This window comes from Rhinolophus sinicus, linkage group LG16 (genome assembly GCF_036562045.2).
Source record: "Rhinolophus sinicus isolate RSC01 linkage group LG16, ASM3656204v1, whole genome shotgun sequence".
In the NCBI taxonomy this organism is placed as follows: domain Eukaryota; kingdom Metazoa; phylum Chordata; class Mammalia; order Chiroptera; family Rhinolophidae; genus Rhinolophus; species Rhinolophus sinicus.
The window spans coordinates 2,974,108-3,255,687 of NC_133765.1; the positions used below are offsets into that span (position 1 = coordinate 2,974,108).

At 42.1% G+C, this 281,580-nt stretch overlaps 2 protein-coding genes, 1 long non-coding RNA gene and 1 other non-coding gene across 7 annotated transcripts; 1 reads left to right on the forward strand and 3 right to left on the reverse strand.

The window, feature by feature from the left end:
* Positions 1-61,426: 61,426 nt before the first annotated feature.
* HSPA8 (heat shock protein family A (Hsp70) member 8) lies at positions 61,427-66,493 on the reverse strand. The gene is made up of 9 exons (XM_019718583.2): positions 66,336-66,493; positions 65,326-65,535; positions 64,693-64,898; positions 64,091-64,243; positions 63,447-64,002; positions 63,042-63,244; positions 62,602-62,800; positions 62,153-62,385; positions 61,427-61,849 (listed from the first exon to the last, which is right to left on the reverse strand). The coding sequence occupies exons 2-9, from the start codon at positions 65,528-65,530 to the stop codon at positions 61,664-61,666; spliced, it is 1,941 nt and encodes a 646-aa protein (XP_019574142.1). The 5' UTR covers positions 65,531-65,535; positions 66,336-66,493; the 3' UTR covers positions 61,427-61,663.
* On the reverse strand, positions 63,316-63,402 carry LOC141569292 (small nucleolar RNA SNORD14). The gene has a single exon (XR_012492799.1). It is a non-coding gene; the product is annotated as a small nucleolar RNA SNORD14 (small nucleolar RNA).
* Positions 66,494-66,746: 253 nt separating the features above from the next.
* LOC141569247 (uncharacterized) lies at positions 66,747-81,883 on the forward strand. Of its 3 annotated transcripts, XR_012492749.1 has the most exons (5): positions 66,747-66,919; positions 72,022-72,224; positions 75,232-75,438; positions 77,119-77,245; positions 81,400-81,883. It is a non-coding gene; the product is annotated as an uncharacterized LOC141569247 (long non-coding RNA). The 3 variants fall into 3 exon arrangements; XR_012492747.1 differs by lacking the exon at positions 81,400-81,883 and having other exon boundaries at positions 77,119-80,626; XR_012492748.1 differs by lacking the exons at positions 66,747-66,919; positions 81,400-81,883 and adding an exon at positions 66,949-67,416 and having other exon boundaries at positions 77,119-80,626.
* On the reverse strand, positions 71,468-183,533 carry CLMP (CXADR like cell adhesion molecule). Of its 2 annotated transcripts, XM_074321708.1 has the most exons (7): positions 183,192-183,533; positions 93,822-93,979; positions 75,173-75,374; positions 74,237-74,404; positions 73,627-73,749; positions 72,941-73,082; positions 71,468-72,202 (listed from the first exon to the last, which is right to left on the reverse strand). In XM_074321708.1, exons 1-7 carry the CDS (start codon positions 183,217-183,219, stop codon positions 71,902-71,904), a joined length of 1,122 nt encoding a protein of 373 aa, XP_074177809.1. In that variant the 5' UTR covers positions 183,220-183,533; the 3' UTR covers positions 71,468-71,901. The 2 variants fall into 2 exon arrangements, with proteins under 2 accessions (XP_074177809.1, XP_074177810.1); XM_074321709.1 differs by lacking the exons at positions 93,822-93,979; positions 183,192-183,533 and adding an exon at positions 76,051-76,480.
* Positions 183,534-281,580: the final 98,047 nt, after the last annotated feature.

The window sequence follows — 281,580 nt, forward strand, 5'->3', positions numbered from 1 at the left end:
TCCCTGGCGGAGATACGGGGGGAGACAGAGGCGAGCCCCGCATACTCCCCTTTTCCGAGTTCTGCTCACTCCAGGATTCGCCTTCCTGAGAGCCCGGCACCACCAAGGGAGACTTGAAGGCGGTTCCTTCGGGAATCCAGCTATTCCGCCTTTGCCTCTGACCCAGTACTAACCTAAGAAGTGAGAGCTGGAGGGAGCAAACTAAATAGCTATGGGTGGGGGCAAGACCTCGAGGAGTACAGTTTTCCTTCCCCTTCTCCTTTCCCTCTTCAGAGCTGCTGGAAAACAAAGCTCCGTGGCTGGGAGTAAAAGGCCACCAGTACCAAAAGCAGGCCCCTGGGGGCGCGGAGGCGGGAGCAGAGGGTTGGAAGTAGAGACGGAGAAAGTGATTCCTAAGTTACCACCTTCGCTATTTTTTCACATAAGGGAGAACCCCTTCTCGGGCTCTCAAATAATCACAGCTGGGACTTGCCATGGGGGCAATGGGGCCTGAGCCCAGTGAGCTAATGGGCAGGCTGTGAAGGCGGGTCTTATACTGGAAAAGTTCCTATTGATCCTGGCTTCACATTCCTCTTACAGTTGTGGCCGCTGGGAAGTTTCTTTACAAGGTGGGGCTACTGAGCAGAACCGCGAGGAAGAGCTAGGGTTAACCGAACCCAGTCCCTACCTTCCCAGGCCCGGCCCAAGGCATTCTACTTCTGGGTTGGGTGAAGGAGGCTCAGAGGGTATTCAACCCCTCTTGAGATTCAATTCTGATTGGTCCAATGATAAGAGGAAGAGGTATTCCAGAGGCCACAGGACTACCCCTGCCCCACCCCCCTTAGGGCCAGCCCAGGTAAAGGTTGAATGTTATATTCTTGGGTAGCTTGTAAACAATGTGCCCCTTAAAACAGAAATGTTTCATTGCCTGGATTATCTCTAAAGTCTAGACAAGTGCTGTCCAATAAAAATATAATGGGAGTCACATAGGTAATTTAAAATTTTCTGCTAGTCACATTAAAAAAAAATAAGAATGGGTGAAATATTAACATATTTCATTAACTCCAATATATCAAAAAATTTTCAACATGTAATCAATATAAATATTAATGAGATTCTTCTGCGTTCCTTTTAAAATACTAAATCTCCAAAATCCAGTGTGTATTTTGCATTTACTGTACATCTCAATTCAAATTAGCCATATTTCAAGTGCTCAACAGCCACACATGGCTAGTAGTTACCTATTGGAGAGCACATAGCTAGTTAACTGTCATAATTCATTTTACCCCTCTCCAGTGTAGGTAGACACATGCAGAGAAAATAGAAAGCAGTTGCTGAAGCCTGCCTAGCACATTCCCTTCATCCATCCCTATTTGATTATTATGAGCATTTATTGAGCATCTACTATATGCCAAGCTACTCACTACACATCTTCCCAAGCCTTAAGAAATTAAATAAATGCACTGACATTACATATATTTTTGGTTCTCATTTAACTAAAACCTGTCACTCAGAGCCAACAGGCTGTAGCTGACACATAAAAGCAGATCCTGCACACTACCCTGAGGGGGAATAAAAGATCAAATGAATCCTCCCCTCCCCAACCTGCAAAGATAGGACAGAGCTCCTTCTTATGGTTTAAGCTGAAAAATTATTAATTTAAAGAGAGAAAAGACATGTTTTTAAAAGACATGTTTAAAAAAGACATGTTTTTCAGAAAGCAAATAATTAAACAATCCTACTCTCTTTCATGTCAGCCTCATCTAAAACTGTAATCTGAGCTGGGACTTAGTTTCCCCGAAAAGATCACCCTACTGATGATGAAAGGAAAAGACTGGTTCCATTAGCCAAGTTGCCTATACTGTGGCCTTCAAAATAAAGGGAGAAATGTATTTTAGAAGGATCTGAGTAACACACTTTACTCATAACATTTTGTATTATATTGCTTGTTGTCTGTTTCAACTTACCTTCTATCTGAGTACTTTATTTTAAGCACTACCAAAGTGGATGACATGTCTAGAGAAAGAAATGGAGTCACTGAATGCTTCCTGCAAATGCATCTTCAAATAATGCTTTTACACTGGAAATTAGGATGTGAACTCACATGAGAACACATTCAAGGATAGGATATTTAAATCACAGTATTCCTAATGTAAAGGACGACTAAATATATCCAGTTTGCTCATTCAGGACTGGGCTGGTCTTTAGGTTAAAAACTTTAATTTCATTTCTCTCTTAAAGTTTTCTATGCTGTGTTTGGCATCTCAATTTAAAACATGCTTCATAAAGGTTGTGATAGAAAGAAACATCTTAAGGGAATTAAAGGTTTGAAAGATGAGAGGTCATATATCATTTCTTAATCCTCTAAGAGGTATACAGTGGAATGAGAAATATCTTTAAATCAGTTTCCTATTAGGATTCTACCATTTTCCTCATCAAGTCCCAAAAGAGTAGCCAAATATATTATCAGAAAAAAAAAAAAAAAACAATAAGCTAACACAAATGTCTTTTAAACATTATTTTCTTTCATTCTTAATCACCAAAACTTTATTAGCAGAGTTAAAATTTAGCACCAACTAACACAATGTATTTCAAATAGTAATACCAAACCAGTGGGCATAGTTTTGAAAACAAAGGGGCATGAATTGCTATCATGATATACTGTGAATTTCTGATATTAGAGATTGTAAGACCCTTTCAAACTCTAATTTTAGGTATAGAGATGAGCTTGTAAGCATTTTCCAAAAGGACTTCGTGCATAAAACTAAATTATTGGTATTTTTAAAAATGCTGGATCATTTATATTTTGTTTTAAAATGTTGTTCATGAAACCAAATTTATTTTTATTCTTCTAATTCTCATTGATAATGCAATCAAGTTAATGGATCAAAAAAAATAGAAGGTACAATTGTTGTCACTATGACAGTATAATATTGAATTTTTCTTACAATGACCAAGGTGGTAGATTATCTTAAAAAGAAGCAGAAAGTAAATATTGGAGAGAGTTTTCTTAAATAAATTTAAAATAGGAAAAGTCATTCTGTGTATAGCATAAAAACCTGGAAGCGATATTAGAAAACACTGATAAAATTAACTATATTAATTTTTAAAAATTCTTCACAGCAAAAATTATCATAAGCAAAGAAAAAAGACAAACAACAAAGTGGGCTAAAGTATTTGCAACTCAAATACCAGATAAAGGAATAATTTGTTGTAAATTAAAATTTCCTACAAATCAATAAGGAAAGAGATCAAGAGCACAATTTAAAAATGGGCAAAGAATAGAAAAAAACAGTTCACGCACAAAAACAGTATAAGTGACTGTTAAGCATTTTAAAAATGCTAATAATAATACTAAAAATAAGACTAGTAAGAGTTTAACTACACTGAGACAACATCATTAACTATTTAATTTTAAAATGTTTTAATCTAATTATCCACTCTGTTGGCAAAGGGGTGGAAGAAAGAATCACATTAATGCAAAGAATGCAAATTTATACAATCTGTATGAAGAACAATTTGGTAACGTATATCCAAATTACAAATGCACATTGAAATTTCCGCTCCCCACAAGAGAACGCAGGACATGGTGAGGCCAAAAAGGAACACCCATGGAGCCATAAGTAGGGGAGTCATATCACTATATTCTCTCTGGTGGCATCGCCTCTCTGCAATCCGCTCTTGTTAGCTCAGCCACCATCTTCTTGCTAGCTCCCATTTTCTGCTAGCGCAGCCATGGCAGTTGTATTAGTGGCCAATGGCTCACTGGTTACAGCTGACGGCCAACTAGCTACAGCTGATGGCCATCCAATCACAGTTGATGGCCATTTACTACCTGAGCCAGCACCTTTCTATGTGAGGCCGAAAGCCTGGAAACTGCTTTCTGGGGCTCTGTCCCCACAGAGGGTTTATAAATTCATACAATAACATGCAATAACAAGAACCTAAACTACCACAAAGGATGTTTTAAGGTTTTAACTTTGGAACTAAATACACAAACACACACACACACACCATTATCACTTCATTATCACTTCAAGGTGATGAAGGCAGTATGTATTACCGGTGGAAAATAAAACAGGGCTTGAGTCAAACACACTGAAGTTAGAGCTCTGGCTCTGTTACATACTAGCTGTACGTGTATGACCTTGGACATTTTGTTTAACCCCTCTAGGTCCTATTGTCCTCATTTGTAAAATGGGGATAATAATGGTACTTACCTCATAGGATAGTTTTGGGGAGTTATTAAGATAATGTATATATCTTAAACATGCACCATGTTACATGTCAACTATATCTCAATTTTTAAAAAGGTAACCTATCTAAAGCACTTTGCTCAGTGCCTGGCACACAGCTGATGCTCAGTAAGTAGCTCTGCTACTGCTGCTGCTGCTGACAGTGGTGATAGTGTTGGTAGTGATAGTGGAGATGAGGGAGGTGGTGGTGGAGGTGACAGTGATGGTGGCCTGACTGCTAAAAGCAAGCCCATATGATTAATACTGGAATGCTTGGACTACTACAGACCAGGAAAAAAATGTATTGGGAAGGAAGTGATGAGTATTAGGGAATGTCCCTCTGGGTACAAGTGTGGAATATATATTTAGCTCTATAAGATATCTCGAAGATTTTAAGAAAGATGACATCTTTTTAGGGGATGGCTGTACTATGCATGTTCTTACTTTCCCCCAACCAGAGTTCAAAAATATTAAATTAGAAAATACTTTAAAATCAACACCAAGGCTATTTTCTTCTGGTGAGGGGTGGGGAGAACCACTCAGGCAAAGAGCATTTATTAGTACCTACAAGGCACCTTACCTTTGCTAGGCTGGGTGAGGTGGTTTGGAGAGATGGGGCAGAAAAGTGCAGGGAACAAAGAAATGTAGGAAAAGTATAAGCTTTATATCTGCTTCAAATATATACACAGACACCCACACACATATTTCTAAATACATGCAACCTAAAACATGCAAAACAAACAAAAACAAGAGCTTCTCTGTGCATTTACTTGATCAGAAATATATTTTCATCACTAAGATGATGCAGGCTTAATTGTAATTAGGATAGAAAATAATATTGGGAGAGAGTGAAGCCAAGAGCTCTGTGATTTATCCAGTTCATATCTGCAAACCTTTATTGAACATATACCTTGTAAAAGGTTAGTATGCATTTGGAGATTTTCTTTCATATGTATATATCGTGCATTCACTTTTAAGCTATGGATTTAATTTCATCTACCGTCTTTTATATTTCCAAAGCACATCATTACACTCTCCCAAAATTGACAAGAAAATATTTCTATGATTGACTGCAGTATTATTTGACAGTCCCCAGGTTTAAAAAAATAATAATTTAGTGTGGGTTACCAGATCCCTGTCCGTTGGCTGGAAGGCAGGCAGCTCCTCAAGATGATGTAGCAATACCACATGCCTTTTAAAAAATACCACGTGTTTGTTTTTCGGAGGGGGCGGTGGGAGGGAAGTAATATGAACTGGTAAATTTGGGGAAATCTCTTCAAAACCAAACTAAGACAGAGCCTCCACTTTGTACCCTGAGGTCTTAGCCTCACAAAACTCAATTATAAAAAATTGCTTTTATCTTCTTTCTGGAAGCATTGTCCTTATCACCTCTCCATCTACACAGATAATCTCCATCCAAGCTAGATTCAGTTCACTCCCTTGTCTCTCAGAAAACCCATACCTGCCCACAGTACTTGGTCGCCATAGTATTAGCAGATGTGCCATTCAGTGGGTTTTTGGCACAGGCTACATACTACATTGATATGTTTTATCTATTTTCACGGCCATGTTCTGTTTTCCCTACTAGACTACGTATTATTTTTCTTATAGGTAATATATTCAAATAACTAAACAATCGAAAACTATAAAAATTATGGAGTGAAAAATTTCCCCTAACCCTCAATTCTCCTTTTGGAGGAAATAATCACTATCATTCTCTAGGTGTCCTTTCAGAGGTATTTTAAGCATATACAGATTATAGATGTAAGTGAATAAATAGATAAAACATATAGGTGAAATATATGTATATACTCGTATTTCTCACACGTACACATATCCTTCCTCTTTTTATACAAAGAGTGGCATCCTACATATTTTTTTGCACCTTGGTTTTTTTTTTACTTAACTTATTTTGGGGGTTGCACATTATAACATTTATGGATGTACCATGATTTATTTAACTAGTCCCCTTTCATGATAATATTTAGGATGTTTCCAATCTTTTGCTTTTACAAACAATGCTGCAGTAAATAACCATACACATATATTATTTTGTTCATGGGCAAATATATCTGTAGGAATTCTTAGACAATAAATTGCTGGATCAAGTTTATAATTGTGATTGGCTTTGCCAAACTGTACTCCATAAAGTAGCATCAATTACTCTCCCCTCTGTGCCATATTAGAGAGCCCCAGGTGATTCTCATGCAAATGATCTAAGGACAATGCTCTTCTTTTCAGTAGGTCACTTAACCCTTCAGAGCCTGAGTTGGGCAGCCGGTTAGCTCAGTTGGTTAGAACGCATTGCTACTAACACCAAGTTTGCCGGCTAGATCCCTGCATGGGCCATTTTGAGAGCCTGAGTTATTCTACCTGCAAAGTGGGAATAATGTCATCTACCTCTGAGAGCTATTGTGGGGACTATTTTGTGAGGAAAATATGCAAAAGAGCTTTAAAAACTGAACAACAGGATGAAAATGTTAATTATTATTAAAGATAATAGCTTCTAGCACTTAGTTTGTGATACGCATTGTATTACATGCTTTAATGTACTCTCTTTAATCTACACTGCAAAGTAAACATAATTAATTTAGCTTTATATTTAAAGAATCGGAAGTTCAGAGAGGGAATTACAAGACTACACATCTGGTAAGTGGCAAAATAAATCTTCAAACCCAAACTTGCACAGGTTCAAAGACTGAGCTTTCTGCACTGTGCCTTATTTTGACTTATAACTTCAATAAATGAATTACTAGTACTGCTTACATTTTTATAAAATTTTATTTAAATTATCTATCAAATATAATAAATGAGTGAAGGCTTCGTGCACGACATGGTACTAGAGCTGGACCATCATGAATTTGTAGAATTTGTATGGGTGAAACAGGTGATGAAACTGTTCCAGCACAGAATAGCATATGCAGGTACTCACAGGTAGATAGAACATATTTGCAGGATACTGAGATTAGCACAGCTGGAGTGAAAACTTTGAGTAGTATTTGGCAATGTGGTTATAATCTTACTAATAAGTACTTTGAAAGATAGTCAGAAGACTCTATTCCGACTTTTGAGGACAATGGGGTGGGCATAGGGGCCAATAAAGGTTTTTTGAACAGAGCTGTAATTTAGGAAATTTTATCTCAAGTCTCTATACATGAGGAATTAGAGAAAAGGTACTAGAAAAGGTACCAGAAAGTAAATTATTGGTCTTTCCAGATGTAAGTCTGTTCAGCCATTCAGCCAATAAACAACCATTCATTTGTTCAACAAATATTTACTAGTCATTTCTATGGATGTCAGTCCTGGTAGTAGCAGCTTAGGCGGTATAAGTATAACTTGGTTTTTGCTTTTAAGATTTTCAAACTTCATAATAATGGCATGATCTTAACTGTTCCTCTTTGTCACTCGCTCCAATCCTTTCTCCACTAGCCAGAGAGATGAGTCAAATGTGCAAATCTCATTACGTTAGTCCATACTTAAAGTTCTTTGGAAGTATAGTGTGTATATTTTACCACAATAAAAATTAAAAACAGACAAATAAACAAACACATGAGAAAGCTTTGGTAGTTTCCCCGCGCTCTAAACTCTTTAACGTGCCCTGCTGCCTCGCATCCCTGACTCAGTCTGCTCGTGTGGTACCCTTCCTGCCAGTAACATGTTACCCTAGCCATTTCTCACTCCAGCACCGGCTTACTCCTGCACAATTCTCAGCTAAAACAAAGCACTTCCTCTTGGAAGCTGTCCCTAGTGCCCTCAGGTGTGCCCTACCTCTGTGCTACCACATACTTCTGTTATAATCACATTTCTCTCACTGTATTGCAACTGCCTTTTTAATCACTTACCTCCCTCTGTAAAACGTACAATCTACATAAAAAGGATCAATAATATCCCAAGCATCTAATTCAATATCTGGCACAAAGGTCTCAAATACTGACTGACTGAATAAGTAAATAAATAAGTAAATACAGAGGTAGAAGGGCCACTCAGGTGATCCAGCCTGGTAGATTTTACTTGCTGGGGAAATAAACAAATGTTTTCCATTGTTTATAAAATTGCATGAAGGCCCATCAATCCCTGGTCACTTTTCCAGTTCAATATCAACGGGGGCAGAGAACCTAGGTGGCAAAGTTTGGGATGGTTGGTTATCAGATAGCAAGCTGTGGGGTGGGTGGTTGCTATGACAACCTGTAGGCTTGTTAAACACCACAAGCCTAGAGGGCACAGGAAAAACCCAGATTCCAGGGGATTTAAGATCTGTAGGCTCCAATTACCTGGTCTTTGGAGTTCTTTATATTTTTTTAGACTCCTAGAGTGCTAAGGCTGATAGAACCTTAGAGATTTTTTCTTTTTGTATTTCTCGTTGTGCAAATAAGTTCCAGAGAAGGTAAGCAATTTGTCCAAAGTCACACAGCAAATTAGTGGCAAAGCTGAGGCTACAAAACCTGAGTCTTTCCACATCCAGTGAAGTGTTAGCATTTCATGACTTCCAACAGTGCTGGGCCCTTTCACCAATGTATCATCACAGGCATGTTTGCAGAATTTCTCGTTAAGTTAAATTTTTCATTTTATTCACTCAAAACCTCATGTATCCACCCATTTATTCACTTACTCTTTCAACCACTATTTTTTAATGTTACTACATACATATCTTGCACTACTTAAGTGCTGTACAAAATAGGAAACTGTTTAATGCAGGGTGTCTTGGCCTTCGTGTGATTTTGGTTGTAGAATGAGAGAAACTGGATGTTTGCATAATGCCAACATATCACCCTGTAGATTACTTGCTGTTTACAAACAAGAAAGTGTAACTTATGAAGCAATCAGGCTGTCACCACTTCAATTCAACCCAGCGATCAATCTTGACATCCCTAATGGTAGGATAACCAGACATCTTGTGTGCCCCTGTTGTGATGCTAAATGAAGTACACACCAGCACCTGTCAAATATTCCTGCCAAATGTTTAACCTGAGTCCAGTCAGGTTTAGACCCAACTTCAAGTTACAGAAAATACAAAAAATAGAAAAGCAATCTAAAACTATACTGCATGGAAACAGTCAGACAAATTTGGAAGGTCCAACATTCTATAATACAATTCCTTATTTCATTCAACAAGGCAATGCCATGAGCAAAGTAAAAATAAAGTGAAGAATGGCAACTTAAATGACAAAAATCAAATGTTATGTGTGGTCCTTGATTGGATGTTGCTTTGAACATACCAACCCTAAAAATACTTATATAGAGAAATGGGGAAATTTGAATATGAACTAGGCATTAAGTGATGTTGAGGAATCATTGTTAATTTTGTTAGCTGTAATAATGGCATTGTGGTTTTATATAGGAAAATATTCTTTTTTTTTAAAGGTGAATGCTAAAGTAATTAGGGTGAAACATCATGATGTCTGAATTTACTTTAAGTAAACCTCAGTGGAGGGGAAAGGTGAAATAAATATGACAAAAGATTAATAACTGTTCAGTTTTAATGACTGATACATGGAAGTTCCTTGGATTATTTTCTTTGTTGAAAATTTCCATAATGAAAAGAAAAAAATAAGAGTGAAAATATCATTCAACCATAAAAAGGAAGTTGAACAATGGTAAAAGTTAGTGTATGCTCAGTAACCCGTGTCCAGAAAGCAACACAGAAACATAGACCAAAAGTGTTCTAGAAGTCTAAAGGAAAAAGGAGATTTCTTGGCAAGGAATACTTCCTGGAGGAGAAGGGAACTTGGATGACCGAAACCTACACCAGTACTGGCAGAGCTGAGGTTCAGTAATCCTGGCAGAGCTAAGATATTTGCCAGCTGAAGACACAATTACCTCCTCCCGCCTCCCACCGTGGGCTGCAAGGGCGAGTCTAACCCTCAGAGATGCTGACCCTCGTTGTCTAACTTGATATTAAAAGTTCGTTCACTGTTGGTCTATGGAGTGAACCCAGAGCCTAACTTCCCACCATGACCCCGGCAAGCTAATTACAAACACAAAGGGATGCTCATTTGCAAAGCAATGACCTCCAGCTACTTGTTGCACCAGTAGGTCAACTCAGTCCAACACAATTAGTGCTTTCCAGAGAGATTCCTGGGACATCAGCGCCTGTCCCAACAGTAGGCTCCAGGTCTATCCCCATCAAAACCACCCAGAAGCCTTTGAAAGACCGAGGGACATATTTTCTCTCAAGCTCAATGTTGCCCATTTCTATCTAGCCCTTATCCCTTGACAACAAATTTAGTGAGTCCACATAAAAAACAACAGCTGAATAGATGATGTTGCCATTTATATGCTCTGACTAATGCAGTTCCTGATTTTCCTTCCAAATTAAATGCATTTCGCTTAGTACATTTTCAACAGACGTTACTCATCTGCTCGATTAATGAGTTTGCTGTGAAAGCGTACTTTGGTAGCAATTTGAAACAAAAGGACTTTAACGTGACTGAGGCTTTGCTTCCTCTTCTCTCTCCGTGTTACCATGTCAGCCTCCCTTCCTCGTCTCCCTCCCCAGGGCAAATGCATCAGGGAGGGTGGACGGGGAAGCTGGAATCGGCTGAGGGTTCTCTTCTGTGTCACTACACTACATTAGGAATAAAACCTTCCACTTAAACACTTAAATGAAAACATCGAGAAACTAATTTACTATTTGCAATCACATGATTTAAGCCGAAGCTGCCTTAATTTCCTTCCCATTTTGTTTCATATTCAATGTGAGCGCACACTAGATTGGTCTATGAAAAGGCTGTCTTCGAATCACAACACTTAAGACCTCTTTCATTTTCTTTTTGATTAAATAATTGAAATTCCTGTCAGGGCCTGCACTTTACTGACGCACAGATTTGGTGTGTGAGGATAAAGACCGCTTTTTGTTTGCTGCCTGGGTCTTAAAAGCCAGCGGGCTTTAACTTCATTGAGGGGCAGATAAAATGGACCCACGCTATTCACCCATTTCGCAGAAATTTCCTGCGCCCATTAAGTGATTGTTTGAAACAAAGTAAGAAAAGCGTCTCCTCTTATTTAACCATCCTCATTCATTTGGAGGCTTCTCACTGCTGAAAAGAGCTTAGCTACCCAATGCCGACTTCATCCGTTAGGAAAATAAAAACAAAAACCAGCATGCATGCATATATATGTAATATATATATATATATATATATATATATATATATATATATATATATATATATATATATATATATATACATGGATACAAAACACACAAATACCAAAAGAAATCGTTACAGAAAACTTTATTTGCTTCAACTACAGAAACCTAAAGGTTATTTACTTTCCATGATGGGCCCTGGTACGGAAACCGCAGGTCAACAGCATGGCCCAGCATGTTCATGGGCCTCTGGGCTCCTTGAGGTTGAGTTAAGTGCATCCTAAAGAAGGAAGGGAGAGACCCTCACTCAAAAGATAAGCTAAACGACTCCCTCTCTAGTCCCATCATCCCATGAGCCAGTGACTGAACAGCAGCAGCTACTTACGTGGCTCTGTCCTTTGAAAGTGGTCTCTGTAATATATACACAGTCTTAGTTTAGAATGTGTGCCTATGTTTCCACACAAACCACACATCCTTGTTTATGAGGCTACTCATCAGACACACCTGGATGTTCATCCCAGCTCTACCTAGCCCTGTGCCCTTGGGAAAATTATCTGTGACCTGTTGGAGTCTCCGTCTCATCTATAAAATGGGGATATAAATAAATGGTCCCTACCTCCCCATAGGATGATTGAGAGCTTTAAATGAGACAGTGCATGGAAAGTGGTTAGTTCGTCTGGCAGGTGGTAAGTGCTTAATAAAAACGAGTTAATATAGCCAGTATATATCTGTCAATTATTTATAGTTTTATCATTATTTAGTTTAACTGTAATATTTTACGTTAAAGTTTCTTTTTACCAATAAAAAATTAGTTAATGTTGTTATGTGCTTATGCATCTTTATATGTGTACAACCATGCTCACATTCCCTCAAATCGTGTCCTTTCAGAGGATGGTCTTAACCCACATTTTATTGAGTAAAAAACAAACAAACAAAACCCTATGCCTGGTGTGGGGGCGGAGCCCCAGAGAGTAGTTTCCAGGCTCTCAGCCTCACATAGACAGGTGCTGGCTCAGGTAGTAAATGGCCAACTGTGATTGCATGGCCATCAGCTGTGGCCAGTTGGCCGTCAGCTGTAACCAGTGAGCCATTGGCCACAATATAACTGCTGTGGCTACGAAGAGAAGGGAGGAGAGAGAAGGATGGGGGCTAGCAAGAAGATGGCGGCTGGGCTGGCAAGCGTGGATGGCGGTTTGCGGACAGTGTGTATCCAGCCTCCAGTGAGAGTATAGTGCCGCCAGAGAGAATATAGTGGTATGACTCCCCCATCTATGGCTCCGTGGGTGTTCCTTTTTGGCCTCACCATATCCTGCGTTCTTGTATGGGGAGCGGGAGCAGAGACCCCACAGGCCGCCCTGCACGACAAATGGTGCAGTGAGCAGGGTCTCCCGCATGACACTGGGTACAGGAGGAGAGCCGTATGCTATAGACACACACAAATACACACATATAAAAACATACAATTAAGTTCGCGAACTCAGCCTAGAAAAAGTCCAATGTACCTCATTGCTGTATATCACTACAATTACCTTCAAAGTATTCCCCTTGGAAGCTATGCACCGATGCCAGTGCCTAGTCCACTCTTCAAAGCAATTTTGGAACTCTTTTTCTGGAATGGCCATCAGAGCTGTTATCGTATTACCTTTGATGTCCTGAATGTCATCAAAATATCTTCCTTTCAATATTTCCTTTATCTTCAGATAAATAAAGAAGTCATTGGGGGCCAGATCAGGTGAGTAGGGAGGGTGTTCCAATACAATTATTTGTTTACTGGCTAAAAACTCCCTCACAGACAGTGCCGTGTGAGCTGGTGCATTGTCATGATGCAAGAGCCATGAATTGGTGAAAAGTTAAGATCATCTAACTTTTTCAGCACTTCCAAATAGGAAACTTGGTTAACTATTTGTCCAGTTGGTACAAATTCATAATGAATAATCCCTCTGATATCAAAAAAGTTTAGCAAATTGTTGCAACGAGTTCGCAAACTTAATTGTCAAATCTTGTGTGTGTGTGTGTGTGTGTGTGTGTGTCTGTGTGTGTGTGTGTTCATAATTTTATAACAGGAACAAGGAACAGGCCTTAAAGATTATCTGGTCCAACTTCCACCCAAAATAGGCCTTTTCACCTAAAATATCCGAGACAGAACTTTAAAAGAGTGCCCACCTTGAATTGAACATAAAAATCCAGATGTGATCTGAACAATGCTAAATAGAATAATACTGACAGCAGAAACTAAGCTAGTCAAACTTATGGACAAATATATTAAACAGCATATAAATGCTATATACAAAAGATTACCTCTTTAGCTTGATGATTGTAGTTAATACTACTGTATTGCATGTTTGAAAGTTGCTGAGAGAGTAGATCTTAAAAGTTCTCATCAAAAGGAAAGGGCTTATTGTGATGATCAAGTCTAATTATATACAAATATCGAGTCATCATGTTGTACACCCAAAATGAATATAATGTTATATATCAATTATATTTCAATATAAAAATAATAAAATATTCTACAAATTAAAAATAAAAGATTACCAAGCTGTCGGATGGCGTAAGTGGTTAAAGAGCAAGCTCTCAATAATAACATTGCCAGTTCAATTCCCACATGGGATGGTGGGCGGTGCCCCCTGCAACTAAAGATGGAAAACGGCGACTGGACTTGGAGCTGAGCTGCGCCCTCCACAACTAGATTGAAGGACAATGACTTGGAGCTGATGGAGCTGATGGGCCCTGGAGAAACACACTGTTCCCCAATCTTCCCCAATTAAAAAAAAAGAAAAAGAAAAAGAAAATTACCAATTAAAAAAAAACCCTCAATTTAAAAAATAAGTAGATAAGTAAATAAGTAAGTAAGTAAGTAAATAAATAAATAAATAAATAAATAAATAAATAAAAGATTATGTCTCAATTGTGCATGTTGAAGATCATGCATGTTGAAGATTATCCACAACAGAGCATTATTTCTAAGTATGTTGCTCCATCCCATCCATGCTTCCTGGGATTCATTTTGTTTTCAGTTGTTATGGGTTAAGGGGCCACGAGTTCATTTTTAGCCTTAGCCTAAAGAATAAAACAAAAAGAGATGCCGTCTCCCTTAAAAAGTTCCTTGACGTTCCTCAGTACCAAACAGAAAGGTCTTGGTATTGGGCACTGTTTTGTACTGTCACCTAGCCCCCCTTCTTCATGGCAATAGCGCAAGTGACTGAGAATGAATTCCATAGTTAATGAAGAAAGTGGAATGAGAGCTAATAAGGTGAGACTTACGAAGGTGCCACACTCAGACCAGAAGAGGAAGGCTTCCATGGCAAGTGCATGTTTATGAGCAGCCAGTTTGATCGAGGGGGTAGAGCACTGCCCAATGGCACCTCCAGGAATGGAGCAAACGCAGCACTGCTTGGAGGCCAAAGGAGAGACATGATGTCACATAAAGATCCCTGCCGGCCAGACTTTCCTTTCTCTAAAGCAGAGAAGGGAAGTTGGGTACTTATTTTCCAACTATCAAGATAGGATGAGGATGCTGGCCTTCTCATTTCCACATTCAGGATTTCAGTAGCCCTGGAAGGCTAACTAAACAGCCTCCCAGCCTCAGACTTTCAAGTCTGCTTTTACTGTGTGGGGAGCCATGGTTTCTTGCAACCCTGAACCTTGCAGACTGGCTCGGTTTCTGCCCCCATAACATTGTCTCTGCCTTATCTGAGAAGCGCCTAACGGCTGCTGAGGAATGTGGTGAAAACGGCCAGTTCCCAGACACAGAAAACTAAGGGCTTTCTAGACAAATAGTAGATTCTGTCTCCTTGAAATATTTACTTTTGTGAGTTTCAGTGACCTTGTATCTTCTATGTCAAAGTAAGGTTGAAGCTGGAAAGATTTACTTTCGCTGAGATAATGCATATCTTCTTCGTTTAACTGCACGTACTCAAATTGTATATATTGGTTAGAGATAATAAACTCAGGGCTTCAGCATGACTGAAGACCGGCCGCATTAGCATTTGTGTGTGTCTTTTATTTCATTCCCACTCCCCCATTCAGGTACTGATCGACTCGTGGCGGCTGGCCCGTCACATTACTGCCTTGCTCTTATGTCTTCATTGTGCTCCAGGTATAATTTGTCAGTGTTTGAATCATTTGTTTGCCATTTCCAAGCCTGCTGGACAGCTCAACAAATAAGATAGTAGCCATGCAAACCTGTTTCCCTGAACTCCCAGGTCAGTGCTTTGGGCAGAGTGGGGAGGGTGATTGTAAAGAGGTATAACCCAAACAATCAAAGAAGGGAAAGAAACAAGCAAGGTTGCTGTGAAAGTGGCCCAGAGAATACGCTACTGGCCTTTTCTATTCTGAACAGAGATGACTCTCTGACTTGTCCCATAAGTAGATCCATGGATGAAAAGCAGAAGAGCTAAGATGGGTCCTAAAGTCATTTCTGCTTTGCCAGGTGACTTCTTCCTGGGCCTAAGTTTACGTAAGTGTGAAATGGACTTAGATAGTTTCCCAAGGCTCCTAATGAGCTACCATGAGCTGAGAGATGGGAGCCTGCTGGGAATGCTTGGAGGGTTTCCAGACTTGCCAGTGAGGGTGTAGAAAAGGCAGGCAGAGTAAAGTGATGTGGAAAATGCCACTTTTGTGGTTGCACCAAAGCATCAGAATTTGTACTTGCATTAATCAGGCTCACCCTACCCATGGTGTACAATACCATGCTCCATTTCTACCTGAGCCATGAATCCCGGGCCCTGTGACAATACAGACTGCATCTCAATTTTGGTCTGATTTCCTTCTATCTGAAGTAACTTCAGGATTTTTTTTTCCCTAGAAGCAGACAAATGTGTTAGATTCAGAGTTTCCAAATGCTGGTCTGTGGACCAATGCTGGCACATGACAAGGTTTTTATTATGATGAAAAGTAAGGCCACTGAAATATTTTATAGAGTTCAATTTTTATCACTTAAAGAGCTGTCTTTTATTATGAGATTATGTCATTGGAATGTAAGTTTCAAGAGGGCAAGGACTCTGATGTTCTTAGTCTCTGTTTTTTCCCCAACACCCAGAAAAATACCTGTACAGAATAGGCACTTGATAAATATTTGTTGAATGAATGAAAGAATGAATTGTTTCCTACTTTCCTAGTATTAAAATATCCTTTCTTCTATGAGATGGTATTAATAATAAGTGTCAGAGTTTTATAAAAATATTTTTCCTTGGAAAAAATATCAAAGTATATAATTATCTTTCAAAAGGTTCATTGAGTGGTATATATACAGAATGGAATACTATTCTGCCATAAGAAAAGATGAAATAGTGCCATTTGCGACAGCATGGATGGATCTTGAGATTATTACGCTAAGCGAAATAAGTCGGACAGAAAAAGTCAAGAACCATACAATTTCACTGATATGTGGGATATAAAACTGAAAACAACAAAGGAACAAGACAAACAAAGAAACAAAAACTCATAGACACAGACAATAGTTTAGTGGTTACCAGAGGGTAAGGGGGGAGAAATGTTGTAGATGAGGGTAAAGGGGATCAAATACATGGTGATGGAAGGAGAACTGACTCTGGGTGGTAAACAAATGATGTGATATATAGATGATGTATTACAGAATTGTATACCTGAAACCTATATAACTTTACTAACAATTGTCACCCCAATAAACTTTAATTTAAAAGAAAAAAGTTTCATTCATATATTATATTTAAGTTTGAGAATCTCTGGACCAGATGATCCATTAAAGAATACTCAATTCTATGGCCCATCAGACACTGAGTGGGAAAATGTTCAAAGTCATTTAGCCACATCATGGCAGAGATGTCTCCCATCTGAGGTCTTGGAGGCAGGGAGATCTGGATTCAGATACTGTACAACATATGTTAGTTATATGTCTTTGGGCAAGTCACTAAAGCCTATTTTCTCATCTGTAAAATGGTAATCAGGATACCTTTTTTTCCTCCCCCTCAATGGGGAGAAGCTTGTACCATTTGTGATTTTTCCAGCATTGTGAATGAAGGACCTTGAAAGTTGGCCCAGTGGCCTGGCTACCTGGAGATTTTCTCAATCTTCTCTGGGATATATGTTCCTCTTTCTAAGCTAGTACCCAGATCCAAAAATCCCTTTAAAGAGAGAAAGAGCAACGTTTGCTTCTATATTGGGCACATTCTTGCCAGTATAAGGGGAACATGGTGCAAATCCTAATGCAATGAGTTGAGGGAAAACAGTAAGTTTTTAAAAAGTTAAACATATTTTTATTGAAAGGATCGTTCTTTATTAAATGTCTTTGGTATTAAACCTTTTTATCTTGTTATATGATGATGATAGTGGATTGTAGTTATTTCTTTTTAAAGTCAGGAATTAACAAAATGTAAAGTTTCCAAAATAAAAAACTGAGAATCTACACTGCTGTTTCAAACTGACCTAGGGCAACTTGGTTATGAGCAATTATTAGGTTCTTTTTGATAGATATTGGTAACATCCAGTAGTTGAGATAGGAAGAGAATGTAGCTTTGTTCCCTCCAACTTTGCCAGAAGATTGTATATTACAGTGAAAGAGAGGCATAGACACATGCAAGCATTAGGAGTTACATGTGTTATAAAAACAGCCACTTCTGTGAGGTCAGTGAAGGTGAAGCTCTATCCTTTTCCAGGGTTTCTCGGCACAAATGACTTTTGGGGGCTGACTTTGAGGGAGGTCGTTCTTGGTTGGGGAAGGGGGCTGTCCTGGCGCATTGCAGCATCTCTGGCCTTTACCAACTAGATGCTTGTACCATACACCCCCTTACTCTCTCTCTCTCTCTCTCTCTCTCTCTCTCTCTCTCTCTCTCTCTGTCTCGGAGTGGGGAGGAGCAAAATCATCCCTGGCTGAGAACCACTCACTCCGACAAGCATCTTGCAAGCAAGGTTCACTTACAGTAGATTCAGATCACTTCTTTTATATTTTTTATTTTTATTGGGGAATATTGGGGAACAGTGTGTTTCTCCAGGGCCCATCAGCTCCAAGTCACTGTCCTGTCCTTCAATCTAGCTGTGGAGGGCACAGCTCAGCTCCAAGTTCAGTCGCCATTTTTAATCTTAGTTGCAGGGGGCGGAGCCCACCATCCCATGTGGGAATTGAACTGGCAACCTTGTTGAAAGCTCGCGCTTTAATCAACTGAGCCATCTGGCCACCCCCAGATCACTTCTTAATCAGAGCCAGGCAACCAGATCCTGTACAAACTTCCTAAAACACGAGCAGGCCAAATTCTAGGCCTCGGCAGTGTTCTGATGCGTGTAGGCACAAGACATGCTTAAAGCACGTTCTCTGCTCAGCCATGGCAGAAAGCGCCTGATTAATATTTCTAACCAATCCACATATCTTGAACACCACTCATTTCATCAGGGGAAAAAATCATTTCTGACACCAGTTGTGCATATTAACAAACTCTGATGGTAATAGGAGATAAAGATCATTAAAGGACTTGTAGTAGTCACTTGTAGTAGTCACTTCAGGGGTATGGACTTTTCATTAGACTTTCAAATGCTAAGTAACCAACCATAAAGTGTAAGAAATACAGCACCTTCTTCCTACTGAAGTAATTCTAAATAAAGACAATACAATAGCTCAATATAACAGCTATTTAGATACCCTCAATCTTTTTTTAAAAATTATTATTGTTATTTTACAGATGTTATTGATTCACAAAATCCAAAAGGCTGAAAACCATTACCTCGCATCAAACTGATTCAATTGTGAAAGGCTATTCAGGAGGAAACTAGTCCCTCCAAAGTGAAAAGGGACTCTTGCACTCAGACTATTCCTGCATGGGATTTATACCAAACTTTAATGAAAATCAATGTCCCCAGCCACTTTTCCCAACTGACAGACAAGATGGTTTAGAACAGAAGTCAGCCTGGAGTCCATTTTGGGGGTGAATTGCATGATTGCGAACCAGAGTTTGTTTCTCAGAGAGTTTGTGTGTGTAAGAACGCACAAGTTGCAATTAATTCCCAGCGAAGTCACTCCTCAAGTTAATTAGAAATGCAAAGTGTGAGTCTAAATGTTATGAGATTATAAAATGGCTTAATAATGGGAACAATGAGATTGAAGCATATGCATTCTGGCCATGTAAATATTTCATAACAGTGCCAATCTGATTTCATTTGCCTAATCATGCCATTGATATGCAGCCACCAGCCTGCAAATAGAAAGGCTGAATTGCAGCAGATCACCCTTCTAATGTCATAATTATTAATATTGGAGGAAAATGGAGCTGCTACACTCTGATGGAAAGTGCTAGGCCTTTTGAATTGAGGTGGGGATGGCACTGCTGGGGAAAGAGGAGGAAAGTGGTAGATACACCAGCCCCAACATACCTATCCTGCTTACTGGCCTGAAATATTTAGGTAATTAGGTAGCTCAACAAATTAAAGTGATGAGAATGCTGGACAGCAGAGTTGCAGGGCATAAATTCCCCAGCCGTCAATCAAAATCATAATGAAACACACAAGCAACTTGAGAAAAGGAAAGAGAAGAAACATTTCATGGCAATAAAGGATTCTATGCATGAGAGTTCAGCTCGAAGCTGGATGCGGTCATAGGGCTGAGCAGGGCAGCAGCCTCTCCTTTCTGGCTTCCGCTATTCCGTATACTTTGTTAGCACGTTCCGTATACTTTGCACATATCTCTTTATGCACAGAATCTTACTTTCCCCTTGACATATGAGAACTGCTTTCCCTTCATCTCCAATTATAATGCTTTGGGACATTTTCTTTTATCATTGACTAATTTCCCCATGTGTCTTGCCTCTCCACTTTAAGTGTAAGGAATGCCTAGTCCAGATATTATCTTATTCCTCCATGGCATTTAGTACAGTGTCATAAATATGGTGGCTTGATGACTCCACTGGCAGTGGCATGAACTCTTTCAGGTAGTACAGTGTAGGTAAAGGCTGCTCGATAGAAATTTATAAGACACAGTTTTGAGTCCTGGCCCTGTACTTAATTTGCGCAAGTCACCTAACCCCTCGAGTCTCAGTTTTCCCATTTGTAAAATGGGGATTACAATGACGGTCTCAGTTTTGTTGTGCAGGACTGCTGAAGAAAAAGAATGTCACATCAGTATTTGTTTAACTACAAAATGTCTTATTTCAAAAAGGATCTGGAACAATCAGAAAACACTTAATAAAATGTCAAATGCTATGCAGGAGTTTAAGATGAATATTTTTAGCCTTAAGTTTCTCTGCTTCCTTTTGCTCCAAATAGTATCTCCCTAGACAAACAGGTCATTACATGGAAACAAACACTGTAAGAGTTTCCTTGTAAAGTACAGTCCTTATCTCCAGAATTTCTTGCCTATAAGATTCATAGCTATTAGCATAGGATTATATGAAATCTAGGTAGCACATTTTTGTGCTTTTTAAAAAATTGACCAAGCAAATTATTTAACTTCTCCTAAACTTCAGTAACTTCATCTGTAAAATGCAGATAATAATAGTCCTTGTCACAGGATTAATGGAAGATTGAGATAACACACATATGAAACACTTAGTATGGTGCCCAACTCACAGATAGCTCTTTCTCTAGTGATTTTTACTATTATTACTTTAAGTTAATTTTATTACTATTAATATATTAATAATAACATATTAATATATTGCATTGTATAATAAATACTAATAGTATTACTAATTATGATTATTAATTATAAAATAATAATTGGATATATAACAGTGAACTCCAGGAAACCCAGGAAGTTAGAGATATTGCCACAATTGTAACTCTTGATTACCTTCTTTTTTTTTTTTTTTTTTTAAAGATTTTACTGGGGAAGGGAAACAGGGCTTTATTGGGGAACAGTGTGTGCTTCCAGGCCTTTTTTCCAAGTCAAGTTTTTGTCCTTTCAACCTTAGTTGTGGAGGGTGCTGTTCAGCTTCAAGTTGTTGTCCTTTCAGTCTTAGTTGTGGAGGGCACAGCTCAGCTCCAGGTCCAGTTGCCATTGCTAGTTGCAGGGGGCGCTGCCCACCATCCCTTGCAGGACTTGAGGAGTTGAACCGGCAACCTTGTGGTTGAGAGTCCACTGGCCCATGTGGGAATCGAACTGGCAGCCTTTGGAGTTAGGAGCATGGAGCTCCAACCGCCTGAGCCACCGGGCCAGCACCTTGATTACCTTCTTGCTGTTAGACTGTATGTTTACAGAACTGTGGATTATCATTATATGTCCATAGCATCCAGAAATTATGAAATGTGTACTATAGAAATAATAATTGTTGACACTTACATGGCACTAAATATGTGCCAGACACTATTCTAAGCACTTTACAGGTGAAAAAAGCTGAAGCAGAGGAAGACATATAACTTGTCCAAAGTCACAGAGGCAATAAGTAGTAGAGCTGGGATTCAAAATCACATGACCTGGTTTTGGAGCCCATCCACGCCTCAACAGTGTAGATGGACCACCTGTGCTCCGTTCTTACTATAAACAATTCACAGGGAAGGAGAGATTCTGGGTTCACGCCCATTGCCTTTCCCCCTTGGGATCTAAGACCCTTAGTGTTGAATCCGGAGGGATTTTGCCTGTTCAGCAATGTTTTTATCCTGAAAGCCTTTAGGCAAAATGCGTGCTCTTCAGGTTAACGCAGACTGCACTACTCACTATTGGATTATCTCTGTTATTGTTATTTGACCTTCCTGGTCCAAGCAGTTTTACTCCAGTGAGGGGGCGGGGGCACTGTCTTGGCCAGTAGCATTGAAATAAGAAGCTGCAACATGTGAGTCAGATTTTTTCTTCTCAGTCTTCATCCAATAACCACCCTGAGGCTGACGAGGTGGCAGAGGCCACAGGACATGGGGCCTGTCGTGCAGGGAGGCCTGCGGGGTCTCTGCTCCCGCTCCCCACATAAGAACGCAGGATATGGTGAGGCCAAAAAAGAATATCCACGGAGCCATAAGTAGGGGACTCATACCACTATATTCTCTCTGGTGGCACTATACTCTCACTGGAGGCTGGATCCACACTGTCCGCAAACCGCCATCCACGCTTGCCAGCCCAGCCGCCATCTTCTTGCTAGTCCCCATTCTCTCTTCTTCTCTAGCATAGCCACAGCAGTTATATTAGTGGCCAATGGCTCACTGGTTACAGCTGACGGCCAACTAGCCACAGCTGATGGCCATGCAATCACAGTTGATGGCCATTTACTACCTGAGCCAGCACCTGTCTATGTGAGGCCGAGAGCCTGGAAACTACTTTCTGGGGCTCTGCCCCCACACTCCACCCCTACAGGCTCTCGCCTCACAATCTACGCGACAAGCGTCTTCCGCGAGGGGACCTGTGCGAGGAGCCTGGGGGTGAATGCAATATCCTGGACATAGCCAGGCTCTCTGGGCACAGCCAGGGTTTTTTAGGGCACCACCAGTGTTTCTGGGCACGGCCAGACTTTTTGGACTTCTTAGGGTACCACCTGTCTTTTTGGACACAGCCAGGGTTTTTTAGGGCACTGCCACTCTCTCTGGGAACAGCCCAACTTCCTGGGCACAGCCAGGGTATCTCAGGGCTCAGCCAGACTTCCTGGACTCAGCCAGGGCTCTCAGGGCACTGCCACTCTCTGTGGGCACAGCCACACTTCCTGGACACAGCCAGGGCTCTCAGGGCACTGCCACTCTCTCTGGGAACAGCCCGACTTCCTGGGCACAGCCAGGGCTCTCAGGGCACTGCCACTCTCTGTGGGCACAGCCACACTTCCTGGACACAGCCAGGGCTCTCAGGGCACTGCCACTCTCTGTGGGCACAGCCACACTTCCTGGACACAGCCAGGGCTCTCAGGGCACTGCCACTCTCTGTGGGCACAGCCACACTTCCTGGACACAGCCAGGGCTCTCAGGGCACTGCCACTCTCTCTGTGCCTCTCAGGGTACCCTGCTGGAACAACAGCGACTCACAATCAAGGTGCTTACATATTCTCAATGGCGGCCAGTCAAGAGACAAAAGCAAATATCCCCCAGTTCCACTAACAACAGTTCCCAAACAAACAGTCAAGCGGTCCATTAAATTAGGGATGGAAGGCAATTCCCCATAGTCCATAGTCATTCACCAGGGCTGTCCTGGGGGTGAGGGACGACCGTGACCTCACCCTCATCTCCCATGGAGGACTCAGCAAGCGTTACCTCCTGGGACTATGAGTCCTGCATCCGGGCTGCCTGAGCAGGAACTTCCCAGCCCACTGGGCCACAACGACCTTTGCTTTCTCTGGCCTGTGCTGGTTGGGGAACCGTCCACATCTTTCCACCTCTCCACGGGGCTCCATCTCTCCAGCAGCTGCATAGCTTTTCCTGTGCTGGTGGGAGAACCGTCCACGTCCTCCCACCACTCCACGGGGGTCCAGCTCTCCGGCAGCTGCTCCTCCTGGTCTTCCTCAGACTCAGTGTTCATACACACAAACTGCTCCACCACTCTTGGGAGAGCTTTGGCCAGCACCATACCCTGCTCGCTGCGCCATTTGTCGTGCGGGAGACCCTGCTCACTGCGCCATTTGTCAGGCGGGGTGGCCTGCGGAGTCTCTGCTCCCGCTCCCCATACAAGAACGCAGGATATGGTGAGGCCAAAAAGGAACACCCACGGAGCCATAGATGGGGAGTCATACCACTATATTCTCTCTGGCGGCACTATACTCTCACTGGGGGCTGGATCCACACTGTCCGCAAACCGCCATCCACGCTTGCCAGCCCAGCCGCCATCTTCTTGCTAGTCCCATTCTTTCTCTTCTTCTCTCTCTCCCTTCTCCCTCTGCTAGCACAGCCACAGAAGTTATATTAGTGGCCAATGGCTCACTGGTTACAGCTGACAGCCAACTAGCCACAGCTGATGGCCATTCAATCACAGTTGATGGCCATTTACTACCTGAGCCAGCACCTGTCTATGTGAGGCTGAGAGCCTGGAAACTACTTTCTGGGGCTCTGCCCCCACAGAAGGCAATTCCCCATAGTCCATAGTCATTCACCAGGGCTGTCCTGGGGGTGAGGGATGACCTTGACCTCACCCTCATCTCCCAAGGAGGACTCAGCAAGCGCTTCCTCCTGGGACAAGTCCTGCATCGGGCTGCCTGAGCAGGAACTTCCCCGGCCCACAGGGCCGCAACGACCTTTGCTTTCTCCGGCCTGTGCTGGTTGGGGAACCATCCACATCTTTCCACCTCTCCACGGGGCTCCATTTCTCCAGCAGCTGCATGGCTTTTCCTGTGCTGGTGGGAGAACCGTCCACGTCCTCCCACCCCTCCACGGGGGTCCAGCTCTCTGGCAGCTGCTCCTCCTGGTCTTCCAGAGACTGAGTGTTCATACACACAAACTGCTCCACTGTCCTTTCGAGAGCTTTGGCCAGCACCATACCCTGCTCGCTGCGCCATTTGTCGTGCAGGGTGTCATGCGGGGTCTCTGCTCCCGCTCCCCACATAAGAACGCAGGATATGGTGAGGCCAAAAAGGAACACCCACGGAGCCATAGGTAGGGGAGTCATACCACTATATTCTCTCTGGCGGCACTATACTCTCACTGGAGGCTGGATCCACACTGTCCGCAACCAGCCATCCTAACTGCAATCCACGCTTGCCAGCCCAGCCGCCATCTTCTTGCTAGCCCCCATTCTCTCTTCTTCTCTAGCGTAGCCACAGCAGTTATATTAGTGGCCAATGGCTCACTGGTTACAGCTGACAGCCAACTAGCCACAGCTGATGGCCATGCAATCACAGTTGATGGCCATTTACTACCTGAGCCAGCACCTGTCTATGTGAGGCCGAGAGCCTGGAAACTTCTTTCTGGGGCTCTGCCCCCACAGGGCCTCACAGGATTTACTAGGAGTTTGGGCTTTGGGCTCCAGGGTATTGCCCCTACGGCAGATATTAACTTGCCTTTGTTTATCTCAGTCCTTTGCACATCTTGTTTCTCCATTTGACCAGATGTCCCCAAAGCCTGCTTCTCTTTCCTCTGCATCTCCCTCTGTAGCTAGGTCAGAGCTCTACATTCAGAGCCCAACTCCTACCTGATGCTCCTCAAAGCTCTCCCAGCAGATAACTGAGAGACAATGAAGCCCCAGGCTTGGTGGTTCCTCAGCAGCAGTAGCTGGACTTGAGTTTTACTCCAGCATTGCCACAGACAAAGCAGCTCTCTAAGCACAGCAAAGTGGCCAGCTGAGGTGAGAAGTGGCACAGCACAGTGGTTGTGCACATAGAGGCGGTAGCAAGAATATCGAGGCCCAAATGGCTTCCCTTTCATTTAATTCCGTGATCTTGGGCAAATATTTAACTTTTTAGTGCCCTCATTTTCCTCATTTTAAATGAGAACTAACAAGAACACCTAACTTGGAGAGTAGTAATGATTACATCTGCTCAACCATATGAAGCATTTAGAACAGTGCCTGGTGGTGAGGCAGAAAAAAAAAGGGTTAATAAAAGTGAACCTGAAGGGGGGTTGCCCAGGCCTGCATCCCCTCCCCAGGAACCACCCAGGCTCATCCCCTAGAAATAAACCTAAGATGTCTGAACCTCATAAAAAGAGGAGATAAGACCCAACTGATATTAACTGGTACTTCACACACTCACAAACTGCCAAAACCTGTCCGTTAGTTGAACTCTCGCCTAATTATAATGCAATTAGAATGGAATGAACATTAACGCTTGGCCTCCTCCCCTTTCCCCCTACCCTGTGGTTTTTTCTGTATGCATTCTGGGTAAGAGCATGCGCAGAAAGAAAGTAGTTATATAACCAACATCTATCAATCAAATGACCTCAGTCTATACATCACATCTGCTGTAAGGAAATTTACCTGCCATTTCCTATATGAGAAAAAGCTAACCTAAAGTTAGGTGCAGTTGTCTGCCCTGGCAACTTCTATGTAGGTGTGTTTCTTCTTGAATAAACTTACTGCTTTGCTCTCCTCATTTCAGGCTGAGTCTGTGAATTTGTTCACCTTTTGCGAATGACCAGGGGTTAATTCCAATGACACGACAATTGGTACATAGCAAGTGGTTGAGAAGATTCATTTTGATTATTCTTCATTGCATATAAGTCAACCTCCCAGGCGTCTAGGTAGCTCCTCCTTCACTGACCTCTGACCTCTTGGGCCCATCACGCTCTCTCTTGGTTGCCCTCTTCTTAGCTGGAAACAAAGGGCCCTTTTCCTCTCTCCTTTTCTCCCTCTGCTCTCTTGGGGCTGCAGTTAATGAATGATAACAGCACAGGTTGGACTCAGTTAGGACTCGATCCCAAAGTGGATGCTGCTTACGTGCAGAGGATGGAGTAAAAGACTTGGCTCCCGAAGGCGTGGGACCGGCTTGTAGGAGATGCTAATTGGTTTCTTGTTGGTAAGTTTTCACCCCTAAGTGAACAAGAAAGAGGGCATTTCCGAGGCTCATCTGCTTTGCAGGTGATCAGGCAAATGAATATCTGTTCCAGAAAGAGGTGAAGATTGTCTTTTTTTTTCTCTCAAAGGGAATATAATCTCATTTGTCTCAGGCCAAGATTTAATTCCTGCAGGTCTTCTGAGCTGGAGGGGGGTCAAGGTCACCTCCAAAATTGATGGGGGCTCTGACTCTTGAACACTCCTGGGAAGTCCTAGGATCATGGAGGCTTGAAAAATGTCGATAGTCATTTTATCACCAAGGAGTTTGTGTGATATGTAGAAAGCTTGGTTGTCAGTGGGAGGGATCAGGTTGAACAACAGACAAGTATCCACAGGAATCACTCCCCTTTAGAACTCTTTCTGTCCCTTGTGTATGTGTCTATCATTGCAGTGTCTTGCTGGACTGGACGAATCCAGTTTTCCCTCCTTTCCATTCTTATTGTCAGCATCTCCATTCAATTAGTGGTTACCACTCCCTCAACTGATGAATTAGTGACACTGGTCATCTCCCGTCTCTCTAAAATCCAAGCAATCCTATATATACATTGCTGCTAGATTAATCTTTTCAACACATTTCTAACCAAGTTGAAAATTTGCATTACCCAGTGCCTTCCAAATGCAGTCAAAGTCGTCAGCCCAGCATTTCAGGCTTTCCACGCTAGCATGCTCTCCAGTCTCATACCCCATGCTCCCTCTGACGATGCACACTGACACTTCGTCCTGCTCAAACACACTTTTGCATATTCATGTCTTATTTCAGAGCTTTCCAACCTAATGTCCCTGTCTCTCGTTGTCTCTGGTAAAAGAATACAATGGGAGGAATACCTTCAAAGTCAGACAGATCTGAGATTTGAATCCTGCCTTGTCACTGAGTGTTGAGCAACTTATTCAATCCTTCTGAGTCTTAGATATTTCATCAGTAAAAGTAAAAAATAACCACAACTACCTTGCAGGGTTGTTGAGAGATTAGAGTTAATTCATTTGGTCAATTCAACTATTATCGGTTGAGGACCTATTCTGTGGCTGGCATCACTGCAGGCACTGGAGATATAGTAATGAACACAACATGGGGTTGCATTCGAGTGAAGGTGGAGAAGATACATGAACAAGTAAAACGAAGTATTTGTAAAGTGCCCAGAACATGCCTGGCACATAGTTGTCTCTCAATAAAAGGTAATGGTTTTTCTTTTCATATATTTTAAAAGTCCTAATAAGAGACATACATTTATCTATCCAAGATAGTGCTGGACAGAAATACCAAGTTTCTTTGATTTCAACTGGAAAACTCTGACACTTCCTTAAAGAAAGGGGCAGTATTTTGTCTATCAATGTACTATCAGTGTATTCCAAGTACGAGACACAGCACAATACATACAGCAGGTGCTAAATAATTGTTTGATGAATAACTGTTGGCTAATGTGTGATGATCAGGAGTTTTAATAAACAGTTTTATTGTCTTTAATTATAAACAATAAAATGTGTTACTCAATAAATCTCTTTTGACAGGCAAAATCTTTCAATTGTGGAGGGGGCATTGCAAAAAGGAAAAATTTAGGCATCCCAACCGTAGCTCTTGGAATGCCCTTCTCAGCTGTCTTCATTCACTGATAGCCTCTCCTCCCTTCAAGACACAAGTTGAATTCCTCCTTATCCATGACAGTGATTTTCATTTCATCCACTATAAGCATGTCTCCCCATAATGAATCTCTGAAGCTCTCTTCAACATGTAAGCTTTATAATACAATCATCTGAGGGTTAATTTTGTGCCATCTCTAGGCCATGAACTCTTTGTGGGCCTGTACCATCTTTTTACACCAAAGTGACTAACAAAATACCACGCTTTCAGAAAATACACTGTCATTGTCTCCACTCCTTCCTTCCCCCTCCTCCTGCCTCACACATCATAACTAACTCAGTCTCTCTCTACCGCCATGGCAGTCCTCCTCCCACCCCCAGACTTCAGAAGCAGACTAGCTGGACCACACAGAACAGTCTTAAAGTTTCAACCAAAGAGGCAGCTGCTTATGCAAAGTAACTGCAAAATATGAGTGTTATGAGGTTCAGGACATAGGCTCTGAGTCAGACTAACAAGTTCCAACTTTAGAGCTTCATCTCTTACTGTGATAATGGGTAACTTATTGTACCTCTTGGGGCCTCGGTTTTTTATCTGTAAAATGGGGGCAATAAACAATAGCACCTATTTTATAGGGTTGTTGAAAGGATTAAAGGAGATATCATATGTAAAAGTCTTACCATAGTGCCTGGTATATTATAAGCACTCAAGAAATGTTAGCTATAACTATAATTCAAAGGCAACTAAAAGGTCACAATGTCATTCATCAACTGCTGGCTGGTACCTAAACTCTACACAGCTCAGAGTGTAAGCTAAAAAGCCAGACTGCGTTGGTTCAAGATCTGTTCTCCTACCTACCAGCAGTATAATTTTGGGCAAGCTCCTTAACTTGAGACTCTTTCCTCATCTTTAAAATGGGAATGATGCTGATAATGTACACCCTTGTCATGCGGGGGACCCTGCTCGCTGCGCCATTTGTCGTGCAGGGAGTCATGCAGGGTGGCCTGCGGGGTCTCTGCTCCCACTCCCCACACAAGAACGCAGGATATGGTGAGGCCAAAAAGGAACACCCACGGAGCCATAGGTAGGGGAGTCATACCACTATATTCTTGCTGGCGGCACTATACTCTCACTGGAGGCTGGATCCACACTGTCTGCAAATCGCCATCCATGCTTGCCAGCCCAGCTACCAGCTTCTTGCTAGCCCCCATTTTTCTCCTCCCTTCTAGCGTAGCCATGGCAGTTATATTAGTGGCCAATGGCTCACTGGTTACAGCTGACGGCCAACTAGCCACAGCTGATGGCCATCCAATCACAGTTGATGGCTATTTACTACCTGAGCCAGCACCTGTCTATGTGAGGCCGAGAGCCTGGAAACTACTTTCTGGGGCTCTGCCCCCACAACCCTCTAAAGGACATTGTGAGTCTCAAAAAAGTGAATACATGTAAACTGCTCAAGATGGTACCTCCTGCACAGTAAATAATCAATAAATATTAGAATATGTGGTATGGCCACTACACACCTCATTTCCAAAGGTTATGTCCATTTGTTCACACGAGGGGAGAAAGAACCCATTTGTTCTGGTCTGCCATTTACCCACAGTGAGAACAACTCTTTAGTTCCACCCAGATAAATGTTGCAGGAATCTTAAAGCAAGGATGACGATGGTATGATTCCTGTCCTCCAGGAACATTTGATCTAGTCCAGTGGATCTGGTCCATAATGGCTAATAATCACGTAGCAGCTTGCAGTTTATAAAGCACTTTCTCATTTACAATTCTGTGCTTGTTCACAACTCTGGAAGATAGATTGTGGGGGCAGAGCCCCAGAAAGTAGTTTACAGGCTCTCAGCCTCACGTGGAGGAGTGCTGGCTCGGGTAGTAGATGGCCGTCAGCTGTGGCTGATTGGCCGTCAGCTGTAGCCAGTTAGCCAATTAGCCGCCAATATAACTGCTGCGGCTACGGAGGAGAGAGAAGAGAGAAAGAATGGGGCTAGCAAGAAGATGGCGGCTGGGCTGGCAAGCATGGATGGCGATTTGCAGACAGTGTGGATCCAGCCTCCAGTGAGAGTATAGTGACGCCAGAGAGAATATAGTGGTATGACTCCCCTACCTATGGCTCCGTGGGTGTTCCTTTTCGGCCTCACCATATCCTGCGTTCTTGTGTGGGGAGCGGGAGCAGAGACCCCGCAGGCCTCCCTGCATGACATAGATGTTATCAGTCTGTTTTGTGATTGAGGAAAGAGATTTGCTTAGTTTAAGTGACTCACAAAAGTCACACAGCTAGTGAGTTGCTGAGTCACATTAGAATGGGTGACCTCTACATAAGGTGATGCTTGCAGCCCCCAGAGAATAGAATTTACTAGATGGGAGGGGACCAAGGACCCAGGATTCCCTGAGGACGCTCAGAGCTGGAGGAAGCACAGGGTGTTGGTAATAGTTCCTCCTACTTCATTTGCCCGCAATGGAAGACAAGTGACTGTTTTCATACAAATGGCCTCCAAGCAGATGCGGGGGATTGTGGCCGAGGCTTTGCCTGAGGGATTCCCCTCCTTTGATTATTGCCTCCCCCTCCTTCCTGTCTACCCCACTCCAGTTTTGTCAAAGGGCAATTCAGCCCCTCTCTCCTAATGTGTGAGGAGGCTGCATTTGTCATTCGGGGTCTTTTAATTTCAGGTCTGCCACTTCTCCTCCCTTGTTTGGGAGCTAATGAGTCCTTCCCTAATTAGAGTTTTACAGTCACCTATAATTAGGCCCCACTAGTGCTTTTGAATAAGATACTTTTAACCCATTTGCCTTGTAATTGGGGGCATACACCCAGGTGTACACATATATGAAGGAGGCACAGGTGTGGGTAGAGGGTAAAGGGGCTAGGTCAAAGGCACATGTGTATATGTATATATGCTTGTTGGGTCCATGCATGGGGATGTCTCTGAGTACAACAGATGCACGGCTGCCTGTTGTATGCATGCGCAGGCTGGGTGGTTATAAGGAAGAGCATTTGTTATCTGTTCACTGCTCGAGAGTGCATGCGGAAGGAAGGCATGTATGTATGTATGCGCAGGGAGTTCTAGTTGAGTGCGAGAGAGTTAAAGGAAGGGAGTAGGACAGCAGGAAGTTGTTGCTAAGCTCTACTATCTCTTTCCAACAAAGAAATTTATTTTTTAATACCTATTACATGTACATGGACTCAAAAAGTACAAATCATATACAGCAAAACAAGATTTCCCTCCCTCCCCTGCCCCCAACCATCCAGTTTTCTTCCCAAAAGGCAATCTTTATTACCAGAGATATTCTATGCCTATACAGTATATATTTATAAATATCTTTTTCATAACAGTGATAGCCAAGGGTACACATTGTTCTGAAGCTTGCTTTTTTCATTTAAAAATAGATTTTGCCTGTCATCGCTAAAAATCTTGGTCTGTTCCACATCTATAGAAGGAGTGCTTTCCCTTTATCCTTTTAATGACTATATGGTATTTTTCCCTACCATTATCATTTAATTAACAGTACTCTTGTGAAGTAAATACATGTCTTCCCATTTAAAAGAACACAATTTTCTCCTATCTTTCTCCTAGGAAGTTTAACTAAGCATGCTCACCAGAGTGACTCAGGCAACTCCAGACCCTGAATGCCCACATGGAGGGAAGTCCACCTAGGGCCAGCAGAAGGGCAGGGAGTTACAAAGGATCTGCCCCAGGCAGAGTGAGGCTGTCTGCATGGTCTGAATTCTGGGATGCCAGAGGGCAAAGGGGCCTGAGATGTGCCTGCTTGGTTAGGAAGCCCTAGGGTAGCCAATCAGTCTGGAAACTTGCTCTATTAGTGATACATTGCTGCATAACAGACAACCCCAACAGTGGCTTACAACAATGATAACCATAGCTTTTCTCATGATGTCTGTGAGTTAGGAATTTGGGGGCAGCTTGGTGGCTGATTCTGGGTCAGGATCTCTTGTGAAGCTGCAGTCAGGTGTTGGCCCAGGCTGCATTGTCTGAAGGCTTGACTGGGGCTTGAGGAGCCACTCCTGAAATGGCTCACCCACATGGCAGCAACTTGGCACTGGATTTTACTTGGAAGTCTTCATTTCTCTTCATGTGAATCCCTCCATAGTGATGGTTGAGTGCCTGTATTAGTTTTATTATTATTATTATTATTACTACTACTGCATAACAAATTACCATAAACATTAGTTTAAAATGGCACTCATTCATTGTCTCACAGTTCTGTAGGTCAAAAACCCAGGAAGGGTTCTCCTCTTAAGGTCTCAAAAGTCAAAATCAAGGTGTCAGCTGGTCTGGGATCTGATCTGGAGGCTCTGGGGAAGAATCTGCTTCCAATCTCATTCAGGTTTTTGGCAGAATCGTTCCTTGCATATACATAGGATTGAGCTCTCCATTTTCTTTCTGGCGATCAGCTGAGGGGTGCCCTCACTTCCAGAAGCCACTTTCAGGCCCAGTTAAGTCAGCAACAATGCAATAAGTCCTTTTCATGCTTTGAATATCTCTGACTCCCTCTTCTGTCACCAACTGAAGAAATTCTCTGCTTTTAAAGGGCTCATAGGATTAAACTGGACCCACTCAGATAATTTTTCCGGTCTTAAGGTCTACTGATTAGTAACCTTAATTACGCCTGCAAAATCCCTCTTGCAATGAAACGTAAGTTAAGGTAATAGAGACCAGCAGAGTATGAGAGTTACCCACATCTCCCCAACACTTGCTATGTCCATCAGTTTCATTATTCTCATTGGCCATTTAATACCATTAATTCGGAAGACATTTATGAAGTCTCTACTACTACTGTGCGTCCCCGAAAATAAGACCCAGCCAAACAATCAGCTCTGATGTGTCTTTTGGAGCAAAAAGTAGTATAAGACCTGGTCTTATATTATAGTAAAATAAGGTTTTATTTTTGGAGAAACACGGTATATGCTGAGTGTGTTGCCTAAAACTATGTCTAGCACAGAGTAGACACACAGTAAATATCAGTTAACTGATTTTACAGGCTGTAGAGATGCAAAACTCAATTAGACATGAAATCGGTCCACAAGGATATATATATATATATATATATATATATATATATATATATATATACATATTATATGTTATTTGTATTTTGCCATTTATGTCAAAATGATGTAAATATGATGTAAATAACCATACCACAATAGAAAAAGCAATAAAGGCCGTGAAGAAGGTACATTAGAGTGCTAGAATACTTCAGAGGAGAGAGAAAATGTTCTTAAATTTAGAGAAAGACCAAGTGAAACTTCCTCGAGTAGGTGGCATTTGAATGGGTTTTGTAAGAAAGGATTTTAGGATTTAGACAGGCAAAGGTGACGGAGAATGATGGTGACAGCTAATATTCCAAGCTGCTAGAATAACATGAGAAAATTACACAGTATTCACAGAACTTCAGACTTAGAAGAAACTTTAGTTATAAAGATTCTCTAACCCAAGAACTTCAAACTGGTGGCTTCCTGGGCATATTCAATACCCAGAAGTATTTTCTTTGGCCTACTCAATGTTTTTTAAAAGTTTAAATTTTAATGCATTTTAGTAGGGCATGCACTTTCCAGTTCTAGTTTAATCAACACCACTTCCTGTTGTCTTAAATCATTCTTTAGCCTTTTCATAGACTTACCTTATTCCCCGGCTCCTGAGGGATTTGTGGTTGAGTCCATGAAGTTCAATAATCCTTTCTTATTACACATAAGAAAACCAAAGTCCAGGACAGCTCAGTGACCACTCAAGGAGGAGGTAGAGTTTCTACGTGAATTCCAGCCTCTGAATGTTCTGTGTAAGCTTTCTTTACAGAGAGGCTGACGGACCAAGGAGCTCAGTCATACTGAAGGCACCCTGACAGGTAAATCTGTTGTGGTTATCAACAAACTTGTGTCTTTGTTTTCTTCTTGGAGCAAGTTTTATTGAAAGGAAAAGGAAAGGAGTCCAAGGTTTCCAGTCAAAGACAAGGACAGAGGCTAAATTGTGCTTCCTTTGTTACATTACTGAGAGTTGAGCAGAAGACATAAATGGCAAAATTTCTTAACTAATTAAAAAATGCAACTAGAATGTCTCTCCAGTTCTCAGGAATGCAATTGCTTCCTAAAGCCAACCTAACCACTGGATAAGCTAACCTTAAAAATTGAAAAAACAAACAAAATAAAAGGTAAAATAAGACTGCAGTAGACTCTGAGTCGCCACCTGGTGGCCTTTTTTCAGCCCAAGTGAAAGATAAAAGGGTTGATGTTTGATCTAGGTAGGACTGATATTTGGTATAGAAAATTTCCCATGGTATTACAAAAGTGGTATTACATGTGCCAAAATGTTTTATTTGGGACCAAAGCAGTGGGGAGTTAAGTGCAGGTGGGTTAGATTGAAATTCAGGACTTTTAAAGTATTTGTGAGAATTTCTTCCCAGAGCACTGTAGAAACAGGTGGTAAAGGGGCAAACAAAATAAAAGGTATTGGGGAAAGGAGTAGGGTGGGAGAGATCAGGTTTTGAATATTTCTACAGCCTCTGTAGTGCCTAGCCTGGGAATATTTCTCCAGGGCCTCCGGGTTATGTGAGAGAGAAAGAGATTGTTCCATATGCATGCTGTTTTTCAAAATATTTTTACAAATATTATTCTCTTTCAAAAAGATGTATTGAATTGATTACAAATTAATAGCATAGCCACAACAAAGGGTGTGAGGAAAAAAGGAATTGACCTAAGAAAGTTTGGACAGTAATTAAAACTATATACTTTAAGGCTAAAGAGTATTGTACTCATAGTATTGTACTCTAATTAGTAAATTTCTTTTTCAGATAGGTTATAGGTTAGCAATCCTGAAAAACTGCTTTATGTGTAATCTAGAGTTGAGCAAATAAGTAAATATATTGTTAATAATAAGCAACAGGTTTTTTACTGTCAGAGAAAGGAATTACAAATAAGAAAGGGAAAAGATAGAACGAACCTTAAGGGTTGGAATGAAATCGGCGGTATCAGTATACAGTCAAAGTTTTCAATAGATAGATAATCAGACAGACAGATATGAAAATAAGTAGATATGTGTATGTATGTCACATATGCATATATGTCCTACCTCTGCCCACTGAGTTAACAAAAATGACACCCTGGTAGTAGTGAGCATTTAGTGGCCACTGTTTCTAAATATTATTCTCCAATAAAAAGAAACTAGGTCCACTTAAAAAGATAGCTGATTACATGAGTGGGGCAGGGAAAGTACAGAGTGAACTAGGACATCTTAGTAAGGACAGCAAGTAAGGAAGTGCTCAAAAAATGATGGGGAAATTTTCTGACAAAGATAGGGGAGTAGGTAAATGCTGTGCTTGCCTCTTCTCATGACCACATCAAAATTACAACTAAACTACCAACAAGCATCACTGAGAATTACCAGAAGTCTAGTGCAACAGAAGTCCTACAACTAAGGATACACAGAAGAATCCATCTAGAGACTAGTGGGAGGGGTGGAGACGTGGAACAGGCTGGTCCCACAACTGCATGTGGCAGTTAAAAATCAGGAGGGATATTTTAGTTGTGGAGGACACCTCTGAGGAAAGAGGGGACCCAGCCCCACACCTAGCTCCCCATCCCAGGATTCCAGTGTTGGAAAGAAAAGTCCCCATGGGCAACGTCTGGCTGTGCCAACCAGCAGAAACTATGGCTGAGTGAGACGGGGCTGCTGCAGTCCCAGGTGCTCCTCTTAAAGGGCCCCTACATGGACTTACTTGCTGATGGGCTCACTCGCTCTGAGCTCCAGCTCTGGGGCAGGAGTTTGAAAGGCACCAGGGACATAGAGGGAGGAACTGAATTGTCTGGCTTCGGAGCAAGGGCTGGAGGGGCAGCAAGACAGACTTGCTGGCAGAAGGCGTTGTTGCTTTTTGAGCCTTCTCCCAACCCAGCGTGCAGTCACAAGCAACCACCATATCTGTCTCCATCAACCTGGGTAACACTACTCACCCCAAACTGGTGATTCCCTTACACCGTGCCCCACCGAACTTGCAGGTACATTCAAACCTATTCCCCAAACTCCTTCCCACCAACTCTAGGCAACCACCAGTCTACTTTCTATCTTTATGGATATGCCTGTTCTGGACATTTCATATAAATAGAATTATATAATTTCTGGTCTTTTGTGACTGACTTCTTTCACTTAGCACAATGTCTTCAAAGTTCATCTGTGTTTTAGCATATATCAGTACTCCATTCCTTTTTATGGCTGCAAAAAATTCCCTTGTTTGGATATGCCACATTTTATTTATCTATTCATCAGTTGATGGACATCTGCATTTTGTTGACACTTTTTGGTTATTATGAATAATGCTGCTATGAACATTTGTGTACAAGTTTTTGTGTAGCCATGATTTCATTTCTCTCAGGTATATAAGTAGTAGTGAAATTCTTAAGTCATATTTTTAACTGAGTTTATGTTTAACTTTTTGAGGAACTGCCAGACTGTCTCCTAATGAGGCTGTACCACTTTACATTCACAGCAGCAGTGTATAAGGGTTCCAATTTTTCAACATCTTAATTGGTATGAAATGGTATTTTGTGGTGTGGAGTTTCATTTTTCTGATGGCTAATGGTGTTGAGTACCTTTCCATGCACTTCTTGGCCAATTTTTATATCTTCTTTGAGGAAATATCTATTCAAATATTTCTCCATGTTTAAATTGGGTTATTTTCCTTTTTCATTGTTGAGTTAAAGAGTTGTTTATGTATTCTTGATACTAATTTCCTATCATATGTCTGATTTGCAAAACTTGACTCCCATTCTTTTGGTTGTCTTTCACTTTCTTGATATCTTTTGACATGCAAAAACTTTTAATTTTAGTGATGTCCCATTTATCTATATTTTCTCTTGTTGCTTTTGTTGTTGGTGTTATATCTGTGGGGACAGAGCCAGGAGTGCAGTTTCCAGGCTTTCGGCCTCACATGGAAAGGTGCTGGCTCAGGTAGCAGATGGTCATCAGCTGTGACTAGTTGGCCGTCAGCTGTAACCAGTGAGCCATTGGCCACTAATATAACTGCCATGGCTACGCTAGCAGAAAATGGGGGGTAGCAAGAAGATGTGGCTGAGCTAGCAAGAGCAGATTACAGTTAGCAAGTGAGGTTGGTTGGCAGAGAGAAGTGGACAGCAGGTTGCAGAAAGTGTGGTTCCTGCTTCCTGTGTCTCCAACCCAGCCACCAGCCACACTATAGTGGTATGACTCCCCTACCTATGGCTCCGTGGGTGTTTCTTTTTGGCCTAGCCATATCCTGCTTTCTTATGTGGGGAGCGGGAGCAGAGACCCCACAGGCCGCCCCACACGACAAATGGCGGAGTGAGCAGGGTCCCCGCACGGCAGTTTTTGTCATTTGCTTAAAAATAAAAATAAAAATAAATGCGAATGTGTTTGGTGCATTCTTCCCTGAAAAACAAACAAACAAACAAATAAACAACAACAAAAAACGATGTCCAAATTCTTGAATAGTTCAAGTAATATAAGAACTAAAAGAATTCTTGAATTTAATGACCAGGAGGTCATTGGTAATAAACAGAGAGCATTGTTAGTAGATAGGTGAGGGTTCACATCAGAATCAAGAGGGAAGGAGATGAGGACGTATAGATGGCAAAAGTAGACAGGTCTTTGAAGTAGTTTGACTATAATGGATATTACAAAAACCTGAAGTAGAACAACTAATATTTATCATGCATCAACTATGTGCCAAGAGATTTTATAAGTATTCTACCATTTATTCTCTTTAAACACCCTATTACATCAAGACTTGCTGTGTCTAGAGTGCTTCCCTGTTTTATAAAATTCAGAGTGGAAATTATACCTCATTCTTAGTGACCCACTATCTTCTTTTAAAGGCTCACAGAACATTTTTTTTTCGTAATTTATTCTAGAACTTTGCCATGATTGATTTCAAGGTTATTGGTCTATACCTTTCCCCTTCCATATTTGTATCTGTCTTTTGGATTTTGGCCCTGTATTTTTTCGTAATTCGTTAGCCAGAATTGACACTGTTTCCATGATTAAATGGACTCAAGTGTGTGGTTTCAGTGATGCACAAGACCTAGAATACACATTCCTATGTCTTTCTTTCTTTGTTTCTCATTCTTTGTAAATTCCCAACTCCTACCCCCCATCAGCCCAAGAACACAAATGCCACCTCACACAATTCTCGCAGACTCTCCCCTACTTCTTATTTCTAACATTCAACACAGCTTGACATAAAACCCAAACCTAAAGAAAATGGGCAAATTTTATTACACAGTTTTATCCATTGCCCACATTCCCATTTCCTTGAGGCCCACTGCCTGGTTTTTAAATGGCGCCAACTCTGATTATTTTGAGGCACATGGGGCCAGGGCTGATTTTCTGAACTTGTTTTCAGCACAATAGGCCATTCTCATTTCAAACAAAAAAATCCCATCATGCTTTTTCACCTGCTAAAAGATGCGGCCCCACCATCCACATCTCCCTAAAAGCTTTCTGCAGCCCACTAAAAATATCCAATGTTGACAGATGCAAGCTATCAATACAGAGACTCGAGATCCCAGGGTGAGAAGTAGCCAGAGGCGAAGTCTTGATAAACAGCTCAAATTGGCTCTTACTCCACAGGTGATGCCTAGTTTATCTGGGTAATTGTAAAGGGCATTTTACAGCAAATCAATTAAATGAAAATCTTTTAAACCCTTTTTAAGTGGGGGATAAGGGAGAGGGTGGAAAGGGCCAACCTTTGTAAGCTAACAGGTGATTTTAATTGGAACCAGCAGTGTTATACCATGTTTTTGACCCATTCGGTAAAGGCAGAAAAAGAAATCAATAAATTTCCATCAGCATTTGCCCTCCTGGAGTCTTATAAGTAGAATGGAGACACGAACCCCACTTAATGGCTTCATCAAGCACCTCACTGATTCTCTAACAGAATTAAATAGGTTGCAGGTTTCTCAAAATGCCCCAGTGTGCTGGATACTGCTAGGTGACACATCAGGTACCATCCTCCTCTTTATAAGCACAAGCGCACCTGACCGCCCCCAGGCTGAGTCAGACAGAACCTCCTGAAGTAGTCCTATGTTACAGATGCTAATCCATGCACAGATCCTTTATTATAAACAAAACACGAGAGCTCCAAGTTCACTCCTGCAAATAGATATATAGAGAACTCACAGGGCCTAACAGGCAGCTTGACTTCAGCCACATATTAGCTGTGTAACCTTGGGTAAATTACTTCACCTCTCTAATTTGCCATTTTCTCATCTTTATAAGGGGGCATACTTCATTAGGTTGTTGTGAGAGTAAAGGTTATTGTATGTCAATATGCTTAAAAGTACATGCAAAGATTTGAACAGGTCGAAAAAATTTAAATGGACATCCAAACCAGGAGAAGATGCACTAACTCACTCATAATAAGAGCAATGCAAAACAAAACTACACTGAGATGCTACTTTTCATCGATCAGATTGGCAGAAATCTCAGTTTGTGGGACTATTCTATTGATTAAGTGGTGGGAAAATAGGCCCTTATTAACCATTGTTGGAAGAGGATTTGTAGATATCTAGAAAAATATGTTCATTTACCCTTTGACCCAGAAATCTCACTACTAAGAATTCATCTCAAAGATACACACGCAAACATTCAAAATGACCTATACACAAAGTTAATCTCTGCAGCATTACTTGTAATTATGAATGATTGGAAACAATTCAAATACCCAACAATGACTAGTTGCATAAGTAACTGTAAAAGTAATGAGACAGAACTGTATTCTATCTGTGCTGATGTAGGGTGAGCTCAAGGGTATATACGAGTACTAAGTGGAACAAGCAGAATAGAACAGATGTATATATAGAATGCCATTATTTTGTAAAAAAAAAAAGGAAACAAGTATAAATATGTATATTTATTTGCTTATATTTACAAAAGCAAACACTGGAAAAATAGATCAAAAGCTAATAAAAGTGGGGGAGGATTGGAGGATCATAACTGGAAGCAAGATTTCTTTAAATGTACCTGTATAAACTTGCCTTTGGAAACATAAATATTTTATATATTTGAAAATGATACATAAAAACATAATCCTTAAAAATTAAAAATGAGCAAAATTAACTATGAATCAATTTGATGAATAAACAGTCAGAGAACATAATTATTCCAAGTGACTTTAGACCACAGTAATAGAGGAATATATTCTAAAGACAAATAAAGCTGGAGAGAAACCTTAGACTTCATTTGGTGGTCTAATTATTAGAAATAATATTAATTTGATTAGTTAAAACTGATTTTATTTATTGTAGAATAATGCTAATAAATAATTATACTAATGTCAAGAACCGAGATTTACAATGGACGAGAAAAGCTGCAAAGAATAAATTTTAAAAAGCTAGTAAAGACCTTGGCAAATAGAGATTATACAATAAAAAATAATTTCTTCTTTCCTTTTTTTTTTTTTGGTGGGGGATAGGGTATGGAGATCCTCCCCGTGGGCACCAAGGGGTCCAGAATACAGAGTTTCTTCCCTTTGCTTGGGGTTCTCTTATACTAAAAATTCATTACAAGCAACAGAAATAGACTCTAACTGCCTTGAGGGGGCAAGATGACTTATTAGAATAGTCAGAAGATCAAAATAAATGCTGACCATTCACACTTTGGGGAGAGCCCTTTGAGCGGGCAACCTAAGGGCTGTTTTATTTATGTAGTGCAGCATAATAAACTACCACAAGACTTAGTGGTTAAAACGGCAACAATATATTATTTCTTACAATTTTATGGGTTGACTGGAAATCCTTCTGTTGGTTTCTCCTGGACTCATGAATATAACAACGTTCAGCTGACAGACAGAATGGGGACTGGTGGATAGCTAGGAAGGACACGGAGACTGGAGCTCCCTCTCCATGTGGTCCTTTATCCTCAAGGAGGCTAAACTCAGTTTCTTCACACGGTTATGGGAAGAGTGGAGTTGCAAGGCCTCTCTTGGCAGCTGTACATCACTTCTGCTACATCCTGTTGGTCAATGAACATCACCAAGATATCCCAGATGCCAAGGTTGAGAAAACAGACTCCACCTCTTAATGGGAAAGGCCATAAATAATTTGTGTCTAGTTTGTATTTGTTGAAGTCCATCCTTTGGCCACAGTTACTTGAAGCTCCTCCCATTAAAAAATGGAGTCCATGTCTTCACCCCTTGACTCTAGACTGGCCTGGCAAAATGTTTTAAATGGCAGAATGCTGTGGAAGACCTGAGCTGCAGTGTCTGAGCAAGGTGTTACCCTTTCCCTCTTGCACACTGGCTTTGCCATGTGAAGAAGCCTGGTCTAGACTCCATGAGGAGGCAAGACCACATGAAAAGAAAGCCAGTGCAGGCTCCCTGCAGAGCTCAGTTCCTAGTCAATCTACCACATGAATGCAGCTCTGTGAGTGTGCCCAGATGAAGAACTTTCCAACCAACTCACAGAATCATGAGACATAATGAATTGTTGTTTTAAGCATAGATAACTGCTACAGGGGCTCTCCGAAGCAGGAGTTGTGCAAAGTCATTAACATGACTGCTCCAAAGTCTGATGTCCAGGTCTCTGTTCTCTAAGTTTGGGGCAGGAGTCTACCTCTGAATCACCAGCTATTGCAGGGCAGTGAGAGGCCACATCTCCTGGCACAGAGAGGGGAACTTGGAGTCACCCAAGCTGATATCTCCTGTCACCTCCATCCTGTGTCCTAAGGAGTTTGCTATCTCTGCTTTTATCTTTCAAATCTATGCCCAGGTAGGATGAGTCTTCTTCCTTGCTTCTCTTTAACACAGCTGAGACATGCTACAACTTAAAAAAAAAAAAAAGCCAAAACCTCAAGAGGAACCAGAGAGACCAAAATAAAGAAAAACAAGAAGTATATACAAAAAAAAAAAAAAAAAAGAAGAGGTCAGACAATTAAATTCTCAAACTCATCTTAGAAAAAGTGCTACATACCTCATCGCTGAATATCACTACGGTCACCTTCGAAGTGCTCCCCTTGGGAAGCTATGCACTGACGCCAGCGCCTAGTCCACCCTTTAAAGCATTTTGGAATTCTTTTTCTGGAATGGTCATCAGAGCTATCGTCGTATTACCCTTGGTGTCCTGAATGTCATCAAGATGTCTTCTTTTCAATATTTCCTTTATCTTTGGGTAAAGAAAGAAGTCACTGGGGGCCAGATCAGGTGAGTAGGGGGGATGTTCCAATACAGTTATTTGTTTACTGGCTAAAAACTCCCTCACAGACAGTGCCCTGTGAGCTGGTGCATTGTCGTGATGCAAGAGCCATGAATTGTTGGCGAAAGGTTCAGGCCATCTAACTTTTTAACACAGCCTTTTTAGCACTTCCACATAGTAAACTTGGTTAACTGTTTGTCCAGTTGGTACAAATTCATAATGAATAATCCCTCTGATATCAAAAAAGGTTAGCAACATTGTTGCAGCAAGTTTGCAAACTTAATTGTCAGACCTCATAATAATCTAAATAACAAGGTTTCTGACATGTTCTAGCTAGACAGTTGGTGTCAGACGTATGAATTCTATCAGTCCTTACCTCTTATATGTTGAGAATAAGTTTGTCCCTGTTGTAGGTCTGACAGCATGTAAAAAATATCTTGACCACACAATACACGCATATGTTGAACTTGGTCTGTTCTGGGAATTTTCCATTTACAAATTCCAGTAGAGGAAGTTTTATTTGGGTAGACAGTACTTCACAGTGTTTAACAGTGTGAATTATAGAGTCAGACAGCCTATTCTTTTCATTTGCAAAATGGGAATAAAATGTCATACCTAACTCATAATATTATGGTACGAATTAAATGAAAAAAGCATGTATTTAGCATAGTTGGCAAATAGTAAGTGCTCAAGAAATGTTTATTTTTAATAATCAACAGTTCTGAGCACAGGGATATGGCTCATTTATCTTTGTACCCTCAGAATCTGTCACACTGCCTAGCATATATTAGAGGTTCAATAAATGTTCAGTGAATGAGTCACTATATCCAGGGGTCAGGAAGCATCAGGACACCAGCAATAAAGTCATTTGCCTAAGGTCACCACGTGCCACTGCCACTTCCAAGTAGAGTTTATAAATCTCTACAGTGTTGGTTTCTTCTTAAGGCTCTTTTCCTAAGTGTTTAGATAGTACCTGACTGAGCATAAGTCTTGGGGAGATTCAATCGAAGTTCCAAGTCTGACTCTATTCCAACCAGAGCTGAGTGAGTGTCTGTCTCTCCTTTTCCCTGGGCCTGTGATAGTCTCAACAAATAGGCTTTTAAATTAAGTAGTGATTTGGAATGTAAGTGAGTGCATTTAAGATGATAAGAGACAGAGAGATCCTAATGGCTGAAATATTTGTCATATCACAAGTAAACGGAGTGTTTCAGGGAGTCACTAATATAACTAATTTTTTCCAAATCCTCCTCTGCTCTGTGTGAGAAGATGAGGTCAGTGCGGGTTGAGCCAGCCCGCGGTGAGCAGCTGTCGGGGGACTGAGGGGAATACTGATGGATGGCTGAGGCGCCCGGACTGTTTTCCTCGGGAAACCAGAGCCCAGTTGTTCAAATTAAGCTGTGGCTGCCCAACAACCAGTGGCAGGTTGCTGCAAATGAAAAAGTGGGGAAATGAATGTGCAGCTCAGACAGGTTCTCCCCAGAGAGAAGAAACATGTGATGGTTTGGGTGCAGCCCAACACTGGGCGTGTCTGAAAAGAAGTTGGAAATAATCTAAGGCAATTCCCTCCTCTCCACTCCCACCCCCACCCTTGAATCACCTCTGCAGCAAACCCAACTTATGTTAGTTAAATCTCTTCTTGACTGATGCCAGAACCTGGGATCTCACTACCCTCAAGGCAGCCCATTTCAATCAGCATGCCAGGCTTCCTGCACTGCAGCCATATTGACATTCTGTCTGTGTTAGTGGTGAACTGAAAGGCAGATGACCCTGGTGAGTTGGGCATGGTGTTTGGAGTGTTTAGGCTTAAAGCCCAAACCTGAGTTTAAGTCTTGACCCCATCACCAAATTAGCTGTCATATCTTCAGCTAGGGACAATACTTGCTGAGACTCTTCTGGTTTGTAAAAGTGGGAATGATGTCTGCCCCATGGCCTTTCACAATGGGAAACGTTGGTGGAGAGGGAAAAACAGTCATTTCACCTAAACCTCATACTGTGTTTTCCCGAAAATAAGACCTAGATGGACCATCAGCTCTAATGCATCTTTTGGAGCAAAAATTAATATAAGACCCCGTCTTATATTATATAAGACTTAGTCTTATATTATATTAAAATAAGACCGGGTATTATATTATACTATATTATATTATAATAATATATTATAATGCTATTAATTATAATATATAATATAATAATGTTATAATATAATATTATAATATAATATAATTAAGTTATATTATATAACACCCAGTTTTATATTATATTAAAATAACACCAGGTCTTTTATTAATTTTTGCTCCAAAAGACACATTAGAGCTGATGGTCTGGCTAGGTCTTATTTTGGGGGAAACACGGCATTAATGAAGGACATCAACTTTAGATTTTGATACATCCAGCTATAGAGAAGTACTAACAAGATTGAAAGGAATGTTCATCATCCAATTTGAAATATATGTGTCATTTTTGGACCACATCTTCTGCAGTACACTAATAAATTTGTCTGGGACAAATATACGGCATTGAATTTTTCATTCATTCATTCAATGTAAAATTTTAAATCTGTCACAATTTTTGTAATTTCGATTTGGCATTTCTTAGTATCTTGAGAACCTAAATAAATGGAAATGATCCAGGACTCTGAGAGGCTCTGTCCTGTCTGCTTATAAGATTAATGTTAATGTTGTAATCAAATAAGATTAAGAACATAAAATTGGTTTGTTATAAAAAAGTTTTTATATATTATATGAGGTATCAAGAGTAATCAAACTCATAGAAACAGAAAGTAGAATGGCAGTTGCCAACAGCTAAGGGGAGTGAGAAATGGGGAGTTGCCATTTCACATATACAGAGTTTCAATTTAGCAATATAAAAAAGTTCTAGAGAATAGTTGCACAACAAGGTAAACACACTACTGAACTGCACACTTAAAAATGGTTAAGATGGTAAACTTTATGTTATAGTATTTTACCACAATTTAAAAATTTTTAAATATATTAAAAAAATTTAAAGTTTTAATGTAAATAATAGATATTGCTGCTATTATTAATACTACAAACAGTAATCATATATGTCTTTCTTCAAATATGTATTGACTATCTACTCTGAAGAGTGCCAGACACTGTGCAAAGTGCTAGAGAATTTTCGGCTTTGATGGTGAATAAATACAACATAGAATTTCTTGTGGCAGATAACAAGAAATGTATCAGAATGTAATAGAAATTAGCACCTGAGTGTTGGAAGCCTCATCAATATGGGAATCTGGTCTATAGCGGCAATCTGCCGTACCATCAGCGTGGCAGTAAAAGGAGGCTAGAATGGAAGTTGTCCTAGACTCTAGGCTGGACACTAACAACAACATAAAGAAAATGATGTAAAGTAGGAATGCAAGCCAGAAATCTTTGTCCAAATCTTAGCCCTGCAATTATCTACCTGTGTGACCTTGGGCAAGTTACTTAACATCTCTGTATCTCAGTTTCCTACTCTAGAAAAAGAGGAATAATGATTGTACCTACATGAAAATGTTATGAGATTTAAATGAGATAATATTTATCTTAATGTTCAGAACCGTATCACACATATAGGGGATGCTATATATAAGTGTTAAATGAAATAGCACACTCTTTAGTGAGCCAGTTAATTTTCTGGGCTTCAGTAAAAGAATGAGGTGTGATAAATGATTTCTAAAGATACTTTCAGGTCTATAAATTCTGTGATTCCATACCTTCAGCAATAAAGACTTTGTAACCTCCCAAGTCATGAATTTAGTTTTTCACCAGTCTAATTCATTGTAATAAAAGCTTTCTTGAAAGTAATTATGTCAGGGTCCAGTTAAGAAACCAGAAACCGAACTAGGGGTCTCAATGGGGAAACTTTCCTATAAGAAACTGGTTAAATGGGTATTGATAACTGATAAAAGATAAAAAGGGAGACTGAAATAATAACTTCAGGAACAATCACCCCCTCTAAGTCTGGGCACAAAGAGAATAGAAGGAAGATATTGGAGCCTAAAAGCTTGGAGGAGAGACCCATAGGTTGGAGCCAAACCTCTGAGGACAGAGTGCTCCTTGGTTGTCGTTGGTGCCTCAGGAGTTTGGAGGAGAGCCTAGTGAATTTGGAGTTCAGAACCTCTGAGGAGGAGGTTCCATCCAGCACTGACAACCTCTGAAGGGGCACAATGATATTTTTTCTGGGTGTGTTGGAAAAAATCTAGAAACTAGAACCAATTGCCACTGTCATGGTGGAGGACCACTGCTGGGTGATGTTACCAGTAACAGCAAACAAAATGGAAGTCCCTTTTTCCTCCTCCTGCTTCCTAGTCTCCCTTTGATGCCCCTTAACAGAGGAACTTAACAGGGACCCAGTTGGCAAAGAGAAATATGGTTTTCAGAGTCCCAGGCCCAATATAAAAAAGCAGAGTCAAAAAGAATGGCTTTGGAGCTAGAGACAATAACTAACTAGCATGATAGCTCCAAAACTGCTTCCTGCTACTTCGACTCAGTTTTGGATGCCAGTTCTGACCTCCAAAGTAATACTGAATACATTCATACTCTTCAACTATTCAAAAATAGCATCCCACCCTCCATATGCTTTCCTTTTGCAGACTAACAGAGCCTTCTGTTGATGTCTCCACCGTGGGCTCCTTAGGACAGGAGGTCTATGAGAATCATTTCACCCCTCTGGAGTCAGCATAACACCATAAACATGCCAGGTGCTTTCTCATTGTTGATGTGACTCAACAGATTGCTCTAAATATCAGGAAATCGGTCTTTGTATGGAGCACAAATTAGCCTGTCCTAAAGCAAGTGACCTATCAAATTCAGCAAATCATCTCACCCATTCCAGACCTGTTTCCTTGGCATGATAACAGTTCAGGTACCATCACCATCCCCAGCTGGAGACTCTCAGTCTCTCACTCAAAGGAGTGAGTTTACAATTTGGGAAAGCATGTCTTGACGGCAGTGCCATTGATGTCTGAGCCACCAAGGCAATACATTGGACTTAATCAGTCTGTGTTTGTAACTTACTTTTACAATGATTCTGCAGAAGGAGTGAGCATCTCATTAATTCTTTATGTCTTCCAGTTTAACTAAACTTGAGCATTTATCAATTGAAACACTTATTATTTTATTGCATATTGTTTTTCTTTAATTTCCTTCAGCTTTATAATTAGAACATCATATGGAATATTTTGGTTATCTATGAATTTTATTCCAGGATAATAAATAGGATGTTATACAATATTTATTATAAAAAAGAGATTCAAACTCTAATAGGATTGGGAACCCCACTGTATTACAGTGTACATTTTCTAAAGCCTGGGAAGATTTAACTAATCATTTTTCCACCAAAATTCATTCACACCCTGGTATTAGGAATCATGCAAGATTGTCCCTTTGTTTATCTCTAGGCCACAGGTCTATTCCAATACAAAACTATGACCCTTCATTCAACAAATATGCACTGGGTGCCTACCCCTCACCCCCCAAAAAGAGCAGGTAGCAACTACCTCTAAGATAGGTATTATTATTATTACTACTACTATTATTATTTTATAAGTGTGAAAACTGAGTCTCTAAGAAGTAACAACCTTGGTACGGGTTCTTAGAAGGGAATTATATTTTCAAGAAAAGCATTTTCAGAGGTAAAACTTATTGAAGTTTACACAGCTGGAGGAATTTGGTACCAAAACACAAGAGCTCTGACTCTGTTCCATGAGTCCCAGAGAGGTAGGACCTAGGGGAGGGAGATATAGGAAAAGAAAGAAGACACAGTCCTAACCTCAGAGGATCTTACTGTCAAGTGAGGGACACAGCTAGGCACACAGATATCTCCAAAATGGTTGAGAAGTGCTATACTAAAGGTGCAAAATGTATAGGGAGCGCTGTGTGGAGGAGTCACCTACTTTGCCTAGAAGAGTTCTGGAGAGAAAAGATTTCAGTTGGCTTTTGAAAAGTGAGTAGACTACCAGGCGGAGAGGAAGAAGGAAGCCATGCTCAATCCACAAATCCCATCCTGAGGATTCTATTCTCTCCTGGCTCTACCTGTCTCCATTCTTCTCAGGCTCTCTCGGATAGCCACATCCTGTCACACTTCTTACCACCTCAGTTTCATGCATTTCATTTAAAATAAATAGTGAGGCCATGCTCCTGTGTTTGTTTGCACTAGTTCTCGTCCATCCTGATATCTGCTGGCAGTTTTATTATGGATAGTTTGCCATGCTCAACAAATTTCCTTAATGTAAGTATGACACCAAAACCTGATCTATGGGGCCGGCCCGGTGGCTCAGGCAGTTAGAGCTCCATGCTCCTAACTCCGAAGGCTGCTGGTTCGATTCCCACATGGGCCAGTGGGCTCTCAACCACAAGGTTGTTTGTTCAACTCCTTGAGTCCCGCAAGGGATGGTGGGCTCTGCCCCCTGCAACTAAAATTGGACATGGCACCTTGAGCTGAGCTGCTGCTGAGCTCCCAGATGGCTCAGTTGGTTGGAGCGCTTCCTCTCAACCACAAGGTTGCTGGTTCGACTCCCGCAAGGGATGGTGGGCTGTGCCCCCTGCAACTAGAAAACGGCAACTGGACCTGGAGCTGAGCTCTACCCTCCACAACTAAGACTGAAAGGACCACAACTTGAAGCTGAACAGCACCCTCCACAACTAAGATTGAAAGGACAACTTGACTTGGAAAAAAAGGCCTGGAAGTACACACTGTTCCCCAATAAAAGTCCTGTTCCCCTTCCCCAATTAAAAAAAAAAAAACAAGGACAAATATATAAAAAGACATAGAGCCTTTAAAAAAAAAACCTGATCTATGAGCATTTATGAAAAACCCAAAATTAATATCATATTTAATGGTGAAATATTAAATGCTGTCCTCCTAAGAGCAGAAACAAGGCACAGATATTCCCTCTCACCATTCTATCCAACATTTTACTAGAGGTCCTAGCCAAATCAATAAGGAAAGAAAAATAAGTAAAAGGTGTACAGCCTGGAAAGGAAGAAAGAAACCATCTTTACTCACAGATAACATTACTGCTTATGGAAAAAATCTTAAGAAACTCCACAAGACCATTACTAAAATTAATAAGTGAATTTGCCAAAATCACACAATGCGTGATCAACATTTAAGTTCAATTGTATTCCTACAAAGTAGAAGTAATTAATTGGAAAATAAAATGTAAAAACAAGATGGTCAACTTCACTAGCTATTAGGGAAATACAAATCAAAATCACAATGAGATACCACTTCACCCCGTTAGAATGGCTATGATCAGCAAGACAAGTAATAACAAGTGTTGGAAAGGAACTCTCATACACTGCTGGTGGGAAAGGAAATTGGTACAGCCACTATGGAAAACATTATAGAGGTTTCTTAAAAAGTTAAGAATAGAATTACCATACGACCCAGCAATCCCCCTTCTGGGGGGATATCAACCCCCAAAATCTGAAAACATTTATCCGTAAAGATACCACTATGTTCACTGCAGCATTATATGGTGGCCAAGACATGGAAACAACTGAGCTGTCTTTAAATAGATAATTGGATAAAGACGATACGGTACATATGGAATACGAGGTCTGACAATTAAGTTTGCAAACTTGTTGCAACGATGTTGCTAACACTTTTTTTTATATCAGGGAGATTATTCTTTATGAATTTGTACCAATTGGACAAACAGTTAACCAAGTTTACTACTTGGAAGTGCTGAAAAGGCCGTGTGAAAAAGTTAGATGACCTGAACCTTTCGCCAATAATTCATGGCTCCTACATCACAGCAATGCACCAGCTCACAGGGCACTGTCTGTGAGGCAGTTTTTAGCCAGTAAACAAATAACTGTATTGGAACATCCTTCCTACTCACCTGATCTGACCCCCAACGACTTCTTTCTTTACCCAAAGATAAAGGAAATATTGAAAGGAAGACATTTGGATGACATTCAGGACATTAAGGGTAATACAACAACATATCTGATGGCCATTCCAGAAAGAGTTCCAGAATTGCTTTGAAGGGTGGACTAGGCATTGGCAGCTTCCCAAGGGGAGTACTTCGAAGGTGACTGCAGTGATATTCAGCAATGAGGTATGGAGCACTTCTTCTAGGATGAGATCGTGAACTTAATTGTCCTACCTTGTATTACTTGTCCATAAGAAAAGATGAAATAGTGCCATTTGCGACAACATGGATGAATCTTGAGAATATCATACTAAGTGAAATAAGTCAGACAGAAAAAAATCAAGAACCATATGATTTCATTCATATGTAGAATATAAAACTGAAAGCAACAAATGAACAAGCAAAAACTCATAGACACGGACACAGTTTAGTGGTTTCCAGAGGATAAGTGGGGAGGAGGAAGGTAGAAGAGGGTAGAGAGGATCAAATACATGGTGACAGAAGGAGATTTCACTTTGGGTGTTGAACACACAATGCAATATACAGATGATGTATTATAGAACTGTATACTTGAAACCTATATAATTTTATTAACCAATGTCACCCCAATAAATTTAATTTTTAAAAAATAGTTCTATTCATAATATCATAAAAATGTAATTGGAAACCAATTTAACAAAAGACACAAGATTTCTTCATTTTAAACTACAAAACATTGCTGACAGAAATTTTAAAAGACCTAAATAAATGGAGAGATATATACCATGGATTGGTACTCAATATTATTAAAGATGTCAAGTTTACTCAATTTAATGTATACACTTGTTAAAATCCCAATTATAATTCAAGCAGGCTTTTTTTTTTTTTTTAGAAATTGAGTTGAGTTGTAAAATTTACATGGAAAAGCAAAAGATCTAGAAGAGTCAAAACAAACTAAAAAGAAAAACAAGGGGCGGCTGGTTGCTCAGTGGTTAGAGTGTAGTGCTCATAACTCCAAGGTCACCGGTTCGATTCCCAAATGGGCCAGTGAGCTGCATCCTCCACATCTAGATTGAAAACAACGACTTGACATGGAGCGAATGGGTCCTGGAAAAACAAACGTTCTCCAATATTCCCCAACACAATTAAAAAAAAAAAAAAGAAAAACAAAGTTGGGGGATTCGTACTACCTGGTTTGAAGACTTACTTTAAAGTTATGGTAGTCAAACTTAATCAAACATAAATTTAACCAAATCTAACTGTTCCAGTTATTTATTATTGTGGTAACAAATCACCCTGAAACTAAATTAAAACAATAACAATCACTTATTTTGCTCATGAACCTGGGGGTTGACTGGGATCAGCTAGCCAATTCTCACTTGGGTCTCCCCATGCATGAAGATGCAGTCAGGTGATGGCTGGGGCTGCAGTCTTCTCCAAGGCTTCTTCACTCACATGTCTGGGGCCCAGTAAGACCACTCAACAGCTGGGATTCCTCAAGCATATTTCATACACGTTCCTCAGAGGAATCTGACTTCCTACAGGGCAGCTGAAGATTCCTACAGTGAATGTCCAGAGAACCAGATGGAAGCAGCATGGATTTAATAATCTAGACATGAAAGTTATGCAGTGTTACTCTCTCCACATTCTATCCATTGGAAATCAGTGTCTGAAGATGGCCCATATTCAAAGGGAGAGGAATTAGACTCCAGACCTTGATGACAGCAGTGTCAAAAAAAAAAAAAAAATGTGGATGTGTTTTAAAACCACCACAGAAACTACACAAGTGAAGAACCTGAAGTAAAGAATCACACTTGGCCTAGAAGAAAGTATGGTAGGAAGAAGAAAGCATCTGATAAAATGATGGGACATGCCAGCTGGAACTCGGAGCTTTCCTAAGTCTGCTAATGAGATTTACCACAACGGCAGGTGGTAGCAGGTAAGAAACGGGTGGGGAGGCGCTTTCCCCACCTCATATGAAGTGTTGGCCTTCCTCAACTAAATGAGGTCCCCAAAGTCTCATGCGCCTTCTCTCGTTCACTTCCAGGCCTTCGAAACATCCTGTTTCCACTGACTACTATGCCCGTCCTCTTTCCTGGGACTATCTCCTACTCATTCTTCAGGTTTCTTTTGGGCATTTGCCCCTCCTGGAAGCTCTCCTTAACCCCCAAGCTGGGTCAAGGCCCCTTCCATGGGTTAACTTAAACGCCAGGGCTTCGCCCCTTCTCAACACTCACTAGTGTCTTGTTGCTACCTATTCACCTATTGATCCTTCTATCCCTTACTAGAGTTGGGGCTCCATGAAGGCACAAGGCAGTGTTTTGCACACCTTCATAGCCACAGCACTCTAGTAAGATTGTTGAATGACTTAAGTGAGGGTATGGAATGTTTCTCAGCTACGACAGGATTCCAAGCCACGCAAGGAAGCGGCTGCAAGACGTCTCGCTTTGTTCCAAGGTACTGTGCATCATCTCTGCACAGGCAGCCCAGAACTGGGCTGAACAGAACTGACTGAGTGATTAGCTAGTCCCTTAGTGTGATAGCCAACAGTGCAATCTACTCAACCGTGGCCTCCCCTCCAGCCTCCCCAAATCAGCCAACTCCCCTTCCCAGCTCCTCTCTGAGAGTAGATCGACCTGCTTCCCACTAAAACTATAGATGCGATAATAGGAAGGGAAAAAAAGGGTCGAGGGTAGGACAATTGGTGGCAACAACATGAACACAGATTAATGACGTGGACCTTGCCCTGGCCACCCCTGCCTGGGCTGGGGATGGTTCATAGTTGATACCCATTAAAGGGCTTAATGAAATAATTATAATTCACACCCCAGAGCATCAAAGAATCAATACTGGGGAACTCTGGGCCACTCTGGGGGTGGCATCCCACTGGCTTTACTGTTCAGCGCAGCAGGCAGAGCTGGTGGAAGTAAATGCAGTTGACACGGAAGTTGCATTAAAAGAGGGCAGTAATAGATTAAAAGCTGCCAGATCCTGGTGACTGGCCTTCAGCCTTTATTCCCTAGCTCGCCCCAATTCTGCCCCCTCCATGCACTATTAGCCCAAATCAATGGGCTGTCAATTGACATCACCAGCTCTAGCATTAATGCGAGCTCACAAAGGAAGCCTGGCCTTATACCATCACTTCTCTCGCTTCCAAATTACCACATAATGCAGGCCGCAGGCAGCTTGTGACATGTTAACACTATACACGATTTGCGGGGATTGGACTAAACATTTCACAGCTAAAGATTTCATCAGAGACTTGATGACAGAAATAAACTGCTACCCACGGGGAAATCACTGGAAATAATAGAATTAGGCATTGTTTGGGAATCTGGAGGGATGATGGGCTGGTAAAAGGATAGAGGGGACCACTGCCCACAGCCAGTGACCTGCGGTGGGACCTGCTTCACAGGAGACTGTAATTAAAAGCACTTTTTGTTGGTCCCATGAAAGACCAGGTATTTGGATTTTGTCTGGGACTTACTTTTTGTGTGTGTGCAAAAGCTGAGGAGGGAATTTCCTTTCTGTGATAACAGGGAATGTGATTGTTATGGGTTGAATTGTGTCCCCCAACCCCAACAAAAAAAACACAAGCAATTATAGTGAAGTCCTAGTCCTCACGACCTCAGAATGTGACCATATTTGGAAATAGTGTCTTTACAGAAGTAATCAAGCTAAAATGAGGTCATCAGGGTGGGCCCTAATCCTATATGACTGGTGTCCTTATAAAAAAGGGGAAATTTGGACACAGAAACTGACCAGCAGAGGAAAAACAATGCGAAAACGCACAGGGAGAAGATAGCCATGTGTCTGGAGTGATGCATCTATAAGCCAAGAAACCCCTGAGATGACCCAAAGCTAGGAGAGAGGCATGAAGTGACTCCTTCCCTTGTGCATTCAGAGAAAGCATGGCCCTGCCACAACTAACTTTCAGACTGCTAACCTCCAGAACTGAGACATCATATTTCTGTCATTTTAAGCCACACAGTTTTTGGTACTTTGCTATGGCAGCCTCAGGAAATGTGGATAACTATTATTATTAATATTATTATTAAATTAATAGTTAATAATGGTTCTCAGCACTTATTCTATGAGTCAGGCACAGAGCTAAATGGTCCACATATACTGGCTCATTTAATCTTCGTAACAAACCAAATGGTTGAGTATCACAATCCCCATTTCATAGGTAAAGAAACTCAGCATCAGAAAGAATAATTTGCTTAAGGTTGCATACCTAGTAAACAGCAGAGCAGGTCTCTGTTAGACAGAAATATGAGAAACACTAAATCAACAAATGAGTGAAAAGATTTCTGGTGAATATTTCCAATGTCTTTTCAAGTGTTTACTTGCCTGAAGCCTGCTTTTTTTTCAGTACAATCTAACTTTTTCAACCCCTTGGTATAAAACCTGTATCTATTTGGTTTGAGAGTCCACAGTGTCTCAAATGGCAGTGTAGATATTAGAAAATAACATCACAGGGGGTTGGGAAAATGGGGAGATGGTGGTCAAAGGATACAACTTCTGCGGATCTAATGTACAGCATGGTGATATTCATTAACAATACTGTATTATTATAGTCTTGAAAGTTGCTAAGACACTAAATCTTAAATGTTCTCACCACAAAAAGGAAATGGTAATTTTGTAAGGTGATGGAGGTGTTAACTAACCCTACTGGGGTAATCATTTCACAATATTTAAGTGTATCAAATCAAAACTAAACTTATACAATGTCACAGGTCAATTATATGTCCATAAAGCTGGGAAAAAGAAAACAACTCAGCCACGATTACTCCTCCATTCCTTGAGAGTAAGAATCTTATATCTCATCTCATATTTCTATTGTTCCTCCTCATCCATCTTCCCAATTACCACAGCAGGACACATAAACTCTCATTTCATATTCTCTCTTCTCTTTCTCTTTCTTTCCCCCCCCCCCTCCTTTGGGAAGCCAACTTTGCAGCCTCTTTCTTTTCTTTTCTTAACTTAAAAAAAACACACCATAAAACTGACTTATTGGCAGGTATAATTCACACACCACACACCACGATACATCCACTTAAAGTGGACAATTCAGTATTTTCAGGATATTCACAGAATTATACAACTATTACTACAATCATTTTAGAATGATTTCCTCATCCTCAAATAATAGCCCAAACCTATCTCTGCTTTTCTCCCCAACCCTCCATTCTCCCAGTCCTAGACAACTACCAATCTGCTTTCTGTCTCAATTTGTCTATTCTGGACATTTCATATAAATATAATCATATAATATGTAGCCTTTTGTGATTGCCCTGTTTTCAAGGATCATCCATGGTGTAGCATGTATCATTATTTCATTCCTTTTTATTGCTGAATATTTCACTGTATGGAAATACCACATTTTATTTATCTGTTAATCAGTTGATGGACATCTGGGCTGTTGACACTTTTTGGCGATTGTGACTAATACTGTTATTAACATTTGTGTACAAGTGTTTGTGCGGATGTATGTTTTCATTTCTCTTGGGTACATAACTAGGAGTGGAATGCCTAGGTCATGTAGTAATTGCAAGTTTAACTTTTTTGAGGAATTGCCAAACTGTTTCCCACAGTGTCTATACCATTTTACACTCACATAGCAGTGTACGAGGGCTCTAGTTTCTCCACCTCCTTGCTAACTTGCTCGTCTCTTTTTGATTGCAGTCATCCTAGTGAGTGTGAAGTTTTATCTCACTGTGATTTTGAGTTGCATTTCAGTGATAGCTAATGATGTTGAGCATCTTTTCATGTGCTCATTAAATATTTGTATATCTTCTTTGGAGAAATATCTATTCAGATCTTTTGTCCATTTAAAAAATTGGTTTTTCTTTTTTTATTATCAAATTGTTCTTTATGTTTTCTGGATACCAGTCCTTTATTAGATATGACATGCAAATAATTTCTTCAATTCTGTGGGTTGTCTGTCTTTATTTTCTTGATGGTGTCCTTTGAAGCACAAAAGTTTTTAAATTTTATGAAGTTGCATATTATTTATTTTTTCTTTTGTTGCTTGTGCTTTTGGTATCATATCTAAGAAACCCTTGCCTAATCCAAGGTCAAGAAATTTTTCAGCCTTTCTTTGAGGGCTCTATGGCTGGCTGCATCTTCTGAATGTTCTGAACTATGGCCTAGCTTCTTAGGACAGACTCCATTCCTCCAGGCAGGCACTGATTGTCCTCTCATATTGCAAAGACTAGCTGCACTGCCTCTGCTCACCCCACTCAATCCACAAACTGTCCAAGTCTCAGGGGGCAATCTAAAGACATCAGGTGGGGGCTGGCCCGGTCGGTGGCTCAGGAGATTGGAGCTCTGTGCTCCTAACACTAAAGGCTGCCGGTTCGATTCCCACATAGGCCAGTGGGCTCTCAACCTAAGGTTGCCGGTTCGACTCCCACAAGGGATGGTGGGCTGCGCCCCCTGCAACTAATGATGCCCCCTGCAACTAATGACGGCAACTGGACGTGGAACCGACCTGCGCCCTCCACAACTAAGATTGAAAGGACAATAACTTGACTTGGAAAAAATCCTGGAAGTATACATTGTTCCCCAATAAAGTCCTGTTCCCCTTCTCCAATAAAATCTTTAAAAAAATAAATAAAGACATCAGGTGGCCCGTTAGGCCAATGTTGTAGCAGTTCTGTTATTGCCAACTTTCATTTGACTAGTGTTGCTCCAAGCTTCATCATTTCCTCCTCTCTTGCAACTGTAATGTTGGCTTCCCAACTCTAGCAAAGATCTGTAGGGAGTCTGAGTTCAGCCAACCAGCCAGCCAGCCACCCTCTCACCACTCCAAGAACCAAACCATTATAAAGCCCAAAGGAAATACATTCTATCACTAACCTCTTGAGTGCTTGCTCCCCACGCAACAAATGAATAAACACATTTTTTATTCATTCATTTGCTTGACTAATGATATATGCTTATAATGTGCCAAGCACTGGGAATATAGGAGTGTGTGAATATTCTTGTATTCTTAGGTTTGAGTTTGGTGGTGAATGCAAACATTTCATACAAGTGTGATGAGACTCTCAGGAGTGGAAGTTCAGGGGTGATGAGGGAAATAACACAGGGGCTTAAACTAACAAAAGTGGATCAAGAAAGGCTATTTTCTCTTCTCACTGAGCTTTTTCTTTTTTCCCTCCATATTTCAAAGTTCTGTATTCAACCCCCACCCCACCTGTGGGGACAGAGCCCCAAAGAGCAGTTTCCAGGCTCTCGCCCTCACATGGAAAGGTGCTGGCTCAGGTAGTAAATGGCCATCAACTGTGATTGCATGGTCATCAGTCGTGGCTAGTTGGCCGTCAGCTGTAACCAGTGAGCCATTGGCCACTAATGTAACTGCAGTGGCTATGCTAGCAGAAAAATGGGGGCTAGCACGAAGATGGTGGCTGAGCCTGCAAGCGGCGCAGTGAGGGTTGCAAACAGTGTGGCTCCTGCTTCCTGTGTCTACAACCCCAGCCGCAGCGAGAATACAGTAGTATGACTTCCCTACCTATGGCTCCATGGTGTTCCTTTTTGGCCTCACCGTATCCTGTGTTCTTGTGTGGGGAGCGGGAGCAGAGACCCCGCCGGAAGCCCCGCACGACAGCACCCCCACCTCCAGTGGGTATAAAACCCATACTTCACCTCACCCCCCCAAGCAGGGCACTTGCTCAACTTACTCACCTGGGAATGCTTTGCCTGGAACGTGATTGTGAATATTTGGGGCTGATTTCTTCCTCAGTATTTGCTACCTTTCTAGTTAGGCAACTTGTGAAACAAAAAAAGACCAACCTTAGTCAAACCAGTGACAACTTTCTCCAGCTGCCCTGGAGGTTGTTTTATAAATAGCTACTGCCATCTAGTGGACAAAGATGCCCTTACACCCACATACGGACCAAAGAAATGAGTATTTCCCAACCTTTCCTATTTGTGCTCCACCAATCACTCCCCTCTACCTTTAAAAAATCCAAAAGGGTATTTTTTTTCTATGAAAGCACAGGTCCTGGAACATTATAGGTTACTCAATACTGTTTGAGGAAAGGACTGTTTGAAGATATTATTTTACTTCTTTATATCACATTTTAAGTACATAAATATTACAGTAATATTGTTGGGAGTAATTGTATTGCTATGTCTTTAAAAACAAAGTTATTCCCTTAGTGGTTTAAAAGTGTAACAATTATTGTTGAGTAAAAGACCTATGGTACTAAAAATACATTTTAAAACACAGCCATGTTATTGCTAAGTAAATTCAGCTGAAACCAGCCTGTAAAAAGCTGGACATGAAGATTGAAGGACAGTGAATTTTCTGCTCCCTCTTCTCAAACCAGTGGGGCCCTACGCAAATTTCAGCATCAGCCATCTAGCTGACATTCCCTCTTACAACCACAACCTGTTTACAATAAATTATGCAAAAATAAGTTTTTGCCACCCTGCATAGATTTATGCATGCACTTTAGACCATCCAGGCATTCTTCCCTGGTAAGGATGTTAGGAGAATCAAATACGTAAGAGAAGTGGAAGCCCTTTGTTAACACTAAACTGAATGAGTGTTACTATGGCCACCTTCTCTGCATCTTCCTCTAAGCTTTCTCCAATAAACTTACTTCTTTCCAGGGTTTTCCGATAATAATTATGCTATTTTGTACATTCAAATGTCACTTTGTAATTGCCCTCAATTCATCTTGTGTATGCCTGCCTCTCCTGCTACCCTGTAGACATTACAAGGCTGGAACATATGTTGACTAGCTTTGTATCTACTTCCCCAATCAGGGCTTAGCCCACAGCACAAGCCTGATTAAAAACAAAAAGCAAAAAGACAAAAGTTGATTTGAATCACTGGGGTCCTCAAATCTCCAGATTGCTTCGACTTCTGCTTGCAAAAGGTAAATTTGCACATGTGAATACCCAAAGTACTGAAGGGGGTAAAAAAACCAGTGTGACAGTGAGTTCAGTAAATGATCAAATGAATATTGGGACCAAATTAAGTACATTAAGTGCATTATGTTGAGGGGCAAGATTACAAAACTCCCTTAATTTTTCCCAATAAGGATGCGTCCCAGACACAAAAACACGTTTTAGAGCAGTTGGTTAGAGCACGATGCTCCTTAACACCAGGGTTGCCGGTTCGATCCCACGTGGGCCAGTGTGAGTGAGCTGCACCCTCCACAACTGGATTGAAACTACTGGACTTTCCAGCTCATGGGTCCTAGAAAAACACACTTAAAGTTTAAAATTGAAAAACAGAACAAAACAAAAATACCCCCACAGGTTTTGGAGTAAAGGTCTGTATTGAAATGAGCTGGTGCTTCATAATTCACTACACTACTATGTAGGGGTGAAAACACAGCTTTTGGAGTTAAGTTCACCAGAATTTGAAAGCCTGGATCCCCTCCCCCCGTGTAATTGAGGTTACTCAACATCTCTGAACCTCAATGTCCTCATCTGTAAACACATTCTTGATCAGATTTTGAGAAAATATACGAATTCCCACCCTCCTCCCAAGCCACAATTATTTTCTATTACAGGTCCAGCCATGTTTTGTTTCCCCCACCGGTATGAAGGAAAAACATTGCGTTTTTCTCTCTCCAATTTGTTTTACTGATGAAATTTATAGGCACAGTAATAGCTACAACTGGTAACCTTTGGACTAGGTTTTGTATTGTTTCACTCACCACACTTGATCCCCACAATTTTCTTACCAAGATCCCATGATTCCAGGGATAGAAAAAAGTGTATTATTTCTTTTGAGCGCTTATTTCTTTGGCCTCAAAAACTCAAAAGGTTTGTTCCAGTTCATAAAGGATGCAATGAAAATAAAACCCAAGGTACATTCTTAGTCACCAAAAACAAAGGTGACAAAAACCCCATGCAAATTAAACTCAAACCTTGGCCTTCCCCAAGGATCATTGCTTTCAGATTTCATGTTACCCTAATAGAAAATATGGGAAAACAAAATGTACCATGTAAATCCTGGACTCCATACACTACAATGTTGATATACACATAAAGCACTAAGTTTAGTCAATGTAATGAAGTGTTAACCTTTTACAGGAAAATTAACTGCAGCTGTTTTGTAACAGCTTCTTGGCTCTGCCCACTAATCTGAACTAGTCTAATGACATTTGGTCAGTTGTTGGGTTATGAAATCCAATTTTAACCTATGTAACTACTTGGGTTACCCAAGAACCATGGGGATAGAGGAAAAGAGGGCTGAGTTTAAGGCTGGGCTACTCTGCGTAGAGTCTAAGACACCTCACCATGCCAGGGGTCCACTGACATTCTAAACTGACCAGGTGGCAGGTTTGTACCAAGCCAGAAATAGAGCAATCTCCTTGCTTCAGGCTTGAAATGGAGGCCCATTAGAGCAAAGTGACTCACAAGATTTAGAATCCTATGTAAATACCTTTGGTTTGTAACCCAACACCATTTGCTAAGACTTGATTCTGAAGACTAACATTTATAACCCAATGAAAACCAGTTAAGGCCAACACAGGCCTTCATTTCTAAGCAAACTGAACAAAACTTCATTATCAGCTTCTGCCTCTTTAGCTTGAGATTAGGTGAGCTTGATTAACTCAGATAAAGCCTTTCAGTTTGGCTCAAAGGTAAACACCCTCACCATGTCAACCTTACATTACAGGTCGCAAGCTACCACCCAGCCCTTATGACTCAAGCTGAGAAGAACAGTAAAAACCTGCCATGAACTCAGGGCTTCAGATGCGAGTACCCTTGGCACTCCATAAATTCAGAATTACACTGTACTCCTATTCAGTTCCAAATGGCTAATCCCCTGTTCATACTGGCTGTCCTCAAAACTTCACAATTTGTTCAGTGAGCCAGATAGCATATGCAAACATCTGGGATTCCCTTTTCCAATTTTTCTAACTTCTCACCCATGAAGAGTTTACCCAACACTAAAAACTACTAATTACTGTTATGTGCAGTTCAAACAAGTTTTAGAGCCAATACTCTTATCTAGTAAAGAACCTAACTAATGATAAGGCTCAAACTACAAGTTATTTCCCTTTTGTCAAAACCTTGCTTAGGCAATTTCCTGAAGTTAGGCAACCTGTAATGACCTACTTAGTTGGGAAGGAAATCCAACCCCAGGAACTATATGGTGCTGCTCTCACAGAGTCAATTGTATGGTGCCAATTTTAAATAGTTTTATTTAAGACATCGCATTTTCCACTTTACAATACAGTGCATATAAAGTACATCGTTATTTCCTTTCCCTGTGCACATATTCCATGTTCAAGTATTAAGAATGCCCAGTTTTTCTTACTATATAACAGCTCAACTTTAAAACTGCTGTGAATTTGCTACAAATTTGGGTCCTTCCGTATTTTTGTGTGGAACAATGCTAAATTTATGCTCAAGGTTGGCTTAATCAACCTCTTCAATGGTGGGTCCAGAAGAGGCACCACCAGAAGGAGGGGCTCCACCACCAGGGAAGCCTCCAGGCATCCCCCCTGGCATGCCTCCTGCACTCTGGTACAGCTTGGTAATGATGGGATTGCAGACTTTTTCCAGCTCTTTCTGCTGATGTTCAAATTCTTCCTTCTCTGCAGTCTGCAGAAAGAACAAAATATTTATCACCAAAAGTTCAAGTAAAGAAAGCTTCAAGCCAGACGCCATCTGATAAAACACACAGAAGCCTACTGTCACATTAGCCAAGTCTACACATGAAATCTTGGGTCACTCAGACATCCAAGGAAGGAAGCTAATTGCCAACACATCTAGAATTCTGGTGGAAACCGCGAATGTTTGGACCATTCATCATTGTGACCCTAGGAATCTGTAAACCCATCTAAGCTTTTGCTGCAGCCCTACATCCATATCCCACCACCCTCCATTTATAGAAAGTTTACAAACCTGATTCTTATCAAGCCAGTTGATGATTTCATTGCACTTGTCAAGAATCTTCTGTTTGTCCTCATCATTGATCTTGCCTTGGAGTTTTTCATCTTCAACAGTTGCTTTCATGTTAAATGCATAGGATTCAAGTGAATTCTTCGAAGATACCTTGTCCCTCTGCTTCTCATCTTCAGCTTTGTACTTCTCAGCTTCCTGGACCATGCGCTCGATGTCTTCCTTGCTCAGGCGACCTGTTGGAATATTTTAGGCATGCCCTGAAGACTATGACCAGTTTCCTGCAATGCCTGCAACCTATAACCCCAGCTCCATTAGCAGTTAAGAGTAATCTCTTGGCTAAATGCCCTTGGGGAGGCACAGCAGAAACCATTTAGAACATACAACCATTAGGACCCAAAGCATGTCTAAGACCATGTGGCAGCTCCACTCAAAATCGTGCCCAAACTTACCCTTATCATTAGTGATGGTAATCTTGTTCTCTTTTCCTGTACTTTTATCCACAGCAGAGACATTGAGGATGCCATTGGCATCAATATCAAAAGTGACTTCAATCTGAGGAACACCACGAGGTGCAGGAGGGATGCCTGTGAGTTCGAACTTGCCAAGCAAGTTGTTATCCTTGGTCATGGCCCTCTCACCTTCATAAACCTTGATAGAAAACAAAAATTATACTAGAGAATTATAAAGGGTTTCTGTGCTAGTTCTAAAATTCATGTAAGCTCAATTAGGGAAGACTGATCGCTCAGACATCCAAGGAAGGAACTGGCCAACACAGGACTTCTGGTGGAAACTACGAATGGTTTTGGAATCCATCATCATAGCGGGACCAAGCCTTCCCCAATTTTATAGGACCTCAGTAAGTCAGGCCAAGATAGTACAGAAAACATACCTGAATGAGCACACCAGGCTGGTTGTCAGAATAGGTAGTGAAGGTCTGTGTCTGCTTGGTAGGAATGGTAGTATTGCGCTTGATGAGGACAGTCATGACTCCACCAGCAGTTTCAATGCCAAGGGAAAGAGGAGTGACATCCAACAGCAGCAAATCTTGAACATTTTCAGATTTGTCTCCAGATAGGATGGCTGCCTGGACAGCTAAATTAGAAAGTAAAGTAGTCTTTAAAAAGTTAACTGTACAACAAATCATTTTTAACAACAGGTCTCGATCGCTCAGACATCCAAGGAAGTTAGGCCATCATTAGCTAAGCTTTTGGTGGAAACTACGAATGCTTAAGAATCACTCATCACAGCGAACCTGATAGGTTGAGACTGCTCAATAGGATAGTAGGATTATTACCTGCACCATAAGCAACAGCCTCATCAGGGTTGATGCTCTTATTCAACTCTTTTCCATTGAAGAAATCCTGGAGGAGTTTCTGAATCTTTGGGATACGGGTAGAACCACCCACCAGGACAATATCATGGATCTGGGACTTGTCAAGCTTGGCATCCCGAAGGGCTTTCTCTACAGGGTCCAGGGTGCCACGGAAAAGGTCAGCATTCAATTCTTCAAATCGGGCACGAGTGATAGAGGTATAGAAGTCAATTCCTTCATATAGCGAATCAATCTCAATACTGGCTTGGGTGCTGGAAGAGAGTGTACGCTTAGCACGTTCACAAGCTGTACGGAGGCGACGGACAGCCCTCTTGTTCTCACTGATGTCCTTCTTATGCTTGCGCTTGAACTCTGCAATGAAATGGTTGACCATCCGGTTGTCAAAGTCTTCTCCACCTAAGTGGGTGTCTCCAGCTGTCGATTTGACCTCAAAGATTCCATCTTCAATTGTGAGAATTGACACATCAAAAGTGCCACCTCCCAAGTCAAAGATCAGCACATTTCTTTCAGCTCCAACCTGCCATTAGAATACAGATTTTGTTATCTAAACTTGATGGCTCAACTCATTATTAAAATAACTCAAGACAATCATAAATTGTACATACCTTTTTGTCTAAGCCATAAGCAATAGCAGCAGCAGTTGGTTCGTTGATGATTCTAAGCACATTGAGACCAGCAATAGTTCCAGCATCTTTGGTAGCCTGACGCTGAGAGTCATTGAAGTAAGCAGGTACTGTGACAACAGCATTGGTAACAGTCTAGGAGTAGAAAACAAGATCAAAGCCAAACTACTATAATTCATAAAAACACCCATAGTCCCAGGATCATCTACTTGGGCGTATACCTAAGATACAGCAGCAAATTACTGAAATATTCTGGTGAAAAACAGGCCAGTTTGTGATAACTAACTTCTGTATATTCTTCGTCAATAATTTTAAGTTATCCACTCACCAGGGAACCAGGTACCTACTACTGTGTTTCCCCCAAAATAAGACCTGGCCGTACAATCAGCTCTAATGCATCTTTTACAGCAATAATTAATGTAAGACTTGGTCTTAAGATCCAGTCTTACAGTAAAATAAGACAGGACCTTACATTAATTTTTGCTCCAAGACGCACTAAAGATGATTGTCCGGCTAGGTCTTATTTTGGGGGAACACGGTATTGCCATCACCACCTATGTCCTCTCCCTTAAGGGTACACTAACCTTCCCAAGGTAGGCTTCTGCAATTTCCTTCATCTTTGTCAAAACCATAGATGACACTTCTTCTGGATAGAAGCTTTTTGTCTCTCCCTTGTATTCTACTTGGACCTTAGGCCTGCCAGCATCATTCACCACCATGAAGGGCCAATGCTTCATATCGGATTGAACAACAGCATCATCAAATCTACGTCCAATGAGGCGTTTGGCATCTGTAAAAGGTATCAAATGCAAATCCAAATCTTGAATTTCATTGTACATCTTTCCAAAAACCCTAGGCTTTGCATTAATCAAATACTAAGGCCAGATGCTTATCAACCGAAGCTCATAATACATTAACTCAATTTCTGTATGGCCAGCAAAGTTCATCGAAGTTTTCCTGATAACTTGTTACCTAAAAAAAACTTTTTAATTAAAGTTTATTGCACTGACAATGGTTAGTAGTTACCTCAAATTTTTAGCCCAGGCAGCTATCAAAAACATTATCACTCAAGTCTAGTCCGTTCAAGGTCTTTAAATTACTTTTACAATCCTTATGGCTTTCCTGCGTGGCTCATATTTAAACTTGAAACAGTTTCTCAAATTACATGCTTCCTAGCCTAGTCTAACGCTTGCCATTAATTTTATTTAGTAGCTTACCAAAAACCGTGTTGGTGGGGTTCATTGCAACTTGATTCTTTGCAGCATCACCGATCAATCGTTCGGTATCAGTAAAGGCGACATAACTTGGGGTGGTTCGGTTTCCCTGATCATTGGCAATTATTTCAACTTTTCCGTGTTGGAAGACACCCACACAAGAGTAGGTGGTGCCCAGATCAATGCCAACTGCAGGTCCCTTAGACATGGTTGCTGGGGGGGAGAGGGGGGAAAAAAAATGCACCTCGTTTTTAAAGTCTACTAAGCACTTGTTACAAGTTTCCTTTAAAAAATGTGACTTCAGGCTATCAGGCATGGCCGCGCTTTAAGGTAAAAGTAAACTAAGTAACCCTCTGAAGCACCGCCCTCACTGGTGGCAACCACGGTGGGGTCTGAGCAAATAACGCTGCTGCAGCTGCAATCTAGGTTGCCGTGCCAACCGCAAAGCCCGCCCCTGGCTGAAGGAAGCACCTGCTTGGAGGGTCTGTGACATTGACGACCACGTGGTCTCTAGCTGGGAGACGAACCTCACGTCCCTCCCCCACAACCCAGTGCTCCAGGAACCAGCTTGGCCTGTGCTGGAAAATGTGCTCTGAAGCCCCCACCCACCCTCATCTTGGGGGTGCGCCAACGATGACTACCCCTTTTAAGGGCCTACAAAGCACAAGAAGCCGGGAAACGGGCGGCTCCGAGGTGCTGGCTCCACTTCCCGCGCCCCGGACGCGGCGCCGTTCCCTTCCGCGCGGGGGGGAGGGAAGAGGGGGTCGGTGCCTGACTCCGGAGCGGCAACTCCAGGCCTGCACCACACCGCCCCGCTTTCCCCCCAACTGCGGCCCAGGGCGCTGCCTCCCGCCCGCCTGCAGCAAAGCTCCCCAGATGAGCAGAAGCCTCCCCACACACCACCTGAGGCAGCACCTCGGCAGCCCCTCAGCCGCTGCAAACCCGCTCAGCCTGGGCTCACACCACACGTACATCGGGCAAACTACCAAGTGCCAAAACGGCGGAGGCCTTACCTTCAGTGTAAATGCGTCTTGCGAAGACGACAGACGCGACAACTACCCCTGGTTCAATGAGACCGATTTCCGCCCGGCACCCTGTCTCTTATACCCTGTCTCAGAACCTTCCAGAAGGGGCCCGCCCTGCCGGCTGCCCATCACGGCTTCCTCAGCCAATGGGCGCGCGGCGGCCCGTACGAGTCCCAATGGCTAACTCGGCTCTGCCCCTCAGGCCTCGCCCCCTCCCGCCCCGCGCCGCCCCGCCCCGCGATGACGCACTCACCGCAGCGTTCTGGAACTTTCATTCTCGCCCCCGCTCTGCGAACTGCCCCGGGGAAAGGGCGGGTGGGGCCGCGAGAGCCCGCGCGCGGGAGTCCTCAGTTACCCCGGGCGGGGGAAGGGCGCACCCGCTTCTGCGCTCACGCCGTCCGAGAGCGCGGGCGGGGGGCGGGCGAGCTGGGAACCGACCAATGACTGTACTGGTCGCGATCCAGATCGGGGCGCGACCCGGGAAGGGAGAGCGCCGGGCCTGAAGGGAGGGGGCCGGCCCGGCGGCTCGGGAGAGAAGGCGGAAGTAGAGCGAGGACAAAATGGCTGCGAAGGTTGTGGCACCCCCTCCCCCACCGGGGTCTCATTCTGCTCCCCCAGTCCTCATCCCTGCACTGCAGACGACCCTCCAGAGCCTCCCAGGCTCCACATACCCACGTTTCGTAGCTGCCGTGCCTTTGGGCTTGGACTGGCCCCGAGGGGCCGGGGCGAAGGTTCCGACCCCCGGGCGCTGCTAGGGTACCGTGTCCGGGGGCGTCCATATCGGGCTGGGAAAGCCGTCCGGCCAGCGCGGGGCCCCGCAGACCCTCAGTTCGCTATAGCAGCTGGAACTCGGCGTCCCTGCCGCACAGGTCGGAGGGTCCCGGCCGCTCATCCCCTAGGGCCCGATCCTGTGTCTGGACTCGCAGCGAAATAGACGGTCAAAGCCGCTTCTCGGAACCCGGACCCCTCCGCCACTCCCCACGACGCAGAGAACAGATCCGGCTTCCTGGCTGAGCCCCTCTTCCCTTCGCCCAAGCCCTGAACTTCTCAATTATTTGGAAAAGGAAAGGTAGCGAGCTTTTCCAGTGTAGGTGAACCAGGCGTTAGCCCAGTGTCCTTGGGTTAGACTTGGAGCCTCTTATTTTTAGTAACATTAAGTAATATGTTTCCTGCCTTGACTTTTATCAAAAACTACGCGAGAGACCATGCAGAGAGGCCTTGAAAACATTACTGAACGAGTGTACAAAACAGTAGTGTCTAGAATTTTACACTGTGTATGGTGGCAGGTATTTGGGGCCTTGTCATTCTAAGAGCCTTTCTCGGTACCTTGAGTGCTTTCCAATGTGTTCTTTCAAACAGGCAGGGCACCTTGTCCTTGGCAAAGCCAGTAAAGCCTGGAGACATTCAAACATAAGAATTGTCTTGCTATAGTTGCCCTGTTTTGGAGGGAATGGGGATGAGGTGGGGTGTTGGTTTGACTCAAGGAGGTATGTACTTCTCCCCACCTCGCAGGAAGTTAAATTTATATGATGCTTTGATAAGGTATAAAGTGCTTTCGTTTGTTACCTCTTTCAATAATCAAAACAATTCTCTGAGATGTATATTAATCAACCATGTGTAAGGAGAAAAATGAGGTTCAGAGATGTTATTTGTGGGAAGAGAAACAACTGTCTGAGCTACAGTAGAACCTAGCTCCCTTGATTCCGATTCTTTGGTCTTTTTTATTAGTTACACTATAATGTAATTTCCTTTCTAGAAAGACCTAACTCCATCTCCAGAAAGAGGAAAGTGTGTACTGTGGCAGGCTCCTTTCAATTTTCTTTGGTACCTGCAGTCTCCCCTTTTCCACTCAATTTATCAAATACGGTCTCTGGACTGCACCCTATGTTTTGCAGCTTTTGTAAATAACCCCTGAACTACCTACAACACTAAACATTGAACCAGGGGAAAATAGAATTGGGACCCAAATCCACTGGTTTGGGGTATCCTACCTAATAGTGATTAAAGGATGTAGAACACATAACCTCTGTTTCTGGTCTTGGACTATGTTCTTATTAAATACAAGAGTCTGAACTTATATATTTAAAGTTGATGTGAATGTCCTGTCTCCACGTCTTAAAATGCACAGGGTTTCAAATACATTCAGTATCTAAAATTAAAGTTTGGACTCCAGTGGAGGGAGGAGTCTGAGACATAGGGTTTCTAACTTGGGAAAATGGGCATGATTAACATTTTTGAGTGACTGTCACATGCCAACCACTGTTCTAAGTGCTGTGCATATATTACCTCACTTAATTCTGTGAAGTTTTTTGTCAGATTTTTTTCTTAATCTCTTAATGTTTACTTCTTTTTCAAATTTATTTGAGTCCTTTAGTGTGTACTTTTCTGTTGGTACTTCACCTCGGCATAAAATACTTAGTAAATACTGTTATTTTGATAAAGTACTTAAGGGCTGGAACTCTGTCATGAACTATCATCACTTGGTATCTCCAATACTTCTTAGCATCCTGCCTTGTGAGAAAAAAGTACTTGGTATATTTGTGACTAAAATCAGTAAGTGATTGATCATATTCAGTCAGAGTTCTGTTTTTCAGCTGGCAGAAAGCTAATAAATTTCCAGTGTAGGTTGTATGAGCTTCAGCCTCTCCTACAGTATCACCTTCACTTACTTATTTTTTAATTGCTGATATACATGTATCTGTAGTAAATAATTTGGTTTTTGTAATCAAGCAGTCCCAAATACAAGGCAACTTAGAAGATAAGATTGAAATATAAACAATTTTACACCAGAAATGAAGCAAAATTATATATGTCCTGTTGAAACAGCAATTCTGAAATTGTTTTCATACAGTGTAACAACAAAGGCATCAGCTTCATTATTTTACAATTTTAAGTTTGGTTTATAGATTTTATTGAATTGGTTATTCTCTAAACATCCACATTCTATCTGTATCTTCTTCCTACAAACATGTTTTCTTCTACCATTCGGTTATGTTATCCTTTATTTCATATTCAAAATTCAAGTTTATTTGACTTGCAAAGTTAATGGATGTGGTTTGAAAACAATAATGGCTCAAACTTTATCTTAAGCCCAGAGTCTGTCTTATCTGCACCCAAAAGCCTGACTCAAAGAGCAGTGCACTACCATTGCTAAGACTTCAGCACCTTATCTCTCAGAATCTTCAGTTCCTACAGTTTCTCAGATTTAAGGCAGAAATCTGTTTTGTGACTTTTCTGTAGATTTCCATTGTGAGTAGATTTCCAAAATAAGCTGGGTATTCAACTAGTATTTTAGTCTTCTAATAACTTCATGTTTAAATAACCTAAACCTCCTTTTCACGCAAAGGGGACTGATTCCTGCTTTCAAAGGCATGGACAAGAAACAGGTTCAAAGGTAGAAAATAATGATCAGAGCAAATTGCTAGTGGTGGTGCAGCTGCCGCTTCCATAGTGTCCTTGTTTGGCCTAGGTACTCTGGGAATGAGAATTCTCAGATTTACATAGCAGAAGTGATAGGTTGCCTGGATACCACTACCGGAAGAATAAAAAAGTAGAGTACGAGATTTTATATCTTAACAATGAGACAGTGTTAGTATATAAGAAACATTCCAAATATGCTAGCCCTCTTAAACTGACAGCAGACATTTTTTACACTACTTCTTCAATGTCTCTTATTTCCCAACTTTTTTTTAGAGTAAGACAAAACTCAGATGAAAACTCACCCAAGGATAAACCCCTATTTCTTAAAGAATTTCAGAAGGAAATGCATTTGCACTATGTGAGGACACTGTCGTGAGAATTAATTTAGAAATGAAAAACCAAATAGGGCATATTCCCAGATCAGCCTTTCTCTTTAAGCATCTGATTCCCATTTTAGAAACAATGCTTTCATCACCATATTCAGCATTACTTTTTCTTTCCTATAGCCTGCTGCCCTTTTAAGAAGAAATCTTTTGCTCTACGTATGGTGATGTGTTGCTGTTTGCACTAGCATCCTTAAAGGGCTATTTCAGGTTTAGAATTCTTGCATAGGATGAATTTGAGTAGCAGAGTAGTCAAAACTATTAAAAGGGCAAATTATTATACTGAAGGCTGCTGCTTTTTAAAAATTTTTCTCAGACATCTTTCTTCCATGAATCAGCTCTTTTGAGAGCTGTCCTAGTGAATCATTTCTGCTAATTCCTCCCAAGATGCTGACAATTAAAAAGTTAACAGGCACTAACCCAGACCTCCACTGCCACTCACTAGTTTTCATTACCATCTCTTCCCTAAATGTTAATTCCATTTCCCTCCAGCCCACAGCTAGACTTCATTAGAGGCTAAGCTGGTAAAATACTGAATTCTCTGTCTCAACTTCTCAGGCAGGAAGGATTTTGACATTCTTGCAGTGCCAGGAGGAAACTGGCAATCTCTGATCTTGCTGATAATTTTAGGCCTAGAATCATCAAAAGTCCCAGATTCAAATCCTTCTAAAGTGAAGAAAGCTCCAAGTTTGGTGCAATTTTCAACTTCCTTAGACTGCTCTGTGACATACTAAGAAAATTGATGTAATCTTCCTTTCTAGTCTAGTCAGTCTTGAAATTCTGGTTTTGTATGTTCTCAGAAAGACTAATGTACGTCAGATGATCTTCCAGCACCTTAAAAAGATCTTTCTCACTACACGACTTCTTTCTAAGGATATTGTTAAATGACATGCAGTGAATGTTTTCTTGCTCCAGAGATATCTAGCAGGAAAGTCCTTAGAGACATCTGATTTGAGAGAAAGTCCAAAATGGTTCCAGTATATATTTCTGATATTTGCCGTGACCCTCTGAACATCTGAACATCAGTAAGATGGAAAGTTTTTCACAGTCCCTTGTCACACATTTTGGACTCCTTTTTCAGTTCTATTATGGTTCGATACAAGTACAGGAAGATTAGTGGTGAATAGAGTGGGAGAAACTCAATTCTCCATTTCCCAGTATTTCACCTCCTCTTGAAATTAATATCTAAAGTAATGAAGTCAGAACAGAAGAGACATATTTCATTTTTGGAGTTTCTCAGAAGTGGTAAGCCCAGAACAGTGCAGAAAGGTATAATATAAGGCTGTGGGTTCTGCTTGAATAATCACAACAATCCAGTAGGTTTGAAGAAATGCATAGAAAATTTATGAATACATCATTTCTTCTTGACAGTGGTGAATTGAAGTATTGACACAAAACATCTCAAGTGAGAAGTTTTACAAGTTTTACGTGTGTTTACGTTCCTTTTCCCCAACCTTTCTCACCACACGTTCTGGTCAACAAATACAGATTTGGACCCCTGCTTTCCCTTACTCTTGTCCAAAGTCACAATGAGATACCTTTTTGGAGATGATCAGCTTACATCCTTTTTCTTGTTTGGTGTCATACAAGGAGAGTGCTCATTTGAATCTGTTCCATGCAATGCTCACTATTACGTAAGTGACCTCTCATCTGGTTCAAGGGAGTTGTGTGGCTGGTGACTGAGCTTCAATGACTAGAAAGTCCTAAGATCCTGACTCCTAGGAAAGTATGGGAGTCAAGTCCATTCTAATTCAGGCAGTTTGGAAGGGTCTGCTCTGGCTAGGGATCATGCTGGGTGTGGTTTCCGCTTTGGTCAGGGTAGCATGGTGGACTTTCTTTGGTTCAGCATCTCTCACCTCTGGCCCCACTAGGTTGTATGCATGAGTGGCCAGCCCTGGCTGGGGTGCTGCTTCAGTCGACAGTGTCCGCTGGCTGCGTGAGGCACTATTTGCTGTGGAGCGTGTGGAGGAAGAACCAGAACGTGAGCTCTGAGAGCCTGAGGAAGAGGAACTAGGTTTCACAAGGCGAGCTTTCGGGGCTTCAGCGTCTTCTCTGAAGAGAAAAAACAGCAAAGGTAAAATTTAATACCATGTTTCTCCAAAAATAAGACCGGGTCTTATATTAATTTTTGCTCCAAAAGATGCATTCGGGCTTATGTTCAGGGGATGTCATCCTGAAAAATCATGCTAGGGCTTATTTTCTGGTTAGGTCTTATTTTGGGGGAAACATGGTACTGGCAAGACTATGATAATTTCCACTACGGTTGCTTCCTTCTGAGGCTTCCCAATACCTCAAGTTGCACACCTCAAATTGAAGGTGGCCATTTAGAGAAATAGGGACTTGCCCATTTTCTGAGATTTAATGGTTGACTTAGGCAGATATATGCTTTGTTAGCTCAGAAGTCAACCCTGCTACTATGGGAGAATACACACTAACCTTTGACATGATCTAGACAGCACCCCTTGATTGGGAGTTTGTCTACGTAAACCCTCATGGCCCATAGACTGTGCCTGTTTTTTGTATGCCCTTTATAAGCAGAAGTAAATAGGAAGTAATGTAAAGTTGATCTTTTACGTCTCTGTTGAGGATAGTTTCACAATAAAGTCAAGGTAAGCCAGACCTCTGTCCCTAGATTGGAACTCCTTACCTACTAGAATAATCATTTTGACAGCTCCTGCTGTCAAAAACATTTTCTGGTTAAGAGGAAATGGGACGTTTATGTTGTCTGGTCACTATGGAGCTGGCCCTAGAAAGGAAGCCTAGTGGAAGAGATTTTGGAGGGAAGTCTACCTAATTTCATTAGGTCTCTCTTCTTCCTCATATCTCTCTTTGTCTTTCCTTCGGATCAGCAGCCACACCAAGAGGAAAATCAGCAGGGCTCCAGCCACCATGCCTGTCACTGCTCCTGCAACCATGCCGATGCTTTGTACATCTGTTTTCTCAGAAACAAAACCAACATAAAGTAGGAAATACATGAACTTAAAAAACACAAGCCCTGGGCAGGATGAGTATTTGCAGAACTATATCTATCTTCCCGAGTTCCCCATGTATCTTTTGGTATATGACTATATCTCTTGATGTTGAAGGGTAGTAGACTATGCAACCCCAAAATATGCCTCTTTGACATTAACATTATTTTAAACTGATTATTTTTGAGAAACTGCAGACAGGAAAAGCTCTGAAAACAGTAGAAGTACCCTTTTGTAAGAGAAATTTATATTTATAGAGGAACTCTACATTTGGTCCCCTCCTGGATATAATACATTTCTTTGGGGGCTGGTAAGTACACACATATTTGTAAACATAGAGTTAGCTACAATAGACAAACAGTCCTTGCAATTACTGAATTTATTTTAGTGATAGCCATGTCCTTCTGGAAATATTTTCACCTTGACCTTATTCTTACTCATGATTAGAAATGCTTTACACTGAACCACAATGCGAAAAGAAAACAAACACACTCTTTGGATACTTACACTGCACAGTAACTCGCACCAGACAGCTTTCCTTCCCAGCCTCATTGCCTGCTGTGCACTGGTAGAGTCCGGAGGAGGACATGGTGAGATTCTGCAGCAGAACCCGTCCAGGGTTGTTGTAGTCTACACAGCACAAGGAATGACTGTGATCCCCTTAGTGACAGGATCTGTATTTATTGTTTACTTTATTGCATCTACCTAAGATTCTGTAATACAGATTGCCAAAGATGAGATGATAGAATAGATCCCATTTTGGAATGTGGGAAGAAAGATGAACATTCTATTAAATTATAGTGCATCCTCAAAAGGAACAAGAGGTGGTGAACATTTAAGGGATACTAACCAAGATAATTAAATATAATGGATTTGCATAGTACATTTCTTCCTAATCCTTTTTATCACTTTTATATGCCACTTGAGGAAAGAAAAGAGATTTTCTGTCCCAGTTTATGAATGGAAAATGGAAGTTCAGAGAGGTTCAGCAGAAAAAAAAAGGAACAAAGAGGTTCAGCAGTGTATTCAACGTCACATTAGTGAGTTGCAGTCAAAACCAGATTTAGAATTTATGGTTAGAGAACTGTTCTGTTGTCTCAATGGAAAGGTGACTTACCAATCCTAGATTTAGGAGGCAGATATTCATCCTCGCCCTCCTTCTCCCGGATTCGCTGCCAGTAATACACAATGGGCTTTGTGCCAGCGGATGACTCACACTGCAAAGTCAGGTCACTTCCTTCTGTCAGTTCTCCTTCTAACTCACACTTGGGCTTTGATGGTCTCACTGGTAAGGAAAAAAACAAATGGGAAAAAAAACACCAAAAAGCACTTCACTTGACTGGCCTAAAAAAAAGTACTAATTCAAAGATTCCCCAAACAGTAGATTCAATGGAAGAACTATGTCCTGTTGAGTTATTTCTCTAGTCATCGTCCCTTGTGGTCAACTTCTGAGTGGGGATTCAATAGCCTTTTACCTAGTTACCTAGCCATGTGTTACATCACTCCCAGAAACACATCCACCTCTGTCCCTTGCACACACATATACCCAATCTCAGCTACTTCCAGTGGTGCTGTTGTAATTTTCAGAGGCTGCCTCAGAAGCTACATCAACACTTTTCAAAGAAGAGACACATTTAATTGGAAATTTGGAAAGCTGAGTGTGGTTTCACTAATACTGAAACAGCCAGGGATAGAAGTTCATTAATTTTGAAAATATTAAGTAGAACTTAGTAGCTACTGCTGTCAAAAAACAGAAATGGACTTGAATCATAGCTGAGAGATTTAAGTTAAATAAGGATATCATTCAAATATTAGAGAACATTTAAATTTTTTATTGGACTACCATGGAAAATTGTGATTATTTTTTCTTCTTTATTATGGCTAAAACACAAAACATACACAGTTCTTCCCAGGGCACGGGGGTAGGTGACCTCAGAATAATCGAAAATACTGAACAAGAAATTTTGTGCCACCATGCTACATTTGGTTATCCCTCACAGAGACTTATATTTATTAAAAGGATGTAGGCATTTACCTTGGCACTCCGTCTTACCTAAGACTTTCAAGATGACATGGCTCCACACATAACGCCCTGAATTCTTCACCTTGCAGGTGTACCGGCCCTCATCACTGGGCTTCAGAGGCTCAATCTGCAGGGATGCATCTCCTGCCAGGAAATTGGAAGCAAAGGCCACTCGGCCCTTCTGTTCCTCAGTCAGGTTATTGTAGACATGACGGCTGGAATAAGTGATTACCTGTGGGATAGACCAAGGCAAGGTCAAGCAGTGTGGCTCTCAGCCTTCCTCTCCTGGTGTCAAGGTGAGGAATGGAAATACTCCCAACGGAACAAAGCAGTCAGGGCTGATTCTAAGGATCCAAGAGACTTCTGTTACAAAGTTAAAAATACAATGTTTGTTTAGGCCTTGCTTCTCCTTCTAAGAATAATAACATCTCATATTTGTGTAGCAGTTTAACTATAAAGCAGTAACTATTTCATTAAGTGCTCAGAACCATTCCGTTTTATAGGTGAGGACTTCTAAATTTGAGTTACCTGCTCAAGGTCTCACCGCTAAGTCAAAGAAAGAAGGAAATGCACAGTAAATACACATAACGGTATTAGGAGTTGACTCAGGAGAATTGAGAGAACAGAGGATAAGGATGGGGAGAAAGACTTACATCCCCCCTGCACACCCTTTCTAACGTGCATGTTCTATCACTTGCCTGTGATTCATTCAAAGCACTCGTGTACTACGGTCCTTGTGCTAGGTGCTTTTACATCTAATTTATTTCTCACACTATTTTTTCCAAGTAGTCATTGTCCCCGTTTCATAGACAGGTAGCAGAACGGGATTTGAACATTATCCATCCAAAGCCATTTATTTCATTGTTCAGGTGTCGCACCGTTACCTCGCTCCCCCTTCCTTTTCCTACCTGCATGCATTTCACTCTTCACTGACTGCTCTTCCACAGAGTTTGGAAATGAAGGAGAAAAAGCAAAAGAAAAAATCCATCTGTTTTGTTCTTAACAAAAGTTCAGAGTTCAGCTGAAGCTATTCGAGAGAAGTTAAGTAGAAGTTAATGGTTAAAATTCAGGTCTGATACTGAGGGCTTCATTGTTTGGTTTTCCTGTTTTGACTTCACTGTGGATTAGTTAGGTGGGAAAAAAATTCTGTCCGTAAAATACATATGAGCTTCATGTCTTTGTGTCCCCAGGCAGGGAAACCAAAGTTTAGATTTCCTAACAGAAAAAAGTAATCTTGATTCTTCCTGAATTTTCATGTGTTAGCATCACAGTCTCTAGTTCTTGAACCCTTCCCTGGCTCTCTTTGTCCATCACCTCACTCCTGTTAGTCACAGAAGCCATGCTGATCTAGTCCAAGACTTCAAGCTACAGAACTTCAGTGTCGCCCTCCCTGGTGCTTAGCAATCATATTCTTAAACTCATTTCATTTAAACATCAGTAAACATTTATGGACTGCTTCCCATCAGGTCAGGAGGAGGCTGTTCAGATGAGTAAAACTCTCTTCTTGTCTTCAAGTAATTTATAATCTAATAGGATCAACAAGGAGAGACGTGTAAACAGAGAAAAAATAAATCATTAACTTGAAATAGTATCAGAGAGAATGTCCCAGAAAAGTCAGTAGCATTTGAGTTAGGCTTTGAAAAATGAGTCGGCTGAATAAGAGATGAGAGAGGCAGGGAGAAGAGAGCTGGAGGGAGGATTCCAGATACACAGAAGGGCACTGAAACAAGGCGTGCAGTCACGTGGGGGTCTGCCCAGCACGTTTTTGGCTACAGCTGTTCCAAACTGTTTCACTTCTTCTTAAGCCCTTAACCCTGTCCTCACTCATGTGATGCTTTCCAGAAAAGACTGGAAGCCATCCAATATCCATCAATTCTTTCTCCATTATATAAGACTCTTCAGCATCATGTATTTTGCCCTTCCCACCTCTCTGAGAAAAGTGTTTTCTCCTCTCTCTGCATATTCTGTTTCTTCAGCAAATATTTATTGAGCTCGCAGACTAGGTACTGTGCTCGGAGCTGGAAAACAAGAATGAGAAAGAGTTCCCACGCTGAGGACCCCACAGGAGAAAACTAGGGGAGAAGCAAGTAAGAGGAAATAAAGGTAAACACTGACTGATCATATACTTGAAGTATTTTCAGTATACAAGTTTGCCCCTCATTTCAACCAACACTACTGTTGTGATAATTCTCATGTCCGTATCTCTATTCCCAACATATTTTTGAACTGCCTGGCCACTACGTATTTTTATCCTCTCCAATCTACATAATAATGTAAGGTAATGCCAAGTTAATATTAATGTAAAACATTAGCTCTTTTCCAGCTCAGAAACCTTTAATGGTTCCCCACCACCTCTGAATGATGACCAGATTCAGCTTATTGTCCTCAAAATGATCTCTGCTTCACTTTCCCAATCTTGTTCTTATGTGGTCCATTTCACATACCTGGGTGCAATCAGATTAGGAAACTGAGAGTCCTTATAACTGATTAAATTCAGCTTTAAATCCTAACTCTAGAAATCATATTTCTCTCTCTCTCTCTCTCTCTTTCCCTCTCCCCTCTCCCCTCTCCCCTCTCCCCTCTCCCCTCTCCCTTCTCCCTCTCCCTCCCTCTCTCTCCTTCGCTCTCTTATATGTATATTACATCCCTCAGAGAGCTAGTCTTTCCCCCAGTAATCAGCAACCCTGCAGGCAGCAGTAGACAGTAAGTAGCCAGGACCTGACTAATGGTCACATGGTCTGGACCTCTGGCAGGCTAAAGCTAATGTGTTGACCTAAGTTATGTTTCAGCAGCTGAGCCCTAAGGTAGAACGACCCCCTGGCTACTTTTTAATGAAACCAGACAGAGGGACACCCGAACAGACCTCAAAACTGTCCTCAAGACCTGAAGAAATGATTTATTACACTTACCTCACCTCCGACCAATCAGCTCCCAGCACAACGCCAAACCCCCTAAGCCACGGTGTCTGGTGATTTTGCCCTACAAAATCTGCAACCTACAGACGTTGGGGAGCTTGGGCTTTGGAGCATTAGCTTCCCGTTCTCCTGGGAGGCACCATTCATAATAAAATAGCAATGCTTTCTCCACTGCAATTCTTAATGTTTAGAGTTTGGCTCTGCTAGCACTGGGTGGACAAACTCTGTTCAATAACAATTACATTATTTCCCTTTCTTTAATGAGTTGTGCTTTCTTTGTACTCATATGCCTTTGCCCACTGCATTTTTCCACTTAGAAACTCCATTTTCTCCATGTCTCCACATAAAGAATCACTATTCATTCTTTTAAATCCAAAATCAATGTTAATTCTTCATGAAATCTTCCGATAATGACACTCAGACTAAGTATGGTCTCTGTTCTTTGCTCTCATCCATATCATTTTTTTTGCACTATTTTTATGTGAGGAGAAATTGTGAAAGACTTTGTTTTTGGGCACGTAAGTTGCTGGGTCCCCTTTCTCTAATGCTGGGCATTGTCCAGGAGCTCCCTCAGGCCATTCTGATTTTATGTCTGTTGCCTGTGATATTCTTTGGCTAGGCGATTTTGCAACTCTGCAGTCATTTATTCCATTTACTGAAAACATACTCTGTGCTTGGCACTATGCTAGAGATGATAACAATACAAAGAAATGAGTTTATTAAATGTTAGGGACCAGGACATGCCACCCCCAAATATCCCACTTTAATATCCATAAGAATTAATTTCATCTAAAGGCATTTGAGCTCCAGAAATCCCTTATCTGCCTAAAAGCAGAGTCTCCTGTACGACTTAGTTAGAAATCCCCTCCCCCAGAGCAACTCTGATATTGTCCTCTGGGAGACCAGATACACCACACCCAGGTAGACATGGCTCAGCAGATGAGGTCGGTCACAAACTGCTCTATCTCCCATCTATTCTCCTAGGGACCCATTTATCTTTCCAAAAGCTGTTTGCTTTTCCGTAAGTGCCCTTTCTTCCCCTCTCTTTCCCCACTAAGTTAGGTGTATTGAGCCCCAGTTCTAACCACCTCTTTGCGTTACTCATCTCTTGGTACTCCCATATGTTGTTACATATGTGATACACAGCTTAATAAACTTCTCGTTTGTCTTTTGTCAAGCTAATTTACAGTGCCCCCACCTGAGAACCTGGGAGAGTAGACTAAAAAAGATGATTTTTTAAGTCCCCTACAGTTTTAAAAAACAACTTAAAAAAAACCAAAACCAAAAAAAACTAATGACAGAAAATAAACATGTATCAAAGATTGTATTTAACTCATTAATGATGGAACTAGAGACATATTACAACAGGTTCAGATGAGAATTGGATGAAAAGAGATTTCTCCTTTGGACAATTCATTTGCATCTACGAACAGGAACAATTTGTTTCCCTATATATAGGAAACGTGGCATCACCATCAGCATTCCACAAGTTAATTTCAATTTCTGTGGAAATTTATGCATAAGGAAAACTAGACCCTAATTCATCTCCAGGAAACCTAGACTCTCAGCATGAAGATAATGTTCAGGAGGCAGCTCCCAGTGGTGTGTGTGGGGAGTGGGTACAAGTTTTCAGGTTGGGGTAGGGAGAGGTTCTCTATTAATAAGATGAGAAGGGGAATTAGGTCTCTGGAAGGCTGCTCCCCCTGCCCCCACTCCACTACTGCCTCCTCCCTTAGCATGTGGTCTCCTCGTTCAACTCACTGAGTCTCTAGATTAAAGTACCTGAAGGGTTACTGGGAAGAATACTGGGGGGAGTGTTTCCTTCTGACAGATGAGGGATGGAGGGGAAATGGAGGATGATGGAGCTTCACTAGGACAGCAGCATCAGGCTGCTCCCAAAGGCTCAAGTGAACTCTTCAAAGATGTTTTTCAGCAAATTGGTAAGCATGACCAGTTAGAGAATATTTAGGAGATGGAAGAGAGGATAGGAGGAAGAGGAGTTGTCATCCAGAGGTAAGGCTGGAAATGCAAGCAAAGGCTGGACTAGAATGTTGAGCTAAAGAGATCCAAGGTGATGGTCATTTATTCAACAAATTCTGAGCCTCCACCATGTACCAGCACCTATTATAGGTGCTTTGGAGACATCAGTGTATACAACGTGTAAAAATCCCAGCCATCTAAGTGGTAGGAAATACACAGAAAAACATGTGGTGCATTTGACAGCATAAAAATACTATGAAAATAATAGAGCCAGGAAGGGGGATTGTGGGCCAGGGCAGGACATTGCAATTTAAATAAGGTTGTCAAGCTAGACCTCACTGTAGGGTGACAGAGCAAACACTTGAAGAGGATGGGGAACTAGCGCAGGAGCTATCTAGGGGAAAGAGAGTTCTAGGCAGAGGAAAGAGCCAGTGCAAAGGCCCTAAGTTGGAAGGGTGCCTGGCTTGCATGAGGAACAGCAGAGGCCAGATAGCTGGAGCCAGGATAGCAGATGAGGTCAGGCAGTGGGGCCAGGTCATGCAGGGCTGTGGTCTGCTGTAAAGATGATGGCTTTTACTCAGAGGGAAAAAGGGGGCTTAAGGATTTTGAGCAGAAGAATGTCATGATATGATTTATGTTTTGAGAAGCTGTAGGAGGCCAAGAGTGGAAACAGGAAAACTAGTCAAGAGGCTACTATAGTGAAGATTTGGACGAGTGATGCACTGCCTCCAGGATGGTAGCAATGGAAGTGATCAGATTCTGAACGTATTTTGAAGATAGAACCAACTGGATTTTTCAGTAGACTGACCACCTCATTTAAATATATATTGTGATTATGACAAAATGAGGGGAGTCAAGGACCATTCCCAGGTTTTGGCATGAACCAGAAAGAAAATTGCCATCAACAAAGTGGGGGGGAAGCTGGGCAGAGATGTTTGGGGTCAGAGTGTGTTTTGGCGGAGAGGAGGATTAGAAGTTTAGTTTGGGACTTAACTGCATTTGAGATCCCTGTTAGACACCCTAAGGAGGCATTGAATAAGCACTTGCATATATATGAGTCTGGCGTTCAGGGGTGAGGCCTACACTGGAAATATGCATTTGGGAATTATAAGCATGTGGATGGCATTTAAAGCCATGAGACTAGATAAGATGGCTGAGGGCATGAAAATAAAGGCCAAAAAAAGAGAAGAGAAAATGAGGCTATCCAAACAGAGGATAGCTAAACACAAAAATGAGAACTGGGGACAAAAAAAGGGGGGGTTCTATGGAAAGTAATCTCACAGCATGATCTGATCATGAATTCCTAACTGAGCAGGTCCTGGTGGGTAGTCATCCCAGGCATATAACCTTTTTTTTTTTAAGGATGTGCAGTTCCCAGTGGCCCCTGTGGGAATCTAACCTGCAACCTTGGTCTTACCAGCACCACGCTGCAACCAACCGAGTTAACTGGCCACCCCATAACTTCTTTAGTTAAAGGTTTTTCTTTGTAAGCCCTATCTATTGTTTCTGTGCATCTAGGTTAATGCACTTTTGAAATAATAATCACTCTCAAGCTCAAGAGAGCATATAATCTTGTTAACTATCCTGTAACCCAATCCCCACGTTGCTTTCTGCATGAAAGAAACCCCAAACTATTATTCTCTGAAGCATTTATCTCAGTCTGTGTTGAGATCTTGCTTCCAGGTATATTGCTTTTCTGTACTGAATGAGCTCAAATAAATTTTTTTGAGTTCAAACAAATTTTTATGAAATTTAAGTTCGGACATTGTTACATCAACAGAACTTAGAGTGAAATACCACCAACCTCAGAGTCAAATAAATGTCATCTTCGATCTCTTTAGCTTCACATTTCAAGTCCAGCCTTTGCTTGCATTTCCAGCCTTACCTCTGGATGACAACTCCTCTTTCTCCTATCCTCTCTTCCATCTCCTAAACATTCTCTAACTGGCCACGCTTACCAATGCTGTAAAACATCTTTGAAGAGTTCACTTGAGCCTCTGGGAGCGTCCTGTCGTAGTGAAGCTACCATCATTCTCCATGTCCCCTCCACCCCTCATCCCAGTCAGAGGAAACACTCAGTACTCTTCCCAGTAGCCCTTGGTACTGTAACCTAGAGACTCAGTAAATTGAACCAGGAAACCACATGCTAAGGGAGGAGGCAGTTGGGGAGTGGGGGGCAGGAGGAGCAGCCTTCCAGAGACCTAATTCCCCTCCTCATGTCAGTACAGACCCTCTCCCTACCCCAGCCTGAAAACGCCCCCACCCCCCACATACACCACTGGGAGCTGCCTCCTGAACGTTATTTTCATGCTGAGAAATATTCTGGAAAGTACAGGAAATGCATGATTTCAATTAAATGTCCAGTATTTATTCCCGGACAGATACTTTGTCTTGAAGCTGCAAGTTATGAGGGAGGGGGCAGAGGGAAGGAAGGGGATTTAGCTGTAGGAATCTTGGGTTCAGATCCTACCTCTGAAATCTATTTTGTGCAAGGGCCTTCGCCTTTTAAAGTCTAAAAGGTTTAGAGTCCAAGTTTTCTGGATATGAATTAAGGTCTAATTTTACTCATATATTAAAAGAAAATTAGGATAATAATTCTTATCCTGCCCACTTCACAGGCTTATAGTGAGACAAGAGGACAACTTTTTACTGTTGTTAGTCAGAAAGGTCAGCTGCTGGAACCTGGTAAGTGTCCCAAGAATATCCGTCCTAGGATACCCATGGGCATCAAGGAGCCTTGGGACGCAAATCACAAAGATCCGCATACCAGCCAACAAGGGACTGTCCTTCTAACTGCACTTACACAGTAAGGCCCAAAAGTGTCCTAAGCTGATCTTTCCCTAATTTAAACACTAAAAATCAAGCCTAGGGGTGGAGATTAACCATGCAAATGAGACATGTGGTGCATGAAGAAGCATGTAGACTCACTGCACATGCTTGTAGAAGCATGTAGAAGGCGCCAAGAAACCTCCGCCTTCACATGCATGGACATGGTTTTCACCCTGTCGAGCTCTCTTTAAAACCCTGCCCCAACTTCTGCCCAGGAGCCACCCGAACCTTTCTCTGCATTGTTGCCTGTACACAAGCTTAATAAACCTTCACCTCTAGCCTGAACTTTCTGTGGTAATTTCTCTTGGTTTCTATCCTGGGAGATCACAAGAACCTAGGGCAAGGTAGGTAGTAATAGTAAGAATTTTAAAAGATGAAATCTGTGAAAGGGCATTGTTTCTTTACTCAGTAGCCATTTAGTGATTAAGCACAGGGCTTGGTTCAGGGCGTAGGAATGTGAATTAGACGCAGAAAGGAAAATCCATCAACACAATGCAATACATTCAGTCAGGGATTTTTGTTTTTACTTCACAAACGTGTGGTATTTATCTTGTGCTAGCACTGTTCTGAATACTTTACAAATATTAACTACATTCAAGTAAAAATGAGGCCAGCCTGGTGGCTCAGGTGGTTGGAGCTCCGTGCTCCTACTGCCAAAGGCTGCTGGGATTCCCACATAGCCAGTGGGCTCTCAACCACAAGGCTGTCGGTTTGACTCCTCGAGTCCCACAAGGGATGGTGGGCTGCGCCCCCTGCAACTAACAACGGCAACTGGACCTGTTGCTTAACTGCACCCTCCACAACTAAGACTGAAAGGACAACAACTTGACTTGGGAAAAATCCTGGAAGTACACACTGTTCCCCAGTAAAGTCCTGTTCCCCTTCCCCAATTAAATCTTTTAAAAAAAGAAAAAGAAAAAATGGCACAGGATACAGTGAAAAGTTGAAGACAAGATTGAGGAGATTCAAGATGTCTCTCCAGTAAATAGCTTAAAGGCCATTCTTTTGACAAATATTTGTAGAGTGCCTTCATGAGGGTGGTACATACCTCTTAATCTGAAGCGGGGGCCTGCAGGTGAACAAAGTAGTACTTTGCTAGAACAAAGTAGTTCTTTTGGGCCCTCCTGTATTCACTAATTCATGACTGCATTGGCCAATGAGACTGGGTGTGCTAGGGAGAAGTTCTTAGGACCGGGGAGAGGTTTCTATTCTATTCTTACCCCTTAACACACAACCACCCTCATGTGCCAGGCTGTGCCCAGTACCTTTTCTGAGTCATTTCCTAGTCCCACTTTGACGCTTTTTTTTTTTTTTTTCACTGCTTTTTGTTTTTACCCCAATCAGATGAAGGGAACCAAAATGTTGCCACTTTAAGCTTGTTTTTGGGATACTAAGCTCTTTATTAAGAAACAAGACTCAGAACCTTTGATCCTCCCTCCATTCCTGCCCAGGAGATTCAGACAGGAAAGCCTGCTTTAGGAAGGGAGACTTGGCTAAACTGCTTTAAGAATCTTCACCCTGGCACTTTTGGGGCTGATGTTTGGATATGGAACAAATAAGCTTAGAACACTTACTAAGCTCTCAATGTTATTTTCTTTCTTTCTTTCTGACTTTTTCATATCTATGTACTTTGTAGTTGCATAACCACCTACAAGGAAGTCAGGTTGTGCTTCCTAGGAAGAATGAAGAGATTTTAAACCTAGAGATCAGTAAAGGCTGGGTAATTTTTCAGGAACTTTGGGGTTTTGTGGGCTTTGGCTTTTGGGAGGTTTGGTCTGGGGGATTTCTTTCTTCATTTTGATATTTGAACTAACATCAGGAAATATTTTTGTCTTGAAAGGTACATGTGACTTTAGAGGGCCTTAGTAGGTGTGGGCCAGAGTAGACTGGCTGCTTTGGACTAGAAGTATACTACAGTAGGAGCATTCAAACTTTTGGAGCAGACTCACAATAAGAAGTACATTTTTCTTCATGACCCATCATACACATAGCATACACATATGTAACTGAAACATAAACTTCATGAAACTGTGTGCAATACCCTCTGATATTTTCTAGTCTATGTTAAAACAAAACATCTGGCTGCTAAGGATCCACTATGGGCTCACAATTTTGAAAAAATGCTTCACCAGGGCAAAGTGACTGAGAGACCTGTTGGGAAGTCTAACAGTCTACGTTCTTTTTTTTTTTTTTAAATTAAATTTATTGGGGTGACAATTGTTAGTAAAATTACATAGATTTCAGGTGTACAATTCTGTATTACATCATCTATAAATCCCATTGTGTGTTCACCACCCAGAGTCAGTTCTCTTTCCATCACCATATATTCGATCCCCCTTACCCTCATCTCCCACCCCCCACCCCCCGCCCCCGTTACCCTCTGGCTAATGGGAGCTCCCCCACTTACAGTTGCGTGCCTCGGGTCAGTTAATTAACCTTTCTAAACCTTAAGCTTCTCAATTGTAAAATGGGGATAAGCTGCTTCAAGGATTTTTTGGGAATGAGATAGTAAGCATTCACAATTGCTTTTATAACTCTGCTTCTGCATTCAAGAGAGCCCCTAAGGTTTCCAAAATTGTTCAGCCCTGTACCCCAAGAATATTAATCATTCCATATGTTTATATAGCAAAGCCCCCGTGGTAAAAGCCCCGTCTATGTCCCATTACCTGTGCACACTGTGGACCTCTGAAGGAGGCAACTAAAGCCAGTGAGCCTGAACCACACCTCATCTTTGGCCCCTGCCCTCACATCTCTGAATAGCCTAGCCCCCAAACCCAATGTCCCTTGATTCTGAACAGTGTCTCTTGATGTGTCTTTGTCTTGGATCATGCAGTCTTCACCTGAAATGTCTTCCCTCTTTTATTTCTGCTTAAACAACACCTACGAAGGCCTCAAGAGCAGGATCAAGAGTTGCTTCTGTATATACTGTACAGGCTCTCCTCGTGATTGTTTTTCTCCCCTTTCCCCAAAATCCTGTTCTAACATTTAATGAAGAAAAAAAGAAATAACCACATGTAAGCAGTTCATCTTTGGAAAGCAGAGATTATACAACTCCAAAATAATCTTTATATAATTAAAATAACCCTTATTTAGTATGAGAATGTCACATACACCTCTGACTTGGACTGTGGCTCAGTTATAGCCTTACAATTTGTCTCAGTTATTTTCAGACATACATTGAATCTCAGATATCTGTGTGTCTCTTATTTTGTTTTGTTTTTAGTTCTAGGAGATGTAGTATTGAGAGTAAGGTATTGATCGAAGTGTGATGGGAGAACAATGAACATAAATTTAATTATTTTGCAAACAAACAAAAATGTTAAATATATGAATTGCAGCTGTTCTGGGACTGTTAATCATATGACATTCCTGGTGGACCTGTTCCAGATGCATTTTTAACAAGAGGAGGCAGGGCAATTTGTTAGGACTTGTATGGAGCAGATGGATCAGCTCAACTTTCTGGCAGTTGCTCTGCCATCCTATGCCCTGTGTAGCAAAGGGATGTTTTGTTTTCGATCAGGATTTTTCTTGCTTAAAGCCAAAGAGAACGGGGAAAGGATGAAGGTGTTGCCAAGCAGTTTGGCATGGGGATTAGAACACCTCTGGCCTAATTTCTCCATCTAAAGAATAGAGGGGAAAGGTTTCTGTTGTGTGTTCCTGACCAACGTCGGAGTAGGTGGTCACTCTTACTTTGGAAATTCTGTTTCCATTCCTAGGACTAGGAGGAAAACTTTAGAGTTCTAGTGGCCATCCTACCTAGGCTGAAATTAAAATGTTCCTGAGACTGCTTACCCACCCCTAAATGTTCCCCACATATATGAGCATTCTAGACAAAAGAGATAAAAAGCACACACACACAAAACACCTTTTCTGTTCAGATTGAAATGCAGAGCTAAACTTGGGATCTAGGACACTGGTTAGTCTATTTTAAGCACCACATCCATTCCAACCCTTCCTGTATTTTCTTTCTCAGTCACCCTCACACTCATTTTTAAGACCCTGACAATTAAAAAGCTTTGGCAATGTTACCCACTAGATTTTTATTAGCCCCTTCTTGATACTCCAACTATGGTCGTAGGTTTTTAAATAATTTTTAAATTTTTCAGTTATAGTTGACATACAATTTTATATTAGTTTCAGGTGTACAACATAGTGATTAGACATTTATGTAACTTATGAGGTAGATCTAGTACCTATCTGATGCCATATATAGTTCTTACAATATTCCTTATGTTATACTTTTATTTCCTCATGACTATTTTGTAAGTACCAATTTTTACTTAATCCCTCCCCATTTTTACCCACTCCCCAACCCCCCTCCCATCTGGCAACCATGAAAGTGTTCTCTGTATTTGTGAGTTTATTTCTGTTTTGTTTTTTCATTTATTTTATTCTTTAGATTCCACATATAAGTGAAATCATATTGCATTTGTCTTTCTCTGTCTGACTTACTCTACTCTGCATAATATCCTTTAGGTCCATTCACGTTGTTGCAGATGGCAAGATTTCATTCTTCTTTATGGCTAACATTCCACTATAAATATATGTACCACCTCTTCTTTATCTATTCATCCACTGATGGACACCCAGGCTGCCTTCATATCTCGGCCATTGTAAAAAAAAATGCTGCAATGAATATATGTTTGCACATGTCCCTTCCAAGTACTGTTTTGGGTTTCTTTGGGTAAATATTCCAAAGTGGAATTACTGGGTCCTTCTTTGTCTTTTGTTATAGCCTTTGTTTTATAGTCTGGTACAAATACTGCTACCTCAGCTTTTTTTGTTTGTTTCCATTTTCATGAAATATCTTTTTCCATCCCTTTACTTTTAGTATATGTGTGTCTTTCTGTTGTCATGCAGCAGCCTACCCATCTGTCCCCTCGTACCTACCCCTAAAGAAAGGAGAGTCTGTAAGACGGATCCTTTCAGGGACTTTGCTTCACCTTTGTGCTTACACCTCATGTCTCCCTGTTTGGCCCCAAAGGATGGCTGGTCAGCCAATGACGGGTAAGATTCCTCAAGGGAGGAACAACCTAAGCCAGGCACAATCGCATAGGGGCCATCAGGAGAACTTACGGGGTTGATAGAGGTGGGCATAGACCCCCACGTTCCCCTGGCTGAGGAGAGCTTCTGCCTTTGTGGCTGCATTCCTTCCCACAACCTGCTTGGGAAGAGATTCAATGATGTGATAACAGTTCTCCATCTATTCATATCAGTAAGTTTCAGCATAAAGGTTTTGTCCCTTGAGGAGGTACATACATCCTGAGACTTACGGTTCCGCTGCTTGCAGGCAAGGGTGATTAGTTTCAGTTTCCTAGTATAATGTATAACATTCACAGACTGTGGAGAAAACAATATTACTTCCCTGTGTGTGCATCAATAAAAGCCACAAGGTGGCCTGATTCGGGGCTCTCAGTCCTTTGAGGCTCTGAGACCCTTGGCCCCTAGTGCATACATCTCTTGACTTCTGTTTCTTTCTTAACCCTTCGCCAGCCCTTCTCGTTCTCTCACTGCTCGTGTTGCGCTGGATGCGACATCTTTCGATCTGAAATGAGTCTCTTGTAAGCAGCATATGGAAGAGTTGTTTTCTTATCCATTAAGATACTTTATGTCTTTCTATTGGAGTACTTAATTCATTTACATTGAAAGTAATTCTTGATAGATATGTAGTTATTGCCATTTTATTATTCATATTTTTTTACCTCCTTTTTTTCCTTCTTCTTAATCAAGTCCCTTTAACATTTGCAATACTGGTTTGGTGGTGATGAAGTCTTTTAGCTTTTTCTTGTTGGGAAGCTCTTTATCTGTCCTTCAATTCCAAATTATAGCTTTGCTGGATAGAGTAATCTTGGTTGTAGGTCCCTGCTTTTCATCATTTTGAATATTTTGTAACAATCCTTTCTGTCTTGCAAAGTTTCTGTTGAGGAATCAGTTGACAGTCTTATTGCAGCTCCCTTGTAGGTAACTGTTTTTCTCTCACTGCTTTTAGGATTGTCTGTCTTTCACTTTTGGCATTTTAATTATGATGTGTTTTCATGTGGGCCTCTTTGGTTTCATCTTGTTTGGGACTCTTTGAACTACCTGGGCTTGTGTGTCTATTTCCTTCACCAGGTCAGGGAAGTTTTCTGTCATTATTCTTCAAATAGGTTTTCAATTCCTTGCTTCCTCTCTTCTCCTTCTGGTACCCCTATGATGCGAATATTAGTATGCTTGATGCTGGCCCAGAGACCCTTAAACTATCTTCATTTTTTTGGATTCTTTGTTCTTTTTGCTGTTCTGATTGGGTATTTTCTGATACCTTATTTTCCAAATTACTGATTCTATCCTCTGCTTCTTCTAATGTCATCTAATGTACCCTTGATTCCCTTTAATGTATTCTTCATTTCAGTTTTTATATTCTTCATTTCTGACTGGTGTGTTTTTTTATGTTTTCTACACCATTTTTATATCTATCTCTGTTGAAGTCCTCCCTGAGATTATTGTACATACTTATAACCAATATTTTGAATTCTGCATCTGGTAGATTGCTTGTCTCCATTTTGTTTAGTTCGTTTTCTGGAACTTTGTTCTGTTCTTTCATTTGGGACGTTTCTTTGTCTCCCCATTTTGGCTGCCTCCCTGTGTTTGTTTCTATGTATTGGGTAGAGTTGCTATGTCTCCCGGTTTTAATAGAGTGGCCTTATATAGTAGGTGTGCTGTGGGGCACAGTGGCGCAGTGTCCCTGGTCACCTGAGCCATGTGCTCCAGGTGTGTCACTTGTGCGCGTTGTATGTACCCTCCTATTGTAGTTGAGCCTTGGTTGCTGTTTGCACATCAATGAGAGGGATTGATCCTGGGGCTCACTGGTTGTAGTGACTGGCTGTGATTACAGTGGAGGAGCTGTTGTGCAGAATTTACTTTAGCAGGGCTCCGGTGCTTGCCCAGTCTGTTGTTAGGGTGTGTGGTCTGAGGAGGCAGCTGTGCGGTGCTCCTGGCAGTCTGAAGTTGGCCACTGGGTGTGTCAGTTCCAGGGTCTTTTGGGAGGGGCCCTACCACAGGCCAAGTTTAGCAGCAGCCTGTGCCATGCCCCGGGCCACCTGGAATGAGCCACAAAGCAATCCACAGATGGCTACCATCTATGCTGGGCTTGTAGGTGCCTGGGGAGAGGCCAAGTCTTGAACCAAGGTCTGCTGCTGCTAGTACTGGGTTTGCAGCTGCTCAGCAAGAAGTATGGGGCACACCTAGGCCATGCAATGCTTGTTTGGGGTTTGTGAAGGTTTTAGGAAAATCTTCAGCATGAACCAAGACAGGCCATTCATATGGAAAAGCCACTGGAAGCAGCTTGGGTGGGCCTGCAAATTGGGTGGGGTGGGGTTTCAGGGAATGACCTCAGCAGGCAAATGGTTTAGCCAGGTTTGTGGAAACTCAGATATGGCAGCCACCTTTGTCTGCATGCTGGGAGTGGGGCAGGCTCAGCAAAGGAACAGTGGCTTTGGCAGCTCTGCTGTCTGGAAGAAAGCTGCCCCTCCAGTCCTCGTCCTGAAGCCAGACAACTCAGTTCCTCCCTGTATGTCCCTGGAGCCTTCTGAGCAGCTGCCCCAGAACTGGACCACACAGCGAGTGGGTCTGTTAAGAGGAACACCTGAGACTCCAGCAGTCTCCCATCTCATTAGCCACCATCTTCACTGGTTTTCACAGCCAGAAGTTGTAGGGACTTCTCTTCCCAGCACTGCAACCCTGGGCTGGGACCCCTTGCTCCTCAGGGGGGGAATTTCACAGTCGAGATATCCTGATTTTTAACTACCTGTTCCATGTATCTGTTCCTCGTACCATCTCTAGGTGGCTTCTTCTGTATATTCTTAGTTGTAGGACTTATCTGCAGCTTGACTTCAGGTACTTCTCAAGGATGGTTCTTCTGTAGTTCAGTTGTAATTCTGATGTGGTCATGAGATGAGGCAAACACAGCATTTCCTACTCCATCATCTTGACCAACCCTCCCCATGACTGTATTAAACCCTTATTGTATAGCCTGAAATTGTTTAACTGATATTCTTTCTACTCAAGTCCCCCTTTAATCAGTGTGCTACACAGTGCCAGAGTAATTGCTCTAAAATGCAAATCTGTCCCTTTCCCTCTTAACATCCTTCATGAACTCCATAACATTATAAGAAAAATTCTAAGCGTCCTGGTATGGCACACAAGACCTTTCATGTTCTGTTCCTAGAACCTCTGCAGGCTCATATATATATATATATATATATATATTTTTTTTTTTTATTGGGGAATATTGGGGAACAGTGTGTTTCTCCACGGCCCATCAGCTCCAAGCTGTTGTCCTTCAATGTAGTTGTGGCGGGCACAGCTCAGCTCCAAGTCCAGTCACCATTTTCAATCTTTAGTTGCAGGGGGCACAGCCCACCATCTCATGATGGGGAATTGAACTGGCAACCTTGTTGTTATGAGCTCATGCTCTAACCAACTGAGCCATCCCAGCCACCCCTCTGGAAGCTCAGCGGCAGCTTGCTGTCTTCAGTCTAGTTGTGGAGGGCGCAGCTCACTGGCCTATGTGGGAATCGAACCGGCAACCGTGTTGTTCAGAGCTTGTGCTCTAACCAACTGAGTCATCTGGCCACCCTAGGCTCACATAATTCACTTTACCTGCATATGAATTCCCAGAATTTTTCAGCCTTTGTGTCTATACTCTGATTTCCTCAGGGAAATGCCTCCTACCAACACCCAGATGAGCTGTGCCTTCTTACATGAAGCGCTCCTTGACCTCTTCCCTCCTCCAACTACTCTTGGCCAATGGTTCCTCCATTGTATTCATCTACGGCATTCTGCTTGTCTCTATCATGATATGTATCTCTTCAATTAGCTCCTTCATGATAGAGTATGTGTATAGTGGGAATCCCTATTTATTAAATTTAACTAAAATGATTTTTTAATTGATTTTTTATTGAGGTAACATTGGTTTATACTAAGTTGATTCTTAATCTTGTAGAAGTTCCAATACTGGCAAGCTTTTTCCAGTATCAGGGTCTTTGCATAATTAGATCTAGAATAATTTTCTTCTTATTTCCTACATAGCACATATTACAATTTCAAATTATTTATGAAGGTAATATAGCGAATAGTTAACAGCCCGGGAACTTACATCAGAATGTCTAATTTCAAAATGCAAAATGGGTGACCTTAAGCAATTTTCTCACTTTATATGTCTATGTGCACATGCCTCAGTTCCTTATTTGTAAAAGGGGACTAAAAATCCTGGTTATGAGCATTAAGTTAAATAAGCTAATATTTGCTAAATGAGATAATATTTGCTAAACAAACTTGTGTGTGGTATGTAGCTAATATTTATTGCTCTTTATTTAAAAAACATTTTTTAATTAATGAATGTCATTTCCCTGTAAGCTCCAAGAAGCTAAGGACTGTGATATCTTCACTATTGTAGCCTGGCATGGCATACTAGTAAGTGCAAAATAAATTTGTGTAATCTGAATGGCTGAATAAATGACAATATGTACTTTAGAATATTAACTGAAGATAAGGAGGGAACTGTGACTGCTTATCACAGTGATATCAGAAGCCACATCAGCAGCTTCTTTAATCAACAATTAACTTTCTAACCCTTATATTCACTTGGCTACATAACCAAGCAATTCTGTTTTTCTTTAGTTTAAGTGACAACACTTGGGTGAAAGTTAGATGAATGGAGTCATTCTTGGATTTTTATTAGAGGAAATTGTTCTCTTATTTACTTTACTCAGAACTGAGAGTATCATGTCTAGGACTGACGACGAAGTTGTTGGAAAAACAAGCTCAGGTTAAGGTGACCTTGCTCTACAGAGAACAGAGAGCGTCTTAGGGTGATGTGCCATGGGAACAAAATGACAAGCAGTATCAAAATAACAAGGCAATGTAGGCAGCTTTTTAAGCACGTTAAACTCCAACAGTGATCCTGTAATGTATTCTTAGTGAAAACCTTAGCTTCTGCCCAGAAAAAAACATCTTATGAAATAGACAGAGGAGAGAAAAGGACAACTTTTCACTTTTTAGTAGGGAAAGAAGTAAAGTTCTGAAAAAGAAAGTCTAATATCAGCTTCCCTAGGTTATGGGTTTTTTTAAAAAATCAGAAGACTTTCAACAAAAAGATTTTTAGAAATAAGTCAATGGATAAAGGGAGTGAGAATAGTTATGCTGGAAAGCCTAGGTTGAGGAGAGGCACAGTGGCTGAATACAGTCAAGGCAGAAAGGGTAACAGCAGGTTACTTAGTTCTCATCCTCTGATAAAGGCTGTCCAAGTGGATGGTCAGAAGCAGAACACTACAACTTTCATTCACACGGCCAGAAGCTTGTAAAAAACCAGTGGACCATAATGGTGGCCCTACACAACCAGAGCACTGAAGGCCCAGGGCCAGCTCCTTTATTTTCCAGCTCTAGAATCAGTATCAATTCTTTTGCTGGCCAACTAAATATGTGTTAAACATTTTTATCCCCATCCTGTACTTGTTCCTCTGTATCATATGTTGTTTACCATATTACATAATCTTAAGGGCTTGGAAGTCATGACTGTGCAAAGCTCAAACATAGGCAGGTCGTAATGGTCTTAGAGGAGGGAGAAGAGTAGTCTTCCTAGTGTCGGTATAGTTCTGTCCCACTAGACTAGAGAATCAAGCTACTGCATCTTAGTCCCCTTCTTAGGAAGGACAGTCATAGTGCAGATTCCCTCCTTGGGCAAATGGCAGATGGCTTTCTAGTACTTCCCGCTTGCCCAAAGAACATAGGCCCTCTTATCTTCACAGCCCAAATAGCCTTTCTTGTTTATAGTATTGTATCTAGAGTTTTTCAATATAAGGCAGATAAAAAAAAAGCAACTGTAGCTCCTTCCAACCCACTGAGAAAGACTGGAGGATTGAGGAAAGGAAGGAAGCTGAGAAGGAGAGGGGGAGGGGCTCTAGCAGGTGTATACTTACCACTTTTTGGTTCCCTTCATTATCGGTGAGCAGCCACTCGATATCCAGGGTGTCTTTTTCTGGAAGCCCCAGTTGGTGATGACAGGGCAAAGTGACCTTTTCCTCTGCCACTCTCTTGATCTCAGTGTGAGTCCCCAAGGTTCCAACATAGTAGGAAACTAAAAGAGGAAAACCTCTAATGAATAATACAAACACTGCATGGCAATGTGTAGGAAGCAAATACTACAACGAATCATTACTGGATGTTCTTGTGAGGAAGGAGCGTGTCAAGGTGTTGGAACAATCCTAGACCAGAAATGCTAGAAGCTCTGGGGTCTCACACTGGCTCCTCCATCAACTGAATTCATCATATCTTCCTTAAATCCCCCGAGTTACACTTTTACTAATGCCTAGCTTTCCTATCTTATTGGGTTTTTAATGAATGATGAAATTATTCAGGCCAACAACAACTGTGTTTTTTGATCTTTCTCTCCCCTACTAGCAGATGCTTCCAATGAGACAGAAACCAAAAGGGAAGACAGGGGTCAGCACCTCCCTAGAAAAGGCGCCAGATAGGAGTTCACTCCTTAGAGCCTCCTTAGAACCAGGTGACCTTCACAGACCTCTGAGTAAGTGTAGGAATGCCGCAGGGAACAAGTGGGCTCTTATGGGCAGTTTCTGTGTCCCTGAAGGACACACATTCTCCTATAACCCGACTTCTATCTTACATTCTCTATAGTTTCATATTACACAGCTTCAAACTATGAAGCGACCCTTTCTATCCAAAGCTAAACGCTGAGTTACCACATTTGGATCCTGTCCCTCTATCGAGTCAATATCCCTTTAGCCAACAGGAATTCAGTTCCACTTTTGGCTTCCTTTACCTCCAACTTTCATCTATTTCCAGGAATGGTATCCAGTCAGCCACTTTGGGCTCCAAGCTCCCCTTTTCTCCTTACTTTTCATCTCTCTCTTAGAACCTGGCTGAGGCTCTGACTTGTTGACTATTAAATCTACAGTATTAATGACTGATGCATGGATATGATGAGACCCCACCTAGAGCTAGGTGTATGATGTGCCTGGCATTCAAGGTGTGTGTGCGCTCTGGATCTTCCTTTAGCTTCTTATACAGTCATAAAGACGCTCAGCGTGAAAAGTGATGTTGAATGTTGAAGCCATTCACAATGTAACAGAATCATACAACTGCCAAGTTAAAACAGTCCGAAGTGCCAGGGCTTGTGTGAAGTCCTCAGAGAGAGAGAGAGAGAGAGAGAGACAGAGAGAGAGAGAACTCACTGCCACCTCAGGAGGGTTTTAAGCACTGAAAATCAAGGATCGTGACTAACAGAAACATATAAGCTACCTCTCTTATTGCTTGTTCATTTCCCAAAATTGATTAGCAGCAAATCTGTGGGAAGGATAAGGGCCTGTATTCTTGCCTGCAGGGAAATGAAACAAAGAAGGGAACAGGGAAACTGTGGTTCATTCTCTACTAGAGGGCTGACTGGCTGAAAGTGCAAGGTTAGAGCCCTCAGAGGCATCCACCCTAACAGGAGCAGCAGGTGGATTCCCAAGCTCCATGGCAAAGAAAGGAGACCATAGAAATATGCTAAGCACAAGAAGGGGTCTTCAGAACCAACAACAGAAGCCCCTTATAAGGTCTTACGGACATTCTCAACAAGGTTTTTGTTATTTCTGTTTAGAATTTGACATCGCAATGGGAGTAGCCATGATTCAGTGAGCATTTCTTGTGGTTTTTGCTCTAGACTGAGCATGCAAATCTATGAAGAAAGTATAACTATCGAAAATTTTTTTAAATTTATTGGGCTGACAATTGTTAGTAAAATTACATAGATTTCAGGTGTACAATTCTGTATTACATCATCTATAAATCCCACTGTGTGTTCACCACCCAGAGTCAGTTCTCCTTCCATCACCATATATTTGATTTCATGGATATGTGGTATATAAACCAAAAACTATAACTATCTAAATTTATGGAGAAAATGTAAAGAGGGGGTTAGCAACTTGCACAATATCACATAGCTAGGAAATGACAGAGCAGGGGCTCCACCCAGATCTCACTGCAAAGCTCATGCTCTATGCTCGTACCCTGTGGTTTATGTGGCGTCCGGGATTTTGGGGTTCTCCCATTAGCCAGTAAGCTTCTTAAAATTCAGTACCATTCACCACTGCATTCCCATAGCACCCAGCTCTGGGTCTCACACACTGCAAAGTGCTTCATAAGAATTGATTTGAATCTAAGCCATGCACTCATTTTACCAAGGAGCAAACTGAGGCCCGGGGATAAAGGAGTCAGCCAAGTGTCTTACATCTCAGTTAGTGGCAGAAATAAGCCATATAAAACCCATCTTCCCTCAGTCCCGTGAAGCTGTTATAGAGCAGCAGGGAAATTAGTCAGCTTGCAAGGAGTTGTGCCTCCGATCCCTGAACACTTCCCACTAGACACAACAATGCTCCAATGAAACAAGTGTCCCACACCCTTGGCAAAGTTAGAGAACCCACCACAATTTGATGCATACAGTAGACACTTACTATATACATTGAATAAATAAATGTAAACATCAGCTATGAAATTTGCCAATTTGAGCCACTAGAGGGAATCAAAGGCCCAGGTTTGGTTGCTGTCCCCAAAGGAAAGGAACAGTGGTGGGTGGTGTGTTTTGCCAGGACGCCAAGTTCTATTTATACTATATCCAGAACTATATACAGCAGTGCAGGGAGGGGGCCACTCAGTGAATACAAATTACCAAGGCAGGTAGCCTCAAAATCAGTTCATGCTCCTCTAGTCTTTCCTGAACCCCAGCTCCCCAGACACAAAGAGGCCACTGCCTAGGATCCCTGCAGATTTCTCAGGTCCTTCTGAGCTTTTCTTGTCTTTTTTCCACTCACACCCCTGTTTTGTAGCATAAGCAGACGGGGGCCTGGGCTCTGTGTATAACCCGGCTTGGCAATGCTCCCAGGGCCGTTCAGCATGGATCTGCCACCTGGTGAGTGAACGGGAAGGGGCAATCCAAGTACCCACTGGCCAGCCTTGGGTTTCCTGGGCACTGAAATATTCATCTTCATTAGGAAAAACCTTAGAGATCATCAAGATTTAACTTATGAGGAAACTACAGCCTGGAGGATTTAAATTTTATGTCGCAAAGCTAATTGAACCACAAATATGGGAAAAAATCTCCGGTGGGTGTTTGGGACTCTTGCAGCATTTGACAGTGGGGAGAGGTGCTGGAAGGTGGCAGAGGGGAGGGCCGCCTCCATTTCCATGGGCACATGCGCAATGCAGGTATGGAAGCCACAGGCTCTCCATAAGTGGAGGCTTCTGCATGCAACTCAGATACTTAAAAGACGTTTGGGAGCTTGGGAAAATTACCCACTCTGAGCCTCAGTGTTCTCATCTGCAAAGAGGGAATTAAACGAGCTGAGGTAAAGCACCTGGTGATGGAACATAGGCGTTTCCCTCTAAGTGTTCTTCTCTACTAGAAGGGCATTTTCTCAGATGACTACTGCCTTCAGTCAGTTAAGTTTAGCTTAAGGTTTTATTCTCTAAAGGGCATTTGCATTTATTAAAGATTCTCTTGAACCTTCAAGACCTCTTTCAAAGAGATGGGACAGAAGTAACTTTTTTTTCAACATGAATACTTCATATAACTGAGGGAAAATAAGCCATATATTTTGAAGATAAATCCATTGAGAAGATGATAGTAAATTTTTAAAAGGTGATTTCTATAACCAATTGACTAGTTCATTCACATTAAAACATTCATAAGCGAAGTCTTCAAAAAAAATTTTTTTGAACAAGGAGAGCATTGTTTCTGCGGTCAGATAGACGTCTTGAATGACCCTTCCAAGGAAATTCACTTAGTCCAACTTAATGAAGCCTATAGCCTTGGCTTACTGACGGAAACACTGTTTCCATCACATATTAAGGCCGAATTTCCAGATCAGACCATGTGGGTTTGAGCAGATGTGGCTGGACTAAGAACACAAACCAAATTTTCCCAGATGGCTCCCCACAGAGCCACTGGTGACCCATCTTGCTTTCATGGATGCAACAAAGCAAAAAGCCACGGGTAACTTTTAATAGAAACTAGGATGCTGCATTTCTCTATTCCGCTAACAGAGAATTCTTTTCAAATACTTATTTAATGCCTACAGGGCACAAGTTGCCTGGGTCTGGCAGCTAAGTCTGCATGCTTAGCTCTCTCCAAAGAATGGATTCTCCGGTGTTGCCATCATCAACACAGGCACCCAGCATTCCCCAGAGCCCCATCTCGGAGAGGCCACAGTGCCACTGGTGGAGAACAAGGGGGCTGTGCTTTAGAACTGAGTTGTTGTTTACGAGGCTATATGGACACACAGTTTACAAGGAGCAAAGCTAGAGAGCCATAGTAGTTACTGTTCGATGTCAGGAGCAGGAGCTGTGCCATTCACTCTATTTAATGTACAGCAGGGAACCCTTCCATTCGGTGATTGCACTTTTCTCAATGGACCTGTTCACTTACCAGAATGGGAAGATAATTTTCTTGTGTTTTACTGTACATAGAATATTAGAGGAAGCCTCAGGAAAATCAAAATCATCAAATGTCTGTCAGAAAGATAAAGAGGACTTTGGAAATTTTAAAATCAACTTCTCTCATTTTTAGATCAAGAAATTGAGGCTTAGAGAGAAGTGACTTACCAAAAGGCCTCCTGATTTCTAGACTAACATACATATAAAATTCTGTAGGGGTATATGTGTTATATGTGTGTCGCATTTACTTTCCAGACTGTTTCTGGAATACTGTATGCAATTCAAGCTACAGCATGATGCAATAGAAAGAGTATGAGCTTTGGAGTTAGATAGATGTAGATTTAAGTAGTGGCCAAAAGACCAAGGAATTCCCTGACTGCTCTGAGTCTTTTTCTTCTCTGTAAGATGAATATAAAAATATCCACTGTGAAAGATTGTTGGAAGAATTATATATGATGTATGTAAAGTGTCTGGTGCTGGCACATGCTATATAATACATACTCAAAAAATGGTAATTATTATTACTAATACGTGTACACAGTGTAGTTTGTTTGAAAGATAAGAAAACATTCCGAGGAGGTAAAGCAGAACTGTGAGGAGTTTGGAAGTCATTTTGTTTGATAACTGTTAATATTTGGCCACATTTGCTTAATCTCTCTCTCCATATGTATAGTTTTTTGCTGCACCAGTTGAATGTAAGTTGCAGATAGCATGACACTTTGCCTCCAAGTGTTTCAGCAAGCACCTCCTAAAAATAAGGCTGTTCTTCTCCACAACCACAAATCGTTATCACACCTAAGAGAATTAATAATATCGTATGGAAGATCATTTCTGACAAGAGTGTTAAGGGATCCTCTGAGAATAAGTGGGACTGAGCTAGTTCTAGAAAGATAGACAGGCTTTTTCTGCATAGAGGTAAGGGAAGGAAACAAGCATTCTTGGTGAAGGGAGCAGCTTGAACAAATGGCAGCACCTGTCCTCTCTTGACAGCTTCCCTCATGATGAACTAGGGAAGTTTGTCTTGTATACCTGTTGCCTTTCTAAACCCACACCCAGCCCAACTCCAGAATCTCTCTAGGCAGCTCCCTTTTGGAAGAGGAAAACCACAGTCACTATGAGCTGCTAAGTGACTGATACATTTTAATGTCTTCTCAAACACAAACATATATAGGGGATGCCAAAAAAAAAAATGTATACACATGATTTGTATTCATTTTTTTGTTATCGGTGTATGTTGAATATTACAATTTTAATAGTTTTTTCCTTTCTTAAAATGTGTATTGTCACGCAGGGCGGCCTGTGGGGTCTCAGCTCCCGCTCCCCACATAAGAACGCAGGACATGGTGAGGCCAAAAAGGAACACCCACGGAGCCATAGGTAGGGGAGTCATATCATTATAGTCTCACTGGAGGCTGGATTCACACGACGTGCAATCTACTGTCCGCTTTTCTGCCAACCGACAGACTCTCTCCTCGACTCACCAACCAGCGCAGCTGCCACAGTTATATCAGTGGCCAATTGGCTAACCGGCTACAGCTGACGGCCAACTAGCCACAGCCGACGGCCATCTACTACCCGAGACAGCACCTTTCCACGTGAGGCCGAGAGCCTGGAAACTGCTATCTGGGGCTCTGTCCCCACACTCCACCCCTACAGGGTCTCGCCTCACAATCTACGCGACAAGCGTCTTCCTCGAGGGTCCCTGTGCCATATTAGCCTACAGGCACCTGACCACACAACACCCAAAAACTTGACGGATAAGCCAGGGCCTTGGACCTTTTCCTCATTAACTGCCCAGCCATGTGACTTCAGGTGGCAGAGAAGAGAGAGAGCTGCTTGCTCTAAATCTGAAAGAGAATCAGATGTTAATAAAATATCATCGACATAATGAAACAAGGCCACAGAGGACAGGCGATCCCACTGTGCCAAATCCTGGGTCACAAGCCCGTGGCAGATAGTGGGGCTGTGCAAGTATCCTTGCGGAAGGACTTGGAAAGTCCACTGCCGCCCCTCCCAAGTAAAAGCAAACTGCTCTTGACACTCGGGTGCAATGTCAATGGAGAAAAAAGCATTGGCCAAGTCCAGTACATAGTGATATGTTCCCAGGCGGACAGTCAGACGATCCATTAAATCATGAATTGAAGGCACTGCAGCATGCAAGGGTGGCGTCACCTTATTTAACTCCCTATAGTCCACAATCATTCGCCAGGTCCCATCTGGCTTCTTGACAGGCCATACTGGGGAGTTAAAGGGACTGTGCATTGGCCTCACAATATGTGCCTTCTCCAATTCCAATATTGTACGACCAATCTCCTCCTGTCCTCCTGGCAGGCAGTACTGTCGCACTGTAACCACGCGCCAGGGCTGTGGCAACACTTGAGGAGGGTGGTGAGCATGCCCGCGTGTCACCGCTTTCACCACCCGGATCCGGAGACGGAACACTCCTACCGACGTCTGTAAGCTGAGGCCATGTAGCACGTCCACCCCTAGAATATACTCCGGAACGGGGGAGACATAAACCTTGTAGGTACGAGGAGGAAGCCTTCCTATACCCAGTGGTAAGGAAACGGCTGTCACAGTCACAGTTATTCCCCCGTAGCCATCAATGCAGACTGCTGGCCCGGGGAACAGTTCTGGGTTCCCATAAACGAGACTGCAGTCTGCGCCAGTGTCAACTAGGGCCAAAACCCTCTGTACATTCGAAGGGGACCAATGTATGGACAGTTCCACGTGGGGCCCCCGGTCCCTGCTCGTCCCCTCTGATGGGGTGGAGTGGGGGTGGGGGTGGGGGTGAGGCTTGGCCCCACCCCTAATCAAGCTGAAAGGAGTCGGCCTCAAGTGACCGCATGAAGTCCTAGAGGGACACGGGTCGCGCTTTCCCGGACTTCTCCTTTAGGCTTCTGCGGAATTGTTCCGGATGCAACTGTTTCCAAAGTTCCAACAAGAGTGCATTGGGTTGTCGGTCTATTCTTTCCCAATCAAACCCTGCTGCCACAAGATCACGCCACATCTGTGCGCGTGTTACTCTCTGAGGCCCGTGACCTCATTCCTTTACTTTTGATTTGGGCTTCCAGGTCTCAACTGCGTGGACCTCCTGTCTTAACTTCCTTCGCCTCCAACTTTCAACATCCCCTAGGGTGGCCATGGCAGTTGTAACTTCATGGATCCGTCGCCCCACATAGGGTGTAAGAATGGCAACCAAGGATCCAAAAGCACTCGCAGGTGCAGTATCCAAAACCAGATCTCTCATGCTGGCTGTAAAAAGCTCGTCATCCGGCCCCCGCATATTAGGGTTGAAAATAGCATGTCTCATACCCATTTCACGGATGATTTGAGTAAGTTCTGTATATGACTGCCATTGACTCACAGTGTCTGGCAGCTCGCCAGCCTGTCCCCACACTGTGTGTCCCGCAGCTGTGAGCCACTCCATTAGAGAATGGTTGCCCTGGTTTTGGGCCAACCTATGGCAGTTCTGTGACCTTTGTCGCAGGGACGGATGCACTGTCACGAAGGCTAGCTTTTCCATCTCACCTGGGGAGCAGAGAATGCTGTCTGCTCCCTCATCCCATAAACGTAATAGCCAAGCCGAGACTGGCTCTCCAGGGCGCTGTCTGTACCGCCTCCCCAGCTCCTGCAACTCAGTGGGAATGTAAGGGGTGTAGGTTGTGAACTCAGTCACAGCTGGGTTGCCGGCAGCAATGCCCCCGGGGCCCAAAGCATGCTCACATTTTACCCTTTGCTTCAAGATTGGCCGGGCTTGGGGGTTGGGAGCTACATTGTCTCCACTCGCTTCCTCCGCCTCTGCCTCAGAGTCTCCACCTTGGGGCCCCTGTTCTAACAGGCAGACCCGGGCTTCCAGCGCTTCCAACCAGGACATCTGGTCCAGCACCTGGGCTATTTGTTAGGCGCATTTTCCATGTTGAGACTCAAGGCTGTGAGGAACATCCAGTCCACGCGGCCCGCTGTAGCCTTCGCCATCTCTGGCAACCGCTCAGCCAGAGCCTGCAGGGCCCTCTTCACGTTGGCTGGAGAGCCGTCCATGTCCTCCCATCCCTCCTTGGGGGTCCAACTCCTAAGAACAGTGGCCACCGGGCACCACACACTGTGTGGGGGCCACCTGTCCTCCTGTCCAGAGTCAGATGCCATTCCTACCTGGTCGGAATCTTGCTTGCCATGCCAGGTGTCTGAGTGGGTGGAGGCCTCCGTGTTAAGATGTCCACAACCCTTGGAGCCTAAGGCCGCAGCAGATTACCAAAATGAAGGAGACACTTTCTATGGCCAAGATTGTGCCATCTGGAGGCTTGAGTCTCCCAGGCAGACAGTGCCTCCCGTTCCCCATGTCACTCCTCATGGGCCTCCCGAAGCTGGGCTCTCACATGCACAAACCGCTCCACCATGCTTCAGTAGGTTTTGGCTGGCACCATACCCTGCTTATGAAACTGAGCTTTTATATGTATAAACTGCTCCAGTACGTTCTGGAGAGTTTCGGCCGACATCACACCCTGCTCGCTGCGCCATGTGTCGTGCAGGGCAGCCTGAGGGGTCTCAGCTCCCGCTCCCCACATAAGAATGCAGGATGTGGTGAGGCCAAAAAGGAACACCCACGGAGCCATAGGTAGGGGAGTCATACCACTATAGTCTCACTGGAGGCTGGATTCACACGACGTGCAACCTACTGTCTGCTTTTCTGCCTGCCAACTGACCAACTCCACTCGACTCACCAACCAGCGCAGCCGCGGCAGTTATATCAGTGGCTAATGGCTAACCGACTACAGCTGACGGCCAACTAGCCACAGCTGATGGCCATCTACTACCCGAGCCAGCACCTTTCCACGTGAGGCCGAGAGCCTGGAAACTGCACTCCTGGCTCTGTCCCCACTGCATACATTTTTTTGGCACCCTCTGTATTTGCTATTTAGAGAAAGCCTAAAGCTACAGGAATGAAGCTTGCAATTTATTAGCAGAATTTCAGACATCTGGGAATTAGTGTGGTGTCTTGTTATTTTCCCCCCTGGGAGGTGAGTATTTGTTCCTGGAGACCCTTAAATTAACGGTGTGGGTGCGAGGACCAAGCCTGTAGGAGGCTGAGCTACAGGCGTCGGGTGGGGAAGGGGAACAAGCCTACTCCCCCGTCTGGGTCTGTGCCTTGGTTTTAGAGGAGGAGAACGGGAGACAGAAGAAGGAAACGGGGAAAGGCAGAGGAGGATGCAGTGGGGGAGGAGGCCGAGCAAAGGAGGAGAGTGGGAGCAAAGCTAAAGTAGGAGAGGAAAGGGCAACTGAAGAGCCATGTACTGAATAGAAGAGAGTTGAAGGGTTCAGATTAAACACTGATTGAAAATAATCTCCCTTCCCCTTTGTGAAAAAATGTCTCAGTATGTACTTCGTATGTATTTATCCATATTAAAAATTGTATTGCGTTCTTCACCTGTCGGGTATGGTGCTGTGAATGCAAAGATGACAACAGTCTCTGCCCTCCCTCAAACCATTTGAAAGCTAACGCTTAGTAATACTTTACATTTATTTAGCTCAGCTCATTCAAATGCATTATCTCACTGTGAGCCCCATGAGCTCACAGTGAGCTAATGTTTATTACCACTATTTTACAGAAGAGAAAATGAAAACCGACCACACAGCTGAGGCCACAGGGCTGAAGGGTAGCATTGTGGGGACATTAGCTCACCTTCAATTTTTATTCTATTCTCTTTCCCACATCAAAGCTTATTGCCTTTGCCTCAAAGTTGGCTGGTTGGAAACACAGAGATAATGTTTATTAAATGTGGACAGCACAGAGATAGGTAGCAGAGCTGATCGTACTGGACACACTTAAGATATAGAAGTATCTTGCCAGCTGGAATCCTGGCAAGATACTTACCAAAAGAATGATGAAATTTAAAAGTTATAGCTATACTAAGCATAGGGTGGGAAAAGCCTGGAGAACCTGGGAGACTACAAGATTTACAGTGACCAGTAGTGTGAAATGGCTGCTGAAAAAGGTGATGGAGTCTGGGCTGCATTAAAAGAGGTCTGATGTCCCAAACATGGAGAGGAGCAACTTCACTGTACTCTATACTAGTCAAGAGAGTACATCTAGAGCATGCATTCAGTTGTTGCACATTGAGAGAGAACTGACATAAAAGTTGGCATCCAGAAGGTTGTGAGTAGGAGATAATAGGATTAAAACAAAACAAAACATGTCTTATGAGGGAGAAATAGTTGACTCAACTATAGGTGAAAAGTTAAGAAGATGGAAGACTAAGGGGCAGCATGGTAGTTACCTTTCAACATTTAAATGGCTACAAAACAAGTAATAGCTTTATTGGGTGTTCCAGAGGGCAGAATTAGGTCCAGGTGGCATAATAGCTTCAACCATAAAGTGATAGATTGAAATCTCCAACACCTTTTTCCAGTTCTGTAATGATATGATTCTTAGAACAGACTCTGGGCTTAATATGTTGATAGATTTTCTAATAGTTTTGTCTGATAGGAGAATTAGCTGTGTCGTTTAGTAAATTTTTCAATATTGGAGTCATGCAAGTGGGAGTATGTCAAGAGCTGTGAAGCTGATTCTTTGATGTGGATGTTGAAGTCAATATTTAATGTCCTTCCTAACTATGGTATTCTAGGAAACGTTTTTTGAGTGCTTACTATATTCAAGGAGCTGTCCTAGTTGAAAAGGATGCAAAGTATAAGACAGAAATGTATATTGCTATTGGTCAATGTATTTATCACCATCAGTCAGCTCTAAACAATTTATACTAATAGTCTAGCTTTGTTCCATTGTCAACATTATTTTTAAACATTATTGAACGGCCCTTTCAAAGGACTAAAAGGAACTTACTTGCCCATGCAACTATGCTTTTTTTTTATCTGTGGATGTTTTAATCCACAAGGGGGCAGAATTTACTTAGAGAGGATTAGGCATGCCTGACTTTTCCTACAGTTCTTAACTTTACATTATTAGTAAAAAGGGTTGTAATTGACAAAGAATTATAGACTACCTTGGATTTAAGCTTGAGAAGCCCTTTGCCATTTGTGGTTATATGCTAAATTTCAAGCCCTCTGCACTTAATTTTCAAGAGCCACAGAATAAATGAAAATATTAGAAAATATGGTCAGGCATTCGAAAGGAACTTTGTCAAAGAAATAGAAATATACATGATTTTATTAACTTCATGTCACTGTTTTACCTTTTTCCAACTGAACTAGATGTCTACTTTGTATAATACTGAAAAACCCCTTATTTTAATTGCACAATTCATTGTGAAACGAATCAATTACTCAGGTGCTGTGAAATATTGTCTGCAGAGAGTCCATAAGAAAAGGCAAAGAGGGGAGGAACAAAACTGTCCCAGAGAGCTTAGAGGGACTGATGAATCAGCAAAAGAACTGTCAAGGTCCTTCCAATCTTGCAATGTAGTTTTTGATCTAGGCCAGTGACTTCCTGAATTACAAAATCCTGAATGCTCTGGTTATCTGTAGTCTAGAATCTCAAGGTTGGGAAGGCCTACAGAAGGTCATTGTATTTCCTTCTGTGCAATTTAGTAATTAAAATTAGTCTGCGGAAAAGTATAAAAATTTTATATTCTCTTATTATGACTGATAATCTGAAATCACAGTAAAACTGTTTTAATATCTTGACAGATCTGTTTGTATCAATTTTTTAAAAATTATAATATATCATAGGCTATTCAGGGATACTGATCTGTCAATAAGCGTTTCCTTAAACAAACACACTATCCTCAATGCTTCACATTCTAGGTGTTATAAAGCAGAACAATGACAAAATAGTTGGCACCCAGAGGAGAGTAACCTGGTGTGCACACCTGTTCAAAAAATATGAATGGCACTCCTGTTACCATATTAGGTACTGCTGGGGATACAAAGATGAATGACATTGTCTTTTGTCTATGAAGAGATCACAGTAATAGAGAAACAAATAGGCACCCAATAAACCAGTTCAAGGCAGTGTGTGATCAATATCAATGTGAGGGTCAGAAAGTGCTACAGGAATTGAGAGGAGGAAGATCATAGAAAGAAAGAGTACGTAACCTGGGCCTTGACAATTTGGTTGAAATTTTAGCAGCTATAAGTGAGGTGGTGGCATTCCAAAGATTGGGAGTGGCACCCTGACTGCTTAGGAAACCAGTTGCTAAGCTGACCTCAGCACTAAACAGATTAGAGCATGACCATGGACCCTTAGCCCTGACAAATTCTCACGGACTGGTCAATCACATAAACAGCATATCAGCTGTGTCACTGTCCTACACACTTAGCTTTGACTTTCTGGGAGTAACGTTTTACCCTGGTATCTCCACTAATAAATGTCAGGGGAAGGATACTGACCTGGTCCACCTGGATCAATCTGCCACTCAACACACCACTTATTCCTCAGAATTCTGTCTTCAGTAATATGCTAATACGTGTTCCATGCAGGTACCCATATTCACATATGCAGGAAAACATACACAAACCTTTCTAGAGACCCTTACAAGCATGCCTGTGTCAGTGCACAGATGAGACAAGAGTGTCTGTCATTGATTCTGAGATTCTCTGAGAACTAGACCTGTCACTAACTTATTTCATTGACATGTCTATTTAAAGCCACTATCTCATTCCAAATGCTAAGTCACTTTCTAAACCTAAATATTTTTTTTACTTAAAATTTATTGGGGTGACAATTGTTAGTAAAGTTACATAGATTTCAGGTGTACAATTCTGTATTATATCATATATAAATCCCATTGTATGTTCACCACCCAGAGTCAGGTCTCCTTCCATCACCATATATTTGATCCCCCTTACCCTCATCTCCTACCCCCCACCCCCCTTACCCTCTGGTAACCACTAAACTATTGTCTATGTCTATGAGTTTTTGTTTCTCATTTGTTTTTCTTGTTCTTTTCTTGTTTTCGGTTTATATACAACATATCAGTGAAATCATATGGTTCTCTACTTTTTCTGTCTGACTTATTTCACTTAGCATTATACTCTCAAGATCCATCCATGTTGTCACAAATGATCTTGTTTCATCTTGTCTTACTACTGAATAGTATTCCATTGTGTATATATACCACAACTTCTTTATCCATTCATCTATCGAAGGACATTTGTTTGTTTCCATGTCTTGGCCACCGTAAATAAAGCTGCAATGAACATTGGAGCACATGTATCTTTATGGATAAATATTTTCAGATTTTTGGGTAGATACCCAGGAGAGAAATTGCTGGGTCATACGGTAATTCTAGTCTTAATTTTTTGAGGAACCTCCACACTGCCTTCCATAGAGGCTGCACCAGTCTGCATTCCCACCAACAGTGTATGAGGGTTCCTTTTTCTCCACAGCCTCTCCAACACTTGTTATGATTTGTCTTGTTGATGATAGCCATTCAAACTGGGGTGAGGTGATATCTCATTGTGGTTTGTATTTGTATTTCTCTGATGATTAGTGATGTTCAGCATTTTTTCATATGTCTATTTGCCATTTATATGTCCTCTAGAGAAATGTCTCTTCAGGTCGTCTGCCCATTTTTCAATTGGGTTGTTTGTTTTTTTGTTGTTGAGTTGCATGAGTTCCTTGGATATTTTGGATATTAGCGCCTTACTGGAGGCACTGTTTGCAAAAATCTTCTCCCATTCAGTTGGTTGCCTCTTTATTTTGTCAATGGTTCCTTTTGCTGTGCAGAAACTTTTAAGTTTGATACAGTCCCATTCATTTATTTTAGCTTTTACTTCCCGTGCCTTTGGAGTCAAATTCATAAAATGCTCTTTCAACCCAAGGTCCATAAGTTTAGTACCTACGTTTTCTTATACGTATTTTATTGTTTCAGATTTTATGCTTAAGTCTTTGATCCATTTTGAATTAATTTTGGTACATGGTGACAGATAACAGTCCAGTTTCATTCTTTTGCATGTAGCTTTCCAATTCTCCCAGCACCATTTATTGAAGAGGCAGTCTTTTCTCCATTGTATGTTTTTTGCTTCTTTGTCAAAAAGCATCTGTCCATATTTATGTGGTTTTATTTCTGAGTTCTCAATTCTATTTCATTGGTTTATGTGTCTGGATTTCTGCCAATGCCATGCTGTTTTTATTATTGTAGCCCTGTAGTACAAGCCAAAGTCAGGAAGTGTGATACCTCCATTATAGTTCTTTTTCTTAAGGTTGATTTGGCTATTTGGAGTCTTTTGTGGTTCCAAACAAACCTGATGATTTTTTGTACTATTTCTTTAAAAAGTGCCATTGGGATTTCGATGGGGATTGCATTAAATCTGTATATTGCTTTGGGTAATATGGCCATTTTAACTATGTTGATTCTTCCAATCCATGAGCACGGAATGACTTTCCATTTCTTTGTGTCTTCTTCAATTTCTTTCAAAAAAGTCTTATAGTTTTCAGCATATAGGTCCTTCACATCCTTGGTTAAATTTATTCTAGGTATTTTATTCTTTTTGCTGCAATTGCAAAAGGAATTGTTTTTCGTATTTCTTTTTCTGAGATTTCATTGTTACTATATAGGAACGCAATGGACTTTTGTGCGTTGATTTTGTAGCCAGCAACTTTACTGTATTCATTGATTGTTTCTAATAGCTTTTTGGTGGAGTCTTTAGGATTTTCTATATATAGCATCATGTCATCTGCAAAGAGTGACAATTTAACTTCTTCATTCCCAATTTGGATGCCTTTTATTTTTTTCTCTTGCCTGATTGCTCTGGCGAGGACTTCCAACACTCTGTTGAAAAGCAAAGGTGATAGGGGACAGCCCTGTCGTGTTCCTGAATGTAGAGCAAAGGGCTTCAGTTTTTCACCCTTAATTATGAGATTAGCTGAGGGTTTGCTATATATGGCCTTTATTATATTAAGTATTTTCCTTCTATACCTATTTTATTAAGTGTTTTAATGATAAATGGATGTTGTATCTTGTCAAATGCTTTTTCTATATCAATTGATATAATCATATGATATTTGTCCTTATGACCATATGATATTTTGTTTATGTGATGTATCACACTGACGGATTTGCATATATTGAACCATCCTTGTGCACCTGGGATGAACCCCACTTGGTCGTGATGAATAATCTTTTTAATGCATTGTTGCATTCGATTTGCTAGAATTTTTAAAGAATATTTGCATCTGTATTCATCAGAGATATTGGTCTGTAGTTCTCTTTTTTGTGTTGTCCTTACCACGTTTTGGTATCAGGGTAATGTTGGCCTCATAAAATGAGTTAGGGAGTACTGTCTCTTCTTCAATTTTTTGGAAGAGTTTGAGCAGGATTGATATTAGATCCTCTTTGAAGGTTTAGTAGAATTCACTAGTGAAGCCATCTGGTCCCGGACTTTTGCTTTTGGGAAGGTTATGGATGACTGATTCAATTTCATTACTGGTGATCGGTCTGTTTAGATTTTCCAGTTCTTCATGGTTCAGCCTAGGAAGGCTATATGTTTCTAAGAACTTGTCCATTTCTTCTAGGTTATTGAATTTGGTGGCATATAGTCCTTCATAGTATTCTTGGATGATCCTTTGTATTTCTGTGGTGTCCGTGATAACTTCCCCTTTTTCATTTCTGATTTTGTTTATTAGTGTCTTCTCTCTTTTTATCTTAGTGAGTCTAGCCAAGGGTTTGTCAATTTTGTTAATCTTTTCAAAGAACCAGCTCTTTGTCACATTAATTTTTTCTATTGTCTTTTTGTTCTCTATTTCATTTAGTTCTGCTCTGATTTTTGTTATTTCCTTTCTTCTGCTGACCTTGGGTTTCATTTGTTCTTCTTTTTCTAGTTCTTTAAGGTGTAACATGAGGTTATTTATTTGGGATTTTTCTTGTTTCTTGAGATAGGCCTGTAATGATATAAATTTCCCTCTTAAAACTGCTTTCGCTGCATCCCAAAAATTTTGGTAGGATGTATTTTCATTGTCATTTGTTTCTATGTATCTTTTGATCTCTCCTCTAATTTTGTCTTTGACCAGGTAGTTCTTAAAAAGTATGTTGTTTAATCTCCATGTATTTGTGGGTATTCCTGCTTTCTTTTGCTGTTGATATCCAATTTCAAAGCCTTGTGATCAGAAAATATGGTTGGTATGATTTCAATCTTCTTAAATTTGCTGAACTTAGTTGTATGTCCCAGTATATGGTCTATCCTTGAGAATGTTCCATGTACATTAAGCATAGTCTGATATTTTAGGATAAAGTGCTCTATAAATGTCAATTATGTCCATTTCATCTAATGTGTCATTTAGGGCTGCTATTTCATTATTTATTTTCTGTTTGGATGATCTATCCATAGCTGTCAATGATGTATTTAGGTCCCCTAGTATAATTGTGTTTTGCTCAATTTCTACCTTTAGTTCTGTTAGTAGTTGCTTGGTTTATTTCATTGCTCCCAGGTTGGGGGCATAAATATTGATGACTGTTATGTCTTCTTGTTGTATAGTCCCCTTTACCATTATGAAATGTCCATCTTTGTTTCTTGTTACCTTTATCACCCTGAAGTCTGTTTCATCTGGTATCAGTATAGCTACCCTGATTTTCTCTGGATACCAATTACTTGGAGTGTCAATTTCCACCCTTTCACTTGGAGTCTATGCTTGCCTTTGTAGCTCAGATGTGTCTCTTGGAGACAGCATATGGTTGGGTTTAGCGTTTGATCCAACCTGCTACTCTGTGCCTTTTATTGGTGAGTTCAGTCCATTTACATTTAGGGTAATCATTGATATGTGAGGATTTCCTATCATTCTATCTTTAGTTTTCTGGTAAGACTGAGTCTCCATCGTTTCTTTGCCATTTTGTTGTTGTCTATTATTTCTGTGTAGTGGTATTCTATGATGTTTCCTCTGTTTTTTCTTCAATTACAGTATGTACTTCAGTTATGGCTTCTTTTTTTTTTTTTTTTTTTTTTTGAGTGGTTACCCTTAAGTTTATAAGTTTATGTAAAAGAAAGTTTGATATTTAGAGTATTCCATTTTCTTCAGCATGCCTACTTTCTCCATTCCCATATTCCGGTTCAAGCATTTACTCTCCCCCTTTTTATGTTTTGGTTGCCACAAATTGTCCCTGTTGATGGTGGTCGAATAGCCTCCTTTAGTATTTCTTGTAGTGCAGGTCGTGTATTAGGAAATTCCCTCAGCTTCTGTATGTCTGGAAAGGTCTTTATTCCTCCTTCATATCTAAAGGATATCTTTTCTGGGTATGTTATTCTTGGCTCATAATTTCTCTCTTTCAATAGTTTGAAAATTTGGTTCCACTCCCTCCTGGCTTGTAGAGTTTCTGCCGAGAAATCTGATGATAATCTAATGGGCTTTCCTTTGTAGGTTACCGTCTTCTTTTCCCTGGCTGCCTTGAGGAATCTTTCTTAGTCATTGATTTTTGACAGCTTCAATACAATGTGCCTTGGAGATGGCCTGTTGGGGTTGAGGTAATTAGGCGTTCTATTTGCGTCTTGGGTTCAAGGATCCAGTTCTTTCCTCAAGTTTGGGAAGTTCTCATCGACTATTTGTTTGAATATACTCTGTGTTCCCTTCTCTCTTTCTTCTCCTTCTGGTATGCCCATTATTCTTATATTGCTCTTTCTGATGGAGTCAGAAAGTTCTTGTACAGTTCTTTCATTTAAGTCTCAAGTCTCTTTCTTCTTCCATCCATGTCATTTCCAGGTTTCTATCTTTGATGTCACTAATTCTTTCCTCCATCTGGTCAACTCTACTTCCTAACCTGGCTATTTCATTCTTAATTTCTTCTATTGAGTTCTTATTCTCCAGAAATTCTATTTGGTTCTTTTAAAAATTTCAATATCTTTGGTAAAATATTGCTCTTTGACTGTGTTTCTGAGTTCATTAAACTGCCTTTCTGTGTTTTCTTGCATCTCGTTGAGTTTTTTCAGAACCACAATCTTGACTTCTCTGTCATTTAAGTCACATATTTCCATATCTTTAAGTTCATTTTCTGGAGACTTTTCACTTTCTTTTTGAGCTGTCTTGTTGCCTTGGTTATTCGTGTCAATTACTGATTTATTATTTCTCTTCTAGACATCTACAGGAGTGGATTCTGCAACAGGTAGATAGGAAGAAGTCTTTCTTTTGTTTTCCAGTACATGTTTGGAGAATGTTTTATTTTCTCTCTGACTTCAGCCATGTTTTCTCTCTCACACTGTAGTGTTATGTTTTCTCTGCACTGTTCCAGCTTCTCACACAATGGGGGGATTCCCTGGAAGGTGGGCGGGCATGTCTTCTGTTAACAGTTTGCCTGGGTCATAGGGCACCGTGTCCCTTTAGGTGAACTCAGTAGTGAGACTCTTCATCTTGCCTTTCTGCTGTGCAGGGAGTCCTTTGTGGAGTTATAGTTGTTGAATTTGTTGTAAATTCCAAGGGAGATTTCCAGAGGCTCACCTCACACTGCCATTTTGATCACATCTTCTCCAAGACTGCCGTGTTCTTTAATGTTGGATACAAATGCCGTATGGAGAATTAATGTCTTTCAAATTGTACCAGCCATAATCTTTGAAGATAATTCATTCCCGACCCCCAATATCATGATGGCACAGCTTTTATAAAAATTTCTCTATGACATATTCCAGGAAAATGTGTTACCAGAGTGATATGAAGGTTATAGTGTACATCATTTGCTGAACATAGGAGGTCTGAAGTCAGACTGTTTGAGTTGAAATTTTGGCTCTACTAATCATTAGCTCTGAGATCTCAGCAAATTACCTAGTCTCTCTGAGTCTTAGGTTTTGCTCTGTAAAATGAGGCAAAATCCTACCTCATAGGGTTAAATGATTAGGTAGGTTTTTATGTATAACTATGTCTATATATACATATAACATACATCCCTTAACATACAGTAATTGGAATATAGTAAGCACTGAATAAATGCTAAATATTATCAATATTATAAAGCATTTTTATAATTTTCAGAGTACTTTCAGATAAAGCAACACTAAACTACAATCCTCATTCAGAGTAATGAAACTCAAAATATGTATGGGAAAGAGTTGTGAAATCTAAAAAGTGTACAAACATAAAAGTGGTAGTAGTGTTATTGCATTTCTATACAACAGAATTCATGTCATTCATGTCATCTACTCTTAAAGGATGTAGTTACAAAAAACTAAGGAATTGGTTAAAGCATTTTTAATTTCTGTAAGACAATGGTTATCGTTTTGAGTGGTGAGGCAGAAAAAGTTAATGTATAATTTTTAAAACTTTTATTAAAATGTGTAGTAGACAGCCTCTAAGATTGTCTCCAATGAGTTCTACCTCCTAGTATTCCCCTCTTCTTGAGTGTGGGCTGAAATTATTTACTTGCTTATAAGAAATAGAATATGGCAACAGTGATGAGATGTTTCGTCTGAGTTTCAATCTTGGGCACTTTCTCATGCTCCTTCTTGGGTCACTCACCTGGGGAAAGCCAGGTGCCATGTGGTGAGACAGCCCAATGGAGAGGCCTGTGTGATGAAGGATTGAGACCTGCCAACAGCCACATGTGTAAGCTTAGTAATAGACTCTCCCCACCTCAGTCAAACCTTCAGATAGGACCACAGCCGCAGCCAACAGTTTTATTGCACCTCATGAGAGACCCTCAGCCAGAGCTACCCTGTGAAGCTGGGCCCAATTCCTGACCCACAGAAACTATGAGATAAGATATGTTTGTTGTTTTGAGATGCTAAGTTTTGGGGCAATTTGTTATGCAGCAATAGACAATTAATAAAAAGTACAATATACACACATAAAAATGCAAAACCATAAGTGTATGGATTGATGAATTTCATAAATTAACATACCCAAATAATAAGCACCCTAATATAGAAATAGAACATAGCCAGCCCCTTAGAAGCCTTACATGTTCTTTCTACTCTCTACCCATTCTTTAAGAGTAATCACTATCTGGACTTCTAACTGCCTTTCTGTATATGACCAAGAGTAAAAAAAGAAGATGATGAAAAGCTCTCAGGGAAGTCACAAGAATATTAACATAACTCTAGATCAATAAAATTATTGTTAAATATATACAGGGAGGCAGTATAATACACCATTAAGGGTATGGATATTAAGAATTAAAATGGCTGAATTGGAATCATGGCTCTACTATTTACTAACTGTGTGATCTTGGGCAAGTTAATCTCTCTGATCTCAGTGCCTTTGTCTGTAGAATGAGGATAATAATAGTGCTTACCTCACACGATTGTTGAAAAGATTAAAAATGGAAATAAATATAAGTCAAGTAGTGCAATGCTTTGCACATAATAAGTGGTTAAAAATTGCCAGCTATTATCAATGAATGCTTCTGTATGGGGGGTTTAAAATATATTAAATGATAAATTTGTACTATCTGTCATTTTGTTTGTTTCATGGCACTTCTATCTGTCCCTAGAGAGGGTGACTGAAAGGAGAAAGAGATAAAGTTCAGACCAGTCATTTCTTTATTAGTTTTGATAGGAAGGTGGAGGCAGAAGTATAAAGTCAAAGGCTGAAATGAGGCTTTAATTTATCAGTGGATTTTAATTATCAGCATAGTCTCAACTCTCCATTGCCCCGAATCCCTAAAAATGACTTATTGCCCTCTCAGTAGTGAGTCTGTGTCTATTTTTAACTTCCATCCTCTGTTGAGATCTCTCTGTGGAAGGTAATAAAAGATTCAGGTTTAGAGATTTGGGAGACCTCATCAAAATGGCGGCGTGAGGTGAGCCTCTGGAAATCTCACCTGGAATTTACAACAAATTGAAAAACTATTAACTCCACAAAGGACTCCCTGCACAGCAGACAGGCAAGATGAAGAGTCTCACTACTGAATTCACCTAAAGGTGGGCAAATTGCGCGAACAGGGAGGAGGAAAGGGAGAAGTGGGGAGACAGAGCCGCGCGGGTGAAGGACGCAGACCTAGCTCAGTGCTCCGAACTCGCTGCATCCCAGAACTACCGCAGCTGCGAGAGAGGGAAGAAGTCGGACTGCTAGGGCTCCATTTATGGTCACAGGGCTGAGGGGACAGCATATAACACGGCTGAACCCAACGCTCATGACAGAGACCTCAGAGCAAAGACTGAGGGAAGAAGGCTGAAAACAGTGGTTTAAGCCCTCACTGCCACAGAGAATGGAAGCCTTAGGCACTGAAACTAGCCGACCCCTCCCTGCCCTCCCAGAGATCGCCCTGCCCCCACCTGTCCAGTGCTAGAAGCAGAACAGTAGCGTGTCAGATCAAAAGAACAGAATATTTGCAGCTCTGAGAACTGTGGCCCACAGACACAGATTCGCAGCCCAATTAGTTCCGGCAAAGGGGAGAGAGCTTTGGAAGCAGGGCTGGCTGTGGTGGTGGTTGCTGCCATTGCTCTAGGCCAATTCTCACAGTTCACCCAGCCCGTGTTCCCACCATTCTGGGCGGATCCCTGCAGAAGTAAACAGAACTGCTGAAACACACAGGCTCTGAATCTAGTGCAGGAAGAGCTTTGGAACTTCGAAAGCTCTCCTCATCCCCACACAGACGCCGTGCCCTGTGACCCAGGCGAACTGTTAACAGAGAAGAAGCCCGCCTTCCAGGGAATCCCCACATTGTGTGAGAAGCTGGAATAGTGCAGAGAAAACATAACACTACAGTGTGAGAGAGAAAAAATGGCTGTAGTCGGAGAGAAAATAAAACATTCTACAAACACATACTGGAAAACAAAAGCAAGACCTCTTTCTATCAACCTGTTGCAAAACTACCTACTCCAGTAGATGTCTAGGAAGAGAAATAATAAATCAGTAATTGCCATGAATAACCAAGGCAACAAGATAGCTCAGAAAGAAAGTGAAAAGTCTCCAGAAAATGAACTTAAAGATATGGAAATACGCGACTTAAATGACAGAGAAGTCAAGATTGTAGTTATAAAAAAACTCAACGAGATGCAAGAAAACACAGAAAGGCAGTTTAATGAACTCAGAAACACAGTCAAAGAACACCATGAACATTTTACCAAACAGATTGAAATTTTTAAAAGAACCAAATAGAATATCTGGAGATTAGGAACTCAAGAGAAGAAATTAAGAATGAAACAGCCAGCTTAGGAAGTAGAGTTGACCAGACGAAGAATCAGTGACATTGAATATAGAAACCTGGAAATGACACAGATGGAAGAAGTAAGAGACTTGAGACTTACAGAAATGAAAGAACTGTACTAGAACTTTCTGACTCCATCAGAAAGAGCAATATAAGAATAATGGGCATACCAGAAGGAGAAGAAAGAGAGAAGGGAACACAGAGTATATTCAAACAAATAGTCGATGAGAACTTCTCAAACTTGAGGAAAGAACTGGATCCTTGAACCCAAGACGCAAATAGAACACCTAATTACCTCAACCCCAACAGGCCATCTCCAAGGCACATTGTATTGAAGCTGTCAAAAATCAACAACTAAGAAAGATTCCTCAAGGCAGCCAGGGAAAAGAAGACGGTAACCTACAAAGGAAAGCCCATTAGATTATCATCAGATTTCTCGGCAGAAACTCTACAAGCCAGGAGGGAGTGGAACCAAATTTTCAAACTATTGAAAGAGAGAAATTATGAGCCAAGAATAACATACCCAGAAAAGATATCCTTTAGATATGAAGGAGGAATAAAGACCTTTCCAGACATACAGAAGCTGAGGGAATTTCCTAATACACGACCTGCACTACAAGAAATACTAAAGGAGGCTATTCGACCACCATCAACAGGGACAATTTGTGGCAACCAAAACATAAAAAGGGGGAGAGTAAAGGCCTGAACCGGAATATGGGAATGGAGAAAGTAGGCATGCTGAAGAAAATGGAATACTCTAAATATCAAACTTTCTTTTACATAAACTAAGGGTAACCACTCAAAAAAAAAAAATCCAGAACTGAAATGTATACTGTAATGAAAGAAGAAACACAGGGAAACATTATAGGATACCACTACACAGAAATAATAGACAACAACAAAATGGCAAAGAAATGATGGAGACACAGTCTTACCAGAAAACTAAAGATAGAATGATAGGAAATCCTCACATATCAATGATCACCCTAAATGTAAATGGACTGAACTCACCAATAAAAAGGCACAGAGTAGAAGATTGGATCAAAACACTAAACCCAACCATATGCTGTCTCCAAGAGACCCATCTGAGCTACAAAGGCAAGCATAGACTCCAAGTGAAAGGGTGGAAATTGACACTCCAAGCAATTGGTATCCAGAGAAAATCAGAGTAGCTATACTGGTATCAGATGAAATAGATTTCAGGTTGAAAAATGCAACAAGAGACAAAGATGGACATTTCATAATGGTAAAGGGGACTATACAACAAGAAGACATAACAGTCATCAATATTGATGCCCCAACCAGGGAGCACCGAAATATACCAAGCAACTACTAACAGAACTAAAGGGAGAAATTGACCAAAACACAATTATACTAGGGGACCTAAATACATCATTGATAGTTATGGATAGATCATCCAAACAGAAAATAAATAATGAAATAGCAGCCCTAAATGACACATTAGATGAAATGGACATAATTGACATTTATACAGCACTTCGTCCTAAAACATCAGACTATACGTAGTGTACAAGTAACATTCTCAAGGATAGACCATATATTGGGACATACAACTAACCTCAGCAAATTTAAGAAGATTGAAATCATACCAAGCATATTTTCTGATCACAAGGCTTTGAAATTGGATATCAACTGCAAAAAGAAACCACAAATACATGGAGATTAAACAACATACTTTTAAAGAACGACAGGGTCAAAGACAAAATTAGAGGAGAGATCAAAAGATACATAGAAACAAATGACAATGAAAATACATCCTACCAAAACTTTTGGGATGCAGCAAAAGCAGTTTTAAGAGGGAAATTTATGTCATTACAGGCCTATTTGAAGAAACAAGAAATATCCCAAATAAATAACCTCACGTTACACCTTAAAGAACTAGAAAAAGAAGAACAAGTGAAACCCAAGGTCAGCAGAAGAAAGGAAATAACAAAAATCAGAGCAGAACTAAATGAAATAGAGAACAAAAAGACAATAGAAAAAAATAATGTGACAAAGAGCTGGTTCTTTGAAAAGATTAACAAAATTGACAAACCCTTGGCTAGGCTCACTAAGATAAAAAGAGAGAAGACATAAATAAAATCAGAAATGAAAAAGGGGAAGTTACCATGGATGCCTCAGAAATACAAAAGATCATCCAAGAATACTATGAAGGACTATATGCCACCAAACTCAATAACCTAGAATAAATTGACAAGTTCTTAGAAACACATAGCCTTCCTAGGCTGAACCATGAAGAACTGGAAAATCTAAACAGACCGATCACCAGTAACGAAATTGAATAAGTCATCCATAACCTTCCCAAAAGCAACAGTCCAGGACTAGATGGCTTTACTAGTGAATTCTACCAAACTTTCAAAGAGGATCTAATACCAATCCTTCTCAAACTCTTCCAAAAAATTGAAGAAGAGACAGTATTCCCTAACCCATTTTATGAGGCCAACATTACCCTGATACCAAAACCTGGTAAGGACAACACAAAAAAGAGAACTACAGACCAATATCTCTGATGAATACCGATGCAAAAATCCTAAATAAAATTCTAGCAAATCGAATACAACAATGCATTAAAAAGATTATTCATCACGACCAAGTGGGGTTCATCCCCGGGGCACAAGGATGGTTCAACATTCGCAAATCCATCAATGTGATACATCACATAAACAAAATAAAGGACAAAAATCATATGATTCTATCAATTGATGCAGAAAACATATTTGACAAGATACAATGTCCATTTATGATTAAAACACTTAATAAAATAGGTATGGAAGGAAAATACCTTAACATAATAAAGGCCATGTATGACAAACCCTCAGTTAATCTCATAATTAACGGTGAAAAACTGAAGCCCTTTGCTGTATGTTCAGGAACACGACAGGGCTGTCCCTTATCACCTCTGCTTTTCAACATAGTGTTGGAAGTCCTTGCCAGAGCAATCAGGCGAGAGAAAGAAATAAAAGGCATCAAATTGGGAATGAAGAAGTTAAATTATCACTCTTTGCAGATACATGATGCTGCATATAGAAAACCCTAAGGACTCCACCAAAAAGCTATTAGAAACAATCAACGAATACAGTAAAGTGGCCAGCTACAAAATCAACGTACAGAAGTCCATTGCATTCCTATATAATAACAATGAAATCTCAGAAAAAGAAATTAAAAAAAAATTCCTTTTGCAATTGCAGCAAAAAGAATAAAATACCTAGGAATAAACTTAACCAAGGATGTGAAAGACCTATATGCTGAAAACTATAAGACATTTTTAAAAGAAATTGAAGAAGACACAAAGAAATGGAAAGTCATTCCGTGCTCATGGATTGGAAGAATCAACATAGTTAAAATGGCCATATGACCCAAAGCAATATACGCATTTAACGCAATCCCCATCAAATTCCCAATGGCCTTTTTTAAAGAAACAGAACAAAAAATCATCAGATTTGTTTGGAACCACAAAAGACCCCGAATAGCCAAAGCAATCTTAAGAGAAAAGAACTATAATGGAGGTATCACACTTCCTGACTTTGGCTTGTACTACAGGGCCACAATAATCAAAACAGCATGGTATTGGCAGAAAAACAGACACATAGACCAATGGAATAGAATTGAGAACCCAGAAATAAAACCACATAAATATGGACAGATAATTTTTGACAAAGAAGCTAAAAACATACAATGGAGCAAAGACAGCCTCTTCAATAAATGGTGCTGGGAGAATTGGATAGCCACGTGCAAAAGAATGAAACTGGACTGCTATTTGTCACCATGTACCAAAGTTAATTCAAAATGGATCAAAGACTTAAGCATAAGACCTGACACAATAAACTGCATAGAAGAAAACATAGGTACTAAACTTATGGACCTTGGGTTCAAAGAGCATTTTATGAATTTGACTCCAAAGGCAATGGAAGTAAAAGCTAAAATAAATAAATGGGACTATATGAAACTTAAAAGCTTCTGCACAGCAAAAGAAACCATTGACAAAATAAAGAGGCCACCAACTGAATGGGAGAAGACTTTTGCAAACAGTGCCTCCGATAAGGGGCTAGTATCCAGAATATACAAGGAACTCATGCAACTCAACAACAACAAAAAAAAACAACCCAATTGAAAAATGGGCAGAGGACTTGAAGAGACATTTCTCCAAAGAGGACATACAAATGGCAAATAGACATATGAAAAAATGCTCAACATCACTAATCATCAGAGAAATGCAAATCAAAACCACAATGAGATATCACCTCACCCCAGTCAGAATGGCTATCATCAACAAGACAAATAGTAACAAGTGTTGGAGAGGCTGCGGAGAAAAAGGAACCCTCATACACTGTTGGTGGGAATGCAGACTGGTGCAGCCGTTATGGAAGGCAGTGTGGAGGTTCCTCAAAAATTACGAATAGAATTGCCATATGACCCAGCAATCCCTCTCCTGGGTATCTACCCAAAAATCTGAAAACATTTAGAGATAAAGACACGTGTGCTCCAATGTTCATTGCAGCTTTGTTTACGTGGCCAAGACATGGAAACAACCAAAATGTCCTTCGATAGATGAATGGATAAAGAAGTTGTGGTATATATACACAATGGAATACTATTCAAGGTAAGAAAAGATGATATAGGAACATTTGTGACAACATGGATGGATCTTGAGAGTGTAATGCTGAGCGAAAAAGTCAGACAGAAAAAGCAGAGAACCATGTGATTTCACTGATATGTGGTATATAAACCAAAAGCAACAAAAGAACAAGAGAAACAAATGAGAAACAGAAACTCATAGACACAGACAATGGTTTGGTGGTTGCCAGAGGGTAAGGGGGGTGGGGGGTGTGGGGTGGGGGGTGGGGGATGGGAGATGAGGGTAAGGGGGATCGAATATATGGTGATGGAAGGAGAACTGACTCTGGGTGGTGAACACACAATGGGATTTATAGATGATGTAATACAGAATTGTACACCTGAAATCTATGTAATTTTACTAACAATTGTCACCCCAATAAATTTAATAAAATTAAAAAAAAAAAAGTTGTGGTATATATACACAATGGAATACTATTCGGCGGTAAGGAAAAATGAAATAGGACCATTTGTGACAACATGGATGGATCTTGAGAGTATAATGCTGAGCGAAATAAGTCAGACAGAAAAAGCAGAGAACCATATGATTTCACTGATATGTGGTATATGAACCAAAAACAACAACAAAAAAAGAAAAACAAATGAGAAACAGAAACTCATTGACACAGACAATAGTTTAGTGGTTACCAGCAGGAAAGGGGGGAGGAGGGTGGGAGATGAGGGTAAGGGGGATCAAATATATGGTGATGGAAGGGGAACTGACTCTGGGTGGCGAACATAGAAAGGGATTTATCGATGATATAATTTACACCTGAAATCTATGTAACTTTACTAACAATTATCACCCCAATAAACTTCAATTAAAAAAAAGAATGCAGCAGTCTTTCTTCAAAAGGTTGATGCTTCTGACCTATTATCATTTGGGTAAAGTGCTGGAATATATTCTTACTAATATGTTCGTGAAAAGATGACCATTTGCATCATATCGTACAGTTAACAAGAATCTCTTAAAAGAGTTTTAAAATAACAAGAATATTAGAGAAGTTCTTAAGGACTGCAAGAGCTTTAATACACTTCTTACATCACGTGTGTGAGTAAAACTGTAATCAGGCTTAGCTTGTGCTTCATAAGACACATCTCAGAGCTTCTCTTCTCCCAGAGACAGATAAGTGCAATTAAGAATCTGGACCTTGATCTGTATGCTCTGTAATGATAGTGCACAGATAAATCGCTCATCCAGAATTCTGCTTCTCACATTACGGTGGCAAGGATAGGCCCAGAATCGCCATTTGGCTTCCTACACGCAGTATATATTTCTGCAGAAAATGACAGGTCTCAGCAAGGGAGGCTTTGTAATGCCAAGTAATTTCCTCTAAGTTTACTTTCTTCCTGTCATTCACCCACACCCAAATGACTCAAGTGGTTGCGCCATGTTCATTTATTCATCTATTCACTCATGTAATGAGTCTTTGGTTTCCCAGAGGACTGACTCTCTTCCAGATGATCTTTGCATTTACACTTCAAAAGCATGAAGTCAGCAAGCAGGCTCTGGGTGACTTCCCTTCCTCTTTGCCTAGGGACCTAGCGCACTGCATGCTTATGAGAGAGGGGTGGTGAAGAACAAGAAATCACCCAAGTGTTTTATTACTTAAGATGGGTGGTTCCCAACTCTAGTTAATGATTAGCATCTCTTCAAAAGCGTTAAAAACATTTTGGAATAATGTACTGTAAGCATATGGTAAACATTCAAACAAAACAAAATGGTATACAGTGAAAAGTCAGTCTCTCCCCCAAGCCTATGCCTCAGGTTCCCTCCCACAGGTAACTGTGTCACCAGTCATGTGAATTATGTGCCTCCACTTGATTCATGGTTTGACTGGGTAGATAATCTTAGGTTGGATATAATTTTTACTCAAATTTCAGAAGGCATTGTTCCATTGATTCCTAGCTTCCAAAGTTACTACTGGGAAGTCTGATGCCACTTTTAATTCCAGTCTTTTGTAATTTACCTCTTGTTTCTCTCTGGATGTTTTTAGGGTATTTTATCTTCATCCCTAGAATTGTAAAATGTTACTATGATGAGTTATTGGTGTAGGTCTTTATTTTCCCCCATTCATTTATTGTTAGGTCATTTAATCTGAAAATTCATTTCATTTAAATGTCAGGAATGTTATTAGGCTATTTAAAAATAATTCCTTCCATACTCTCGTCTTTCGCTTTGCACATATATGTGTCAAATACTGGACCTCCTGGATTGATCCCCTAATTTTCTTATCTTTTTATCATGTTGTTTGATTGATTTATTTCAAAAGTTTTTTCCAAAAGATCTCTTGGGAGGCACAACATGTTTGTCATTAAAATCAGGGATTCAAATACATGTAGTATGCACTCCTTTCTAGTTGTACAACCTTTGGCAAGTTCCTTATCCTCTCTGTGCCTCAGTTCTCTCATCTGTGACATGGAAAAAATAATGGTACCCAACTCATGGGCATTAAACGAGGATTAAAATACATCACACAGATGAAGTTAGTTTTAATACATGCCTGGTACATAGTAAATGTTCAATAAATATTGCTGTTATCATTGTCTCTTTCTTTTGCATAACATTCTGCAATTTTGTCCCTTGTATCTCTGAGGATATTAGTCATAAGCTGCCTTGCATAGTCTCTGTTTCTATTTGTCATTCCCTTACTTTTCTGAAACATCTCATGTTGGATAGAGAGATACTAAAAAGCTGCTTGGAAGTTCTGTGAGAGAACAGGGTTTTCTGTACAGGGGATTTCTCTGTAGGCTTTTTCACCGTGGGATTCTCAAATGTCAGTGTATCTGAAGCTGTTCTATTTCTCTAGAGAAGAATTTTTAAATCACCTTTCTGTCAGTGGGAGGTGGGTAGATTGCTAATGATCTCTGAGCTGGATGGGTAAGGGGTCAGAGGCATCCTATTCAGGAAGCAAATCAAATAGCCTCAAAGAAGAGGCCTGCAGACCCTGACTTTGGGAATCCCTGCGTTTACAGTTTGGCCCTCTGCTCTTTGTGGTGCCAGAGTCTCTGAGTCTGGTTCTCCCAACCCCTCCTCTTGTGAGATTGGGGAAGAGTTGGGGCTTCTCTGTGGAGAGTGCAGAAAGGAGAAACCTATAGATATCTAACTGCTCTTTTTAAACAGACTTCCTCCTGATTCCCCGTGCCTGAACTCAACTTTTTGTTGTGCCTGTGTAGCTTCCAGTGTTTGAGCCTTTCCCTGAACTGGCCTGCCCGCCATTAGCACTGGAGTTTAAGCCACTGTGCTTTGGTAAGTCATTGTCTCTCCTCCACCTGCTTCTCTTCTAAACATGTGTCAGCATTTCTCTTTCACCTTTTATTTCCTCTCCATTCTCTTGTCCTTGTGGATTTACATTTGTTTATTCCTTTACTTTCATCTTAATGGGATTTGGAAAGGAAACAGAAATACACTGCATCACCTAAAATTCCAGTAAATGGTTGGACGTATGGGGAGGGGCAGACATTGTCTTAAACACTAGGCATTTTCTCTGCTCCATTTTTGAAAACAACTGAAAACTTAACCCATGGCTTTGTATCCTCCCACTTCCTCTGTTCTACAGATAGTCATCTTTGCACTGTCCTATCCATAGACTGTGCTCCTGTTGCTAACCCTGTGCCTGATAGGACAGTCCTCCAGACCAGAACTGCTTGTCCTTGTCATCAGGATGCTCATGTTGGAGACAGGGTGGGCACACTCCTGCAGGAAAACATTTCTGCTGGGACACCCTTTGCTCGGCAGGATAGAAAAGCAGAAAGGAAGCTTCTGTTCCCAGATTTTCTCTTCTCCACAGGACCTTGCCTGAGAGAAGGGCACCAGAAAAATGTGAGACCAAGTCTCACTTGCAAGGAGGAAATTGTCAGTCATTTTGCTAATTTTGACCTATGAAACCCATAGAGAAAAAAGTGTGTGCAAATTGTTTAATACCTTCCTTTTTTCTCTCCTTCCCTCCCTCCCTCCCTTCCTATTCACCAGGCATGTTGTATTTAAATTATTTGGGCTCAGATTCGGGGAAAATGAATCAAAGTTTTCATTAAAGAAGTAAAGAAATCCCAGTGATGAAGCCACCATGCCCAACGTAAATAAAGCCCTGTCCTGCCCAGCATAGCTCTTTCTTCTCCCCTCCTCTCTTTTGCTGTGTTTGCAACTTGGAAACCCAAATCAGAGACTGAGGCCTTCCTAGGAAAAATATTTGTTTAAATCTTTCAGTGTCTCTGTGGTCTTTAAAGGCTACTGTGGTTTTCAGTCCCAGAATCCTCTTTTCTGAGCATATCACATCGGCCTCCAGGGGTGTCCCCTTTCTGGGGGCATGAACTCTACAGAACTCTAGCAGACATCTAAGGATTCTTGTTCATGAGAAATTGGTGGCAAGCCCTGTGAGGAGCTGCATGGGACCTGCAGGCAGATTTCTTGGACTGCTAGCTCCTGTATCCGCCAGTGAACTAACAACTTGACCATATATGATGTCTCAGTGTTACACAGCGATTCCGTGGGAGACATGAAAGTAGGATTAACACAGGAGTCCTGATTCATGCCCTCATGGAGCATCCAATATAGTTCTAAGTTACATGAAAGAATCACTATCACTAAAAGACAGCACAAAACCTGCACAACCTGTGAAACCACAGGAGCTCAGAGGAGATGGCAACCAGTGGATGATGAAAATCAGTGAAGGAAATAAGACTTCCAATCTGAATAATCATAGCATTTCAGTAGGTGGGACGGGTGATATAGGTGGAGGGGAGCTTTGCCAAGACAGAGGCAGGAATGAGTGCTAGATGTTTGAGTTGGAGTGAATTGATGATTCAAGGTTGGATTACAAGGGAAGGAGAAGAGGAACAGAGAAGGAATAAGTCATCTGAGGCGACATTTAGGAGAGGGGAGCTTTTAGAGAAACAGCTTAAAGAACAGCTCTAAATTTTTTGTTGTTATTGTTTTAATTTAATAATAGTCTCTGTTTTTATCTGCAAGTTCCCCTGCTGACTGGTTTACCATTCTTTCAGATTAATTCAGAGGTGGGCAGAGTCTTACTTTTGCTCCCCCGCCGTACAACCCCTCTTACATCTGCAAGCTTTTGGTGTCTTGAGTTGTCAAAGGTAAGTGAATTGAAAAACGGATACATTTCATTTAGCAAAAAAGGATATATTTCATTTAGCATATATCTGGCAGCAGAGACCTGAAGTGCAAAATTCCCACTCCTCTGCGTGGTGCCTCTTATATAATCTAACAGCAGTCTGCCCATATCACTTTTTAGAATATCTGGTGCTATCATGTCAGTCCATGTCCATCAATCATTCATTTAATAAATAGTTATCAAGCACCTGCTAAGTGTCTGATGCTATTTGAGGTACTGGGGATACAGCAGTGAACAAAATGGGTATTCTCCTTATTTCGTATTCCTCAAAAAGATATGCTCATCTCTCTGAGGGTCATGGGCACTGTGACAAGGCCACGGAGAGCTATAGAACAATCAGGTAATCAGTATTTTCTTTGAGTATCATTTTATTAAATGATAAGTAATTGAAAACAATGCCCTGTATTAAAATAATATATGGAGTAGAATACAAAATTCATATGCATTTTTAAGCTAAAACAAGACTTTAAAGAAATGCCCTTGTGGCAGGTTGTTCTGGGCTATGTTCCCAAGTCCCCAGAGACAAACATGCAAGCTCCTCTGCCCTTAGGGGCACTTTGGTGGAAAAGTTTGCAGAGCACTGTCCTGAGTAACAACCTCTAGTGGTCTCATCACGGCCTGCAGGGTCCGGTGCAAAGTCCTTCGTGAGCGTTCAAGGTTCTTCAGGACGTGGTATTAGGCCACTTTCCCCAGTACACACTCACCTTGCTTCCCACACCCTCCTTCTACAGCAGGAGTGAGTATTGCCTAAACATACCAATTACTGAGCATATGGAGCACCCACTAAGCTCTGTGCTGGGGTGAGGGTTTGTATATGGTAAAGACACAGTCTGATTCACAACCCACAGAGAGTTGCTCATGCTCTTTACTGCCTTATCTTCCCTGCCTGGAAAATCCTTCTCTCTCTTTCAAGGAACCAGCCCAAATATGTTGCTTTGCCTAAACAGCATGAATTTCTTTTATCTGTCTTCCCATAGTAGGAACGGACACTTCTATAGTTTTCACATTTTGTTGTGCCTATATATTTCCTCATCTTTTCTCTCATTAGACATTAAGTTCCCCATGCAGGAATGCTTTTGTATCTATTTTTCAATTATACAGTAGTTGTCACCAAGTAGGCCTTCAATGAATGGAAGCTGAACTAATTAAATGTTCAGAGAGACATGCAAATTCTCTGGGAAACTCATCTGAAAGCATTAATTAATTTATTCATCATCAATGCAGTCATTAATTAAATATTTACCAGCTTTCTACTATTGAACCAGGTTTATGAAGATAATAGAAAGAAAAACAGAACTAGTCTCTTCCCTCATGAAGCTTACAATACTATGAAGAAGACTCACAGTTAATAAAAGAAATATAATTATAAGTATTGAATTATATTGACTGGGATAAATTAAATATAATTAAATAAATAAATCTATAAATCTGATAAATGTTATTAAGGAATAGTACAGCAAGCTATGAACAAATAGTTTCATCAAGTATACTTTGATTTCCTAATATCTCGTATAGTTATATTGTTTAGACTATAGTGGAATTCCTCTTCCTTTTTAAACTTTTTCTTTGCTTGTTCAAATCTTCTTTGAACTGTATTTTTGACTGTTCCACCTCTTGGATAACGACGTCTCCATATTAGTAAATGAGACCGTGTGAGCAGGGAAGGGGGATCGAGAGGGACAGTCTCTTCCACATTTAAAAATCAGACAAGTTTAAAAATCAGAACTAAGTCTTCCTAGAGAGGAGAAATGATAGCAGAAAATAGAGAAGGAGGGAATACTTCCTAACATATTTTACCAGTATTACTCGGCTCCTGAAAACCAGATAATGATATCTACACACACACACATACACACAAGGGGGGGGGGTGTTGGAGAGAGAGAGAGAGAGAGAGAGAGAGAGAGAGAATCACAGACCAATATCCCTCAAGACCGTACGTGCAATCATCCCTTAACAAAATCAAATCAAGCAATAAATACAAAAAATAATACATCAAACCTAGTGGGTTTTATCCTCAGAATGTAAAGTTGGTTTAACATTAAAAAATCTACCATTTTAATTGTCTATAGTTATAGCAAAGAAGAAAAGCAATATCATTTCAGGAGATGAAGAATTTAACAAATTTAACATCCATTTACGATTAAAAAAAAAGAAAAAGTCAGCAAACCAGGAAAAAAGGAAACATCTATAAAAAAGAAAAATAACTGTAATTTAGTGAAAAATAATTGAATTTTAATCATTAATGACCTTTTTCAAATTGAGTCATAAAATGTATAGAGGTAAGAAGAACCTTGGGGAATTTCTATGCTAATAGCTAATTTTATTGAGCACTTGCTAAGAACTTTATGAACATTATCTTATTTAATCCTTACAACCACTCTATAAAATAGGTACAATTTTTGTTCCCATCTTATAGATGATGAAACTGAGATTTGAAGAAATCAGATAAACTGCTCAGGGAAATACGAGTACAACCAGTAAATGGCACAGCCAGTATTTGAACAATAAGTTTGTTGTTTGGAGTTTGTGGTCTTAACTGTTGTTCAGTACTGCTTCTCATTTATAGCCACGTTACCTTGTAAATCAGGCAACTGAGTGTTAGGTCACATGGGTGCAAGTTAGTGGCAAAGTTGGGACTAGAACCCATGTCTTATGACTCCGGGGGCACTGTTTTTTTTCCAGAAACTGTGTGTTACTTTCACATCTAATCCTCTTACTCTTCCTTTCTACCAAACCCACATCTTTCCCTTGGAAGCTCCAGGCCTGAAATGCTAGAGAAATAAATACAATTTAGAGAGCTAAGGATTGAATTTCATCTCCTGCTCTGTTTAGCATTCAAAACCACTAAGCCACACAGAGAATGCTGCCCACACTGAGAAAAGAACATGTTAAAACAGGATTGAGTGGAATCCTCCCTTTATAGGAATGTAGATGGTGAGAAAGGAAACATCTTAAAGGGAAAAGGAGGTAAAGAAAGTTAGGGGCGGGGGTGGGGATCACTCCATGGTATTCATCCCTCAGATGAAACTCGGGGCCTGACCAGGGGACGCCAAGGGATGCACATGTCCAAGGAGGCCAGGACAAAGGTCAGCTCCCACCTTCCTACTCACAGCCCCCAGGGCCTCTTAGAACAACCTGAGCTGTACTGGGAAGTGGTGTCAGGGCATCAAGGCTCAGCAGCTTTGCTCTACCCTGGAAAGGCTTGGCAAAGTTAAAAAGGAAGAACAATTGGAGAAATGTGAATTAAGAAGAAAAATGGTACCAGCAGGGTGGTGTCTACACCAGTCAAGAGGGAGAACACTCAGCAGCCTGCCTCTTACACAAGTTGAAATCCCCTCTCACCCAGACGGAAAGAAGCCTACTTTCCGTGGCAGGTGGTCTCTTCCCATTGTGACCAGCATCATTCCTGTGTCCTGTACCATGTAGGAAAGTGTAGAGCAGAATTTTGAAAATGGTTGGGGAAAAAAAAATAATTCAGGTTCAGAAAATAGTTCATAAATCTAAACCTTGGCTGAAAGTTGCTTCCTAACACCATCATGGGACACATGCGCATATATTTACGCACAGCAGAAAAATGTGCTAAGACCTACATAATCTTTGTTTTACTTCCCCAGATGGATTTTAAAGATAATATACTGTACAGTCATCTCTCAGTATCCGAGGGGGATCAATTCCAGGAACCCCCTCGAATAGTAACATCTGAGGACACTCAAGTCCCTTGCGTAAAATGGTATAGTATTTATTTGCATACAACCTACACATATCCATATACTTTCAATCATCTCTAGATTGCTTCCAATACCTTATACAATGTAAATACTATGTAAATAGTTGTTGTATTGTATTGTTTAAGGAATAAGGACTAGAAAAAAAGTCTGTATATGTTCAGGACAGACCCAACGCATCAACAATGTAACAATTTTCCCCAATATTTTCTATCCGGAGGTGTTTGAATCTGCAGATGCAGAACCCCCAAATACAGAGGGCTGACTGTACATCATTCCAAAATAGGATATAAATGATCTTTTTCCTTCCCTGAGAATAGTATGACCATTTAGTTTTAGTTCTTTGTTCTCCTCCCTCAAATATAAACGGTATAGAAATTTCACTTGCTCCATCTGTTCCATTAAAAACATTTCCTGGTAACCACAGAGGTTAGAATATAAATATGGAAAATAATATTTTGAGTCTTGGTGGGAATTCTTATCTCCTCTTAGTTTAATTTTATGTATTTAAGATTAGGGGCAAAACAAAACAAACACATAGAAAATACCAACAAAATAAGCCCAAATCTTACCTCCTCCAAACTCTTAGAACAGTAGGTTTAAAACCAGTGTGGAGAGTGGTCACCTGAGTAGGCTTGGGTCAGACTGCAGTTCTGATTCTGCAATTTACTATATGGCCTTAAGTAAAATCCTTAACTTTTCTAAACCTAATTTTATTAGCTGTAAAATGCACCCCCATTTCACAGGGCTACTGTAAGGATTAAACACAGCAACTTTTGTTTTAGAGCACATAGTCTGAAATACACTTCAACTGTTATTATAAGGAGTACAAAGGTGGAAAGAAAGTAAAAATCCTAGGGGGAAGGGACATACATGTTAGAAACCTAAGAAAGGAGCAGAACTGACCCCAGGTGCTGAGGCAGGGCCTCTGACAGCACAAATAGCACCTTTATAGAGCACAATGAAGACATGAGATTTAGATCTTCCTCCAGAGCTGATGCAGTACCAGCCAGGACACACAGCTGGGCTGGTGAGAGGGCAGCACCCCTTATTAAGGGACTCAGTAAATGAATGATTACTTTGGGGAAATGTCAAAGACAAATACTATGTATTTCTGCTTATATGTGGAATAGGAAAAGTTGTTGGAGGGTCAATGTGGAGAAGGCCATTTTCTAAATAACAGTTACCCCAACGTTTCCTATGTCTCTGTACTCTTAGATTAGTATTGTCCACTAAGGAATTCCAGAGTTGTTGGGGATGACCTGGAGATATATTCAGGGAAAGATGAGAAATTTCTAGTGACTTTAGTATAAAATTGACAGGACCTAATGACTGGAAATGAGCTGGGAAAGTCAGATAGGGCCAGATAGGAGAAGTGTGCATGACATACTAAGGAGATGAGAGTTTATCCTCGATGCATAGATGCTGTCACACAACAGCCTAGGTGATTGTCCCCCCCCCCCCGCCCCCGTGTCTTTCCTTAAGGAAAGAAGAATCTGTGAGACTGTGCATCTCTGAGACTGTATGTTTCTCTCTATTTAGTCTCCAAAAGAGGGTTTGCAGCCAATGACGAGTAAGATTCCCCAGGGGGGACAACTCAGGCCAGGCAGAACCCCGTGGAGACCCCAATGAGCTGCCTTAGAAAGATTTGGGAAGGGGCCTTGTCTCCCCTTCCCCTGCCTGGGAAAAGCCGCTGCTGGCTCTGACTTTCCCCTCTCACCTAATTGGGAGAAAAGTCTTGAGAGTGATAAGATTAAGTAAGCTCTCTCTGCTCGGCTCTGTGAAGCAATTTCGACACGTGATATATGTCCTTTAAAGGAGCTGCATACTTCACCTCAAGGACTTTCTGCTTCGGCTGTTTGAAGGTCAACATAATTGGTTTGGGTTGTTTCTATAACGTGATAAATGAGTCCCACAGATTGTGCCAGAAAAACACTACTACTCCCTTGTATACTTATCAATAAAAACCTCCAGTCAGCTCAAATCTGGGCTCCAGTCTTTCATGAGTGGAGACCCCCTGGCCTTCTGAGATTTAAACTTCATTAAGTCTGTTTGTTTCTTTCTTAAAACTTAAGCCAAAGCCGCCCCTTCTCGCACCCTCACTGGCCGTGTTGCGCTGGACGCGACACATAGACAGTGGGGAACCAAGGGACTTTTTAAGCAGGGGTGTTTCATGTTCAAATTTACACTCTAGCAAGAGACCTCTGTTAGCAGTGTGACATGAACTGCCAGGGGAGGGCTTGGTTACGTGGAGGCCAGTTGCAATAAATGCAGGAGTAACAATAAACAAGTTAACTGTTTTTCATCCTATGAAAATTTACTTTTTCCTTATTCACCTTGAGAACAACAAAATACCCGAGAAAGTTACCCAACATCTTTGCAGGGTTTGTGCTGATATTCTCAAAAGTAAAGTATTTCTGTGAAAATGGCAATTGTATAGAATCTAGAAACTATATGTATGTGTAGCCAAGGCTAAGGACTGACAGTTAACATCCCAAGAATGAAGAACAGTGAAAAAAATGTGCCTATCATAGATATTTTTCAGGAGTGCCAGCTGGGTATTGGGGTGTTTGAAGTAAGATGATTGCCCTGAGGTTTTTATTTTCAGTGTAACATTTCATGGCTGGAACCTGGATTATTATTTTAAAGGAACACCTTCTGAAATGTGGGCCCAAAGCATAACTTTAACAAATAACGTGCCATAAATGGAGTCTTATGGGCTGGCTAACAGCCTTTAGTTTCAAATGTTTAACACTGCCAGCACAGACTGAAATGTTTGTCCTCATTCCAAACTGGGAAAGTAAACCTCCAAAGCATGCCCCGTTCCTTGGCCACCACAGACGTTTTCATGTAACCCATCTTTTCTGGAAAACCAAAACAACCTTCTGCATTGGAATGTTGAATTTTACTTGCAGACCCTTTTTTTTAAAGTTCAGAAAGGGATATCAAATTCAGAGGAAACCCTTTCAGGAGGAGGAAGGCGGGGAGGGAGTGAAGGAGGAGAAAAGGCTGGTGGAGCCGGTGGGGTCCCAGAGGGAAGAGGGCCTTCTCCTAAGAATAAACAGTGTCACCAGAGGCTGCGCTGGGGACATGTGCGCGCTATTTGCTTTGGCCAGGGCTGGCCAGGAGGTCTCAGGGTTGCTCTCCCCAGAGATCCTGAGCGGCCCCAATCACCCCGTCCCCGCAGCAAACTGCCTGCAGCCTGCAGCCTCTCGCCTGGGGCTGTCCTGCGACTTCCGGAATTGGATCCAAAGGGAACCGTCTCCCGGCTCCCGAGGGCGGCCACCCCCGCTGGGTCAGCTCCTCACAAACAAAGAATTCAGTTGGGCGCTCCAGCTGCTGGGCTGCTGCGCAGGGCGGAAGGCGCCAGGGTCAGTGATTGAAACCACATGTGCCGGAGGTTTCGCGGCCGCGACCCAGACACCAGGGAACAGGCCTCAGCGTCACGTTTCTGTCTCCCTCTTATTTCCAAAGTCAGCTCTTCTAAGGACCCCAGACCACCAGTACTCTGGCAGAAAGAGCGGTTGTTTTTGGTTTGGTTTTGTTTTAAAAGAAAGGGCAGCCTCTCCCTTCCCCTCTCCAAATAAAATGACCAGAAACCCTCAAGGCCTGGGGCATGTGCCGGCTGAGCCCGCTCCTGGATTTCTCTGCCTATGGAAGATTCCTCAGTTCCCTCAGAGAAGACCCCAAGAAGAGGTGGATTTGCGGGGCGGAGGTGAGGGGGCGGGAGTAAAGGTTGGGAGAGGGGTGGTGAGGGGTATGTATAAAAATAGTAAACGATACAAATTAACCCTTTTTGAATTTAAAACTTTATGAAGTTACAAGACTAACACATAAATAAGACCTAACAGGAAAATAAGCCCTAGCATGATTTTTCAGGAGGACATCCCCTGAACATAAGCCCTAATGCGTCTTTTGGAACAAAAATTAATATAAGACCCGGTCTTATTTTCGGGGAAACACAGTATATTCTCATAAAAAATGTGAACACTGCAAGGTCTCCCTTAACCCATTTTCCTCAATCTTCCTCACCTCCCCCCCAAGTAATTGCTGTTATTGTTTATGAATATTCTTCTAGATTTTCCTCTATTTTGTTATATGTACATATAGAAATAGAAAACTTGCTTTACATTGAACAAAACCAGAATTTTATTGTATGTATTGTTTGCAATTTATTTTCAGTAGGTTTTGAAAGTTTTTCCATGCTAGAATGTAGGGCTCTACCCTTACTCCCAAATGGGATTTATAACTATAAAAGATGAAAGAGGCAGGATAGAGGGATTAAAGAAATAAAAGAACAATGTTCTGTGACACATGAAAATCACATGAAATTTAAATTTAATGTCCATAAATAAATTTTATTGGAACACGGCTACACTCATTCATTTCTGTATTGTCTAGGGCTGCTTTCACACCACAACAGCAGAGTATTTGGGACAGAAATTGCATGGCCTACAAAACCTAAAATATTTCCTCTTTTTCCTTTACAGAAAAACTGTGCAAACCTCGGAGCTACAGAACAGTTTTTAACTCAGTAGGAACCACCTGGGATACAAAATGTTCAAAAAGTTACTGGATTATTAGACAACAGAAATAAAACAGGAGAAAGAGGACTAGCTTGTGAGTTAGGGGCCTGGGCTCCAGAGCAGTTCTGCTATTCAAAACCTGTGTGGTTTGGGCAATCAATCACCTTTCTTTAGGGCTCAGCTTCCACATCTGTAACACAAGGGGATTGGACTAGATCTCTTAGCATCCTTTCAGTGGTAATGTTTTAAGATTCTAACTTTGGAATTCTTAAATTTGTTGTTGCTGGCAATTTATATGTCAGAAGATTGGTTGTCATTAATTGGTGGAATGAACCCTCTAGATCAGAATGTGGGGTGGTGGCCTGGTGTCTCTATTGTCTCTCCATTTGCTTCCCTTCTACATCCTTCCCCCTCCCTACACCCTCACACAACAACCTTTGTTAAAAGGCTTCTTCTCAGCTCACTCTAGACCAGAGTTTTTCCGCATTCAGCACTGTTGACCTTTTGGACCAGATAATTCTGGGTTGGTGTGGGGGACTGTCATGTGCATTATGGGATGTATAACAGCATCCCTGGCCTTTATGCTTGTTGCACCCACTCCATAACCCCAGCCTCCCCACCCCCTCGGGTTGTGACAATTAAAACTATCTTTAGGTATTGCCAAATGTTTCCTAGTGAACAAAATTGTCCCCATTTGAGAACCACTGCTCTATACCTAGGTCTCTTTCTAAGCCTAGCTCAAGTTACCAGATTCTGGTTCACAATGGGCTCTTCCATCTGTGCAATGCTAAAGCATTTATTTACCCTGTATTGTACCTTATAACTTAATCATACAAATTTAATTACTGATTAATTTTAATAATTATTATGGGGTGGCTTATATTGTCTTATATTTGTCATCTGCAATGTGCATATTTCATTCCTAAAAGCATAGTGAATACATTTTGAAAATAGGGAGTGTTTTATAACTCCTTTGATTTTGCATAAGTGTACACGAAGACTTCAATCCTATCTATTCATGCAAATTTCCTCCTCTCCACTGTGGCCCAGCTGGTGGGTTACTGTCCCCGCTCGAGCCAGAAAGACAATTAAGTTGATCTAATCAAAGGTCTTCAGATTTGACCTTGATTCTGGGTGTCAGGGGTGGGATAGGGGAGGCAATGAGAGATCCAATTGTCCAGGCACTGCCCTGAGCGATCCTAGAATGATCTTAAAAGTTATTGAAATGTGAGCCTCATATTAGAGAGTGACTCTTTAGGCAAATTTCTGTGGCATCTGGCAGACTAAGTGGCTTTGGACCTCAGTGTCTTATAGTCAAACTTCTGATGGAGGAAGGAGGAAATTGGGGGTTAGAGATTCCTGGTCTAAAGTCACCTAGAAAAAATTGTGGATGAGATTTTTGGCTGGATAGGATTTCTTAAAATAGGAAGTTTACTCCTGGACATGAGCCCACAGTTTCTTCTCTCTAGGCCAAAGTCCCACATCTCATCTCTGGTGTCTGGCTGAGACACATCAAGAACACAGTGGAAGTTCCTGACAACCTATTCCCAGGGCCAAGCCTCTTGTCTGTGTGGGGGCACAGCAGAGTTCTTGGTGGTCTTATTTCTAGCTTCCCATCCCAAATATTTTAGCAAGCTGTCTTGGGTGGGATCCATGTCTCACTGTCCCTTTATGATGGAAGAAACACTGGCCATGGAATCAAAACACATAAACCTTAGTCCCCTATAAGGTGGGTGACTATCACCAGCCATTCTCCCTCACCCTCACTGCCCACCTGTGTTGAAGAGTGTAATACCACTGAGGTGGACAGGCCTTGAGGTGGCCCCCATGATTCATGTTTTTGTGTTACCACCAGCCCTTGAGTGTAGGTGGGACCTGTGATTTGCTTCTAACCAGTAGAATATGACCAACATGATGGGCTGTCACTTCCATGATTATGTTAAATTATGTAAAACTCCCTCCAGCTGGCCTTGAGGAAGCACGCTGCCATGTTGTGAACTGCCTGTGGGGAAGGCCTCATGAGAGGGAACTGGGGGTGGTCTCTGATCAATAGCAGTGAAAAACAGAAACTCTCATTTCTACAACCTCAAGAAACTGAATGCTACCAATAGCCACATGAATGGGGAGGCACATCCCTTCCCAGTTGAGTGTCCAGATGAAAAACCAGCGCTGGCCAAGGCCTTCGAAGACTATAAGCAGCGGTTCCAGCTAAGCTGTCTCTAGACTCCGGACCACAGACTTTATGAGGTAATAAATATCTGTTGTTTTAAGCTGCTAGGTTTGTGGCAATTTGTTACATAGCAACAGATAATGAATACACATATCCCTTTGGTTTGTGTGTGAAGGGATTTGTGATCTGCAGTGCATTTACATACGTAAGGCATTATTACATCCAATATCTAGCACAGTGTCAAGTACACTGTACTCTCAATAACTATTTGTGGATGATGAGGTTCTTGGCAAAACAAGGTTAAAATGGGCATTAGGTAAGCAGTACAACAGAAAATATAAAAATAAAACATAAAGCAATAGACTGAGTTTTCTTATGTGTAGGGAAGTCTTTCCCTTGCACACTCATAGGCTGATTCCACGTGGCCTCAGGGTACCAGCTGGTGGATCCCTTTCTCCCCCACATCTCTGACTGTGTGGGGTCTGTCCCATTCCACTGCCTGACTGTGTGAAAGGTCCTGACCATCCGTGCTGTCCTAGCCCCTCAGACTTACCAGGCTCTAGAGCTACGCTAGCCACTAAGCCATATGTGGTACTTGTGCACTTGAAATGTGGCAATTGAGATGCACCTTAAGTATAAAATACACACCAGATTTTGAAGACTTGGTCCAATAAAAAGGTAAAATATGTTGTTAACTTTTTATATTGAAATAATATTTGACTATAAATATTGAATAATATTCTGTATATTTAGAGTTAAATAAAATATATTAAAATTAATTTAATACCTGTTTCTCTCTGGGTTTTTTGACATGACTACTAGAAAATTTTAGAGTACATATGGCTTTGCATTCTATTTCTATATTGTCTATTGGACAGCATTGCTCTAGGGTAACGTAAAGGGTTCACTTTGTGCTCTGATCTATTATCCGATTGAGACCGGCCCCGCAAGGTAGGGCTCTACTAGGTCTGGGCCATGGGAAACTGAAATGAGACGACACCCTTTCACTGTGAGTGGGCTCTGCTCTGCTAGGCTGTCAGTGGGCTGAGAGAGTTGTGCGCCTCACCATGTAACGCAGAACAGAAGGAGGCACTTCCTAGCCAACGTGAGCTCGAAGAGCACACCAGGAAATGGCACCTACTGTATTACCCCTGTCACTTCGCATGTCCCCTCCAGCTCTCAGCTCAGACCAAAATCCTCCCTGGAGCAGAAGATTCACGCTACCAGCAAACTGGGTTCTGGGCCAAGCATGGATAGGTCCCAGTGGCATTAGTTTCCCCCACTCATTAAGGCAGATTAGGGTCTTACTGCACAGTGCCACTCATCTGAGAGGCTTTCAGGCATACCTCACCGGCATTCTTTCCTTTCAGTTCTAAGAGTGATGTTTATTATCCTGTGAGATAGGCATCATACAGGCTTAAAGATGTTTTTTTCCCAATTAACATCCAGATGTCTCTGGGAGGAGCAAACAATTCAGCTGTTAGCTTTTATTTGTTGAAGGGCGGTATCATGTGGGGTTAAAAGCAAAGATGCTGGGGTCTGCCTGAGCTTGACATCAAGCCCCACTACTTAATAGTTGTGTGGATTTGAACATGCTGCTTCACTTCTCCGCGCCTCACTCTTCTCATCCAAAGACGCAGATAAGAAGACCACATACTTTTTTGTTTTTTGATTGTGGTAGGAACATTGAACATGAAATCCATCCCCTCAACACATTCTAAAGTGCCCACACAATACAGTAATGTTAACTACAGGCACAATGTTACACAGCAGATCTCTAGAACTTACTCGTCTTGCTTCACTGAAATTAGGCCTGTTGATTAGCAACTCCCATTTCACCATCCCCCAGCCCCTGGCAACCACCATTCCACTCTTTGAGTCTATGAATTTGGCAATTTTAGAGACCTCATGTAAGTGGAATCATACAGTAGCTGTCCTTCCATGACTGGCTTATCTCATTTAGCATAATGCTCTCCAGATTCATCCACGTTGTCTCATATTGCAGAATGTCCTTTTTCTAAGGCTGAATAATATTCCATGAAAAAAGAGGAGCATGTACCTATAGCGTGGTTGTAAGGATTAAATGAGATTATTCACACAAAGTGTTTGGTGCTTGGCACATGTATACACTCAGTAAATGTTGGTTTTTATAATTTCTTTATTCCCTCTTATATTAAAGGCTGTTTTGGGAAAACAGAGATGAATCAGGCACACAGCCCGTTCTCAGGTCAGTCTTGGTGGGGAGTTAGCCAAGTAGAAGTAGGCCCATCCCTTGGCTCTGTGACCTGTCCTCATTCTTAAAACTCTGCCCTTAGCTTGTGACACCCTCTCCTCCAGGGTTTTCTCCTTCCTGGTCCCTGTCATTGGTTATTCTTCATGGGTATGCCCCGTGAATATTGGCGCTGCCCTAGGTTCCGTCTTCAGCTCACTTTCATCTTTCCCTCCACGCTCCCCTGGTCTTCTTGTCACCTCTGGGGCTTCCACGCACCTATATGCTGGTAACTTCCAGACCTAGCCCTATGACTCAGACCTCTTCCCCTAACACCTGCAGATCCAGTTAAAGTAGCTCTCCTTGGATGTCTCACAGGCACCTGAACTCAGAGGGACCCAAACTCAGTGCTATGCCTCCCGTACTTATTTGATTGAACAGCGCCATCTCCTACTTCCTGGACAAGAACCAGGGAGTCACGCTGGCTCCCTCTCTTCTCCTTTATTTTTACATTCACCCCGCCCCAGTCCTCCCCGGTCCTGTAGATTCTGCCTCCCAAACACCTTTGACTCGGACCCTTCTCCATCCTCACTGCTCTGCAGTCGTGCGGGCCCACTGAGTTACCTCCAAAACGGACTCCTTGCTCTCAGTTTTATGCTTCCATATTTGGTCATTACTTCCTTTCTAAAATGCTGTTCAACTTCAGCTCAGTATGGTAAAAAGATCCTTGGAGATCTGACTTAGCTTGGCTCACCAGCCTCAGCCCTTGGAACTGTCCCACTCCCATGCTGTGTTCTAGCTACAGCTAATTGCTTCCTATTCCGCACATGAACTGTCACACCTCTGTTTTTGCACTCACGACTTCTGCCACCTAGAGCACCCTTCCGTACCCTTTTTTAAAAATATTTTTTAGTTTTCAATTACAGTTGACGTACAATATTATATAGTTTCAGGTGTATAACATAGAGTTTAGATATGTACATACTTCCCTAGCCTTTTATCCTGCCTGTGGCCCAATGGTCTGCCTTCCAGTAGTTTCCTGAGACTTGGGGATCACATCCTCCAGGACCCCTCTCTCATGATGGGCCTGCTCTGTTCTCCTAGCACCTCCAACCCGGCACTCTGTATTATGATGCCTCCCCAACTAGCCTGCAGTGCCCGAAGGTCAGGGTCACATCATTCCTAACTGCCTCTTCAGCACCTTGTGCAGTGCTGCGACACAGAAGGTACTCAGGAAATGGTTGTTAAAGAAATGACTGGAGGTAATGTAACTTGCCTTGTAGGGAGGCAGTATAGGGTAGTGGTTATGTACACCGAGTCTCGAGCCAGACTATATAAATTCAAACCTTCATTCTGCAGCTTAGCTAGAGGCAAATTACTTCATCTTTCCATACCTCAGTATCCCCATCTATAAAATGGGGATAATGATAGTACACAACCTCATGAATTAGTGGTGAGAATTAAATAAGTTAATATCTGTAGGACACATAGAATAGTACCTGGCATGTTTTAAGTGCTACACAAGTGTCGCTGTTGCGTCTAGAATTACAGAGCTTTTAAGTAGCTTTCAAATCTGGCATTTGGCCCAGCTCTGTCTGACCTCAAAGCTTATGCTGTTTCCACTACACCATGCCATTGCAGATTTGCATGAACTCTGCACGAGGGCACTGGGATGCAATCTGAATAGAAAGGGAGAAAGCATCCGTGGTCTGAAGTCCCAGCAGCTTAAAGCTTGGCATGCAAGGATGTGCCTGCTTGTAGCAAGAGAATGGGGAGAAAATGTGGCCCCATAATAGAAACATCCTAAATTTACAGGTTCATAAAATGAGTTGATTCCTATCTACTTTCTATCAGTCATGTAACAGCTAGAGATTGTCTCTTGACTTAACTTAGCAGGTGGGAAGGGTATTGATGACTAGCGTTGTTTCCTCGGGCAGTGGGGATTTTCACCCCCCAGACTTCAGGCCTTCTAAGGATGAAGAGATCCTGCTTTGCAGACCTCCAAGACTGAATATCAAATTCCCTAAACTTCTGCCCTCATCCCCTAAAAGTCCCATCTGTATTTCCCTGACATTTACAGTGGGAAGAGAGCTAATTGGGTGCATGTCCCAGGTTCTGGTCAATACAAACAATTTTTAAATTATCAAGACTTCACTTTGCCAACTTACTGCTTCTGTTGTGTTCCATAGAATACCTTAGAGGCTGAGGTCTAGGGCATCAGACTGATGTCCTGGCTTTGCCTTGAAAGAAGAGCAGAATAAGGGCGACTTCCACCCTATCATGCTTGCATCCTCCCAGAGCATTCACTCACTGCTTTGCAAGGCGAAGGTTATATACCACTTCCTGTACAATCAAAGCATGTGCTCAAGCAAGGGGAGGTGAGCTGGGATGTCATGAGGGGTGGGCGAGATATCAGGGGCCCTGAATTTTCAGGAAGCAGGTGTATAAATGAACACCAGATGATATGGTTGTAAAGTATATGCCACAACAGGTGGCTCAGAAAAGCCCATGGAGCCATCATTAAGTGTTGTTTAGCTTCTAGAAATCTTAGCACTTTTGCTATATGCATGAGAATGGGATTTACACAGTGTAGACAGGGCATAGGATAAATTCAACACCAATCAGGAAGACATTGCTTTTGCTATGGAGAGAATAAATTCCTGGAAGGGCAGGGACTGTCTGATACTTACTTGTCTTTGTAGTTTTCACAGAACCTACTTTCTGAAACAAAGTGCTATAGGAGCCCCTGATTACAGTTATATACCAGGGGAATAAAAGCACATAGGTCAAGTATTCCAGCCCACCTGGGCTTCTTGATAGGCTCCTTGAGAGGAGAACGAGCCACACGGATGTATTTGGGTCCTTCCATCATATGTCACCATCTTTCTTTCACAGCTAGACTGTTCATTCAACAGGGATTCTGATGGCCCTGCCATGTGGAGATGGTAGCAGAGGGCGGACAGGAGACCATCCAGGAGCTTATGGGAAAGGGCGCTGGAGCACTAATAGGGTGAGGCCACGGACGAGAAACCTCTGGTTTCTGCCTAGAAACTTATTCTATGTAATAAGTTATTTCCCATTACGTGTGCCATTTCCCCAGCAATGCTGTATAATAAAGCCCATATGCGGGAAAAGGCCTGCACTGACCAGGTCATCAAAACCACTCACTTTAAGACTTTTGGCCTTACAGAGATCTGTTTTAGGTTGGGTTTACCTGGCTGCATATGAAACTGTCCTGGGGACACCTGTAAAGTTACTGCTTCTTGTCCCCAAGGTCCTTCATCTCTGCTTGTTCTGCTCTTTCCCCTCCACTGTGCTGGTGTCCCACCGGCTCACTCTCGTTCATTCATTCAGAAGGTGTGTATTGACCTTCTAGCTAATGAAGAATTTCAGTAGGGATTGGGCATACAGTGAGGAATAAAATACTGTCACTTTCCTGGAGGAGCGCACAGCTACTGGGAGAGACAGGTTTCCAAATACATAATGATAGTGTAATATATTAAGTGCTTGTAAGAGATATGTGGGAATACAGCTACATTTAAGTTCTCCCTGTTCCTACTTACCAAAGTCAGGGAAGAAAGAATCTGATAAATTAATTCATGCTGAGACACAGAAGTCTAATGACAACCAAATGTGTTACTCTTCCCAGGGGTATTTTTGCTTATTTCATAGCATCTTTATTTTTACCATGTTTATTAATCAAAACCAACATAGTATGTCTGTTTAAATTTTTCCAGTTTTAGTACCACTCCCCTAATTCAGGCTTTCATCACTTCACTCCTGTTCTAATTTCTAATAGCTCCCTGCCTCCGCCTCTTTACTTTGCAAAGCATTCTTCACAGCCTGTCAGATTAGTTTGCCTGCAGCACGTTCTGATTGTAGCCCTCACATCTGCTGGTCAAGAAATTTAAACTCTCTCCACCTCAATCTCCTCATTTATAGAATTGCTTATAATGATGCCTTGCTGATTTTGTTAAATGTTTGTGCAAAGGAAATGAGATAATATTTATGAACACTCTTACTAATTGTAAGGGTCTATACACATACGTTATTACTGTTATCACTTTACCACCCAGTTGAAAAGCCTTCAGCGAGAGAAAGTCTATCTGCATCCCAGCCCTCCACACTCCAGTTCCAGCTTGCTTTCTCAAGCTCTTCTCTTCCTCTCCCACAAAATGAATGCTCTGGTCTCATAAGATGGTCTAATCAACATCCTCTGAGCACATCTTAGAGCCACGTGAAGCATCTTCCATGCTACTCCTTCAACTAGAATGCCCTCTCCTCCCTCCTCCTTCACTCTTCCCTCATCTAAGTCCTACGTTCCTTTCTGGCTGGCTCGATTCCCACCTCTCCAGTAAAGCCTTCTTCAAACCACTCTGATTCATGGCAATTTCTCCACCCACTGCGCTTCTTTCCATAGTAACACACATCTGCAGACAGCACAGCAGCCTTACTTCTAGATTTATATACCTTTTCACATCATTGTGATTGTTCCTCCTCTGAAAACCCCTTGTTATGGGCCGATTATGTCTCCCAAAAATCCATATGTTGAAGGCCTAACCCCTAGTACCTCAGAATGTGGTTGTATTTGGAGATGGATCTTTAAAGTGGTAATTAAGTTAACATGGGGTTGTGAGGGTGGAGCCCTAATCCGATATGACTGACGTCCCTATAAGAAAAGGAAATTAGGAAACAGATACACAGAGAGGGAAGACCATGTGAAGACCAGGGGGAGAAGATGGTCATCTAAAAGCCAACTAGAGAGATCTCAGAAGACACTAACTCTGTTGACACTGTGATCTTAGACTTCTAGCTCCCAGAATTGAGAGAAAACAAAGTTTTGTTGTTTAAGTCACCCAGTCTGTGGTCCTTTGTTATGGTGGCCTGAGTGGACCCTGAAAGGCAGCCACTTTTGATTTTCTCCAAAGCTCAAATTAGGGAAATATTTGCCAATTATTTTGTCATTTGTTTTCCCCTTTGCCTCCATATTTCCCCCTGTACCTTTTCTTGTGGTATATCATATATGTCCCAACCAGACTGTAAATTATTAAAATGCAGGGCCATGTCTTCTATTGCACATTCTCAGTAGGGCCCAGTGTTTGTGTAAGAAATATCTGAGGGGGAAGCATGTTGAAAAGAGTGTTTTTGCCACTGATTGCCTTCAAAGGAAGTCCATTGAGGATCTTTGTTCTTTTTCTTTTAAACATTTTCCCTATAAAACTAATTTCTAAAGTTCTTGCCATGAAATGCATCTGGCTGAGAGTACAGAGCAATGACAGTAAATGTAACTGACATTAAAGCGTCTCCCTGAACCACTGCTGCTGGAGCGCCCAAGGTTTCAGGGCTCGTGCTGCAGCACTGACATGCGAGCTTGTCCGTCATCTGCAACACTGAGCTCTTCTCCTCTCCCCAGGCACAACCTCCAGGGTCTGAGCAAGTAAGAGCTTCAGTTATTTTCTCTCTAGTGGGGAAGAAGGTGCAACTGAAAACTTCTATCTGATCTGTTTCTCTGAACTTTCTTTTCTCTCCTGCCATTTTCTCTCCTTTGAGTGCTGTTACCACAACCACATCTATCCCCAGAGATTTATCTCTTCCACTTAAAATTTTGGCCCAAGCACAAGAAATACAAAATTTTCTTTTCTTATGCCCTTCAGTTAAGCAGAGTCAGGCTGCAACATTCAAAAGGAACTCTCCTGTGAACTAAAACAAGGGGGGACACTAACACGTATACAGAGCAGAACAACATTCATGAGGTATTTGATTTTAAACTTAACTTGCTCATAGGTACTATTCTTTCCACCTCTAGGCTGAGGAAATTCCTCTTTAATTCTTAGGCTTTTCTTCCTTTGATTCTTTTCTGTTCCCTTTCAGAGAAGGCGTTGGGATTAGGTACCTGTCATAGACTGACCTTCTGGCCAAAAAGTGGGTTGATGGCCCACCCCAAGATGAATATTGAGCCCTCATAATTCTCAGCTCTCATTCTCCATGGCAAGACAGAGAGTATGCTGAACTGTGCCTTCTCAGCCCCTCCTCCACTTAGGTAGTCTCAACGCTCATGTCCCTGTCCCCTATCCTGACTATGACTTCCATTTGTTAGCGAGAAGCTAGTTTCTCTTTGTAACTGGATATGGGCCAGCAGAATTAAAGACATAAAACTAGCTTCCTAGCCTAATGCTCTCACTAAACAACTCCGAACTTATATTAGCTGATAAAGACAATCTTCCATGGAGGCCACATAGGCAACAGATTGTGGTACTTATGGGCCCACATTTGTGGGTTGAAGGTCTTGCCTATTTGTACTATCCACGCAACTGGGGCCTTTAGATGGTGGATACTTGATCCTGGAGTTTTACAGTGTTAGACTGGAAAAGACCTTAGATCTCTTATCATGTCAGATATCATGAAATACAGCCTAGCGTGTCAAATAAATAAGGTGAATACCTATAATTAGGGACTGATTTGGAATCAGGGAGTACAGTTTGAGCCTACTTCTATCATTAACTAATCTAAATGGCCGTGGATAAATCCCTTAAAAACCTTTGTGGGCCTCTAAAATAATAATTACTTTGCTTTTCACTAAAATTATCACATCTTGGTGTGGAAACACTGATGGTCTCTCACTGATCAGACATTCTGATAGGCAATTATATATGCCTTTGATTAATATAATGGGAAATGAACTATGTGGTTAATATAATTTGTTTGGTAATCAAAAGTATTTCAAAATACGGGGTTCACTGGGAGAAAAACAATAGAAAGAGCCTTGGTGGTTAAAAACATTGAGGACCATTAGGCTAGATGAGATAGATATCCCTCTAACTCTGGCATTCTAGAATTCTTGTCTTTTATTGTCATTGCACAAAGAAAGTATGTGAAGCCTGGGCAAGTGGTAAAGGAGGGGATAGCAAGGTGGTGAGAGATTAGGGAATGCTGAGGATGGAAAGAGTATTTATTAGATAACCATTTGCAACACAGCAAGTCTGTTCTTTCAATTAATACACGCATCCTATGAAGAAGGTATTATTATCCTATTAATGGAGAAACAGACTTAAAGAGGTTTAGTATTTGCATAGTTTTCAAGTGATGGAGCTAGAATTTGACTCCAACTCCAGGTCTGATGGTTTTCAAAATATACGTTCTTTTCCAATACCATACTATCTTTTCATGCAGAGATGTGGTAGGCAGCACCCCAGATGACCCCAATGACTCCTGCCTCCTGGCATTTATGTCCTTGTATAGTCCCTTCCTACAATGAATAGGACCGACCTTTGTAACTAACAGGATTTTGCAGAAATGACAGTGTGTGACTTCCGAGTCTAGGTCATAAAACACTGTGGCTTCTACCATGCTCTCTTGGACAGCTCTCTCCGGGGGATGCCAGACAACATGGCATGAAGATGATAAAGCAGCTTATGGAGAGGCCAACACTGGAAGGATTCGAGGCCTCCTGCCAACTACTAGCAGCACATAAATATGCCACCTTGGAAGCTGTTGGGGACAGAATGTATGTGGAGCCATTTAATGTTTGTTGCAACAAGTTCACGAACTTAACTGTCATACCTCGTATATAGGGAAAGCAAATCACACAAAGGAATTTGAACCCTTGTATCTTGTAGCTTAGAGGCAACAGGTAGCCACAACCTGTATTAAGCCAATAGCATTATACCTGCTCAGCTTAGAGTCATGGCAGGTAACCCTGGAGACAATACAGGCTGGACAGGGAAGTGGGTGGGGCCAGTAGACCACCCGAATATTTACAGTCCTTAAAATCAAAGGTAGTTCAACTGTTGATCTTGTGTTGTGCTGTGTTAAACACGGGCTTTGGAAGTACACAAACCTAGGTTAAATATCTGCTTTTTCACTTCCTGGCTGTTGGACTTGGGCACGTTACTTCGCCCCTCTGAGCCCCAGATTGTTCAAAGTGTGCTGCTAGCAGTACATGGCTCACAGGGTGGTTATGAGAATTAAATAAGACCATCACATAAGGGACTTAACAACATGGCCCAGAAAAAATGTTCAGTGAATATTAGCCATGACTATTGCTATTCTCTAACTGATTCATTAGCCCCTTTATGTGCTAGTTGCGCTAGGCACTGGGAATTCAAATATAAGAGTCATTCCCTTAAGAAGTTCATGAAGTAGTCGCTATATATGCCTGGTTCTAAGACGTTTGGAAAACATGGGAAAGACCAATGATTTGTCAAAGCATTAAAAAAATGAACATGCTTAAATATGTGTGTGTGTGTGTGTGTGTGTGTGTGTGTGTGCATATTTAAAAAAAATAATGGTGGAAACAGTGTCTGGAAAGCCCAGCAAAATCCCAGTCTCTCCTGGGAACTACTGAACAGCTACTTTCAGTGAGAAGGTAAATATCAGGCTACAAACCTTCCAGAATGTGCTCATACCAGGGTACCTGCAGGCCACTGTGAAGACAGAGTTGTGCAGCCCCTTCATGGGGCAAGCCTGCGCATGAGAGGAAGGAGGAGGAAACAACGGAGACACAGTTGGTGAGAAGGGGAAATAGTGTCCCCTTATGTCTCATGTGGGCCACATGCTGCAGGCAACAAATGGTGTCTGCCAAGCAGGTGGGGGAACCATCTGAGTGTGTGTAACATCTGAATGTACACATGGAGTCACTCCTGCTGCATGGAGTCAACACATGCTGAAAATTGATGTGCAGTGTTGGTTTTCATTTATATTAGCTTTCTCTATGGTTTCAATCTGGGGATAACTATCTTACACTTAACAGAATAGGGGATGGTCAACTGATAAATTACAAAGCAGTGAGGTAAGTGCTATTATGGTGGCAAGATGCAAAACTGTGCTGGGAGGGGGGAAGGTGGCACATAGTAGGGGCAGCTCCCTGGGCCTCAGTGATACCCTGAGTCTGCCAGGATAAGTAGATGTTTTCCATAATTCTTTGCAAATAGTCTCAGTTGATTAATAATTGTTGCTTTAAAAAATTCTTTTCAATTTTCAGCCCCAAAGAGAAAACAATGAGGAATTCATCCATTTTTTTAAACCATCTACCATGTTTGTTTGTTATAAAGACTTTCTGCCTAATAATGATTTTATTTTTATAACAAGCTATTAAATACTTTGAAAACCACTGAACAGACCCTCGTGATAAGAATTTATTTCAATAATCCAGCTATACAATCATGAACTTAATTTTTTTCCTGAGAAGGTAAATAAATACTGATATTTTGGGAAGGACAGTCCTTAGAAGTATGTTTTGTGGAGTGGCTTCTCTACAGGTTTTAATGGTTTCCTAAATGCTGGCTCACATGAACACTGTTTATTTTAAGGTAAAATTGGAGAGCACAGCAGATATGCAACGTAAGAACCTTGAGCAGAGGGGCTGAATTATTTGGGACGGTTCAGGTTAGAGACATGTCTTCCATATCCTGCTTTCCTAGGAGATATGGAATGAATGGCTTGGGCTTCCTCCCCTGGAAGTATTCCAGGCACGCATGCTTCAAAGGAGTGGACAAGGAACTTGCCCTCCTCCTATTCATTGATTGAAACAGGCAACTTTAGGTTTCCTTGGCTTTCCTCTGACAGCTACACTGAAAAGGGGCAGGAAAGGCCATTACTCGTCTAAAGGTATGTACTGAGAGCAAACTCGATGCCCAGCCCTGGGTTCTGCCTCACGGAATTTGCAAGAGAAGTAGTCTAAGACTTGGTCTCTAACTACAAGTTACTTATAATCTATTTGGGGAGGTCGAACTGTCGCGCGGGCGGCCTGCGGGGTCTCAGCTCCCGCTCCCCACATAAGAACGCAGGACATGGTGAAGCCAAAAAGGAACACCCACGGAGCCATAGGTAGGGGAGTCATACCACTATATTCTCGCTGGCGGCTGGGTTGGAGACACAGGAAGGAGCCACACGATCTGCAATCCATACTCCGCCACACTATGCGCTTGCCAGCCACTATCTGCTTGCTAGCCCCCATTTGCTGCTAGCGTAGCCACGGCAGTTATATTCGTGGCCAATAGCTCATTGGTTACAGCTGACGGCCAACTAGCCACAGCTGATGGCCATCCAATCACAGTTGATGGCCATTTACTACCTGAGCCAGCACCTTTCCACGTGATGCCAAGAGCCTGGAAACTGAACTCCTGGCTTTGTCCCCACACTCCACCCCTACAGGGTCTCGCCTCACAATCTATGTGACAAGCGTCTTCCGCGAGGGCCCTGTGCGAGGAGCCTGGAGGTGAATGCAATATCCTGGACACAGCCAGGCTCTCTGGGCACAGCCAGGGTTTCTCAGGGCACCACCAGTGCTTCTGGGCACAGCCAGACTTCCTGGGCTTCTTAGGGTACCACCAATCTCTCCGGGCTCAGCCAGGGCCTCTCGGGGCACTGCCACTCTCTCTGGGCACAGCCAGACTTTCTGGACTCAGCCAGGGCTCTCAGGGCATCGTGGTGGAACAACAGCAACTCACAGTCAAGGTGCTTACATATTCTTATGGCTGCTGGTCAAGACAAAAAAAGCAAACATCCACCAGTTCCACTATGTGGGGGCATTTTCCCAAACAAACAGTCAAGTGGTCCATTAAATTAGGGATGGAAGGCAATTCCCCATAGTCCATAGTCATTCGCCAGAGCTGTCCTGGGGGTGAGGGACGACCTTGACCTCACCCGCATCTCCCACAGAGGACTCAGCAAGCGTTTCCTCCTGGGACTTCAAGTCCTGCATCCAGCTTGCCTTAGCAAGCACTTTCCAGTCACAGGGCCGCAAGGACCTTCGTTTTCTCCGGCTTATGCTGGTTGGGGAACCGTCCACGTCTTTCCACCCCCCACGGGGATCCAGCTATCCGGCAGCTGCTCCTCCTGGTCTTCCTGAGACTGAGTGTTCATAGGCACAAACTGCTCCACTGCCCCTTGGAGAGCTTTGGCTGGCACTGTACCCTGCTCGCTGCGCCATTTGTCACGCAGGGCGGCCTGCGGGGCCTCCTGTCCTGCTCCCCACACAAGAACACAGGATATGGTGAGGCCAAAAAGGAACACCCATGGAGCCATTGGTAGGGGAGTCATATCACTATATTCTCGCTGGCGGCTGGGTTGGAGATACAGGAAACAGGAGCCACACAATCTGCAATCCACACTCCGCCACACTACGCGCTTGCCAGCCACCATTTTCTTGCTAGCCCCCATTTGCTGCTAGCGTAGCCACGGCAGTTATATTCATGGCCAATGGGTCACTGGTTACAGCTGACGGCCAACTAGCCACAGCTGATGGCCATCCAATCACAGTTGATGGCCATTTACTAGCTAAGCCAGCAGCTTTCCACGTGAGGCCGAAAGCCTAGAAACTGAACTCCTGGCTCTATCCCCACAAGAACTAAGAGAGATGAAGCAAGTCATTTAACCCATTAAGTATTTATCAAGCCCCTTCCGAGCACTAAACCAGTCACACTCAGCTTGCTTGTGAGAAGCACCATGGTTTCTTTTCTTTGGCTGTAGAACGGCTGGGCCTCACCCCACAGCATGTTCCTCCAAGAGCGGTTTTGAGGTGGCTTGCAATGTTAAAACACATCTAACAAAGGATCATAAATAATGCCAAGAGAACAGAGCCCATGAAAGGAACTGGGAAACCAATCTTTCAGGTACCTGGCACGAATGAATTGAGGGCTTGCCGGGAGCAAGGCCCTGTGAGAGGTGCTATGGGGTCTCTGAGAGAGATGAAGGAGCTTAGAATTCATAAGGGAAGATAAAAGTGCATGTAGTAACCATATTTGGGCAAAGAGCTATGGCAGTTTTGAGATCATTTCTAGCTGTGGAAGTCCGTGCCAGTCCCTTGAAGGAGGGAGAGGGTTTGGGTGCTGAGGTTAGGGCCACAGATGGAGCAGGAAGGAGCATCAGGGGAAGGAAGAGTATCCACAAAGTCCTCAAGGCAAAGCAATGGAGATAAAGAGTATGATACATCAATGAGAACTGTGAGATTTCTCACAGTGAAAAGGCTGGCGCTAAATCTTAGAGAGTCTTACCTTCAGCTGGTGAAATTTGTGTCCAGTTTGCTAGTCAGTGGGGAATCACTGAGGGCATTACAGCAGGGGACTAATATGAGAGAAGCTATATTGCAGGAGATGAATTTAGTAGAAGCATGTAGGATGGAGTGGAAGGGGAGACTACAGGTAGGGAGACCCCTTAGGAGCTTGGGTCTAGACTCTGAAGAGGTAAGGATGGCCCAAGCTGGGGATGGCAGGAGCAAGAAGGAGGAAGGTAGTTGACAGAGAAGCTTTGGAATTACAGTGGGCAGCTCACTACTCAGAGCGTGGTCCTGAGACCATGAGCACCAGCATCACCTGGGACTCAGAAATGCAGGACCGCAGGCCCCATCCCGAGCCCCTACTGAATCAGCATCTGCAATTGAACAGGAGTTCCGGGTGATCTGTACACACAGCCAAGTCCGAGAAGCACAGGTTACTGGGACCTGACAACTTACTGAAGGTAGGGAGGAGATTCTAAGACAACGTAAGATGTTTTAAAGGTTGTATCATAAGGGGTTGGAGGCAGATTCAGAATGAGTTTGCACTGAGGCTGAGAAGACCAGACTGATGACGAGCTTATTATGGGTTCAGGGGCCCATAGTTAGAGGGATATGTTGGGAGCCATAGTATCTGCTTAATTTTTGTGTCTTTACTCCAAATCATTGTATGTGGAGCCATTTAAGTCACATTGTGTACAGATTTCTTCTGTAAAATAGAAAAATGAGCATTTTATAAGTTTTACAGGAAATAAATCCAAATTAATTCACCAAATGTTTGCCAACAATAATGATAATAGTGAGATAATAACAACAACATATACTACGATTTATCAAGTGCTTATTCGTTTTCGGATAAAGTACTAAGTAATTTACTTCTAGGCAAATCAATGGTAATGTGCCTACCAAAAATTGCCCTTATTTGATATAGATTTTTACCTCTTTTGTTTCATATAATGTATCTACTTATTATCTGTCTCCTCCAAAAGACTCTTTTTAGTTTTCTCAGTACTTAACATAGGGCCTTACAATGAACTCAGTGTTTTTTGTTTGTTTGTGTGCTTTTTAGTGGATGAAAACCCACAAAATCAGAGCAGCTATCGGTATGGTGCTTTAAACATCGTCATGTTTTGGCACATAGTACATTGCATTTGCTTATGTATCTGCCTCGTATAGAAACAGACAAGTTTACTCATTCTCCTGTTCCCAGTAGTGAATCCAGTGTCAGGCATTATAGTCAGTTCTCAATTAATTTGGGTGAATGAATGAATTTGTAGTTTGCACTAAAAGGTTTTTAAAATATGATAACTTCTAAAATTAGCACAAGAAACCTCAGAATCCCCAGAATTGAAACTAACCAAAGAATATTGTAACGTAATCAAGTGTGTTTTCATTTGGCCAAGGAAGAAAGGATGTCATAACATAAGGTCATGATCTCTACAAAGTTCTAGGAAAATTAACCAAAAATATGAGATTTTTGACACTGTCACTCCACACTATGTGGGGAACAGGCTGTTCCTCTAATAAAAACAGACACCTATTCAACCTGGAGACAGCTTCTCTGGTTATACCAGCCTGATGCAAGGATCCTCACAGCCACTGTAGTAACGTCGGGTCTGTAACCTGCCCTCCCGAGGACATATAACCGCCCACCTCACCTGGGGCGGGGTGTGTTCTGAACAAGTAACTGACCTTGGTATAGCTGCTAAAAACAGTCTGACAGGGTAGAAATTCGAACCCTAGCTCCACCATATGCTAAATCTGAAAACTTGAGCAATGTACTCAGCCTCTATGAACCTTAGTTTCTTTGCCTGTAAAATAAGAAGAAAACTAATCCCTGAAGGTGATGAATATTAAAAAATAAAATAGTATGTATAAAGCTCCTAACCCAGTATCTGGAAACTAGCACAATGCTATCAATGCCCCTCGTCCATCCCCTGCCTCTGTCCATCCTTTCCCCACGCCCCTCGATATCCCGATCATGGTTAACAGGACACTATTATTTTTCTGCATTCATGTAAGTACATGCAGGCCCACGGGGACCACCTCAAAGTGCTGTTTTCCTGTGGCCTCAGCAGCCAGCATGCCTTGTCCTTTTAATTATTATTTGCAGTTTCCTGACTTGCTAGCAATTCACCCAGTTGGTGCTGAGGACAGTCTTCTTTTACCTAACCCTGAATCTGCCAATTTCCAAACCCTCCTCTTAATCTTTCATTATCTTAGGCATGAAGAGAGCACACGGCCTACCTAGGACCCATGTAATCTAACGCCATCTCTCAAAGCAGATACCATGGAAGCCACGGTGATGCAGAGGCAGAACCTGCCAAGGTCAATGACCAGACTGGACTGTGGGCGCTCTCAAGCTATCCTGCCCTTTCCCAAGCTCTGTTAAAGGACTGCTACTCCCAAAATGCATAAGAGGGTCTTGAATTACATTTCAAGGGAAAATAAAAGAAAAATTCAAGGGAATACGGACTGAATTACCTACCACAAAATGATACTTGTCCTATGTTAAAACTCCAGTAGGGGTGGCCAGTTGGCTCAGTTGGTGAGAGCACAGTGCTCGTAACACCCAGGTCGCCAGTTCGATTCCCACATGGGCCAGTGAGCTGCGCCCTCCACAACTGGATTGAAAACAATGACTTGACTTGGAGCTGATGGGTCCTGGAAAAACACACTGTTCCCTAATATTCCTCAATTTAAAAAAAAAAAAAAAAAACACTAAAAATTCATTATTTGTGGCCACAATCCTTCCATTTCCTCCACCCTCCAACCTCCCTTTTGCACTGGCTTGCTCTGACATCTCAGACCTGAAGGGAGAGCAGTTGAGCACACGTTCTGGGAAATCTGTAGTGTTTTGGAGGTAGGGAGGTTTCTAGTAGTTACCCCGGCTTCCCCAAGGCCAGGTGCCTCTCATCCAGCTTCATCACTTTGGCCCAACCCCAGGGCTACACCGCTTCAGAGGGATTGACTATAAATGGTCATCAGGGGGAAGCGGCCGGAATGCCAAGAGCTACAAGGCTCACAGAGCTTGTGTATCAGCCTGACAGCTTCAATGGCCTAGAGTCTACATGGAATCCCAAACAGCCCTTGTTTCTTCCTCCCCAACCACAGGCTGCCTGCCTGCCTCCTTGGCCTTGTGTAAACAAGATGAGAGCAGGCTGTGTTTGGACTTAAAGGCTGGTGACCTTATCCCAGTGCGGGACAATAAGTCAGCAAGTCACCATTCAAACTGAACATGAGCTGTTCTGCTTTCAGGTCTTCCTGACATCCCGAAATTGGGGACTGTAGGAGTTTCATCGTCTCAGAGGTCTGCTGTCAAAGGTCAGACATACCCATGACGAGCACTGATTGTCTGGGTCTGTGTACAGTAATAATTACAGCCAGCATGACTGTGAGCCAAGCACAGCCCTAGGTACCTTGGGATAATGCGCATACAGCACTTAACACTTGTCACATAGTAAGGACTCAGCAGGTGATAGCTGTTATTATCAATGATCTTAAAGATCATCCTATGAACAGGTATTATCATTTTTTTCTTTTTTCTTTTTCTTTTTTTTGGGCAGCTAAGGAAACAGACAGTCAGAAAACTTCAATAACTTATTCAAGGTTTCATTGCCATCAAGTCAGAAGGTTGGAGTATGACACTAGGCCAGTTTGACTGCAGACATTGTGCTGTAGCCTTCATTCTATGTCACCTCTTACCATAGTCACAAGGAGATGACCACAGATTACACCCCCAGCTCTGAACAAATCACCTCCTCACTCTGGGCTTACAGTACGAGTTGAAATTAATGGCCTCTGAGGATCCCTTCCAACATAACCTGCTGTGACTTCAAGTCGACAGCCTCAGGGAAAGAGGGAAGTCCTCCCTATTTGAGACATGCGCCTCCTTTCCTGTGCAAGACAAAGCCGTTGCAGATAGGGGAGGATGATCGTGATCCAGAAGCAAATGAAGAGCCTGGCCTCTTGTACCAGGCTCAGGGAAGAAAGACGGACAGACGACTTAGGGTGGAAGACACGCCAGAAAGCAGAATGCCTGTTCTTAAACTGACTGAGGGATGCCAGGCTGCCAAGATCACCAAAGGAGATGGGACTGGAGAAACGTTTTCCAAAGAATCTGAGCTGAAAATGCTGTAAGCGGTTGGAAATCTGCCACCATAGTTTCCTCTTTCCACTTCATACACTGCCCTCCTCTAGTCCACTAAGTGATACGTGTGTGTGCTTTTTTCACTGAGCAAGCTGCAGTGGGAGGGCCGGTATCTGGCCAGGGCAGTGCTGTGGCACCAGGCCTCAAAGCTGGGGCCTGGGCACGCCAGCTTCAGCCAGACAGCACCAAAGGGACAGTGGACCACACCGGGCTCTCCCCATATACATCGGGATTCAATAGGCTTCATTTTTGTGGCTTTTCTCTGAAAGCCCTTCTTTCCTTCCAAACTTGGAAACAATTGCGGTTGTTGGGCTACTTACTGTGGAATGAGATGGGGCTGTTCTGGGGAGTCTGAGAAGCTTGGGAGTTGCTTTTCTCCTGCTATTTCAATTGCCCTGCAGTGCCCCAGGATGCGGGTAGGGCAGCCCATCAGCTGTCTCTGCCCAACAATCAGTACCTTTCCCAACTCCATACTTTTCATGTCAAAATTCACCTCTTCCAAGAAGCCCTCTGAGATTTGATCCGGCAGTATTTCCTCTTGTCCCGCCCCCTCTCCCTGGAACTTACAAGTTTCATAAACTGGTAATTATGTTTTCACTTACTTTTTCTGAAGTTAGTGCTGTGTCTCAGGTTTCTACTGTTTGGTTTTCCTTCTCTATTTTTCTATATTCCATTAGATTTGGAGTCCTTTAAGAACAAACAGCCCCGAGTGTTCTCATCTTCCTCAGCCCTGAGTTTTGCAGCATCCAGTCTGGGCTTCACCTGGGGCTACGCTGCATCCATGCAATGGGTTCACTTTGCCTTTGAGTCTCCAGGACTGGGGCTCTGAGAGGAGCAGCGGGGAATCCCTGGTCTTCAGAGACCATGGATATGAAGGACCACCATAAGGAGAGGAGGGCAGAACAGAAGACCCGAAGGACCAAATGTCTATTTTTGCATCCTGAAAATGAGCTGTCAGGCCCATGCTTGGAAAGAGCCTCACAACAGTGGGCTCCTGGAGGCAGCTGGGCTCGGAAGGCCTAGGCGGAGGTGCAAAGAGGGAGAGATTTTGCTTTGGCTGCAAGGGCCTCCAGGACTCCCAAGGGTGTCCACAGCCCTCATATATATTTATGTGAACTTAAGATGCTAATGAGTGTTGTGGAGCCAAGAGCCCTGCTGGGCTTTGGGAGCAACTGGCCCTACTCTTAACACAGTCTTCTTTGTCTACAGGGCTTTAGGTTCAAATTGCAGACCTAGGTTTGGCAGTGCAGCTGACATGGAAACCTGCCCAGGCCTATGGCAGAACCACAGTGGGCTTTGGGAGAAAGTAGAGCTTCCCGCCTTGTTTTGTCAGGCAATACACTGATGTCTTGGTCTGGCTGAGGTCACCTTGTCCACCTTCCAGGTCCAAGAAGGACAATGTCCAATGCATCTCACACAGGGAGGTTTTTACCCCATTCTGAGGGCATCCTCCTACCCCAATCATTCAGCTATTCCAGTGATGGCAACCCTTGGAAGTTCCTCCTTTTAGCTAACTTAAATCTATTTGCTGTACATAAAGCCTGCTTTTTCTTGCTGCTTTTAGGAATGAAGTTCAGTTCATAGCCATCTTCTAAATACTATTTACTTGGCATTAGAACGCCCTGCTGCCTCCTCTGTCCCAGCTCAGTCACCAGTTTCTTTATATTCATCACTGGGCAACTCCTCTGTAGCAGGCACTGGGCAATACTAAGGTGAACGAGTCTCAAACTTCATCCTCAAAATCGTACGGTCTTATGTGGGCGAGGAGCGTGTCTGTGTGTGGGGGTGGGGTGGGGGTGCAAGAGACATTAAAATGTATCTATTACAACAAATTATGATATTTGCAAAACAGAGCTGGGGCAAAGTCTTTGGGGACTAATGGGTATGATTTCACAGAGGGGCTCACCTCTGAGCTTGGATTTAAAGGCCAAGTAAGCCTTTCCCAGGTGGAAAAGGAGGGGAAAGGGTGTTCTGAGCAGAGGGAAGACCATGCACAAAGACCAGAACATCTAAAGAGTCTGGTCTACGAGGCCGGGCAATTAAGTTCGCGAACTCACCCTAGAAAAAGTGCTCCATGCCTCATTGCTGAATATCACTACAGTCACCTTCGAAGTACTCCCCTTGGGAAGCTACGCACCGATGCCAGCATCCAGTACACCCTTCAAAGCAATTTTGGGACTCTTTTTCTGGAATGGCCATGAGAGTTGTCATTGTATTACCCTTGATGTCCTGAATGTCATCAAAATGTCTTCCTTTCAATATTTCCTTTGTCTTCGGTGGGTAAAGAAAGAAGTCATTGGAGCCAGATCAGGTGAGTAGGGAGGATGTTCCAATACAGTTATTTATTTACTGGCTAAAAATTCTCTCACAAGCAGTGTCGTGTGAGCTGGTACATTGTCGTGATGCAAGAGCCATACATTGTTGGCGAAAAGTTCAGGTCGTTTTCATCTAACTTTTTCACGCAGCCTTTTCAGCACTTCCAAATAGTAAACTTGGTTAACTGTTTGTCCAGTTGGTACAAATTCATAATGAATCATCCCTCTGATAACAAAAAAGGTTAGCAACATTGTTGCAACAAGTTCACAAACTTAACTGTCAGACCTCGTATATAGGGAAAGCAAATCATACAAAGGAGTTTGAACCCTATCTTGTAGCTTAGAGGCAACAGGTAGCCACAACCTGTATTAAGCCAATAGCATTATACCTGCTCAGCTTAGAGTCATGGCGGTAACCCTGGAGACAATACAGGCTGGACAGGGAAGGGGGTGGGGCGGGGGGAGGCTGTTATACTAATTCATCAAAGAGAAAGCCGTTTAAGGAGGGCACAGCTCACAGTGGCCCATGCGGGGATCAAACCGGCAACCTTGGTGGTATTAGCACCACCCTCCAACCAACTGAGCTAACCAGTCACCCCGAGAAAGCCATTTAAGTGTCACTTAGACATTTAAGCAATCTTTAATGTAACATTTAAAAACTAAGTTATACATACTTATACAAAACTTGGAAAATAGACATAAAAATATTGAAGTAACAGTCTCCTGTAAAATATCCTTCCAGTCTTTTATGTATGCATATGTATATGTACATACAAATATACATACAGTAGAGATTTTACTATATACATAGTTCTACAGTATTGCTATTATTTTTTATATCATGAGCATTGTCCAAGTCATGAAAGTTTTCTGTTATCTGTTTTACTAACAGCATTATATTCAGTTGTATGGATTCATGAATTATAATTTACTTATTTTGGGACATTTAGTTTGTACCAGTTTTTTTTACTACTGTAAAGATTTTTGTCCATAGACTTTTGTACATTCTATTTGACCCTCTCTTTAGCATAGGTTCCTAACAATGGAATTAGGTGTCCAAGGTTATGAATGTTTTTAAAATTCCTGAAGCCGACTTTTAAACTGTCCTTTTAAAAAAAGTTTGTGCTGTTTGCACCCCACTAATAACGTCTGAGCTTTCATAGAGGGATATCCTGAAGGTATACAGTCCTCCTCGCCATCTTGATGACACCGTGCCAGGCTGCAGGCAGGTGTCACCTTGCACCCTTGGGTAGAGAGACCAGGGGCTTCACTCTCCTCTTTATCATTTTCTCAAAGTCAACACCCTCTTTCCCCGGACTTCCCCAGAATAATGATCAGTGAGAGCAGATATGGTTTACTTGAACCTCGTGGAAAGAACTCATTTCCAGGAGAGGGTAATAGAACCAGAATCATCTCCGAGTGAGCCAGGTGTCACTCGTGCTGGGAAGATCAGTGCTGGCATTACTCAGAGCAATTGTCCAGGACCCAGGGCTGCTTTTCCTACGGCGGGAGCCACGGCATAGCCAGGATTTCTGGGAGGCTTCCTGATTCTGTTCTATGAACCCTAAAGTATTTCCATACTAACCAGACCACAAACTTGCTTGTATCCGTAAAGCACAGTCTCACAGGCACTCGTGGACATACATAAATGTGGGCTGACACATCTGTTTGTACATGCCAGATGGAAGTCTGTGCCTCATAGCCATGAGGGAATGGCTGCACAGCGCCTGGCTCATTACAAACATTTTAATGCATATGATCTCATCTCGGTGTGGTTAGGGAAAAGAGCGCAGGCTTTGCAATAAGATACATACGAGGCTGTGACTTGGGCCAAGTGTCTGAATCTCTAAGAGCCTTACCTTCCTCCTCTATAAAATGGGAGTTGCTCGCCTCATTTTGCAAATAAGAAAACTTGAGGCTTAGGAATAAGCGACTTTCCTGAGGTTATAAAGCTGATAGAAAGTGGCGCTATCCAGGGCTCCCCACTTCCCTGCCAGATTTTTAACATTATAGCCCTATGAATCCAAACTTTATGAACCTTAGGCTTTCTACCTGATGTAGAGGCCAGGACTTGTCCATCACAGTAAGCTCTTCTCATGTTTAACTTAAGTGCTCTTCCTATGACAATACGCTTCCTTGTATTTCCTCAAATCTAGTTCTTTGGGAACAGGAAGTAGTTTGAAAACTTTTTGTTGTATAGTATGCACAATAGGAAGTTCCAGCTGTGTCCTTCTTACCTATTCAGGGAAGGCAGACGGTTAAGAGGAACGGATGACACAAAGTTCGACTGGATTTGAATCACATTCCATCCTGAATCTGGCTCCTTTCCATCTGGATACTAAAGCACTATCTCCTGTAATGTCGTATTTCACAGCTAGGCCTGACATTGGGTCTCCGTGAGCTGATTTGTGAAGCACTGAAGAAATAAATAACAGAGTCTCCCACTCGCTTTCTCCTTTTGAAGACAGCTCTGGTCTCCGGGAAAGCTTTGCAGTGGATGACCTTGCTGAACTGTCCACGACCTTGCTGAACTGTCCACCTTCTGAAGAAGGGCCTTCTGTCTAGAGGGAGCATCCTCAGGTCTTTCGTATTCTCTTTCTATTTTAGGCCCCCATGAATTTCCTTTAGTCTAGAAATTAGGAAACTCTTAGGATTTTTAAAAACATGACTGTGTAAGACTTATTGAATTTATACTGTTACTCAACCCAGCATTTTTTTCTTTCGACTTAAGCCATCTGGTGTGTGTTCACTGTTAAACATAGTGTAATGTTAAGCTTTTGAAAGTACAAGCAGAGAATGGGGCGTGGGGAAGGGCCTATATCTTGCAAAAGTGGTAGTTTTTCCTTCATCTTTCATGACCCAGAAATGTAGCTGGAAGCACTTTAGCTTTGGTTGAATTATGATTTACTCAGGCCATTGCATTGGTCGATAAAGGCTGCAAGCTTGTGAGTCTCAGTTGCAAATGGAAACAGAGCTCAGTGTGTCCCAAATATCAAAGAAAATTTCAGAGGAAGATGTTTACATCTGGCTCCTTCATAAAGAGCTCACTCTGAAGGAGCATGTCCTGATCTCTGAATCAGATGGAAACTTTAAGGTTCATAGAAGTTTTGACTCCTAGGACTGTGAGGTGCCTCAAGAAGTTCTTTCATCTAGTGGTGCCCCAGCTCTCGGGTACCAACTGGTGCTGCTGGTCCATGACAAAAATTTCATAGCTTCATAGGAAAGTAAGAAAAAAATACAGATGATGTACAATGAGATAATAGTAAAACACTTAGAATGGCATGCAGTTAGTATTCAGTAAATGCAGCTGTTTTAGACAGCTCTCCGTGTACGGTTGTCAACTGTCTTTGTTATTGTTGTCATCGTTGAAATGCCTTTTCTTTCTAGGAACAATTTTAATAGCAGGATAATAGTTTGTATTTTTGTTTAATATCTCTAGTCAGCAATATTTAAAAACGGAGCCCCCGATTTTCATGCTCAAATTTATTTTTGAAATTTTACTGGTTCCTGAAATCTAAAAGTCTGAAAAACATTAATCTAAGCATGTCTATACTTCAAATCAAATTTTGTCTAACCTATAAATGGATTTCTTTCTGAGTGACATAAGGAACCTTAATCACCTGGGCCTTTCCACATCTGTCCACAAGGAGTGGATATCTGTGCACGTGGAACTAGACCAGTGGCCCGCAGGCAGTATGCTTTGTAGACTTCTTTCCACATGGGACCTTAGTCGCTGAGACCCCCCCCCCCCCAAGTCCCCTCCTCACCTTGCTCAGAATTATTCTCTCACTCGACTATCTATTCTCTCCCAGCTCATCAGCCTCTGCTGGAACCACTGGAAATGGGAGCTATGTCTCCTGTCTCCCCTGAGAGACAGCCTCACCAGTGACAGCAGTCAACTTCCTTCCCTGAGCCAAACCTCACCTTTGCTGAGAATCAGCGGTGCATGTAAAGAAGGCAGTGTATGTGTCTCCTTGGCTCTATTTATACCACACGAGTGAGAATCACCATCTTGGGTGTAATACACTAATGCTTCATGTGTCACAGCTGGCATGAGAGACGCCCGACATACTCGTGCAGCTCTGAGTCCCGCTTCTCACAGAGCTACACAGCATCCCCTGAGCTTTAGGCCAGGGTGGGTCGTTCACTTATTTGTTTACCAAGCACCACTGGGTAGTATGTGTTAGATGCTACAGGAGGTGAAATGGGTCAAACTGGGATCGTGCCTTCAGAGAACTTACAGTCCAGAAAGGGACAGAAGGCGTGTGAAAAATTATATTTCAAATCACGGAAGGTGATTGGTGACATAACAGAAAGTTTATGGGAGTTTAAAGCAGACAGAGATTACTTCAATTGAGGGAAATGAGGAACATCTTAGGGTAAAGGTGGGATTTAAGCCATTTAGCTTTCTTAGAGCAAGATTTTGTCTTTGCTTTCAGAATCTTTCTCTGGATATCCTTACTATGTTGGGGTGTTTTCGCTTCCTTTAATGCAGTGTATATTTGGAGAGGAGATTTCAGGAGGCAAGGGGAAAAAAAGAGGAGGGGGTCAGCTGGGAAGATGGAAAGTGGACTTGACCCTGTGCTTCCTGTCCCCTGGGTATCTTCTTGGACACTCTGGTGGGTCACCTCATCCTTGCTGAATTGAGAACCCTGAAAAGAGGGGTGCCTGAGCTGCAGGACCAGCACCATTTGGTTCCATTTTACCTAATTTTTCATCCCCAAGAACTTTATCGTTAATTTCTTCTTAAACCCAGATGGAAGGTTCATGGGAATCCAGAGAAGCCAAAAAGGGCTGGAAATGTGGGCTCAAGAGCAAAACGAATCAGAAAACTGCAAAGTAGTGTGGAAGTCAAGAGGCAAAAGGAGGGTCCTACAAATCTGGACTATAGCTGAGCCTCGGGTCCAAACCTTCCCCAAGGCTTCCCAGGGACTAGAGGTGGGTTTCCACCCTTCCATCCTGGGCCCTTCTACTGGCCCCTCCATGAAGATCAGAACCTCAAAAATTCATTACTAGGGATGCCATCCTTTTGGATTTGTGACTTATATTTAAAATATCTTGATTGTGGTGATGGTTTCATGAGTGTATACAGATGCCAAAACTTAACAAATTGTGTGCTGTAAATATGCACAGTTTATTCTTATGTCAATTATATCTCAGTAAAGCTGGGAGTTTTTTTGTTTTTGTTGTTTTACGTACTCAGAATTGGTGTCAAATAAACTCCCCTTTCAACAGCATAGCAACCCCAAGGATTTTAAAGTATACACACATCTCCAAAGACCATTTGGAGGAATATAGAACCTGAATTACAGATTGCAAAGGGGCCTGTATTACTGCCCTATGACCTCTGCTCATCATGGCGAGGATACTTGATTACCACTAGGCTTCCCATAACAGGACATAACAATTCTCGTTTTGAGAGACAAGAGTGGTTCCCCTACAATTTCTAAACCTCCTCCTAGCACACTCAACCATCTAGGTATATGATCTCTAGTGTACCCACTACCACTCTCTCTGTCTCATGGAAAGAAAATGTCGTGATCTCAGGTTTACCAAATTTTCTCTGGCTGCTATAAGGTTTGCCATAATAGTATTTATTATACTGAGTGTCAGCTCATTTGTGCAGCCTCCACCCTTCCCCACCCCTCCCAGTTGCTTTCTTCCTGACGCAGAAGATTAAATGTAGACTTGTAAACATTTACAAGTCTATCTGTTCCACCTCCCACCCTTCTGGTAGATGACCATCCATCCTCCATTTGAGCAATCAACAGAAAGCTCAATACTTGCAAAGAGCCCTTGCACTCTAAGACCACTCTTACCACTGGAAAGAACTTTGTATTCTGAGCTGGAGTTGTCCTTCCTGGAAACTGCCACAAAGATTAGTAACTGTTATAATCACCGTACAAGTAAAGGACCCTCCAAATTATAAAGTGATGGTTTAAAGACATTCATCTTTGAAAGGCACTGTGCTGGACATTTTCGTATACCCGTCCCCTGATGTAATACGCACAGCCACACCCTGAAGTACATATCAATCCCCATTTTACAAATATAGAAACTGAGGCTCAGATTGACTTGCCCCAAGACAGATGGCCACCTAATAGCACCTACTTGGGAGAGTTGTTGTGAGGATTAAATGAAATAATACATATAAAGAGCTTTGCACATAATAAGGTCTCATTAAATGACTTTTTTTCATTTATAAAATGCCTCTGTTGCTATGCATGCCACACAAAAAAGAGCATATGTATTTATTTATCGTATCTTTATTGAGCATCTCTCTCTCTGTCACGCACTGTTCTAAGTGCAGGTGATACAGAAAGCAATGACACAAAATATAGGCTCTTATAGAAACAGACAATAGACAAGTGCATGAACAGAAGTTAAAAAAGAATACTTCAGATTGTGATAAATGTTAAGAAGAAAATATAACAGGGTAATGTGAGGGTGACCAGGCAGAGGCTCTGGGGAGGGTGGGTGGAGCTCATGAAAGGTATCATGGAGGTAGTATTTGCACTGAAACTTGGAAGGCAAGGGGCCGACCTTGCAAAGATCGGGAAAGAACATTCCAGGATGAGGGAGCAACAAGTGTGAAGACCCTGAGACAGGAAAGACTTTGGCATCTTCTGGGGCAGAAGCTTGTGCAGGGTCAGACAGAATGGGTCTATTCTAGGTGCAAGAGAAAGCACTTGGGGCAGAGCCACAGTAGAGGAGGGAGCCTAGGGGAGGGTGGAAGAGCTGGGGGGTGCAGATGAGACCAACAGCTTACAGCCCGCGGGGAGAAGAACAGGAACAATCATTTCGTGGGAACCTCCCACCAAGGAATACTGCAGAACAGGAAGCACCTAGAAGTACTGTGTTCCAGTCTCTCCCCGTGCAGGGTGAAAACTAAGGCCCAATGAGTGAGTTGCCCACAGCCATTTCTCAATACTGCCTGGAATAGGTCCCCAAATTGGCCTGTAAACTATGAATGTGTGTTATTTCCAGAACAACTATTTCCACAACCCCACCCGCACGTGTTCTTCCCCCTTCCCCTTCCTCTACTCCAGACTCTTGGGCTCTCACTCCTGCCCCCTCACTCGCCCCATGACACAATGTCATCAAGTGGTTATGCATTCACCTTATGTTACACATATTCTTGCTCCACTGTTAGCTAAAAAAATCTTACACCTTAATGACTATCCTTTTCCAGAACTCCCATTTCACTTCCTGTCTGCACCAAACATTCTGGCATTTAATTACATTCTCTGACGTCTTTCACCATTTGTTTTTCCCTGTCAGTCTGGTCCCCGGACCAGATTGCGCGATGAATGGGGTCTTGGGTCACGCATGACTCCACCCCACCCACAGTACCAAGCACACAGGAGTTGCTCTGTAATGGAATCTGCATCTTCTTACAAAATCCACCTACACCAAGCCCTTTGAGGTCCCAGGGAAAACAACCCGCACAGAAGAAACTGTTACAAATCCAAACTAGGTCAGAGACATCTCTCCCTGTTAGGAAAAAAGTGACGGTTTGATGTCTTGGTGTCAGGATGGGATTAATATCACAGCAGAAATCAGCTTTGTTTGGAACAGCTCTAACTGAACGGATGAACACATTCATCTCCAGGCCTGCCTGTCACCCCCTCCCTTGGGCTGTCCTTATTGCAGAGTTCCTCCTGGGCATGTGACTTGGAATAGAGACAAAGGTGACAAATGTGGGTTACACTGCATTTAGTTTGACGCTACTCTGCCTACCCAAGAAATACAAATGTCTTCCCCTACCTAGCTTGGTGCCTGTTATTTTAACATCTGACAGGTTTTAGAGAAAAAAGATTAACAAAAGATGACACACAACCATCATTTAAAAGGACCTGAACAACTGTTTTGACCCAGGTTTACTTTGAGATAAGCCTAAGGCTTAGAGAAGCTCTTGAAACATAAGAGGAGTTGGCCAACCACCTGTAGCACAGACTAGACGCCTTCTGTTTATGTCCAAGCGAGGTTCTTGCCTTGGGGAAGGAAAGGCAGGGTGACCACTGATAACTTGTTTGCTAATCTAGGTCAGGTTCCTGTGACGAGGAGCCAGGCATCAAACAGGAAAACACGTAGGTTTGGAATACCACTTTTTATAGCCTCATTATTTCTTCAATAAATAGGTATTGAGAGCCTCCTATTTGTTTGCCAAGCATGGCTCTATGATATACTGTGCCCTCTGTACTTCTACTTCACGTGTCTGAATCCCCAAGCCCCCTGAACCTAGCCTGCTGCTGTCCTCGCACACACTTTAATTTGCTGCCCACTACGGACAGAGCCAGCCTTTCCCCAGTATAATGGCGAACAAATCCAGGAAACTTCAGAGCCTTTATAAGAACATCCTCATTTCAAGGATAGACAGGAATGCTTAACCACTAATCACTTCATGACGATACAGCATCAAGACAGCCTCCAACCTTTCACCACAATTGGGTCAAATATGGGACCTTTAACGCCTTTCTTCCTCAGCCTATAAATCTAAGTTTTTCATGTCAGTATACATCATCTGAGGTTATAGAAAAACTTTACCATGTTCAGATAATTCAGGTGCAAGTCCACCATTTTCCCAACTTCTGTGAAAGGTGCATTAGGTCTTGTTCTAGAGTTTCTCAGGTGGTTTTTATATTCTGTGGGGATCTTGCACAGACCTTGCAGATTCTGGTTCAGTGGGTCTGGGGTAGGGCCTGAGATTTTATGTTTCTAACAAGCTCTCTGGTGATACTACTGCTGCTAGTCTGAGGAACACACTTTGGGGAGCGAGGTACCTACCATACTATCGGGGCAAGAACTTGAATGATTTTCTTGGGATTTTCCTGGTTTTAGTGCCGAAAATCCTGTGTTCCACATCCTGTGAAACGCCTCAGTTCTGGGCAAATCAGGATGGTTGGTCACTGCACATAGTATATCTCCAGCCTTCCCAGAAGCTCATTCCATGCCTACTCAATGAGATGATGCAGCAATGGGGCAACAGAGGCTGGAAGACAGCAGAGAGAACTGCTGATTGCTGTGGGATGCTGCTGCCATTCATAGGGGGCTCGTGGTCATGTGCAGGAGAGGGATAAGCAATAAATTGGGAGCTTGAAGACCTGGCTTCCAGTTTTGGTTCTGCTATTAACTAGCTGTGTAACATTGAGAAAATGTCTTAACTTCTCTGATCCTTTTTTCTAACAAGGATGCTGACAATATCTGCCTCATAATGCTGTCACGAAGATTAAATGAGCTAACATATGTCTAAGCACTAATCCTTGAAACAATATATTTTTAAAATCCCACCATCACTTTCTGTAATCATTGGCTGACATGTTTCTTCTGCTTGTCTTGCCTTAGTGATACCCTAGTAGAGTTAGTGATGAGCAGGGTGAATCCACAAAGACAGAAGACAGAGAAAAGAGAAGGAAGAAGACCTTTAACTCCATGTTCCAGGAAAGGGGTCCCTGTATTGGCTATAACAAACCTTGTCATTCACCTCCAGAGGACCTACAAAGGACCAGGGAAGGAATCAGTCACATGGTTGGCCTGTCCATGAATGAGGCTAAAATTCAGAATGATGCTGGAAGGAGAAGCCACATGTCCTCCAAATTATTACATGGAAAAGAAATCACCAAAGTCTAAAAGGGTTGAACTGCTATAGGCTTCCCATGACCAGATTTAAGGTGGAGGGTTTGCAGAATGCCATGCCACCACCCACCCTGGACCTGCTCACTGCACAGCTCCAACCTTACAATGACTGCGAGTCAGTCCTGTTCAGGAAGCAACTAAGAGTGGTTGGACTACCAAGTGGTAGTATTTTGAGGCATACTGGACAGGCCCTCTGCCCACAATATTCCTGCCATTTTCTCTTCGATGCCTAAAATGACCACTTCCTCTTTGGGGTCTTTTTGGTGATAAATAATCCCCATTAAAGATATCCTAGGAGGGGAGAAGGTCTAAGATGGCGGATTAGGTAAATGCAATGCCTACTGCCTCCCAGGATCACACCAAAATTACAAATAAGTCATAGAACAATCAACCTCAAGAACCATCTGAAGACTAGATGAACAGAATCCATATAACTAAGAATATAAAGAAGAGGCCACATAGAGAGTGGTAGGAGGGGCAGAGATGTGAAACGAGCTGACCCCAAATCCACAGGTAGTGGATGAGCACTGGGACGGGCACCTCGGTGGCAGAGGTAACCCCAGATGAGGGAAGGGTCTCAGCCCCACACCAACCTCACAAGCAGAGGGGTCCTGTGCTGGAAAGAGCAGTTCCTACAACATCTGGCAGTGAAAATCAGTGAGGACTCTGTCTTTCCATACCGGTGAGATGAAAGGTGGCTGAAAGCCCAGAGGCCCTCTTAAAGGGCCCACACACAGACTCACTCACTTGCAAATACTCACCTGGTTTCCAGTGGAGAGGTGGCAACTCAAGAGATGCTGGAGACATGCAGGAAAAGACTGAGTTGTGTGGCTACGGGGCAAGCACTGGAGGGACAGCAGCCATTTTCCCATTTTCAGACCACACAAGAGCACTACCTGGTTAGCCCCAGAAGCAACATACCCAAAGGGTAGTCTTAAGGCACAACAGCCCAGAAGGGTGAATCCCCTCCTGAGGGGTCAGCCTTCCACCCACAGCAGCTCATACACTGTGGCTATAGCAAATCCTCAGAGTCAGTCAGGCTGGGCGTCAATCCCACCCAACAGGAAAATACACCAACACACACAAGGGACACTCCTGGAACACACACACAGCGGATCAGGGAGACTGTGCTACTGGACGATACAGGACAAATACTACCTAAGCCCACCCAGCAAAGACAGAGAAACATAGGAGATTTGCCTAGTTCAAAGAAGCAAACACAGAGAGGCAGCCAGAATGAAGGAAAAATAATGTCCCAAATAAAAGAACAGGGGAAACTCCAGAAAAAGAACTAAACTAAATGGAGGCAACCGACCTACCAGAAACAAAGTTTAAAACACTGATTATAAGAATGCTTAAGGAACTTAGTGGGAACTCCAACAAAGAGATAGTAAGCATAAAGAAAGACATAGAAACCATAAAAAAGAATCAGTCAGAAATAAAGAAATAAAGAATAAAGAAATAAAGAAATGAAGACTACACTAGAAGGAATCAACAGCAGATAGGGTGAAGCACAGAATCAATTCAGCAATTTAGAAGACAAGGTAGCATAAAAAAAACAAAACCCAATCAGAACCACAAAAATAAAAAAGAATTTAAAAAACCCAAAGGTATTTTAAGGGGCCTTTGGGACAACATCAAGCATAACAACATTTGCATCATAGGAGTACCAGAAAGAGAAGAGAGGGAGCAAGGGATTGAAAATCTATTTGAAGAAATAATGACTGAAAACTTCCCTAACCTGGCAAAGAAAATAGACATACAAGCCCAGGAAGTAGAGAGAGTCCTAAGCAAGATGAACCCAAAGAGGCCCACACCAAGACACATTATATCAGAATAGCAAAAGTTAAAGACAAAGAGAGAATCTTAAAAGAAGCAAGAGAAAGAGAACTAAATACTTACAAGGGAGCATCCACAGACTCCCAGCTGACTTCTCAACAGAAACTTTGCAGGCCAGAAGGGAGTGGCAGAAAATATTCAAAGTGAGAAAAAAAAGAGCCTACAACCAAGACTACTCTCCCCAGCAAGGCTATCATTTAGAATGGAAAGACAGATAAAGAGCTTCCCAGACAAGAAAAAGCTAAAGGAATTCATTGCCACCAAGCCAGTATTACAAGATATGTTAAAAGGACTTCTTTAAGAAGGGAGAAAACAAACAAAGATCAAAAATATGAATAATAAAATGGTAATAACTACGCACCTATCAATAGTCACTTCAAATGTAAATGGATTAAATGCTCCAATCAAAAGACATAGAATAGTGAATGGATAAGAAAACAAGACCCATTCATATGCTGTCTACAAGAGACTCACATCAGATTGAAAGACATACATAGACTGAAAGGGATGGAATAAGATATTTCACACAACTGGAAACAAATAAAAAACTGTGTAGCAATCTTATATTGAAAAAAATAGACTTTAAAATGAAGGCTATAAAAAGAGACAAAACAGAATACTTCATAATAATAAAAGGACCAATCAAACAGGAGGACAAAACCCTTGTAAACATTTATGCACATAACATAGGAGCAACTAAATATATAAAACAAAGATTGACTGACATAAAGGCAGAGATCAACAGAACACAATCATGATAGTGGACTTTAACATCCCACTGACACCAATGGACAGATTTTCCAGACAGAAAAACAATGGCCTTAAATGATACACTAGACCAGATAGATTTAATTGATAATTTCATCCCAATGTATCAGAATGTACATTCTTTTCAAGAGCACATGGAACATTCTCTAAGATAGATCACATATTAGGCCACAAAACAGGTCTCAGTAATTGCAGGAAGGTTCAAACCATATCAAGCGTCTTCTCTGACGACAGTGGTATGAAAATAGAAACCAATGACAAGAAAAAAACTGAAAAGCATACAAACACATGGAGATTAAATAACATGCCAATAGAAGAATGCATCAACAACGAGATCAAGGAAGAACTCAAAAGATACCTTGAGACAAACAAAAATGAAAACACAATGACCGCAAATCTATGGGATACAGCGAAAGCAGTCCTAGGAGGGAAATTTATAGTAATGCAGGCCTACCTGAAAAAAAGAAACAAAGACAAGAAAAATTTAAATAAACAGTCTAACTTTGCACCTAATAACAAACAAAGCCCAAAGTGAGTACAAGGAAGGAAATAATAAAGATCGGAATGGAAATAACTGAAATAGAGCCTGAAAATGCAATACCAAAGATCAAAGAAAACCAAGAGCTCGTTTTTTCGAAAAGACAAACAAAATTGACAAACCTTTAACCACATTCTTCAAGAAAAAAAGACGGAGGATCCAAATAAATAAAATCAGAAATGAAAGAGAAGTGACAACAGACACCACAGAAATAAAAAATATTTTAAGAAAATACTATGAGCACCTATGCACCAACAATTTGGACGTTCTGGAAGAAATGAATAAATTCCTAGAAGTATACAGTCTTCCCAGGCTGAATCAAGAAGAAATAGAAAATCTGAACTGACTGATGACTACTAATGAAACTGAATTTGTAATCAATAAGCTCCCAACAAACAAAAGTCCTGGACAAGATGGCTTCACAGGTGAATATTACCAAACATTTAAAGAAGAATTAACACCTATTCTTCTCAAACTATTCCAGAAAATTCAAGAGCAGGGAAGGCTCCGAAGCTCATTCTATGAGGCCACCATTACCCTGAATTGAAAACCAGACAAAGACATTACAAAAAAAGAAAACTATAGGCCGATATCCCTAATGAACATAGATGCAAAAATCCTCAACAAAATATTAGCAAACTGAATTCAGCAATACATTAAAAAGATCATACACCATGATCAAGTGGGATTCATTCTTGGTATGCAAGGTTGGTTCAACAACCTCAAATCAATTAATGTGATACACCACATAAAGGAAATGAAAAATAAAAGTCATATGGTCATATCAATAGTTTCAGAAAAAGCACTTGACAAAATTCAGCATCCATTTATGATAAAAACTCTCAGCAAAATGGGAATAGAGGTAACATATCTCAGCATTATAAAGGGCATATATGACAAACCCACAGCTAACATCATACTCAACAGGGAAAAGCTAAAAGCATTTCCCTTAAGATCAGGAACAAGACAAGGATGTCCCCTTTCACCACTTTTATTCAACGTAGTACTGGAAGTCCTCGTCACAGCATTCAGACAAAAGAAGTAAATAAAAGGCATCCAAATTGGAAAGGAAGAAGTAAAACTGTCATTATTTGCAGATGACATGTTACTATATAGAGAGAACCCCAAAGATTACACAAAAAACTATTAGAACTGATAAATGAATTTAGTAAAGTAGCAGGATACAAAATTAACATTCAGAAATCAGTTGCATTTTATAGACCAATAATGAACTACCAGAAAGAGATATTAAGAAAACAATTCCATTTACAATTGCATCAAAAAAATAATATACCTAGGAATAAATTTAACCAAGGAAGTAAAAGGCCTGTACTCAGAAAATTATAAGGCATTGAAGAGAGAAATTAAAGAACATACAAATGAATGAAAACATATACCATGCTCATAAATAGTAAGAATTAATATAGTTAAGATGTCTATATTACCCAAAGCAATCCATCAAAATACCAATGGCACTTTTCACAGAAATAGAACAAATAATCCTAATATTTACATGAGACCACAAAAGACCCTGAATAGCCACAGCAATCTTGAGAAAGAAGAACAAAGCTGGAGGGATCAGGCTACCTGATGTCAAACTATACTACAAGGCTATAGTAATCAAAACAGCATGGTACTGGCATTAAAAGAGACACATAGATCAATGGAACAGAATAGAGAGCCCAGAAATAAATCCATGACTATATGGTCATTTAATCTATGACAAAGGAAGCAAGAATTTACACTGGGGTAAAGACAGTCTATTTAATAAACAGCTCTGGGAAAACGAGACAGACACATACAAAAAAAATGAAACTGGACCACCTTCTTACACCATATACAAGAATAAACTCAAAGTGGATTAAAAATTCAAATGTAAGACCTGAAACCATAAAAATCCTAGAAGAAAACATAGGCAGCAAACTCTCAGACATTACCTTTGGTAATATTTTTACTGATATAGCTCCTTGGATAAGAGAAACAAAAGAAAAAATAAACAAATGGGACTACATCAAACTAAAAATTTCTTTCACAGCAAAGGAAATCATCAACAAATTGAAAAGACATCCTACGGAATGGGAGAAGATATTTGCCAATGATGCATCTGACTAGAGGTTAATATCCAGAATTTATAGAAAATTCATACAACTCAACACCCCAAAAAACAAACAATCCAATTAAAAAATGGGCAGAGGACCTGAACAGACATTTCTCCAAAGAGGACATACAAGTGGCTAACAGACATAAGAAAGGATGATCAACGTCAATAATCATCAGAGAAATGCAAATAAAAACCACAATGAGTTATCACCTCACTCTTGACAGAATGGCCATCATCAGTAAATCAACAGACAAGTGTTGGTGGGGTGCGGAGAAAAGGGAACCCTTGTGCACTGTTGGTGGGATTGCAAATTTGTGAAGCCACTGTGCAAAACAGTTTGGAGATTCCTCAAAAAATAAAAAAATAGAACTATCTATGACCCAGCAATTTCACTCCTGGGTATTTATCCAAAGAAATCCAAAACACTAATTTGAAAAGATATATACACCCCTATGTTTATTGCACTGCTATTCACAATAGCCAAGATATGGAAACAACTGAAATGCCCATCAGTAGATGATTGGATAAAGAAATTGTCGTACATTTATACAATGGAGTATTACTCTACCAAAAAGAAGAATGAAATCTTACCATTTGTAACAACATGGATGGACCTGGAGGATATTATACTAAGTGTAAAAATCAGACTGAGAAAGACAAATATGATCTCATTTATATGTGGAATCTAAAGAACAAAATCAATAAACAAACAAAACAGGAATAGACTCATAGATACAGAGAACAAACTGTTGCTAGATGGTAGGGGCATTAGGGGGTTGGGTGAGAAAGGTGAAGGGATTAAGTACAAATTGGTAGTTACAAAATAGTCACAGGGATGTAACATACAGTATGGAGAATACAGTCAATAATGTTGTAAAAACTATGTACGGTGTCAGATGGATACTAGGCTTATTGGGGGGATCACTTCATAAATTATACAAATGTCTAACTACTGCACTGTACACCTGAAATTAATATAAAATAATATTGAAGATCAACTATTTTAAATATATATATATATATATACACACACACACACACACACACACACACACACACATACATATATATATATATATTCACAGGGTGTAAAGTACAGCATAAGGAATACTGTCAATCGTATTGTAATAGCTAGCTACAGTATCAGATGGGTAGTAGACCTGTTGATATTATGTTGTTTTGTGCACTTAAAACTAATAATTAAAAAAAGATATTCTAGGAGGGGGTAACAGGTATTAGTTATGTCTTCTAGTAAAGAGGTAATCCCTTCACTTTTATAAGCTTATATTTTACATTCACTAAGTTGTTTGTTCATGTGTTCACTCATTCATCCATTTTCCAAGTATCTAATATGTGCCAAGCACTAGACTTGGTATTACAGACAATACGATACTGTCCCCTGCTCCTAATCACACAGAAAAGACAGAGAACCTGACTATATAATGTGACAAACTATCCAAAGATATGAACAAGATCTTTGGGGAAACAGACTGGCAAGCAGTGCTCTTCCCCTGGGAGCGTCAGGGAAGCCTTTGCAGATGTGATAAGCCCATGGTCTTGAAGGATGGCTGGAGGTGGACAGGGATAAGCGGTGAAGAGGCTACCGGGCAAAGCGAAATGTAAGGTTAACAGTATGGAAGTATCAAAAAGCAAGCTGTGAGGCGTGAGGGCAGACCACAGGGCAGAGCACCACCATTAGCTCAGGACTGCTGAGAACACAACCTTTCAGGAGGGGGTTCTCTGCAGAAGTTGGGGGGTGTGGATTTAGAGAAGCGGGAGAGGGGGACAGAAAGGAAGAGGCAACACATGACAGACAAGCTTTACAGAGTTCACACTCTTCTCTGTCTGTGTGTTTCAGTCTTTGTCTCTCTCTGCCTCTGTGTCTCTGTATCTCTGTATCTCATCTGTCTCTGTGCCTCTCTCTGTCCTTCTCTGTCTCTCTCTCTCTGTCTCTGTCTCTGTATCTCTCTCGTTCTTTGTGTGTGTTTATGTGTGTTTCTCTGTCTCTCTCTCTCTCCCTCTCATTTAGAGCCAGATCTGAGAGAAGTCTATATTGGGCCTAGAGAAAACAAGAGCAATGAGAAGGTCAGGCTAAGGTGGCCTGCATGTGAGGGACTGTTACCTGGATTCCTCCGGGCTTGGGAAGCTGCAGGACTCCTGGAACATGGCATGAGAGGCAATGGAGCAGAGAAGGTGGCTGTGGAGAAGTGGCCCTATTTCCAACCTCTCCTTCTTTGAGGGTGGAGAGGTGGGAAGGGCTGTACTTCCCTATCATAGGCTGGAGCTGGGTAGGAGACGAAGGGCCAGCAGAAGAAAGTGGACAGAGGACAGGCCTCTGCTGGAAACCCAGACTACCTGTCTGGCCCAAGAATTCATTCTGAGTGGGAATTCTAGGTCTCAGAAATCTGGGACATGCAGCTTAGCTCTCTTTAATAGACAGGGAAATCACACCCTTTGCTGTTCAGGTCAGTGGAAAAAAAGACATTTTTCTTCTCACCTTGAGGTTTTCCTTTCCTCCCAAATTTCAAAAGGAAATGTAATTCAACACATCTTAAATGTGGGTGGCAGGCTCATTAGGGTCTAATTTTGGTCAGGACAAATGACGGCCAGAAAAGGGGAGAATGCAGGAACTTGCGCCTCCTTATTAGGCCGAACCCTCAGAGACCAGGTGACTCTCGGTCCCTGAGTGGCCTTTGATAGTGTGTCACTATATATGTGTGTTATCCATCTAGCTCCTCATTCTCATCTTCCCCAGATCAGAGCTGACGCAGAATGCAAACTCAGTTCCAATAATCTTCCATTTTGCTATAATCAAGCTGTACAGCCTAGGACAGAACATCCTAACTCTGAAGTCTCACTCTTCTGACTTGAAAATATGGATAATGAAATCTGCCTCATGGGTTGCTGTGAGGAGACAAGAAATTACTCGTATGAAAGCACAGTGCCTACTATATAGTAGGTGCTCAATAAGGCATTATTTGGCAGCAAAAGCAGAAACGAACTACTCAGGATTTGCCCAGGCTGAGGCAGTCCAACTTGCCACAGGGATTCAAGAGCAGGTGGTAGAGAGGGAGGAGCCTGGGAAAGAAGGCCTGCACTCGTGACATTGCTTTGGCAACCTGCACAGGCCCTGCTGAGCAGCATAAGAAAGGGCATCTCTTTCCCAAGGCTAAAGAACACAAAATGTTTCTCTTCCAGAGCAGTTGCAGACAGCTGGGGCACAGATGGGCTTTATGCAATTCTTGAGGTTCTGGAGCACAGTGGCATTCCCTGAAGCCTGGTTTGCAGGGTGGAGGAACAGCAGTGGCCAAATCCCTGAAGGCTGGCCCTGAGGGTCTGTGTCAGCTGACTGCAAACAGACCCTCCAAATATCCGTAGGCTGAGCCTCTCCCAGCAAAGAAGGTAAAGTGACTTTCCCAAGGCCACATGATTATGAAGTGGCTGAGCCGATCTTCAGACCTGGGGTCTGAGGACCTTGGGGCCAGGCTCTCGCAGAGGTTGCTACATTGCTTGGTCCACATGGAAGCCTTGTCCTGCTCTTCCCTTAAAGAGTGATTGAAAATAATTGGAACTGTCACTGGAAGTAATGAGAAGTGACAGAGTACGGGTCATAAGACTTACTGTTCCCAGTCTGAATGATCCCTACAAACCCAGGCCTAAATTTAAACAATGAAGTCACAAAGCAATTTCCCTCTTTGGGATTTGATCCTCCCCACCCCCACCCACCTCAAGAAAAAAAGCAAGACCCTGTCAGGGGCTGAGTCTCTCGCTGTTCAATGCAATGAATTTCTTCTAGAACAGAAAATTCCTTCTTGGCTTGATCCTATTCGCTCTCCATGTGGACAAATACCATTAAAACCTCAGTGTATAGCCCACCATTCTTAATAATTAAGAGATCCAAATTCATTGATGTATCTTTCTCTTTCTCTCCCCTTTTTAACAGCTCATGAGGAATGAGGAGATATAAGTAGCTATGTAGCTGGCAGGTTGTGATGAAGAATGAGACCAGAGACACGGACATCAGAGGTTCAATTCCTCCAGGAAGCACCTGGCTGAATGCCAAGGACACACACCACTTAAATATCTGTGCTGATGATAATGGGGATGATCCATCAACCCACGTCACCGACGTGCAAGTACGGTAAAGGATGGAGGAATTTCAGACATAGCCCAGAAGACCCACCGTAGAAGTAATGCCTTATCTCCATAAGATAGCACATAATGAAGTTGCTTCCTCCTTGGGACCCCTCAAAACCTTGCTGCTTTGCCCTACCACCGCACTTTCATATATCTGTAATGCCCTGTTTATGACTACGTCACATCCACTGGGCAGAGTTCTGAGATGGTGGAAACTATGTCTGTTGTATTACTGGAATCTACGAGCCTAGCACAGGGCATGAATTATAGACTGCACCTCCCTTCTGTAATTGTTTTGTGAGTGAGAGTGTGCGAATGAAGTAGCAAATGTTACAGTACACAAGTGAGTGCTAAAGACAATCCCAAAAGGGAAGTTAAGGAGCTGCTGCCCCCCATCCTGAAATAGAATGAGCTCAGAGAAGCTGCTCTGTACACACCAGGAGATCAGAGATCATAACTCAGCTTTTTCATCCTCTGCTCTTGCTGTTGTTACCTTCCTCTGTCTCCTCTTCTCTCTGCTCATCTCCTTTCTTTCCTCTGTTGCCTTTAGTAGCCTAACTCTCCAGATCCCCTTTGCTGCCTGGCTTCAGAAGAACTTCCCAGCTGATATTCCATATCAGCTAGGAAACCATTCTGAAGATGGTTGCCCATTTTCTCTTCTCAGTGTGAGCGCAAAGGAAACAGCTTTCTCCCCTGCTTTCTACTGAAACAAAGCAGTCTTATCACCAACAGACTTTGGCTGAGGCTGCACACATAGTGATCCAACTGACTGTCACTGGCAAAATAAAAGTTGTTTGATTTCAGCATTCTTCCCTCATTTTGGTCTATATGATGCCAAAGGAAATAAACCTTTAGTTTTCCAGCATCCAGACACTGAGGAAGCTCAGATAACCAGAATTTTTATTTTTATTTTTTGCTACAGTCTGCATTCTTTGGGGGGGGTGGGGCAAAATAAGGAAATCAAAACTGCTAAAAAAGACAAATTTCACTAGATAAAGTAACACACAGAGCAGTCATACCCAGTCATGCACATTTACCACCCACAGGATTGCAGAGGTCATGTGTCTGACTCCAGTGCAAGGCAAGGTCTCCAAACAATAACCTTGAGAAGTACGAGTCTTAGGATTAATTAGAAGGCACTAGTAACCCATGTATGATATATGTAGCCATTCTGGGTGTAAATGACAGTCATTAACCCAAACAATTTCTCAATCATTTGAATGAAGTGGGGGGTAAGGGAAAAATGTTCTGAGTTTTCTGCTGTGGGATTTATGGTTTAGAACCCTGTCAATGAAGCCTCTTCTTCAGCCTACCCCCTCTCTTCTTGCTAGAACAGAAGCCTCGATTTCAGAATAACTATGTGCCTCCTGGTAAATGGAAAGCAAATAGTCTTGGAATCCAAAGTGCTGGGTTGGTGTCTTGGCTCAGCTGTTTACTAACAGGGTAATCTTGAGAAGCTCACTTTATTGCTCTAAGTCTCAGTTTATTTATCTGTAAAATGGCATAACAGTAACATTTACTCTCAGAGTGATCTGAGGATAAATAAGGTATGTTGCTAATTCTGTTACTTTGTAAATTGCTAAACCTTGTACAAATGTTAGAAATGAATTCTACTGTTATAATAATCCTCCCCATATAATCCTCTTCAGGTGCTACAAGTGAGCTAATAATATACAATTCATATTTCAAAACTCAACCACACGTTCAAATCCATGCAAGGAACCCATTAAGCTGCACACATAATGGGTGCACTTTATGATATGTAAACTATGCCTTAATTTTTAAAGTTGAAAAAAATGCTTAATTCTTGCAAGTAGCTTCACACAATAGAGCCTCCACACAGAAGTCTATCCTGGGTGTCCATGCTTGGGGATGTTTTGTAGGTAACTCTGCTTAGGGTGAGGTCTTCTTGGTATCTCAGCTACTAAACTTCCTGGGCAGGGGTCTCTGGCCTCCACCCTGACCGTGAATGATGCTCCCTGGCTGACAGTGGCCCAGAGCAGGTCCAGGATGAAGTCCCTGATGCTCTCTTCACATGAGGCAGTCAGCCCATCTGGATTCATAATCATAATCAGATGTACCAATTGCCATGAGTGGACAAGTGTCTGAAAAAATCAGATAAGCATGGTGACACCCATGGGTTCCTCATCACAACCACACTAAACCAGTGGCCAATTCTCAGAAGTAAGGAAAAAATCAGAGAATGTTAGTGGTATAGGAAACTTTGAGATACATTTAGTCTAATAATCTCATTTTACAGAGAAAGAAACTGAGGCTTAGAGCGGTATGACTTGCCCAGAAAAACCCAGCAAAATTATGAAGGAGCTATAGCTATTGATTTTTCATCCTATTCCTTGTAGGCACACACCCACATCTTTGGGACTCTGGGTATAATCTCTTTTTCCTGAATGCACCAGACATTACACAAAGCATTGCAGAAGCTTTCAGGATTTCCAGTTATGGTGGCTAAATTGAAATGTTACGACATCTGCCCTATTTTTCAGGCAATTTCTCAACAAAAAAGCCAATGCCAGTGATTCTGCATTTAGCTCATTTAACTGAAGCATCTGAAGAGCAACTGTGATCTTGGAGCTTAACTGCACGAGCTGAAAAGGAGGGAGAGACATTTTCTATTCCAATAATGTATCATAGGACTGATCATGGAATTAGGGTGCTAGTCTTGGCCCTCTTACCAAGCTAGCCGTTTAACTTGACCCAAATCCCTCTGAACCATTGATTTAGATAGTCTCTTAGCTTCTCCCCATTTCTGACAATCTTTGACTCTACCTTTTAAAAACGTCTGTCTCGGTCATCACTAGGTACATTCATTGAAACACACTCACGTGTACACTGCCCAGCTGAGCACAAGACAAAAATAGGATTAGACATGAGCCTACTGGAAATCTATCATTATTATGACTATCATCATTAATGTAGGAAGACGAGGGAAGGGCATAGAATCCTACTGAGACCTGTCATTAAACTGCAGACCAATGGACTATGCATTAAAGCCTTCCTCAAGCTCATTTTCTGGGAAACAAAGTTCCTTCCCCATTCTGGCAGAAGTTTCGATGCAACAGTCTATTGTTAATCTGGTACTAACACACTCAATACAACACAATAAGTTTGTGTAACAAATATATCTGGTCCCTGTTGATGTAATATTCTATGCACATTTTTTAATTTTTTTAGTAGTACTGGTGCTATTTGCATGAATTGACAAGGAAGCACAAAAACAAGCTGAGTTAAAACTGGGCTCCTCATAGTTGTGTCATTCCACAAAGAGTAGTAATCCTCCAAATCTTTCACGTCTCTTGAACTTAAATGTTCTAATTATTTCAAAAAACCCAGTTATTTAACAAAGAGTTCACAAGGTTTTAGTTTAGGTAAAGTACTGAAAGTGGTGCCCACATGAATGAGACACTGTCCTTGTCTGCATGGAGCTTATACTCTAACTGGGGTATTAGATAAGCATTCAGATCACAATACTACAAATAGCATAATAGAAAGGCTATTGGGATTCAAAGGAAGGAAAGCATGTTCTGTTGGTGAAATCATGGACAGGCATATGGAGGAGGTGGTATTTGAGGTGAGACTTGGAGGGTAAATAAGATTTTGCTCTGTAGAGCTGGAGAGTAACAGGGCATTTTGGGTGGAGGGATTATCATAAACAAAAGCATAGAACCAGAAAGAAACATGGGGCATGTTTAGGGCATAGGAAGTAGTCCAGGCTACCTGGAGAGTTGTCTGGGACAGAGGAGAGGAGAGCAATGGTATTGTATAAAACCTTCAATATGACAAGGAGATGTTTGTACATAATGTTACCAGCAGTTGGGACTACTAAAGGTTTATGGAAGAGGGGGTTAAGAGCATAGCATTATGGCAATTCCGAATTCAAATTTTACAGACAAGGGAGTCCGAACAAGAACCCAGAGAGCTTGCCAGGTTCCTAATCCAAATTCTTTGCATTATGCCAGCAGTCGTACAAGGTTACTGTGGTAGCAGTGTGCAGGATGAAGAAGAGAGCGCTCAGGCAGGAGAGCAACGTGGCAGCTATTACAGAAGTCCAGGAGAGAAGTTCAGGGGGAATAACGAGGATCTGGGCCTGGGGGGGACAAGGAGGAGTGGGAGTCAGAGGCGAGGCAGGGGCTGGGAGAGCCCATGAAGTCTCCCTTCTTTCTCCTCTATGGGGCTCAGAGCAGTAATTGTTCATTCACATCAGAGAGGTGGGGCATTTGATTTCATTCACTGGCAGGTCCAGAAAGCAAGGAGTCATTGGTCTGTCCTTGTTAAGACTATGAACTCTTAGCCCTCCCAGTTCCCCATCAATACTGTGCATTCTCTAGATAAAAGAGGCCAGAAACCATGCCAGCAGTGCCAGAGGCAACCCTGTAACTGTTCTTTCAAGGAACGAGAAGATGATTTCAGGATCCAGGCAATTCTGAGGGTATCCTTTCTGGCTTTCCTAAAGAGTGCTCAGCATACAATGGCCCAGAGCCACTCTGCAAATAAGGGTCATCCAGACCACAGGAGTGCTTCCCCCAGGGCTCTGACTGTGCAGGGAGATCAGTCACAGAAAGGTTCCTTTAGTGTTCAGTTCCTTCCCTCAAATGCCTGTCTTTTGTTCACCAGCCTCATCTCAGATATCCTGTCTTGTCCCTTGTCTTGACTTTCAGCTCTTCTCCTCTGTGATTTCTTACTTGAACAGTTTCATCAAGTTAGAGCTGGGATGTTATGAATCTGGTATGTCTGACAAAGGCATAAATGTGGAAAAGCTTGATAGTATGTGTGACTGCTGAGTCTCAAGTTGTGCAGAATTCCAAGTCAGCAGTCCACTTTTTCTCTTCTACGTGGCCTTTAGTTTGTAACAATTTATAAAGACAGAACCAAGAAAGAAACCGTGAGGGCTAGCTTCTACAATAAAGACAGAGAATCAACCCAACAGATTATTTTCTCATCAGAGGAATGACAACACATAGTAAGCACCCAATAAGGGCAGTGACTCTGTGACATCTTTTGATCTATGTCTTTGTTGGCTCCTCTTTGTCTGAGCCGACCATGTGGGTCAAAGTGACCTTTCACTTCCCACTATAAACTGTGTCCAAATGGTGACTAAACTGGACTTCGACGCAGAGAACATCTTTAGGTGTGTAGCTTGGTGGTTTAGTGAGCAATCTCTAGAGGCAGACTACTTACATTCAAATCCCATGTCTGCTAATCATGAGTTATCTGATCTCTTTACACCTTGATTTCTTCATCTGTAATGTGGGGATGATAAGGGCGGGTAGCCAATAAGTTTGGTATGAAGAATGAGTGAGTTAACACGATAGCACATATAAAGTGATCAGCATAATAAGTACGTAAGGAATTCCAGCTGTTTTCAATAAGGACCTCTGTGTTTGAATCTACTGAACATCTGGTGATTGGTAGCTTAAGGGTAGAGGCTAATAAAGGTGACAAAGGTGCCATTTAGATATGCCAACTGTGCACAGCAACAGTATTACAATACTGGGCGAGTATCTAAAAGAGCTCAGAAAACAGCGGCTGAGCAATAGTTCCAGCTAGTCTGCCTCCTTTAGGCCTCTGTCCCGGGTGATTATTGGCCTGGGGCTGGCTGAGACAGCATATGGCCTAGTTGGTTTGTAAGGTTTAAGAAAAGAAAAGGAAAAAAGAGAGTTAAGAGACAGGGAGTTCTTTAGACACCTATTTCAGGGTAACATTTTAGTGCTTTTTCACTTGTGTTTGGGGTTTTCCTAGCTATCAGGCCCTGTCACACGCCTGGTGTTTTAGGCTGGTTAGGCTGTCAGACCTGGAAGAGACTTAGGGACCATCTAGTGTTCTTGTTTTGGAGCTAAGGGAACTGAAGCCCTAGGTAGTGAGTAAGTTATCCAAGGCCACCTAGTTAGTTTAAAACCAGGTGGCCTTGTGTCCAGGGCAGTGCTCCGTGTATCACAACAGACTGGGTATTTGATTTTCTGAACTCTGGCTAACTTTTGGTCCTCCAGGGGGACCCTGTGCTTCGCTGGTGCACATCTTGACTTCTCTTCAGCTTTCCTGCCTGTCTTCCCTGCCCCGGAGCCTCGGTATTCAGTTTCCCTCCTGTCAGCGCTTGCCCACACACATCCCTGATGTGTACTGTCCTGCCTGGTCATGCAAACCTGCCTGCTTCCAGCCAGGGAAACGTGTGCCTTGGGGCCTCTCAGGCCTCTGGAGTCCCCAGCAGGGACACACAGGGAGGGGAGGGCTCTTCTCTTTTGCCCTGGAACCTGTTTCTGTCTCTTCTTCTCTTCTGTTCCATGTTTTTCCGTTCTCGTTGCACTCTCTTTGTTCAGTCTCCCTAAGTCTTGATCTCCTGCATCATATTTAACGCTCCTCTTTTCTCTCCCTCCTAATCCCTGCACCTTCCCCTCTTCTTCCTTCCCTGGTCATTTTTGGGTTTGTACCTTCCTGGTTCTCTGGGTGCTGTGCCCTTTTCCTCTCCTCCTTTCTTCTCTCCGTCATTCCCCCCCTTTCCTTCCTCTGACCCTTCAACACATCTGTTTCCAATCTGAGCCCTGGAGGCGCCTGTTTGAGACAAAAAGCTCCCCCAACCCACAGGAACCTGGCACAAAAATTCCTGAAGAAACCTTCCTTCCCCCAGTTCTCCAGTTTCCCCAGATACTCCTGAAACTAAACACCATCCCCCAAAAGGACCTTCCACATCAAACGGTTCACACCGACTGGATCAGGAACCACCCCCAGCCCCAAGCCTGCTCCAGGGCCCAGATGTGTGAGTCGTTTTCCATGGCCGACTGAGCGGCCCTTCGCGGCCAGATGTGCTTCTCCGTAGGGGTAAGGCAGAGGCAGAGGAGCCTGGCTCACTCCAGGGACTGCAGGACAACCGTCGAAAGCCGGCGTCCTGGTCCGGACGCTGGAGTGTGTCTGCCCGGGCCCTCAGGTCTCCCGCTCGCCCCGAGGCACTCACCTAACCAGAGGAGGAAGAGGAGAGTCATCTCGATGCCCACCGCGGGCACCTCCCGCTTAGCCGCTGCCGGCCTCCGGGGCGGCTGGGCGCAGCCGACGGACCTCGGGCGAGCTGGGCGCGGCGCCTCGGGGTGCGCGCGGGGTGCCTGCGGCCATGTGCCGCCGCGGGAGCGGCTCCGCGCCCCGCGCTCCCGGGCGCCGAGGGGTTTCCAGCGCGCGCCCCACCAGCTAGCGCCCGGACGGGAGCTGCGGCCAGGGTTAGGGAGGAAGAAGCGAGGCGGAAAGACGCTTCGTGGAACACTTTTCCCTGTTTGGAAAGAAAAAGGAGTGAAGAAAGAGGCGGGGGGGGGGGATAGAGTGAGCTGGAACCACACGGTTGCCTCCTCCCGGCAGCCCCTCCCTCCCTCCCCTCTCCCTCCTTGTTCGTCCCCGCCCTTCTGGCGCTGGAGTGCGCGGCGGGTATTTGGTCCCGCAGGGCCCCACCTCCCCGCCAGAGGACTCGGGGAGAGCAGTGTCGCTGTGGCTGCGCGGGGCGCTCGGGGTAGGATTGATTCTGTGTAGGAGAGTCGGTGACACTTCGGCCAAGAGCCAAGGGATGAGGCCTGGTCAGTTTGCTGTGTCTCTGTTCTCACTTTGACCTTCTCTCCACGTCTCTCTTGCATCTTTTTTTCTCTCAAATCTGTCCTTTCTCCCTCTTTCCCCTCCCCCCTCTCTATTTTTCTCTTATTCCCATTTTTCTTGCCTCCTCTCTCACCTCCTCTCGTCCTTCTTTCCTCTCTCCCTGGCCTCTGACTGGTTTTGTCAGCATGAAACTACAGACTGACCACACGGACAACTGAGCCTAGCAGTGACAGTTAGAGTCAAGCACCGGAATGGTTGTCGCTCTCCTGATTCAACTGCCTGTGTCGGCACCACGGACTCCTTCGCTTGGCTTTCCCTTGGCCTTTCGCTTTGGCTCTTTCTCCTGCTGTGACCAGTATTTAGAGTAGCCCACCTCAGGTCCGGGCAGAGCTGAGCTGGCCATCACCCCGGGGAGTGGGGGCCAGAGCTCAGTGAACGGGCTCTGTGAGAGGAAGCACTGGAGCACGCCGCATTGCACAGGCCTGGCCAGAACATGCACCACCCCCTTTCAGAGAGAACAGAAGGCACAGAAGGCATGGCCTTCCCTCCCAGCTGGGGCAGGCACTCCCAGGTACCAGGGACCCCGCCTACGAGGTGGAGTAGAGGGGTAGGGAATGGGTCTGGGGGTCTGGGACCGGTGTGGCCCCTGAGGACCCTGCAGCTGCCCTGCAGCAGGACAGGCCTAGAAAAGAAGAGAGCGGTGACAGCAATGCTCAGTTCTCAACTGCCTCTAGCTTGTGCTGTGCAAACTGCGTCCTGTGCCTTTCGACCTGCACTCTGGCCCCCAGCCTCTGGATGTTCCTGGACAGTGGTTTCTCCTTCAGCCACACTGAGGCCTGAGGAATCCCTCACCTTTGACCTCACCAGTGCCTATGTTGGGAGCTGGGGCCAGAGCTCTGAGAAACTGGGTTGCTGTAAGAGATTAACCCCGCCAGGCATGGAAGGCCTCTGGATTACAAACTTGCCCCCTTTCCCTCCCCCCACCTCAATCCTCTCTCCAGAGGTCTTAGACTTGACGGGCCAGCCACAAGTCGATCAGTACCTAAATGGGGGAGTGGGAATGGATAAAAGACACTCATACAAATGCTGATGCAGCCGGTCTTCAGTGATGCTGAAGCACTGAGTTTATTTTTCTTCACCAATATATGCAGTTTGAGTACGTGCAACTTAACAAAGAAAGCATGCATTACCTTAACAAATGTAAATTTTAACTTTTTCATAGAGGATACAAAATCACTGAAACTCCCAAAAGTAATTATCTTATCAATTACCCTGAATAGCCATCAGTCTTCTGTGTCCGGGAACTGGCCGCTCCCACCACATTCCTTAGCATCTTGCAAGCACCCTCCAGGTGCAGGCAGAGACAATGCCTTAGGTTAAGCATAAACTGAGCCATTCTATAAGGCTCAGAGTTATCTGCAACCATGGCTCCCCACATTAGACCCCAGAAGCTGTATAGTCTAAATAGCTAGTCCTTCCTAAATAGCTAGTCCTTCCAGGTTGGAATGACAACCAACCCATTTCATAGATGAGGAAAACAGAGGCCTGGAGAGGTTATGGGACTCTCCTGAGGTCACTCAGAAGGGATGGCAAAAACAGGGACTGTGGGACTCAGTTGTAGAGTTGCTTTACTAGAGCTCCAGCATTTATTCACTGCCTCCCTCCCCGCTTTCTTCAAGAACTGTTATGCATCTATTCTGTGCCAGATGCTTTCCAGGTGTTGAGGACACAAAGTGGATAGAACTTGGTTATTGACATTTTTTAAACATTTGGAACAAAGAAGTATATCATGGCACCAACTATGGACCAGGGATATTATTTAATATTTCTTTCTTTATTTAATTCTTACAACAATGTTAAGGAATAGACATTTTTTATTCCATTTTAAAGATAAGAAAACTGTAACCTAGAGAGGTTAAATATCTTGCCCCAGATCACACAATATTAAAACCCCTCTATTACAATATTAATATTCTAAAATACTATTATTTTGGTATTATAAAATATTTAAAAGTTCTCTTTGACTGAGTACTTTCATTTTCCATTTTATACTTCTTGTCTAATAGGAGAAATATTCATAACTATAATTTGTATATGAACATATTTTTAAAATGTTAATTCTTAAAGGCTGAGGAAGATGGGAGGGAAACAATGTAGAGAAGGTGACTTTTGTTATTTCTGCTTTAAAATTTTATTTAATATTCTGATATACATTCAGATTTACAGAAAAGCTGCAAAAATAGTACAAAGAATTCTTGTATACTCTTCACCAAATTCCTCCTTTTATTTATCTACAAAAGATAGTTTTGCAAAAGTTTTAAAGCCCAGTCTCTAGTCCTCCACTGCTGGTGCCCTTTTGCACGAGTGTGATGACACCATTTATTGCTTGAGTCTGGTGTGCACAGGAAGACATGCGTGTGGGCGTAGCCAGATGTGTATTTAAACCCACATTGCTCACGTTGAAAGTAACAAGTCACCGTCAGCTTCAAGTCATTAGTCACTAGCATAGGAAATGGGTTGACTAGGCTAAAACTGCGTCATAAACACTTATGTTTCCCACATCCAAAGTCCTGCAGCCAGTAGATATTAAGTATATATTCCTTGGGGAGAGTCCTTGGCCCCTGGATATAATTGGCCCTAAATCCAAGGCATCTTTTCTGTTGTTGTACATCTGTGGGTCAGAAGAGCAGAGTGGCTCTGGGGATGGCTCTGTAACTCAGCAACCCATTGCCTACCTGCACTGTGTCCCACACTGATTCGGCTGGGTGCCCTGGGGACCCAAAGAGGTATGTGGTAGTCCTTACCTTAAATGGACATCTCAGTCCAGTGGGAGAGAAAACATCAACATGTGAAATTTTTCAACAACAATACTCAAAATTTATGTAGTTAAGTGGCAGAATAAATTATCCTGACAATAAGAAACAGCGGGTATTCCCAGCAAGGAGGGAGCCTGTTGGCTGGGTGGTTGTGAAGGTTCTTGGGAGAACAATTCTTGAGCCAGTCCTTAAGGGATGACTAGAATTTCATTAGATGAAAGGACCTGAGGAGGACCACTGTGGGGGCACTGCTGGACAAAAACATGGAATTGGGAATAGCTTTGGTATATTCAGTGAGCATTGACTGAAATGAAACACATAAAATGAAAAATTGGTGTTGGAGCAAAATGCCCTGAAACAGCCTGAAGCGAAATTGTGCAGAGTCCTGAATATGAGGGAAAGTTTTCTGGAATTTGTTCTGCAGCTTCTCCAGACTCACTGAAAAAAATTTTAGCAAAAGTGACCTTGATAAGAACCATATTTAAAAAATATGAATTGGCAGCTTTTGCCCAGAAGTGACCCCAAGGGTTGGCTAAGGGGAAAGACCTTTAGTACCCCTTCCATATCCATCAACCTCTTTACCCCCATGCTTTAATATGGACGGTTGACATTTTCTCAATAGTTTGTAAAGCGATATGCCTATACAGCTTCAAGATGGGAGGGGCCAAAGAGTGTCACCCTAAACCTCTTCTCTAAGATGACTCTTAGAGCCAATCAGGGTTTGTATAAAACATTGGAAGAAAAACCTGAAGCAGAGGAACTGGTTAGAATTTGTTGCATTAAATGGGGAGATGAGACGATGACGGTGAAACAAACATAAATGATACTTAGCAGAAAGATTCCACAGGTTAAATATCCAACCATCATTGTGGGTGGGAAAGGGAGTGGAAGACAAAAGCGGCACCAATGGTAAGTACAAATGATCTAATATATTATGTTCTTTTATGTGCCCTTTATAAAACAAATTTATTGAGGTATAATTAATATTCAATAAACAACCCACTTACAGTGCAAATTGGATAAGTGTTGATGAATGCGTGCACTAGTGAAACCATCAACATCATTAAGATACAGGACATTTCCATCACCCCAAAGTTTCCTCATACCTCTCTGTTCTGTGCTTTTTTTCAATTTATTTTTTTTAAGATTTATATTAAAATATAACTAACATACAATATTATATTAGTTTCAGGTGTGCACCATAGTTATTCAACATTTATATACCCAAAGAAGTGATCACCATAAGTCCAGCAACCATCTGACACTGTACCACATTATCACAATATTGTTGACTATATTCCCTATGCTGTACATTACATCCCCATGACTTGTTTGTTTTGTACCTGGAAACTTGGACCTCTTATTTCCATTTACCTTTCCCCCACTTTTTAAATTTTTCAATTATAATTGACATTCAATATTATTTTATATTAATTTCAGGTGTACAACATAGTGGTTAGGCATTTGTATAATTTAAGAAATGATCCCCCTGACTAGTCTAATACTCACCTGGCACTATACATAGTTATTACCATATTATGATTATATTTCCTGTGCTTTACTTTACATCTCCATGTCTATTTTGGAACTATCAGTTCATACTTCTTAATCCTTTCATCTTTTTCCCCGTCCCCACAACCCCTTCCCATCTATGACCCCAACAAATCTAGTACCCATCTGACCATACATAGTTATTACAATATTACTGACTCTATTCCTTATGCTGTACCCACATCCCCATGACTACTGTGTAACAACCAATTTGTGCTTCTTAATTCCTTCCCCATTTTCACTCATCCCCAACCCACTTCTATCTGGCAACCATCAATATGTTCTCTGTATCTATGAGTTTGTTTCTGTTTTGTTTGTTTGTTTTGTTCTTTAAAGTCCACATATAAGCAAAATCACATTGCATCTGTCTTTCTTTGTCTGACATACTGCACTCAGCACAATACCTCCCAGGTCCATCCATGCTGCTGCAGATGTCAAGAATTCATTCCTTTCCCTGGCTGAGCAATATTCTATTGTGTATACTCATATGTACACCTCCTCTTTATCCATTCTTCCATTGAAGAACACACAGGCTGCCTCCACATCTTGGCCATTATAAACAATGTGGCAATGAACATATGGATGCAGACATACTCTCGAAGTAGCGTTTGGGTTCTTCAGATAAATACCCTGATGTGAGATTACCAGGTCCTTCTTTGTCTCTTGTTATAGCCTTTGTTTTAAAGCCTGTTTTGTCTGGTATAACTATTGCTACCCCAGCTTCTTTATTTTTGTTTTTTCATTCTCATTTTCATGAAATATAAAACCTTTTTCCAGCCCTTACTTTCTGTCTGTGTGTGTCTTTCAATTTGAAGTGAGTCTCTTATAGGCAGCATACATAAGGGTCTTGTTTTCTTATCCATTCAGCCCTCCTATATCTTTTGATGGAAGCATTTAATCCATTTACATTAAAAGTAATTGCTTTGGGGTGGCTCAGTTGGTTAGAGCACGAGCTCTTAACAACAAGGTTGCTGGTTCAATTCCCACATGGGATGGTGGGTTGGGCGACCCCTGCAACTAAGATTGAAAACGGCAACTGGACTTGGAGCTGAGCAGTGCCCTCCACAACTTGGACAATGACTTGACTTGGAGCTGATAGGTTCTGGAAAAACACACTGTTCCCCAATTTTTTAAAGAAGTAATTGTTGGTAGATATGTAGCTATTGCCATTTTGTTATTCATAATTTTTTTTTTTCCGTCTTAAAGAAGTCCCTCTAACATTCCTTGTAATGTTGGTTTGGTGATGATAAACTCCTTTAGCTTTTTCTTGTCTGGGAAGTTCTTTATCTGCCCTTCCACTCAAAATGATAACTTTGCTGGGTAGAGTAATCTTGGTTACAGGTCCTTGTTTTTCATCATGCTGAATATTTTGTGCCAATCCCTTCTGGCCTGCAAAGTTTCTGTTGAGAAATCAGCTGACAATCTTATGGGAGCTCCCTTATAAGTTACTATTTTCTCTTGCTGCTTTTAGAATTCTCTTTGTCTTTAACCTTTGCCATTCTAATTATAATGGTGTGGGCCTATTTCGATTCATCTTATTTGGAACTCTCTGTGCTTCCTGGACTTGTATGTCTATTTCTTTCACCAGGTTAGGGAATTTTTCAGTAATTATTTCTTCAAATGCATTCTCAATTATTTGCTTTCCCTCTTCTCCTTCTGGTACCCCTATGATGCAAATGCTGTTACACTTGATGTTGTCCCAGAGGTGAACATCCTCTTGTTTTTGGATTCATTTTTCTTTTTGCTGTTCTGATTAGGTGCTTTCTGCTACCTTGTCTTCTAAATCACTGATTTGATCCTTTGCTTCATCTAGGCTGCTGGTGATTCCTTCTAGTGCATTCTTCCTTTCAGTTATTATATTCTTCTCTTCTCGCTGGTTCATTTTTATGGTTTGTATGCTTTTTTTTTTTAATGATTGCTATCTTTGTTGAAGTTCTCACTAAGTTCTTTGAACATCCTTATAACCATTGTGTTGAATTCTGTATGTGGTAGGTTGTTTGTCTTCATTTGGTTTATTACTTTTTCTGGAGTTTTTTCCTGTTCTTTCATTTGTGATGTATTTCTTTGTTTCCACATTTTGTCTGCCTCTCTGTTTGTTTCTACGTATTAGATAGATCTGCTACATCCCCAGTCTTGGCCAGGTGGCCTTATGTAGTAAATGCCCTGTTGGGCCGAGTGTCACAATCTCCGTGGTCACCTGTACTGGGTGCTCCAGGAATGTCCCTTGTGTGGGTTGTGTGCACCCTCCTGTTATAGTTGAGCCTTGGTTGCTACTGGCATGTCAATAGGTGGGATTGACGCTCAGGCTGATTGGCTGTGGGGTTTGGCCATGTCCACAGCTTATAGGCTGCTGTGCAGGGGTCTTACCCCACTATGTGGGATTTGCCCCAGGGGGCTCTGGTGCCTGCTGAGACCACCCTTTGTGTGTGCCACTTGTGGGGCTAATTGGGTGCTGCACTGCTGTGGTCTGAAGCCATCCTCCAGGTATGTTGCTTCTGGGGCCTCTTGGGAGGGACTCTGGTGCAGGTCCAGGTCACTCACTGCCTGTGACCAGCCAGGGACTACATGGTAGGAACTACAAAGCAATCTTCAGTTATTTGCCGCTTGTGCTAAACTTGGAAACATGTGGGAGAAGCCATGCTGCGAACTGAGGATGGCTGCCACCAGTTCTGGGCCTGAGGTAGCTCCTCAAAAAGCCAGGACGCCTTGAGGTCTGCTGCCACCTACCGGCTTTCTTAAGTTTCAGCCACTGATAAAGCCTCACGTGGTCTGCAAGTTGGGTGAGGCCAAATCTCATGAAGTCACTAGAGTGGGAAGAGTTGTGTTCACCAGGTTAATATAGATTCTGGTTTGGTGCCAGCGCTGAGCCTGGAGCTACTCAGCAAAAGTCTCAGAGCTCACTGAGGCTAGTCACCACCCACCTGGGGCCCAGAAAGAGTGCAACAAAGGCAGGGATGACTGCTCACTGAGAAAGTGACTCCAGTGTTGGGGTAGTTGGGTAGGGTGAGGTCACAGTAAAGCTCACTGGAGCAATTCAGATTCAGATTTGTTCATGTGGGGGAGGGCTCAACACAGGAAAGATGGTGCCCAGGAGAAAAACCCCACAGAGAGAAAATGGTGACTATCCCTCCAGTCCTTGATACAAAGCCACACAACTCAGTCTTTCCCTGTATGTCTCTGATGCACCCTGAGTCACTGTCCCTCCACTGGAGCGTGCAGTGAGTGTCTGTGAGCAAGTAAGTCAGTGCATGAGCCCTTTAAAAAGATATCTGGGTTTTCCACAGCCTTCCATTCCATCTAGATGGTCAGAATCCCCACTGTTTTTCATAGCCAGATGTTGTGGTGGCTCCTCTTCCTGGCATCAGTACTCTTGGCTGGGGAGCCTCGTGTGGGGTTGGGGTCCCTCGTTCCTCTGGAGGGAACTTCTGCATCTGAGAGATCCCTCTTGGTTCTCAACTTCCCCGGAGGGATATTTGGGGCCACCTGTTCTGTGTCTCCACCCCTCCTACCAGTCTCAGCATGGCTTCTTCTTTATATCTTTAGTTATAAAACTTCTGTTCAGGTGGTTCTCCAGGTTGATTGTTCTATAATTTAACTGTAATTTTAATGTGTTCATGGAAGGAGAAAGGCACAGCATTTATCTACTCCACCATCTTGCATCTAATATGTTACGTATGCTAAGTTTAAAGCAGCTATTTATTGACCTTCTAGTATACTCCAGGGATTATAAGTATTCTCAGTAAACTTCACAATACCACATTACATTGAGGAAAATAAGGTTCAATGAGAGTAAATAAATTGCTTATCATTCCATGGTTAGTAAATGATTGAGGCAGGATATAAGGTCAGAAGATGGAAAGCACTTACACTGGCTGTCTTTTGATGGTCCTACCAACAAACTGGGGAGTCAAATGAGTTAGCTTGTCAGGAAGGGGAAGATAAATTTAATTCAAGATGTGGTAACTTTGAGGGGGTGATAAACTATTATCCATTTTTCAATTTTTTCTTTCAACCTATAATTCAATGAATCTTTGATAAGCACCTTCTATGTGCTAAGCCCTGGGAAATCAATGGTGAACAAAGTACAAGTTTTCTTTGCCCTCCAGGTGCTTATGATGAGTTAAGAAAGATGGACAACTAACAAGCCATCACAATGTAGAGTGAGAAATATTCTGAAAGGGAAAGTGCCAAGTACTACTGGTATGGAGTTGATAGCAGGACCCTGTACCTAGTGTAGGAGACATCAAGAAAATTTTGGGAGAATGGGGGGAAATCCTGTGAACTGAATGGGAGTAGAGTGCAGTGAGGAAGAGGGAGATCTGTGCCATTGCCTCACCTCATAGGGCACCTGGAAACCATGGACCGCATCTTTCAATCCCTTTGAGCTCCAGTGTCCAGCTATGCCCAGTTGTCTCAGATGAACACATATGCTCATGAGAGCATTTAGGATAAGGCAGCTGTGGAATAATGGAAAGAGCTCTGGGCTAGGATGCAGACACTTTTGGTTCTTAGTGGCTTTGAATAGGTCACTTCAGTAAGCCTTCCTTTCCTCTTTCCCAGCACTGTTATGAGGAAGAAAGGAGATTGTGATGAAAACACCTACCACCGTGTTTAACACATAGAAAACTCAGTCAATATTTGTTCTAACTAAAACTTAAGTTGAGTTCATAGGTTTCCATTCCCTGCAGTAAAAAAGAATCAACTTCTGTCTCATTTCCTTTTTCTATTAAAACAAGGTTATCTCCATATATTTTTTCCTGTCCCACCAGGATACTTCTTGACTTGGCTATTCATGGGTTCTTTTTATGACTGGACAGTAAGAGGCCTCAGCTGGCTTTCAGGGTCTTGACTGGACAACTTTTGTTGAGCCTGTGTCTGAGAAGCCTTGTATGCTAATCCAGAGGCTAAAGAATACGGAGTTATCACCAATGTAGACAAAGCAGCTTTTTTCTTCCCAGAGGGTCTGGGAGTGGGAGAGAGGTGAGAATGGCTGGACCCTACTCTGTCCCACACAAAGTTCGGGAGATTCAGGATGGTTTCCAGTCCCAATCTTACCAGGTCTGAGCTTCCCCAGCTTTGATCTGTGTGGCCAGCTGAGGAGGCAGAGATTTTATGGGGCTAATGTTTCCTATAGGACATTTGCTACAGAAGAAATGATTTCTGCCTCTTTCTGCCTGCCAGGACCCAAGATGCACTAAGCCTGTAGGGTTTTAAGGAAGACAGTGGAAAAGTCAAGAACCAAGGTGAAAAACAGAAAAGGTTCATATAGCTACTGAGTTTAAGGATTTACAGTCAGAGTCTTTGCTCTACATGCCACCTTCTTCCCTGAGGTCAGTTAAATCGGAGGTTTCCCAGTTCCTCCCTGCATTCTATTTTCAATTCCTACTAAAGTAATGCTCTCAGAGTTAAGGCTTTGGAGCAAGACAGGGTAGTTTTTGTTTTGTTTTGTTTTAATAAACAAACTTATTTCTCATAGTTCTGGAGGGAGGCCGAAAGTTCCAGATCAGGATGCCAGCATCGCTGGGTTTTTAAGAAGGACGTCTTCTAGGTCATAGACGGCCAAGTTCTTGTTGTGTCCTTATAACTGAAGCACAAGACAGGCCAATTTTGAATTTCTGTTACACTCCCCACTGTGCCTAACTTGGGCAAGTTTCTTAACCTCTCTCACCCTCCATTATTTTATCAATAAGATTTCTCCTATGGTTGTTGAGAAGATTACATGAGACTACATAAAGTGAGACTATATAAAGAAAGCACCTAACACAGAGCACTTTGGCACTAGGCAAAAGTTAACTTCTTTCTCTGTTCCCCCTTAGTTGATACATCAATATATGTCATGGCTCCAGGATACATGTAACTGGGTCTGCAGAAGCTCTATTCACCCCTCAAAGGAGGGGAAGATAGCATCTCCTCCCTTTAAGTGTTTGTGGAAGTCTAGTGACTTCCTTTGAAACACACAGAAGAAAGAATAGTAAAAAGTATTCCTGTGCTTTCTCCCTTCCTTACACCATCTCAGAGTTGAGATCAAAATCAGAAGGGCTGTTTTTTTTTTTTTTCGTTAAAAATACTCAGAATTGCCCACAACACAAGCTGTCATAAGGAAGCTATATGAGAGAGAAATCAGATGAAGCACTAAATTTCAAATCATTAGACTGAAAGCGGTATCAGAGGCATCTGATCTAACTTACTTATTTTACCGATAAGACACAAGCTCAAAGAGGAACAGCAACTTGTCTAGGGCCACACAGCTAATTGGTGGCATGGAAGTTATAAAAACCCTAGTCAATTTCTAGTTCAGTGCTCTTGTCACTATGTCATGAGGCCCTGCTACGATCCCATGGGTGACCAAACCCATGCCTGGGTTCATTCTGCAGTCAAACAGTGACCTAGGTGATTTTTCTAAGAATCCAGCTGCATGTTTCCCTCTGTGACACGTAAACACCTGGCAGAAAACAAACCACCAAACCAGAATACAGAAATTGTTCATAATTTCCCAGCTGGGGAGTGGCTACTTGCTGTCTCCAGCTGGCATAAGCTGTCATGTACTTTTCATTTATTCAGCCCTAAAAGATGAGTCCAGCCTGTAAGCCAGCTTTAGTTCCACCACTGTGCAGCTGCTGTCTCCACTATCTAGCTGGATCCTTAGCGTTCTTTTTGTTCTAACTTCCTCATTTGTAGACTGAGACTCAGCTAGGGGATGTGCTGTGTCAGGGTCACACTCAAGTTAGAGGCAGAGCCAAGCTTGAGGCCAGTTGCCTAGCAACTAGCCCATTCTCTTTCCAGCGGTGTGGAAAATTATCACACAGAGTGGCTCTGTCTCTTCCTAAAAGGTCTGGAATGAGAACAGAAAACTTTGTGGTGTCTGCTGGCAGGAACAGGTGTGATAGGGCTCAGGGAAGATCTGAGATTTTCATCTAGAAATGGATATGCCTGTTGAAACCATGGAATAAAACTGAGGACAGTATGTGCAAAGCCTGAATATGCCACTGGTGTCCTGTGAGAAACTCATATTTTTGTGCACTGAGATGTTGGGTGCTGTGAGCAGTTGCATGCAGCTGCTCAGTGACAAGACCGATGTCTATGGTGGCCAAGCTGAGAAGATGGGAGGGGAAGAGAAGCATCCTTCACCTTCCCAACCACCACACACCCACAAACATATGCCACAAACAGGCCTCTGTCTTGCAGCCTCTTGAATTGTCTTGTATCTTTTCTGACTATACTGTTCCCAGGAGTTGGTGTGAGGTGTAGGCCCGAAACCACTGTCCAAGAAGCAGTGGAGCATGATAGACAGGCCATAAAATGTGACCTCAGGAGACGTGATTGAACCATTCCTCAAACTGTCACTTACTGAGTTATCTTGAACAAATTATTTGACCTCTCTGAGTCTCAGTTTTTTATCTGAAGAAAACAGGGATGCGAATGCTTCATAAACTCTTCATTCTTTATGAATGTGAGGTAAGTGTTACTAGGAGTGTAAATTATGGAAATTGACACGACCTAATTGAGTTTGGTCGGTCTTCTCTGATTTAGGGTAGCGCCTCTCCCCTCGGGCTTCCCCTGGGATGTGCTGAGCACAAAGACAATGCTGACACACCCTGTTCACTGGGTCATCAGCCCCATTCCCAACACAACTAGACCATAGAGGCTAAAAAATAGAAGCACTTCCCCAGCCACCCACGCCCCAGGAAAGACCTTGTGGCAGAATTTTAGCCAATGAGTCAGTCGCAAGAGAACTTTGCTAGGGCACTTTTGGTCAACATTAGCTTTACACTCTGTGCAAACCAAAACTAAATTTTGTCTCTAAGGGGCATCCAGTTTTAATGAGGGATTTACACTTAAATAACTACAACCCAAATAAAAAACATAGCCTTTGGCCTAAGAAAAACATAGGTGAAGTGCTGTTTAATTTAAAAGGAGAGAACTATTTCTTCCTATGTAATGATCAGGGACTGCTTCTTGTAGGAGATGGCATTTGAAGTGGGTTAGGGCTTGAACACCAAGGTTGGAAGATTCAGGATGGTTTCCAGGCCTAAGCTCCCTCACTATTCTGAACCGCTTTATAGGGAAGCCAACAGGTCTTGCCAGGTGATGTAAGTATAACACTGGACAGAATCTAATACGATTACCTCTTGTGCCCACAGAACACTGTCCTAAAAGTCTTCTAAAGATGTAATGTCACTTATCCCTTGAAGTGGACGGAGGTGGATAGAGAATGAAGAAGGAAGCTTCCAGACGTGAAGTGACATCCCAAGATTCTAGAGTTGTTTGGGAAGACAGCCTGCCCATCCCCTTGGCTACATTATGCTTCTTGGAACTCACAGCCTTTCGTCTTCGTTCATGTAAATGCACGCCTTCAGTATGAAACAGTATGACTACTCCTTCACCTGTGTGTGCACACACGCCCTCCAGTTACGGAGGGAGGTGCCTTTATCCAATATGCATTGTATAATCAATTCCTGCTCACAGTAAAGGTGTATGAAATTCCTATGAGGAGGATCTGTACTTTGAGTTCATTATCCCTGAGCAAGTCATGGATTTGCTCACATTTTTCAAGTGCTTTCCCTAATGACCAGTGGAATGCTTGTTTTGAGATTCCTCGCTGGACTGAGGGCTGACATATCAAGTGGAAGCTAACCTGGTTTTGCTAGGACCATTCTTGAACCCTTCTGAAAAAAAAATGACTTGGACAACCATGTTGTTGTGTCCAGCGCAACACGGGCAGTGAGAGAACAAGAAGGGGTGGTGAAGGGTTAAGAAAGAAACAGAAGTCAAGAAAGTTTTGAAACAGGGGCCAAGGGTCTCACCGCCTCAAAGGACTGAGAGCCCCGAATCGGGCCCCCTTGTAGCTTTTATCGATGCACATACAAGGAAGTAGCATTGTTTTTACTACGTCTGTGAGTCCCATACACCAGACCAGAAAGCTGGTTCAAACCAATCACCCTTGCCTGCTGAAAGTTCCATGATGTATTAGTAATTGTTTGTACCTCCCCAGGGGACAAAACCTTTATGCTGAAAACTTACTGAGATGGAGAACTTATGTTATCACTTCCCAAGCAGGTTGGGGGAAGGAACACAGCCACAGAGGCAGAAGCTCTCCTTAGACAGGGGAAGGTGGAGGTCTATGCCCACATCTATTAACCCTGTGAATTCTCCTGGTGGCCACCACATGACTGTGACTGTCTTAGGTCGTTCCTTTCTTGAGGAATCTTACCCGTCATTGGCTAGCCAGCCATCCTTTGGGGCCAAACAAGGAGATAGCATAAAGGTGAAGCAATGTCCCTGAAAGGAATAGTCTCACAGACTCTTCTTTCTTTTTAGGGGTAGGCACGAGGGGACAGACGGGTAGGCAGTTGCATGACAACACCATGTGTTTAAAAATTATCTATGTACACACTTATTAGGATGGCTAACATCAAAAAACAGAAGATAACAAGTGTTGTTGAGGATGTGGACAGATTAAGACCCTGTGCACTGTTGGTGGAAATGTAAGATCACACAGCTGCTATGGAAAACAGTATGACTACTCCTCAAAAGATTAAACATAGAATTATTGCATGACCCAGTAATTCTGCCTCAGGGTATATACTCAAAAGAATTGAAGGCAGGGACTCAGAGAGATATTTGTATAACCATGCTCATAGAAGCATCATTTACAATCGTCAAAAAGTAAAGTAGAAACAAACCAGATGAATAGGTAAACAAAATCTATATACAGTGGAATATTATTCAGCTTTAAAAAGGAAAGAAATTTTGACACATGCTACAACATGGAAGAACCTTGAGGATACTAAGCTAACAAAAGTCAGTCACAAAAGGACAAATATTGTATGATTACACTTATCTGAAGCATGTAGAGTGGTTAAATACATAGAAAAAGTAGAATGATGTTTTCTAGGGGCTGAGGGTAGAGGCAATAAGTAGTATTTAATGGGTACAGAATGTCAGTTTTGCAAGATAAAAAGAGTCCTAGAGATGGATGGTGGTGATGGCTGCACAACAATATGAATATATTTAATGCCTCTGAACTGTGCACTTACCAATGGTTATGTTGATAAATCTTGTTATGTGTATTTTACCACACACACAAAAAAAATCATCCATCTACAACATCACTTGCTTTAAAAAATATTTGCTCCTAAACTGTGCAGATCAGATGTGACCTAGTTTATTTTTTAGAGATCATCATGGTAGAATTCAAAGAATTAAACCTTGAATCAGAAAGCCCAGATTCAAATCTCAGTTTTGCTGCTTGTCAGCTGTTTGATCTTGTTCTTACTGAGTCTTAATTTCCTTATCTTTGGGTGGGTATTATATCGACTTTGACTACTTCACTGGGCAGCTGTGAAAATCCAATGAAATAATGTATGTGGATGTGCTTAGCAAACCACAGAACACTAAACAAATATAAAAGATTTTTTGAGAGGATGACAAGGTTCTCTCTGGGACCCATTGTAACATTTTCCAACTTTTCTTGCCAAGAAGTTCCTTCCATCACACCTAAATTCCTCCTAATGCAGCCTTAGCCAGCTCGGAAATAGCTTTTCCATTGGGACATTTCCATAACCCTGGTTTAGAGATACTTGTATCTGGCAGGTGTCAAAGGGGACAGGAAGAATTGTAAGCACAACCATTTGGAACTACTAACTTTTTGGGCCAAAGACAGAATTCTTCTCCAAGTCCTGTTTGGTTTGCAAATTCTGGGCTATCATAGCAACCAGAAAAGCAAAGGAGGACTGTTTAGTGTCATTTTTGACAGCAGCCTGATCTGGGATTGTGCTCAGGTTGGTTCTAGTAACGTGTTCATTGGTCACCACTCCGTGCCTTCCCCTCTGGGCCCAGGGAGCCTCCAGCTTGGTGTCACTCAGCTTTCCATCTGCTGCTCCTCACCCAGTGGCTCTGCCAGATCCAAAGTGGGGAGGGAGTTTCAGGAAGAGGCCTAATGGGAGATGGAATTAACGGCAGTGGACACAACCTTCTGCACGCAGTGTGGCTGATGACACTTAATGGTACTTCAAGTATTCCTGTTAGGTTCGTGTTGTCACACAACAGCCTAGCCGATTGTACCCCCTCCCCCCCCCACCTTTCCTTAAGGAAAGAAGAGTCTGTGAGACTGTGCATCTCTGAGACTGTATATTTCTCTCTATTTAGTCTCCAAAAGAGGGTTTGCAGCCAATGACGAGTAACATTCCCCACGGAGGGGACAACTCAGGCCAGGCGGAACCCCATGGAAACACCCTCGATGATGAGCTGCCTTAGAAAGATTTGGGAAGGGGCCTTGTCTCCCCTTCCCCTGCCTGGGAAGAGCCGCTGCTGACTCTGGCTTTCCGCAAAGTCCTTCTCTTCTCCAGGGTCCTAAACAACCCAGGGTTTTTCCTCGGTGTAAAAAAGGAAACAACTGGGCTTCTGAAAGTCGATCTAAATATCATAAAGATAGGATCCTGCTTCAGGGAAACGAGAAACAGGGCCAGCCCCAGGCCCAGACAATAATCGGGGCGTTTGTGACTCAGGCAGCACCTCAAAATTACCAGAGGTGCCTCCTCCTCAAAACTATCTATTCAACAATTAACTCCTGCCACTGAAGGGAGTGCTGCAGTTGATGTTTATACAGCTCAAGATACACTGCTGCTTCCAGGGGAAGCCCCCCTTCGTGTGCCCACAGGCATAATTGGACCAATCCCTCAAAATACAGTTGGATTCTCCCTAAGAGGTTAAGTCCAGCTCCAATTTCGAAAGCTGTACCAGTTTTTACTGATGGATCTAGTAACGGCAGAACAGGGATTGTGAGTGAAGTAAATCAACAAGTCATTGAAACTAATTGTACCTCTGCATAGAGAGCAGAGTTAGTTGCTGTGCTAACTGCCTTACAAGATTGTACTGAACCTTTAAACGTTGTCTCTGATTCAGCTTATGTTGTGCATACAGTACAAAATTTTATTTTTGAATATATTTTTTTTGAATGCTGAGTCTGGCTTTCCTCTCTCACCTAATTGAGAAAAGAGTCTTTAGAGCAGGGGTGTCCAAACTTTTTTCAACGTTTTTCACCAAGGGCCATATGCAGTAAAATACATAAACAGCTGGGCCACTCTCTCGAGGTGAAGTACTTATTGCCTCACCTGGTTTATTTAAGTAAACTAAATATATTTTTGGAATTTGCTGTGGGCCAATTAAAAATGGATCATGGGCCGCAGTTGGCCCGCGGGCCGCAGTTTGGACACCACTGCATTAGAGCGTTAAGATTAAGCTCTCTCTGCTCAGCTCTGTAAAACAATTTCGACATGTGATATATGTCCCTCAAGGGAGTCACATATCTCACCTCAAGGACTTTCTGCTTTGGCTGTTTAAAGATCAACATAATTGGCTTGGGTTATTTCTAAAATGTGGTAAATGAGTCTCACAGACCGTGTCAAAAACAATAACACTCCGTTGTATACTTATCAATAAAAACCTCCAGTGGGCTTCATTCTGGGCTCCAGTCTTTCATGACTGTGAGTCCCCTGGCCTTCTGAGATTTAAACTGCATTAAGTCTCTGTTTGTTTCTTTCTTAAAACTTAACCCAAGCCGCCCCTTCTCGCACCCTCACTGCCTGTGTTGCTCTGGACGCCACAGGTTCGCAGTTGAGCTCTGCTAGATTTTTCAAACACCTGCAACCAGGGCGGTTTATCTCTAGGGCTGGTGTTGGAGATATAATAATGAAGATCTAAAAAATTGTAATTGGTTTCACAATATAAAAAGAAAACCATGAAAATGAAATTAGTAAGCACCTCACTAAATCTACAAATGTGTTATGACATCATTTTCTTTAATTGTTACATGTATTATCACAAGATTTTTACCAATTTGAAAACTATTCAGAAGCTAATTTTTCATCATTGGCAGAATTCCTGATTATGTAAAATGACTGCCAAGAAATTATTGTGAGGCCAAATTTCAGAAGTAAAATTATAAAAGATATTGTAATATTTATTTATTTATTTTTTAGTAAAAAAAAGTTAGAGATTGGGTATATTTTAATATGCTTAATATGATGTGGTGTAGGGCCTCCAAAAGGCTTAGGAAGGCCTCAAAGTGTTTCTGCTTACAAGTTCTCTCTCTCTTTCCCTTGTTTTTCATTTTTTCTTCCTCCTCCCCTGTCTCCCTCCTTCCCTCTCTCTAGCTCTCCTGCTACGCGCATAGCTTCCTGCCTGGTGTCACTTAGCTCTCCATCTGCTGCCCTTCATGTCTCCCTTTCTCTTTTTCCCTTTTTTTCTTTCTTTCTTTCTCTCTCTCTCTCTCTCTCTTTCTTTCTCTTTCTTCCTCCCTCCCTCCCTCCCTCCCTCCCTCCCTCCCTCCCTCCCTCCCTCCCTCCCTGCCTTCCTTCCTTCTTTCAATGGGCACAGCATCACTGTTGTCTGATAGTGCAGCAATATGAAGCAGTGGGAAGCTCTATGGACTCAGACAGCGTGTGTTAGCCCTGTAGAAACCCCGTGTTTATCTAGTCCTCAGCGTTATCTATCCACTTGTAAAATGAGATAATAATAGTTGCTTCCAAGAGTTCTTGTGGAAATTAGATTAGATTAGTAAAAGTGTTTTGTCCAATGTTGATAATTATTATTATTACTAATAGATACGCTTCACTAGTCATCACACAAACGTTAATGACCCTCTATCCACTAGAGCATTCCTATTCTAAGGTGCACAGGAACCAGTTTTTCCTGTGCCCAGGTGAACACAGAATCAGGTCTAAAAGTCAATTTCAATAAACTTCTTTGATTATAATGTTGTTTCTCCCCATGGGTGATATTTAAAATTACTGTGCAATATCAACTAATTCTGGAAGCCTTTAGCTGTGTCCAGTATCACCTCTTTAGTTGCTGGGTCATGCAGAGGGTTCAGTGGCTCTCAGAAGAAGCTCCCTGGCAGCTGTGGGCAACTAGGGGCCCAGGGCAGTATCTGCCAAACTTAACCAGAATGGAAATATTCTAATATTTAATATTGAATATTTAATAATGAGCATACCAACTGAATCAGTCTTCCTCAACCTCAATATAATCTATTATTAATTTCTTCATTTATTCAGTCTGTCAACACTTAAGAGTTTTTGAACTGCTTCTTTGTGCAAAGCATTAGGTTAGACACAGTGGAGACTAAAAAGAGTAAAGAATCACATCCTAAACCACAAATGGTCTAGTAAGAGAGCTGTGACATGTAATCAAGTAACCTCAATAAGAACAGTGCATGAGAAATGTCATAAGAAAAGTATACTTGTCTTGAGGGTCAGGAGCACAAGGTCCCATCTGGCTAGAGTGATCACAGAGGTCTTCATCGAGAGGGTGACTTGAGTTGGGGCCTTGAAAGATGGGTGACATTTCAATGCATGAGTACAAAGGGGGTGGAAGTCCAGATGGAAGAAATGGCAAGGCAGAGGCTCACAGGCTAGGGATGGGAGCAATTCTTAAGGATCTGTGGGGAGCCATGGTTACAGGAAACTCTGAGCTTTGCAGAATGGCTCAGTTTATGCTACCTGTTTCCTCCCCCTGAGGCAATTATCTCTTCCTGCACCTGAGGGGAGCTTGAGCTTGTAAGCTGCTGAGGAATTTGGTGGGAGCGGCCAGTTCCCAGACACAGAAGGCTGATGCCTATCAGGGCAATTTCAGAAGTAAAATTATAAAAGATATTGTAATATTTATTTATTTATTTTTTAGTAAAAAAAAGTTAGAGATTGGGTATATTTTAATATGCTTAATATGATGTGGTGTAGGGCCTCCAAAAGGCTTAGGAAGGCCTCAAAGTGTTTCTGCTTACAAGTTCTCTCTCTCTTTCCCTTGTTTTTTATTTTTTCTTTCTCCTCCCCTGTCTCCCTCCTTCCCTGTCTCTAGCTCTCCTGCTAGCGCATAGCTTCCTGCCTGGTGTCACTTAGCTCTCCATCTGCTGCCCTTCATGTCTCCCTTTCTCTTTTTCCCTTTTTTTCTTTCTTTCTTTCTCTCTCTCTCTCTCTCTCTCTTTCTTTCTCTTTCTTCCTCCCTCCCTCCCTCCCTCCCTCCCTCCCTCCCTCCCTCCCTCCCTCCCTCCCTGCCTTCCTTCCTTCCTTCTTTCAATGGGCACAGCATCACTGTTGTCTGATAGTGCAGCAATATGAAGCAGTGGGAAGCTCTATGGACTCAGACAGCGTGTGTTAGCCCTGTAGAAACCCCGTGTTTATCTAGTCCTCAGCGTTATCTATCCACTTGTAAAATGAGATAATAATAGTTGCTTCCAAGAGTTCTTGTGGAAATTAGATTAGATTAGTAAAAGTGTTTTGTCCAATGTTGATAATTATTATTATTACTAATAGATACGCTTCACTAGTCATCACACAAACGTTAATGACCCTCTATCCACTAGAGCATTCCTATTCTAAGGTGCACAGGAACCAGTTTTTCCTGTGCCCAGGGGAACACAGAATCAGGTCTAAAAGTCAATTTCAATAAACTTCTTTGATTATAATGTTGTTTCTCCCCATGGGTGATATTTAAAATTACTGTGCAATATCAACTAATTCTGGAAGCCTTTAGCTGTGTCCAGTATCACCTCTTTAGTTGCTGGGTCATGCAGAGGGTTCAGTGGCTCTCAGAAGAAGCTCCCTGGCAGCTGTGGGCAACTAGGGGCCCAGGGCAGTATCTGCCAAACTTAACCAGAATGGAAATATTCTAATATTTAATATTGAATATTTAATAATGAGCATACCAACTGAATCAGTCTTCCTCAACCTCAATATAATCTATTATTAATTTCTTCATTTATTCAGTCTGTCAACACTTAAGAGTTTTTGAACTGCTTCTTTGTGCAAAGCATTAGGTTAGACACAGTGGAGACTAAAAAGAGTAAAGAATCACATCCTAAACCACAAATGGTCTAGTAAGAGAGCTGTGACATGTAATCAAGTAACCTCAATAAGAACAGTGCATGAGAAATGTCATAAGAAAAGTATACTTGTCTTGAGGGTCAGGAGCACAAGGTCCCATCTGGCTAGAGTGATCACAGAGGTCTTCATCGAGAGGGTGACTTGAGTTGGGGCCTTGAAAGATGGGTGACATTTCAATGCATGAGTACAAAGGGGGTGGAAGTCCAGATGGAAGAAATGGCAAGGCAGAGGCTCACAGGCTAGGGATGGGAGCAATTCTTAAGGATCTGTGGGGAGCCATGGTTACAGGAAACTCTGAGCTTTGCAGAATGGCTCAGTTTATGCTACCTGTTTCCTCCCCCTGAGGCAATTATCTCTTCCTGCACCTGAGGGGAGCTTGAGCTTGTAAGCTGCTGAGGAATTTGGTGGGAGCGGCCAGTTCCCAGACACAGAAGGCTGATGCCTATCAGGGCAATTGATAAGATAATTACTTGTGAGTTTCGGTGAATTTTGTATCCTCTATGTGAAAGCTAAAGAATTTACATTTGTTATGTTAATACATACTTGCACGTGCTCAAACTGCTTATATGGGTGCAGTAAAATAAACTTAGTGTCTTCAGGATCACTGAAGTTCCGCGATCGCCATCATATGTGAGAGTGTCTTTTATTCATTCCCACTCCCCCATTCGGGAACCCATCGACTCGTGACGGCTGGCCCGTCACAAGGATCCATGAGTAGTAATGTTTTGTGGGAGCATAAAAACTTGTGGGTGGATGTAAGCTTAACAGGGTGGAGTTGGGTCAAATCACTGAAAAAAAAAGTCTAGGCTTTATTCAGTCAACAAAAGAAGCTATTAAAGGTTTTTGATCTGGAGAGCAACATATTCTTTATGAAGATTGGTCGTATTTACTTGTGAACACCTTAAGGGAAAGGGGTGAGTTGGAAGCGGTGGAAGTAGAGAAGGACACTGGGACCAACTGAAGCTGGAAAGGTCACCTTTAAGGCATCCTGTGTTCCATGTGAGAGGTACAGAGGGTTGAGCTGGGACAGAGGCCGTGTGCTTAGAAGGAACAGATGACAAGTGCAAATTTTTTAATAGAGTGATGAGATTTGGTGATTGGTTGGAGAGGAGCATGGCGGATTAGAAGGGATAGAGAGAAGTCAATCATAATGTTGATTTCAAGACAGAATGACAAGAAGAATTATGGTTCTACACTAGAAAGAAACATAAAAGTCAGGAGAGGGAGCTGGTTGGGAGAGAACTCATTGAATTCATTTATGTTGAGTTTGAGTAAACTAAAGAGCACCTTGATGAAGAGAGGATGGTCACTGGTGTTTTAGCTTGAATTTGGATACTTCGTTACATAAATCAGGAAAGGGCAGCCAGGCAGAACCAGAGCTGCCCACTGGGACAAGATTGCTAACAGACAGTGAAGACTAATGAGCAAACAGAATGGTTAAGGAAATACTGATCTCCAGGCACCATCACAATTGACAGTAAGGCAATAGAGGTCCCAGGTGGAATACCAGTTTGAACCAAACTTTTAGAGCTGAAATCTTCTAGGACAGACTAGCAGCCACGCAACTTGATGCTAAGTGCTGGCCTGGTTCTGTGATTCCCACATCTGGCAGTGCAGCAGAGTCACAGAGGAACTTATAAAAATGACATTCTTATTTCCCTCACCCCAAGGCTGATTCATTACATCTGGAGTGGGCCCTGGAAATCTGTATGTTTAAGTTTTACTTCAGATTCTGGTTCTCAGGCGTTAGTCTCGTGGGGAATAGTGGCTCCTCTCCGCTCAGAACTGGCCTTGCTTCCTGACTGCAGAGATGATCCTGTAGGAGAGAACCAGCGATTCTGACCTCCTCACACTTCTCCTCCTCCTCCTCCTGAGTGCAGGAGAAGAGAGCTACATTGGCAAGAGTTGGCACAGAGGTGAAGGTGAGAGCCCGGCCAGGGAGCCCTCTGCAAAGAAGTGATAGTGAAGGTCTGGTCATCAAAGGCTAGAGCAGAGAATAGAAAAGAAGACTGGGCACAAGCACCGTGCATCCTGCTGTGTGCCAATTCTCTCACACAGCCTCTTTTTTAAAAAAAAGCAATATCAGCTCCATGAGGGCAGGGATTTCTTAAAAATCTCTTATGGGAAATTCCAACCTAAAAAAAGGAGGAGTAGTGTAACGAAACCCCATGTCCCCAACACCCCACTTCAACAATTAGCCATACCAGGCTAATCTGCTTCACCTATGTCATCTATACCCAGCACTCCCCAACCTCTACCATTTGGAATCAAATGAGGAAAGATTACATACTCTTCTGATATCCTATTTTGCAATCCAACAGTCCCTTTGCTGGTAATCAAAACAAGCCTGAGAATGGAAGAAAGATCAAGAAAGAATCATCAGTTTACCCCTAATTCCTCTGTTACACACAAAGAGGCAGTCATGAATTTTGCTCCTTCAATTGTCACCAAGTATCTGAGAAACATGCACACACAAAGGGAAATACACAAGAAGCTCTTCCCTGGATCAGTTAGAAACAGAAGGGCTACAGTCAAAGTTTACTAGAGTACTTTCTGCATTCAGCAGCCTGGTCCTAATCATAAACAAATGTTAATTCTGCTCCTGAGGGTAAGGCTCTGGAGAGTAGAAATATGTGCATGGTTCAAGGGGCTCAGTGCAGTAGGTAGAAGCTATCAAGCCTGGGTGGTCTTCAAGTCAAAGATTTCAGAGACTGCTCTTACCTCTCATGGAAATCTCTGTTCTGACTCTACGGTTCACCCTTCCCCTGCCCTGCCCCCTTCTATGGCTCCACTACCCACAACCAATTATGGAGCAGAAAAACTAAAGGGAGCAAAAGCATGAGAAATTCTGGGAAAATTCAACTAGTCATAAATTTCCCTAAACCAGTTAGTCCTTCAAGAGTCAAGAAGGAGTCAGGCTGGGGTATCATGGGTGATGGGAGTATGTGTAAAGAGAAAGGGCTGCAGAGAAGGCTTAAGTAACTGTGACTGTGGAATGGAATTTCTGCATAGGGCATGTCCTCTTCTGGACACCATCCAAGGAATTCTGGTTCCTGAGGTGCCAAGAGGACCTCAGTCAAGTGTGGAATCATCTGTGCAGCAGATTTATTGCCAAAATGCCATGAACAATATTATAGTAGGTGCTAATATTGTAGTGCTTTTCAGACTGGGATACTTAAGCCTCTTGGGTGATGGAAACCACAGAAAAAATATAGAACATTGATGGAATTCAATTTTACCAAAGATTTTTTTGAGGAAAACTTAATATTAAAATTTTAAAAAAATAATTCTTTATTTTTCAATTACAGTTAACATGCAATATTATATTAGTTTCACATGTACAGCATAGTGATTAGACATTTGTATAAATTACAAAATGTTTACCTTGGTAAATCTAGTACCCATCTGACACGGTACATAGTTATTACAATGTTATTGATTATATTCCTTATGCTGTAGCCTGCATCCTCGTGACTACTTTGTAACAACCAATTGGAACTTCTTAACCCTTTCCACTTTTTCACTCAGCCCCTGCCACCACATACACCCCTTTCATCTGGCAACCATCAAAATGTTCTCTGTATTTATGAGTTTGTTTCTGTTTTCTTTGTTTATTTTGTTCTTTAGATTCCACATATAAGCGAAATTATATTGCATCTGTTTTGTCTTTCTGACATATTCCACTCAGCACAATACCCTCTAGGTCCATCCGTGCTGCCACAGATGGCAAGAACCCACTTCCTTCCATGGCTGAGCAATATTCCACTGTATATATGTACCACCTACTCTTTTATTTTTTTTTTAATTTGATTTTTTATTATTTTATTTTAATTAAATTTATTGGGGTGACAATGGTAAATTTACATAAGTCTCAAGTGAAATTACATAGGTTTCAGGTGTGCAATACATAAAAGGTAGTTTCCGTAGATTTCTCTGCTGTACCAGTATTCAATGGCAGCGTTCTTCCCATTTCCTGCTACAGAAATACACTGCTGGACACTGGACCAAGGCAGTAAACTATAGATCGTGAGCCAGATTTAGCCCAGCACCTTTTATTGTATAGTCTGCATGCTACGAAGGGTTTTATATATATATATATATTTTTTTTTTATTAGTTTCAGGCACACTAAACAAAGTAATAGTTAGACATTTATCATTTATATCCCTCACACAGTGTCAACCCCCCTCCCCCCATCCACTATCCCTCTGACATCGCACAGAGTCATTACGTTTCCACTGTCTCTATTCCTAATGCTGTATTCCGCTTCTTGTAATCATATATATATATAAAATTGTAGTTGACATTCACTATTGTTCAGCTTCATCTTCAGGTGTACAGTGCAGTGATCAGGCATCTACATTTTTGTCCAGTCCCATGTGCGACGAGGGTTGTGGGGAGTGAGGAGGGCTGCCCAGGGTTAAGAAAAGACAGTAGCCGTGAATAGAGTGAATCGGGGCCAAGGGGCTGCAGCCTCAGGGACTGGGCCCCAAATCCGCCTACCTATGCAAAGTTTTTATTAGTTAGGTGGGGAAGTAAAGGAGATAAAGCTTGTCATCTCAAGATCTGTGAATTCCATACACTATAATAGGAAACTGATTCAAGCCAATCACCTTTGCCTGCAGGCAGCTGAACCATGAGTCTCAGGACATATGTACTTCCTCAAGGGAAAAAACCTTTATGCATATGAATAGATGGAGAGCACATAATTGAATCTCTTCCATGCAGGTTGTGGGAAGGAATGCAGCCACAGAGGCAGAGGCTCTCCTTAGCTGAGGGAAGGTGGGGGGCTATGCCCACCTCTATAAACCCCATGGGTTCTCCTGTTTGTCCCCACTCGACTGCACCTGGCTTGAGTTGTCCCCCACCATGGGGAATCTTACTTGTCATTGGCTGACCAGCCATCTTTCTGGGGCCAAACAGGGGGAGACATAAGGTGCAAGCACAAAGGTAAAGCAAAGTCCTTGAAAGGATCCATCTCACAGACTCTCCTTTCTTTAAGGGCAGGTACAAGGAGACAGATGGGTAGGCTGCTGTGTGGCAACACATCTTCCCTGAGATGGTCTCCCTAACGAGACAAGTGTCCATCAGATACCCTACAGAATCTTTACAACATTATTGATTACATTTCCCAAAATGACTTTCGTAACCCCGTGGCCGTCTTGTGGTTACTGACTGTGCTTTCTAATCCCCTCACCTTCCCCCTTATCCCCACCCCCCTCCCATCTAGCAACCCTCAGTTTTCCCTCTATGTCTCTGAGACTGTTTCTAATTAGTTCATTCATTTATTCTTTTCTTTAGATTCCACATATAAGTGAGATCATATGGTATTTGTCCTTCTCTGTCTGATTTATTTCACTTAACATAATGTTCTCTAGGTCCATCCACGTTGTTGCAAATGGTAAGATTTCTTTCTTCTTTATGGCTGCGTAACACTCCATTGTATAAATGTACCACAGTTTCTTTTTTTTTTTTCTTTTTTTTTTAAACTTAGACGTTTATCATTTATATCCCTCATGTACCACAGTTTCTTAATCCAGTCATCTACCGATGGGCATTTCGGTTGTTTCTATGTCTTGGCTATTGTGCATAGTGCTGCAATAAACATAGGAGTGCATAAAGATTTTTGAATTAGAGTTTTGGATTACTCCGGATAGATACCTAGGAGTGGAATTTCTGGGTCATAGGGTAGTTCCGTTTTCAGATTTTTGAGATACATCCATACTGTCTTCCACAATGGCTGCACCAATCTGCAATCCCACCAACAGTGCACAAGCCTTCCCTTTTCTCCACATCCTCACCAGCACTTGTTTGTTGATTTATTGATGATAGCCATCTTGACTGGGGTGAGGTGGTATCTCATTGTGGTTTTTATTTGCATTTCTTTAATGGTTAGTGAGGTTGAGCATTTCTTCATATGTCTGTTTGCCATCTGTATGTCCTTTTTAGAAAAATGTCTCTTCATGTCCTCTGCCCATTTTTTAATTGGGTTGTTTGTTTTTTTGGAATTGAGTTAAGTGAATTTTTAATAAATTTAAGATATTAACCCCTTATCAGATATATCCAGATATATCACTGGCAAACATCTTCTCCCATTCAGTAGGATCCCTTTTTGTTTTATAGATGGTTTCCTTTGCTGTGAAAAAAACTTTTCAGTTTGATGTAATCCCACGTGTTTATTTTTTCTCTTGTTTCCCTTGCCCAAGGGGATATATCAGTAAAAATCTTACTCCAGGTAATATCTGTAAAGTTTCTTCCTATATTTTCTTCTAGGAATTTTATGGTTTCAGATCTTACATTTAAGTCTTTAAGCCATTTTGAATTTATTCTTGTATATGGTGTAAGGCGGTGGTCAAGTCTCATTTTTTTGCATGTGTCTGTCCAGGTTTCACAGTACCATTTATTGAATAGACTGTCTATGCCCCACGGTAAATTCTTGCTTCCATTATCATAGATTAAATGACCATATAGGCATGGATTTATTTCTGGGCTCTCTATTCTGTTCCATTGATCTATGTGTCTGTTTTTATGTCAGTACCATGCTGTTTTGATTACTGTAGGCTTGTAGTATAATTTGATATCAGGTATTTTTATACCTCCCACTTTGGTCTTATTTCTCAAGATTGCGGAGGCAATCTGGGGTCTTTTATGGTTCCAAATAAATTTTCTTTTATGGTTCCATATAAAGATTGCCGAGGCAATCTGGGGTCTTTTATGGTTCCATATAAATTTTAGGATTATATGTTCTATTTCTGTGAAAAACATCCTTGGTAATTTGATGGGAATTGCATTGAATATGTATATTGCCTTAGGCAGTATGGACATTTTAGCTATATTAATTCTTCCTATCCATGAACATGGTAATGTTTCCATCTATTTGTATCTTCTTTAATTTCTCTCTTCAGTGTCTTATAATTTTCTGAGTACAGATCTTTTACTTCTTTGGTTAAATTTATTCCCAGGTATTTCATAGCCTTTGAAGCAATTGTAAATGGAATTATTTTCTTAATTTCTCCTTCTGATATTTTAGTATTGGTATATACAAATGCAACTGGTTTCTGAATATTAACTTTATATCCTGCTACTTTGCTAAATTCATTTATCAGCTCTAAGTATTGCAACTCCAGTTTTTTTCTCATATCCATTTGTATGACATATCTTACTCCAACCCTTCACTTTCAGCCTGTGTGTGTCTTTTGGTCTGAAGTGAGTCTCTTGTATACAACATATACAAGGTCCTGCGTTCTTATCCACTCAGCCACCCTATGAATTTGATTGGAGCATTTAATCCATTTACATTTAAAGTGATTATTGATAGTACATAGTTACTGCCATTTTTTTTATATTTGTAGTTAGATTGTTTTCATCTTCTGTTTACAGAAGCCCTTTTAATATTTGTTGCAATGCTGGCTTGGTGGTAATAAATTCCTTTCACTTATTCTTTTCTGGGAAGCTCTTTATCTCTCCTTCAACTTTAAATGATAGCCTTGCTGGATAAAGCAATCTAGGTTGTAGGCCTTTGTCTTCCATCACTTTGATTATCTCCTGCCACTCCTTCCTGGCCTGCAATGTTTCTGTAGAAAAGTCATTTGATAGTCTTATAGGAGTTCCCTTGTATGTAACCCATTGTCTTTCTCTTGCTGCTTTTAGGATTCTCTCTTTGTCTTTAACCTTTGCCATTTTAACTATAATGTGTCTTGGTGTGGACCTGTTTGTGTTTATCCTGGTTGGAACGCTCTGCACTTCCTGGGCTTGTATGTCAGTTTCCTTCACCAGGTTAGGGAAGTTTTCAGACATTATTACTTCAAATATGTTCTTGATCCCTTGCTTCCTCTCTTCACCTTCTGGTATTCCTATGATGCCCATGTTATTGCGCTTGATGTTATCCCAGAGATCTCTTTAACCATTTTCATTGTTTTTTATTCTTTTTTCTTTTTGTTGTTCTAGTTGGGTGATCTCTGCTAACTTGTCTTCTAAGTCGCTGATTCAATCCTCTGCTTCATCTAACCTGCTGGTAATTCCTTCAAGTGTGTTCTTTATTTCAGTTATTGTATTCTTTAGTTCTAACTGGTTGTTCATTATGATTTCTCTATCCTTTTTTATTTCATCACTAAGCTCCTTAAACATTCTTATCATCAGTGTTCTAAACTCTGTCTCTGATAGGTTGGTTACCTCTATTTCATTTTGTTCCAATTCAGGAGGTTTCTTCTGTTCTTTTATTTGGGACATGTTTCTTTGTTTCCCCATTCTGGCTGACTCTCTGTGTTTGCTTCGATGTATTAGGTAGATCCCCTAGAGTTCTTAGTTCTTGCTGGGTTATCTTATGTAGTATGTGTCCTTTATATTTGACTTGCATCACTTCCTTCTTCTCTTCTGCATGTGCTCCAAAGGTGACTCTTGTGTTGTGTATATTGTCCTGTTAAAGTTGATGTTTAATTGCTTTTAGCTTGTGAGTAGGTGGGATTGACTCCTAGGCTGACTAGTTGTGAGACTTGACTCTGCCCACAGTGTATGTTCTGCTGCGTGAGGGTTGACTACTTAAATGAGGTTTGGCCTCTATGGGCTCTTGTGTCTGTAGAAAAATCCTCCCTGGGTGTGTCATTTGTAGGTAGTACTCTGGTAGTACTCTGGTTTGGTCTGGAGTTGGCCTCTGGGTGTGTTGAATCTTGTGCCTCTTGAGCTGGGCCCTGGTTTAGGGCAATTTCAAAACAAAGTAAATCACCAAGCACAACAACAACATCAACAAAGAAAAAACCAAATACATTCATATGTGAAAACAACCGATAACCACCACTCAACACAGGCAAAAACATCAAAAATATAAAAACAAAACAAAACAAAAAAAGCAGTGCCAGTCTTGGCTTATGCCCACCAAGTGATCTCCAGGTTGTCCTTTGCTGTACCAAAGAGTCCTCTGCATATTGTGCAGGCAGAGCCGGTCACCTGGTGCCCAGAGTTACCTTGGGACTGAAGATTTAGATGAGTGGGGCTGAGGGGTCTGGATGGTAGTTTTTACAAAGCCAGTGCAGTTTCTGTTCTTGCCTGCACATATGCACACTGAGAGTACCACCACCAGACCTGTGCCCAGGTCTCCTGAGTCTTAGGGCACTTCTTCCGTGTGTGTGTGTGTGTGTGTGTGTGTGTGTGTGTGTATGTGGCGGGCAGGAGATTTCTGAGCTGCTGAAAGCCCCGAGCTGCGTCTGCTGCCTATTGCTGATCCTTGGGAGTGTCTCTGCAGTTGTATTTGCCCCGCCCTAGGCAGGCCAGAAAGGGTGGGGGTTAGGGGTGAGGAGTCTTCTCTCTCCCAGTCCAGTAGTATCACACTCTTTCCAGCCTCTTCCCTGGGTCGAGCTGCACACTGGTCTTCCCAGAGCCTGAGCACTATGGCTCCTCTGCAATCTGACACTACTCCTCAGTTCAGGGGCCAGTTTTAAGTCTCTAGAAGGGCGGGGGTAGTACTGGGAGAGTAGGGGGAGGGGCCCAGGTATGCAGTTTATGTCCTTTGTCCAACCTACGGCCCAGCTGGAGGTCTCAGCTGAGGTCACTGCCTCAAATGCTGGATATGCTGCTCCCTCAGTAGGAGAGGTCAGATGTGGGACGCAGGGAAATAGACCACCTCCTGTCTCTTGTGGTCTCTGTTCCATCCTGGGACCCCCTGTGTCTCCGCAGCCGCTTCTCCACTCCGCTCCCTTCCCTCTTCCCCTGCTCACCCAATTAGCCCACCTTCAAATAATCCTCATAGGAGTCTCTTAGCTGTTGTGTGTGATGAGCAGAGTCCTTTGATGGGTTATAGATGTTCAATTTGTGGTAAGCTCCAGAGGAGAACTCAAAAAGTCTGCCTCGCTGCCGCCATTCCTATGACATCTGAATCCCCTGGTAATTTCTTAACAAATGTTCCACCTACTTTTTATCCATTTATTCATCAATGGACTGCCTCCACATCTTGGCCACTGTAAACAATGGTGCAATGAACTTATGGGTGCACACATCCTCTCAAAGTAGCATTTGGATTTCTTCTAATAAATACTCATAAGTTGGATTACTGGGTCTTTCTTTGTCTCTTATTATAACTTTGTTTTAAAGTTGATTTTGTCCAGTATAAGTATAGCTACCTAAGCTTCTTGTTTGTTTCCATTTTCATGAAATATCTTTTTTCCATCCCTTTACTTTATATCTGTAAGTATCTTTCAATCTGAAGTGAGTCTCTTGTAGGCAGCACATGTAAGAGGCTTATTTTCTTATCTATAGCAATCCTATCTCTTGATTACTTAATCCATTTATTTACATTTAAAGTAATTATTGATTGATATGTAATTACTGACATTTTATTATTAATATATTTGATATTTTTTATTTTTTCATCTTAAAGAATTCCCTCTAAGACTCCTATATTACTGGTTTGGTGGTGATGAACTCCTTTAGTTTTTTCTTGTCTGGGAAGCTTTTTATGTGTCCTGGGAATCTAAATGAGAAACTTGCTTAGTAGAGTAATCTTGGTTGTAAGTCCTTGCTTTTTATCACTTTGAATATTTTGTAACAATCCCTTCTGTTCTGCAAAGTTTCTGTTGAAAAGTCAACTGATAGTCTTATGGGAGCTCTCTTGTAGGTAACTAACTGCTTTTCTCTAGTTGCTTTGAAGATTCTCTCTTTGTCTGTAACATTAGGCATTTAATTATAATGTGTCTTGCTGTGGTCCTCTTTGGATTCATCTTGTTTGGATCTCTCTGCCCTTCCTGGGCGTATATGTCTATTTCCTTCACCAGGTTAGAAAAGTATTCCATCAATATTTCTTCAACTACATTTTCAATTCTTTGCTCCTTCTCTTATCTTTCTGATACCCCTATGATGCAAATGTTGGTATGCCTGATGCTGTCCCAGAGGCCCCTTAAACTGTTCTTATTTTTTTGGATTCTTTTTTCTTTTTGCTGTTCTGATTCAGTGTTTTTTACTACCTTGTCTTCCAAATCACTGATTTGATCCTCTGCTTCATCTTATCTGTTGTTGATTCCTTCTAGTATATTCTTCATTTTGGTTATTGTATTCTTTCATTTCTGACTTTTTTAATGGTTTCTATCTTCATTTTTGTGTTTCCTATCTCTTTGTTGAAATTCTCACTAAGTTCCTTAAGCTTTCTTATAACCAGTGTTTTAAACTCAGTCTCTGGTGGGTTGGTTGCCTCCATTTTGTTTAGTTGTTTTTCTGGAGTTTTCTCCTTTTCTTTTATTTGGGACATGTTTCTTTGTTTCCTCATTGTGGCTTCCTCTCTGTATTTGTTTCTACATCTTCCAGTCTTAGTAGAGTGGTCTTATGTAGTAGGTGTCCTGTGGGGCCCAGTGGTGTAGTCTTCTTGGTCAACTGATCTGAGTGCTCCAAGTGTGTCTTTTGTGTGGGTTGTGTGTGTCCTCTTATTGTACTTGAGCCTTGGTTGTTGTTTTCATATCAGTAGGAGGGATTGACCCTTGGGCTGATTGGTTGTGAGGACTGGTTGTGACTACAGTGGAGGAGCTATTGTGCTGGGCTCAGGTGCCTGCCCAGTCTACCCTTTAGGTGTGTCATTTTTGGAGATAGCTGGGTGATGCTCCAGCTCTGTCTGAAGCTGGCCATTGGGTATGCCAGCTCCGGGGCCTCCTTGGGGGTTCCCATCACAGGCCAACTTCAGTCGCTACCTGTACCCTGCCCAGGGCCACCTGGCGTGAGCCACAAAGCAATCCACAGATGGCTGGCACTTGCACTGGTCTTCGAGGTGCACTTCTAGGACCACTTAACCATGGTCCTAGGTCAGCTGCCACCAGTGCTGGGCTTGAAGTTGCTCAGCAGAAGGTAAGGGATACATTGATGCCAAATGCTGCTTATGTGTTTTGTGAAACTTTGAGAGGTTTTACAAAATTCCACAGCATGATCCAAGACAGATCGTTTGTATGGAAAAGCCACTGGGAGTGGCTTGGGTGGGTGGGTCTGCAAATTGTGTGGGGCAAGGTCTCAGGGAATCACCATGGTGGGGTGAACAAACAGTGTTAGCCAGGTTGATGGAAACTCAGATATGGTGGCTGCCGGTGTCTGCATGCAGTAAAGGGGAAGAGCTTAACAAAAATCAGTGGACTCTACCAGCATTTCTGTCTACTGAAAAGCTGCTCTTCTAGCACCCATTTTGAAGCCAGACCACTTAATTTCTCCCTGTATGTTCCTGGTGCCTTTCAAGCTGCTGCCTCAAGGCTGGAACTCAAAGTGAGTGAGTCTGTCAGCGAGTAAGTCCATGCATGGGCCCTTTAAAAGGATTGTCTGGAACTCTAGCCATCCTCCGTTTCACTCAGCCACAACCTCTGTGGGTTTTCACAGCCAGAAGAAATGGGGACTCCTCTCCCAGCACTGGAACCCTGGGCGGGGAAGCCTGGTGTGGGGCTGGGATCCCCTCGGTTTTCCAAGGGGGGCGTCTGCAGCTGAGATATCCCTCCCAATTTTTAATGGTCACATACAGGTGTGGGTGCAGCCTGTTTGGCATCTCTGATCCTCTTACTAGTCTCCAGGTGGCTCTTCTGTATATCCTTAAAGGTAGGCCTTTGGTTCAGCTAGACTTTAGACAATTCTCAATGATAGTTGTTCTATACTTGAGTTGTAATTTTCATGTGGTCATGAAAGGCAGCAAGCACAATGTTTACCCACTCTGTCATCTTGACCAGAAATCTTGATTTGTCTCTACCTTTAAAAAAATGATTTTGTTGGGGTGGCCGGATAGCTCAGTTGGTTAGAGCACGAGCTCTGAAGAGCAGAGTTGCTGGTTCGATTCCCACATGGTCCAGTGAGCTGCACCCTCCACAACTAGATTGAAGGACAACGACTTGAAGCTGATGGGCCCTGGAGAAACACAGTGTTCCCCAATATTCCCTAATGGTGTGTGTGTGGTGGGGGCGGGGTGTAGAAACAAGTCACAGAGCTGGGTTAAATGTTGGAAAAAAAAATATTTTTTTGTATGTTTCCCTATGGACTATATAAACCCACTTCCTCAACTGTTCTTGGGATCAATGTTCCCATCTTACCAATTTCCTCATGGATTAATAATTTAAATAAAATATTTAACAAGCATTCATGCTATTTTGTAAAAGTCTTACATTTTTAACTTTTTTGGAAATTATACTTTGAGGACTGTGTATTACAAGCTCTTTCTATCTATCAGACTACCAGAGTCACTCTTTGCTTCTCAATCTGTTGATTGAGAGCACACACTGTGTTCTGTTTGTGTATTGTAGGCAAATCTGTTAATTTCACTCTTCCTATCCATAAATTCTTTTAAAATTGTTTTTGCTGATTTTTCAAAATAGATAATACATCCACTTGGTTCAAATTCAAAAGTTCAAGAGGATATATAGTGAAGATTTTACCACCAACCACTATCCAGACACCCAGTTTTCCTCCCCAAAGACAACTTGTAAATCCTCCAGTGTTATTTTCTACATATATTATCAAATAAGTTTATATATTTTTTCAATAAATGGTAGAATATTCTACACATTGCCCTGCAATTTGTTTTATTTTTTTCATTTAACAATATGTCCTGTAGATTATTCAGTTTTAGAGCATAAAGATCTCCCGTGTTGTTTATGACTATATACTATTTCATTGGATAAACCTACTTGAATTTATTTAACCATTCTCTTTTTTTAAAATTAAAGTTTATTGGGGTGACCATTCTCTTATTAATAGATATTTAGGTTGTTCCCAATCATTTGCTATACCAAGCAATGATGCATTGACAAACTATATACATATATCATTTTGTACATCTATATAAGATAAATTCCCAGAAATGAAATTGGTTGGTCAAAGGACATATGCATTTATAATTTTTTCAGTTTTCAGAAATTACTCTCCATAAGGGTTATATCAATTTATATGCCTGCCGGTAATATATAAGAGCCCTTGCTAACATTATAACAGTGTGTTGTGAAATTTTTGAACTTTTATAGGGGAGATAATATTTCATTGTAGTTTTTACCTATATTTCTTTTACTAATATGAAGCATTTTTTCATATATTTGAGAATAAGGCATGGTTTTTTGGGGAAGGGGAATTGTCTGTTCATATCCTCTGCCCATGTTTCTATTGGTTTATTAGTCTAAGATATGTTACAAGTATTGTTTTTTCCCAGATTGTCTTTTTTTTTTCAAACTTTGTTTATGATGATTTTTACTATGTGGACATTTTATTTGATGTTGTTGAGTTAATCAATATATTCTTTTTTTTTTTATTAAATTTATTGGGGTGACAATTGTTAGTAAAATTACAGAGATTTCAGGTGTATAATTCTGTATTACATCATTTATAAATCCCATTGTGTGTTCACCACCCAGAGTCAGTTCTCCGTCCATCACCATATATGTGATCCCCCTTACCCTCATCTCCCAACCCCCAATCCCTTACCCTCTGGTAACCACTAAAGTATTGTCTGTGTCTATGAGTTTCTGTTTCTCATTTGTTTGTCTTGTTCTTTTGCTGTTTTTGGTTTATATACCACATATCAGTGAAATCACATGGTTCTCTGCTTTTTCTGTCTGACTTGTTTCGCTCAGCATTACTCTCTCAAGATCCATCCATGTTGTCACAAATGTTCCTATATCACCTTTTCTTACCGCCGAATAGTATTCCATTGTGTATATATACCACAACTTCTTTATCCATTCATCTATCGAAGGACATTTTGGTTGTTTCCATGTCTTGGCCACCGTAAACAAAACTGCAATGAACATTGGAGCACACGTGTCTTTCTGTATAAATGTTTTCAGATTTTTTGGGTTGATACCCAGGAGAGGGATTTCTGGGTCATATGGTAATTCTATTTGTAATTTTTTGAGGAACCTCCAAACTGCCTTCCATAATGGCAGCACCAGTCTGCATTCCCACCAACAGTGTATGTGGGTTCCATTTTCTCCACAGGCTCACCAACACTTGTTACTATTTGTCTAGTTGATTATAACCATTCTGACTGGGGTGAGGTGATATCTCATTGTGGTTTTCATTTACATTTCTCTGATGATTAGTGATGTTGAGCATTTTTTCATATCTCTATTTGCCATTTGTATGTCCTTTTTGGAGAAATATCTCTTCAGGTCCTCTACCCCTTTTTCAATTGGGTTGTTTGTTTTTTGTTGTTGAGTTTCATGAGTTCCTTGTATATTTTGGATATTAGACCCTTATTGGAGGCACTGTTTGCAAAAATCTTCTCCCATTCAGTTGGTTGCATCTTTATTTTCTCGATGGTTTCTTTTGCTGTGCAGAAGCTTTTAAGTTTCATATAGTCCCATTTGTTTATTTTAGCTTTTACTTCCATTGCCTTTGGAGTCAAATTCATAAAATGCTCTTTGAACCCAAGGTCCATAAGTTTAGTACCTATGTTTTCTTCTTTGCAGTTTATTGTGTCAGGTCTTATGCTTATGTCTTTGATCCATTTTGAATTAATTTTGGTACATGGCGACAGATAGCTGTCCAGTTTCATTCTTTTGCACGTGGCTATCCAATTCTCCCAGCACCATTTATTGAAGAGGCTGTCTTTCCTCCATTGTATGTTTTCAGCTTCTTTGTCAAAAATTATCTGTCTATATTTATGTGGTTTTATTTCTGGGTTCTCAATTCTACTCCATTGGTCTACACATCTGTTTTTCTGCCAATACCATGCTATTTTTATTATTGTAGCCCTGTAGTACCAGCTAAAGTCAGGGAGTGTGATACCTCCAGTATTGGTCTTTTTTTTTAAAGATTGTGTTGGCTATTCGGGGTTTTTTGTGGTTCCAAACAAATCTGATGATTTTTTGTTCTGTTTCTTTAAAAAATGCCATTAGGATTTTGATGGGGATTGCATTAAATCTGTATATTGCTTTGGGTAATACGGCCATTTTAACTATGTTGATTCTTCCAATCCATGAGCACGGAATGACTTTCCATTTCTTTGTGTCTTCTTCAATTTCTTTTAAAAATATCTTATAGTTTTCAGCATATAGGTCCTTCACATCCTTGGTTAAGTTTATTCCTAGGTATTTTATTCTTTTTGCTGCAATTGCAAAAGGAATTGCTTTTTGTATTTCTTTTTTTATTTTTTTAAAAGATTTTTTATTGGGGAAGGGGTACAGGACTTTATTGGGGAACAGCATATATTTCCAGAAATTTTTTCCAAGTCAAGTTGTTGTCCTTTCAATCTTAGTTGTGGAGGGTGCCATTCAGCTTCAAGTTGTTGTCCTTTCAGTCTTAGTTGTGGAGGGTGCAGCTCAGCTCCAGGTCCAGTTGCCGTTGCTAGTTGCAGGGGGCGCAGCCCAGCATCCCTTGCGGGAGTCGAACCGGCAACCTTGTGGATGAGAGGAAGCACTCCAACCAACTGAGCCATCGGGAGCTCAGCAACAGCTCAGCTCAAGGTGCCTGTTCAATCTTAGTTGCAGGGGCAGAGCCCTCCATCCCTTGCGGGACTCCAGGAGTTGAACCGGCAACCTTGTGCTTGAGAGCCTACTGGCTCATGAGGGAATCGAACAGGCAGCCTTCAGAGTCAGGAGTACGGAGCTCTAACCGCCTGAGCCACAGGGCTGGCCCATTTTTTGTATTTCTTTTTCTGAGATTTCATTGTTAGTATATAGGAATGCAATGGACTTTTGTACATTGATTTTGTAGCCAGCAACTTTACTGTATTCATTGATTGTTTCTAATAGCTTTTTGGTGGAGTCTTTAGGGTTTTCTGTATATAGCATCACGTCATCAGCAAAGAGTGATAATTCAACTTGTTCATTCCCAATTTAGATGTCTTTTATTTCTATCTCTTGCCTGATTGCTCTGGCAAGGACTTCCAACACTATGTTGAAAAGCAGAGGTGATAGGGGACATTCTGTCGTGTTCCTGAACGTAGAGCAAAGGGCTTCAGTTTTTCACCATTAATTATGAGATTAGCTGAGGGCTTGTCATATATGGCCTTTATTATGTTAATAGAAACATAATATTTCCTTCTACACTTATTTTATTAAGTGTTTTAATCATAAATGGATGTTGTATCTTGTCAAATGCTTTTTCGACATCAATTGATATAATCATGATTTTTGTCCTTTATTGTGTTTATAATGATGTATCACATTGATGGATTTGCGGATGTTGAACCATCCTTGTGCCCCGGGGTTGAACCCAATTGGTCGTGATGAATAATCTTTTTAATGCTTTGTTGTATTCGATTTGCTAGAATTTTATTTAGGATTTTTGCATCTGTATTTATCAGAGACATTGGTCTGTAGTATTCTTTTTTTGTGTTGTCCTTACCAAGTTTTGGTATCAGGGTAATGTTGGCCTCATCAAATGAGTTAGGGAGTACTGTCTCTTCTTCAATTTTTTGAAGAGCTTGAGCAGGATTGGTATTAGATCCTCTTTGAAGGTTTGGTAGAATTCACTAGTGAGGCCATATGGTCCCGGACTTTTGCTTTTGGGAAGGTTTTGGATAACTGATTCAATTTCCTTACTGGTGATCGGTCTGTTTAGATTTTCCAGTTCTTCATGGTTCAGCCTAGGAAGGCTATATGTTTCTAAGAACTTGTCCATTTCTTCTAGGTTATTGAATTTGGTGGCATATAGTCCTTCATAGTATTCTTGCATGATCCTTTGTATTTCTGTGTTGTCTGTGATAACTTCCCCTTTTTCATTTCTGATTCTGTTAATTAGTGTCTTCTCTCTTTTTATCTTAGTGAGTCTAGCCAAGAGTTTTTCAATTTTGTTAATCTTTTCAAAGAACCAGCTCTTTGTCACATTAATTTTTTCTATTGTCTTTTTGTTCTCTATTTCATTTAGTTCTGCTCTGATTTTTATTATTTCCTTTCTTCTGCTGACCTTGGGTTTCATTTGTTCTTCTTTTTCTAGGTCTCTAAGGTGTAACATGAGGTTATTTATTTGGGATTTTTCTTGTTTCTTGAGATAGGCCTGTAATGATATAAATTTCCCTCTTAAAACTGCTTTCGCTTTGTAGGTTACCGTCTTCTTTTCCCTGGCTGTCTTGAGGATTCTTTGTCATTGATTTTTGACAGCTTCAATACAATGTGCCTTGGAGAAGGCTTGTTGGGATTGAGGTAATTAGGTGTTCTATTTGCTTCTTGGATTCGAGGATCCAGTTCTTTCCACAAGTTTGGGAAGTTCTCATCAACTATTTGTTCGAATATACTCTGTGCTCCCTTCTCTCTTTCTTCTCCTTCTGGTATGCCCATTATTCTTATATTACTCTTTCTGATGGAGTCAGAAAGTTCTTGTAGAGTTCTTTCATGTCTTTTAATTCTCAAGTCTCTTTCTTCTTCCATCCATGTCATTTCCAGGTTTCTATCTTTGATGCAACTGATTCTTTCCTCCATCTGGTCAACTCTACTTCTTAAGCTGGCTGTTTCATTCTTAATTTCTTCTGTTGAGTTCTTAATCTCCAGAAATTCTATTTGGTTCTTTTTTAATATTTCAATCTCTTTCATAAAATGCTCGTGTTGTTCTTTGATTGTGTTTCTGAGTTCATTAAACTGCCTTTCTGTGTTTCTTGCATGTCGTTGAGTTTTTTCAGAACTGCAATCTTGACTTCTATGTCATTTATGTCACATATTTCCATATCTTTAAGTTCATTTTCTGGAGACTTTTCACTTTCTTTTTGAGCTTTCTTGTTTCCTTGGTTATTTTGGCAATTACTGATATATTATTTCTCTTCCTAGACATCTACAGGAGTGGGTTCTGCAACAGGTTGATAGGAAGAGGCCTTTTTTGTTTTGTTTTCCAGTATGTGTTTGTAGAATTTTTAATTTTCTCTTGGCCTGTAGCCTTTTTTTCTCTCTCACATTGTAGTGTTATGTTTTCTCTGCACTATTCCAACTTCTCACACAATGGGGGGATTCCCTGGAAGGCGGGCTTCTCGTCTGTTAAAAGTTCGCCTGGGTCATAGGGCACCGTGTCTGTGTGGGATGCCGATAGTTTTGAAGTTCCAAAGTTCTTTCTTCACCAAATTTAGAGCCGGTGTATTTCAGCAGTTGTGTTTACTCCTGCAGGAATCCACCCAGATAGGTGGGGACAGGGGAGGGGTGAGTTTTGAGAATTGGCCCAGAGCAATGACAGCAACCACCACCACAGCTGGTCCTGCTTCCACAATCTCTTCCCCTTTGCTGGAACTAGTTGTGCTGCGAATCTGTGTCTGTGAACCTCAGTTCTCAGAACTGCAAATATTCTGTTCTTTTGATCTGACACTGCTACTTTTCCCCTTCTCGCACTGGGCCGGTGTGGTGGGGCCAACTCTGGGAGCGTTGGGAGGGGGCGGCTAGTCTCAGTGCTTAAGGCTTCTGTTCTTTGCAGCAGTGAAGGCTTAAACCGCCCCGTTTTCAGCCTTCTTCCCTCAGTCTTTGCTCCGAGGTCTCTGCCGTGAGCATTGGATTCAGCCGTGTTTTATGCTGTCTCCTCAGTCTTGTGGGCCATAAACGAAGCCTTAGCAGTCTGAGTTCTTCCCTCTCCCGCAGCTGCGGTAGTTCCGGGATGCAGCGAGCTAGGAGCACTGAGCTAGGTCTGTGTCCTGTGCCCGTGGGGCTCCCTCTCCGCCCTTCTCTCTTCCCTCCTACCCCGCTTGCGCAATTCACCCACCTTTAGATGAATTCAGTAGTGAGACTCTTCGTCTTGCCTGTCTGCTGTGCAGGGAGTCCTTTGTGGAGTTATAGTTGTTCGATTAGTTGTAAATTCCAGGGGAGATTTCCAGAGGCTCACCTCATGCTGACATTTTGATGACGTATCCTACAAAGTGACTTACTCTTATCTGTCAGATCTGCTCCATTTGTCAGGCCAAAAGGAATTTAATGATTAACCTCAAGGCCTTGTTACATTATGTCCTGGAGCGAAGGAGTGATTTCAAAACCTGAAGGTTTAGGATATGGCTGTCTTTTCTTTATTCCTCCAGGGACCCCCGTATCTACCTAGCAATCATACTAACTAACCTGTCTCACTAGGGGAGAAACAGAGAGGGTTGATTTCATTTATCTTTCCAAAATAAAGACTAGATTGTTAATAATTTCTTGGCACACTGTTCTTTCTCAGTTCTCTCTCTCTCTCTCTCTCTCTCTCTCTCTCTCAGCAAATATTGAACTTCCTGTGTGCCCCTGCCACCATGCTGCTAGCCTTCACACATGCAGTCATTCAGTCACTCTCTAGGTAAAATACTCCAGTGGTGAATAACACATTTTACTAGAAACTATGAGTTCCCCTTGAACCGTTTTGTTTTGTATGTTTTAATTACAATTTAAGTGATTTCTCTACTCTGAGCACCTGTAGGAAGAAACCCCAGGAATTATCATCTACTTAGGCTTTGTTTCAATTCTAGTCTTTATTTTTGTTTGTTTGTTTTCCGTTTTATTGAGATATTATTGAAATATAACATATGAACATTTGAGGTGTACAATGTGATGTATATATTGCAAAATGTTTACCATAATAACCTTAATTAACACCTGCATCCCCTCACATAATCATGACTTTGGTGTGTATGTGATAACATGTCCTCTCTTAACAACTTTCAAATGTATAACACAGTGTTGCTAACTATAAGTACCATGCTGTGCATTTGAGCCCCAGATCTTATTTCTCTTACAGCTGGGAGTTTGTACCCTTTGACCAACATCTCATTTTCCTCATCCCCCATCTCCTGGTAACCACCATTCGACCTCCTATTTCTATGGGTCCAGTTTGTTTGAAAGTCATCTTTTAGTGTCCGGTTTAGGGCTTCTGAATGGCCTGCAGAAAGCTGCCTGGGTAAGAAAGTTTGAAAGTGATGACTTTCCCTTTGTCTTAAAACCTGAACTAATTCTCTAGGGTGTGACCAGGCAAGGAAGGTGATCCTCACCCAGTCGAGAGTCCAGCCTGAATCTAATCACAAGTGGGGAGGGAAGAACCACAATGTTCCTGATGCTCCAAGGAAGTTTCACACATGGATCATTTGAGGGGGACAGAAAGAGATAATGCAGTTCTGGCTGAAATCAGAGATTTTTTTTAAAACAATATTTGTGGTTACTCTCTTAATGTTCCAGAAAAAGTTTGTTAGGTCAGTTTTAGGATCTTAATTTAACATCCTTAGAATTTGGTTAGGATTCTAAGAGGTTAAAAGAAATCCTCGCATTTGACCTAAATACACATAGAATGCCCTCTCTTTGGCAATATTTAACACCTCAACATGAAAATACATGAGCTTATTGGGATTGCTAGAAAAGGGCATAGCTGTTTTTCACAGTTCTTTTGCCAGCAAGATAACACTTTAGTTTGAGCCTCTGACTTTTTCACACCCTGGAGGTGGGGTTACTTGTTGGGGCTCTGGGACATCCATTCTGTCTGCTTCTTTGGTATTAGTATGAGAAAACATAAAAGTGGTTTGACTTCCTATTTTATTTTTTCCAATTTTGCTTGAGAGTCTGGCGTTTGTATTGCAGCATCAGGGAGCAGAGTTAGATACAGAGTCTCTACTCTTTGTTAAAAGTCTAGCTAAGAAAAAAACAGTCTAAATTTCGAAGTTCATGTAAAACTCCCTTAAGTCTGTGACCTGATTTTCTTTCTTTCTTATTTTAATTTTCAATTACAGTTGACATTATATTATATTGTTTTCAGGTGTACAACATAGTGTTGAGACATTTACAGACCTTACAAAGTGACCCACCAATAAGTCTAGTTAGGATCTGATTTTCTTCAGTTTGAATATTCTTGGTTCCCAGATATGGAGTTTTCAGTTCTTCTTTATGGTTTTTCTGAACCACAATACTGTGCCAGACAAGGGCACACCAAGGTTGGGATCTTTTGTCCTCAGCTTGCTGCTGCAAAGAAAAACATGCCAAGTAGCCTGGTCTCGTTCACGTCCACCGAGCAGCATAATTGTGATCAAGTCATCTAACCAAAGATTCCTGACCTACTCTTTTCTTCTGGGTTTATTTGCCTTAGTGCTCTGAGATATCCAAGTCATGCCTTTCCATTTACACATTTCTTGACCAAAACATTAGAAGATGAAGGAAGAAAGCCAGCTGGAGTGACCATCAGTACAGCAGAGTGGTGCTGGCCTTGAGCACGTACACCCTGCTCTCACTGCTTTTCTGACACACCGTCAGCCATGGGCCTCTGCTTTCCTGGCTGCTTCTCTGGGTCATGGCTGGTTTGACCCATCTCCTTCTTGCCTGCCCGCACCCCCCATCCCCTCGCCCCATTCTCTGTCCTCAATGCCCACTTCTGTTCTCCAGTCAATCCCAGTCTGACTAGATCTGTGGACCTTCATTTTTAAAAATAGACTCACAACAGCTCTTTAGGGCACCCTGAGGACATGTAATAAGAGCTCACAACGTGCTGGGTGCAGGAGAGACAAAGATACTATCTCCGAAGGAACCTCAGCAAAAATTTAAAGAAAGCCCAGAGGAGTGGAGAGAAATATGATTCAAAGCTTGTGAAGTGGCCTCTATGTAGAAGAACAGGATAACTGGATACAACTATAGGAAAGTGGACAGTTTCCTTTCCCTGCCTTCTCCGGCCATAGTGTCCTCTCAGTTCATTTCCTGATTCTCACTATAATTATACACAGGTGGTCTTGAAGCACACCTGGGCATTGTGCTGTGTTGTAAAAAGCCTGGTCTCAGGACAAGGGAGGCTTGGGTTCTAATTTAAGCCATTAATTTATTGTGTGATTTGGGGGAAATGTCTCAACTTGCCTATGAGATTAGTCTGTTTGGGAAGTTTCCCTCCCTATATCATCAGGATATACATATATGTAAATATACACATACAATAAAATACATACACCTTTTAAATTTTCATAATACTCCTACTTAGTTACTATTCATTGAGCACCTTTATATATCAGACATGATATTAAGTCTCTTACATATATTATCCTGCAGATCCTCACAATATTCTTGAAAGACAGGGGGTAGTAACTTCTCCCTCCACCACCACATTACAGATGAGAAAACTGAAGTCTCGAGAGGCAAGAAATGTACTCAAACTGGGAGTGTTTCTTGTGAGTAGCAGCCAGCACTGTGCTGTGCACCACCGACACTAGGTAATGACGATTTCAAGGGTGACAATGATGTTGTCCTATCTGGACGCATCTTTTCAAGGCACCATCTCCCTAGATGTGGAATATTGTCTCCAATCGCAACAGGTCAAGTTTCTGGATACCTTGAATCTGCCGTGTGCTGCTCACACTCTTGGATTTCATCCTTATTTTGTCATGCAGGTGGGCGATGGGTTTGGTGGCGAGAGGGAGAACCTGGGGATGGTTTCCTCCCAAGGGATTAGGGGAGCTCCTAATATTGTGTTAATTAATGGAATCCTTGCATTTACCAGGCTACATACATGCAAAAAGCACTTATAAATATGATTATGATGTTAAAGGGGATCAAATATATGGTGATGGAAGGAGAACTGACTCTGGGTGGTGAACACACAATGGGATTTATAGACGATGTAATACAGAATTGTACACATGAAATCTATGTAACTTTACTAACAACTGTCACCCCAATAAACTTTAATTAAAAAAAAGAAAAGAAAAAGAAAAGAAAATATGATTATGTTGTGGATGACATTACCAGAACTGAAAATCTGCTAGAAGGAAAAAGTATCTGCCAGGAGGTGACTAGTGTTAGAACATGCACAACAGCCAGTGCCAGGGGGTCAAAGGTTCCATGAGGCCTTCATTGCTTGGTACCGAGATGGCACCCATGAGCAATGCAAATTAGGGGAATCCTGTCAGTGGCTTGATGTATGGAGCCCTGTTTGCATTGCTTCATCATCCGGCATTCACAAACATTTCCATCTTTGCTCCTACCCTTCCTCTTTCCCCAGTCCGTGCCTCAGCAAATGAACTTTGCTCTGTTCCAAGTACATGCCTCAGGCTTTCCCACTTTTCTGCTTTGCTCAAATTCTTTGCTCCATCTGGAATGCCCTTCTGTTTCATTCTTTGCCAAATTTCTAAATATTACTGATTCTTAAGGCCTTGTGCAAAGTCCTTTTTCTCTGTGAAGTCTTCTCTAATCTGTTTAGCTGGTAATGGTCATAGCAATTCTCCAGTTCTTTGGGGAAACATTCTTGTGTCTCCTTGTAGATATACGCATATACTTTCTGAAGTCTAAGTTCCTATCTGATTTACCTTTGCATTCTCAGTCTGTAACATGTGACTTGGCATGTAATAACCATTTATTCACTTACTGAATGAATGTACAATTCTTGAGAGAGTGCTTATTTTGTGTGGTGCTAGGTTGAAAATATGCGAGGAGAATTATATGCGTTCTTTTTTATGCACCTGTTAGGTTCAAATTCCTCTGCCAAGACTTATTACAGAATCCCTTCTGTCTTAGAATTTATAGTGTCTAACCAACAAATATGAATAACGAAAAAAGAGCTCAGAGTCTGCAAAAGAAACACATGAAACCAAAATAAAACCAAGTACATTTTATATGTTGGATAAAGGAGGGAGGGGTATTTGTGACAGAGGCTGCAATTAGGAAAAGGAGCCCCAGGAAAAAGGTCTAATGAAAAAGAGGGAGATGGAATGACTGAAATAAAGATGGTTTTGAATATTGATTGAGAACCTACAAGTTGGCACCGGACAAGATGTACACGTTCTCTCTAAGACCCTTCATGGTAGTGGGATGTGTTTTGCAGACCATCCACTCAACCTACAAATATCTATTGAGAAAATACCTTGAGCCAGGGGTTAGTTTACAAAGATCAAAATGGAGTATTTCCTGTCCTTGAGGAGCTCATGGTATAAAAAATAATTGCTGTGATGGGGGTTCTACAGAAGTTTGTTTGAGATGCTCTGGGAGGAGACAGGAAGAACTTTTAATGTCTCTTTACTGGTAGGCAGTGATGTAGGTGATGTTGGATCTGCCAGCAGTTTCTGAGTCTGGGCCGGGATCGTGTCTTGTGAAGCCGAAGAATGGAAACATGGACCAGGGAGAGGCAACAAGTTTTAAAAAGAGGATGATAGTTTATTAGAGGCAGGAGACGAGGTTGCAGCTCCCGAGCGGGAGGGGGTCCCGAATGTGGGTGGCCCCGTGACTGAGGCAAAAGCTCTTACTTTTATACCTTCCCTTGCCTGTTTGGGGAAGGGGAGCTGTTTGAAGAAGGGAACTGGCACCTTCTAATGAAATTCGTCTACCAGGTTTGTTCTGCTTGCCCATCCTGAAGGAATTAGCAAAGTAACCCACTCTTATCTATCAGATCAGCTCCATTTGTCAGGCCAAAAGGAATTTTATGATTAACCTCAAGGCCTTGTTACATTATGTCCTGGAGCGAAGGAGTGATTTCAAAACCTGGAGTTTTAGGATATGGCTGTCTTTGTTTATTCCACCAGGGACCTCCCTGTCTACCTAGGGACATGCCAGCTGACCTGTATCAGCAGGGAGCTGTCCAACAAGGTCTGAGGAGCAGCATGATGTTAGGGCTCAGGACACAAACTCCAGAGTTAGACAGCCAAGGCAGGCCTCAGACTGCGCCTCCTGGGGTCTGATTCTGCCATCGACCACTGGCGTGATTTTGACATGTGCTTAAGCCTCAGTTTCCCCCTCTATAAAAGGAGCTAATTATATGCCCTGTACCACAGAGTTACTATGAAGATTAAATGAGAAAACCCCAGCCCCAGACTGACTCTTCATTCAAGAATCAAGTGAAAGTGCTTCCCAGTTCACTCAGAAGCTGATTTTTGTTTTTTAACCTTGAATTCCCAGAAGTCAGCATCCAGTGGAAGGTGGGCTGACTAAGTAGATACCCTTTTCCCAAATATCAAAGTTTAGCAAAGTGATTTTGCAGGTGGCTGATCACAGATTCCCAAATTGACACTTAGCTAAAATGATAGCTTATGGATAGATATGTGTAACAGCCCATGCCTTAAATGAACAGACTTATTTTCTAGCATGTTATTGGATGAGGGGGCAGAGAGGATGAGGGGGGAGAAAGAATGAGCTATGGGACTCTATGAATTTAGCAGGTTAGTCTGTGTGGGGAGGATAAAGGACTCCTGAGAGAATTCCCACTCTGTGACATTGGTTATTGAAGAGTGGATGATTTTTTGCTCGTATTTTTCCCTTTATAGAGCATTATATTGCAATGAAAGTGTCAGAGTGTGTACTGCAGCACTGACTCTGGGTTAAGTGAGCTGTGGACCATTGAAACTAAAGAGAATGTTCATACGGCTCTAATTTCTGCCTTCAGCAAAAATTGCTTTGATGTAGACTTTATGACAGTAATTATGCAAAATTATGCCCATATAAATAGTAGGATTGAAAGCAGAGATAGAGATTATTAAAGCTGTTTCTTGAGGTGGTGGAAGTTGTCTTTCCATTTAGTGGTAATCCCCTATCACAAATGGACATTTTGTATTTCATTGTTATGATGAAAGAAGGAAAACTAAACAGGAAAATAAGAAGAGAGAGAAATAACTAGAAAAGAATGAGAAAATAAGGAGGTAGGAGAGATAACAGAAAGGGTAAAGAGACTGGGAGGGGTCGTGGAGAGAGAAAGGAAGTAAAGACAATAAAGGAAAAGAAATATTCGGAAAGTGGGGTTGGGCCTCACAGTGGCTGTGATATCTGAACAATGTTTAGCAGGGCCAAAAAATAAGTTATACATTCCCAAGTTTTCCTCGTTCATTTTGGGAAACCATTCTGGGAGCATATTTGGGAGATCTTTATTTAGTTCAGGCAGTCTTTATAATTAACCCAGGCATATACAATTGGTACCAAACAATCTAGCCTGTGAATTTTCTATAATTTTCTTGCAGTGAGTAAATGTCATCTTCCCAGGTATATTGCAGTGTCCTTCAGCCAAAGTTCAGCACCCAACATTTCACTTCTATTCTCACAGCTCTTTCCACCACTCTACAAACACTCAGAAAACGGGCTAAACAGAGGAGGCTGTACCTCAGGTGAAGACACCTGTGTAGATGCTATCAGGGACTCTGCCCTCTGTAACCCACTGGCCGCAACACTCAGGGTAAGCTCTGCCCCATGGCACCCAGCATCCCTGGCAGAGAGGGAACATTCCTCCGACATTTGTCTTGGTTTGACCTGCCCATTTCCTGTCAAACTTTTGCCCTTAACTTCCAAACGTGAAAAGCATTTTCTCTCGGAAGTCCACCTAGATGTCAATTTCTATTAATAAAAATTCTAGAAGTTGTAATTACCTTACTTTTGATCACACCTACACATTCCTATTGAATTTTTGTGTGTGTATGTGTTCCAAAGCAACTTTATTTATGAACACTGAAATTTGAGTTTCAGGTAACTTTCAGATGCCATTAAATATGCTTCATTAGATTTTTTTCAACTATTTAAAACATAAAAAACTATTCTTAACTTTCTCCATTCTCAACAAAACTAGATTGTGGGCAGGATTTATCCTGTAGCCTTAGCTTGCTGAACCCTGTATTAAATTACCAGTCATATTAATATTTCCTTCAAATAAATGACATGACTTATTTTATATTGCTTCAGAGCTACTAGAATAACTCAGCATCAATTTTTACCTTTTTCTTTCTTTAACTTTTATTTATTTAAGTGTGTTTTTCCAGGACCCATCAGCTCCAAGTCAAGTAGTTGTTTCAATTTAGTTGTGGAGGGCACAGCTCACCGTGGCCCATGTGGGGATCGAACCAGCAACTTTGTTGTTAAAAGCACCACGGTCTAACCAACTGAGCTAACCGGCCGCCCCATGATTTTTACTTTTTTGAGTCAATATTGTTTAAACAGCCAGCTTAAAATCTTATGTAACTTGAAAGTTGAGTGTGGAAAAGATTGAAATGAATCTGTCTGCTTAAATAGCAAGGTATTATTTCATTTCCCCTAATGATACATAAGTGGTTTTGTGCCTACTGAATTTTTATTTGACACACTCTCATCAGTCTGCGTGCTCCCGGAAGGCTCACTTGGTTACATCTTTTGTGCTTTTTTTTTTTTTTTTCTCTCCTTAATTTAATTTAATTTTTTTGAATATTTTTTTTTATTTTTCAATTACAGTTGACATACAGTATTATATTAGTTTCAGATACACAACATAGCAATTAGACATTTATATAACTTATGAAGTGATAAATCTAGTGCCCATCTGACACCATACATAGTTATTACAATATTATTGACTATACTCCTTATTCTATACTTTACATCCCCATGATTATTTTGTAATTGCCAATTTGTACTTCTTAATCCCTTCCCCATTTTCAACCAGCCCCCTGTTACTGGGAAATGACGTTGTACCTCAGTTCTTGTCTTCTGGAAGGAAAGACTTCAATTAAGAGACAGTTGTGCAACATGAACAGCAGAAGTTTATTAGTAAGAGAGAGCACACTCCAAGACATGGAGAAGGCAGACCCAAGAGAGGGACGCAGCCTCCCTTACATTGCATGAAGGCTTTTATTTCTATGAATAGAATTGCCACCCCCCCCCCTCCCTTCTCTTATCTTTCTCCCCCTGAGGTGCCTAGTCTTCCCTTCTCTGGCATTCAACAATGCATTTCTTTGATTTAGGGGCAGGTGTAAACACATCCCTTAAGGGTATGTGTAAACCTGGAATCCTGTTGGGCTAGTAAGGTATTGGTGGTTCTGACAAACAGGATGTGCTCCCTCCTTCTCTGACTTTTAACAATATATCTCTTTGATTTCGAGCAGGGGTGTCCAAACTGCGGCCTGTGGGCCAACTGTGGCCCATGATCCATTGTTAATTGGCCCGCAGCAAATTCCAAAAATATATTTAGTTTACTTAAATAAACCAGGTGAGGCAATATGTACTTGACCTCGAGTGAGTGGCCCGGCTGTTTGTGTATTTTACCGCATTTGGCCCCTGGTGGAAAACGTTGAAAAAAGTTTGGACACCCCTGATTTAGAGGTATGTGCAGACCTCGATTCCTGCTGGGCAGCTGTGAGGGGTCTTGACCCAAGTAGGAGCTGCAGCAAGGGGTTTTCTAACCGGGGTTAAGTTTCTCCTTCTGCTCATTTCTATCTATCTATCTACTTACTTTGTCACCTCCAACCCCTAAACCCCCTCGAAGCTGGAGACTTAACCTCTCCCTTTCTGGGGTGGGTATCTTTACAAAGCCACGTGATCAGGACTCCCTCCACTTTTTCCACTCCATCTCTAAACTTCCCACCTTACTCTCACCTGGTCCTCTTTTCCCCACCTCTGGTGAGAGCAGGCTGCTTTTCCGGTCTAAGCTTATGCCCCCACCTCTGGTCTGGGCAGCTGCTTCCCAAGACCTTGTTTCAGACGTTGTTTCTGCCTCTCCTCTACCTTCTGCGTTCCTCCTCCACTGGACCCTTCCCTCGGCATAAACTTACATTTGTGATTCTCTTATTGAAAAGAATTTCACCGTTTCTTGACCCCAGCCTCACCACTTCCTCCCCTTCTCTTCACATTCAAGAGATTTAGAAGTCACACTTGAAGTCCACCCACCCTCAGGGGTTTAGTTCTCTGCTTCTGTAAATAGGGATCTGATTTATCTTTGTTTTTCATATTTATTTCAAAGTAAAAATTGTCTTATTGATTTTTCTTCTGCTCATAAAATCAGTATATTCTCATTTACAATTTCAGACAATATACAATCAAAGAAAAAAATAACAATAACCAATAACCCCAGAGTTCAGACTGCTATAGGCATTGCTGGGCATTTCACCAACAGCCATTCTCCTACACCTTCCTTCCTGACAAAGTTTAGGTGTCTACCTCACTCCCCATGTGATGCGGTGACATATTTAAATTTGTTTAAGCCAGGATCCTCAAACCTTTTGATCTCAGGACCCCTTTACCTATGTTTCTTTTTTCTTAGTTTCAGGTGTACAAAACAATATAATAGACATTTATACCCATCACAAAGTGATAACCCCCTTTTCCAAGCTACTACCCCTCTGACATCTTATATAACTGTTACAATACCATTGACCATTTTCCTTATGCTATACTCAACCTCCTGTGACAATTAAAAAAAAAAAAAAAAAAATATATATATATATATATATATATATATATATTTGTAGTTGACCCCTTGACACTCTTAAAGATTATTGAAAACCCCAAAGAGCCTTAGTTTGTGTAGGTTATATTGATTAATATTTACTATATTAGATGTTAAAACAAAATTTTAAAATATGTATAATTCATTTAAAATAAAAATGATAAATCTGTTACAGGTTAAGACATATAACATTTTTATGAAAAAAATAATGAATGTATTTCCAAAACAAAAAATATTTGGTTACAAAAGTGGCACTGTTTTACATTTTGCAAATGTTTTTACAGTCTGGCTTAATAGGCAGTTGGACTTTCATATCTGGTTCCTCACTCAGTCTGGTGCAAAATGTTGTTTTGGTTAAAAATATATGAAGAAAATGTGGTCTCATAGATAGGTGGTTAGAAAAGGGAGGAGCATTTTAATAATCTTTTAAGATAATTGTTGATATTCTGATTTTGTACTATATAAAAACTCAAAAAGTGGTAGGTTTATATCTATGAACTTTTTGTACTTTCTGTATTCTTGTGAGAGCATGAGAGTGAAAAAAGGAGAGAAAAAACCTTAGTTTATAATGATCCTAGGTTTGACCTCATAGACCCCCCGTAGGATCTTGGGGCCCCAGGGGAGTCCCTGGAGCATACTTTGAGAACCACCACTGGTCTACACCAGTGATACTGTTCCTTTTACCAGTGATTTAGGATAAATACGTGACCCAATTCAGACAAGGAGAAATGAAGGGAATTCTTCCATCTATTCTGATAAGTTTTCTCAAAGAAAAAAAGAGTCCCACAGGAAGAAAGAGGTATGCTGCTTCTGCTGGTCAATGTCACGGTTTTGTGTTTGTCTCGGCTTTGCAAGAGGAGCTGCCTGAGGATAACAGAGCAGATACCACTGAGCCAGAACTGACCACACCTGAGTCACTTTGGACTTGGGATTTTGTGAAATTAATCTTAGGAAGGAAGGAAGGGAGGGAGGGAGGGAGGGAGGGAGGGAGGGAGGGAGGGAGGGAGGGAGGGAAGAAGGAAGGAAGGAAGGAAGGAAGGAAGGAAGGAAGGAAGGAAGGAAGGAAGGAAGGAAGACGGAGGGAGGAACCTTTTGGTGCATATCCTTTCATACTTTTTTCTAAATGTATTCATCTCCATCTTCCTAGCACTTAGCTCATTGTAATGCCTGGCACATCTCAGCGCTTAATAAATGCTCTTTGAAGGAATGAATAAATGAATGTGTGATGTTTATTGACTGACAACAATTTCCTCTCACTCTATCTTTTGTGAGGATGAAGAAAAACAGATCACTCTAAGAATGACAACTTTCCTGGGTGCTATGAGACAATCTAAACAAGTGTCTGCAAGGAAGGCTATTTTCACTATTTCTAGACACTAAACACCCCATTTCCCCAGCATTTTGTTTCCTGAAAGAAATCAGGCAATTTGCCTAACATAACCTGAAAGTTTGGCACTTTATGCTTCCATAGTGATTTATAGTTTACAAAGTGCTTTCATGACTGTCTCATTTAGTCCTCAAATGTCAAGCCGTGGTGCAGTGCTATTGTTTCCTTTCTAAAGATAAAAAAAGGTCACCTATAAGAGGTTAAATGAGTGGTTCAAAGTTATACAAGTAGTCAGCAGTAGAGCCAGGACTAGAATTTCAAGTCTGATGTTCTTGGGCATTGAGACCCAGGAAGCACTGTCAAGTGTTCTGTCATCATGAGGACTTGCCTGACCACTCTGGAGTGGGAAGGGAAGAGGTACAGGGAAAACTTGCCTCGGTCCTAAGCCCCAAGGGGGTTCCCTGCAAGTTCAGGGCTGGTGAGTGAGAGTGGACCTGTGATTTGGCTTCTGTTGATTGGCACTAAAATGACAAATGCTTGTTCTGAATGACTTATCTGGAGGTGATCTCTTCTGCTAGACTGACTGTGACATTAAAAATGGAGAAGGCCAGGGACATTTACCACCCAGAGCTCGATGGAAACTGGCAAGTGTGCCAGATTTGAAATTTCTCACTGCAACTCACAGACTTCTGCTGAACTGAACTTGAGGGTTCCAGCCTGGAAACAATCCATAATTTAATGTTGACAACTAACTCAGGGAGGGAAAGTACAGAAAATGCCTGATCATGACAGAAGCAAAAAGGACTTGGGTCTTTACCTACAGTGTAAGTAAGTGGAAAATAACCCAGCCAGGGTCCAAGGCCTGCCTTCTCATTCTGGCCCTGCCACTATTTTGTTGTGTGACTCTAGGCAAATGGCTTACCCTCTCCAGAACTAAGCCTCCATACTTTTAAAAAGAAGGTAAAAATTAGATGGTCTCAAAGAAGATAGCATCTGAAAGTGCAGAGTTCTACACAAAGTTAAGTCCATTTCTTTCTTTATTTTTTTTTGGGGGGGGGAAGGGGAACAGGACTTTATAAGGGAACAGTGTGTACTTCCAGGACTTTTTCCAAGTAAAGTTGTTCTTTCAATCTTAGTTGTGGAGGGCACAGCTCAGCTCCAGGTCCAGTTGCTGTCGTTAGTTGCAGGGGGCGCAGCCCACCATCCCTTGCAGGAGTCCAACTGGCAACCTTGTGGTTGAGAGGATGCGCTCCAACCGACTGAGCCATTCGGGAGCTCAGCGGCAGCTCAGCTCAAGGTGCGGTGTTCCATCTTAGTTGCGGGGGGCGTGGCCTACCATACCTTGCGGGAGTAGAGGAATCTAATCGGCCGCCTTGTGGTTGAGAGCCCACTGGCCCATGTGGGAATTGAACTGGCAGACTTCGGCGTTAGGAGCACGGAGCGCCAACCGCCTGAGCCACCGGGCAGGCCCAAGTCCATTTCTTTAAAAAAAAAAATTTGCTCATAGCAAAAAATAAATTGGGACACACACACACAGTTTACAATCTCATAAGAGAGATATATAGATGTAGTTGGAAAAGGTAATTCATACCTGCTGCCTTGGTTCTTACCTAAGCCCTAGATTACTTTTCTGTCTCCCCCACTAGGCTCTCAGCATCATGGCTGGAGCCTGCTCTAAATATATTTATGCTCTTGAGTGAATGAATGTGAATAAGAGTGCACAGGCCTTATCTCTTCTGTGATAGCATGATGTAATAGAGAGTGATCTGGAGTCCAATACACCTGGTTTCAATTCCTAGCTCCAGCATTTACCAGCTATGTTAACTTGGGCAGGATCTGTTACCCCATCTGTAAAATGGGATTGTTGTGAGGAGTAAAGATAATTTGTATGAGCTCTCTAGAGCAGGCCTTGAGCCCAGAACAGGTGCTTAATTCATGGTAGCTGATATCTGTAACATGGGACAGAATAAGCTGTATCGGAGCTATAAGATAGCAGAGAAAATTGTAATTATTTCATATCGGGGTAATCAATAAGGATTCCTCAGGAGAAGAAGGGCCTAGAAAGAGGGTCCCCGAGTTTGATAGGTAGAGATGGGGAAAGGAGAAAGCAATACAAGTGAGAAAGAGCAAAGACAATGAGGCAGGAAGGGGCAATGAATGTTGAGTCAGTAGAAAAAAGGATGATTTGTCTGGACAAAGATGTGACTGGAGAGCTAGGTTCATTGGGGACAGGTTTTACCAGGTACCAAGTGACAGGCAGAGCATTTTCACTTGATCCGATGGGAAATTGGGAGCCACTGGAGGTTTCAGGCAGAATAGTGACAGGTTTAAAAAGCTACATTTCTATTGGGCAAACTGTGGAAGAAGTCACCAGTAGCTGCAATTCAGAGAAAAGATGGGTACAAATTTCAGAGATGAACTTTGAAGCAGGCTTTACTGAAATTATTCTATACAGATGCTATGGTGCAAATGGTTGGTGCAACCTATAATGCCAAGTCTATGAGAAAAGTCTTAGAAGAGAGAGGCTGGAGTCATCCTGGGTAAGGTATGGTAGGATAAGATGACTTAGGATAGATTTTTTTTTGGAAGGATAGAAATTCATGTAAGGATTTCTGGCTCTCACTGCTGTGGCATTTAAATGGATTAATCATGTAAGGTCTTGAATGTGGACCTTCAGCATGAGTCTTCAGGGACACAGGCTGACAAAGCAACTTTATTTTAGCAAAAAAGCATCAGGTTCTTTAGCCCTGGGTAACACTGATATCAAATAATAGTCCCTGAGGATAAGCAAAGAAAGATGAGAAAGAAAAGGAAAATGAGGGAATAAGGAAAGAGGGAGGAAAGGAAGAGGAAAGAGGAAGGTGCTGGAGAAAAAAAAAAAGAGAAAGGAAAAAAGTGAGTCAGATCATAAATAGGGGTGAGTTCTGTTCACAGGGGCTATGCCCAGCACTGCCCAGGACGCTGGCCTTAGCCTCAATCAGCCACTTGAGCTGGAAGTGCAGGAGGTTTGAAGACAACCGTAGTCAGTTTCACTTTTTGGCTGTAGATAATTCAAATGGAAAAATGTTGGATGAAACTCCACTGGCTCAGTCTGGAGGGAGCAGGTCCAGCCATCAATCTTTGAGCTTTTTTCACTTCTGGGGTTTGTCACCCATGTCAGATCCATCTGGACATTTCTGCTTTGCATTCCCGCTCCCCCCAAATGCCTTTGCCAGGAAGAATATTAAACATATTTAGATGTAAGAAACTAGGACACAGAGGGTTGATATTGGATGTTAGCATCAGTTTATTCCTTTTTCATAAAGCCCAGGTATTCTCATTAGGTTTCTTAACTAATTTACTTTTCATCCATTCATTTATTTAATAACTATTTAACACAGGCTTGGTATATACCAGGCACTGTACAGGCTACTGTTGGTTGGGCTTCTAGCAGGACCACATATGCCATAAAGATGAGATCACACATTGGATGAAAGACCAGCAGAAAAGATATTCCAAGATATTCCCCTAGTTACATTTCTGGAAACAAAACAAAACAAATGGAAACAAAACTCATCCTCGTGAGGTCTTCCTCACAGCTGTCCACAATTCTGCTTTCCCTGGTTTTTCCCTCATACTGCATACACTCTCTGTGCTCAAAAATACTCTGCTTCAAAGTAGCTGCTAGGCAATAATATCCAGAGAAAATCAGGTATATTCATACTTATATCAAATGAAACAGACTTCAGGAAAAAAAGGTAACAAGAGACAAAGATGGACATTTCATAATGATAAAAGGGACAATACAACAGGAAAACGTAACACTTATCAAGGATGGACCATATGTTGGGACATAAAACTAGCCTCAGCAAACTTAAGAAGATTGAAATCATACCAAGCATATTCTCTGATCACAAGGCTTTGAAATTGGATATCAACTGCAAAAAGAAAGCAGGAAAAACCACAAATACATGGAGATTAAACAACACACTTTTAAAGAACCACTGGGTCAAAGAAGAAATGAGAGGTGAGATCAAAAGATACATAGAAACAAACAAGAATGAAAATACATCCTATCAAAATTATTGGGATGCAGCAAAAGTGGTAATAAGAGGGAAATTTATATCATTACAGGCCTATCTCAAGAAACAAGAAAAATTCCAGATAAACATTTCACCTTAAAGAACTAGAAAAAGAAGAACAAATAAAACCCAAAGTCAGCAGAAGGAAGGAAATAATAAAAATCAGAACAAATGAAATAGAAAACAAAAAGACAATAGAAAAAAATTACTGCAACAAAGAGCTGGTTCTTTGAAAAGATTAACACAATTGACAAACCCTTGGCTAGATTCACTAAGATAAAAAAAGAAAAGACACAAATAAACAAAATCAGAAATGAAAGAGAAGTTACTACAGATGCCAGAGAAATACAAAAAAATCATCCAAGAATACTATGAAGGACTATATGCCACCAAATTCAATAACCTAGAAGAAATAGATGAGTTCTTAGAAACATATAGACTTCCTACTGAATCATGAAGAACTGGAAAATCTAAATAGACCAATAGCAAGGAAATTAAATCAGTCATCCAAAACCTTCCCAAAAACAAAAGTCCAGGACCAGATGGCTTCACTAGTAAATTCTACCATTCAAAGAGGATCTAACACCTGTCCTCCTCAAACTCTTCCAAAAAACTGAAGAGGCAATACTTCCTAACTCATTTTATGAGTATAACATTACCCTGATACCAAAACCTTGTAAGGATAACACAAAAACAGAAAATTACAGGTCAATATCTCTGATGAATACAGATGCAAAAATCCTAAACAAAATTCTAGCAAACTGAATACAACAATGAATTAAAAAGATTATACATCACGATCAAATGCAGTTCATCCCAGAGGCACAAGGATAGTTCAACATATGCAAATCGATCAATGTGATACACCACATAAACAAAATATAAAAACAAAAATTTTTATAATAATAAAAATCATATGATTATATCAATAGATGCAGAAAAAGCATTTGACAAGCTATAGCATCCATTTATGATTAAAACACTTAATAAAATGGGTATATAAGGACAATACCTTAATATAGTAAAGTCTATATATGACAAACCCTCAGCTAATCTCATAATTAACAGTGAAAAACTGAAGCCTGTAGCTCTGCATTCAGTAAGAAGACAGGCTTGTCCCCTATCACCGATGTTATTCAACATCGTATTGGAAGTCCTCGCCAGAGATATCAGGCAAGGAAAAAAATAAAAGGCATCTGTATTGGGAATGAAGACATTAAATTGTCCCCTTTTGCAGATGACATGATTCTTTGCATAGAAAAACCCTAAAGACTCCACCGAAAAGCTATGAGAAACAATAAATGAATACAGTAAAGTTTTCGACTACAAAATCAACATAAAAATATCCATTTCGTTCCTATATACTAACAATGAAATATCAGGGGAAAAAAATTCCTTTTCCAATTGCAGCAAAAAGAATAAAATACCTAGGAATAAACTTAACCAAGGATGTGAAAGACCTATATGCTGAAAACTACAAGACATTTTTAAAAGAAATTGAAGAAGACACAAAGAAATGGAAAGATATTCTGTGTTCATGGATTGGAAGAATCAACATAGTTAAAAATGACCATATTACCCAAAGCAATTACAGATTTAATGCAATCCCCGTCAAAATCCCAAAGGCATTTTTTAAAGAAACAGAACAAAAAAAAATCATCAGATTTGTATGGAATCACCAAAGACCCAGAATAGCCAAGGCAAGCCTACGAAAAAAGAATAAGGCTATAGGTATCACACTCCCTGACTTCAGCTTGAGTTACAGAGCAACAATAATCAAAACAGCATTGTATTGGCAGAAAAACAGACACACAGACCAGTGGAATAGAATTGAAAACCCAGAAGTAATCCCACATGGATATGGATAGATAGTTTTCAACAAAGGAACCAAAAACATACAATAGAGAAAAGAAAGCCTCTTCGATAAATGGTGCTGGAAAATTTGGAAAGCCATATGCCAAACAATGAAACTAGACTGCTATCCGTCACCATGTGCCCAAATTAACTCAAAATGGATCAAAGACCTAAACATAAGACTTGAAACAATAAACTGCATAGAAGAAAGCATAGGTGCTAAACTTATGGACCCTGGGTTCAAAGAGGATTTTATGAATTTGACCTCAAAGGCAATGGAAGTAAAAGCTAAAATAAATGAATGGGACTATATCAAACTAAAAAGCTTCTGCACAGCAAAAGAAACCATCAACAAAACAAAGAGGCAACCAACTAAATGGGAAAAGATATTTGCAAAGAATGCCTCTGATAAGGGGCTAATATCCAAAATATACAAGGAACTCCTGCAACTCAACAACAAAAAGACAAACAATCCAATTTTAAAAATGGGCAGAAGACATGAACAGAAACCCAAGAAGACATACAAAATGGCTAACAGATATATGAAAAAAATGCCCAACTTCAATAGCTATTAGGGAAATGTCAATCAAAACTACAATGAGATATTGCCTCACACATGTTAGAATGGCTATCATCAACAAGACAAATAATAACAAGTGTTGGTGAGGCTGTGGAGAAAAATGAACCCTTATACACTGTTGGTGGGAATGCAGATTGGTGCAGCCGCTATGGAAGGCAGTGTGGAGGTTCCTCAAACAATTAAGAATAGAATTACCATATGACCCAGCAATCCCTCTTTTGGGTATCTACCCCCAAAATCTGAAAACATTTATCTGTAAAGATATATGTACTTCAATGTTCATTGCAGCATTAATTACTGTTGATGAAAAAACATCCAGCCTAAGAGAAAGCTTATGAAACTTTATTTGAGCCAAATTGACGACAATTGCCAGGAAGCAAAATCTCAATGGGTTGAGAAAATGCTCCACAAAATGATGGTTTGCAGCTTATTTTATACATAGAATCAAAGGAGAAGGGTTACATGAAATCCACCGGTGGTAGATTAAGGGGTTGGGAGAAAGCATAGTGGGGAAATCTCTGGGATTAGATAAAAGTTAGTTGGAGAGACAGGTACTTCTTTTACATAGGTGAATACAGGATAGTTCATAGTTTGCTTTTTACAGCACATAGAGATGGTAATCAGAGACAAGAATAATAATGAGGGATTCTATAGTTTCCTGCTCTGGTTCAGAAAAAGGGATTACTGACATTCCAAGGGCATGCTATTGTGGGGGCAGAGCCCCAGAAAGTAGTTTACAGGCTCTCGGCCTCACGTGGAGGAGTGCTGGCTCGGGTAGTAGATGGCCGTCAGCTGTGGCTGATTGGCCGTCAGCTGTAGCCAGTTAGCCAATTGGCCACCAATATAACTGCTGCGGCTACGGAGGAGAGCCGAGGAGAGCCGAGGAGAGTGGAGGAGAGTGAAAGAGAGTCGTCGGTGGGTTGCAGACAAAAGGGACAGCAGGTCGCACGTCCAGTGAACCCAGCCTCCAGTGAGACCGTAGTGGTATGACTCCCCTACCTATGGCTCCGTGGGTGTTCCTTTTTGGCCTCACCATATCCTGCGTTCTTGTATGGGGAGCGGGAGCAGAGACCCCGCCGGCCGCCCCGCACGACAAATGGCGCAGCGAGCAGGGTATGGTACCGGCCGAAACTCATCGAAGGATGGTTGAGCAGTTTATGCATACAAAAGTCGAGCTTCGGGAGGCCCGCAAAGAGCTACGCCGGGAGCGGGAGGCACGGTCTGCCTGGGAGACTCGAGCCTCCAGATGGCATAGCTTCCTCTTGGACATGGAGGGCGTTGTCCTTCTTTTCTTGATCTGCTTCGGCTGTTGGGTCCAAGGATTGTGGATATTATACACGGAGGCCTCCACCCACTCAGACACCTGCCACGGTGAGCAAGATTCCGACCAGGTAGGAATGGAGTCTGACTGTATGGCCCCCACACAGTATATGGTGTTCGTTGGCCACTGTTCTCAAGGGTTGGACCCCCAAGAAGGGGTGAGAGGACATGGACGGCTCTCCGGCCAGCGTGGAGAGGGCCCTGCAGGCTCTGGCTGAGCAGTTGCCAGAGGAGGAGAAGGCTACAGCTGGCCGTGTGGGCTGGATGTTCCTCACGGCCTTGAGTCTCAACACGGAAAATGTGCTTAATGAAGTGGCCCAGGTACCTTCCAGGTGTCCCGGTTGGAAGCGCTGGAAGCCCGGGTCCGCCTGTTAGAACAGGGGCCCCAAGGTGGAGACTCTGAGGCAGAGGCGGAGGAAGCAAGTGGAGACAATGTAGCTCCCAACCCCCATGCCTGGCCAATCTTGAAACAAAGGGTAAAATGTGAACAACCTTTGGGCCCCGGGGCGTTGCTGCCGGCAACCCAGCTGTGACTGAGTTCACGACCTACACCCCATACACTCCCACTGAGTTGCAGGAGCTGGGGAGGCGGTACAGACAGCGCCCTGGAGAGCCAGTCTCGGCTTGGCTATTACGTTTATGGGATGAGGGAGCAGACAACATTCTCTGCTCCCCAGGCGAGATGGAAAAGCTAGCCTTCGTGACAGTGCATCCATTCCTGCGACAAAGGTTACAAAACTGCCATAGGTTGGCCAACAACCAGGGCAACCATTCTCTAATGGCGTGGCTCACGGCTGCGGTACGCACCGTATGGGAACAGGCTGGCGAGCTGCCAGACACTGTGAGTCAATGGCAGTCATATACGGAACTTACGCAAATAATCCGTGAAATGGGTATGAGACATGCTATTTTTAACCTCAACATGCAGGGCCCAGATGACGAGCTTTTTACTGCCAGCATGAGAGATCTGGTTTTGGACACTGCACCTGCGAGTGCTTTTGGATCCTTGGTTGCCATTCTTACACCGTATGTAGGGCGACGGATCCATGAAGTTACAACTGCCATGGCCACCCTAGGGGATGTTGAAAGCCGGAGGCGAAGGAAGTTAAGACAGGAGGTCCGCACAGTTGAGACCTGGAAGCCCAAATCAAAGGTAAAGGGGCGAGGTCGCGGGCCTCAGAGAGTAACACGCGCACAGATGTGGCGTGATCTCATGGCAGCAGGGGTTGATAGGAAGAAAATAGACCAACAACCCAACGCACTCCTGCTTGAACTTTGGAAACAGTTGCGTCCGGAACAACAATTCCGGAGAAGCATAAAGGAGGAGTCTGGGAAAGCGCGACCCGTGTCCCTCCAGGACTTCATGCAGCCGCTTGAGGCTGACTCCTTTCAGCTTGATTAGGGGTGGGGCCAAGGAACCCGGTCAGAGGGGACGAGCAGGGACCGGGGGCCCCACGTGGAACTGTCCATACATTGGTCCCCTTCTAATGTACAGAGGGTTTTGGCTCTAGTTGACACTGGTGCTGACTGCAGTCTCGTTTATGGGAACCCAGAACTGTTCCCCGGACCAGCAGTCTGCATTGATGGCTACGGGGGAAAAACTGTGACTGTGAAAGCCGTTTCCTTACCACTGGGTATAGGAAGGCTCCCTCCTTGTACCTACAAGGTTTATGTCTCCCCCATTCCGGAGTATATTCTAGGGGTGGACATGCTACATGGCCTCAGCTTACAGACGTCGGTAGGAGAGTTCCGTCTCCGGATCCGGGTGGTGAAAGCGGTGACACGCGGGCATGCTCACCACCCTCCTCAAGCGTTGCCACAGCCCTGGTGCGTGGTTACAGTGCGACAGTACCGCCTGCCAGGAGGACAGAAGGAGATCGGTCGTACAATATTGGAATTGGAGAAGGCACATATTGTGAGGCCAACGCACAGTCCCTTTAACTCCCCAGTATGGCCTGTCAAGAAGCCAGATGGGACCTGGCGAATGACTGTGGACTATAGGGAGTTAAATAAGGTGACGCCACCCTTGCACGCTGCAGTGCCTTCAATTCATGATTTAATGGATCGTCTGACTGTCCGCCTGGGGACATATCACTATGTAGTGGACTTGGCCAATGCTTTTTTCTCCATTGACATTGCACCCGAGTGTCAAGAGCAGTTTGCTTTTACGTGGGATGGGTGTCAGTGGACTTTTCAAGTCCTTCCGCAAGGATACTTGCACAGCCCCTCTATCTGCCACGGGCTTGTGGCCCAGGATTTGGCACAGTGGGATCGCCCATCCTCTGTGGCCTTGTTCCATTATGTTGATGACATTCTGTTAACCTCAGATTCTCTTTCTGATTTAGAGCAAGCAGCTCCCTCTCTTCTCCACCACCTGAAGTCACGCGGCTGGGCAGTGAATGAGGAAAAGGTCCAAGGCCCTGGCTTATCCGTCAAGTTTTTAGGTGTTGTGTGGTCGGGTAAGACAAAGGTTATACCTGAGGCAATCATTGACAAAATACAAGCCTTTCCCCGGCCGACCAAGGTCTCCCAACTGCAGACGTATTTGGGTCTGCTAGGATATTGGCGGGCGTTTGTACCCCATTTAGCACAAATGGCAAGGCCCTTGTACAATATGATAAAAAGGGGGCCTCATGGGATTGGACAGAGGCTATAGAGCAAGCCTTCATTGCCACAAAATGGGCAGTGCAGCAGGCACAGGCTCTGCAAGTAGTGGACCCCGGCCGCCCATTTGAACTTGATGTTCATGTAACCCAAGAGGGGTATGGATGGGGCCTCTGGCAACGGCAGGAGCGTCTCCGGTTGCCAGTGGGATTTTGGTCCCAATTATGGAAAGGAGCGGAGGTCCGCTACTCTCTAATAGAGAAACAGCTGGCTGCTGTGTATGCAGCCCTAGTGGCCACAGAAGCCATCACAGGAACGGCACGCGTGTTGGTTAGAACAACGTATCCTGTCCAGGGGTGGGTCCGTACGTGGACCCAGGGACCCAAAACGGGGGTGGCACAGACCACCACCCTCGCCAAGTGGGGTGCCTACTTGGAGCAACGTAGCACCCTTAGTTCAAGCCCTTTGAGCACAGAGCTACAACAGGTCCTGGGGCCTGTGGAGCTTGTAGCCCAGGCTGAGCCAAGTGCTCTGCCTAGAGGGGAGGACTTGGAGCCCTCGCCCTACAAAGAAGGACAGTCCCCAGTACCTGAGGATGCCTGGTTTACCGATGGTTCTAGCCGAGGGGCTGCAGCTGTTTGGACGGCTATTGGTGTGCAGCCCAAAACAGACACCATTTGGTTTGATAGTGGGACGGGCCAGAGTAGCCAGTGGGCTGAATTACGGGCTGTGTGGATGGTGATCAGCCATGAGCCTGGGCCCCTAGTTATTTGCACTGACAGCTGGGCGGTGTTCCGGGGCCTAACGTTGTGGCTCCCTACATGGAAACACCAAAACTGGTTGGTGGGACACCGTCCACTGTGGGGTCAAGCCATGTGGCAGGACCTCTGGGACCTAGGGCAGAGAAAGGAGGTGACCTTAATGCATGTCACAGGTCACTCCCCCTTAGTGTCCCCAGGTAATGATGAAGCAGACGCCCTAGCACGGGTCCGATGGTTAAAATGGGCTCCTGCCACTGATGTGGCCCATTGGCTGCATAGGAAATTGCAGCACGCTGGAAGCCAAACCATGTGGCAAGTGAGCAGACGCTGGGGCCTGCCTTTGAAATGGCAGGAGATAGCAGATGCCTGCTATGACTGTGCCGTCTGTGCCCAGGACAGCCCCCAAAGGCGGAGGCTCCCCTGGGAGACACAGCAGATTACGCGAGGGAGGGTGCCCCTCACTCGCTGGCAAGTGGATTACATTGGACCCCTGCCTAAGGCCTGCAATGCCATATATGCATTTACAGCAGTGGATGCTACGGGGTTGACGTTTGCTTGGCCCTGTCCGGCTGCGGATCAGCAGCATACAGTGGTCGCCCTTACACGGCTGTGCGCCCTCTATGGGCGCCCCCAAGTCATTGAAAGTGACAGGGGTACCCATTTTACGGGGCAAGAAGTGCAGCGCTGGGCTGCCAGGATGGACGTGCAATGGTTGTTTCACACCCCGTACAATCCGCAAGCAGCTGGCATGATTGAACGTTATAATGGTCTTCTGAAGCAAGGTCTCCGGGTGTCAAAACACCCTCCTACGATGCGAGACTGGGCCTCACGTCTATGGGACGTCCTGAGAGTCCGGAATGAGAGACCACGGAAGGGAGGGCCTGCACCAGTGGAAGCTCTGCTACATCGAACGGCCGCTCCCATTCAATTACAAGTTACCACCAGTGAGACTCTGTTAAAGCCAGGCTACGGCAGAAATGGGAACATTTTGCTGCCAGCACCCACATGCTTGAAAGCAGGGGAATGGCAGCAATGGACTTGGCCCTGGCAGGTCAAAAGCCCCCACTGTCGGTGGTTGGGTCTGATAGCCCCATGGGGGGGGCGGTTTGACTCATGATTTGCAAGTGACGCCAGGGGTGGTGGCTGAGTGGCCACCACAAGTGACTGTAGTATACAGAGGTCCCGATACCGGGATGATTTTGCGATGAAACTATGTGCTCTCACTATGGCCTATTATGGGGTCCCCTGTTCTGTTACATGTTGAAATTATGCAAGGGACCCCAAGCACTGCCATAAAGGTGTGGTACCACAAACCGGGAAAGGTGCCAGTGGCAGCAACCCTCCTTTCCCAGGACAAGAAGCTGGCATGTATCCTCCCAGATGGAAGGGATTTGCCATTATTGGTTCCTAAGACTACCGTTTCTTTTCGTCCATAGGTGTCAGTAGGCTAATATGACACAGGGACCCTCGCGGAAGACGCTTGTCGCATAGATTGTGAGGCGAGAACCTGTAGGGGTGGAGTGTGGGGGCAGAGCCCCAGAAAGTAGTTTACAGGCTCTCGGCCTCACGTGGAGGAGTGCTGGCTCGGGTAGTAGATGGCCGTCAGCTGGGGCTGATTGGCCGTCAGCTGTAGCCAGTTAGCCAATTGGCCGCCAATATAACTGCTGCGGCTACGGAGGAGAGCCGAGGAGAGTGGAGGAGAGTGAAAGAGAGTCGTCGGTGGGTTGCAGACAAAAGGGACAGCAGGTCGCACGTCCAGTGAACCCAGCCTCCAGTGAGACCATAGTGGTATGACTCCCCTACCTATGGCTCCGTGGGTGTTCCTTTTTGGCCTCACCATATCCTGCGTTCTTGTATGGGGAGCGGGAGCAGAGACCCCGCCGGCCGCCCCGCACGACACTATCCTAGATGTAAAAAGACAATGGACAGGCTCACTTAAGATAAAGATCGACCTTTGTCATGGAAGCCACAGGCTAGAGGTGGCTTCCCGTCGTGGCCCACCTTAGTTAGGAACTTTTATGTTCATGCCATCCTATGTGGTTATTTTCAGTCTCCTGAGCTTGTCAGGTTTAACCTGTGGCCCCTTCTCTGTCCACATTACAATGGCCAAGGCATGGAAACAACCAAAGTGTCCTTCGATAGATGATTGTGATAAGGGCCAATGAGTAACCCCTCCACTGAAAAACTTTTAAGTTTTCGTTCCTATAGAAATTATAAGTTTCCTTCTCCTTAAAGTTTCCTTTTTCCCAGTTTTTTAGCTCCTACCCCGTGCTTTAGATAATGACCCTGAAACTTGTGATGTATATTTGTTGATTGTAATCACTGAAGCCTGATGTTCTTTCCATCCATTCTGGGCCCAGCTCCTGGACAATTATTGACACCTGAATCACTGGTTAAGTGGCCACAGGCTCCACAGAGCAGACAGATTTTCCATCATGTAGCCACCTTGAAACAATAGCTTTGAGCTCTACTCTTTAAGCCAACACTTTTAAATTTATTAATTAAAATCTATTTTTCCAGTGGCTGGCCTGGTGGCTCAGGTGGTTGGAGCTCTGTGCTCCTAACGCTGAAGGCCGCTGGCTCGATTCCCACAGTGGGCTCTCAACTACAAGGTTGCCGGTTCAATTCCTTGACTCCCGCCAGGGATGGTGGGCTCTGCCCCCTGCAACTAAGATTGAACATGACACCTTGAGCTGAGCTGCCGCTGAGCTCCCAAATGGCTCAGTTGGTTGGAGTGTGAGCTCTCAACCACAAGGTTGCTTGTTCGATTCCTCGACTCCCGCAAGGGATGGTGGGCTGTGCCCCCTGCAACTAAGATTGAACACAGCACCTTGAGCTGAGCTCCCAGATGGCTCAGTCAGTTGGAGCATGTTGTGGGGGCAGAGCCCCAGAAAGTAGTTTCCAGGCTCTCAGCCTCACATAGACAGGTGCTGGCTCAGGTAGTAAATGGCCATCAACTGTGATTGGATGGCCATCAGCTGTGGCTAGTTGGCCGTCAGCTGTAACCAGTGAGCCATTGGCCATTAATATAACTGCTGTGGCTATGCTAGCAGAAGAATGGGGGCTAGCAAGAAGATGGTGGCTAAGCCGGCAAGCAGCGCAGTGAGTGTTGCAAATTGTGTGGCTCCTGTTTCCTGTTTCTCCAACCCAGCCACCAGCGAGAATATAGTGGTATGATTCCCCTACTTATGGCTCCATGGGTGTTCCTTTTTGGCCTCACCATATCCTGCGTTCTTATGTGGGGAGCAGGACCAGAGACCCCGCAGGCCTCCCTGCACGACACATGTCCTCTCAACCACAAGGTTGCCGGTTCGACTCCTACAAGGGATGGTGGGCTGCACCCCCTGCAACTAACAATGGCAACTGGACCTAGAGCTGAGCTGCGCCCTCCACAACTAAGATTGAAAGGACAACAACTTGACCTGGAAAAAGACCTGGAAGTACACACTGTATTCCCCAATAAAATCTTTAAATATATATATATATATTTTTCCTTTCAGGGGTCTTGGGGATACAGATGATACCCCAGCAAGATTACCAATCCCAACCAAAGAAGCCAATACAATCTTTCAAGCGGATCTCGAGACAACTTCCTCTCATCTAAGATCAGATAGGGCGAGAGTTCCATGAATCCCTGTTGTGCGGGGCTGCCAGCGGGGTCTCTGCTCCCGCTCCCCACATAAGAACGCAGGATATGGTGAGGCCAAAAAGGAACACCCATGGAGCTATAGATGGGGGAGTCATACTACTATATTCTCACTGGTGGCTGGGCCGGAGACACAGGAAGCAGAGGCCACACCTTTCGCAACCCTCACTGCACCACTAGCAGGCTCAGCTACCATCTTCTTGCTAGCCCCCATTTTCTGCTAGCATAGCCACGGCAGTTATATTAGTGGCCAATGGCTCACTGGTTACAGCTGATGGCCAACTAGCCACAGCTGATGGCCGTGCAATCACAGTTGATGGCCATTTACTACCTGAGCCAGCACCTTTCTATGTGAGGCCGAGAGCCCAGAAACTGCTCTTTGGGGCTCTGTCCCCACAATCCCCCAATAGGTAGGGACAGCTCTACGCCCCTGCCCAGCAGGAAGCAGAGACAAGAGAAAAGACCTCCTGTCCCTCAACTTCCCATAGAGACATTATGGGGATCTCGTCTCTCAAGCAGAAAACAAGGCAGTTAGAGACAGGCATCGGGTCTCTGCATTCCTGTATGTCCAACACAACCCACAGAATGTGACCGCCCAAAAGACCTCCCCTCTCTGCCCAAAACTTCCCCTTTTCACTATAATTATCTACCTCTATGAGGAAACAAGTGGGTACAAAATACCTAAGTAGATTAAACCGGTCACTCACACCTGCGCAGTAAAAGTCACAACAACTTTCATTTCACCTGGGCCTCATTATAATATCATACATATTCCCAGAAGTTCATTAATATCATTATAACAGACTGAATTCTGGGAAGGAACATACGCGGTCTAAAAAGATGAGATAATGGCCTTGTGTCAATCAAGTGGTCCCACTCCTGGAAAGGAACAGCCCATTCTAGAGACAAAAAGGGATACAAACTCCAAGTGCTCACCAGTCAGTGCCTCTTGAGCCTTGCCTTTGCTCGAGGCCCACTCTAAACCCTTTGGATAGTACTTCTTCTCCTAATAATGGCCCTTGAGCCATTCTCTACTGCTCGGGTCTGCTCCTGTTTTTTTGGAGTGTACTAGCTCTTCTAATAAACAACTCTTTCACCACTTTTTTCTGTATCTTGTTCAATTCTTTGCTCGAGATGCCAAGAACCTGGACACCATGGCAATGAGGGCCCACCCTCCGGTAACAATTGGATAAAGAAGATGTGGTATATATACACAAGGGAATACTACTCTGCCACAAGAAGATATGAAATACTGCCATTTGTGACAACATAAATGGCTCTTGAGATTATTAAGTGGAATAAGTCAGACAGAAAAAGTCGAGAACTATATGACTTCACTGATATGTGGGATTGTAATGCAGGGACTCAGCTCCCGCTGCCCACACAAGAACGCAGGATATGGTGAGGCCAAAAAGGAACACCCACGGAGCCATAGGTAGGGGAGTCATACCACTATATTCTCTCTGGCGGCACTATACTCTCACTGGAGGCTGGATCCACACTGTCCGCAAACCGCCATCCACACTTGCCAGCCCAGCCACCATCTTCTTGCTAGCCCCCATTCTTCTCTCTTCTCTTTCTGCTAGCGTAGCCACAGCAGTTATATTAGTGGCCAATGGCTCACTGGTTACAGCTGACAGCCAACTAGCCACAGCTGATGGCCATCCAATCACAGTTGATGGCCATTTACTACCTGAGCCAACACCTTTCTATGTGAGGTCGAGAGCCTGGAAACTGCCTTTTGGGGTTCTGTCCCCACACTCCACCCCTACAGGCTCTCGCCTCACAATCTACGCGACAAGCATCTTCCGTGAGGGGCCCTGTGCGAGCAGCCTGGGGGTGAATGCAATATCCTGGACACAGCCAGGCTCTCTGGGCACAGCCAGGGTATCTCAGGGCACCACCAGTGCTTCTGGGCACAGCCAGACTTCCTGGGCTTCTTAGGGTACCACCTGTCTTCCCGGACACAGCCAGGGTTTTTCAGGGCACTGCCACTCTCTCTGGGAACAGCCCGACTTCCTGGGCACAGCCAGGGCATCTTCAGGGCACAGCCAGACTTCCTGGACTCAGCCAGGGCTCTCAGGGCACTGCCACTCTCTCTGGGAACAGCCCGACTTCCTGGGCACAGCCAGGGCATCTTCAGGGCACAGCCAGAATTCCTGGACTCAGCCAGGGCTCTCAGGGCACTGCCACTCTCTCTGGGCACAGCCACACTTCCTGGGCACAGCCAGGGCTCTCAGGGCACTGCCACTCTCTCTGGGCCTCTCAGGGTACCCTGCTGGAACAACAGTGACTCAAAATCAAGGTGCTTACATATTCTCAATGGTAGCCAGTCAAGACACAAAAGCAAATATCCCCCAGTTCCACCACATGGTGGATGTTCCCAAACAGTCAAGCTGTCCATTAAATTAGGGATGGAAGGCAATTCACCATAGTCCATAGTCATTCACCAGGGCTGTCCTGGGGGTGAGGGATGACCTTGACCTCACCTTCATCTCCCATGGAGGACTCAGCAAGCGTTACCTCCTGGGACTACAAGTCCTGCATCCGGGCTGCCTCAGCAAGAACTTCCCGGCCCACAGGGCTGCAACGACCTTTGCTTTCTCCGGCCTGTGCTGGTTGGGGAACCGTCCACATCTTTCAACCTCTCCACGGGGCTCCATCTCTGCAGCAGCTGCATGGCTTTTCCTGTGCTGGTGGGAGAACCGTCCACATCCTCCCACCCCTTCACGGGGGTCCAGCTCTCCGGCAGCTGCTCCTCCTGGTCTTCCTGAGACTGAGTGTTCATATGCACAAACTGCTCCACCGCCCTTCGGGGAGCTTTGGCCAGCACCATACCCTTCTTGCTGCGCCATTTGTCATGCGGGAGACCCTGCTCGCTGCGCCATTTGTCATGCTGGGCGGCCTGCGGGGTCTCTGCTCCCGCTCCCCACACAAGAACGCAGGATATGGTGAGGCCAAAAAGGAACACCCATGGAGCCATAGGTAGGGGAGTCATACCACTATATTCTCTCTGGCAGCACTATACTCTCACTGGAGGCTGGATCCACATTTGCCAGCCCAGCGCCATCTTCTTGCTAGCCCCCATTCTTCTCTCTTCTCTTTCTGCTAGCGTAGCCACAGCAGTTATATTAGTGGCCAATGGCTCACTGGTTACAGCTGACAGCCAACTAGCCACAGCTGATGGCCATCCAATCACAGTTGATGGCCATTTACTACCTGAGCCAACACCTTTCCTCGTGAGGCCGAGAGCCTGGAAACTGCTTTTTGGGGCTCTGTCCCCACAATGATGTATTTTAAAATTGTACACTTGAAACCTATGTAATTTTACTAATCACTGTCACCCCAATAAATTTAATTTAAAAAAGATAAAAGAAAGTAGCTGCTAGGCTAAATCATTTCATTTCTTCAGTAGTCAGCCTTAACTCATGATTTTCTTTTTGTTTATCACTCTGCTTCTCATCTTTACAACACTCATTTATAATGGCTGCTACTTATTAGTCCTTCCTAGGGGTAGGGGCTTTTATTTTCATTATATTTAAGCCTCATAACAACTTCTTAAAAGAAAATGAGACTCAGCTGAGTTTCATTACTTGCCTAAAACACATACCAGCAAGAAAGCAGGGGAATTAGGCTTTCAACCTTTGTCTATTCCACTTCTAAGAGTAGACCCCTTCCCCCACACAATATGGCCTCCCCAACCCCCACCTGTGAGTTATTTCCCCCCTGCTTTTGCCCTTGCCAAGAAACTAGAGAATTTCAATTAAGAGACTATGCCCCTTCATTCTCTCTCTGTTAATAAATGTTTGATTGATTCTAAATGAGCTGTCACTATGCCTTGGAGTGAGAATAACAAGCAGCTCCATCAGCAGAGTGTAAAGGACAGCCACATGGCCCAAGCTGTTACCATGACAACATCTGAGGTGGAAGAACGTTTAATCAGGGAGACAGGAAGAAAGGGGACCAGTGGGTTTGAGGGGAAGGGTCAGGCATTGTTGGCCTTATCATCGCTTCTTTGCTTCCTTCGGGATCAAGAAGCCGGTCTTCCTTTCGCTCTCCAGGTCCTTTTGATTTTTTAAATAAAATCTTAAGCAAAAAGTCCTTACTGTATTCAAAATGGCACATTTTATTCCCCTAGTTCTGCTGGGAAATAGGAATGACAAAGTGAACTCCTATCATCTATGAAAACTTGTTGCCTGAGCATCTTGGCTCAGATCTGTAAGCATAAGGCATTTAAATGCTTTTTCTTTTTTCTTTTTCCTGATGATTCTCTTGAGGTTGCTTTCCATAAATTACATTTTGGAAGCTCACTCACAATGGCACCTTGCCTGTGTGGGACCAGCTGTGACATGCCATAGGTAAAGGTAGACTGAACATACTTGGGACAGCAGCGTGAGCTCATGGTTATCCTCATGGGATTCAGCAGAGTGGCTCAAGCTGTGAGGCCGTGGTCAAATCATTTAAGCTCTTTAAACTTTGCTTACCTCTCCTATAAAGTGATGATGATAATTTAACCTACCCCACAGGCTTTTGGTAAATGTGGTATCATAGGCATAGTACCTTGCTGCCACTATCCCATAGGGCACCTCAGTGTGTATTAGGAAAAGGCTGCGCTGTTGGCAGATGCTACCTTCTAGAAGCATGGCCAATCAACGGGCAGAATTATAAACATAAGTTCACCTTCTGCGGGTGAACATAGCCCTGGGCCAGAGGGTGAGGTCTGGTGAAGGCACCCACAGGCTGGACTTCAGCTCCATTCATAGCCTCTGGTGGGAGTCCTCAACAGAGTCCAACCCCAACCATACACATCCAACCTGACTTAGAGGCACATTTAACCAGTCAGGAGGATTTAACTGTTATTAGTAGTACTTACCGTATGTTCGTCAATACCCAGAGAAACAGATAAGACTAAAAGGACTTAAGATTTCATATCATTACCAGTGAAAGGAACATTGTTGTTGCTACTGTTTTATTTGGTTTCTGAGAAGATCGCTGCCATGGACACTTAAGTTTCTTATGGCTGGTTTGGGATTAAGGGCGAGTGGGGGGAAGACTGTGTTGCTACAAGTGGCTGGGGTCCGTGAAACATCAATGTTTTCGAGTGTTTGAGGTCTGCTTGGAGAAGCAAATGTGGGAGGCGAAGCTCAAGGTCTGCAGTCAGAAAACCTGGGTTCCAAACCCGAATTCCACTGCATGTTTGCCCTGTGGTCATGGACCTCGTCTTCAAAGTCCTCAGTTTCCTCATTATAAAAATCTGGGTTATGATCTTTTTCCCATGTACATAACAGAGCTTTGAGGTTCATACAAGATAATCTAGGAAAGTGTTGTGAATTCTGAAAGGCACAATATACATGGAAATTGTTATTTTTCTTGTCAATGTATCTGTCAGGCTTGCAGAAGCAAGAAAGCAGGCTTTTGGACGATGAGCATCATAGGGACAAGGGCCTAAGCTTTACCACTTAGGGTCGAGGCTAACATCCTCAGTCTTCTGTATGGACAAGGGCCTGACATGGTGACAAGTGTTCTTGAGCAGCGCCAGCTGGACCTAGATGGACCTTAGAGACAGGGCATCCTTTAGGGTTGTCACTCTAGCATTGCACATAATGCTTGGCTGCCTTTGATGGTGAATTCTGGAGCATCCTTTGCCAGTGGCCAACGGAGACAATCTGCATTTCTTGTTCTGTCACAAAAGTCATACTTGTTGAAACCTATGGTTAATTTATCATATCTAACATCTAGATTCAATACAAATTCTCAGAAAAGAACTTAGGGTAACCTCACCTGAACTCTCAAAACTTCTTCTCTATTTCCACCCCAATATGCTCTTGTATTCACAAAGCTGAACAATCACCACAAACCCCTGCAGGAAAAACAACAATTGAATTAGAGAGAGTGAATTAATAATTCATTTTCATAAAGTCTGGCTGTGTCCAACATTGAGATGCCAAGTGTAATGCTGGGTCTCTGCTCCCGCTCCCCTCACAAGAATGCAGGACATGGTGAGGCCAAAAAGGAACACCCACGGAGCCATAGATAGGGGAGTCACACCACTATAGTCTCGCTGGCGGCTGGGTTGGAGACACAGGAAGCAGGCTCCACACGATCTGCAATCCATAATCAGCTTGCCAACTGCACTTGCTAGCCGCAATCCGCTGTCTGCTTCTCTACCAACCAACCAACCCCACTTGCTAGCTACAATCTGCACTTGCTCGCTCAGCCACAGCAGTTATATCAGTGGCCAATGGCTAACTGGCTACAGCTGATGGCCAACTAGTTACAGCTGATGGCCATCTGCTACCCGAGCCAGCACCTTTCCATGTGAGGCCGAGGGCTTGGAAACTGCTCTCTGGGACTCTGTCCCCACACCAAGAATCTATGACTTCACCTTTTTTTTTCTGAAGCACTCCTAAAGTGCAAGATTAGGCATAGTTCCACTGACAAACTAAATGAAAAGAAAAAGTTGCCTGTGAGACACTGAGAACTCAGAATTCAAGATAGTTTCAGCTTTGATTTACCTTTCTTTTTCTTAATAGATGTTCTCTTTATTTTTCATGGACTTGTAAAACATGTTCTTTGTGGTTGAATCTATCAGTTTTTCTGCAAAGTAGGAAAAATAAAAGGTTACTTTTTTTTTTTTTTTAATTAGAAGAAAATGGAAGCCTGTGGAAGGCAAGTAATTTGCTTGAGGCTCCAAAGGACACAAGCCTCAAATATGTTTATCAATGAAATGTGTGGGTCAGTGGTGAGTTAGAAGTCAGAATGCTTAGCCTTCTCTCACTGCCTTTTATCTTCTGGAACCACTGAATAGGCTGATTAATCTGTGGTGCTAAGACAAGTTCTTCTAAGACCTGGATCTGACATTCTCTCATGAGGTGAGATTAGCTCATGGGAAGTGCAATTATGATTAGAGATGTTGATTTAAACTTTAGCTTTGAAATAGGAGAAATGCTAACCATCCTTTTTAGCTCAAAATTAAGAAACTTTGATAAAATGGGAAAGTTGCAATTGCAACCCTCATGTAGAACATCCAGGTATATATGGGAATGTGATGATGAATGCTTTATCACAGTCTAAGAATGAAAAACAATGCACTGGGGGCAAGAGCTTAAGTCAGAGGGAAACTCGAAGAAATCCTTGGACACAAGTGGTCTGATCTACATGGTAGCCTCCAATTCCTATTTCTTGTCCTGCATTTTCGTTTCTCTTTTCTTTTGAACTTCATTGTATAGACAACACAGTGTGCTGCACCAGCACCTGCCACACCCAGAGCAAGCTTTAACATGAGCTGGAGCAGCTCACAGAAGCCTCCCTGTTGAGCTGCACCTGGTTCTGGCCATCCCTATACCGCATGTTCCCACAGAAGGCACTTGTGTTTACGTGGGCCCTGAGCTTGGCCTACCACTGGAACTATCGTATAGAAAAGATTGCTGGGTTAGTGGGGGGACTTTGGGTATTTGGTAACTGAATTTTGTATTGGTTTCTGGACCACTGTTTCTCGACTGGGTGCAATTTTGCCCCTTAAAGGATATTTGGCAATGTCTAGAGACATTTTGGTTGTCACAACTGGGGGTGCTACTGGCGTCTAGTGGGTAGAGGCCATGGATGCTAATAAACATTCTACAATACACAGAACAGTACCCCACAAAAATCACTGGGTGCAAAATGCCAATAGTGTCAAGTTTGAAAAACTCTGTCCTGAACCAATTGAAGTATCCTATATTCTTTTCTAAAGCAAGCGAAGTGTAGTAGGTTTATAGTGCAGTTTGTACAACATTGGTTTTAGTCTTATAAAATAGCACCTGCCTACCTCTATTATGATAATACTGCTGTGTTACAACCAACTACAGAATCTCAGTGACATATAACAATAAGCTTTGACTTTTGCTCAGGAGGCTAGAGGTCAGCTGGGTAGCTCTGCTAATCTGAGCCAGGCTTGGCTGACCTTGACTGAGCTTACTCAGATCTCTACAGTCAGCTAGTGTTTTGGCTGGGAGCTGGCAGTTCTACTATGGGTTCACTTTTATGTCCAATGATTGGTGGGCTGTTGGCTAGGGTGACAAGTGTGACTGGACCACGTAGTATGTCATCATCCAGGGGGCTAGCCCAGGAATTTCATGTATTGATGGCAAAGTTCAAGAGAGAAACATGTGAGGCTTCCTGAGGCCAAGGCTTGCAACTGGCACGTCACTTCCACTACATTCTATTGGCCAAAGCAAGTTACAAGATTCAAGGCATGGAAAAATGGACTCAAGCTTTTCATGAGAAGAACTGCAAAGTCAATAGCAAGGGGCAAAGATACAGGGAGGAGTGAAAAATTATGGGCATTTTTGCAGTCAATCTACTATATGCTCCGTCTCCAATTCTAGTTTATACTCATGCTTCAAAATTCAGTGTGGTATTTCTTCCAGGAAGCTTTACCTAACCCCCTCTTTGTCCTCCCATTTGTATCCTGAGCTGACAACTCTGACAGCACTCCTCACACTGTGCCACAATCAAGGGCAGAGCCATCGGCCAGCACCCACGAGATAGCAAGCCATCTTGGGATCCCTGCTCTCAATGGACCATGAATGAATATGTAGTTTCCTTTCTCTGTATGTATCTAAATGTTTTGTAAATCTGACTGTAGAGTACTGAGTTAAAGCGCTCGGGTTATAGAATGAGAATGCCTCGGTTCCAAACCTACCTTTCCTCTTACTAGGTCAAGTCAAGCAAGCTAAATAATCTCTCTATTTCTCTGTACAAAGAGGATAGTAATAGCACATACTCCAGAGGCTTATGAGGGCAAAATTAGGTAATACAGGAAAAGTGCTTAAAAGAGTGCCTAGCACACAGCAATCTTCCATTGTGGTAGCTTTTGTCATTATGGATACCTTTTTTACCATTTCAATCCAGTACCTAGTTTGTAGAAAACCATGACTTCATTCATTCATAAATTCTTTACTTATAGGTGGACACTGTACTCCTGTGCTTCTCACACAGTAAGACAACAACACATGTCACCAGCCAACTGACTTCTCAGTGGTTGAATTCATTTTGCTTTAATGGTTGGTTCTGCATTTCCTTCATCACTGGAAGAGACTACTATTTCCTTTTCCAGAGGTTGCTGGATTTGAGAAAGTCAACTTGCTGCCAGGGGGACACCATGCTCAGGAGGCAAATGAGCCCGATGCATCCTGTTCCTACGTGCCTGACTCATTGTGGAGACATTGGCAGGGCTGTTGAGTCCCTATAGCTCACAGGGATGAAGAGACCTGGGTGGAAGGAAGCTTTAGCAAGCTCAAGAGCTGAATTCAGTGTTGATGTAACATTTTTAAAACTGAAAATAAGACACATGTACATTTTCAGACAGACTTTTAAATGGCAGCATAAAACAGCTGCTTCTGCCATAGACTGGGTTTGTGGGTTTTATAACCACAAAAAATTAGAAGATGCCTCATGAATAAAACACTGACTCAGTTCTGTGAGTCACCCCTCCACATACCCCACAACACATGGGGTGACTGTGTCCTGTGTCTATCGCTTTTAATATTATGCAAATTGGCCGGGTGTCTCTCACTTGGTATATTTCAGCAGAAATGGAATCTAGAGGGAGAATGGCGTCACCAGCTTCTGTCACTTTCCAAGCTGTGAAGTCAGATGGCCTTGCCTGGCCTTGAAGTTGTTCTTCATAAAGACGGCAGATTAGAACTGAACACTTCCGAAACACTTGCAAGAGTGTTTCTTGATGCCTGGTAGAAGCTGAAAGGAGAAATTATGAAAGGAGAAATCAGGGCAAGCCAAGCCTAAACTAAAGTTGGATTTGCATTTTGATGTGCCATCTATGAGAAGTTACTGTACTGTTACCCCTACTAAATACCTAGGTCCATGATAATATAATTTCTAAAATACTCTTGTACTATATAGTCAGAATAATATAATTTACCACTGATTATACTAAGTTTTTAAAGTATGTTTAAACATTTGCATATGAGCTAGTCTTGCTTTCAAAGTAGGTATTTAGCTTTTTGAGGGCAAATGCCATGTTTTAAATTTGTCATGTTTCTCTGTAATCCCTGGCACCTAGCTGGACACATATCATTTGAGTCCTACCCGTCAGTTGTCACAAACTAGTAACCAACAAATTTGTTCGATTCGTTTTTGTGTTGCTCCAGTGCAACGTTGTAAAAGGTAATTAGGTAGATGTTACATGGGGTCATAACATAAGCAACAGAGTCTGGATGTTGTATACCTGGCCACTTCACATGTTTATGAGTCTCTACCACTGCTCTAAGCTCATGTGCTTGGAATTTTCTTTCCATTACCCATTTCCTACCTAAGTCTTGCAAGAGTAGTGGTAAGAACTGCAAGGTGCAACTCTAGTCCCAGCTCCCCTGTAAAACCTTCTGACATGACACCCACAAGGATCTCTCCCTCTGAGCTCCACCATCACCTACCCTCACTGTACTTCATTCGGTAGCCAGTACGTATGTTTTGCTCCTCACTGTAGATATCCATGTACATATGTTCTTTTTTGCCAGTTACTTGTAGATCTTTTCGAACAGACTCTAATACCACTTTATAGTCCCAGTGGTGTCCTGTACAGAGTAGGTACTAAGTATGTGTTTGTGAGCAAGTGATACTGATGCTCTCAGAGAGAGTTATTTATCACAGGCACTTTCCCGGGAGGACTTGGCCAATCTTATGGCCACATTGCTCCCACCCTAATCTCCATTTAGCATTTGATTACAATCAGAGATCTCCTTTTACTTTCTATCCTTTATAATCATCATCAATTAAAGTATAAGCCTCTAAGACACCTCCAAACCTTGACTCTCCTTTATCCTCTCCAAAGGACTCCATTTGTTTGTTAAACACCCACCAGCTTTTTCTTGAGTTCTCCAGATGTTTTCCTGAATTAGTTCAATTGAAGGAGACAGACTGTAGCAAGAACAGTATTAGACACATCTAGTAGTGTTATGTTCCTTAACAGATAATTATTCAGTACCTACTCTGTGCAATGCACAGGCAATTCATGACCCCTACTCTGAGGTGCTTCAGTCTAGTTGGAGAAGTACTACATACCCACATAAATAGTTCAAGACTCTATGTATAATATTAGTACTTAAATGTCAGTAAGTGCTGCTATGAATTCCAAGGAGGGTGATGTCTTTAAAGAGCAGAGGAGGGTTTCAGGAGGAGGCAGAGTTAGTTTTGGGCCTTTAGCATGAGTAAATTTATAGAGGTGAAATTGAGCACAAAAGATACACCAGAAGTATGGGGGATACCACACAGTGTGAAGACTTGACATTTTAGAGTCATAGATATTCTAACACTTAACTATTATGTCACAAGTTTCTGAGTCTCATTCCTTATTTGAAATATACCATTTGTCATTGTCATGGGGATTAATGGACAAAATATGAAAGTGTCTGGTATAGTGTTTGACGCACAATAGGTGAACAATAATTGCTTGTTAGCTTTATAACAACTGTTAAAAGTGATCAGAACAAGTATGTGGGTATTAACAATATTGTACATTATGATTCTGCTTAATACATGTCAATATGGCAAGTGACAATGGTAATTTTCATTCCTTGAGTCCTGATGCAGTTAATATTTTTTTCAGGAATTGACTGTATTCCTTTTTTCTTGAATTATCTGTGTCCTTTGCCCACTTTCATATTGGTATATTTGTGTGTTTTTTTGTTTTTTATCTTACTGATTTGCTGTAACTCTGTTTATTATGGACATTAGCTATTGATGAACTAAAATTTTATAAATATTTTTTCCCTAATGATAGCTTTTCCCTCTTCTTAAGGAACTTTTCTAAGGTACAAATTTCTCTAAATGTAAAATCTGCTAAAAAATTTTTTTTGCCTTTGTATATGTATAAAGGCTTCCCCAAACCTGAAAAAAAAAGTATGTGAGACAGGGGACAGGATTGTCTAATTGAAACATAATGGGAGTGATGGGACATGAGGTGGGAAAGTTAGGTTCCCTGTTAAGTTACCTGTTGGATGGCTTAGATAAGTGTTTGGGCTTTAACCAGTAGGCTGGAATGTAGAGGGCAGCATTCATGACTTTTTAGCAGATTTTGGAAGTTCTAAGTCGGAAAGTACATATGCAGAGCCTCCAGAAGTAGTGGGTGGCAGGAGAGGGCCAATTCTCAGACTCTATTTGTTATCCTTATGTGAGTGAGGTTTATTGTTTCCAATGGCTTAAGAAATACTTATGTAAAAGAAAGACTTCTAAAATAAGAAAATACTGAAATCTAAATCTAAAATACTAAATTAAAATTACTGAAAATATATGAGGACCCCTCCACCACTCTCCAGAGCCAGAAATTCTGAGCAATTGTTCTCTGAATCATCTATTTTGCACTCTAGAAACTGGGTATGATAGTGATACTCCCTAATTTTGCCAAATTGGAAATCAATTATATGCAAAAGTACTGATTAACAACTAAAGATTTCTCTGGCTCATCAGCTCTTAAGTCATATATTTTCTATAAGCAGCTGTGGTTGGTGAGAGGTGTTTGGTGGTGAGATACACTTTACCAGTGCTGTGTTGTTGTTGTTCTCAGAGTAACCCTTAATTAAACATAATCATTTTTCCTGAACAGAATTGTATGGCTAATAAGCCGTTCTGGTGAATGGAGGGTAGAGGTGAGGGAGAGCATTTTACAATAATGAGAGAAGCATTTTACAACAATATGCATTCTTCTGTTTTAACTTATTGTTATCAATCCTAAACAATAACCAAAAACTATATTTATATATCAAAGGAAAGTATCTTAGTTTATCTTTGTTCAAGTTAGAAAAAAGTAGCCAGTTGGCTCAACAACATTTCAGATCAAGAGGCAAAATAGAAGTAATAAGCCTTATAATTAGAAGGCACATTGGAGTTGAGGTCTGTGTTGAAAAACTGTTGATTAATCTGAAGAGTCTAGCAGAGTTGTCAGAAGGCTTTTTACACCCAGTTGGTTAAAGCTGCTTCAGATTATTCTAATGCCAAGAATTCCCAGCTTGGTCCTCTTTGTAGAAGGCCAAACCTTCTCAACCTAAGAGATAAATATAAACAGAATGAAAGGATGTTTACTCAGTTGCGAGACTGTGTGACATTGAACACTGTCTCTGAAAGAAGCAGGATAATTATCCTATTGGAGAACAATAGATGAATCCACTTGAAAAGTCTATAGGGAGTTCTGGTAAAGATAGCAGAGTAGGGAAATGCTATGTTCACCCCCTCCCATGACCACTTCAAAGTTACGACTAAATTATGGATCAACCTGGAAAACCATCCAAAGACTAGCTGAACAGAAGTCTATAACTAAGTATATAAAGAAGAAGCCATGTCAAGACTGGTAGGAGGCATAAAGATGCAAAACAGGCTGGCCCTGCACCCTTGTGGATGGTTGAGAATCGGGAGGGATATCTTAGCTGAGGAGTGAGGGGTCCCAGCCCCACACTGGGCTTCCCAGCCCATAGCACCAGTGCCTGAAAGGAGAGCCCCCACAACATCTCAATGTGAAAATTAGTGGGGATTCTGTCCATCCAGGTGAGACAGAAGGCTGCTGGAAACCCAGGCATCCACTTAAATGGCCCACACAGATTCACTTGCTCACACTCGCCCTGGGCTCCAGCGGAGGAATGGCAGCTCAGGAGGTACTGGAGAAACCAAGTTGGGTGGCTTCATAACAAGGGCTTCATAACAGGCACCATTGTCTCTGTGTTGAGCTCAATCTCCGATGCAGCCGGTGGGTGAGAGCCACCATTCCTGTGTTGAACCTTCCCTCCACATGGCCAATTCTGAATCTGCATTGGGCTGGTGAACTCCACTTTCTCCACCCTGGTGACTCCCTAGGACTCAGCACCACCCAATTCATGCACCACCACAGGCTCTTTCAGCAGCGGGCAGCTAGCCACACTTCAGTCTTTGGTGGAAAACTCTTGGGGATCTGTGGGCCGTGGGCAGGTGGTGGCTGGCCTTGGTGTACTCTGTGCATTTTGGTGAGTGGACCCAGGCTCAGCACTGGCATCAAATCTAAATCTGCATTAACCTGGTGATCATCACTCTCCCCACCCTGATGACTCCCTGAGACCCCACTTAACACAACTTTCATACCTCCCGAGGTTCTTTTAGCTGAGGCTTACAGGCAGCTGGCAATTGATGGCAGGGCTCAGGGTGCCCTGGGCCTTTTGCTGAGGTGCCTGAGGCCCAGTACTGGTGGTAGCTGGCCTCTGTTAGCAGTATGGCCTCTTGAATGTGCCTCCAGATCCAGCACAGGCAGCTGCCAACTGTGGATCATTTTATAGCTCCTACCAGGTAACCCTGAGCCAGTTATAGGCAGCAGCTGACCTTCGCCTGATTAATCTGAAGACTGGCAGAGTTATCAGAGCCCCTCCCAAGAGGCCCCAGAACCAACACAACTGGTGGCTGACTTCAGACCACAACAGAGCACCACTGATAAGCCCCACAAGTGACATACCCAAAGGGCAGTCTCAACAGGTGTCATGCAGGGAGTCATGTGGGGTCTCTGGTCCTGCTCCCCACATAAGAATGCAGGATATGGTGAGGCCAAAAAGGAACACTCATGGAGCCATAGATGGGGGAGTCATACCACTATATTCTCACTGGTGGTTGGGTTGGAGACACAGGAAGCAGGAGCCACACTATCTGCAACCTGCCGTCCACTTCTCTACAATCCGCAACCCGCTGTGCTAACTGCAATCCGCGCTTGCTACCTCAGCCACCATCTTCTTGTTAGCCCCCATTTTCTGCTAGTGTAGCCACGGCAGTTATATTAGTGGCCAATGGCTCACTGGTTACAGCTGATGGCCAACTAGGCACAACTGATGGCCATCCAATCACAGTTGATGGCCATTTACTAGCTGAGCCAGAAGCTTTCCACATGAGGCCGAGAACCTGGAAACTTCACTCCTGGCTCTGTCCCCACAACAGGCACCAGAACCTGCTGGTATGAATCCTGCTCTGTGGGGTCAGCTTTGGCACAATAGCTCGTTCCCTGTGGTCATGGCCAATCCTCACATCTAGTCAGCCTGAGGGTCAATCCCAGTCACTGATGTACCAACAGCAATGAAGGCTCAACTACAACAGGAGGGCACACACAACTCACACAGGGACACTCCTGGAGCACCTGGCTCAGCTGATCAGGGAAACTGTGCCACTGGGCCACCAGGACACAAACCACATAAGGCCACCCTGCCAACAATGGGAGACATAGCAGATCTAGTTAGAAATGCAGAGAGGCAGCCAAAAGAGGAGACAAAGAAACACATCTCAAATGAAAGAACAGGAGGAAACTCCAGAAAAAGAACTAAATGAAACGAAGACAGGCAACCTACCAGATACAGAGTTCAATACTTGTTATAAGCATGCTCAAGGAACTTAGTGAGAACTTCAACAAAGATATAGCATAAAAATGGAGATAGAAACCATAAAAAAGAATCAGTCAGAAATGAATATAATAACATGAAATGAAGATTACTCTAGAAGGAATCAACAGCAGATTAGATGAAGCAGAAGATTGAATCAGGGATTTGGAAGACAAAGTAGCATAAAACACCCAATCAGAACAGAAAAAAAAAAGAATCCAAAAAAATGAGGGTAGTTTAATGGACCTCTGGGACAACATCAAAAGTAACAATATTGCATCATAGGGATACCAAAAGAAGAGAGAAAACGAGGAATTGAAAACCCATTTGAAGAAATAATGGCACAAAACTTCCCTAGCCTGGTGTAGGAAATAGACACACACCCAGGAAGTGCAGAGTCTCAAACAAGATAAACTGAAAGAGGCCCACACCAAGACACATCATAATTATAATGCCAAAGGTGGAAGACAAAGAGACAATCTTAAAAGCAGCAAGAGAAAAGCAGTTAGTTACCTACAAGGGAGCTCCCATGAGATTGTCAGCTGATTTCTCAACAGAAACTTTGCAGGCCAGAGGAAATGGCAAAAAATTATTCAAAATGATGAAAAGCAAGGAGCCACAATCAAGACTACTCTACCAGCAAGGCTATCATGTAAAATTGAAGGACAGATAAAGAACTTCCAAGACAAGAAAAAGCTAAAAGACTTCATCACCATCAAACCAGTATTACAAGAAATGTTAGAAGGACTTCTTTAAGAAGAAGGTGGTGGGTGGTGGTGGTGGTGGAATAACATAAATATGAATAATAAAATGGCAATCACTACATACCTATCTCAATAGTCACTTTAAATATAAATGGATTAAATGCTCCAATCAAAAGACAAGATAGCTGAATGAATAAGAAAACAAGACCCATATATATGCTATCTACCAGAGACCCCCTTCAAATTGAAAGACACACACAGGTTAAAAGTAAAGGGATAGAAAACGGTATTTTATGCAAATTGAAATTAAAGATACATCTGTGGTAGCAATACTTATATCAAACAAAATAGACTTTAAAACAAAGGCCGTAATAAGAAACAAAGAAGAACATTTCATAATGATAAAAGGATCAATCCAACAAGAGGACATCACCCTTGTAAACATTTATGCACCCAACATAGTAGCACCTAAATATATAAAGCAAATATTGACAGACATAATGGGAGAGATCAATAATACAGCCATAGTAGGGGACTTTAACAACCCACTGACATCAATGGATAGTTCTTTCAGAAAATCAATAAAGAAACAGCACCTTAAATGACACATGAGATCAAATGGATTTAATTGATATTGTTAGAGCATTTCACCTCAAAGCAGAAAAATATCCATTCTTTTAAAGTACACATGAAACATTTTCCAAGATAGGTCACATGCTAGGCCAAAAAATCCTAAATAAGGTCCATAAGACCTGATGCTTCCCATTTACCTGCCTTTCCCTTTTGAGAAAAATTTGGTTTGACTTACATTCATGGTTACAGTCTTGCCCCAACATTTTCTCAATCCGTTAAGATTTTGCTTCCCTGCAATTGTTGTCAGTTTGTTGTCCTCAGTGGTCCACTATTTCATCAAGACAAATGATGACACTAGGACTTTCTAAGAAATGACACTAGGACTTTCTAGGAATGAGCCCCTAGAACCATGGGACCATTTTATCTAACAAGAGGTTGGTCATTATTGCACCTTTCAGATTGATTTATGACCAAAAAGGGGAAGTGTGGACAAAAAAGGGTCTACATACTAAAACTGACAAGCTCAGGGGAGGCTTGCATGGTAAGCCCTACAAACTCAGGCTGAAAGTAACCACATAGGATGATCTGAACATAAAAATTCCTAACTAAAGTTGAGTCATGGTGGGTAGTTGCATCCTAGACCTGTAGCTTCCTTGACAAAGGTTAATCTTTGCCTTAAGTGAACCTGTCTATTGTATTTTTGCATCTAAGATAACATATCTTTGGAATATCAGAGTAATCCCCTTTTCCTAGACACCTCAGGGTACAACCTTGCACCAGAGCATGAGACCACAGAATCTCTCACTGTTATCTTGTTCCACATGAATACTATCTCTGTATACTGTAAATGTTAATTAACGATCATGTACCCACCAATGTTAAAGCAGTATGTGTCTCTCCATTTTACTTTTTATCCAGTTCTAGAGATTTCCCAAACTTGCTTTCCCCCACCTCCTTAATGTACTACCAATAGATTTCATATAACCCTTCTGACGTCTCCTCCTTTGATTCTAATATATAAAACAAGCTGCAAAATTGCCATTCCTGGAACATTTTTTCAATCCGTTAAGATTTTGCTTCCCTGCAATTGTTGTCAATTTGGCTCAAATAAACTCATAAAACTTCAAAAAAAAATTGATGCTGTTGAAACATTTTTAAAAAACTATTTTGACTGTTGAAATAGATTCTGAATTTACTGGAATAATCTGCATTTTTTTGCAATTTAATGCCAAAACTTTTTCATGTGCCTTAAATATATTACTATATGTTATCCCCTGTAATAGGTATTTTGAGCTAAAAAAAAGTCTTCTCCAACCACAATGGTATGAAACTAGAAATTAATTACAAGGAAAAAACCCTGAAAAATACACAAATCCATGGAGACTAAATAGCATGCTACTAAATAATGAATGGGTCAATAATGAGATCAAGAAAGAAACCAAAAGATATCTTGAGACAAATGAAAATGAAAACAAAACAACCTAAAATCAATGAGTCACAAAAAGAGCAGTCCTCAGAGGGAAATTCATAGCAATACAAGAAACAAGAAAAATCTCAAATAAACAATCTAACCTTATACTTAAAAGAACTAGGAAAAGAATGGCAAAAAAATGCCCAAAGTGAGTAGAAGAAAGGAAATAATAAAGAGCAGAAATAAACAGGAAAAAAATTAAAAACCTATAGGTGTCTTAATTCTTGACTATAATTTTGTCACTCCAAGAGATTCTGATATAACTCTGTACATTCAGGTTTACCTTAGATAGACTTAAGTATGGACCACTGTAAACAAGACTTGATCATTAATGAAAGCCCTAGTCAAAGTTAGCTGCATATATTAAGGGCCTATTATGTACTCAGCCTGTACTAAGTACTGAGGATATGAAGACAAATAGTACACAATTCCTACTCTTAGGAATTGTGACAAGCCGTGAGACAGAAACACCAAAGTAAATACTATCTCAAAGCAGTATATGCCAAAAATGAAAAAAGTGGTATAATCAATGCTGTTGGGTTTTAAGTGGAAAGGTTTGCAGTGTTTTTAGGGACAGAAAGGATGCATCAGTTTGACTAGAGTTGAGGACTTACACAGAGGAGTGAAATGGGATAATGTTGATGTGGTGATTTGCAGCTGAATTGTGGAGGACTTTGATAGCCAGGATCACTTTAGCTTTGCAGACAACTAAGGTCCACGGAAAGACTTTGAGAAGAAACATCAAATTGCCTTTAATTTAGGGAGATGAACTAGGTAGCAGTGTGTTGGGTGTCAGGAATACCAAAGACATTAGGAGAGTTGGAATAGTTTAGATGGCAGCTGGCAGAGAATAAACCAGAAGAGACTAGAAAGAGACACGTGATAGGAATTAGGAAGAAAGAAGTGCTTGGTGCTTTCTTTCTTCCTGGTTGGATCACAATTAGTCTTAGTCAGTTGGGACTGCTACATATAACAAGACACTATAGACCACCATAGTTTGGTGGCTTAAACAACAAACATTTGCTTTTCACAGTCCTGGAATTTGGAAGTCCAAGATAAGGTACAGAAGATCCAGTGCCTGCTGAGGACCTACTTTCTGATTTGCAGACAGCTATCTTCTCATTGGATCCTCACAGGGCCAAGAGAAAAGTCTCTCTTGTGTTTCTTCTTAGAAGGGCACTAATCCCACTCATCAGGGCTCCATTCTCATGACTTAATTACTTCCCAAAGGCCCCTCCTCCAAAAACAAACACATTGGGGGTTAGGATTTCAACATATGAATTTTGAGGAAACACAAATATTCGGTTACCATTATTATTAATATTTCTATCATACTACTGTGATTAAATTGCAAATTTCTGGCAGTATTGCCTTATTTGCAAAGGAGGCTTTGCTGGTTTAAATTATGTGTAACCTAACATGTTAAAATTTTTCCACACTGATTATTGCTATTAATGAAAATCTGTTTTATTGTTCTCAAAACATACCAACAATGAATCTGTTTTGGGTATCAAGATTATTTTATGCAAAAGGTAGATTCCCAGACAGTGCATTACTTTGAATAGAAGCCCCCCCAACACACACACACACACACACACACACACACACACACACACACAATTCAGAATCAGAATCAAAATGCTGTTTGCTTAATAAAACAGAAAGGGAGTGCTTAAGGAAGGAAACACTTCCATTTTGAGGCAGAAAATTAAAAGCTATGAGGGGTGTTAATCAGTTTCTCAGGCGTTTAAGCATTTCATCACATTTTGTTTTTCCACTTTTTAAATTTATCAAGCCTCCAGCTTGGGGATTTCTGATCTGTAAAAAGCTTTTAAACAAACATCCTAACACCCTTTCATATAAATATAACTTCTCTTGAGAATGCAAAAATAGAAACTACTTTCTGTTCTGAATAATGTATAGTATTCTATTTTATGAGGCAGTTTGACCTCTACTAGCTACTTCGTCTTAAATGTCGGTGAGCTCTTTGCGAGTCTGGCCCTCTTCCAAGAGCTGTATATTTCATGGGGCACTGGGGCAACCTTATATCCACCTCTGATACTTATGATGACTGCAAAGCTTGCTTGCTTTTTCGCTTTTCTTTAAAAATTGCTTATCTTCACACTTTTGTTCATTTCAGTTCATCTGCTTTTCACTTGCGGGATAGAATATTCAGCATGCACTTTGAAGCCAGGTAAAATCCAGGCTCTGACTTGCTAGATGAATGACTGTGGTCAAATAACCTCATAGAGACTTTGTTTTCTCATTTGAAAGTGGGGATAATAACACCTACTTTCCAGGAATTTGTGCAGATTAAATAAAACGAGATAATCAGTGTAAAGCATCTATCATACAGTAGCCTCAGTAAACATTAGTTTCTTTTCCTTACTTGGTGGGTATTTGTTTCTGAGCAAGCTAGTGCTTAAGGATAATGCAGTGATTACAGAGAGATGCAAATCCCTCTGTACGGTGTTAATGATAACAGTGGTTCTCAAAGTGTGGCCCCCCCACCAACATTACTGACATCCAATACTGTCCTACCAAATCAGAAATTCCAGGTGTGGGGCCCAACAATCTGTGTTTTAACAACCTTCCAGGTGATTCTGATGCACACTGAAGTTTGAGATCCATTGATTATAGATAAGGGCCCCACATGGTTGTGTGTGTGTTTATAACCACGGAAAAGATAGACACCTGTGCATGCCCATGTGTGCACATGTGTGATGCTAGGGTGTTAATCTTTATTATTCACAAATACAGCTAAAGGAAATAAACCATGGAGGTGGTCATTAAATTGTTTAGATTTGGTCTTCAGTGTCTGGTCACATTGTTTGTTCTCTTTGTCAAGCTAAGTCTTAGGGAGCAGGGATTTAGGAATAAATAGAGTTTGATTCCTGTTGTCTGTTGAGATCTGAGGATTTGAGGTGGTCCTGAATCTGGCCTCAAAAGTCACACCTCCTGTGGCTCCAAATGGGCTTCTTTGTCTTTGGGGGGCCTTTCTTCCTTTGGGAACTAAGGATAGTAGGGCTAAGATGTAACTAGGACAGGAAGCCACACTTCTATTCAGATGATTTTTTAATCTAGGTCATCTCACCACCTCCCTGTGTCTCTGAAACAAGACTTTGAGTTTTTTGTGTGATGGGTAGGGAGATGATCAAAGAATTGACACTAAATGCTATTAGCTTCATATGAGAAGTGACTTCTGAAAATGGGCACCCAGTTCTGACTTGTCAGTGCTGGGGTCAAAATGATAGCAAAACAGGCTCAAACTAAACAATGGCTAGAGAGCTCATTCTGTGACTTTCTTTCTAATAGCTGCATTGGGTACTGCCTCAATTCAGTCTCGGCTGAGCTCGCAGTTGGTTGTATTCTGCCCCCTTGTGGGCAACTTGTCTTACTGGCTCCTGTTGGGAGCAAGAAGCTTGTAACTTAGCTCCAACTTCCTGGGGTCATTGGTGAAATGTCTACAGGCTACAGGGTTGCCTTTCTATTCTTTCTCCTTTCTCCTTCCCTGAGCTTCTAAGGCCATTTGACTTTTCATCAACCCCATGCTGATTTTGGGAGATACAAGTGTTGTCACCAGAATGACACAACTGCAGCTGTGTATACTAGGCGTTCATTGACAGATATGTGATATTGGGTACAACGGTGGGATGGTGCACGTACATATGCCATACTTCATGGTGAAGCCTTTTTCAATATAAATTCTTAAATTCATATTTTAAAATAGAAATATTTTTCAAATTTAAAAAATTCACCCCGTGTGAAAAGTAGATGTTCGGGTTCTACTTTAATATTACTCATTTCTTCCAGGAACAAGAAAACAGAGAGAGAAGAGGGGAGAGGAAGGGAGACTAGACAATGACAAAAAGCAAATGATGCTGATTTGTTCCTTTTCTCATCGGTACCAGCTGTAGTTAGCACTAAATGAGACAACCCTCTCCTTGGGTTATTCAGTGTGGTCATTTTATCACCACCTAAGCCACATAGTCCCTCTGACTATTTTTTTGGCCTCTTCTTTATTATCAATTCCATCTGCAGGTTCCTATCCTTAACATCCTTTTTCATTTTCAATGGCAGAGAAAGAAAAAGGTAGAGTTTAATTGTTGTCCAGACTGAGCATGTTTTCTTAGATCCTTGCTGGGAGCTTCTGCAGCCTTCCTTGGGCCTGCTCATATTTTTCTTGCTGATTAATAAAGGCTGTTACATATTAGAGTTATTAACCCTACATCTGCCATGAAAGTTAAAATAATTTTTTATTCATTTGCTCAACAAATATTTAGCGCTTACGAGGTGTTAGGTGCTATTCTAGATTCTGGGGATTCAGTGATTTCATGGAGGGTAGAGAAACGTGAAAGCAAATAAATAGTGTTACATTTTGGTGAGTGTTTTGAAGAAAACAAAAAGTGATGGGGGAGGTTGTTACTTTAGTAAGGGGTGTAGGGAAAGTCTGCTCTGGGTACATGACATTTAATCTGAAAACTAATAATGAAAAGGAGCCAGAATCAGGGCAAGTTGAGAAAACTCCTTCTGGGCAGAAGGAATGGCAAGTGCAAATACTCTTCCGCAGGAGTAGGCTTGCTGCCCCTGAGGGCCTAAATGAAGGCCACTGAGGACAAAGCAGAGAGGATGAGAGGGTCGGAGGGGTCGCTAGGCCATGGGGAATTTGGTTCTTATCCTAGCTGTGATTGGAAACAATGGAATACTTTTATGGGTGTAATATGATCTCATTTACATTATTAAAAGGTCATTCTGGCTGCTCTCTGGCAAATGGTCTCTAAAGGAGCAAGAGGGGGAAGGATAGGAAGATCGGTGAAGATTTAGTAGCAGTCCAGACAGGACGTGATGTCAGCAGTCGGGGGGCAAGGGCTGAACGAGCTCTGGACACACTGTGGAGGAAGAGCTCACCGGCTTGCTGCTGAGCTGGATTAGGGAGGAAAAGAGGAATCAGAGCGATTTGCCTTTCAACATTGTTTTTGCTTTGGGGGGAATCTTACTAATGTACTAACTTTTTATTTTTTATTATTTTTTATTATTAGTTTCATGTGTTCAAAATAAAGTAATAGTTAGACATTTATACCCCTCACAATGTGATAACCTTCCACCCCAATCTACTACCCCTCTGACATCGCACAGAGCCATTACATTTCCACTGTCTCTATTCCTTATGCTGTACTCCGCTTCTTGTGAATATATATATATAACGAATGTATTAACTTTTTAAATGTACAGTCGTCCCCTGGTATCCATTGGAAGGATTCATTGTTTTTGCTTTGCGGGGAATCTTACTAATGTACTAACTTTTTCTTTTTTATTATTAGTTTCATGTGTTCAAAACAATGTAATAGTTAGACATTTATACCCCTCACAATGTGATAACCCTCCACCCCAATCTACTACCCCTCTGACATCGCACACAGCCATTACATTTCCACTGTCTCTATTCCTTATGCTGTACTCCATTTCTTGTGTATATATATATATATATATATATATATATATATATATATATAAAATGTATTAACTTTTTAAATGTACAGTCGTCCCCTGGTATCCATTGGAAGGATTCATTGTTTTTGCTTTGGGGGGAATCTTACTAATGTACTAATTTTATTTAGATTTTTTTTAATAAGTTTCAGGTACACAAGACAAAGTAATACTTAGACGTTTATCATTTATATCCCTCACACTGTGTGAACACCCATCCCCCACCCACTATCCCTCTGACATCGCACAGAGCCATTACATTTCCACTGTCTCTATTCCTAATGCTGTACTCCACTTCTTGTAAATATATGCATACATATATACATATATATATATAAAATTATAGTTGGCATTCATTATTGTTCAGCTTCAGGAGTACAGTGCAGTGATCAGGCATCTACATCATCCCTGAGGTGGTCTCCCAAATGGGACACGTTTCCATTGGATACCCTACAAAATCTTTACAACATTATTGATTACATTCCCCAAATTAATTTTCAAAACCCCGTGGCCGTCTTGCGGTTACCTACTGTTTTCTAATACCCTTACCTTCCCCCTTATCCCCACGCCCCCGCCCATCTAGCAACCCTCAGTTTTTCCTGTATGTCTCCAAAACTGTTCCTGATTAGTTCATTCACTTATTCTTTTCTTTAGATTCCACATATAAGTGAGATCATATGGTATTTGTCTTTCTCTGACTTATTACACTTAACATAATGTTCTCTAGGTCCATCCATGTTGTTGCAAATGGTAAGATTTCTTTCTTCTTTATGGCTGCGTAATACTCCATTGTATAAATGTACCACAGTTTCTTAATCCAGTCATCTACCGATGGGCAATTCGGTTGTTTCCATGTCTTGGCTATTGTGTATAGTGCTGCAATAAACATAGGAGTGCATAAAGATTTTTGAATTAGACTTTTGGATTTCTCCGGATTGATACCTAAAAGTGGAATTGCTGGATCATAAGGTAGTTCCATTTTCAGACTTTTGAGATACCTCCATACTGTTTTCCATAGTGGCTGCACCAATCTGCAATCCCACCAACAGTGCATAAGCCTTCCCTTTTCTCCACATCCCCGCCAGCACTTGTTGTTTGTTGATTTATTGATGATAGCCATTTTGACTGGGGTGAGGTGGTATCTCATTGTGGTTTTTATTTGCATTTCTCTGATGGTTAGTGAGGTTGAGCATTTCTTCATATGTCTGTTTGCCATCTGTATGTCCTTTTTAGAAAAATGTCTCTTCATGTCCTGTGCCCATTTTTTAATTGGGTTGTTTGTTTTTTTGGAGTTGAGTTGAGTGAGTTTTTTATAAATTTGTGATATTACCCCTTATCAGATGTATCATTGGCAAACATCTTTTCCCATTCAGTCGGATCCCTTTTTGTTTTATTGATGGTTTCCTTTGCTGTGAAAAAACTTTTTAGTTTGACGTAATCCCACATGTTTATTTTTTCTCTTACTTTCCTCGCGCGAAGGGATATATCAGTAAAATCTTACTCCGGGTAATGTCTATGAAGTTTCTTCCTATATTTTCTTCTAGGAATTTTATAGTTTCAGATCTTACATTTAAGTCTTTAAGACATTTTGAATTTATTTTTGTATATGGTGTAAGGAGGTGGTCCAGCTTCATTTTTTTTGCATGTGTCTGTCCAGGTTTCCCAGCACCATTTATTGAATAGACTGTCTTTACCCCACTGTACATTCTTGCTTCCATTGTCATAGATTAAATGGCCATATAGGCATGGATTTATTTCTGGACTCTCTATTCTGTTCCATTGATCTATGTGTCTGTTTTTATGCCAGTACCATGCTGTTTTGATTACTGTAGCCTTGTAGTATAATTTGATGTCAGGTATTGTTATACCTCCCACTTTGTTCTTATTTCTCAAGATTGCTGAGGCTATCCGGGGTCTTTTATGGTCCCATATAAATTTTAGGATTATATGTTCTATTTCTGTGAAGAACGTCGTTGGTAGTTTGATAGGAATTGCATTGAATATGTATATTGCCTTAGGCAGTATGGACATTTTAACTATATTAATTCTTCCTATCCATGAACATGGTATGTGTTTCCATCTATTTGTATCTTCTTTCATTTCTTTCTTCAGTGTCTTATAATTTTCTGAGTACAGATCTTTTACTTCTTTGGTTAAATTTATTCCCAGGTATCTTATAGTCTTTGGAGCAATTGTAAATGGGATTGCTTTTTTTAATTTCTCCTTCTGATGTTTTATTATTCGTATATACAAATGCAACTGATTTCTGAATATTAATTTTGTATCCTGCTACTTTACTAAATTCATCTATCAGCTCTAATAGTTTCTTGGTGGAGTCTTTAGGGTTCTCTATATATAATATCATGTCATCTGCATATAATGACAATTTTACTTCCTTTTTACCGATTTGGATGCCTTTTATTTCTTTTTCTTGTCTGATTGCTGTGGCTAGAACTTCCAGCACTATGTTGAATAGAAGTGGAGAAAGTGGGCAACCTTGCCTTGTTCCTGATCTTAAAGGGAATGGTTTTAGCTTTTCCCCATTGAATATGATGTTAGCTGTGGGTTTATCATATATGGCCTTTATTATGTTGAGATATGATCCCTCTATTCCCACTTTCTTAAGGCTTTTGATCATAAGTGGCTGCTGGATTTTATCAAATAGTTTTTCTGCATCTATATATGATCATGTGATTTTTATTTTTCATTTTATTAATGTGGTATATCACATTAATTGATTTGCGGGTGTTGAACAGCCCTTGCATACAAGGGATGAATCCCACTTGATCATGGTGTATGATCTTTTTAATGTATTGCTGAATTCTGTTTGCTAATATTTTGTTGAGGATTTCTGCATCTAAATTCATTAGAGATATCAGCCTGTAGTTGTCTTTTTTTGTGGTGTCTTTGTCTGATTTTGGGATCAGGGTGATAGTGGCTTTGTAAAAAGTGTCTGGGAGTCTTCCCTCCTTCTGGATTTTTTGGAAGAGCTTGAGGAGAATAGGTGATAATTCTTTTTTGAACGTTTTGTAAAACTCACCTGTAAAGCCGTCTGGTCCAGGGCTTTTGTTTGTTGGTAGATTGTTGATTACTGATTCAATTTCCCTGCTGGTAGTCAGTCTATTGAGGTTTTCTGTTTCTTCTTGAGTTAGCCTTGGAAGGTTGTATGCCTCTAGAAAATTGTCCATTTCTTCCAGATTGTCAAATTTGTTGGCATATAGTTGCTCATAGTAATTTCTTAATTTTTTTTGTATTTCTGCGGTGTCTGTTGTCACTTCTCCACTTTCATTTCTGATTTTATTAATTTGGGTCCTCTCTCTTTTTTTTTTAATGAGTCTAGCTACAGGTTTGTCAATTTTGTTTATCTTGTCTAAGAACCAGCTCTTGGATTCATTGATCTTTTGTATTGTTTTTCTGGTTTCTATTTCATTTATTTCCGCTCTGATCTTTATTATCTTTTTCCTTGTATTCCCTGTGGGCTTATTTTGCTGTTCTTTTTCCAGATTAAGTGTGAAGATAAACTGTCGATTAGTGATGTTTCTTGTTTCTTTAGGTAGGCCTGCAATGCTATGAATTTCCCTCTTAGGACTGCTTTTGCTGCATCCCATAGATTTTGGGTCGTGTTTTCATTTCTGTTTGTCTCGAGATATCTTTTGATTTCTTCCTTGATCTCCTGGTTGACCCATTCATTATTTAGTAACATGTTATTCAGCCTCCATGAATTGGTGTGTCTTCCAGTGTTTTTCCTGTAGTTCATTTCTAATTTCATAGCATTGTGGTCAGAGAAGACAATTGGTATGATTTCAATTTTCTTAAATTTATCAAGACTTGTTTTGTGTTATCATGGAAAATGTTCCACGTGCGCTTGAGAAGAACGTGTATTCTGCAGCATTGGGGTGAAATGCTCTGAAACGATCAATTAAATCCAAGGGGTCCAATGTATCATTTAAGCCTGTTTTTTTCCATTTTGATTTTCTGTCTGGAAGACCTGTCCCTTGTTGTCAGAGGTGTGTTGAAGTCCCCTACTATGATAATGTTACTGTTGATCTCTGTCTTTATGTCAATCAATATCTGTTTTATATATTTAGGTGCTCCTATGCTGGGTGCATAAATGTTTACTAGGTTTATGTCCTCTTGTTGGATCGATCCCTTTATTATTATATAGTGCCCATCTCTGTCTTTTAATATGTTCTTCGTTTTAAAGTCTATTTTGTCAGATATAAGTATTGCAACTCCAGCTTTTTTCTCATTTCCATTTCCAACCCTTCACTTTCAGCCTGTGTGTGTCTTTATCTGAGGTGAATCTCTTGTATACAGCATATACAAGGGTCTTGCTTTCTTATCCACTCAGCCATCCTATGTCTCTTGATTGGAGCATTTAATCCATTTACATTTAAAGTGATTATTGATAGGTACATAGTTATTGCCATTTTTAAATTTGTAGTTAGATTGTTTTCATCTTTCTTTTATTTGGGACATGTTTCTTTGTTTCCCCATTCTGTCTGACTCTCTGTGTTTTCTTCGATGTATTAGGTAGATCCCCTAGAGTTCTTATTTCTTGCTGGGTTATCTTATGTAGTAAGTGTCCTTTATGTTTGACTTGCACTACTTCGTTCTTCTCCTCTGCATGTGCTCCAAAGGTGATTCTTTTGTTGTGTATATTGTCCTGTTAAAGAAGATCTTTAATTGCTTTTCGCTTGTGAGTAGGTGGGATTGACTCCTAGGCTGACTAGTTGTGAGACTTGGCTCTGCCCACCGCAGGGTGTTCTGCTGCGTGAGGGTTGACCACTTAAATGTGGTTTGTCCTCTATGGGCTCTTGTGCCTATAAAGAATTTCCTCTGGGTGTGTCACTTGTAGGTCAAACCCAGTAGTACTCTGATTTGGTCTGGAGTTGGCCTCTGGGTATTTTGAATCTCGTGCCTCTTAAGCTGGGCCCTGGTAGGGCAATTTCAGAACAAAGCAAATCACCAAGCACAACAACAACAACAACAAAGAAAAAATCAATTACATTCACATGTAAAAACAACCGACAACCCACACTCAACACAGACAAAGATATCAAAGATATAAAGACAAAACAAAACAAAAAGCAGCTCCAGTCTTGGCTAAGGCCACCAAGTACTCTCCAGGTTGTCCTCTGCTATACCAAAGAATTGTCTGCATATTGTGCAGGCAGAGCCGGTCACCTGGTGCCCAGAGTGACGTTGGGACTGCAGATTTAGATGAGTGGGGCTGAGGGGTCTGGATGGTAGTTTCTACAAAGTCAGTGCAGTTTCTGCCCTTGCCTGCACATATGCGCACTGAGAGTAGCACCACCAGCCCTGTGCCCAGTTCTCCTGAGTCTTAGGGCACTTCTTCCGTGTGTGTGTGTGTGTGTGGCAGGCGGGAGATTTCTGAGCTGCTGAAAGCCCAGAGCTGCGTCTGTCATTTACTGCTGATCTGAATAATTTGGGGAGTTGTTCAATGTTGGATTTGTTTGTTTAATGAATCAAATTGCTGCAAAGATCTCATCAAGTAAACAACTTACCTTGTTGACATCCTCATTTCTTCAAAACAGAGGACAAGAAATAGAACAATATCTTGACTTAAACAACCTACTGTATTTTGCCATGTATAATGCACACTTTTTTTGCCCAAATATCTGAGGGAAAAATAAGGATGTGAATTATACATGGGTAGTACTAATTCTATTTCCCTGAAAGTTTGGGCAAAAAACATGGCTGTGCATTATACATGGCAAAATATGGTATTTTGTGTTCAGGCACAAGGCTCGGTTTTGGAAAATAATGAATCTAATTCTGTGGAACCATTGATAGCTTGTTCCAGTTTTTAGGAGCCTTTTTCTCCTGAAACCTTTATTACTCTTTTGATGCTAAGAAAAAGATCACTGTAGTCACCACATCTGGCAGCAGCACATTTTCCACATCAGTTTCCAGTGCTTTCTTTAAACTGGAAATTCAATCACTGATGGTTGCCTGCGTCTCAGGGCTTCCTTTGTTTGACACGCTGTTTCATTTGTATTTGTCATCACTTGGGCAGGAAGCTGCCCATGAGTGTGTGTGTGTGTGTGAATGTACACACACTGGGGCACATGTATGAAAGAGAAAGACAGGGAGAGGAGAGGCAGAGAGAGAAACACACAGAGACAGAGGTGCAGAGAAGCAGGGCAGGGACAGGGCAGAAAGCTAGAGAAACCCGAGAAATGAGTGTGAAGGAGTCATGTTTCATCTGGCTCCTAGGTTGTAAAACCCGCTGCAGAAGAAACGCTGGGGCATTCATATTTCTGAGACAGGTTAGCTAGTATGACATCAGGCAGTCAGGAATTCCCTGGTAGACTGAGCAAAAAGGAAACACTGACCAATAACAAAACACTGGCCTTTTTTTTTAAGTTTTCAAGATAACACACTCTTCACAAAACAGAAGAATCAATCATGCCCCAAGGCAGCAAAGACACTTCAAAGGACATTTCGAACCCCCCCACCGCCCTCCACTCCACCACGCCCCTCCACCCCCTGCTAAGCAACAGAATGAATTTAATAAACATCTTAACAGTAAGCACCAACACACTAGCATTCCAATATTCCCCTCCCAGGTAGAAATAGAAATATAAAAGTAAAAGCCTTTTGCTTTAGCTAGTGGGCTTCCCAGTTTCAGGTACCCCTCTGGCTCGGGAGCTGTAACCGTTCTCCTGCTTTTAATAAGCTATCTTCCTTTGCAACTCTTTACCTCTCCCTGGTCCGTGTGTGCATTCTTCGGCTTCACGAGACACGATCCCGGCTCACACCCAGAAATTGCTGGCAAATCCTACATTATTTCCAGCAGTGTCTTTTTATGTAGTGTTACCTTCTCTGTACTTAAGGGAAACTGAGACTTGTAGTTGAGTGGCTAAGTGAGGCTTAAGAAGAATACAGCCTCGTGTGATAAAAGACTTGGAGTTTTCATCTGGTAGTGTTACAGGGTGAATTGTGTCCCCTAAAAAGACATGTGCAAGTTCTAATCCTCTATATCTGCTAATGTGACCTTATTTGGAAATAGTGTCTTGCAGAGGTAGTCAAGTTAAGGTGAGGTCATTAGGGTGGTTCCTAATCCAATATGACTGGTGTCCTTCTAAGAAGGGGGAAATTTGGACACAGATACAGAGGGAGAACGTCATATGATGACAGAGACAGAGGCTGGAGTGAGGCAGCCACAAGCCAAGAAATGCCAATGGGTGATGGCCACCACCTTAAGCTAGGAAGGGCCAAGGAAGGATTCTCTGTTACCAGTTTCAGAGAGAGCGTGGCCCTCCTGACACCTTGATTTTAGACTTCAAACCTCCAGAACTGTAAGGGAATAAATTTCTCTTGTTTTAAACTACCCAGTTTGTGTCCTTTGTTATGACAGCCCTAGAAAACTAATGTAAGTAAATCCACTGAGTCATCAGTGTGATATGGTAGCCAGAAAGCTTAATATAAGTTTGAGCTTCATCAATGGGAGTATAAACATCTAGTATGAGAAACGGGAATGCTGCATTCCCCCCATACTCATTCACGTCTGGGTGGTATATTTGGCAGAACATTGACTAGCTAGAAACTGTTCGGAAAATACCCAGAGTGGAGAGGGGAGACTGGAGCCCTGCCACACCTGGACTATTGCAAACTTGCACCAACTTACTTTATTGTGAGGATGGGAAAGGGGCCACAGGTTAAACCTGACAAGCTCAGGAGACTGAAAATAACCACATAAGATAGCATGAGCATAAAAAAATTCATACCTAAGTGAGCCAT

What these genes read in the sequence shown, in the direction of transcription:
- HSPA8 (XM_019718583.2), bottom strand. Translation starts at nt 65,530, where the DNA reads ATGTCTAAGGGACCTGCAGTTGGCATTGATCTGGGCACCACCTACTCT. An exon ending in CCCCACCAACACGGTTTTTG is followed by an intron (nt 64,899 to 65,325) that starts GTAAGCTACTAA and finishes TACCTTTTACAG; the next exon opens with ATGCCAAACGCCTCATTGGA. An exon ending in GGCTGTTGCTTATGGTGCAG is followed by an intron (nt 63,245 to 63,446) that starts GTAATAATCCTA and finishes TTTCTAATTTAG; the next exon opens with CTGTCCAGGCAGCCATCCTA.
- CLMP (XM_074321708.1), bottom strand. Translation starts at nt 183,219, where the DNA reads ATGACTCTCCTCTTCCTCCTCTGGTTAG. An exon ending in CCTCTTCCTCCTCTGGTTAG is followed by an intron (nt 93,980 to 183,191) that starts GTGAGTGCCTCG and finishes TTCCTCTTTTAG; the next exon opens with TTTCCTACTATGTTGGAACC. An exon ending in ATGAAGGGAACCAAAAAGTG is followed by an intron (nt 75,375 to 93,821) that starts GTAAGTATACAC and finishes TCTATCCCACAG; the next exon opens with GTAATCACTTATTCCAGCCG.